The 288234-nt window shown below is 31.8% G+C and overlaps 5 protein-coding genes and 1 long non-coding RNA gene across 8 annotated transcripts; 2 read left to right on the plus strand and 4 right to left on the minus strand.

Moving 5' to 3' along the window:
• Positions 1–17954: 17954 nt before the first annotated feature.
• LOC143050121 (haloacid dehalogenase-like hydrolase domain-containing 5) lies at positions 17955–33623 on the minus strand. Its single transcript, XM_076223799.1, has 8 exons — positions 33358–33623; positions 28095–28301; positions 25523–25726; positions 25056–25092; positions 24412–24586; positions 22647–22692; positions 21450–21589; positions 17955–19391 (listed from the first exon to the last, which is right to left on the minus strand). The coding sequence occupies exons 1-8, from the start codon at positions 33469–33471 to the stop codon at positions 18998–19000; spliced, it is 1317 nt and encodes a 438-aa protein (XP_076079914.1). The 5' UTR covers positions 33472–33623; the 3' UTR covers positions 17955–18997.
• On the plus strand, positions 30718–40675 carry LOC143050137 (uncharacterized). The gene is made up of 3 exons (XR_012970492.1): positions 30718–30870; positions 38348–38428; positions 40412–40675. It is a non-coding gene; the product is annotated as an uncharacterized LOC143050137 (long non-coding RNA).
• A 5278-nt stretch (positions 40676–45953) lies between these two features.
• On the minus strand, positions 45954–154586 carry LOC143050148 (dedicator of cytokinesis protein 4-like). Its single transcript, XM_076223800.1, has 55 exons — positions 154391–154586; positions 152693–152788; positions 140350–140390; positions 136408–136463; positions 135596–135698; positions 133976–134121; positions 129076–129196; positions 127235–127401; positions 125648–125729; positions 125195–125255; positions 124072–124140; positions 120950–121019; positions 119749–119903; positions 113875–114006; positions 110993–111117; positions 110437–110535; positions 110030–110093; positions 109139–109245; positions 108557–108740; positions 108209–108306; positions 107448–107540; positions 106565–106665; positions 106221–106299; positions 105852–105907; positions 104919–105030; positions 104228–104420; positions 101275–101408; positions 100580–100609; positions 97153–97278; positions 96353–96496; positions 93491–93607; positions 91554–91652; positions 90722–90816; positions 89672–89750; positions 88341–88441; positions 88051–88109; positions 86238–86386; positions 84612–84700; positions 74690–74788; positions 72168–72228; positions 67794–68039; positions 67232–67318; positions 66693–66848; positions 65789–65930; positions 65250–65419; positions 64702–64968; positions 64056–64139; positions 63136–63270; positions 61773–61867; positions 61081–61153; positions 57805–57856; positions 57158–57265; positions 56477–56583; positions 55959–56051; positions 45954–49934 (listed from the first exon to the last, which is right to left on the minus strand). Exons 1-55 carry the CDS (start codon positions 154434–154436, stop codon positions 49407–49409), a joined length of 6381 nt encoding a protein of 2126 aa, XP_076079915.1. The 5' UTR covers positions 154437–154586; the 3' UTR covers positions 45954–49406.
• A 40-nt stretch (positions 154587–154626) lies between these two features.
• Positions 154627–217950, plus strand: LOC143050164 (zinc finger protein 277-like). Its single transcript, XM_076223801.1, has 13 exons — positions 154627–154762; positions 167255–167444; positions 174094–174185; positions 174646–174728; positions 176865–176956; positions 177702–177766; positions 179636–179681; positions 181039–181171; positions 182329–182405; positions 189683–189782; positions 191177–191269; positions 192486–192610; positions 217386–217950. Exons 1-13 carry the CDS (start codon positions 154669–154671, stop codon positions 217576–217578), a joined length of 1383 nt encoding a protein of 460 aa, XP_076079916.1. The 5' UTR covers positions 154627–154668; the 3' UTR covers positions 217579–217950.
• Positions 217951–229321: 11371 nt separating this feature from the next.
• Positions 229322–253442, minus strand: LOC143050180 (uncharacterized). Of its 3 annotated transcripts, none has more exons than XM_076223802.1 (2): positions 253392–253442; positions 229322–232219 (listed from the first exon to the last, which is right to left on the minus strand). In XM_076223802.1, exons 1-2 carry the CDS (start codon positions 253425–253427, stop codon positions 229586–229588), a joined length of 2670 nt encoding a protein of 889 aa, XP_076079917.1. In that variant the 5' UTR covers positions 253428–253442; the 3' UTR covers positions 229322–229585. The 3 variants fall into 3 exon arrangements, with proteins under 3 accessions (XP_076079917.1, XP_076079918.1, XP_076079919.1); XM_076223803.1 differs by lacking the exon at positions 253392–253442 and adding an exon at positions 236314–236489; XM_076223804.1 differs by lacking the exon at positions 253392–253442 and adding an exon at positions 233523–233654.
• Positions 253443–262769: 9327 nt separating this feature from the next.
• Positions 262770–277862, minus strand: LOC143050217 (uncharacterized). Its single transcript, XM_076223805.1, has 4 exons — positions 277796–277862; positions 269806–273285; positions 266492–267053; positions 262770–265192 (listed from the first exon to the last, which is right to left on the minus strand). The coding sequence occupies exons 2-3, from the start codon at positions 273283–273285 to the stop codon at positions 266544–266546; spliced, it is 3990 nt and encodes a 1329-aa protein (XP_076079920.1). The 5' UTR covers positions 277796–277862; the 3' UTR covers positions 262770–265192; positions 266492–266543.
• Between the last annotated feature and the right edge of the window lie 10372 nt (positions 277863–288234).

The raw sequence follows: 288234 nt of genomic DNA on the forward strand, positions 1-288234 counted from the left end.
CCTAACTTATCAGTAGTGTCTACCTGCCTTGATACTTTATCTGGGTAGTCTTGATATGCCATGGAGGTTTGCATAGGACAAAAAGCAGTAGTGTGATCAACCAAATTACAATTTTGCAAACATTTACATTCCCACCAGCAACTATTAATGAAAGAAGATCTCTATCTCTTTTGCTCCAGTCAACCTTAATCCTTCTCTCCCTTAAAAGAGCTGCTGATTTTGCAGAAAACAATTTATGGTAATCATAAAATCTGTCACCATAAAAATTACTAATATCTATTATCTCATCTTCATAAGCATCTAGCTCTGCTCTACGGTCAGGGTAAACTGATGACATGACCCTTTTAAACTTGCCAAATGCCTTAATGAATTCTTGAATTGTGAGTTTCCTATTAAGACGGGGATCTGGCTTCCCAGAAATATTTAATTCTAAGCCATTAGCTGCAACAGAGTGAACTTGGGGAGTTTCATAATTTGGGATAAGAAGAGATGCCAAATTAACATCCTTACCGTCAATGATTTGCTTTTGAATAGAAGGAGATATAATGTCCACATTAGAATATTCATCCGAACGCACTCCACATGAAACATTTCCAACTTGTGGTCCTGAGATGAAAGATGCATGCTCTTGTGTATTTCCATGTAAAACGGTGTTATTTCCTCTGTTAGAAGTTTCACTCCTATTTCCAATCCCTGCATTGTTGTACCACTGTTGAAGGTTGAATTCGCGATCTCTACCTGTGTCATGAGTATAATTGTCTCTGTAAATTAGCTGTTTGAAGGTCTCTTGTAGTCCTGCAAAACACTGAGCTATGTTCCTGTCTGTTCCACCATTCTCATTTTCGCCATTTGAAACACTGCTTCTGTGTTGATGCACTGATTCTGCTAAGGTAATTGGAAGAGTGCTCTCTGGTGAGGAATCTGTGTTAATCTCATCACTAACGGTCTCTGTCTGTTGTGTCTCTAAAGGTGTTACTCCATCAAAACAATTCTCTAAATAAAGTTGTTTTAACACTTGTTTCGACATACCAGTAGGTGTTCTTATTCCCTTTTTGTTAAGTTCTTCTTTTAGTTTGTTTATTGTCCAGTTTGAAGGGTTATTAGAATCCCATTGGGTCTCATACGGAGAACTCCTAGTTTTCCTTCGCACACCTTTTCCTTTGCCAGACATTTTGTTGTCAGTAATTATCCCAAAATAATGTTTATTTTTCAGGTTAAATAGTCTGAATTAAGTTTAGTTGTTTAAAAACTGTAATATAGCTTTGGTAAAGTAATCCAAACACTGAAAGTTCAAGTTTTTAGCTAAAACACTATTAGAGCCAATATTATTCTTATAACTGCTTAATCTGCATTTAAATAAATGAATACTCAAGGCAGCATACACAGGTTTTTAATACACAACTTCTTAATGGGATACTCCTAAGTGGGAGGAGTTAAAACTGCACCCAGATTAATGTATCAAGAAACAAAGGACAAAGGAAGCCAAATGCCACAAGTGGTCACTAATTAACAAGACATGTATATTTGTATTGGAACTGATGTAATTAGACCTCCTGCTAAGAACATTGTGATAAACTTCACATCTAACTGATTGACATATGATAATAAATCTGTTTCATCTCAACAGCAAAGAAAATACACATCCTGGGAAAATCCTAAAATAATGACTACTGAGTAATTAAAATCAAACTATGTATAAACCTAACTTATATAACATATAAGTACCTATTTCAAGCAAAGGTCAAAATCTAGAACGTCCAATTAACCTATGACTTTGACCTCAATTTCAAGGTCATAAACCAAGGATCCCAAATTAAAACACCCTAGGTCTGTATTATGTATGGTTCATGAGTAATATCACTTTACGCATAATTCTAAATATAACAGGGGCAAAAATCCCATTTATTCTCTTCGCACCCTTCCAATCAAAATTTATAAGTTACGACATGTCGCAACTAACTATTTAGTAAAAATAATTTGTTGAAATCTTATAAGGTTAATGAAAAAGAGTGAAAATAAGCCAAAATCAAAATTTAGAATTTGACCTTGACCTTTGACCTTGACCTAATTTTCATTTTTTTGGACCAAGGATCTTAAATCAAAAGACCCTAAGCCTTTACTTTATAATGATAATGAGTTATATTACCATACAACTAATATAAGATATAAAAGGGGGAAAAGTCGCATCAAATGTTTACGTACCCTTTTAACTAAAATTTACGTGTTACGCCATGTCGTAACACACATTTTGTGAAAATATTTTGTCGATATCTTATAGGATTTCTGAAAAGAAGAGATAACAAGCCAAAATCATATTTTTGAACATGACCTTGACCTTTGACCTTGACCTGATTTTATTTTTTTTGGACCAATGACCTCAAATCGAAAGATCCTAGGCCTCTATCACTAATGGTTTTCCAGTAACAAATTTATTTCATTTATTTCATTACAAAAGGGGAAATAACTCTCATATGGAGTCTTCGTAAAGCTTCGGTGAAAATAAAACGTAACATCCTGAGGATATAACGAGCAATTTGGAAAAACAAATTTGTCGCTTTCTTTTACGGTTGCGGAGGAGATCTGATAACAAGAAAAACAGTGTTTGGGGAGATAACTCTTACAAAGAAAAGTGTTCGGTTAAACAGGGTCAGTTTCAAAAGCGTATAGACTGAATAATATCATATACAAAAAAACTAAGCGACATCTTTTGAAACATTTTTACACCGCAAGAAAAAAATTAGGCGGAAGAAAAAAAAAATAATCAGAACGAATTCAATAGGTCTTTCCACAAGAAAGGTGGAAAGACCTAATAATAATAATCAGAAGAAATCCAATAGGTCTTTCCACGGAAAAGTGGAAAGACCTAATAATCAGAACAAAAACAATAGGTCTTTCCACGGAAAAGTGGAAAGACCTAATTAAGGACCATACCTATCTTCTTGGGTCAGTTACTCTGAATTAGAAGATAGCTTTTGTATAAAAATATTTGGTTTACATACCAGTAGATCATTGTTTTAAATACATTACCGGTATGTCAAAGATTGTACAAATGTATATGTGAACAAATTTTACAAAGAATTCAAAATAGTTATAGATAAAAGCCTTAAACATTTAATTTTTTGAAAGTTAATTTGAAATGTTTACAACAAATATACATACATATTGAATCATGAAAAACGATCTATTTTTGTCTAATAAGGGCAATAACTCCTATAAAGAGTAATTTGATTAGTTGATCCATATGGAAAGTAGGAAGAAATTGACATTCTGAGCATTTTTACTATGTCATATTTTCTCTTATCATGATTTAAATTTTGAAATTATCTTGGATGTTATTAAACCCAATGTATGATTATAAGCCATGGTGGTCATGTTGGTTAATAGAACAAAATACTGTGGTCTAGACATCTTAAGGATCAACTGTGTAAAGTTTGGTTTAAATTGTTTCATGGTCTATTACTTTAAGATAAAGCTTTTAAAAAAACAGAGGATGGACAATAAATGATGGCAACACCTATATATAATGACCCTAAAGTGCATGAGCTTACAAGAGAGGGTTAGAATTGACTGTTTCTGGAATTGACTGGGGCCTTTTATAGCTGACTATGCGGTATGGGCTTTGCTCATTGTTGAAGGCCGTACGGTCACTACGGTGACCTATAGTTGTTAATGTCTGTGTCATTTTGGCCTCTTGTGGAAAGTTGTCTCATTGGCAATCATACCACATCTTCTTTTTTATGTTGATAAAGTTCTACAACCTCACTAATCTATGGTCCATTACAAAGAATTCCTTATCCTCAACTAAAAATCACCTGGTCTCCATTGTCCAACCCTTTTTTTTTCTGGTACTTCATATTCGGTCAGAAGCTAGAAAGTGAGTTGTATTGTTTGAACTCTTTTTGGATCTGTCAGGTGCCTACAGTTAATTGCTATTTTTCTTATACAAACTTGGTAAGCAGGTAAACAATAATGAATGGTAATGTAGGAGCACTTTCTAGATATGTTGTACCTCCTGGTTTTCAATACCGTTGGAGGTGGAGGTAATGTTACCGTAGAATATTAACACATGCAAATTGTTGTTTGTTTTTTTAAGATATAAGAACTTCTCATCAATCTTCATGTAAACAAGAGTGCACATGCTGAAATGTCTGTCCTTCTTTACAAACATTGATATTATGTTAATAGTCCCAAATATAAAGCTTTACTACAACTATCACATCATTTTAACATGATCCAAGAAAATGAGGTCAAGGTCAGATAAACCAAACTGGAAATACATGTTCACCTTTCAATCATTCTGTACACCAAATACGCTTTAAATATAGTTGACCTTTACCACATAGAAGAAACAAACTAATCTGATATTCAGTAGTTGGCGTTGTGGTTAATAAATGTTTCTCGTTTTTATACGACCGCAAAAATTTTAATTTTTCGTCGTATATTGCTATCACGTTGGCGTCGTCGTCGTCTTGCGTCGTCGTCTTGCGTCGTCGTCCGAATACTTTTAGTTTTCGCACTCTAACTTTAGTAAAAGTGAATAGAAATCTATGAAATTTTGACACAAGGTTTATGACCACAAAAGGAAAGTTGGGATTGATTTTGAGAGTTTTGGTCCCAACATTTTAGGAATTAGGGGCCAAAAAGGGCCCAAATAAGCATTTTCTTGGTTTTCACACTATAACTTTAGTTTAAGTGAATAGAAATCTATGAAATTTTGACACAAGGTTTATGACCACTAAAGGAAGGTTGGGATTGATTTTGGGAGTTTTGGTTCCAACAGTTTAGGAATAAGGGGCCAAAAAAGGGCCCAAATAAGCATTATTCTTGGTTTTCGCACAATAACTTTAGTATAAGTAAATAGAAATCAGTGAAATTTAAACACTAGGTTTATGACCACAAAAGGAAGGTTGGGATTGATTTTGGGAGTTGAGGTCCCAACAATTTAGAAATTAGGGGCCAAAAAGGGGCCCAAATAAGCATTATTCTTGGTTTTCGCACCATAACTTAAGTATAAGTAAATAGAAATCAATGAAATTTAAACACAAGGTTTATGACCATAAAAGGAAGGTTGGGTTTGATTTTGGGAGTTTTGGTCCCAACAGTTTAGGAATAAGGGGCCCAAAAGGTCCAAAATTGAACTTTGTTTGATTTCATCAAAAATTGAATAATTGGGGTTCTTTGATATGCTAAATCTAACTGTGTATGTAGATTCTTAATTTTTGGTCCCGTTTTTAAATTTGTCTACATTAAGGTCCAAAGGGTCCAAAATTAAACTTAGTTTGATTTTAACAAAAATTGAATCCTTGGGGTTCTTTAATATGTTGAATCTAAAAATGTACTTAGATTTTAGATTATTGGCCCAGTTTTCAAGTTGGTCCAAATCGGGGTCCAAAATTAAACTTTGTTTGATTTCATCAAAAATTGAATAATTGGGGTTCTTTGATATGCCAAATCTAACTGTGTATGTAGATTCTTAATTTTTGGTCCCGTTTTCAAATTGGTCTACATTAAAGTCCAAAGGGTCCAAAATTAAACTAAATTTGATTTTAACAAAAATTGAATTCTCGGGCTTTTTTGATATGCTGAATCTAAACATGTACTTAGATTTTTATACGACCGCAAAGATTTTAATTTTTCGTCGAATATTGCTATCACGTTGGCGTCATCGTCGTCGTCTTGCGTCGTCCGAATACTTTTAGTTTTCGCACTCTAACTTTAGTTTAAGTGAATAGAAATCTATGAAATTTTAACACAAGGTTTATGACCATAAAAGGAAGGTTGGGAATGATTTTGGGAGTTTTGGTCCCAATATTTTAGGAATTAGGGGCCAAAAAGGGCCCAAATAAGCATTTTCTTGGTTTTCGCACTATAACTTTAGTTTAAGTAAATAGAAATCTATGAAATTTTGACACAAGGTTTATGACCACAAAAGGAAGGTTGGGATTGATTTTGGGTGTTTTGGTTCCAACAGTTTAGGAATTAGGGGCCAAAAAAGGGCCCAAATAAGCATTATTCTTGGTTTTCGCACAATAACTTTAGTATAAGTAAATAGAAATCAATGAAAATAAAACACAAGGTTTATGACCACAAAAGGAAGGTTGGGATTGATTTTGGGAGTTGAAGTCCAAACAGTTTAGGAATAAGGGGCCAAAAAGGGGCCCAAATAAGCATTATTCTTGGTTTTCGCACCATAACTTTAGTATAAGTAAATAGAAATCTATGAAATTTTAAACACAAGGTTTGTGACCGTAAAAGGAAGGTTGGGTTTGATTTTGGGAGTTTTGGTCCCAACAGTTTAGGAATAAGGGGCCCAAAGGGTCCAAAATTGAACTTTGTTTGATTTCATCAAAAATTGAATAATTGGGGTTCTTTGATTTGCCGAATCTAACTGTGTATGTAGATTCTTAATTTTTGGTCCCGTTTTCAAATTGGTCTACATTAAGGTCCAAAGGGTCCAAAATTAAACTTAGTTTGATTTTAACAAAAATTGAATTCTTGGGGTTCTTTGATATGCTGAATCTAAAAATGTACTTAGATTTTTGATTATTGGCCCAGTTTTCAATTTGGTCCAAATCGGGGTCCAAAATTACACTTTGTTTGATTTCATCAAAAATTGAATAATTGGGGTTCTTTGATATGCCAAATCTTACTGTGTATGTAGATTCTTAATTTTTGGTCCCGTTTTCAAATTGGTCTACATTAAAGTCAAAAGGGTCCAAAATTAAACTAAGTTTGATTTAACAAAAATTGAATTCTTGGGCTTTTTTGATATGCTGAATCTAAACATGTACTTAGATTTTTGATTATGGGCCCAGTTTTCAAGTTGGTTCAAATCAGGATCCAAAATTATTATATTAAGTATTGTGCAATAGCAAGAAATTTTCAATTGCACAGTATTCAGCAATAGCAAGAAATCTTCAATTGCACAGTATTGTGCAATAACAAGAAATTTTCAATTGCACAGTATTGCGCAATAGCAAGAAATCTTCAATTGCACAGTATTGTGCAATAGCAAATATTTTCAATTTCACAGTATTGCACAATAGCAAGAAATATCTAATTGCACAATATTGTGCAATAGCAAGAAATTTTCAATTGGAGTTATCTTTCTTTGTCCAGAATAGTAGTTGAATCAACTTAAATTGTTGCTTTATACAATATACAATGTATATTCACTTTTACTACCATCTGATAAATTAAAACAATCTTTACCATTCAGTGATAACAAGCACTTTATTTTACATTTTAATATATTATGATGTATTTAAATGAGTAGTTATTGTTGCAAACTCCATTAGAAATTTGAATTGAGATCAGTTTTAAAAAAAGGGAAAGGGGGATGTGAAGAAAAAAAAATGGGGGGGGGGGGTAAATTTTTCTCATTTCAGATTTCATAAATAAAAAGAAAATTTCTTCAAACATTTTTTTGAGAGGATTAATATTCAACAGCATAGTGAATTGCTCAAAGGCAAACAAAATATTTTAAGTTCATTAGACCACATTCATTCTGTGTCAACTATTTCATCACAATCCAAATTTAGAGCTGAATCCAGCTTGAATGTTGTGTCCATACTTGCCCCAACCGTTCACGGTTCAACCTCTGCGGTCGTATAAAGCTGCGCCCTGCGGAGCATCTGGTTGTTTATGGGCCCAGTTTTCAAGTTGGTTCAAATCAGGATCCAAAATTATTATATTAAGTATTGTGCAATAGCAAGAAATTTTCAATTGCACAGTATTCAGCAATAGCAAGAAATCTTCAATTGCACAGTATTGTGCAATAGCAAGAAATTTTCAATTGCTCGGTATTGCGCAATAGCAAGAAATCTTCAATTGCACAGTATTGTGCAATAGCAAATATTTTCAATTGCACAGTATTGCGCAATAGCCAGAAATATCTAATTGCACAATATTGTGCAATAGCAAGAACTTTTCAATTGATTGGAGTTATCTTTCTTTGTCCAGAATAGTAGTTGAGTCAACTTAAATCATTGTTTTATACAATATACAATGTATATTCACTTTTACTACCAACTGATAATTTAAAACAATCTTTACCATTCAGTGATAACAAGCACCTTTTGTTACATTTTAAAATTTTATGATGTATTTAAATGAGTAGTTATTGTTGCAAACTCCATTAGAAATTTGAATTGAGATCAGTTTTGAAAAAAGGGAAACGGGGATGTGAAAAAAAAATGGGGGTGGGGGGGGGTTAAATTTTTCTCATTTCAGATTTCATAAATAAAAAGAAAATTTCTTCAAACATTTTTTTGAGAGGATTAGTATTCAACAGCATAGTGAATTGCTCAAAGGCAAACAAAATATTTTAAGTTCATTAGACCACATTCATTCTGTGTCAGAAATCTATGCTGTGTCAACTATTTCATCACAATCCAAATTTAGAGCTGAATCCAGCTTGAATGTTGTGTCCATACTTGCCCCAACCGTTCAGGGTTCAACCTCTGCGGTCGTATAAAGCTGCGCCCTGCGGAGCATCTGGTTGTTTATGGGCCCAGTTTTCAAGTTGGTTCAAATCAGGATCCAAAATTATTATATTAAGTATTGTGCAATAGCAAGAAATTTTCAATTGCACAGTATTCAGCAATAGCAAGAAATCTTCAATTGCACAGTATTGTGCAATAGCAAGAAATTTTCAATTGCGCGGTATTGCGCAATAGCAAGAAATCTTCAATTGCACAGTATTGTGCAATAGCAAATATTTTCAATTGCACAGTATTGCGCAATAGCCAGAAATATCTAATTGCACAATATTGTGCAATAGCAAGAACTTTTCAATTGATCGGAGTTATCTTTCTTTGTCCAGAATAGTAGTTGAGTCAACTTAAATCATTGTTTTATACAATATACAATGTATATTCACTTTTACTACCAACTGATAATTTAAAACAATCTTTACCATTCAGTGATAACAAGCACCTTTTGTTACATTTTAATATTTTATGATGTATTTAAATGAGTAGTTATTGTTGCAAACTCCATTAGAAATTTGAATTGAGATCAGTTTTGGAAAAAGGGAAAGGGGGATGTGAAAAAAAATGGGGGGGGGGGGGTTAAATTTTTCTCATTTCAGATTTCATAAATAAAAAGAAAATTTCTTCAAACATTTTTTTGAGAGGATTAATATTCAACAGCATAGTGAATTGCTCAAAGGCAAAAAAAAAATCTTAAGTTCATTAGACCACATTCATTCTGTGTCAGAAACCTATGCTGTGTCAACTATTTAATCACAATCCAAATTTAGAGCTGTATCCAGCTTGAATGTTGTGTCCATACTTGCCCCAACCGTTCAGGGTTCAACCTCTGCGGTCGTATAAAGCTGCACCCTGCGGAGCATCTGGTTTTATATAGATTAGACTTGGTTTTCCACATGTCATTTTTGGGGTCCTTTATAGCTTACTGTTCGGTGTGAGCAAATGCTCTGTGTTGAAGACTGTACCTTGACCTAATATAATTGTTTACTTTACTTTTACAAATTGTGACTTGGATGAGAGAGTTGTCTCGATGGCACTTATACCACATCTTCTTATATCTATAAACCAGGAAAACTAAAAATTTATCAATGAACCATAAAAATGAGGCCAAGGTCAAGTGAACGCTGCTAAACAGACATATACACCTTACAATTAATAATGTTTTAAATATAGTTGACCTTTTGTATATCTAAGAAACAAACTAAACCAGGAAAACTGAAGATTGACCAATGAATCATGAAAATGAAGCCATGGTCAGATGAAATTTGCCAAACAAGACATATACATCTTACAATCATTCCATACACTAAATATAGTTGACCTATTGCTAATAATATAAGAAAAAAAGACCTGTTTTGGTCCAAAAATCATCATTGAGATGAGGTTAAGATCAAAAAAACATACCAGACTGACACGTTCATTGTAAAATATTTTCATACATCAAATACAGTTGATCTAATGCAAACAGTATTATAACAACAGACCAAACCACAAAATACTTGAACTTTCATAACTAAACCATGAAAATGAGGTCAAGTTCAGATGACATGTGGCAGTTGGACATTACAGTAGACCTTACAATCCTTCCATACACCAAATAAAGGAGACCTATTGCTTATAGTATCTGAGGAATGTACTTAACCTTGTTCACTGATCCATGAAATGAGGTAAAGGTCAAGTGAAAGCTGTCCGACAGGCTTGATAACCTTGCAAGGTATGCACATACCAAATATAGTTGTCCTATTACTCATAATAAGAGAGGACCACTATCCCCATGTGTCGAGCTTTCTGCATGGCAAACTTTTTATTTCCTACCCAAAATATTTTGTTAATAAATGTATTATAAAAGGATGTAAAGGTAAAATATCTTTGTGGGTACAGAATTGGCATTTAATGTCAAATGTGTCAATTTTTGGATGTTTTCGATTCAGAAATTTTCATAGTGGATTTCATATGTTATATCCTGGGCTTTTTTTTTGTAATTTGGAGAATTGGGTGTTGCTTGAAGATTATTGATATCTATATATAGTCTCTCTTTTATTTTGCTGTGATATACAAATTATTGCAAGCATTTATTTTCATGATATTGATATCACCAACTAAAATTTGAAATTTATTATTGTGATTTCAGGAAAAGCTACAAACAGATATATGGTTCATATATTTGAATGCAAGTTCTTTTTATTGTATACTCATCTAATGGCATTAATTCAAACCTCAGTCACAAAAATATCTGAATATTTAGCAATCACAGAATTTCTAGACCATGCAATTGAAAGGATGATAAATTTTATTGTCACCTTTCTATTTTTGAAGACTATGTTGACCACTAGATGTCTTTAGGTCATGTGTTGTTTTGGTTTACTGCCTCTTTTATGTATACACTCCATATCTTTATAAGAAAGAAGTATAATCAAATCTGTATATATAACTGGACTTATTAAAGACCTTCCATGTTCAAAATAATTTTAACTTTATGAGCACACTATCACATTGTCACTGGGCAAACAAAATCTCTCCAGATTCCCAAGTTCCCTAGATATGCACATTAATAAGTTTCATGAAATTCTGTTGTGAGGTTTCAAAGGAGATATGATGACAAACTGTTTAGCCAAAAACTCCTAGGAAATCTGTTGCAGGAGGTATAATAAGGATTTAAAAATGGAACAGGAAGAAGATCAATTGACCAGAGACTTTCACTTAGGTGATTTCATAGCAGGTTTCAATGTTTGTTCCTTCTGGAATTCATATGTTATATTGCCATGACTTAATTTCACACTTGAGTGGTCTGCTTAAATGTCCCGCATGATGTCTGTAACTCAGCAACTAATAATGGTAGTACAACATTATTTGATCTGTACATTGATTGGAAAAAGTAAAGGTTTGTCAAACAAATGTCATATGGCCTTGGCTTCTACTTCAATCTTGAGATATCAGATCAAATTTTTATGGTGGATCAGGGGGCGGGGCATAAGCCAGGACAAAAGAGGGGTTCCAACTACATGGCCCCATTCAAATGCATTGATTGCCCCCAAAAAAGGGGGGTACCAACCCCAGAACACTCCCCCTGAATCTGCCACTGTGGATGTTGGTAAGGAACTATATATCTCAACAATATCTTATGTAACAATTGATTATGTGTGCATCTTACATATTTCATATGACCTAATTTTCATAGTATTTTTTCCTAAGCTCAGGTCATTTGTGTTGATTTGGTTCGGTCTCTTTCTCTTTCCACTGACTAGACTTATATTTTAAAAAAAATGAATTCAATGAAACCCAGACTCCAGATGAGTTTTCCCTATATTGTAATATATGTATACAAGAACAATTTCAAATTGAATCCTAGTTGATCAGTCTTTGCTCTTAATCCTAAATGCTGCGTGCAAGTGGAGAAGCAGCTAACACAAAATGTCAAGTCTTTGTTTTGACCAATCAGGCGATGCTCCTGCAATCAAGGCTAGCAAGCTGGCTACCACAAAACCATCAAGACAGTTCAGTAAAAAGAACCAGATGCCCCGCAGGGTGGAGCTTTATACGACCACAGAGGTCAAACCCTGAACTTTTGGGGCAAGTATGGACACAACATTCAAGCTGGATTCAGCTCTGAATTTGGATTGTGATTAAATAGGTTTCTGACACAGGATGAATGTGGTCTAATGAACTTATATTTTTTTTTTGCTGTTGAATATTAATCCTCTCAAAAAAAAAAAACGTTTGAAGAAATATTCTTTTTATTTCTGAAATCTGAAATGAGAAAAATTGAACCCCCCCCCCCCCCATTTTTTTTCACCTCCCCATTTCCCTTATACCAAAAATGATCTCAAATCAAATTTCTAATGGAGTTTGCAACAATAACTACTCATTTAAATACATCATAAAATATTAAAATATAAAATGTCATAAAGTCATGGTTAAAATTAATATCAATTAATAGTAACTTCTAAAAAAATAAATGGGGAATGTGTCCATAGGGACACGGATGATGCCCCCTCCCTCAGCATATAACGTTATAAAGGGACATAACTCAAGAACTGTAAAAGTGAAGTTGCCAAAAAGTGAACTTGAACTGAGTTTAGAGATAATAAGCATTATATACACATTTCATTAAATTTAGTTGAGACAAACTTAATTAAGAGAACAGAAACGAAACTAAATGGGTCAATGCGACACGAATGGCCCCGTCTCAAAAAGTTGAAAAGTCTGCAATTTCAATAACACATGTGGACACAAACATGATGGTAGTCTCACATAAAAAAAATACGCTAAAAAACTGGAGGCGTATAGAAAAATGTCTGTATAACTATGATTTAAACCTTAATTTTGGCAAAAATTAGCAGAGCGAAATGAAACTTAAACTTAATCTAGAACTCATCATGGTTAGCTCACATACCAAAAAATCAGGCCAATATCTGAAAGCATTTAGAAAAAAGATCCTTATAAGTGTTTATCAAAGTCCAAAGCCCGAAATTACAGCAAAAATTAGCTGAGCGGAACGAAACTTGAACTTGAACTGTAACTCATCATGAGTAACTCACATACTAAACATCAGCCCAATATCTGAAAGCGTTTAGAAAAAAAAGTCTGTGTAACTGTGATTTTCAACTATTTATCAAATATAAACTAGAGGCTCTAAAGAGCCTGTGTCGCTCACCTTGGTCTATGTGAATATTAAACAAAGGAAGCAGATGGATTCATGACAAAATTGTGTTTTGGTGATGATGTGTTTGTACATCTTACTTTACTAAACAGTCTTGCTGCTTACAATTATCTCTATCTATAATGAACTTGGCCCAGTAGTTTCAGGGGAAAATGTTAATAAAAATTTACAAATTTTATGAAAATTGTTAATAATTGACTAGAAAAGGACAATAACTCCTTAGGGGGTCAATTGACCATTTCGGTCATGTTGACTTATTTGTAAATCTTACTTTTCTGAACATTATTGCTGTTTACAGTTTATCTCTATCTATAATAATATTCAAGATAATAACCAAAAACAGCAAAATTTCCTTAAAATTATCAATTCAGGGGCAGCAACCCAACAACGGGTTGTTCGATTCATCTGAAAATTTCAGGGCAGATAGATCTTGACCTGATAAACAATTTTACTCATGTCAGATTTGCTCTAAATGCTTTGGTGTTTGAGTTATAAGCCAAAAACACCATTTTACCCCTATGTTCTATTTTTAGCCATGGTGGCCATCTTGGTTGGTTGGCCGGGTCACGCCAAACATTTTTTAAACTAGATACCCCAATGATGATTGTGGCCAAGTTTGGATTAATTTGTCCCAGTAGTTTGAGAGGAGAAGATTTTTGTAAAAGATAACTAAGATTTACGAAAAATGGTTAAAAATGGACTAAAAAGGGCAATAACTCCTAAAGGGTCAACTGACCATTTCGGTCACGTTGACTTATTTGTAAATCTTACTTTGCTGAACATTATTGCTGTTTACAGTTTATCTCTATCTATAATAATATTCAAGATAATAACCAAAAACAGCAAAATTTCCTTAAAATTATCAATTCAGGGGCAGCAACCCAACAACGGGTTGTTCGATTCATCTGAAAATTTCAGGGCAGATAGATCTTGACCTGATAAACAATTTTACCCACGTCAGATTTGCTCTAAATGCTTTGGTGTTTGAGTTATAAGCCAAAAACCCCATTTTACCCCTATGTTCTATTTTTAGCCATGGTGGCCATCTTGGTTGGTTGGCCGGGTCACGCCACACATTTTTTAAACTAGATACCCCAATGATGATTGTGGCCAAGTTTGGATTAATTTGTCCCAGTAGTTTGAGAGAAGACGATTTTTGTAAAAGATAACTAAGATTTACGAAAAATGGTTAAAAATGGACTAAAAAGGGCAATAACTCCTAAAGGGTCAACTGACCATTTCGGTCACGTTGACTTATTTGTAAATCTTACTTTGCTGAACATTATTGCTGTTTACAGTTTATCTCTATCTATAATAATATTCAAGATAATAACCAAAAACAGCAAAATTTCCTTAAAATTATCAATTCAGGGGCAGCAACCCAACAACGGGTTGTTCGATTCATCTGAAAATTTCAGGGCAGATAGATCTTGACCTGATAAACAATTTTACCCACGTCAGATTTGCTCTAAATGCTTTGGTTTTTGAGTTATAAGCCAAAAACCCCATTTTACCCCTATGTTCTATTTTTAGCCATGGTGGCCATCTTGGTTGGTTGGCCGGGTCACGCCACACATTTTTTAAACTAGATACCCCAATGATGATTGTGGCCAAGTTTGGGTTAATTTGTCCCAGTAGTTTGAGAGGAGAAGATTTTTGTAAAAGATAACTAAGATTTACGAAAAATGGTTAAAAATGGACTAAAAAGGGCAATAACTCCTAAAGGAGTCAACTGACCATTTCGGTCACGTTGACTTATTTGTAAATCTTACTTTGCTGAACATTATTGCTGTTTACAGTTTATCTCTATCTATAATAATATTCAAGATAATAACCAAAAACAGTAAAATTTCCTTAAAATTATCAATTCAGGGGCAGCAACCCAACAACGGGTTGTTCGATTCATCTGAAAATTTCAGGGCAGATAGATCTTGACCTGATAAACAATTTTACCCCATGTCAGATTTGCTCTAAATGCTTTGGTTTTTGAGTTATAAGCCAAAAACCCCATTTTACCCCTATGTTCTATTTTTAGCCATGGCGGCCATCTTGGTTGGTTGGCCGGGTCACGCCACACATTTTTTGAACTAGATACCCCAATGATGATTTAGGCCAAGTTTGGTTTAATTTGGCCCAGTAGTTTCAGAGGAGAAGATTTTTGTAAAAGTTAACGACGACGGACGACGACGGACGCAAAGTGATGGGAAAAGCTCACTTGGCCCTTCGGACCAGGTGAGCTAAAAAGAAGATGTGGTATGATTGCCAATGAGACAACTGTCCACAAAATGACACAGACATTAACAACTATAGGTCACCGTATGGCCCTCAAGTCCATAGCCCATAATTTCGGCAAAAATTAGCCAAGGAGAACAAAACTTATACTTTATCTGTAACTCATCTTGGTGAACCCACATGCCAAAAATCATCCCAATATTTGAAAGCGTTTAGAAAAAAAATCCATATAACTGTGATTTCAAAAATTTATCAAAGTCCAATGCCCATAATTTTGGCAAAAATTAGCGGAGCGGAACGAAACTTAAACTTGATCTGTAACTCATCATGGTTAACTCACATACCAAAAATCAGCCCAATATCTGAAGGAGTTTAGAAAAAAACTCTGTATAGTGGTTTGTTGCGGAATGACGGAATTATGGAATTTCAGAATTTCGGAAATACGGAATTACGGACAAGGGTAAAACTATATGGCACCGACAACTTTGTTGCGGGGCCATAAAAATTCTTCAATTTTTCCACTTGTAAAGGGGCATAACCCTAGAATGGTAATCAAAGTGCTTGTAATCACTGAATGGAAAAGATTGTTTTAATTTATTAGTTGGTAGTAAAAGTGAATATTGCATTATATATTATATATAGCATTGATTTATGTTGATTCAACTACTATTATGGACAAAGAAATATAACTCTAATTTTTAAAGAATATTTCATAAAACATTGGTTTTAGGGCCAGAATTTTTTAATTTGTTGGTTTACGGATCCGCGGACCCGATTTTGCCGATTTCCAGAATAAAAATAAAATTCACTTCTCATGCTTTTTTATTCCCGCCGACCCTAACAAATGCATTATCCCTGAAAAATAATTGAAATATTCTTTTATTTTATGAAATGAAATGCATTTATCAAAATTGATAACACTTTCTGTAGTGAAAAAAAAAACTTCCAGTTTACGTTTCTAAAAGTAGACAAATCAATTATAACTGACCTTGAAATGTCGTTTGCGCAAATAATTTTGCGAAACGAAACCTGTGTTTAAAACCAATTACACAATAAGTTCGTTTCCCGTATTTGTCATCAGTCTGTAAGATGAATCACCTGATAAAAATAGACTTGTCCAAATGTGGACAGGTGGAAGACATCAAGTTAAAGTACTGAATATTAAATAATCATTTGGAATTTTCTTGTTTCATAGATAATAAAAAAATATTGTCCATTTGTTATTTTGTATAAAAAAACGGGAAGGCATGACAACAGATTGCACATTATTTATGTGCCTGTCCCAAGTCAGGAGCCTGTAATTCAGTGGTTGCCGTTTGTTTATGTGTTCATATTTTTTCGTTCATTTTTTTTTACATAAATAAGGTCATATGTTTTCTCCTTTGAATTGTTTTACATTGTCTTATCGGGGCCTTTTATAGCTGACTATGCGGTATGGGCTTTGCTCATTGTTGAAGGCCATACAGTGACCTGTAGTTGTTAATGTCTGTGTCATTTTGGTCTTTTGTGGATAGCTGTCTCATTGGCAATCATACCACATCTTCTTTTTTATATAACCCGATATTCTCCTTTTTCCGGTGGAGTCTATTACGTTTGTTGACACGTGTGTTGAAACTTATTTTCGTACGACGTTTTTACATTTTTTTTCTTTATCAGTTTTCAAGCTTGAAGATCATAATTCACCAAGTTTTCTGGAATTGATTAAGAGCTACACGAATCTGTTTTTCATGTTTGTGAAATGACGATTTAATTTTGTCTTTGTCCTTGCGCCGCCCCTTTTTGTTTACGGGAAATTATTAGAATGTCATGCGATGTTTAGGACAGCTGATTTCATCGAACAAAAATCTAAGAAATGATGACAAAATAGCATAACAAACATGTTGTTAGAAAGGTAAAATATATATTTATTTTGCATATTTTTCTGTCTTGAAAGATATTTTATTTCTTTTTTTTCCCGACCGACTGACCCGACTTTTTCATGGGAAAAATCCGTAAACCAACAAATTAAAAAACCCTGGCCTAGGTGATTCAACAACCATTCTGGACAAAGAAAGATAACTCCAATTTATTGTCTTGAAACTACAAAAATACTTGTTTTAGGCCTTTATTCCTAGACTGTTTGTCCCATAACCCTTAAAATATATCCCAACCTTCTACTTATGGTATTAAACATTGTGGTACAATTTCAGAACAATTGAAATACTTATACACAACTTATTGTCCTGACACTAGATAAGTGCTTGTTTTGGGCCCCTAATTCCTAAACCTTAGAGATCATAACCCTTAAAATCAATCCCAAGCTTCCTTTTATGGTTATAAACATTGTGTTAAAATTTTATTGATTTCTATTTACTTATACTAAAGTTATTATCCGAAAACCATCTGTCTTTGGACGACTCTGACGATGACGACGACGTGATACCAATATATGACTGCAAAAATTTTGCGGTCGTATAAAAGCACATAAATGAAACAGAATGGAAACTAACATACCTAGTAAGGAGATAGTTATATTGCAATATTATTAAAATGTTAGATGTGAAAAATTTACACACAATAAATATTCAATATACAGTAGATCTTAATCTATTTTATTTGTTTAATCATGACAAGCAAGCCCTATGGTTGCAATACTTTTAAGAATGCAAGCTGGAAAAAGAAATAATAGTCGGTTATATGTTTCAGGAATTTTCTGTCCTTGTTCTTTTGAGTATTTTATCTTTTTCAGATACTTTTATTAATTGTTCAACTATAATTGTAGTTATTCAAAACTACTAAACCAAAATATTGGAATTTTGAATATTCTTGAACAATAGATTGCTTTTTAAATACCAGTTATTATAATTGTGAATGCACTGTTTTTTTTTTCTCCAAAAATTTCCAAAATTATAGCAATTCATTATTAAACAAGGAGATAGTATGATTGGCAATGAGACAAATAACCAAGAGTCCAAATGAAGCTGATTTAAGCAACTTTTGGTCACTGCAGTCTTCAACAATGAGAAAAACCTTGACTGTATAGGCAGTTTAGTTGCCAATATATTAATTTGTAAAACTGTTCGTCAGCTGAAGAATTCAAAATTCAAATCTTGAAAAACAATAGTGAATATGCAATATAAAATATTAATCTCCACAAGTCGCAAAAAAAATAATTAATCTACAAATTCAGTACTTTTGACAGAATACAATGATGGACTTTCCTATTTATTGTCATTTTTTTTTATAAAATGTTACAGTTCTGAAACTAATAATTATCTTTCTGAATTCTATGAACAATATCATTTTTAAAAGAGTTCTTTAAAACAATCTTAAAAATATTAAAATTATGCATTAACAGTTTAAAATTTTTTTCAGTCACAATATCATAAAACTATTATTGCAATCATGTTTTGTTGATCAATGAAATGTATGATAGAGTCATGAGAGTAATCTATGCAATTACAAGTAATCACGTCTCTGGAATAATGCTATAACAAAGAAATAATAATAACAACAATCTCAAGATGACCATTTAAAAAATAATAAATAATAATGACAATAAAAACAATAAAAGGAAGTGTATACATTAACAAGATTCTTATCCTTAAAAACAAATGCACTAAAATCTTTAATATCATTGTTCTTTTTGAAAGACTAATTGAACTGCTTCATGTACATTTTGCACAACATAATTTGGTTGTTTTAGATGAGGGTCTAGGACAAAGTCTCTATGATTATGGTTGGACGGTTTCTTGTTGTCATAAGTCACATAGTCCCGAGACGAACAATATACTCCTGTGCATACTAATATTGAGTGACAGTTCATAGCGTAATTACTCTCTAACTCTTCGTCCTCTATAGTATTAACAACCGAACTAATAAGTTCATCATCATCTGAGTCCACATCAAGAGTTGAGGAATTCCCTGCTATAACTCTCTTTTTCTTCATATTTCTCATTTGGTAGGCACGATTTTGTAAATATCTGTTATATAAATTGGCACCATAAATATCTGTTTCTGGATTATCTCTACAATATAAAATCAAAGCTTATAAGCATATAAACAAACACATAGAAAATCAAAACAAGGAACTTGAGTCTGAGAAATTAATTTTTTCAAGAGAATGGTGATTTTTAAAATTCATGACAATACCTCAATCTTAATCAAATTTATTCACTTCACAACTTTAAAGGAATAAAAAAGATAGCTTATTTACACATATTTAAACAGAGTTGATCCTCTTAAACTAGGCAAGTACTCAGTCTAGACCTGCGTAGCCAAATATATACTGTAAACCGGGAAATTTTTCGCACCGTCTTTATTTCGCATTTTATGAACACAATCTAAATTCGCTTCGTTTTGAATTTGCAATTTCCCTGTAGCCTATATAAATATTTTCAAAAGGGATATAGAAAGTGAACATCTTTACATGAATAGTAAATCAAGTGATTAAATCAATCAGAAATCTTTTGTTTTCGTTTTATTAATGTAAAAAGAGATTAAAAGTTGTTTCTTGTCTGCTTGTAAAAAGACATACACAATAACAGAAAAGAAGACCTAATTGAGAGTAAATTAAATTGTCAGGATTAATGCTAATTTATCCATCTTGGATCTAATTAATCTGTGTAGCAGAGGTAATACTTTTATAACTGATTAACAGGTGTCATTAAAGTCATATGAAACCTCAAATTAAAAAAAAATATGCATATGTTTTTTTAAAACTAAACGGATAGTTTTCATTATACAACTTATGTACATATACCTTTTTCTGAGTAAAATTCTTTAATTTTTCCACGTTTAGAAGAAGTTTACTTATTTTTAATTGCTTGCTGCCAGGAAGCAATTCGCAACATATTTTCCATATGCATAGTGACCTAAGCGTGACCCTCCTCGTAAAAATCTGGTGATAGCAATACGCATGAATCTGTCATTAAAATAAACAATTACCTGATTGTATATGTTAAACACGTGCTAAATACTCATGCTTTTTGTTGATTTACTATAAGGTGACAATCAGTAAACTTCGGCTTCAAAACACGGCATTTAATGAGTAGCCATATTTGTTAAATCATAACAGACAGATAGAAAAAAAATAGACGATTATACGATATATTTGCGTAAAAGTGATAAAATCGTGCACAGAGGACTAAGTTTATGATATATACATGCATTGGTTCAAGAATTGGATGAATATTATTTTTCACTAGTCACTCGTTTCTTATGACTTTAACATATTTATAACATGTAACAACATCCATAGTGTCCACTTGCTTGATATGTGATCAATGCTAATAAGATTAACTGGAGTTAAAGTCATGATTTCTTACATTGCCTTTCATTTAGAAATACAGTTATGATTTGAGGTTATATAAGAAATACAGTTTCGATCTATCGCCAGTAAAATCTGTGTTATACAGTGCTCCTCTACATATCCTATTCATATATGTATACAGGTATGGAATTTTTCTTATGAATAGAGCTTCCTTGGAATTTTGGCTGTCGTTTTATTTTCGCGTTTCAAGTCTAACCGTGAAAAAAGCTAAAATTAAACTGCTGCGAAAATTTCCCTGTGTACAGTAACAATCCAATGTTTAGTTCAAAGGAATTTGATGAGCAACGGATGTGAACAGATGTGAATTTAGGGGGAGGGGCAATCCTCATGGAGCTACATATATGGTTAATGACATAATACATACTTTTACATGTATTTTAACAAGCCCCATCCCTAACATTGCCTTGGGGCCCCCCTCTATGTTTTTTTTCAAAATCCTGGATCTGCAACATCAATATTTTGGACTCAATAAAATGAGGTCAAGGTAAGATTAACCCTGTTTGATATGTATATCTGGTTTCTTGTATCCAGATGGAAATATATTTTCTTATATATATAGCTTTATGAAAATAGTTTACACTGTCACATCCACTGTAGCATGGCATTTGTTGCAAGCAGGACAAAAAGTAAAATAGAGAAGTCAAAAGACTAGAACTCCATATCTACAGTATTACACACCATATACTGTGAAAGACATAAAATAGAAGAGCCATAGACTGATAGATGGTAATTAATCAACAATAATATTACTTACCCTATACAATATATATTATCTACATTTTCCCATCCTAGTTGTTTGGCTTGCTGATAAAGTAGATGGTCTGCATGGTGGTATGTTATTTCACTTGGTTTACCTATCAATGCTGTGTATTTTAGTTCTCTGCCTGAAAGTTTCTGAAAGAAGAGGAGAATAAAATTGAAGAAAACAGGGTTGAAAACATCATGAAGAAAGCTTTTAAAGTCTTGGTTCCAAAATGGAATTCATTTCAAACTTACAATTTTTATGACAAAATCATTAGAAAGACGTTTGTAAATATGTTAAAGACTCTCACAATATATAAATGTCCTACTCGTTCTGTGTTTTATTGAACATAACTAATATTGTGTCTTCACCTGTATGATAAGAAAATAAGTCATATAGTGTATAAGAAACCTTGATATTGCTCCTCCCTACATGTTTAGATGTCATGAAGGGATATATCATATGCTACCCAGGATCTTCACAGGAATATGGGCTCATATTTCCTGTCAAATATTAAAGGAGTATGCCCAGTGAGACCACGTTTTAGCCCCAAAACATAGCAGTTTTACAAAGTTGTTAAAATGTAACTTTTTAGCAAATTTTTGGCAAGTAGAATACTTTCATTACATAAATATGGGCTGTTTTGGACAATACAATGCACATGTATCAGGTACTAGCATCATTAGGTCATGCTTAACTACTGAAATCTTCACAATTTTAGCATTGAGGTGATTTTTAGATGGTTTCCATCCTAAATGGAAGTAACCATTTGTGTTATTCTTACTATTTAATTAATGTGAGTTGTATTTGATGATAATACATAACATATATATATATATAAAGGTTGAGACTGAACACAGATGCAGCCACTTTAATTTTTGACAAAAACGATCTGAAAAGTGACAAATAATGGAATATTTGAAAGATTTTTTATATTTAAGCTTGAATTAGAGCGTCTTTAATGACTAAATCATTTCAAATCCTTCACATAAACTAACTGAATCGACTGAAGTAGACACTCAAGTGTTTAAAAAGTGTCCAAAATCTTTCATCAGATGAACATGGAGTTTGAAGCCAAAATCAGCCCTTACCTACTCCTTTCCATGATTTAATGGAATATAATATTTATATATCAACTGATTGATGTTGAATAAAAACCTAGATATAGAAGTATTAAATTCCTTTAGCTTCTGTATCTGCCATACTTACTTGGTAGAGTTGTTCTAAACATACAAGAAAACATCCATGTCCAAACCTGAAAATAATCATAATAAATGTATATAAAACTGTTTCTTAAAAGTAACTGTTATATGTATTTTAATCTGAATTGTGCAACTGATACTCTGATTTTACTCTACAGAAATTACCTTTATTCCCAATGAAAAGTATATCAAAACATTACTTATTTTTCCTTGTGTGTATGAAAGATAACAAGACATTTGTTTATAGTACATGAACTGTTATATCCTAGCTGCATATATACCTATATGGTATTCCTAATAACAGCAAAAATATCATTGAAGTTATTTGAAAATAATTGCACACAAAACAGGTACTACAAGATTTTAAACCAAACAGCCAGAAACAGACAAACCTTTTTTAAGTATTGCAGTTTTACTTCTGCTGTTTGCCAACACTCATCATATTGTCCTGTACATGTACATGTATGTACAGATTTATTTTATATATTGTAGAATTATAACATGAGTGATGGAGATCACATTATATTTATGTGTAACTTCCATTCTACTTTATTTTCCATAAGAAAGTTGAGCAGCCCATGTGTATTTGGAACACAAATTTCATATTTTTAATTTGCTACCTTTTTTTTTGGCAAAACCAGTTCCCAAGTCAAATCTGATAGATTTTTTCAATTCATTGAACCTATAAATATTCTACTAATTCCAGTTCTAATTAGAGGAGGATTTAGAAGTGTGCCTCCCCCCTTTTCCCTCTTTTTTATATATATAAAAAATTGCGAAAGCAAATTTACAGATCTAACATTGTTGGGTTGATGATATATATATATTCAGTCGATTCAGTTAGTTTATGTGAAGGATTTGAAATGATTTAGTCATTAAAGACGCTCTAATTCAAGCTTAAATATATATATATCATCAACCCAACAATGTTAGATCTGTAAATTTGCTTTCGCAAATTTTTGGTTCTTCCCTCGCCGGGATTCGAACCCATGCTACATCTTCATGCCTTATATATCATGTACTGTAGTACGCCGCTAGATTAAAACTGACGTGGAAAGGTAACACACGGCCAGCGAAAGCTCTTTTTTTGAGAGCCCAGGTGGTCGTGTGGTCTAGCGGGACGGCTGCAGTGCAGGCGATTTGGTGTCACGATATCACAGTAGCATGGGTTCGAATCCCGGTGAGGGAAGAACCAAAAATTTGCGAAAGCAAATTTACAGATCTAACATTGTTGGGTTGATGTTTAGACGAGTTGTATATACATTATGTACACAGCCATGTATCACCATTATTGATGGCGATCCGATGGATACATCTGTTGTAGGGTTGTCACTGACTCAGACGTACTTATATATGATAAATGCATAGACTTTTTACAAGTCTCATTCCAAATTTGGCTTGCCAGACATTCCTCCCCTTTTCAAAGTCCTGGATATCAAAGACTTCTCATCATTTACCCCATATATGGAAAGATATAAAAAAAAAAACATACAAAACAAAATGCTGCCATAATGCAGAACAATCACAATCACATGCACACATGACATGTACATTTGTACATGTTAATATGTCTATGTCATATGATATAAGATTAAAGCATGGCAGCGTATATCACATGATACAAGATAGAAGCAAGGAAATCTTACCTTGATATATCACCTGTAACATATGAACATTTATTTACATGGGACTCTCACATTGGTTCTACATGTACCATTCACAATGAACGAATTATAACCAAAGCTTTTAAAATCAAAGAAATGTGTAGTTACCTAGGCATGCTTGCTTCTGCCATCCATAATAGATCCATATTACACGCTAAAACTGGAAGATGGGGATAAGGGATTTCACTTGGAGCTTCATTGGGTTTTCCATTGGCTAATAAAATGTCAACTACCAGTTGTAAATGTGTCTCCCATCTCACTGGTTCCCCAAATAATATCACAGCTGCAAAATAAAATATGGAAATAATTTTTTACATACAATAATCTTCTATGTAATGTCCCTTTGGGTAACATTGAGGAGAAATGTCAAATTTATTCCTTAGACAATGTAGTTAGGTATATTAAATGTTATTGACAGATTCCTTCAAAATAATGCATAATTCACTTATCTATACACATATATTTGTTTTCCTCGGTATCTAATGTTAATTTTAAAAAAGTAATTCATGCCACCATCTAGTGATCAATGGTTTTATTGAGGTCTTTTCTTTAAGGTTCTTTCTTGGAACGTTTATGATGTTCTGATAACAAACTATGAGACATCCCATTTCAGTGAAAATTTATTATATTGCTTATATGGATATTACATATATTGGTTTTCAAAAAGCACTCATAAAGGCTGTTTTAAATGTTTGTCAGCATCTTATTTATGGCTTCATCTGATCTAAGAAAGAAAATTTCTTAAAACCTACCCTCGATTCTTGGAAAGTAATCTTGAAATCCACACGGCTGGAAAAAACAAACAGAAAATCATGAAATTACCTTATACTACAAATTAAAATAAAACTCATTCTTAATTTAGAGTCAAACAATTTATTAAAATCCATGTTTTCTTTTTTTTGACAGCTGTTGTGGAGATGGGTATAGTTCTACAGATTTTGCATTGTATGCATCTCATTTATAAAAGCAATTGTTCAGAGTCAGGAAATTTGTTAGTTGTAGTCCTTAGTTGGACCTGATAATAGTCCTGATTTGATATGTCAATCAATTTGTTGTGAGTGGCAGATATTTGGTAGTCTTGTATAATACTAGTCTAGAACATATTAGGATATCCATATACATTATATATGTGATGAATTGTAAAATGTGGTTTACACCTAAATACACTTGTGCATATGTAAATTTTGTGGTTTAATGTCTTTGTATTGTGGTAACTTACAGCAGATTTGCGACGTTTATGATCTACCATATCAAGATTGGTAAATATATGTCGTATCTCATCTACTGTTATCACATCATTGAATCCTAGGCCTTTAGCAATATCTACAACTGGCCCTTGTCCTGTGACTAACACTTTTTTGTCATGGAACTGTCGAAACATTTTCAGAGGACTGTGTGACATCACAACCTGATCTGCATCAACCTGAAATAAGCATCAACAATTACTAAAAAAATGTGTATAATTATTTATCGTAATAATATGGATAGATAATTTAATTAACTACACAATTATTGAATTGGTGATTGTAATATTATACCAAATCTATTCAAACATATTATACTTAGATTTTTATTACTTAATTATTAGAGAATGAGATTTTGCCACTAGAATTAGGATATAAAATTCACTGACACTCTTTTGTTTTTTATTTAATTCTGAAAAAAATAAAACGATTCAATGAAAAATGATTTTGATCATCAGCTTAATTTCAGTTTGTACATATTTATTCAAATCATGGTATATTAGAATAACTCTACCAGTAAATGAACAGCTTGTATTCTAATTGTAAACTCAAGTGAGTCCACTGCAAATTCTTGTATTTTTATACGACCGCAAAAATTGAAAAATTTTTTGGTCGTATATTGGTATGATGTTGGCGTCGTCGTCTGCGTCGTCGTCCGAATACTTTTAGTTTTCGCACTCTAACTTTAGTAAAAGTGAATAGAAATCTATGAAATTTTAACACAAGGTTTATGACCACAAAAGGAAGGTTGGGATTGATTTTGGGAGTTTTGGTCCCAACATTTTAGGAATTTGGGGCCAAAAGGGCCCAAATAAGCATTTTCTTGGTTTTCGCACTATAACTTTAGTTTAAGTAAATAGAAATTTATGAAATTTTGACACAAGGTTTATGACCACAAAAGGAAGGTTGGGATTGATTTTGGGAGTTTTGGTTCCAACACTGTAGGAATTAGGGGCCAAAAAGGGGCCCAAATAAGCATTATTCTTGGTTTTCGCACCATAACTTTAGTATAAGTAAATAGAAATCTATGAAATTTAAACACAAGGTTTATAACCATAAAAAGAAGGTTGGCTTTGATTTTGGGAGTTTTGGTCCCAACAGTTTAGGAATAAGGGGTCCAAAGGGTCCAAAATTGAACTTTGTTTGATTTCATCAAAAATTGAATAATTGGGGTTCTTTGATATGCCGAATCTAACTGTGTATGTAGATTCTTAATTTTTGGTCCCGTTTTCAAATTGGTCTACATTAAGGTCCAAAGGGTCCAAATTAAACTTAGTTTGATTTTAACAAAAATTGAATCCTTGTGGTTCTTTGATATGCTGAATCTAAAAATGTACTTAGATTTTTTATTATTGGCCCAGTTTTCAAGTTGGTCCAAATCGGGGTCCAAAATTAAACTTTGTTTGATTTCATCAAAAATTGAATAATTGGGGTTCTTTGATATGCCAAATCTAACTGTGTATGTAGATTCTTAATTTTTGGTCCCGTTTTCAAATTGGTCTACATTAAAGTCCAAAGGGTCCAATATTAAACTAAGTTTGATTTTAACAAAAATTGAATTCTTGGGCTTTTTTGATATGCTGAATCTAAACATGTACTTAGATTTTTGATTATGGGCCCAGTTTTCAAGTTGGTTCAAATCAGGATCCAAAATTATTATATAAAGTATTGTGCAATAGCAAGAAATATCTAATTGCACAATATTGTGCAATAGCAAGAAATTTTCAATTGGAGTTATCTTTCTTTGTCCAGAATAGTAGTTGAATCAACTTAAATCATTGTTTAAAACAATATACAATGTATATTCACTTTTACTACCAACTGATAAATTAAAACAATCTTTACCATTCAGTGATAAAAAGCACTTTATTTTACATTTTAATATTTTATGATGTATTTAAATGAGTAGTTATTGTTGCAAACTCCATTAGAAATTTGAATTGAGATCAGTTTTAGAAAAAGGGAAAGGGGGATGTGAAAAAAAAATGGGGGGGGGCCCCGGGGGGGGTTAAGTTTTTCTTATTTCAGATTTCATAAATAAAAAGAAAATTTCTTCAAACATTTTTTCAACAGCATATGATTGCTCAAAGGCAAAAAAAATATTTTAAGTTCATTAGACCACATTCATTCTGTGTCAGAAACCTATGCTGTGTCAACTATTTAATCACAATCCAAATTTAGATCTGAATCCAGCTTGAATGTTGTGTCCATACTTGCCCCAACCATTCAGGGTTCAACCTCTGCAGTTGTATAAAGCTGCACCCTGCAGAGCATCTGGTTTAGTTATAGAAGGACAAATTTGGAAAGTTGTTCAGACAAAAACAAAAATATGTCCATAGTACATGGATGCCCCACTTACACCATCATTTTCTATGTTCAGTGGACTGTGAAATTAAGGGCACAACTCTAATTTGAAGATTATTTGTGTATTTGTAACAGTAAAATTTACAGCAAATAAAATGCACTCTGTAAATTCAAAGCATTTTGTAAAAAGGCTTTTAACTCATAAAACAAGTTCCATAGGAATACTTGACAACAAATTAATACCTTTATTTTTAACCATTCTGATAGCTGTTCAGCTTTTTGTTGTCGTAAACTATTGCCAGCATTTGTAACAAAAAGTGTAGGAACTTGAAAATGTCCATGTCGATCTATCAGCAGTTCAAATGCAGCTCTAGCTGATGGAAGAAGACGTTTTCCTCTTACAATGACACCATCAATGTCAAAAAGGAAACCAAACTTACCACATCGTGTCTAAAACATAAATAAACATAATAAAATACAAATACATTTGTACATGTACATAAAAAAAGATCATTAAGATTAAAATAATCATATAGTACAACTAACTTGTATGATATATTACTTCTCAAGGTGACTACATTGACTCAATCCAAGGTCACAATCAAGGTAACTTATACTGGTAATTCACTTTTAAAATAAATCATTGTTCAGATTTTCAATTAATGAATGTTACTTTTATCACAGAAAATATATCGCTGTTCCAAAGGAATATGAGAAATAATGTATAGATATCTGTTCAAAGAAATAAGCAAAGAACATTTTAGCATTTACCCGACAAAAAAACACAAAAATTATACTAGAAATGTTCCTTTTCCCTAATATACATGTAGTGCATTCCTGGTTTATTTCATCTGGCAAAACTTTATTTAATTTATAATTACTCACATGATTTACAAAATATAGGTTTAAATTTACTTTTTATTATCTTATGGATCTTATTCTGCTAATTTAAACTAATCTTCAGTCAAGTAATTAGACCTAAAAAGCAACACTGCATTTATTTATATCAAATTATTTTCAAGACAGTTTTACAAAGGATCAGAACATTTGGTCCCAATCAATAAGGAATATCAGTATTATTAACTAATATAGATCTTTTTAAGCTTAGGCGGCTAGGCCTAGGGCTTACTTAAACCTGGGACACCACAGTATTTTCAAGTACAGACATTTTAACCAACAAGATATCTTACTTACATGCAATAGGATTTATGGTAAATTAAAAGACTTTTTCAGACAACAGTAACATTTTCAAAACTGGGATACTGAACAATATAATAGTCAAAGCTTATATATAAAAGCTTTAATTGGTGAGCATTTATAGGAAAAATAAAATTACATATATAGTAATAGTTAAAACAATTTTGTTAAATGATTAATTTTCCCGATTTTAAGCCTAATGCAATTACATTCTGTTTTTACTTAATTAACACAGCACTAATGGGAGTTGTAATTATTTAAACATCAGTATGAATAAAACTTGTTTCAATACGACTTCAAAACTTTCTAAGTCATCTTAGCAATTTTCTCTCCTAAAACTGTATATAACTGCCTTATTTTCCTCTTAATCCTACCAAGGGAAGACAATAATTGAATCCCAGCAGGTTATATTGATTGATTGTTGGTTGCTTAACATCCAGTGGCACCCAGCAGGATATAGACATGATAGAAGTTTGTGGAAACTTTTAAAAAACCCAACTTCAAGTCATTTTTTATAGCCTTGAATGTCACAGGTTATCAGAAAAGACAACATTGAATATGTCAAATTACAAAATGATTTTGAAGAGGCTCACAAAAAAAGGCTCTTATAAATATATGCATGTATGAACAGAAACCAAATATTATATAGTTTGCTTAACTTCATGAACTTTCAAAAACATAACATATCATGAGAAGGATGGATTGAGTGTTGGTCCAGTGACAAATATCTCATGCATGTTCAGGATGATAAAAGTATCATTTTAAAAAGTTAGATGTGAAAAGAAATTCAAATTCATAAATAGACAGAAGAAATAAATTAACTATTCTGACATCTATACCTATTTTACTTTAAAACCAAATATTTAATACTCAATTCTACTGCAGAAAGAACAGATTGATTGAGGAACAAGAGGGGATAGAGGTCTTATACAATATATTAATACACTATACAGCTGCGGATCAGGGGGGGTGTCTGGGGGTTGGAATGATCAATGCATTTGAATGGGGACATGTAGTTGGACCCCCCCCCCCTCTTTTTACCCTGGGTTGGGGCCCCCATCCCTTTTTAAAATGGCTGGTTTCGCCCCTGTATTATTCCATGTTTTTATTTTTAATATATTATCTTTCATACAAGAAAGAAGTGAGGAGAGATGATTTTAAATCAAACATTTACTTCAATCACATGAGAATCATGCTGTTTCTTTAAAAACAAAGCTTGCAATTTTGCTTCCAACTTAATCTTAGGAGAATCTAATTTTCATACTGTGTACCATACATATGACAAACTGGGATCTCTTATTGACTTTAAAATAAAAAAATATACAAAATTTAAATAAAACTGTATGCAAAATACTAAGGATTTTCTTATCCAAAGTATAAATAACCTTAGCCTTATTTGGCACATCTGTTGGAATTTGGATCATCAATGCTCTTGAATTTTGTACTTGTTTGGCTTTCTAGCTATTTTGATCTTTTGCAATATTTTGAATTAAATAAATGCAGATTGTTGCAATGGTTACGCCAAAAAGAGATTATTTTTCACCATTATCACTAATAAAATCTATGGAAGATGCTCATTCCATAAATACAAACATGCATAACACAAATAGTAAGCCTTATTTGTTAGATAGGAAGGAAATAATTATGAGTGTCAATTTTACGTTTTTTTTCCTAACTGTGTACTGCTTCCTTATAAGACGTGATTCCGACTTGGGTGACTGGAAATTTCAGTATATATAAATGGTGTGATTTTCCCCACTCACACATTTACTTGTTACAAACAACTCTATATACGGTAGTTGTGGTAGTTGTTATTTTACCGGTAAGTTTTTGTTTCTATGTAATATTTTAATGAGTGTGGTAGATTCTTGTAACAAGCTGTCTCTATTAAAAGTCTCTAATGAAACTGGACTGCATGCTGTTTTTAAAATCTCACTTATCAATAGCAGTACATGGCAAATGTACATGAAGATACAAAACATTTGCTTGGCAATGAATACATGTATCATTGATAATGGTGCAGTTGCAAGCAAAAGTGAAACTCACAAAACAAATTTTCCTGGTTAAAGATTTACATCATGATCTACATCATGTACATGTACATACTAGAATACAAAATATTTGTTTTTTCGAATTTATTTCTATAGATAAAGGAAGATGTGGTATGAGTGCCTAGTCTGAATTTTACAACATGAGAAGTAATCAAGCTTGTATGTCTCTATTTTACTTGTGAATGATGTAGGTTATATTTATTGTAGATCTATAATCTTAGACCAATATTAACAAGAACAAATGCAGAAAAAGGAGATGTTTTATTTATTTCCATTAGGGCTCATAAAGCATATAATTATTCAAACTTCAACAATAAACGATAATCAATTATACATGTATACAAAGAAAATTTAAGAAAAATCTCCTTCTTAGGCACACCCCAACATGAAAAATCGCTTTTAATAAATTGGCAAATTTTGTTGCTAAATGTATGTAACTTAAAAGCAAATGCCACCCAGGGACAGTGCTGCATGGTAAGGTTGGAGACAGACACACATGGTAAATATATATGTATGTAGACTGTAGATCATTTGTAGATAGACAATTTAGATTAAATATTATGAGCTTAGCAGATGCGTAAACCTGGCTTGTTATCCTTGTGTCTGGTGCAGAGGGGTTGATACATTTTGTACATACACATGTATTACATGTATAAGGTGTCCCGACTGTACGACTGGACACCAAGGGAGGGTGACATGTCCAAGTATTACATGTCTTTACATTGTATATTCAAATGTATAGTACATATGTACCAAATAGAAACAAACATGTACCTAAATATTAAAAAAATGTGGGAATCATTCTGTTGGTCTATCATGTCTATGATTAAATACATTCAAAACAAGAATGTGTCCATAGTACACGGATGCCCCACTCGCGCTATCATTTTATGTTCAGTGGTCCGTGAAATTGGGGTCAAAACTTTAATTTGGAATTAAAATTGGAAAGCTCATATCATAGGGAACTGTGTACTAAGTTTCAAGTTGATATAACTTTAACTTCATCAAAAACTACCTTCAGTCCTTGACCAAAAACTTTAACCTGAACTTCGCACTATCATTTTCTATGTTCAGTGGACCATGAAATTGGGGTCAAAACTATAATTTGGCATTAAAATTAGAAAGATCATATCATGGGAAACATGTGTACTAAGTTTCAAGTTGATTGGACTTCAACTTCTTCAAAAACTACCTTGACCAAAAACTTTAACCTGAAGCGAACTGACACGCAGACGGAGGCACAGACCAGAAAACATAATGCCCCTCTATTATCGTAGGTGGGGCATAAGAAAGATATATTATTAGCGAGTCTTTAGAATAGAATAGTATACATGTATATTTATTTCCCAAACTACAGGGCCCATTAGGGCATAAAATCAGATACAATTGATTGACATAATAGACAACTTTCAAGTTTTATGCATTTCAGTCAAAAACTTTGGTTTTAGTGAACACCATTGGTGCGTTTAGGGGTATCGTCACTTCCGTTCATATGTTGAGTGACTGGTTGGAAAACTATGATGATATATTGCACGAATTATTCGGCAAATTGAATTCTCATAGATGATAATCAGCACTGCTGTCATAAGGGAATTGTGATTACATACCTACATGTACAGATCAAACAATATTACTAGTTTATCCTGCACAATAACTATTACTAAGACGCTTGATGAATGTTGAAAGTGCAGGGATACCGGCAATTCCCTTTATCTGGTAAATGAGATCTAAAAGGGGTGCATAATTGACGAGTTTTTTCTGGTGAAGGAAAAACTTAAAAGTGGTCTATTGGCATGATTGATAGAGGGTATTTCCCATGTAATCCTCATGCCTAGTGCAGAGAAGCTAGATCTATTTTGCCTTGATCAATCAAATCACAAACAAATTACATTTATCTGCAATTTGTACATTATCCTACTATTAAACACATTAGTTTATGTCTTGGAAAACCAAATTTGGGTGAAAACTATAATTATATATTATTACTTCCCCTTGCATATAATTTTGTGTATAACCACGCTGTATTTGTGTAAAAGTATAGAATATTGAACAACTTATCAGGACCATACATCATTCATAAATACCTTTACACATTTTTCTTCCCTCTTCCTATTTTTTTATTTGTTCATTTAACACTAAAACTGGCGAATGTTTATGAAAGGTCAAGTTGGGACAATCAGCTGATTTAGTTTTCAAAATTATCTTATAATTTTAAATTTATGAAACAGAATTGAACTAAAGTATAATGAATTACTTACGGAACTTGAAATCTGTTTGTTGAATTGTCGTTTACAGCAATGTTTAGCCAATCTCTTCACACATAAGTTCAAATTATTCAGTTCTTGAAAGTTTAATTTTCCAATGATCGACATTTCTTTAAATAAAGACCTTGACCTCGGATAAACAATGTGGAAGGTGTGACTTCAGCGACCAATCACTTGTTCAGAAATGCTAAGACATTAAAAGACTGGTTCTTCGACGACTTTTTTTTTCCAATAGGTGATCGTAAAGAATCAAAACATCTAATGCTAAACCGGTTGTTCAGCATTCGGAGCACTCTTTCTGTAGCAAGTAAAGATAAAACCAAAGAACTTCCGAAAGTTTTGTATGATGAAATTCTTGCATCATGCAGGGACTTTCTATACTAATATTATATACTATATATATAGTAAAAACTGTCACTGCATCATGTCATGTTGTTCTGATCTGTTATTGCATCATTTACATCAACATTTAAAAGAAATGTTTATTTACATTTAGTAAAAAAGAAGGATTTGTATAGTGCACTATACAAATCCTTGTAAAAACCAAAGCAGTGTTTGTTTTAGAGACCCTGTTGATAGAACTTGCCTGTCAATGAAAACTCTGTGTGGAATTTAAAGATGGATCTTCTCTGAAATGACATGCCGTTCTATCTTAATAGATCTATAATTTTTAGGGGGGACTTATGATCCAATTTTTCGGTCTGTTTTTTAGTTGTAATCTCTGGACCTACCTTTTTAATTTTTACTCTTTTCGGTCCTGCCTTTTTATTTGTTTGTCCTGACTTTATATTTATGTCATTCTGCCTTTTTTTTTTGCCAAGTTGCTCATTCTGCTATATTTTTTACTCAAATTCCTGCCCTGCTTTTTTCAAATTTCACCCTGCCCCAACACAGGCATTTGTCTCAGAAAGAAATTTCCTATATCCTAAATCCTGGACCGCCCATAAAGGCAGCATTAGCATTGCTTTAGCAGGTGTTACCTGTTGCCTGTAAACGTAGCCAGCGCAATTCCCATTTTAAAAACGTTATCATGCAGATGGTCTTTTTGAAAAATGAGACTGTGAAAGCCTTGACCATGCACATATAAATGTGTAATACATATCTTTTTTTATATTGATTGGAGAGTTTGTTGCTCGTGTTATGTCACAGTTTACTGCGGAAATTTAGACAAGGAGTTCAACTCAAAACAGAGACATATACTTCATAAAGTTATGTTATTGTTACATATAATGTATTCGATTTTCTAGATTTCGATATTTCCGTTTCCGACACACCGGAATCTCAATAGAAAAAAAAATACGACACTGTTTTCTCTTTTTTGGACGGTGATCCTTTGACGCCTTTTTGCGAAGTGTTCACTTCACAACTTGTCCACCAATGGGTCTTCAATGTAGCGAGAAACTCCCGCACCCGTTAAGCGTCCTTCATCTGGTCCCTTAAAACTATGTATACTAGTACTGTGATAATGGACGTTATACTAAACTCCGAATTATACACAAGAAACTAAAATTAAAAATCATACAAGACTAACAAAGACCAGAGGCTCCTGGCTTGGGACAGGCGCAAAATTGCGGCAGGGTTAAACATGTTTATGAGATCTCAACCCTCCCCCTATACCTCTAACCAATGTAAAAAAGTAAACGCATAACAATATATACGCACATTTAAAATTCAGTTCAAGAGAAGTCCGAGTCCGATGTCAGAAGATGTAACAAAAGAAAATAAATAAAATGACAATAATACATAAATAACAACAGACTACTATAGCAGTTAACTGTCATGCCAGCTCCAGACCTCAACTAAACTAATTGAAAGATTATGTCTTCATCATATGAATATCAGGCACAATCCCTCCCGTTAGGGGTGTAGCATCATACTATCATAAAATATATGAGAAGAACATAACCCGTGTCATGCCAACAACTGTTTTTTTTTTAAATAAATGTGTTTAGTTCCGATGCAAAGACCCTATGAGTTGAATTCTGACATTTTTTGCATGAACCCAATCAATTGCATGCCACAGGTTTCACCGCATACAACATCTACCATGACTAAAGACAGCTTCAAATACGAGTTGGGAACATATAGGCATTCATGTAGGAAACAAAATATAAAGATATGATAGTTAAAATAAATTCATCAAGAAATCCAGACTATAAAGCAATCTTAGTGCATAAATTTAAATTGCGATAGTTAAATTGTGCAATTTGGTAAGTAGAAATCAGGATTTGCCAAAGGGTTATAATCGGAAAAATTATGTACATTCCCAAGTAATAAATAAAATATTCGAGCTTTAAAATAACAATTCAAACAGAAGCTGTAAATATATATTTTCATCTGGCTTCTTCTATTCACAGTCAACTATTTCAATTCAAAAGCAAACACAAACTCAGCAACAATCCGGCTTTTGGTGAACCGACAGCCAGCGGTCTTAGGTTCATGTATTGCTTTTTTTTTTTTTTTTAAAAGAAAACAACTTGTTTGCTTTGTAAAGAATATTACCATAAAAGATTGGATGTGAAATACCTAAACGTATAAGATGTCTGCATGTTGAGTTATATCTGGGAACAGTATACCTAACTATATAGTATGCTATGTTCCTGGTTATATTTACTAGTTTGTGATATCGAAAACCCTGGTGTAATAATTTTTCAGTAATACATAAATTTCTCTCGCTAAAATCAAATTAAAAGATGAAGTTACATGTTGATTTCTTATTAAAACTAGACATGGACAATGTCACCCCACCCCTCTTCTGGTCTGCCATATGCATGATATGCGTGGGTATAGTTCCACTTATTTTAGATTTGACAAACAGTGATGTTGTAAATACAATTTGAAATTGTTACGCTGTCTTTATGTAAGACACCAATGATTCCCCCGTTTAGCTATAGGAAATTATAAATTTAACACTATGTATGACGATGTAACTGTAAGGGGATATAGCCGAAAACACCATGACCTCTTTGTGCAGCTAGTACAAGCAATTAACAAATACCTGTCGGTATGTTGAGTATAACAATAAAAATCCCTGTGGCTATGCACACCTTCATAATGTGTATCAACATCCTACAAAATATTAAAGTTGTACCTCCGAAACTGTAGGAGGAGATAGCCAAACAAGCAATGTATCCTAATCAAGACTGACAGACAGACGGACATGGTTAAATCAATATGCCCCTGACATTTTGTCGGTTGGGCATAAAAACCTGTATATCAAATTCTTACATGCTGTTGTTTATAGAGACCGTACATTTAGATACCAATACGATCAACGATCCTTGTCTTTAATAGCAGAATTGTGTTTTCAGTATTATGACCAAACTCAGTAAAGACCCGTCTAACTTGCATTTAACTGATAAATTTTGCAATACTTATCGTTATCTCGATGATATATTTACGTTAAACAATCAAGAATTTTCTCTCTATATATATACTGCCGAAATTTACCCAAAGAAACTTACTTTAAATAAATTAAATCATAATGTAAACGGTAATAAGAGGGGGTGCAATAGGTGGTCCGTGAACATGTTTTAAACAACACCTCGATTTTGGTAAAAACAGTTTACGACAAGTGCAAAAATGCTGATAACAGAGAACACAGTGGGTTGAAAACGGTTAACAGTTTAGATTTATAGTTAACAACACCTTAAAAAGGGCAAAAAACAGGTAAATATATAAAGGTTTTGCCTCCCCCTAAATAAATGTCATTTCCTGGATTTAGACATTTCAGTTTTACACGTTAAACTCCACACTAACCTTGACGACAAAAGGGACAATTTTCCTTTCCTATTGTTAATTTTCCTTTTATGGATGGTGATGTTCCTTAGGCACTAATTTAGTATATCTTACGGTGTTTATATTCACAACTCATTTCCTATGCGCGTGGCTGTTTTGACGTTTTGGATTTTAATTAATGAAATCTATGTATTATCGGTAAATTATTAAGTCACAAATTACTAAAAACCTTTACTAATTCTTCCATAAGGTTCGGGTTTGAAGTTTGGTTGTACCTTTAGAAAACCCGGCCACGTCCTCTCTTTTTCAACTGATTTTTATAGTTCGTTATAGATCTTTATATGTTGTACTGTTACACCACTGTCCCAGGTTATAGGAGGGTAGGGATCCCACTAACATGTTTAACCCCGCCATATTCTGTATGTATATATATATATATATATATATGTATGACTGTCCATGTCAGGAGCATGTAATTCGGGGGTTGTCGTTTGTTGTTGTGATACATATTTGTTTTTCATTCATTTTTGTTTGTATACATAGATTGGGTCGTTGGCTTTCTCGTCAAATTGAATTGTTTTGCATTGTCATTTCGGGTACTCGTATATACTGTGTAGAATGGGCTATGCTTGGCATTGACAAAGTCCTTACGGTAATAGGTCATTTACACATCTTCTGTTTTAAATCAGTAAATGCGAGTTTTTTTTCAATCGCAGGTGCTTTGTGTCGATTGTTTGTATGTTCTTTTTTCCGAACTTCGTACCATCGGATGTTTACAATTTTTTTCAATATTGTACATGCTGTTAACATATTTCTTCACTGGTACAGCTCACGGTTTCAGTGGAGATCCCTATATATTAGTACCTTAAGACCAGAGTATCTTCATGTACACATTTGTTCTTTATTCGTTTGTTGATCTATCAAACTACTGTTACAAAGGTTAAGGTGAGAGCTGCATGAACATTCACAGGCATGTTTATCCCCGCCACATTCTGTTTGTACCCGGCACTGGCAGTTCTAAATGCGGTAGTTACTTGTAGCCTGTAAATTATTGTATATTGTTGGTTCAAACCTGTCGTTCTTGATTTCCTTAAATTGTGTTGTTGAGATTAGCTATTATTTTTTCTTTAGAATTGTATTAGATTTTTCATGTCGGGGCGTTTTGTAACTGACCGTGCTATACGTGGATAGTAGTTTCTTTGTCTATCACACCTCATCTCCTTGTTTTTATTTTGTATTCATATAGGTAGCACCAGCTCAAAGTAGATTTCAAGCAAACTTATATTTGAGAGGGAACTGTGTTTGGCATCCAGGACCTTACACAAAGGTACACAAATATTGATAACAAAATTTTGTCGAAAATATACTGCGTATAAATTGTATTTATGAATTCTTTTTGTTGCTGTATCTTATATCGTTATTTTTTAGAAATTGAAATTTGTGTTATGGTTATAGTATGTTCTGTTTTGTAGGCTTTGTATATATACTAATTGACACTAAACCAGAAGTTGTCCTATTATGTTGATTCGTTATCAAGATGTTTGCGCTGATGTCAGATCTTTGATGGTTTCTATTAAATCATTTCCAACATGGGACGATCTAAAGCTTGAATTATTGCATAGACACTGCCTGTCAATTGTCTAAGTATGTACTTTTAAATTAGTACTCGCTGCCTCTCTTCTACGCATGGGACATTTAGTAGTTAGTGCAAACCGAACTATATTTATAGGAGTAAAAATTATATACATATGTCAGATGGGTTAATATGCCAACCTTTAGTCTGTTACCTCGGAAAATACTAAATGTATGATTAAATAGACGGAACCTTCTTGTACGAAATAATGTTCATATAGCTATCGTTCCGGATATAAATGTAATACTTGCCACTGGTTGATAATATCCACACATTTGTTTGTTCAGCTATACTAGATTTACGTTTCTGCATGAGAAGCATGACATGTTAATCATGACTTCACGTTTTTAAATGAAATTGTGAACATATAATGTTAAAACTTGTGAACATAATTGCAGAGGCGGATTTAGGGGGGAGGGGGAGGGGCCCAGGCCCCCCTTTTTGGGAAAATAATTGGTTGCTTATATAGGGAATCACTGAAGCGTGACTGGAGCGGGCCCCCTCTTAGGTCAGTCAGTGGGCCCCTACTTATGAAAATTTCTGGATCCGCCACTGAATTGGTGTAAATATTGTTGAGAAAAAGATAATTTATTATTTGAAGTCATCATCTCTGAAATAAACTATATACAAGTACATGAACAATACAAATGCCTATCATTTGTCATGAAAAGAAAACACTTGTGACCAATGAATATCAGCTTCATTTTTTTTTATCGCAGTATTAAAGTCTAAAATATTAAAATTAAAGAATTTAATATCAAAGTCTTAAATAATAAATGGAGCTACTACACACTACTTACTAGACATGTTTACAAAGAATTTTTGAAATGAATTTTACTACATGGGTTGAAGGCTGGTGAAAGTATATATAAATTGAAAGTATATCATAATACTTATTAATTCACATTCACAGCAGGTCTCTGTTAGTACAACCAGACTTTATTGATGTTAAAGTGGCATAAATAAGTATTTATGAATAAGTACAATAATCATTACCTGGGCTCCATTTTTTTGCTAAGATTTACATTTTACTTTCAATGAATTTAGAATTATTTGTATGTACCTGCTTCAATTTATTTGTAGCTTTACAGTAGGTGTTACATAATCATGTAAATTTATTTTCTGCTCCTTATTGTTAATATAGTGCATATATTCAATTAAAATTTTTACTGTATCAATATGTATGATATACATAAGTGTATATATGAAATGTCATTATGTTAGCTTCTTGAAATCTGTCATGCTTCACATGTTTATGAAGAATCATGAAAAAAATGAAAGTCAAACTGAAAATAAACTACAAGGAATGGTTGTACTTAAATAAGTCAGAAATACACATTTATCTTTTAAAAAGATTTATTGATAGATTAAGTGTTGGTTGCTTAACGTCCAGTGGCAAATACTTCATGTATATTCAGGACGATCCCATAAATTTTATATTTAATTAATCCAATGCTATATACGGATGGGGGTGCATTCCTAATTATAGCTCTAGCAGGCTTATCAACAGTACAAAAAAAAAAGACTTAACAATGGGAAAATCAGTAAGATAACAAACTGTTAAGCCTAGATCATATTACATGTCTCACTTCAGAACAATTATTTTGATATCTTAATTGACACTGCATTGGAGACTCTTTATTACCATTAAAGGTGACGAATATTGTGTTTTTTTAGATGTTGAAGAGGCAGATGTGTAAAATAAAAGGCACAAACACCAAAAATCAAAGAGGTTGTAAGAACTGAAGGGTAATGACTGCTTCAATTGATCAGTGTGAAGTAAAATTAAACATGGCGTTTGTAGTTGAGTCAACTACACTTATGGACAAAGGAAGATAACTCCAATTTTAAAGACACCATTCGATCTTTACAGAACACATATTCGATTCCTGCAGCTTGCACACGTTGTGCTTTTTCTTGATAAGAATAACATAATTTTGTAACTTGAATATCTGAGCATATTTTTCATTGATAAATTTCTGGAAATGTTCATGGATAGGATGTATAGTCTATAGAATGTTATCATAGGCGGATCCAGGGGGGGGGGGGGGGGGGGGGGCTGGGGGGCCCGCCCCCCCCCCTTTCGTGGGAAAAATTTGGTTGATTATACAGGGAATCATTGAAGCATGACGGGACCGCCCCCCCCCTTTTAGGTCAGTCAGCGGGCCCCCCCCTTAGGAAAAGTTCTGGATCCGCCACTGGTTATGATCCATGCACTTTATTTATGATCCTCCAAAGTTGTGAAAGACCTTGGACGATTTAGATATCAATTCAGTACCATAGGGTTTTGAATGCATTTCATGTAAGCTTTACCCAAAAAATGCTGAAACTGTCATTTTTAAGTTCATTTACGTGTTAGGGTAATACATTGTTTTGTCGGGAGCAGCTGGATACTACCGCTGAGGTCCAACCCTGAACAGTTAGGGCAAAAATGGACACAATATTCGCTCTTGATACAGGTCTAAATTTGGATTTTAATTAAATATTTGACACATAATTGAACACCCCCCTAAAAAAAGCCAACAAAAAACCCCACCTTTTTTGGGCAAAAATTTTGAAATCTGAAATGAAAAAAATAATGGCCCCCTTCCCCTTTTTTTCCAAATAAAAAATCTTTCCCTCAAGATATGGTCACAATCTCAAATTTTCAATAGACATTTTAAAAGCAGTGTAAGGGAGGTAATACAACATTGTACAACATTTTCAATTTCGTTTTTGGATTACTTCCCTTACACTGCTTTTAAATTGTTCATTAACTAGGAAACACTTGTTTTCACCCCTTTTTTGCCCCTTATTCTTAAGCGGTTTGAGCCACAACCCCCAAAAGCCAATCCCAACCATCCCTTTGTGGTATGGAAACTTGTGGTATAAGTTCAGAGAGATCCATACACCTTTCCACAAGTTATTGTCTGGAAACTAGAAAAAAAGCTTTTATGGACCCTTAGTCCTAAACTGTTAGGACCATAACCCCCCAAATCAATGCCAACCTTCCTTTTATGGTTATAAATCTTGTGTTTAATTTCATATATTTCTATTGACTTATACTAAAGTAATTGTGCAAAGAACAAAAACAAATGTCTTCGGACGAGACAACATGTTACCAATATACAACCGCAATTTTTATTGCGATTGTATTAAAACTTCTATGAATGATAGACAATCAATTTCAGTAATATTGACTTATTTAAAGGTCATGTCTTGCTGATTTTTTGCCTCAATTAAAGTTTCTATCTATCCTTTAAAATTCCAAGATTTTGTAAAAGTTAACATGAAATTGCGAACAATGACTCCTTTTTTATAATTTTAGTGGAAAAAAGAGCTCATATAGTTTTTTTACAAGAACGATTTTTTTGAAAATAAGTAATATTGTGATATAAGCTATGTCTATGATGGTTTTCAAGATGTTTGAGTGACAATTACTTTCATTTTTCCATATGCTTTGCATACCTGTCAACCTGTGACGATGAAAATGCAGGTCATGACCTGCATTGAAAAATCAAATCTCAGGTCATAACGCGTACGAACTTTTTCGAGCTGAATTTCAGTATTTATGGTACATTTTCTTATAATGTATATCAAAGATACCAAAACATCAATGCATGTTCACCTGGTTAAGTCATTTTAAATCTTATTTATTATTATTTCATTACACTTTTAAAGATTTTTATAAACTTGTGTATCACAGTCTTATGTCCTTCTTTACTTTTTGTCATCATCTAAATTTTATTTTTCAAATGTAATTTTAAATTGAGACTTCTAGCCTTTAAACATACCAAGTATAGGTATTACATGTATGAACATTCATCTCTCATTTGACAAGGAAATTAGAGTATGATAAAATATAGTAATACAGTTAAAGAAAGTATAAATGTAAAAAATAATTTTCAACTTTTTTTAAAAAATTGTATAAAGGTATAAAAATAATGAAAAGTTATTTTTCAATATGTATTTGAATTTTATATTATTATGATTTAATCTTTTCCACCCATAAAACGTAAATATAAGGAATAATTTTGAATGGTGACAAATAAGGGGAAGTAACTCTTAGTTGAAATATCTTTGTAAAACAACAGGGCAATTTATTTACGACCTAAAGCTAAGGTAATTGGTGTTAATTAACAGTGTGTTTGACACCAAAGCTGTCAAGTGAAGCCATGCACTTAATGGGTCACTTAATTTGACAGTTTACATAGCTAGATGAACTGCCTGTTCATGGAAGAATTACGAATTTGCCGGTATTTCAAAGGAATAATACTTATGAAAATCAATCTCAAGGCTAAGAAATACAGGTGAATTCGGGTCATTCCCGGAATTCCCGGGTTATTTCAATGACCCGGCGGGTGATCCGGGTGATCCCTCAGAATTGTGAAAATCTCGGGTCACACCCGCAGAATCCGGGTCAGTTGACAGGTATGCCTTTGTTTCAAATGATGTCAGTGATCTTGGTTGAAAGACCCCAAAACTCATACTGGCCTGCAGACAAATGGGCAAAACTTGATGGCTTTCAATATTTCTTCTTTATCTATTTAAAGAAAGGTAATGACTATATCATTTCTTCTTCTCTTAAAAGAAATATATTTAGCTACATTATTTCTTCTTCATCTCTTTAAAGTAATCTATTGACTATATTATTTCTCCTTCATCTCTTTAAAGAAATCTAATGGCTATCATAATTTTCATTTGAGTTTGTATTCTGGTCTTAATACTGATCATGTGACCTGATGCTTTAAGGTATAGAACTACTTATTCAGGACCTGTCGAAAAGAACATACATGAAAGTAGTAAATGTTTTAAACTGAACATTTTTGGTAGTTTTGGTGTCATCTGAAAGCTTGGGGATTTGGGATCACTGTAGAACCCTTGTTGAAAATTTCTTTTGAATATTACAGAAGTATAGGAGGACACCTTATCCCTGTTGTTAAGATCAGAAGTACCTGTTTTTATACGACCGCAAAAATTAAAATTTTTTGGTCGTATATTGCTATCATGTTGGCGTCGTCGTCGTCTTCCTGCGTCGTCGTCGTCCGAATACTTTTAGTTTTCGCACTCTAACTTTAGTAAAAGTGAATAGAAATCAATGAAATTTTAACACAAGGTTTATGACCACAAAAGGAAGGTTGGGATTGATTTGGGAGTTTTGGTCCCAACATTTTAGGAATTAGGGGCCAAAAAGGGCCCAAATAAGCATTTTCTTGGTTTTCGAACTATAACTTTAGTTTAAGGGAATAGAAATCTACGAAATTTTGACACAAGGTTTATGACCACAAAAGGACGGTTGGGATTGTCTTTGGGAGTTTTGGTTCCAACAGTTTAGGAATTAAGGGCCAAAAAAGGGCCCAAATAAGCATTATTTTTGGTTTTTGCACCATTACTTTAGTATAAGTAAATAGAAATCTATGAAATTTAAACACAAGGTTTATGACCATAAAAGGAAGGTTGGGTTTGATTTTGCGAGTTTTGGTCCCAACAGTTTAGGAATAAGGGGCCCAAAGGATCCAAAATTGAACTTTGTGTGATTTCATCAAAAATTGAATATTTGGGGTTCTTTGATATGCCGAATCTAACTATGTATGTAGATTCTTAATTTTTGGTCCCGTTTTCAAATTGGTCTACATTAAGGTCCAAAGGGTCCAAAATTAAACTTAGTTTGATTTTAACAAAAATTGAATCCTTGGGGTTCTTTGATATGCTGAATTTAAAAATGTACTTAGATTTTTAATTATTGGCCTAGTTTTCAAGTTGGTCCAAATGGGGGTCCAAAATTAAACTTTCTTTGATTTCATCAAAAATTGAATAAATGGGTTCTTTGATATGCCAAATCTAACTGTGTATGTAGATTCTTAAATTTTTGGTCCAGTTTTCAAATTGGTCTACATTAAGGTCCAAAGGGTCCAAAATTAAACTAAGTTTGATTTTAACAAAAATTAAATTCTTGGGCTTATTTGATATGCTTTATCTAAACATGTACTTTGATTTTTTATTATGGGTCCAGTTTTCAAGTTGGTCCAAATCAGGATTCCATATCAAGTATTGTGCAATAGCAAGAAATTTTCAATTGCCCAGTATTGCACAATAGCAAGAAATATCTAATTGCACAATATTGTGCAATAGCAATTAATTTTTAATTGGAGTTATCTTTCTTTGTATAGAATAGTAGTTGATAATATATGTTGGAAATTTGCCAGACATGACTATGATGTCATTTTCTATTTTTATTTGCCAATAACTTTATGTAAATAACTTCATTGGAAATTTGCCAATATAAAATGTTGCTGATGAAGCTTTTTTTCCTTATCTTATCTAAAATGTTTTTAGATAATGTATGTTGGACATTTGCCAGACATGACTATGATGTCATTTTCTATTTTTATTTGCCAATAACTTTATGTAAATAACTTCATTGGAAATTTGCCAATATAAAATGTTGCTGATGAAGTTTTTTTTCCTGATCTTATCTAAAATATTTTTAGATAATATATGTTGGAAATTTGCCAGACATGACTATGATGTCATTTTCTATTTTTATTTGCCAATAACTTTATGTAAATAACTTCATTGGAAATTTGCCAATATAAAATGTTGCTGATGAAGCTTTTTTTCCTTATCTTTTCTAAAATGTTTTTAGATAATGTATGTTGGAAATTTGCCAGACATGACTATCATGTCATTTTCTATTTTTATAATTTTCTGATGTATTTAAATGAGTGTTTAGGGTTGCAAAGTCCATTTAAAATTTGAATTGAGATGATGATGATGATGATGGAGTGGCTTGACATTTGTTTTGTGTAAAAAACCCATATAATGTCAAAAATTTGATCACAATCCAAATTCAAAGCTGTATCACGCTTAAATGTTTTGTCCATACCTGCCCCAACTGTTCAGGGATCGACCTCTGCGGTCGTATAAAGCTGTGCCCTGCGGAGCACATGGTTGTACTATCAAACTTCCAGGAACCAGTATGCTCTAATATGTAATTAAAGGTATGTTGAATTTTTCACCACAAGTCAGGATAAGGTATACTGGTAGTTTTGATATGAAATAAATGCCACTTTATTTGAAATTAAGACCAAGTAGACATTACAGCTTGAAATTGAATTTTTTAACATAGAAAGCAATGGGGCTATGGATTAGTGGTTTTATACCTTAAGGATATTAAAGGTAGTAAATATTGATATTTATACAAGTCTTCTGTTAGGTAGAAATTAAATAAACAAGCAAAGTTTTCAACAATTTATTGTCCACCATAAGACATCATGACTCTCTCATTCTTATATTATGCATAAATACATGTTATCTGAATAAATAAACCTGTACATATGTAAATCCTATTTACAATTTTGTCACATTTATTTGTATATTCCAGTTTATTCAAATCTATGTTTTCATTTCATTTCATTTCATTTCATTCAAATTCATTTTTGCTATAGCAGATGAATAAAAATACATTTCATCTTTTTCAATTATGTATAATATAAAAAGTAGGTTTTGTTTCATTCACTTGTAAAATTAAAAAAAATATCTATTAAAGCATATAATAGACTATGATTATTTTCATGGCTCATAATGGTTTACAAAACATATTTTTCACTTGTAATTTCAGTTCACAAAAATATCTCAAACATCCAAATCAGCCCAGTTAATTATTTGTAAAGTTATATGATTTTTGTTAAAAATCATTCTCAAATATTTTGCAGTAAAACCATTCTAAGCATTTATATAACATTGAAATTATAATGTAGCCTCAGTGATTAAGACAAGGTAGATATTTTTTAAATGTTCTGTTAAACTTTTATTTTTTGAATCAGTTTTAAAAACATACAGTGGTTTACTGTGTTCTTATTATGAATTAAATAACAAAACCTAATCACATTTTAACATACTTAATTAATTCCAGTGAGAACATGTCAATATTTCATTCCTTTTCAGAGCTGCTTCCAAAAGCAAAATCTTCTGAACAACCTTACAACATAACAATCTTGTAAAAAAAAGCATGGAAAATTATAAATTAAAAATTCTGTGGCTATTCTCACAAATATAACCATATATTTATCTTTAGCTACCAGTAGAAAAATGATGTAAATGAGTATATTTCAAATATGCTTATATACCGTTATTCAATTTCTTTGATTATTCACACATACACTTTAAAGCTTATCATAAAATGTCCTACACAAATCTTCTATTACATTATAGGAAAATAATTGTGACATTGTTTGATAATCTGACCATATTCTATATAAAAACAACAACAAAGTTTCACAACAACTCGTCATGGGTGTTTAAAGTACATTTCCTTTCATAAAATGTTCACTTCTTTTAACAAAAGTTGGTTAACAATGGTTTCAATAACATGCACACTTACATATATAGAAAAAAATAAAAATATGTTAATCTAAAATTCATTATCTTCTCACTAAAACAGCACCTCTGACAGAATTCCCCCTTTTTTCTGTATATGAGATTGCAAAAGATATAGCTTGTTTATTTGTCTTGTGCACAAAAAAATAAAATACCAGTGGCGGATCCAGAGGGGGGGGGGGGTGTGTTCCAGGGGTTGGAACCCCCCTATTTGTTGGATGATCAATGCATTTGAATGGGGACATATGGTTGGAACCCCCCTTTATTCTGGGTTGGGAACCCCCCCTTTTTAAAATGACTGGATCCACCCCTGGATACAATTCCTATCCTCTACCATTTAAGGCCACAATGATTTGCAGAAAAGATATTTTATACCGCCTCAATATAAAATTAGAAGAGGAATTTAACATTTTGACTTTTAAGACTAACCCTGCTATTTTTTAAATAAATACTGTACTTATATACTTCCCGTTTTCAATAGTTATCTGTTACTTTAATTGAGTTTAATGAGATTTTGAATTAAATGAGATGTTCTACCTTTCAGCAGTATTTTTATAAAATGTTAACAATCTATACATATATAAAATACATAAAAAAAACAAAAAAACAATACAATAATAATATACATCAATAATACACAAAAAAATACATTAACAACATTGACTGTCATGTCAGGAATGTTATACTAAATAACAGAAATAAAGCACTCACTCAGATAATTCTCTGATAGAAATAAAAATATAAACACTTTCAGAGTCAATGCGTTATATGGAGCAGTTTATCAATTACTAAGATCTGGACCTTAACCTATAAAGTAACAGGAATCAAGCATCATTAAAATGCAAGTAAATTTCCAAAAGAGTCTACTGACAATATATGTATATGATACTTGCTTACATTGCAATGCATAACAGACATTTAAATTTGTGTAAACTATGATTATTTACCAAGATCAGCCTATAATAGTACCAGGTAGTTTTGCCTATTTTGATCCATACTTTAAATAAGGAATAAATTGTCCTTTATGCATCAAGATAGATCAAGGTGAGATATTTTTATCAATCTTCTTCAACATAGAATATATTCATTGATAATATAACGTCAACCAGAATTTACAATAACAAAACAAGTTATCTCCCCTCATTTTGGTATGAGATGAATAAATATGGATACTAATCATAGACATCTCCAAAATATGAACAACTACAGATTTTCCCCAGATTAAATAACCTTTCATTTTGTAAAATTTTGCTTTAGAAAAGAACATGTCCTTATTTTTATCCAATGTAAATGGCAATGCCATATCAATTAGCTTGAATGAAAAAGTTTCCATATGATAAACTCTGTAGTGAAAAATCCTTGAATTAAAAGACTAAAACTACAATGATGAAAAGTTCCTGACAATGACATATCCTTTTATACATAATATATTGCAAAAGTAAATAGTAGAACAAAAATTATGCATGTTAAAATTGTCAAGATCCTTCGTGTTATAGTGCCACAGATTTTGAAAAGTGGTCATCTGAAGGTTTTGACCATCAAAAGTTGCAAAGTACAGACACAATTTTGGAATTTCCCCTTATAAATAATACTAAGACCAGCAGGTTTTCTTCAAGAACCACCAATGATTTTTTTTCTCAAGAACTCTGATGCTGTATTCTATAATTATGTGACCTGAACAATATTTCTAAAAACTTGATAAACTTATTAAGCAAAATCCAAAGATGGACATGACAACAAACCTAAACTACTGGTAGGTTGTCTTACACCAAATGTGAGATTCTAAATGAGATTAATAATTTGCATACATCAAATCTAAAAACATGTATACATGAGCACCTGGTACTAAATGGAAGATTCTTATTGGTTTTTTAATTTTTAAAATTATCATTAAAGCTGATTCCAATTTATCAATAGATAAATATTATTAAAAAAAATTCATTTATAGCACCAACTTGCCTATTCGTTTCAATAAAACATTTTTTGGCAACAAATAGAAGAAAATGAAAGTTTATTTCCAATTACTGATCAACCTTTACAATCTCATACAACAAACGAGTAAAAACAGACATCTTTTTCTTAAGGATCTGTTCACACAATAGTTCATCCAAGTTAGTAAGTTAAATCGATAAATGATATAATGTGCATATAGGTTTTTAAGAATGAACAGTTTTTTTCATTCTATGATAAAGTGAAACCTCCATGAACAGGCCAATACCGGGTAAAAATAATTAACTTATAGTTAAAATATGTGGCAATCATGATTTTCCACTATACAAATATTACAAAATGAAACATAGATATAATAAATAATTTAAAGACTGGATGATTCTAATTCTAGGTTTGTATGTGTTGTACTAGATGATGCATTAGATGATTGTGACGAATTTGACAGTCTGGTTGGTCTTTGAGGAATAGGTGGAGGAGGCTCATTCCCTAAGAACACACTATCATGTGACCCACTATCACTGATGGTACTAGTCCGTGATACTGATTGTTTGTTACCATTCACAACATTTGTTATATTTATAACTGATGGTCGACAAGGATTGCAGTTGTTATAGTTACTATTGGCAGGCTCACTGTCTGATGGAATTCTTCCACTTGGTATTGCTGGCATTCTGCTAGAGGAATGAGATGGAATAGGAGGAGGTCCAGATCTAGGACTTGTTCCAGGAGAGAATTCTAGTTCATCTGAAGTGTTAGAATGTCTTGGTGAAGATTTGTCAGTATAATCCAGAGCCACAGTATTACGTATTAGCACTGATCTTCTAGGAGGAAGAGGTGGCACAGGCGCATTTGATTTAGAAAATCCATCATCTGTTTTCTCTAAGTTCAACAACTGAAAAAATAATAATGAAATAATTATAAAATCTATTAAAATATACATACATTCAATCATTGACAGCATATGGGAAGGGTAAATGCATATAGTATATAGTTGTAAAAGTTGTAACATAGCTGATTTATTTTTGAAAAGTGTTAATAAACACTACTAGTACCCATGCAATAACTGTTTAAACAATATCCTTAAACTCTTTACTGATTTATGCTTTTACCAACTCATTGTTTATCTATTTTTTAATTTTGATAATTATTGATATTATAACAAGTGTTTTGCCTGTTTTAGATCTTCATTGGTTGAATTTCATCTATAATGACAAATACCATTCATTGCTTTCAATATTGTGACAACATGCAAAAATGGCTTGTTTGATGATGTCATGGGAACAGAACACATTTATTTTACATTGATAAAGAGCCCCAAGTTTGCCTAAATAGCTACTAATAAAAGATAATTTGAAACCAATTCTACCACTTCATCTTCAGAAAATTTGTCATCTTCTCTTGACAGTGGAGTTTTTAAAAATATTATACTGGTAAACACTTTTGAAGCTTTGTTTTTTAACATTGAAAAAGACTGTTGGCTTTTATGTGCTATTGTTTCTTTCTTAATTGAAAGAAGAATCTTTGTTTCTCTTTGAATGATCTGGAGTTCATTACTTTAGATCTTTGACTTTAACATTTTTTTAACCTGAATTTCATTTTTATTTTCAAATGTATAGGTAAATTTTATGATATAAAATTGAAAAACTCATAGCGATATTGCTAATACTGTTTCATCCTATACACTTCTGTCATATCAAATAAACACACAACAGCTTGTTATTTACATAAGCTGAGAGGTATGGATGCAAAAGCATGAGCTCGGTATTTTCATTCAAGAAGTAACAATGCAAAGGTGAAAACATGCAGTTATATCTTTAAAAGGTTAATCTTAGAAATGTACGGACAATTTTCATTTCTACCTACACAAAAAAAAAAGATAACGACAACTGCTTTAAATTAAATTTAAACAAGAATGTGTCCTCAGTACACGAATGCCCCACTCGCACTATCATTTTCTATGTTCAGTGGACAGTGAAATTGGGGTAAAATCTCTAATTTGGCATTAAAATTAGAAAGATCATATCATAGGGAACATGTGTACCAAGTTTGAAGTCGATTGGACTTCAACTTCATCAAAAACTACCTCGACCAAAAACTTTAACCTGAAGCGGGACAGACGGACGGACGGACGGACGAACGAACGAACGAACGAACGAACGGACGAACGGAGGAACGGACGCACAGACCAGAAAACATAATGCCCCTCTACTATCGTAGGTGGGGCATAAAAAAAATTTAGTTTCTCCTATATTTAAGAAACTGTCTTGTGTATTTTAGGTAAAGATGAACAACCATAGACCTTTAGACAATACTATTTGAATGTGTGTTTGGGGAAGGAGGATTTTTTTTTTTTAAATCACAGCAATAATGGTAGGGAGTTCTTTGAAGTCTTTTAGAACCATTTTTAAAATATAGGGTATAATTCTATTTAAAACCAATTGAAATTGACAAATTTTCATAAGTTTTGAGCTCAATTGGCACAGAGAGGAAGCATAGCTTTGAAACAGCTACACATTTCATGAATATTGCAACCTCAAAATAATCATTTTTATATAATTTATATCCTCAGATAGTTTCAACAATCCCAGATGAACATTTATAATAAGAAAGAATAGGTAAACTAAAACCACCAATAAAAAAATATATTTCAATTATTGTGAAGTTCATTTGCCTGACCAAATGATTTAAAGTCTGTGTTATTGATATATTGTGCAAAATAACTAGAAATACATAAGTTACATTTAGTTTTTTTCTTTTTAAAAAGTGGGAAAAAGTCTATCTTTATTGCTGTTAGGAAGCCAAATTAAAATATCTTGCGATAACAAAAGCATTGTCAGAAAACTATCCTATTGGTGAGACATTTCTCTATAAAAAATATATTCAATGGTGAAAACACCAAACCCCTGCCATAAAACAAAACCAGATTGGATAGTACTCGACTGAAACATGCTGACATTGTTACAGAATAACTATTATTCATTAACTGATAATTAACATGGTGATAAAATATGAAATGAGTAGTGAATTTTAAGGCTGAAAATGCTCATAACAATTCTGCAAGCAAACTTGAAATATTGTTAAAATTAGTCAAACAAAGGAAACTATGGTGTTTGCTGTTTTAAGCATGGTTGTTGGATTTCAATACTTTCCTTTTTATACTACTTGACATTTTCAGTGTTACTCTCAAATTTCTGCTTTTACATTTTTAATAAAGTTGCCATTAGTTCACTAAGGAATATCACTTGGTGTCTATTGTTATCTTATTTTCAGTCAGGAGTAAAGATAATAACTCTTGCTGGAAACAAATACCTTGTTTTCTCAATAGAGAATTTTTAATTTGCATAATCAATGATATCTATCAATCCTCAAGCATATTTGAAAGAAGAAGATCATCTATTACTTTTGTGCCTGATTAAAATAATGATATTCTTGTTGTTTGAAATTTGAAAATAAATGAACACCTGACTATTGTAGATGTCTTTTGAATATTTGTGTTGGGTTGCTGTTTCATTGACAAATACCCCACATCTCATTTTTATTTATAAGCATATTATATGTTATAATGCAACATTAGATAAAAATTATATAACAGTAAGGTCATAATTAAATTTATTCGTAATCTCCAATCTCCATTCAATTAATTTTTGATTCAAATAGATGTCACCCAAATCAAGTTCAGTTTTTTTCTCTCTCAATAAATGTAAGTAATGGGTATAATTATGACCTTATATATGAATTGCACTATCAAATTGAAAAACTTTCACCTAAAACAGCATTGCAATAACTCACCAAGAAGTCTTGCTAAAAATGAACAATGTAAAAAGTTGACAGTTTGCATTCATGCTATTAAGTACTTGAAGAATTTTTTTTAGTGTAGGCAATAATATCATATATAACCTTACCTATTTACCACTCGTAGATTTCAACTACAATTTACAATTTTATGAATTTGTGGAAGTTTACCGGTAGTTCTTTTTCTGCCTTATTATTGTCAATGTGCAGTGAAAACTAGAAGGAATTTAGTTTTTAAAGAGTAGAAAATCCAGGGAATCTGACAAGATATTAAGAAGTAAAAGTCACAACACTAAGAAAATAAAAAAAAACAAATGCCTGGTATAGTTTGCAATATAATCAAACACAGTAGTATGATAAATTGTCATATTCCTGCGTATATCCCCTTTAGAAACCATGAACACTCAACCAATCAGTAGCAGTCTACTAACTGTGAGATAACTTTTAAAACAGCATAGTATAATGATGAGAGGACAACATCAAATAAGTCTAGAGTGGGGCGCCCATATTCGCCGGGGACACAATTTCGCCGTTATATGATTTTGGGGTGTAAAAACTTCAAAGGATGGCTGAAAAGAAGAAATATGCAGGTGAATTATATTTTTATAACAAACATGATTATTTTTTAAACTGAGACAAAATTTTGGCAATTACCGCAAAGGACTGAAAAACAGACAACGATTTTCGGCCGATTTCCTGAATGAAAAACACGGTTTCAAGGAGGTATTTCTAAGTAATTCTTTGACTTGATTGCCCTAAATTTCAGTTCTTTACACCTTTAAAATGTCTGCTATTCATCTATAATGAAATTGATTTGATAAACATTGTTTAAAGCTGCAGTTATTTGGTTTTAAATAGATGTGTAAAAACGGCGAATATGTGTCCCCCATTGACAAAACATCAGGAAATTTCAAACACCCTTTAGTCTCACTTTTAAGATGAGTATTTTCAAACAAACACGTTTTCAAGCTTAAGAATATTTTGCATTGGAAGTTATCTTCATATAGAAATATCAGTTTACTTCAAAAACATATAGACCGGAACATAAACTGTAGAAAACATTGAAAGATATGGCGAAAATGAGCACCCCACTCTATAAAGAAAGATTTTAGCATTTGAGAAACTTACAATAAAAGCACTGTCCTTGATTAAGGATAGAAAATATCAAAAAGCTGAAAACTCTAAACAAAACAAAAACATGAAGGGCTGAAATAAATGCCCATTAAAATACTGAAAGAAGTCAGGAAATCAACAGAAAATATTTACGCACATAGAATTTCACTCAGAAACAATATAGTGATATACATTTGTATAAGGTACTATCACAAAGGGAACATAAAATAACACAATGCAGGGTAGATGTATGAAAACATTATGTAAATAATAAATACATGTAATATGTCAACTTTTCATGCTATGTATACACAAACATGCAGACATAAATATCCAGACACACATGTACCGGTACATGTTTACATCAAATCACTAACAAAAACACACATTTATTCCTCACACATCTTCATAAAACTTTCACTCAAACATTTTACTAAAATCAAAAGTTTTTCAACCTTGCAATCTCCACTTTTGTAAAGGATCATTGTAAAAAATTCACTAAAATGATGAAGATGGAAAGATATGACTTCCAGGGTTAAGCATTTGATCCTCAAAGACAAAAGCTTAGCTGTAATCACCATCTTAAAACAACAATAATGAACCATTTTTTTAAGTATAGTATTTCATTGTTCTACTAAGGTATAATAATCTAAATCATATGTATATGCATGCATATGTAATCGGAATAAATTCATCATATGTATATTCATATGCATGCATATTTTATTGGCATTAACATAATATATGTACGTCTAAATGCACAGTTACCAACTTAACATATGTATATTTATATGCATGCACATACGGTATACGGTAAATTCAACATATGTATTTCTATATGAATAGTTATAAACTTTAACATATGTATATCTATATGCATGCATAATGTTTAGGGTATGTGTATTTAAAATTTCATGCATTTTTCTTAAATATTTTTTAGACTAAGACCTATAAATATATATAACCAAGAATCAGGTTCAGGAGGGGAATGGCAGAAGAGGCACTTTCTGTGTATTGAAAGCTAGGGATAAGCTGCTGGAATAGTCACTATTTCAAAGTTTATAATTTATGTGAAAAGGACAGAAATTTAGATTAATTACATGGAAATGTTGCTGACTTTATCTGAAATTACTATATCATATATTAGTAATTCATAAAGATGTGGTTAAAAGTATTTGTAAATACACCTGACTATTTTCAAATCCATTTTAACTCACATAGAAATCATTAATGTATAAACCCATCTATGATGAAATGGATTGAAATAAATAAAGGTCTACTTTTTGTCAAAAAATATATAATGGGGTTTGCATTTTTATAATATGGATACATTCTTTAAAGGATGAGGTCCTGGGTGTTTAAACTGCTCACTCTTATCACAAAAGAAGTGGGTTCAAAAATTTAGAAAAGCCAGAAGTAAATTTAATTTTGGAAGAAATTCATTTATTCTAAAAATATTTTTTTATGTGTAAATTGAAAATTAATGAAGTAAGAAACTAGTAAAAACACTGCATATCAAATATATACCTTCTCTGTTTTTTCTTTCTTGGGACAAGAAAATCAAAATCTTGAAAGCTGATCTTATTGGAAATAGTTGATCAGATGCAACAGTGCTCAATCAGCCAGGGACAATAGTAGCATCTGCTTATGACAGAGTACAACATGTTTTTACTGTTTCTCTATCTGTTTACTTGACACTGATCTTTCGGTCTTTTTTACTTACCTTTGTTTACTTTAATGTTAAATTTCTTTCTAAGCATTCAGCTTCATTTGAAGGATAATATTAGTAGTCGAAAACATTTTTTCCATGATCAATGCATTTTCATACTGAGCTTCATGTTAGAAGGTATAAAAAGTATCAAAGTTTTCAAACAACTGTATGAACCTTTATTTGACAATTAAAATCAGTTTCAAGTAACAGATATTAACAGTAGATGCTGTTTACCTATATAAAGCTGTGTAGTATATTGATACATATATAGATTATGTGTGTGGTGGGATTATTACTTACAGTGTTTTCATAAGACTGAGAAACAGTCTTGTTTATTTTGGAACTATCCACTTTTGGAAAGTTCACTGTCTGCCTGTTTGTTAACATTCTCACCTGTATTTTACAAAGTTAGTATAAAATACACTATAACCAATATATGTGTATGACTTTTGTCCACCTTTATAAAACTTAAGGATTAAATTGTACAATTTATATGATTTTAAAAGGGGGAAAACTTATGTATTCACTAAGCTTTTATCAAATACACAGCTTTTCCATTATTTGTTGACACCAATAATCCTTTTAAAACAGAGTATAATCATATAACTAAACTAAATTCAAAAGTTCTTTTTTTTTATCATAGCTTCTACTTTTTCTGTAGCATAACTATTTGTTTGTATATGACAATACATTGTGTTGTCAAAGATCAGACTTAAACACATTAGTACATCATCTATAACATTCAATGTACAACAAGAAGTGCAGATACATTTGTACATGTACTACAAATATGCCACAAGGTATGATAATTTGTTTACCTTAGATGTACTATGTTTGACGGGTAAATTAGGTACTGTATCTTCCTCAATGATGCTAGATCCGTCTGGACCTGGAAAGGGTCGTGGCACACTGGCTGGAAAAGGATCTTAAAGAAAACATTCAAATTGAATTAATTCTACCAAATTGTTGTGTTCTATTTTTTCTACAATTAAAGTTGTTATGAATATTAAAGAAACTGGGTCATGGTCAATCATATATAGACCTAAGTTTTTCAAGGACTAACCAGTTGGTTGTCTTAGTTATTTCTAATCTTATCATTCTTGAAATTGAAATACACTAAAACTGGATGTTCTTTAGATATGGTTCATATCTAAAAGAAAAATAAACAATAGATATAGGCAGATGTGGTGTGAGTGCCAATGAGACAACTCTCCATCCAAATAACAATTTATAAAAGTAAACCATTATAGGTCAATATACAGCCTTCAGCACAAAGCCTTAGCTCACACCAAACAACAAGCAATGTATAGATGTTCACACATACCGATGTATGAAATAGCTATTTAAAACAATAGACAACTAGTTTTAATGCATAATTTTTGTCATCTGACTTTTTCAGTAAAATGTAACAAACTTGAGAATTTATCATACATGCTTGGTCTCTGGTGAATAGATTGTTAATCATACCACCACTCCATATTTGTATAATGAGTAGTTACCTGATCGTTTTCTCTCTGGAATAGGAGGTTTCCTAGTATATGCTACAGATTTTGTCCTCAAGTGTTTAATAGCAGAAGTATCTATGGACACATTACCCTTGGCTGGAACTATAGAATATCAAATAAGAAAATACATTAGGAACTGTATTTCATGATCTGTATGTAGGAGTTAAACAGTTACCATTGATGACATTTTTCAACTTTACACTTTTTGACACACTAACTATTTCAAAAGTAACAATATATTTCTGATCCATGATTCTATATGTATCCCCACTGGATGTTAAGCAACCAACAATCAATCAATCTATATATTTTTATTTAACATAAATTTTGAAATAAATAAGACTTAGAGCCCATGGATAATAATGATTCGATGATTTGATGACAGATGAAATTTGTATTGGTTCTGTAGATGACCATATAATGAAAGTTCGTACTTAACAAATTGACAACAGAATACTTTTTTTTAATATCTTGGTTTAACCATCAAATTTGCTGCTGTTCACTGTAAAGATCCATGTTTTGTGGAAGAAGGAGATAATAATACTGTACAAAAAGATTTTTAACCCACCATTACACTGTCAAAACCACCATAAATGGGAGGAAAACTAAAATCTTCACCTGTTTCTATATTATTAACTTACCCTTTGGTTTAGGTGATTCAATGTGTGTTGGTTTACTTTGTGGACTTTCGGCCTGAAAGAATATTTTAACATTTTAAAATGTACATTAAGAAAATAGTTTTGTTTTTTTCAATTTCAAGACTTTTATGTAAAAATTTATTACTGAATTATATTGGAAATTAGAAAAAACAAATTTAACAGAAACCAAAGTGAGTTTACAATCAAGTTTGCCTTGCCTACCATAGTTTGATATGCTGTTGTGAGTTTTTGATCAAGTTTGTGTTTTCATCTGAATAAATTTTCTTCTAACAAGAGCACTATGTCTTGTACCTAATACTTGTATGATGAGGGTATTCAAATGGTTCGGGAGGATATGTGAAGGCAATTCAATTTCCTCTTTTTTGTGATGAATATGAGAAATTGAAAGTACACTAAAAGTTTTATGCTCAGTGCTGTTAATTTTGTAAACACATAACTTCCCCCAAAATCTAATACAATTTGACTTTGGTAAACAAGAAAACAAAACTACTTTGATATGGTATGCATTTGTCCATGTCTTTTACAACATGTATTATCATCACTTTCGTTGCATGCAAATCTGTTCACAGTCTACTATAATGTTAGTCCATAAATGTATCTATGGTTAGTCTAAGATCTAAAGAATTAGTATAGAAATCTACTCTGAGACTATAGAAAAGCTGCTATCAACATATCAAAGTGTAGCTAATCTACTTCTAAAGTATCAATAACTTGTACATGTTAGATATATTTTAAAGACATCTTGTTTAAGAAATCAGATAAATGAAATAACTATGGTAATATTGGGACATTCATTCTTTTATTTTATTTTCAGATTTTAAACATGTAGAACTTTTTTGTATATCAAACTGTCTATTTTAAATGGATGACATCTATGGAATATATGCAAGAGGTTTGATCAGCTAGAAAAGTAATTTATGGTTTAGACGTTTAATCCAGATTAATACTTTAGATGCAATAATAACAACTTTTTGTCCATATATCTTACTTAGGCCATCGGATTAATAAAATATATTTGGTTTTATTATCCCATTAAAATTTATTACTATTAGAAGAATAATAGAATCAAAAAGAAAATTCTAGTTGATGTCCTATACAACAAATGTCTTTGTGAAAAAAATTTCTCAGGCTAGCTTAAATCAATGTGATTCCTGTAAATAAAATAATATTCTTTATACCATTCAAACAGAAATCAATGCAAAATTAAAACACATGCAAAAACAAATAAATCACCATTGTTCATCATGCTTCCTAATCACAACATTAATATATCTGACTGGATAGGTTAAAATAAAAATAATACATAAAAAGGGAACAACACCAAAAACAACTGGATTACCACTCTTTACCATCAAACAACACCAAAAGTACTTAAGCCCACACAATTCCAAAACATTGAATTTATTACAATACCATGCCCACAAAGGTTTCATACCAATGCTTAAATGGTATACCTTAATGACAAGATGATCGCTAAACTGCAGAGACAGAGGTCGGCTATGATGATGAAGTGACAGATTCCGAGAAGGAAAATGGTGGCTGTACCTCCGTCTGTCCACCGTGGTAGGGGAGGTAATAAGTATTGGTATATCCTGTATGATACATGCAGATGAGCAATAGACAATCAACTTCATTTTGTTTTAATATTGTTTATAATTCAAAAATTATTATGTTAGTACTAATCTTACTGCGTTATTCAAAGTTACGTCAACTCTGTTAAATATAAAATCATTAGTATGTATCTAAAGTCTGTACAGATATTCTGAAACATGGCAAATCCAATTCTGATGTTTAATAGAATTTATCATTTTATCATATATCAAAACTTTAATCATATTTATCATCATATTTGGCAGTTAGATGGGCAATCCACTTCTAAATAATTACATTAGATGTATGTTTCATTATAATACGTTATTCTGATTGGCCAACTGCACATCTCGTGCTATTCCGGAAACAATTGTATTAGACAATAACATTTATCATTCATGATGACACGAGGTCCCACAATAAAGTGCACAGGTAAATTAAATGAAAACTTGATAAAAATCGTGTTTTCATGATTCTAGCTAAAAAAATGTAATTATAAGTATTGAATGCTTCTTTTTGTAACTTTATAGGGTTGTAAAAGCGTTGACCGTGCGCACATTTTTAGTATGAAGCGCTTCCGCGCTTCATACAAAATGTACTTCGGTCAACGCTTTTACACCCCAATAAATTTACAAAAAGCAGCATTCAATTCTTAAATACATTTTTTTAGGTTTATACCTGAATCAAGAATTATATGATAAAATCAAATTTAATTTACTTAGTTATAAAACACATTGTGTACAGTATTTTACCAAGACCACCATATACATTTTTGGAGATACAACACGGGCAATTATGAAAGTTAAATCAATTTCATTATAAAAATCATTGTTTTCTCAGCATTAAAAATGATATGAAATTAGTCAACTTGAAAGACACTCTAATACAATTTTGTAAATGGACATCTTTATTTACAGATAAATATTTTCAGCCATGCAATTTAATTTAGATTATAAATATGAAGCTTGATAATCTTTTCTATTTATGCTTGGTGCATTATACGCTACATGATCAAGCATAAGCTAACATGAAAATCTACACAAGCAAGTCTACTAGTAAAAGTAATAAAAGCTAGGATAGAAACTAAATTAACATAAAAATAAATTTATATAACAGAAAATATATATTTTTTCAGTAAGCCAGTAAAGGAAAAACAGACATTTAGAATATAGCATGCATATTAGTTTCTAACTACTGCAGTTATAAAGCATTACTTAAAATAAGATACTGCAGCTCTATACAGACTGCAGCAAGACAAAAAAGACAGCAAAAACAAAAGCTATAGCCTAGCTCATCAAAAGCATGAGTTTTGATTATTAAATGTTGAAAAAAGTTTATGAATGTAATTACAGATTAGGGAAGAGTAAATTATTAAAATGCAATGCAGGCAAAACTTTATAAAAATATATTGTGAAAATTATTCCAATTAAAAATGACATCTGCATAATGCATTACTAAATTTCGAGTAGAAACTTATTTCAATATTTGCAAAGTAATACCTCAAACTTTTTGGATTCAATTTCAAAAATGATAGTTATTTTTTATTAGACAAAATATTAATCATTTCAAAACTTTATAGTTTCTTAACTTTTTTGATTGTTAAAAGGTTGCGGTCTTTTCTTGAGGATGTGAAAAAGTCTGTTGAAAACTTAAAATTTTGATACATACCGTAGAAGTGAGATCTATCAGATCGTCTCGGTCATTTGATCTGGAATCTGATGATATCACTGATGATCTGTTGCTAAAAATAGACATTGCAATTCATTTCAATTAAAACAACTTTGACCAAGTGTTTGACCTTGACCCTAGCTATACATTCTGAATGCTTTCATACTTTTCTAACCAATTTGAAAAAAATCCTATAGACACAGTGAACAAATATATGTACTGTCACAGATATTTTTTGAGGTGTTCAGAGTTGTATGCTGGAAATAAATTGTGTACTTAAATCTGCATTGTTTATAACAACACTTGTGACATAAAAGTTTGGAATTGGAAGGATCATATAAAGTATCCCTAGATGACTTATGAATTTTGTGTTGTTACATTGTTGTCTTCTGATGTATAACTTACATGTTACTTCTTTCAATCAATTTCTTGTAAGCTTTCGCTTTCAAATTTCGTATCATGAAACAGTATCATTTTAACTTAGAAAAGTTCAGTTAAATGTATAAAAAGTGCTCTGATTTTATCATTAAAGTATATGATTAGATTATTAAGACACTGTAATCATTACTGTTGAGGGCAGTGGATTACAATGATAAGCTGAAATTTCTTTCTGTAATTGGTGTCGGAAACAGTGTGTCCTTTCACAAATTGGCAAATTTGATACATATCTTGTTATAACTTGAGATACATACCTTCCACTTGAATGTTGAGAATTTGGTGTTCCTGGTCTTGGATCTATAAAACTTCCCATCCCAGAGTCCCATTTCTTTAACTCACTATGCACAGCCTGAAATTGTTAACAACAAAAATATTATTATTGCTTTTGTTTTTTCCATCCAGGAGATAAAGTTAAATCAAATAATTTCCTAATATCTTTTTTTGTCAATTTAAAACACTTTATAGATATTAATATTTTCTGTTGTTTGTTATTATAACATAGTGATTCATGTGTTGTCTGTTATCTTTACATAGTGATTCGTGTGTTGTCTGTTATCTTTACATAGTGATTCGTGTGTTGTCTGTTATCATTACATAGTGAATCGTGTGTTGTCTGTTATCTTTACATATTGAATCGTGTGTTGTCTGTTATCTTTACATAGTGAATCGTGTGTTGTCTGTTATCTTTACATAGTGATTCGTGTGTTGTCTGTTATCTTTACATAGTGATTCGTGTGTTGTCTGTTATCATTACATAGTGATTCATGTGTTGTCTGTTATCTTTACATAGTGATTCATGTGTTGTCTGTTATCATTACATAGTGATTCATGTGTTGTCTGTTATCTTTACATAGTGATTCATGTGTTGTCTGTTATCTTTACATAGTGATTCATGTGTTGTCTGTTATTATTAAATAGGGAAACATGTATTGTCTCATATTATTACAAAGTAATAATTACATATTGAATCATGTATGTTCTGTTATTATTACATAGTGAATCATGTTTTGCTTGTTACTTTTACAGTGAATCATGTGTTGTCTGTTATCTTTACATAGTGATTCATGTGTTGTCTGTTATCTTTACATAGTGATTCATGTGTTGTCTGTTATCTTTACATAGTGAATCATGTGTTGTCTGTTATTATTAAATAGGGAAACATGTATTGTTTCATAGTATTACATATGGTAGTGAATCATGTGTTTTCTAATATTATTACAAAGTAATAATTACATATTGAATCATGTATGTTCTGTTATTATTACATAGTGAATCATGTTTTGCTTGTTATTTTTACAGTGAAGCATGTGTTGTCTGTTCCTATTTCTTAGTGAATCATGTGTTGTCTGTTGTTTTTCCATAGTGAATCATGTGTTGTCTGTTGTTATTCCACAGTGAATCATGTGTTGTCTGTTGTTATTCCAAAGTGAATCATGTGTTGTCTGTTGTTATTCCAAAGTGAATCATGTGTTGTCTGTTGTAATTCCATATTGAATCATGTGTTGTCTGTTGTTATTCCATAGTGAATCATGATATTCTTTCTATTAATGTATGTTTGTGTTAAGATGTAACCAGTACTCTTCTTTTACCATAACAAAATGATAACAAAGAACTTACAGCTCTTTTTTCTTTTCTAAAGCCAACTTTTTTCATTAATTTCTTTAGTTCTTCATCCAAACTTTGGACTAACATGACCAAGCCTTCACTGTTATCTTTCTTCATTACAGCAAGTCCTTGGTCCAACAAGCTAATCTAAAAAGAAAATGATAAAATTGTTTCCTATAAAGCTTAACTAAAATCAAGGAGCCTTAGTGAGCAAGCTTGAATACCCCCACATGACACATAAAGAAAGCTTCAAGTGACCTGTTGGCATTGTATTTTCTATTTACTTTTAATAAGTCCTTGTTTCTGCAAAATGGTTCCCACATCACATTTTCCCTGACTATAAATCTCCTCTGAGGATTTGATTAGTGGATAATTTATAAAAAACAAGAATGTGTCCCCAGTACACTTGCACTATCATTTTCTATGTTCAGTGGACCGTGAAATTGGGGTAAAAACTCTAATTTGGCATTAAAATTAGAAAGATCATATCATAGGGAACATGTGTACTAAGTTTCAAGTTGATTGGACTTCAACTTCATCAAAAACGACCTTGACCAACAACTTTAACCTGAAGCGGGACAGACGGACCAACGAACGGACGGACGCACAGACCAGAAAACATAATGCCCCTCTACTATCATAGGTGGGGCATAAAAAATCTGACAAACAATGAAGGCCCTATTTTGAAGACTTAATACATATGGGATATGTTTTTAGGTCCTTACTAAAAATTGGTCCCTTTTTGAAATTTGAATAAGCTATACTTCAGATTAAAAAGTGATGACGTATGGATTGAGGAATAGACATTTTGATGGACAGAGAGATTAATGGACAGATGTTCCCACCTGAGCCAACACTTGTTTGCAAGTTCGTAATGGACTAGAATTGAATATATGTACCTCATAATCTAAAACAGTTTAATAAGATGTTACCTGTAGGTTTATCTGATCTTTCAAAATTTGAACATTGTCACTTTCTGATGGATGTGACCTTGTAACTTCTTCAGAGAAAAATGCCTAAAATTAAAAAGTTTTATTACAATCAGCATCGACAATACAACCACAAATTACGAAGTGTTACTATATATAACAATGAAATGATAACATATAAACTACAAAATTTAGCTATATATTACATCATAATGATATACATGTATAAAGTTACAACAATCTAATCATGCTAATGATTGAATGTCATTGACACAAAAAATAGATAAAGAACAAATGCAGTCCTTTAGATTAGACATTTGAATTTACTGGCCCAAAGTCCTTACAGCTTACAACTCATCGCTGCAAATATGATGACTAAATATGAATTCATTTAGTTTGGTAGTATTTGAGAAAAGTGTGATGAAAATCTAAAGTTGATTCAACATATCGAAAAATTCAAAATATCTTCAAATAGAAAGTAGATATCCGACAAATCTCAAAGTGCTACCATGTTTCAACTCATCACTGTCACATTTCTGAGCAAATATGAATTTGTAATGCTTATTAATACTGGAGAAAAGTGTGATGAAAATATTAAAAAACTGTATGTACATAAACAAATGTATTTATATACTACTCTCCTAATCACCTCTTGATATTTTGGTATGCCTCCCTGTACTTGAGCTGTTATCATGCCATTAAGTTGTCTGGATAAATCCTTCATGTTGTTGTCGCTACAACTTCTACGACAAGTTTCAATGCTGACCTGTAACTCATGACAGGCACTGTTAACAGCATTAATAGCGGTCAAAACAGGACTAAATATATTTGTTTCACTCTGAATTACTTCATACCATTGTAATATTCCAGGAAATTTATGGTTTGTTTTCATGACAGTTCTTTCTGTACACAATGTCTGTAAAGGTAAATATATATTTTTAGACATCAGCATTATTTTAGAAATTATATGATGAAATACTGCAAATTCTCATGAAATAAATTCGGTACAACTTGAAAATAAAAGTATGACTTTCAACTTCGTAATACTTAAGAACTGATCATTTTAAACTTAGTGTTAAAACAATGGAAGAATGTGTGAGGAATTTTTCAATAAGCTTTGCTGTAGTTTTAATTTTTTGTTTATGAATGATGCAGTTAAATGCATTTGCTCTCGTCTCTCCATAAGTGTTTTCTTACTTTGAATTCATTATCTCTATCTTTCTTTCCCTGATGATATGATCTGTCCATCTGAAATGTGTCTACATCATTACTTTCATAAAACTTTTCTACTTCTCTTGGTACTTTCTGGTCGGAGGAGTAGGCATTCTTTGGATCAGGTACAGGTTTCACACCACTTATTTGTATGTCTATTATTCAATTAAGGTTTTATAACTGACACTTTGTAGAATGATTTAATAATATCTCATAAAAATTTCAACGACTTTGTAGGAAAAAGTTCTGACCATTCAGAAGCAGATGTAAAGAACTAAAATAAACATTACAGGTGGCTGTATAAAAAAAATTTAGTACAGTTTATTTTAAAACTTATATGTCTTATTGGTACAGAAATTATTTGTTACTCCCGATACATGCACATGCAACTAAAAAAGATTTTGATGTGAGAATTTTTAAGCTTAACATAAGAATTCTTCGAATTAGAAGTGGAAAATATATGTCCAACACCAGTGAATACTTATAAATATGACAAACTGAATAATGCTAATCTGAAAGGATACATTGTGCTTCTCCATATTTTTTACTTTCTTCCACAGGATTGTTGGTCTTTAGTATTTCTGCTGATGGGAACTCTTGTGTCAATTGATTTATAATGTCCTGAAGTTTCAGACATTCATCCCCTCTATAGATAAATGCTTTATTCTGGAAAAGAATTAAAAACTTGAAAATAAGTTAAATAATGATTATGATTAAAAATTTGTGACAATATTTCATAGATAAGATAAATATTTACCATATTGGGACCAAAAATTTTATATGGAATTAAAAGAATTTTCTTTTTAAGAAAAACAAACTGAAACTCACTATGGGCTATTCAGAAACATGATGTATATATAAATATAAATGATGTGGTACGATAATCAATAAAACAAGTATAAACCAGAGACCAAAGGATGATGAGGTAAATGTTAAGTTGCATGTTGCAAAGCAGTTTGAGAGGGTATGACAAACATGTTAGTGCCAATACACCTTATCGCTATTCCCGGCTGACCCGTCCGCTTGAACTTTTGACGTCAACAACAATCACTTTTCCATTGTGGCGTCAGACATTTTGTTTTATGACGTCAAAATTTTACGGGAACCTGTGTGATTTCCAGCAATGGCGGACAAATAGCGATAAGGTGTATGGTGGCCATCTTGAATAACAATGAGTGCAGTGAATTATGTTTTTTTAATGGGAACCACAAAATTCCTATACATGTACAAGATAATGCTAGTTCCAATTCAGATCAGAAAATAGTAATGCTAAAAACTCATTGAAATTCACAGCTGCTAAATAACACTACATTAAAGCTATAGCTTTTTTTATATTCCCATTTTAGTTGTTTATCTTAGACCATGATATGTGAGTGTTTAGAGTGTAGACATAAAACTATTTGAGAACAGAAAATTATGATAGATCACCTGTACAAATGGTGGAAATGACATTCCATAATATGCCACTCTAAAGTATGCCGATTGTTGTCTTGGATAAAACTTTGGTTGTTCCTGGCTGGAAGTTCCAGTATCATTTACTTGTACACCATCTAAAATCTTGGTGAAAAAAGATGCTTCTCTTTGCTGAAAGACAATACAACATATCTTAAACTTATTGTCCATCTCTTTGGAGAAATAAAATTTACATTTGTTGTAATGCAAGTTTTTTCATTTATAGGAAACAAAAATTCAACAAAGTTACTTTTTTCTACTTTCACCTTGTCAACAAGTGGAAAGTCTGTAAAAAAGCAGGATATTATACAAATAATGTCTTTTGATGAGGTAAATATGTTGTTTCATTGACTTTTGAAAAACTGATATTCAATGAGACCAAAGGCTGAGAATGATTCCTATCTAAAAGGTATGTTTGTTGGAAACATAATTATGTCATTATACATGCAAAGTCAAATGATCTAGAATACTTTAATCTTTACTGGTTACGACTTTACAACCGGTGTAATACTTACTAATATCTCACTCAGTTTTCTGTACATCAACCGACTTTCATAGTAACTTGCTAAATCTTTACAAACTGGGATACCATACTCCCATAACTGAAAATGATGACAACATTAACTATAACTCAAATGAGAACAATTTAATAGCAGTCCCTTAATTGGTAAAGACTTATAAAAGATAATGACTTCTTATACAACTTGGAATCCTTATATATCGATGTGGGACTCATTAAAAAAGTTTTTATCAAATTACTACACAAGAAATTTTTCAGCTATTATGGATATAAAGTGACAAGTCCTTGTTGATAGAAAATTTGAAATTGAAATATTTTTTCTCATTATTGTAGTTAATTACAAAGAGTTTCATGGCTTCACTTGGAATATTGATTTTTGAAACTTTTTTTAAAATCTATGATTTAGTGAAGTTTCTCTAGCGCAAAGTTCACAGGATATACCGGTAAAATGAAGCTAAAATGTACATTGATTACTTTACTCTAATATTAATATTGAAAGGATGTATCCATCTGTTTGAATACACAATTCTTTGGCCATAACTATAAATGCTTCTTACCTTTCCTTTATCAAAACATTCAATAATTTCCTTCAGTAATTTTTCTTTCCTATCACACTGTGGTTCCGGATGAAATCCCATTTCACTGTGGATCTCGTCACTTTTCCATTCCAATAACTGTACATACAACTGAAGTGTAAGTCCTGCCTCTACGTAATTTCTGGATGAATTATGAAGGTCGTACAATTTCTTAATATATTGTGTGTACATTTCTCGTCGCTTGTCTTTGTTGTCTCGATAGAAATTCTGAATAGTTAAAAATTCAAAATGAAATATTTCTTGAAGTTTACAGAAAGTTGATGAAAAAAAAATCTGTAGCTGTAAATATCGTAACATTAGTATAGTTTAAGATTTCTCATCAGAGTGGGAAGCTGTATGAACAGTGACTTAACATGGAAAAACACTATTGAAAATGACATCAGTAACTTTTAATAAATGCTGAACTAGTCTCACACCTAAATATGACTTCATTTTTTTTTACTGTTGTGACTTGTTCTTCAGATTAGCATCAGTCATCATTAGGAATCAATATTCATTTACCTTTTCATCATCAAATAGAAAATCGTCAATTATTGATTTTTTTCCCATTATGTTGAACTCCTTAACTATTTACTTTTCATACTATGATTACATTGGAATTTTTCATATAATATGAATTAATAATATTTTATCATATGGGCATAAGTTTCAATATTCCAAAAACAAAATTACCTTCATCTTTAAAATAGTTAATATTACATAAAAAGAGTAACAAGAATCAATAATATTGGACAGTCCAACCACCAAAGTCAGCCTCAAAGAGGAACAATACCAAAATGCTGTGGGAATGAACCAGTTTGTCCAAAAAAATAATTGCTCACTGAAGTCTTCCATACAAATTAACAATAATACCAGCTGATAAGTATCAGGAATACTTTGAGCATTTTCTTGCTGAATTAAGGGGTCCAGGATAATATACTTTTAATAGACACAGGTGCATATATCGAACATAACTGAAAGTATTTCAAAGTATTAATCAATAGAAGGAAATTTGTTCATCTGTTTGTTTATTTAAACAATTATAAGATAAATCTTTTCTGTTTTTTTTCATTTGATATTTACTTGTCAGTGAGAAATTATTGTCAGACAAAAGTAATCATTTATCAATAAAGAAATGTCAACTAGGAAGTAAAACTAAAAAATAATGGCATTGTACATCATATCTCATTATTCACCTTCCAAACAATGCTTCAAATATTGATGCCTATTTTACCACTGATATGGTTAATTAACTTTTGACAAACAAGGAACAAACAACAAAGTTATCTTATCTGCCATTCAAACAGGTGTACATGTTTTTGTCTTCAAACATTTTAATCAATAATGGGGTTAATGATAGAACATCAGAAACAAGCTTCTGATCAGGTCACTGGTCTGGTTTTCTAGGTTATGACGTAGTTCAAGGCACTTGAAAATATGTAAACCCTCAAGGATTATTACTAGATGATCACTAAATAAAAAATCTATCTTGTCAGAGAAGATTTAATTTAAGTTAGTATACATCATAATTATGTAACTATGAACATGTATCAGTGTTTTCAGTAAAGGGCTTGTGAAAAGTGGGGCACCATCCTTTAACATTTAGTTTTTCTCTATCAAAGCCCCATTAATTCAAAATTCAAGATCACATTATTTCAGTAAATCAATTTATTTTCTAGGAAAAACACTAATGTTCAATAATTATAAATAAAACCATAACCCAAACATTCAACATTCTCTGTGTTTTCACATTGTATAAACATGATTTTGATATTAAACATAAAGAACTGGCACCTCCATCAACGAAAGAATTTACCACATCAGAGGTAGCGATTTCAGATAGGAAATATATATACATGTATCTGATCACCTAAGCACTCTGTTCTAAATGGATACTCAACGATTTTTGTCATTTTTATTTCATGTGCAGCCGTGAAAAAGGTTCATTATTCACTGTGTTTCGTGAAATCGGTATTAAGATCAACATGCAAGACATTTTTAATTGTTCCTTCATCATGAAATGGTAATTTTATTTTGCGTTCTTCTGTGCAGATACCCTCCCTTTACGCCCCTCTTATACTATTTGTATCTTTCTATGTATTTCTATGTAGCCTTATACATTGTAACATGTAAGAGAAACACAATAGAATTCCCAAAAAGATGCAGTTGCAAAAGATTCTGTTTGTTCCTTCTTATACAGCATAAAAACCCTTAAATATAACTACCAGTAATTAATTTTTAACTACTGGATGAGTCTCAGTATGTGTGTGGTCTCAGTAGCTAATCTACAGTGATCACTAAGAGGTCAACTCTGACGTGGTGAGTTTGACTCTTATCTTAATCAAGAGGGCCAAGTGGTGTTAAACACCAACATGTAACTGCTCAGTTCAATTCAAAGTTTGATAAAAATATACAAATAATTTGTTAAAAATTAAAATCAATTTTACTCCAGTTCAACACCTAATTCTGGTCACATCAGATGCATTCTTGTGTTTTGGTTTTACCAACCAAAATCTTTAATAATACTTGATAAAGCGTATAGATATAGGAAGATGTGGTATGAGTGCCAATCAGACAACTCTCCATCCAAGTTACAATTTATAAAAGTCTTGGCCGCGGGTAATACATGTTTGGTTTATGCAGTCTTGAAAGCAATGGGTTGAAACCATCAATTGTCTTGTTTATGATTGTTAGAGTTACTGTGATCAAATTATAAAAGTTTGAAAATAGATATTGTACTTTTACAGCTAAGATTGACAGAATTATATTAAAGAACTAATGGGTAATAACCAACATGTCAGCTAGCTAGTTATCACATAACTAATGGGTAATAACCAACATGTCAGCTAGCTAGTTATCCCATAACTGATAGAAGTAATGGGTAATAACCAACATGTCAGCTAGCTAGTTATCACATAACTGATAGAAGTAATGGGTAATAACCAACATGTCAGCTAGCTAGTTATCACATAACTGATAGAAGTAATGGGTAATAACCAACATGTCAGCTAGCTAGTTATCACATAACTGATAGAAGTAATGGGTAATAACCAACATGTCAGCTAGCTAGTTATCACATAACTAATAGAAGTAATGGGTAATAACCAACATGTCAGCTAGCTAGTTATCACATAACTGATAGAAGTAATGGGTAATAACCAACATGTCAGCTAGCTAGTTATCACATAACTGATAGAAGTAATGGGTAATAACCAACATGTCAGCTAGCTAGTTATCACATAACTGATAGAAGTAATGGGTAATAACCAACATGTCAGCTAGCTAGTTATCACATAACTGATAGAAGTAATGGGTAATAACCAACATGTCAGTTATCAGATAACTGATAGAAGTAATGCAGTTTTATTTTAGGAATTTTATTTCAATGAACTGAAGAAAAGTTAAACTAAAAGGAAAGAAATGATATTAACTCTGGACATAAAAACATCTATATATGGAATTTAAAGATTTACTTGACAGAACTGATGAGTATAAAAACAACTTCATGATGATTTTATTTCTTTCAATGCTGCAGAAGATTGGATTTTTACTTGCCTAAACAATTATCTGTTCTATAAACAGAAGTTTCAATTTTTACTGAGGAGAAATGAACCAAGACTTTGACTGAAAAAAGTCTGCTGTGAACAAAAAAAAGATGACCTGAGAACAAACTCATTTTTTTTAATCTACTCTAAAACTATAAAAACTTGTTAACACAAATTTTGAAACAATCGAAGATCTTAATATCTGAAATGAGAAGATAGAATAGTATCTAGATTTCTATACCCAATACACTACTTTGCTGACTTCTGCAGAAGCTTTCCACAAGTTTTATATGAAAAACACTATTAAACCTAGATTTTTCCACCAACAAGGAGTAATATACCTACTTCTGGAAAATCTCAACAGAACTCATCCTATAAAAATACATCTGTATGCACATCTGTATGTTAGAATGTTTTATAAACAATTTCACAAGAGATTTACATGAAAAATTAGAGGTTCTGAATCCAAACTAATTCAATTACCCCAGTATGTCCAATACTGTGTTTTATCATCTGTAATGTTACAATCATAGAGTACAAAGAAACGTATGTAAAAAAGGATATATCAAACTTCATGAAAAGACAAGACTATTTTCTCTTATACTGAAAACACTTACAAAAATATTGAATGTTGCCGTGTCAATATGCCTTGTATATAAAGTGCATACATGTGCTTTGGCAGACCCAGGGGGTGGGACCCCCCTTTTTCATTTTTTTTATGTGATCATTTCTTTGTGTTCTTTGAGTTGGAACCTCCCTTTTCAAAATGTTTAACCTGTGCCTGCATTTGCCTTGGACAGAAAATACTTACAAGTATATTGAATGTACACTGCATGCGTTTGTCTCTATTTTCTTCTCCATCATAATTTTGTCTGTAAAAGAAAAAAAATCCATTCTCATGATCTTGAAGTTATATTTAACTTTGAGCTGAAGGATTATATGCATCAAAGTAATAGTCTTTATACGGCAGCATTGAAAACCATATTACAATAGAAGAGGTTCTCATGGTACAATGCTCTGTAACACAGGGTACACAATTTAATTTCAAAGATGATCTTTTATTTTTGACAAAAGAGAAAACTTTCTAGTTCATTAGCAAAATATCATGTATATATTTACATATCTGCCTTTGATAATAGTTAATTTTTTATTGCTATTTAACCAGTACATGTAAAACATTTTGACAATTACAATGTATTTGAATTAGAGTATCTTTTCTATAACCTTGACACTTGTTGATTTCTTTGGTACTTGAATTTCTTATAGTGGTCAGTGATAGTCATTACCAAGTAGCCCTTTAATTCAATTTAAATGTGATTTGTAAAATCCACCTCAAGGATCCTCAAGGGCACTGTCACAAATTAAAGAACACAGTTATCTGCCCCTAGTCGTCAATTTATGACTGATTACTTTACACAGTATAACAGTATCTAGTGTCATTACTGTTTATAATCTCCTGGCTATCACAGTATGTGTATACCATTAAAGAGCTGTTTTATAGATAAACATGGATTTATCTTAAGCATTACTAATTTTATTTCAATGTCATTGTAGTATTGTAGTAATATGTGTTTGTGGTTGTAGTTAAAATTTCTCTCTTAAAATTATACCTTAAATTTTCCCTCTGAGTTTGAAAAATTGAAGAAAAAAACCCTTCCAAAAACCAAAAATAATAATAGCAATATTCTAATACATGTTGCAAAAGAAATGCAAACATGACAGAACACCATGCAGCTCTCACCACCCATTGTGTTAGATAGGTTTGCACAAGAATTGTAGAAAGTGTCCCTTTTCAATCATTAAACTCTTCAACAAGAACAAGCAAAAATACTAAGTATGATTGTACTTCCAAAGTGAAAATCCTCATAACAGACCAGTTACAAACATTACTTTGATAGAATAGATTTAGTGAGTCTCAATTAATTGAAAAAAAAATCTGCTGACTGTAGTTTGTAAGCTTCGTTCTTTCAATAATAAGATTTTTCATTTAAAAAAGTGGTTAACTCAAACTTTGAAAGAAAGACATAAATATATACACAAGTAAACCCATAAAATGTATTACTACACTGAATCTCCCTTGATTGTCTTAGCTGCAATGCAAGAAAATCATAAAACAGTCATGAATGATTCCCATTTTAATGCATTCTTGAGGTAAATATTACTTACTGAGTACATCTATGTAGGGTAAAAACAGGCAAAACATGAAAAAAACTAAACACAGAATGTTGTATCTTCAAATCTATGGAGTAAAATTGAAGAGTTACCCATAATTATCTGCCTGGTCACAAGATATTCAGAACCATATCTATTCTAACAACTAAAAACATTGTTTTACTAAAGCCTAAAAAGTTTCAGAAAATCCATCACATACAAGTCAGTTAAAGCAAAATTTAAACCCTAATTAACCATCATCCTTTTTACCATGTTTTATAAGATATTCATGAAAGAAGCACCTAAAAATTTGTAGTTGATACATCTGTACATTTGTCTTCCAAAAACATTCAAATCTTTAAAACATTTTTCCACCATCTGTATTTTAACAGATACTTTTTGACCTAACAGATTAAACTGAAGAAACATCATCACTTAGAAAGCATTCAGAATTAATTTGAAAGGATGTAATGACTTCCTCAAGAGTAATTCTCCTGTCAATACTTATAACACAGTTGTTCTTCAACAGATGCAATTTTACAAAACATAAACTCTTATTATCTGGATAGGAAAAGCATTTTTCCACCAATTAAATAAAATGTTATGATTTTGCTTCTGGAATTTTCTTGTCTAAAGTATTTATGTTAAAAGTGATACTGAAGTTCTGAAGTCTGTTTGAAAGATGTGTTGATTGAAGATGATGCTTTTGAATTTTTCCACTAAACAATCTAAAGAGTATCTGAGGAAAACTGTAGCATAAACTACGAGATGATAAGTAGAGTCCATAACTAAAATATCTACTTGACTTCGATGATTTAAATTTCCTAAACTAAAGTAACCCTATAATTCCTGCCCACCACAATACATGCTATTGCCACAGTTATTGTACTCTTTTAATTTTAAATCTCTTTGATTTCATTTTTTTCATGCTATAAAGTAATAAGCATTTATTATCAGGGACGGATCCAGCCATTTTGAAAAAGGGGGGTTCCTAACCAAGAGTAAAGGGGGTTTCCAGCTATATGCTCCCATTCAAATGCATTGATCTTCCAAAAAAAAAGGGGGTTCCAACCCCCGGAACCCCCCCCCCCCCTGGATCCGCCAATGATTATTTAAGACACAACATAAATATTCAACAATTTTAAAAGAAGTTATAAAACACAAAAAATAAAGGTTACTTACCGATAGTCTAGTAACTTTTCCAGCAGATTAGTAACTGAAACAATAAACTGGGATCCAGTTTCCTTCAAAGCTGGCTCTGACTGGACTCGATCCAAAAGTCTGTTAAAAAATTTCATTTTTAATTACTGATGCAAACAAATAAGCTAGTATGTTAACAAATCAAGTTTTTTTTTAAAAAGAACACACCATGATGCTGACATTAATCCAGTAAAATCAATATATATTTTCACTGAGCCTAATTAATGGTCAAGTTATATATCTTCTTTTACTCCAAGGAGATCATCGAATAGTCACTTATTGTAAAATTCCAATCAATTCATTGTCCGTCAAAGCCTCATTAACCTCTGAATGACCCCAATCAACAGCACAATTTCTTAAGTTTTAGACACTTAAAAGAAACTCTTCTTTATGTTGCATCTATTCCATAACAGACTGGTAGCATTTGTTTGTTAGCATATATCTCACAGAACAAGTTCGATAAATTAGTATATATAGTCTGTATAATGAAAAATTGTTCTGTAGGGCTTTTTTTTAAATAAATTGTCACAAATACTTGTTAACTTATCCTTTAAATTTTTGTGGCATGGAATTTGTTAAGTTGTATATAAACATATATTCCACATTATGTAAAATTAGGTAGATTTATTCCTCTGCTAAAATTGTTTGTCAACAAATCGACTCAATCGACTATAATCAATACATTTTGATTGGTTCCAGGTAAATACCAATGATGTCATTAGGGGTGACAAGTCCTTCGATTACCCCAAAACATGACATTCCCTGCACTCTCTAGGCAAACATAGATGTTCCATTACAAATTCAAATCCACCATCACAATCTTGAAGTGACAGTCGAAGAAAGGCAAATGAATGCCCAATTCTTTCCCTGATATAGTTGTTTTTTCTTTTCTTAAATTTTTTTCAAAATTAATCACTTCTAGTTAACTATAGCTAAGATTCTGCTAAATATCCTTGATTTGTTTTTATAAAGATTTTCAAAATTAATCTGTTCTAGTAAACTATAGCTAAGATTCTTCAAGAAGTAATTATTGTGTAAGGTTGTAAACTGCTTCACAGACTGATGATAGTGATGTAAATATTAGCCGTTAAATTGCTCCTATTAGCCTCAGTGTAGAATTGATCTATACTGGGAAATAATTGGAAAAATAAACTGGTCTTCCTGCATGATAAAAATAACTTCAAACACATGTGCAAAACTCCAGGGGAGGGGCAGAGTAGTTCCTTGCCCTCAAGGAGATATTCTTATGTTATTTTCAAGATTAAAAAAAACATCTGTTTTTGATGTTATTTTAACTCTATTTGAAGTACCTCCATTTTTATGTTCATGTTTACTTGTAAATCAAAATATGTCATAATTTTATTGTTTTAATTACTTTAGAACAAATGTGTGAAATTTTAGAACTCCAGTTTTCTGAATGCTGTTTTATGTAATCAAATAGACCTCTAAAGTTTAAAAGGTAGGCATTGGTGATATAATATGGCCCAAGAGAATTCAAATTAATGGAAAAAAATATTTCAATATTTATACTGATGTCAGGTCTTTGGATATCTCTGGAACTTTACTTAGGAAAGGCATACAAATTCAAGAGCTTTTAATAAGTGTTATAATTTATCCATGGAAATATTACATCAATACAAGGAATTGTATATTTAAAATATACAATTCCTTGATAAATAGCATGGTGACTTCTAGTTCTCAACTTGGTTTGTTGGGTTGATGTCTCAATGAGTTTTATATTGCATCTTTTTTCATCAAGGATTTGTTTACAAATCATTGATTTTATTAATCACATTTCTGCAGCTAATATGGTTACAGAAAAGTGGTTTGAAATGTTTTAATGTAGTCACACAAATTTAGGTCAATGCATATTGCATAAACAATTTACAACCACAGCCTTACACTTAAAATAGTTATACTTTTTATAACTAAACAAATATTGATAATAAAGAGTTGCAGTTGTAAATAAGGTAATGGTCTCACTCAGCTGTTTATCATATCCTAACTTCTGGTAAAATCATTCATGCATAAAATTTAGGTCAAAAAAATTGAGAATGGAAATGGGGAATGTGACAAAGAGACAACAACCCGACCATAGAACAGACAACAGCAGAAGGTCACCAATAGGTCTTCAATGCAGCGATAGACTGACATACATTAAATTAAGCATAACAGGTAGGTCAGAGTTATCTAAGCTTTGTACATGCCTTTGTCTATAAAGGCATTCAAGACAGTCAGCTTACACTTCTCTTGCTCAGTTGCATAGGTCAAGTTGACACAAGTTTTATTAGCCAAGACATGTAAACTTATAAAATATCCTTCTTCTTTTCTTTCTAGAAATTGATTAGCTCCTAATTTTAAGTAAAAACCATTTAACAAGTCATTCATACAAAAAAAATTAGGTCAAGGTAACCCATTTTTGGGTGAAAAGCTGAAGTTATTATTACCAGAAACATGTATATATTGATATACTGTTCCCAGTTATAACTGAGAAAATAACCCTACATTGAACTCCAAATTGTGACAATGAGTATAGAAACAACATTAAACTTCAGTCTATAAATGAGTTTGGATGCACTATAAGATAATCAATTGTAATCTGCTGTAAATTTGATAGCATTATGTAAAAGTAATTCAACTTAATTAAGAACTGCATTTTATATGACATTAAAGCTTTGTGATGTAAAATGAAACCTTAATTATGTTGGCCTTTTTCTAAATTATCCAGGGTGAAACAAATGATTCAAATCTAGAAATATCTCAACCTATGGAATTATTAATTACTACTTTAGTTTTACATCTTTTGAAACATTTAGATTTTTCTATCAAGAATTATATATACGAGAAAATTATTTCATCCTTTATAGCTTTATAAACCCCCTGATATTACACCTCTTTAATAAAGCGAATTATTGGTAATTTTCTTGTAAAATGCAAAATATCTGGCAAAACTTCAACACTAACATCCTCCTGCTATAAATACCTTCACATGGTCAAACTCAAGGGTTTGGCTCTTTTACAAAATATGTCATAATCTTAAAATATGTTTTATGTTAAAAGTTATATACACAATTTGTATAATAAACTTATTGATTATAAACAAGAGATTCCACTCTGATTCTATTCAGATTCAAGGCTACTGTGGTCTCAAAATGTGTTGTACAAATATTTATAAATACAGATAAAATATCACTCCTTTCTTTTAAGTAAATAAAGCTATATGGTAGGATGCATCCTATTTCAGGAATTTTCTTTTTTTCTCGGCAAATGCATAATATGCAACTAAATAAACTGTAGATTTTCCTTTACCCATAATTCTTGTCAGAATTTTTTTTTTAGGCACTAGTTTTACATAAAAATACTTTTGATTTGCCAAGGATTTGTATAGTTAGTCTAACTATACAAATCCTTGGATTTGCTTTACAAGAAAATCTATAATAAAAAAAAATATGTATTGATTAGAAAACTAAATTTACCTTGAAAGTCTTCGTTGTTTTAAACTTTTTGGTCTCTGGTTAAAAGAAAAACTACATGACCGTATTAACTTATCCTTTGTTATCTTTTCTGGATACATGCTTTATTTGTCAACAACACATAACCATAAACCACAATTGAATAATTTCTCCAAATTAGGCACTTATACCATCAAATAGAATAAATAGCTCTACAACGTGGTCGACTTTTAAAATATCATCTATTGTTGACTTTTTTTTAAATATCAAATTCAAAAGCTGACGCTATAAGTACGACCTAAAAACTCTAGCAGATATTGAAGTCCCAATGGTTAAGTTAAGTATTATTTAAAGGGAAGATAATTACACCCTATTGAGAAAACCTTGAAGATTACTTTAAAAAGGTGTTATCATGCTGTAGGGGATTTTAACAAGAATCCATAACTGTTTACCTTTATCAATACATAATTGATCAGGTATGATCAGCGATAAAAAACAACAATAAGAACCAACATACTAACAATTGATAAGATCTAAGTGATTTCCTGTTTGCTAATTGTTCAAAAAGAGTTTTAATTTAAAAACTTAAGTGCAGATGAAACTAATACACATGCAAAGACATTTAAAACAAAGTTTTCTCCTATGTTTTTTTCAATAGTAAACCAAAAATTTGTTTGTTTCATATATCTATTTCTTCCCAAAAGGAAGTTTTTTTACTATGTTGCATTCGAAATAGTTTATGTAAATTACAGATTAAAATACCTCTATCTATTCTCCTATTTTAATTGCTTAATTAAGCTAGAATTATATAAGACCCTGATTTTGAGCAAAAATTTATAAGAGATATATAGGCTCCTAGGAAAAGCATTAAATTTTAGATTTAAAAAAAAAGTAATTAATAACCTTTTTTTTTAAGACTTTTCAAAAAAAATAATTGATAAAACTCTAACCTGTTTATTAACTTCATCTCTACACATGTACTTTCAAGATTTATCTGAGGATTGTTCTTTCCCTCAAACAATATATACAAGACAGAACATATAAATAAATAAACAAAATGTCAAATAAATAAACAAACTGGCATATTGAATTGTATATAGAGGAAATACAAGTTCAGGACAATAAACAAATCCAGAGTAATTTTGACACCCTATGGTGACCTCTGTGATGGGTTTTTGCCACCCATTGAGTGTTTATATCAATATTTGAAATAACCTTATCAACAATTTAAAGTTAAATTCAAGTGACCATTAACAAGGGGTTTGTTATATTCAGTTCTTAAAAATTATCAGAAATGTAAATGCTCAAAACCCAAAGCAGCACTGAACAAGTTTAAATTTAGTTTTAATTGGGATGAAGTATTGAAATAAAAGATTTAACTCCAGTGCAAGAATAATGAATCACTTCAATAAGAAATCACGATTTTGTAAAACTTAATATTAAACTTAATATTTACAGATACCTGAATTTAGTGAAAATAGAAGGGATATTGAACAAAGAAAATTGATACATGTATCCTCAATTTCCTTTTTATTTCTTTTATTACTGTATAGGCTTATTGCATGTTAGTTTTAATTTAATTTCCAAAATGTTAATAATAAAGTTGAACAAGGACATGTAACTAGATAGTGGTATATATTTTCAGTGGCAGTTTAAACACACCTTAATTGTTACAAATCATATTTTCATACCTGTAAAATTGATATAAGACATATATTATCTGTGGTTTTTTTTGGCTTCAGGCAGCAAATGGCATATCAATTTAGGTAATTAAACATGAAAAATAACAAATTGTAAAGTACACGTGCCCTATCCATTACATGACAACCTTGTGATGTTTTACTAGCTGTTCAGTGCAAATCATATGACCATAGCTAAAATTGATGCCACAAGTTATTTCACTTCAACCATGGAATACTCTCAAAATACTTCAACCATGGAATACTCTCAAAATACTCCAACATATTTATCCTTGATGAACTTTGTTTCTTTTCTTTTTGTTAGGTTTTCTGTCACTAGAATTACCCAGAACACTTCTTTTTGGCTTAACATTACAGAGGTCTTTGCAAAACATGTTATAAAGTAACAAAATGTATAATAACAAAAATGACTAAAAGAATGTATACTTTTTATATTTATTTATTTTTATCAAGAATATGGAATATGAATTAAAAACTAAACAAATGACAGTGATAAACTTTAGTTTATATTTCATTTCAAATATTGGTAAGAACAAGATTTATAAGAAATAAAATAAAAGACATGTGATATGCGTTGCTAATGAAAGATCTATCCACGAAGAGATAGAATGACAAGTAAATCAACAACTACAGGTTAAAATAATCTATTTTAATATTGCAAAATATATTTCAATAAATGATTTGTAAATATTTTTAAATGGCCTACACTTATACATTCAAATGACAAAATTTTTGGTTTAAGACTTTTAGGGCCAATTTTTTAAGCAAAAATAATGTTAAAAGGGCCAAAAATACATCAAGTTAGGACCATCATTTAAAATTCAAACAAAGCTTTACCCAGTTACACAAATTTGATAACAAATAATTACAGGAAATTGAAAATCAGTTGTTTATGCTTTTCTGATAACCAAAATGATAAGAATATATACAATATTAAAAATATTTCTTGAGCCAGGAAAATAAAAAATTCCTACAATTTACAGTAATTACTTTTTGCATTTTTGTTGCCATTCTTTGTGTAAGCATTGTTTGAAAACAACTACATTTTTGTAGTAACCAAAGATCTTCATAACAGTCAAGAACAAATGGCACCTTTCCTAGGTTTATTTTTCATTTAATTTATCTCATATTATGGTCAGTTCAACTTTTAACTTAAGATCAGTTTTAAGATATGCATGGAAATCATGCAACAAAGCCTAATTATCCAACAGTTGTTATCAAAAAGAACTTATAAGGTGCAGGCACGGATCCAGAGGGGGGTTCCGGGGGTTGGAACCCCCCCTTTTTTTTTGACGATCAATGCATTTGAATGGGGGCATGTAGTTGGAACCCCCCCTTTGTCCTGGGTTAGGAACCCCCCTTTTTAAAATGGCTGGATCCGCCCCTGAGGTGAGATACCATCTTTAACCTTTCATTGTTTCTCGGACACAATGGCTGATTATGGTAGGAAGATAATAATATTTATAGAAGTCATTATAATTTTTTTTACTAAATCCACTTTCTTTACATTGACAAATCAAGATAGACAATGGAAGGGTAACTGAAAAATAAAGAGGGCCTATGGTCAAAATTTTAAAAAATGTATTGAACCAGAAAACATATTGAAATATCTCGCTTGCTTTATGGAACATGATTGAATTTTATACTGTTAGTCTTTGAGATCAATACCGTACTGCATGTATCAGAAACTATCTTATCAATGAACCTGAAAATGATTGATTGATTGTTGGTATTCTTGACACTTTCAGCTCTATTGGCTATTTCATTGCAGCATTATTTTTGTGTGTGCAGGAAGCTTGAGTACCTGAGAGAACCAAAGATCTCAGGCAGTAATCCAAGTCAATTCAGATCGGAGTTAATCACAACCTGTACCAACATAATTTAGAACTCAGAACCTGAGTGTTCACAGCTTAGTGATCACTGTAGATGAACTAAGTTTTTGTAAATACAAATAATGCAACAAGGTGAGTATCTCACTAATACCAAATCCAAATTTTTATATTTTATACACATGTTTATATCCAGAAAATCGCAATTACTTATGTTGCATTTTTGTTCATTCTTCAAAAATTGCAATAACGAATGACCACATTTATTTCTGATTGTACAGTATAGGTACTTATACAATGAGGCATCTCCCCCTTATAATGAGCACTTTACAATCATTCATTCAATGTAACATGATGTCAGTGTATAGAATTATAACATGATGTCAGGTTCAGACTAACACTGCCAGATGCACACCTTACAACCATTCTATACACTGAGTGTTGTTGACCTGTTGCTAATAGTATCTGAGTACAGGACCAAACCATAAAACATAATGTTGACCAATGTACCATAAAATGAGGACAAGGCTAAATGAACACTGCCAGACAGACATGTACACCTTACCATCCTTCTTTCAAGCATATTAAGTTGACCTATTGTTTATAGTTCCTAAAAAAACTTACTTGGCATTGAACCATTATATAGTTCAAGGTCAATTAATCCCTCCAAGACTAAATACTAGATGGAGTTGACCAATTACTCTTTTAAAATAACTTTACAAAGAATCATGGGATAGTTTTTTAAGCAATCAAAATGGGGTCATGGACAACAGATACATGCCAGACAAAACTTCATGATTCATCTGTGTTTTAGACAGCTGCCATTCCTTGCACTTTGTTCAAGCATTTTAATTTTAAATGCATGCATATACCTTTTATTAACTTTGAATGTAATGATATCAGAAATTTGCCTTTAAGAAATCATTTCATCCTATTCAGTATTTTGTTTCTTCTTCACTATAAAGTCCTTTTGAAATTCAAAATATTTTTATTATATCCTCATCACTCTCTATTTTTTATTACCAGACATATCCCTAATGGCTACACATCTATTATTCAATTATGCACTATTAAACTGTCTTAAATTGATTGACTTCTTCCTCGCCAGCAGATGACAGTTACATCAGGGTGGACAAGTATGAAGTTGATAGTAATCTCTAAACAAACCAAAGAACCAGTTGTATACTGACAAATGTTTAGCCATCTTGTAAAACTAAAACAAAAAGTTGCTAAACTAGATGGAAATAATGTAAACAAAAATACAAGAAAACGGAAATATTCATAATATTTTCCCACATACAGAAAGCAATTTAACTGCATTAAAATATGGCACCAGTACAAACTACAAGAAATCATCAATCTTCTTTAATTTCTGGCAGAAACCACAACAATACCATCAAGTACAGAAATAACTACTGCTTTATTCTGGCTAATTTCACACAAATTACCTGTAACACCTTAATTTCAAACTGATTAGGAAGTGTGGAAACTATTTACTGCAGTATGTTTGTAGATCATTAAGACTTAATGCTTCAGTCATTAATTATCTTCTGTTAGTTTTCAAGATCTTTCAGGATTTTGTTTACTGTGAATAGTTGAGATAATTAATACTTCATTGAAGTATGGGTCTATTGACTGATTCCACTGTATCAATCTTCACCAATACAGTATAGCTGTACTATTCCTTAGGCTATTCTGTGTCTATCTAACAACATTCATTTGGTATTAATCCTGAGACTCATTGAATTTTTAAAAAACATAAACTGTAAATTTCTAATTAATGTGGGATATTGAAAAATATGATTATTCATGAAACCTTTTTAAGATAGATAAATATTAAGAAATAAGGTAATACCATGCAACTAGTAATAGAACAAATAACTAATAATCCCTGCTTCTAGAACTAACTGTAATGAACCAGATTAAACATAATGACTGTAAGAAGGCATTGATCATACATAGTTTTATATAAGATAAGCCAGGACACAAAGAGCATACTGAATCTGGTCAAATAGTTCAAAGGTCACTCTATGAGAACATCCAGTCTATAGGCACATCTGGCCATTAGGATCTAAGGTATAATTTTTCACTGTATTGGCAAAAGCCTGAAAAATATCTATAATACAAGAGGCTTTAAAGTACCTGTGTTGCTCACCTAGGTCTATGGGCATTGTTAACAATGAACACTATCTAACATTATGGACTGCAGCATTCAACAGATCTTAATTTAACAGTTTTACAACATGGATGAAATTCATGTTGTACATGCCATACAACAGTCAATACAGGCTGGTTTTGTATGCAGTGAATTTTACAGTTTGACAGTCACTTATCTTTTACAACCTTAGTGTTAAAAGATATAGGAAGATGTGGTATGAGTGCCAATGAGACAACTCTCCATCCAAATAACAATTTATAAAAGTAAACCATTAAAAGTCTGTTAAAATTCCTCTTCAATGAACTGAAGAAATTTCTCTTGTAGACAGCGATATTATTCCAACTAGATTTGAGTTGATAGATTCCAACTTTGATAAGACAATAAATACCAAAGAAGTATGTTAATACAAATACCACATTAGTGATACTAAAAAACAATCATACAATCATTCAATCATTACTCAACAAGAATGTGTCCATTATACATGAATGCCCACTCACGCTATATTTTCTATATTCAGTGGACTGTGAAACAGGGTCAAAACTCTAATTTGGCATTAAAATTAGAAAGATCATATCAAAGTGAACATGTGTACTAAGTTTCAAGTTGATTGGACTTTAACTTCATTAAAAACTACCTTGACCAAATTATTTAACCTGAAGCGGGACAGACGGACGAACAGATGGACGAATGAAAGAACAGTCGCAAAGACCCCCCCAAAAAATGCCCCTAGGTGTGGTATAATAAAACATTGCTCTTACTTACATTGAATAGAACAATTGTTTATATTCATCGTCTCCTTGGTTGTCCATGGTGATGAACTGATCTAACTTCTCTATAATCTCTCTTTCAACCTGAAATTTAATAAATTAAACTGTTGTTACAGATCTGTCTTGCCTGTTTATAACCTTTACAGTATAAATATTAAAATTATAATGGCTTTTAAAATCATGACAGTGCAGGGCCAAAAAATTGAATTGCCAATGCTAATACAAATGCATATCAAATAAATTTTGTATTAAAGCCAGACATGTGTTTCATCTTCAAAAGACTCATCAGTGACGCTCACTTTAAAAAAAGTTAAACAGGCCAAATAAAGTACAAAGATGAAGAGCATTAAGGACCAAATTTCCTGAAAGTTTTGCCAAATACAGCTAAGGTAATCTTTTCCTGAGGTAGAAAAGCCTTAGTATTTCAATAATTCCAAAAGTTTTGTAAAGAGTTAATTTATAAATATGACTATATCAACAATAATGTATGTGCTGTTATAGTATTGTGCTTACAAATTTCCACTAATATATATATATATATATATATATATATACGAGTCTAAATTGAAAACTACGTTCAAACCTATGATTGCGTTCGATAAAAACCGCAATTTTTATACGTGTGCATGTAAAACAAATTTCGTTGTAGAAGGGTCTTAAAACAGCACAAACAACATTTTCCAAAAGACCAAAAAAGTGAAGAAGTATATTTAAACAAAACGCATTTGACTAATTTATATATATATATATATATATACACAAGTCTAAATTGAAAACAACGTTGAAACATATGATTGTGTTGGATAAAACTGCAATTTTTATACGTGTGCATGTAATACAAATTTTATTGTAGCAGAGTCTAAATATAGCACAAAATACATTTTCCAAAAGACCAAAAGAGTGAAAATATATTTTAACAAAAAATTTGACTAACAGGTCAAACAGCTGATGTTCTTAAACCCTACTGACTGCCATTGAAGATTGCCAAATAAAATGATCACAAGCTGTAACAAAACGGATCTTTATATTAATTTAATACAAAACAGAAATCAATAAACTTGTGGCAAAGATTGTATTCCACAAACATGAGGTGCTAAAATTTGTACACCATATCCAGATTTCAACAATTAATGTCTCTTCAGTGATGTTAGGGATTGAAACAGTATTTGGAAGGCAATATAATTTACCTCAATTTGGGATAGACTCTTGAATTTGATTCCAGAGACTTCCCTTGAATTCGAGACACCAATTGCCAGATTTTTTTTATGTACACTCTTGCGTTTCACATAGTATTATGTAGAATTCCTGAATTTGACAGACAAGGATGTTATTTATACGTCCTTGGACAGGTAAAATTAAATGCAGTAACCATGTACACCCAAAAAAAAAATTATTTTACCATTTTATATACTGATGGGTGATTCTGATTGCATACATATAAACATATATGACACAAACAGTAAGCTTAATATTATAAGAAAGCAATGAAAAGGGAATGGTAAAACTTATGAGGGGAAAATTTACATATTTTTTCCTACTGTTTATTGCTACCAAAAAATAAGACAAACCTTGTTCAAGGTCAAGTAAAGGGAGGTAACTAATCATAAATCATAATGCATACCAAAATAAAATGTCCACTTGTTTTCTGTTCACATTGTATCATATCATAAAACATTGGAAGAGTTGCTGCCCTAAGTTCTTTTTCTGGAACTAAAGTGACTTTGAGGAATGGTCCAATCATGGATGGAATGAAATGTCTTCTATTGGTCCCTGTAAAGTATATAAATTGGACCATTAGCAGCTCCCCTGGATCTTTGTGCATTTCCCACAGACACTACTCTCTAACGTTACACACATATTGTTTTACATTTAGAGTAATGTCAGGGCCTTATATAGCTTGTATAAGTATTGCTCATTGTGTAAGGCCATCTGCAAACATATAGTAGCTTATATCTATGACAGTTGGTCGCTGGTAGATAGCTGTCTCATTTGTAATCATAAAAGATGAGGAGATGTGGTTTAAAGGCCAACCAGAGTTGAAGAAAAAAAAATGATGATTTCTGCTTTTAGCCCAATCTTGAAATCTTTTTTTTTAAAGAACAAAATCCCCTAACTCAGACACGCAATATCTGAAATTTATAAAAAATAGAAAGGGAGCTTACAACTATAGATATAAACCATTCATTTAAATGACAGGAAAACTGCTCAAAGTACTTTTGAGTTATTGTCCGAAAATTTGAAAACCACCTTTTTGTAATGAATAAAACTCCAGAACTCAGAAACATAAAATCTATAATTTATAAAAATTGAGTGGAAGCTTCTGTCAATATATAGTTTCTTGCAAATTGGTGAAAGGGCGGGATCTCATGTCAATAGATATAAACAATTCACCAATGTTTCATGCAAATTGGTTGAAGAGTTTTTTTAGTTAAAGTTCGACATGTTGATGATTGATGACGGATGGACAACAGTATACCATAATATGTCAGGTAAACGGCCTTATAAAAACCAGGTGAAAATATCTCATCATGTTTGAAGGCTTTGTGTATTAAAATGTGAAAAATTTCACCTCAAGTAGGCTAAATCAAACTGAAATATCTTGGAAAGGTGAATAATGTAGGTACTATATTTTCGGAAAGGTGGTAAGTCATTCACCTAAGTACATTTTTTTCCTTTTTTTCTCTGTAGACTTAGCTTTGTTTTTTTTATTACCGTGTATTGTCAAGCTTGGTTACTCATAATTGTTTCTCAGTCACTCAATGTACAATGTTGTTCCAAACTAAAGCTGCTGACCCTGTTTGTTATCATTCAAATTTCAATGCTGTCTAAACCATGTGACGCATTGAATCGTTATACCTAATCAAATGCTCTATTGTCAGTTAGGTGTTTTTTTAGACTAAGGCAATTATATTATTTGTTTGTGTGATATTGCTTTGAATAGTTTGCAATAGATTGGGGGGTTATTCAATAGGAAACCTCATTAATAGCCATGAAATTCCACATCAATGGAATTTTATAAGAATAATTATCTATGGTCAGAATATTGATCTATTTATATTGAACCAAATGGTTTTTTTTAAGAAAAATATATGTATAAAAATATGGCATGATCATCGTTTTTTCTCGAAAGTTTTTCTTTCATTTTGGATGGTTTTTTTTCAAGGGAAAATTGCGTTAGACGTAAGGTGCTTGTCATTTTGAAATTTTTGAAAATACGATTTGCTTGGCCAGTTTTGTCTTGTGTGATAAGTACAAATTCTAACAAATTCTGAGCGAACCAAAATTTTCCTTGGATATTTTAATAGTGTATAGATAAATTGACTTTTGATGAAATTCTATGGAAAAGTCAATAAGCTATGACACCTGTATTATATGCCTTTAACTTCAAACAAGTATGAACATTAAATAGAAAACCCTTTTTTTTTAATTGTTACCTAATTTTTCCCACAATGTCTGTATCTGATGTCCCATCATTATTCTCATATCATGATACCTGAGGAAAAAATATTAACTTTAATAATCATCAGCAAAAGATCTTGTTTGAATATTACAATTATCAGAAGACAAGTTTCTTATCTTCCCGAGCAAATAATTTGGTATCAAGAGCACAAACATTCTCTTTCAAGTAAAATTAAAGATTTTGTATACTGATTTCTATCATGCTAATCAAAACTAGAAAGAAGAGGTCTAACAATGTTAAATAATAATTGGAATTTTAATATACCTTTCAATAAACTTATTCCTTTTACTTTCTGAATATTCCTCTAACTGAAGACTGGGTTGTGTTATAAAGTCCACTGCAAGTCTGAAGTAAAGGTTCCATAACTGAAAATACAAATCACATAATATAAATACCAATGTAAGGAAAATGCAAAAAATATTCAGGACAATTCCATGATAGAAAATGTGATGAAAAGGAGTAAGTTCACAAAGGGTTAAAATTGGCCATAAGAATTTGATGTTTGTTTTAACAAAATAGTACCAATTTCATACAGAAATAGTTGTAATAGAACTATTGATTCAAAATATCTTTAAAATACCTAGAATGTACTTTTTTTTTTAAATGATAAAGAAATGACCCCTCAAGTATGCATTTTTTGTATTGTAATGTGAATTTTGATAAAAATTCTGATGATTCTTAACAGTATTTTAATTAATTTACCTTCGCCACAACCCCGAACCAAGAAAATGTTTGTGTATAGGGATTCAATATCATTATTGCCAACTTTTAGCTACAGGGCTTATTAGATCCTAAGTTTGCATCCTAGGGTTTCCTCAAGATTTTAGATAAATAAAAATGCACAAAATTGTTGTTTTTTGACAATATTTCTAAAATGTGATGACTTTGAAGCTTAGAATGTACTCTTATGAAAAGATTTTGTTAACTTAATATCAAGTCTCAATAGATCCATTTAAGTTTTATGATAAAGGTAAATTCAAGACCATATTTGGCCTAAAAGAACTTTTTCCTTTGCCTATTTTGATGATATTCAATAATTATGTCAAACATCACTTCCTTATATAATTGTAATGCCAGAAAAGCACAATTACCACATAACAGCAATGAAATCGATCATTAAATCGTTAACACAATTATGAGAAACAAGGCAATAATACAAAACAATTTTGAGGACTTTCAAAAATGAAGTCATAATGTTGTCTTATCAAATCATTCATAGTCCTTTAAAAATGTCCAACAAGAGAAGAATTGATATCGAAGGTGCTGCCAACAGTCATCTTCAGATAAGTAAAAGTCACAGATATTTTGTAGCTTGAAAAAAGTTTCACTGAGTGGGGACGCTTGTCAAAATTTGATTTATCTGGCACATAGTTTTTCAATGCTATCATAATATGTTAATGTGGCATCCCACAAGAAAATATTAAAACCGTCCCCATTTGACATGATCTTTTGGGCTTTTTCTTAGATTGTAATGGAGACACTTTTAATTGTATATGTTTTTCATGTTGTAGCATCATTTATTATACAAACCAAGATTTACTTGAAATAATAGAGATGAAAAAACATAACATTACAGAACATATAGATATACTTACATGTTGGTCAAAGTACTCTCCTTCAAGGAACTGGTTCTTTAAAGCTTGGGAGAAATATTCAACAGCAGAAAATATCACACTGAAAAACAAATTGATTATTTTGAAGGATTGTTGATTGATATTTTTAATTTGCATGAAAATTAAGCTATCTGTCAGAAATGTCTCAAAATATTCATTACATCTGTAATTTTTTTTTAAATTGTACAATATAAAGATATATATCAAATATATTTTAATTCATTTATTCTGAACTTATCCATGGTTTCGATAACTAAACACGAGTTATTATCTGGGCTATACTATAAACACGAGTTATTATCTGGGCTATACTATAAACACGAGTTATTATCTGGGCTATACTACAAACCCGAGTTATTATCTGGGCTATACTATAAACCCGAGTTATTATCTGGGCTATACTATAAACCCGAGTTATTATCTGGGCTATACTATAAACCCGAGTTATTATCTGGGCTATACTATAAACACGAGTTATTATCTGGGCTATACTATAAACACGAGTTATTATCTGGGCTATACTATAAACACGAGTTATTATCTGGGCTATACTATAAACACGAGTTATTATCTGGGCTATACTATAAACACGAGTTATTATCTGGGCTATACTATAAACACGAGTTATTATCTGGGCTATACTATAAACACGAGTTATTATCTGGGCTATACTATAAACCCGAGTTATTATCTGGGCTATACTATAAACACGAGTTATTATCTGGGCTATACTATAAAGTATGTAAAAGATTGATTGGTGTTTGACTCCACTTTCAACACTATTCTTCTTTTTCATGGCAGTCAGTTTTTATTGGTGGAGGAAGCCGGAGTGCTCAGAGAAAACCACAGACCCTCTGTAGTGAAACTGACAATCCCAGTCAATTAAGATTACAGTCAAGTGCCCTCACACAAGCATGGTATGAACTAACAACCTCAGTGTTGACTGGCTAGTGATTACAGTAGAAGACCACTCAGCCACTGAGGCCCCTGTATGTAAATAAGGAAGGATTCACTGATCTGAAAAATACATACTTATTGGTCTCCATTCTCATTATGGTCCAATCTGCTGATAACATTTCTGGTTTGAGTAATTCTAGGAATGTATGTAAAACCTGAGTTAGGAAATCCTGTAAATAAAAGTACATATTGAGTAAAAATGATGTTGATAATTCTTAAGCAACTTTAAGAACTTTTAAAATAATTATTTGATTTAATTATTTGTTTACATGCATCAATTTGGACCACTACCAATATTGACTCACCTTTTGAATTGTGAGCCAGGATTTTAATTTATCAAAATGACAATTGCATGTTCAATCTACCAGACACTCTCTCAACAGTGTTCTACACAGTACAGCAACAAACAGTACAATTCTATATACTGCCAAGAAAACTAATTTATTTCAAACAATAAGATTTGAGATATTTCTTAAACATATATTTAAACAATTTCACACATCCAATGTTGACAAATGTTGTCTGTAAGAATTTCGAACTCTACATGAGTCGATTTAGCAAAAAAACTTACAACTAAGATTGATTATAAGTATACTGAATTGTTCATGAATTATAATCAATCTTAGTCATAAGTTTTTTGTGAAACCAACTCCTGGATCCTAAGTTAATTCTGAAGCAGAAGGTTTAAGGAACAGTACCTATTTCAATTAAGTATCTTACATAAATATAAGTTATAAATCATTTAGTTTGGTAACATACAATTAATTTAAAGCATATAATTTTTGTTTGAAAAGGGCTGTTGCTGTGTTGTATTATTGCATCAAAATAATAGGGTTCCATCAATATGGGTTTTACTGCTGTCACCCATAAGATCCCTATGAAATAATAATGGACTTGAGAGTATTACTTTTAAAGGTGGTCCTTTGGGATGGATCTGTATGACAGCTGTATAATGAGTTTCTTCCATCAGACGTAAAAGTTCTGTCAAACAAGCTACCATCTCACCCTGGAATACAAAACATAACTTATAAACATGTAACAATCTGTGTCTGGTGAAGTACCTATATTATCCTGTGAAACATTGCTGAAATATATCATAGTATTCATAATTATAAACCAGAAACATCTACGGTACCTTATACAGGTATGTTATAAGTTTTTTTCCCCCACTAACTATACAGAGTAAAAATTTTTGCAACATATATTTAAATTGAAAGAAAAAAACATTTTCAAAGTTCAAATCTTTGTTATCAAGTTTTTATCAAGTAAAAAGTGCACATTGTGTTTTATTTTCTAAAATGATTGACTATTAACTTTATCAATAACTTCAAGATGATCAGCAATAATTATTCATTTCACTAATTTTTAAGAGAATTTTTCCCCAATATAAATGAGGCTTACATTTAACAGATAATAAGGAAAAGTGAAACAGAAAGACAACATTATCTTAAAAAAACATATGAGAGTCAAAATTTTAAAACATATAATACAACACTTGAAAAGAATAAAACATATTTAACCCTTTTCTTTTAAATTAAACATCATCAAAAGAAAACACACAGTAAATATAAATCAAATTGACCAGTAAAACATCCCATTTTCATTGTTGTCAATATGGATTTTATTGACTGCCATGATTCTGCAGAAATATGGCAGTAGAAATGCATGAATGCTAAGCAATATAAAGATTTATCCTAAGCGCTTATTCTGAAATGGACCTTGTCCAAAACCTTATCAGCAGGTGTTTTCTGCAACCACATATCTGTAAAAAATTATATTTATTTCTGGCTGTATGCCATTCATGACAGGAAAGAAAACACAAATGCAGTCTCTTATGCTTTAAACTTGCCAGTGTGTTTGCAGAGAAAGACAGAGTAGTGATAAGAAAATTCTTACAGCAAACAAACACAGAAAAAAATGCTTTCATTTCTTGTTTTTGTTACTAGTGACAAAGTGAAGCAACAATTAGAAGAAGATAATTAATGCAGAAATTTCCATGAATTACTATGCAGACCAAAATATACCACCTATTAAAAAAAATGTGTAAGATGCATTCATGCATACATCACAATAACAAGTTTAGTGCAAAACTTTCTAGAGTTTGATGGTTTTTTAAACATATATACCTAAGATGTCACCTTTTAATAACAATACTATCATACACTCCCTGATCTATTAGTATTTCAAAACTCATGTTAATATCATCAATATATGTTACAGTTGTTAATATTTAAATGAACTCCTGTTAATAAGGTTCATTAGATTTTGTTAATATCAATTGCGTTAATTCTTCAAAAGACATCCAACCTCTACATAACCAGTTAACCATCTAAACTATTCTTTCTTGAACATGCTGACATGACAGTCATACAATTTTGGCCATTCTAAATTACTCAGTTTATATGCAAAATGTCAAGTTAATAAAATGGACACTTTTGTTCAGTGTAGAAGGGAGATAACTCTCAATTTTTAAATAAAATAAAATTATACATATATACAATGCACATATCCACAACATAGCATGAAAGCATTCATGCTTTTATAAAATTAAAATAAAACATAAATTGAATATCTTTGGGTTAATCTACAAAAATTGTATGGAAACAAAAAAAAATCTATTTCTCTATACAAAAACAAAAACTTTTTCTCATAAAGATTTTTGAAGGGATAACCCATGAAACAAAGAAAGGTAACTTTTGTAAGGCTTCACAAAAACTTTGGAAAAATAAACAAAACAGGGGCAACTTGACATTTTGCAATTTAAACTTTCTCACATTGAGATCAGTACAAGCCACCAACATGCATTCAATCTGCATGCAGATGCAGAATATTTAAAAGTTTTACACAGTATGCTTGTGGATCATCATTAAATGGTAGACTTTGAAGCTGTGATGGCAACAGTTGTATGGTTAAACGTCGTGGTGATTTAGCTGGCAATGTCTTACTTTTATCTTCTTCTGGCTTCAAAGGTTAAAGGTCAAAGGTCAAGGTACATATCAACATATTATTAATTCAGGAAACTATTTTAAACTTGTTAAGTCTATTGACATCAACTATTTCATTTGTTTCTTCATTAAACTGTTTGAGGACAAATAAGTAGTCTATTTGTTCTGTATCTGTATCAAACTTTTCAAATTACTTTGAAAGACCCTTCAAATCAACAAAACTTTTATGATAAAAAGATGCAATGTACATTATTGATGTTTATCAAAAAATATAATCTACCCATATGTTATTTATTTGGACGTATTTATTGATTCTTTATAATAGGAATATAAACTTTTTGAAATCTCTCTAAGGAATAAATATTTGTTTTCCAAGTTTTCTTACAATAACCAAAGTCATGAGGTGTGCTTTACACAGATCATATAAGTTAGTAACAAAAGATGATATTCAAATAAAACAAGGCTGGGCCTAAGGTAACAGAAGTTTTTATGAGTAAGGGAAAAAAAAGTGATTTTTCAGAATTTGAATATTAATTGAGAATAACTTCCAAACAGAAAATGCTACTATGTTCAACATTAATCTTAAACTATATAAGAAGTATGCTTGTCAGAGCTATCCAATAAAGTAAGAATTTTGATTAATGAAAACTCAAGTTATCATCCAGAAATCATTATATCAGAACTAAAGTAAAGACAGATAGATAAAAATACAAAAATGGCATCTAAATGCTATTAAAAATTGACAAATTGAAAGAAAGGTAAAATTTTCAATAATAATAAAATCTTATTAAGGACCACAGATGGCAAGTGTTGGCAATAGTCCTTTTTTGGGGGCCAGCTGAGCTAAAAATGAAACTGATTAGAAACTTTAACATTTAACATTTTTTTTCAATTAAGAATCAAAGGTCAACCATTTTCTGATGTCTAAACAGTTGCTTGATATTACATTTAAAAAAATAAAAAGTAACCGTTCATTTGTTCATGCGACCTTCTTCTTCTGACATATACTCAAACTCTTTTTTAAGATAAGCTGTAAACCAACATACATACAGTGGTCAGTTTCGGACAAATATTCATGTGGCTGCAAACAATGAAATAGATACCAATAGTTTAAGGCTGAATCAAACTAAATTCAATAAGTTATCCAGTATATCAGTTAGGCTATCCAGAATATAGATAAACTATAGAAACCAAATCACAAAAAAATTATAACAAGAGTGCACACGCTGAAATGTCTCGCCTTCTATACTAATCATTGATATTATGTTGATAGTCCTAAGTATAAAGCTAAGCTTTAATACAACTGTCACATAAACTTAACATTAACCAAGATAACTAAACAAAGACCAATGAACCTTGAAAATGAGGTCAAGGTCAGATGAACCATGCCAGGCAGACATGTATAGCTAACAATGCTTCTATACAACATATATAGTTGACCTATTACTTATAGTTTAAGAAAAATAGACCAAAACACAAAAACTTAACACTGTGCAATGAACCGTGAAAATGAGGTCAAGGTCAAATAAAACCTGCGCGACTGACATAAAGATCATAAAATATTTCCATACACCAAATATAGATGACCTATGGCATATAGTATTAGATAAAAAGACCAAAACTCAAAAACTTAACTTTGACCACTGAACCATGAAAATGAGGTTAAGGTCACATGACATCTGCCCGCTAGATAGGTACACCTTACAATCATTCCATACAACAAATATAGTAGACCTATTGCATATAGTATGAGAAAAACAAACCAAAACACAAAAATTTAACTATAACCACTGAACCATGAAAATGAAGTCAAGGTCAGATGACACCTGCCAGTTGGACATGTACACCTTACAGTCCTTCCATACACCGAATATACTAGCCCTATTGCTTGTAGTATCTGAGATATGGACTTGACCACCAAAACTTAACCTTGTTCACTGATCCATGAAATGAGGTCGAGGTCAAGTGAAAACTGTCTGACAGACATGAGGACCTTTCAAGGTACGCACATATCAAATATAGTTATCCTATTACTTATAATAAGAGAGAATTCAACATTACAAAAAATCTGAACTTTTTTTTCAAGTGGTCACTGAACCATGAAATGAGGTCAAGGACATTGGACATGTGACTGACGGAAACTTCGTAACATGAGGCATCTATATACAAAGTATGAAGCATCCAGGTCTTCCACCTTCTAAAATATAAAGCTTTTAAGAAGTTAGCTAACACCGCCGCCGCCGCCGTAGCCGCCGCCGCCGGATCACTATCCCTATGTCGAGCTTTCTGCAACAAAAGTTGCAGGCTCGACAAAAATGGTTTTTGTCAAAAGTGTTCTTCTTGAAAAAAAGAAAATGTTAAGGAGAAAAAAGTTTATAAGACACTGCCTAGCAAATTCAGAACAAGAAGCAACATTAACTCAAAAAGGAAGAATAAACGTTGAAACATAATCTGATAGGAGAAATTATTAATATATCCTTTTTTTTCACATTCAAGATAACTTTCAACTTATCAATTTCTTCTTTAAAATATTTTTGTTGTTATAGAAATATAAAATGTGAAGACACAACAACAGATGCTTATGTTGGGTTAGAAGATAGAGGTTTTATGAACAATGTTTTAAATCAAACGTTGATGAACAAGAAAAATTAATTATTCAGCATTATAATTATTATAGCGAAACAAACAATGTTCAGAGGTTGACAAAAGCTGACAGAGTTATACAAAAGTTTCTGGATAGTAATTTAAATTCAAACCATACAAGAAATTTAGGTGTATCATCTTTGGTTGTTATAACTTCAGAAGAAGGTCGACTAACTCCCTGAAACAGAGTTCGACTCCGTCTACTTTTTCTATCCAAGGTAGAACATGGACTACTATTTTCTGACATAGTTGGCTTTCGAAGCTAATAAATAATAGATAAATTTCATATGTATTTCAATACCAAAATGTAAACAGTGTTAAAACTTAACAACTGTAGATATTAGACTATTTTTTAACTTAAAAATAAACATGTTGTTGTGGGATTATTTCTGTTTTTAAAGAAGTTAAATAATCATAGGGTCAACAATTTTGATGTTAACATCATTCAAAGTGAAGATACCATATTTCTATTTCTTAATTATAAAAAAAAAAACTTTTATTTTGCAACAGCATATTTATTCTTTTCAGTTAAATAAATTGATTGGTTTTTGAGAAAGGATAATTTTAGGACAACTCTTAAGATATTTTTTTCACTGATTTCAATTGCATTCTAAACAAATAGGAAGGTATATTAAATCTAAATGTTTACATTTGATAATATATAAACAAAAAAACAAAAAAAGCACACCTAACTTTTCTTTATTTTAACTTCATGTTTAACATCCCAAAGTTGCATGCAAACTTATCAGAATCTGTAACATAACCCTTTCCAAATTTTATAAAATATTCCTTTCCAAATTTTATAAAATAATCCTTTCCAATTTTCTAAAAAAGATAGAAACAAAATTCAAAGATAACTGTAGCAGAGATACCATTGCCAAAGAAAAGTAATTGATACTGTAAAGAGAGACAACTCACCATGACTTGAGGATAACTTTGTGGATTTGATGTAAATTCTCCATCAGCTATCCTTGATATACTCTGTATAAGTACTTCAAACAGGGACAGAGCCAATGTATTGATATCTTGGGAAATACTCTTCACCTGAAATCACAGAAACAATGTAAATTAAGACTACAAACTATCACTGCTGAAGATAAATACTATCCTTATGAAAGGTATTACAAGAGGCTGTCACAACGACAGCAAACCGGATTTATTAACATTTATTTGTGTCCTGGCAATATCACAAGAACCATTACTGATGAATGGTGAAATCGTCAATATCAAATTTGACCTCCATTTTGTCATCAGTATCAACATATTAAAATTTGAAAAGCTTAGATTGAATGGTTCATGAGTAAATGCAACAACGTGAATGGAAACGCCATTTTACGATCTTTCAAGAACCATAACTCCTGAACAGTACAAGTCAAAATCGTCATTATTGAACTTGACCTCTATTTTGTCATCAGTAACAACATATAAAAATTTCAAAAGCTTTCGTCGAATGGTTCATGAGAAAATGCACGGACACGACTGGAAACACCATTTTTCAATCTTTCAAGAACCATAACTCCTGAACGGTAAAAGTCAAAATCGTCATTATTGAACTTGACCTCCATTTTGTCATCAGTAACAACATATTAAAATTTGAGAAGCTTTAGTAGAACAGTTCATGCATAAATGCACGGACACGACTGGAAACTCCATTTTTCAATCTTTCAAGAACCACAACTCCTGAACGGTAAAAGTCAAAATCGCCATTATTGAACTTGACCTTCATTTAGTTGTCAGTAACAACATATTAAAATTTTAAAAGCTTTGGTTGAACGGTTCATGAGTTAATGCACGGACAACATTTGATTGCCGCCCGCCCGACCGCCCGCCCGCCGTACATCCCCAAATCAATAACCAACATTTTTGTCACAAAAATCCGGTTAAAAATAGTCTGTTTGTCTTTTACATATTTTCAGAAAAAAATCTCAAAAACCCATTTTTCAGATTCAATATTTTTTATCTTGATTTCTGTTAATATTTTATATATACGAACTCTGTCTATTAGTTTCATAATTTTTGGCTATAGTATGATTCAATAAAAAGATACTAATTTGGTTTCTATGCAATTTTTTTTTTCTCGTGGTATTAAATACTTGATTAATTAAGGAATGACTGTAATATTTTTTCTGTCTATGAAGAAATAACTTTAAAATTTGGTGCACACTGAATAACACACGTAGTGGGTTATTTAACAGTGTGCACCACATTTTTTATGTTATTTCGAATAGACAGAAAAAATATTACAGTCATTTCTTATAATTTAATTCTAAATTCCATTTTAAACCGTAGAAAACCATGAAAAAACGTTGATGACGTCACGGTCACATGACTAAATTTTGTCTATGGGCTCATAACAAAATAACGTCAGCCAATCAGAAGACGTGTTACATCCAAAATTAAATTATGTATAAATAGTCAAAACAGTCTTCCAATCAAAAGAAACAAGTATGTGTCCCAAGTACACGGATGCCCAATCCGTACTATCATTTTCTATGTTCAGTGGACCATGAAATTGGGATAAAACCTCTAATTTGGCATTAAAATTAGAAAGATGATATCATATGGAACATGTTTAATAAGTTTCAAGTTGATTGGACTTCAACTTCATAAAAAATTACCTCAACCAATAACTTTCACCTCAAGCGGGATAGACAGACTGATGGACGGACGGATGGACGAACAGACGGACGCACAGACTAGAAAACATAATGGGGCAAAAAAATACACAGTGTTCTTTGAATATCTGTTGCTGAAAATTATTTCAAAATGGACACACAAAATGTCTAACCTACAAAATTCATAACAGAATGATATTATTTTAAGAACTAATTAAGATCTTGCATGTTAAAATTAAATCTGAATATATTTAACCTATGACAGGCAATGACAATCCCATAAAAGACTACTGATATATCTATAAGATGTAAAACATTTGGTTAATAAAGAACTGGATATAAGGTCTATTAGACTACTTTTTTAAGGTTTAACATAAAATTGAGAATGGAAATGAGGAATGTGTAAAAGAGACAAAGACCCAAACATAGAGCAAAACACAGGCAAGGCCACCAATGGGTCTTCAACACAGTAAGAAAATCTTGCAACCAGAGTCAGGCTTCAGCTGGCTCCTAAGCACAAATATGTACTAGTTCAGTACCAACTACAGAAATTCAACAACTGATCCATAAAAAAATATGTGACTGAATAAATGTACAACAAATTATCAAGTAACAAATGTCTACCAGGTATGTACCCATACACCTTATGTATAATTTTGCAAATGAATAAATATACTTGACCTATTACTTATACATGTAGATAAACGGCCAACCAAGGTGTGCAGCATTAAGAAGTAAGAGCACAGACTGGTTGTCTTGGTGCCAGAATAATGTATGAGTTGGGCGACATGATTTCAGGTAGACTGTTACCTTGTTAACTAGCACATTAAAAATCTGGCTCAGCTCATTTATCTAGTACTTATCAAGGTTCACATTCATATCACAAATAACATGTTTTCATCATTTATACATATAATATAATTGACTTAATACCAAAGACACAAGATTTAACCCCGCCATATTATTTATGTATGTGCCTGTCCCAAGTCAGGAGCCTGTAATTCAGTGGTTGTCATTTGTTTATGTGTGACATATTTGTTTTTCGTTCATACTTTTATATAAATAAGGCCGTTGGTTTTCTCGTTTTAATTGTTTTACATTGCCTTATCAGGACCTTTTATATCTGACTATGCGGTATGGGCTTTGCTCATTGTTGAAGGCCATATGGTGACCTATAGTGGCTAATGTCTGTGTCATTTTGGTCTCTTGTGGACAGTTATCTCATTGGCAATCATACCACATCTTCTTTTTTTATAGCATATCTATTTGTTGCCATCAGCAACTTAAATTACAAGCCAGACAAAAACTGTTTTAAAAGAACAACACAACAGATTATTCCAATATGTAGAAATGTATATTCTGTACACTGGCTTGATATAATTTATCTAGTTAGTATGTTTAATATATTGTTCGGAGACACCTTCCAATGACAAACATATACAACTATAAATGTTTCTTTTTTTAACATAATGTTATGCAAAATAAAATAATAATTAGCTAGCCAGCAAATACTGTACATTAAAGCATATATGTAAAGCAAAAGCATTTTAGCATGAAAACAAAGAATGGGAAGGGACCTCATGATCAAAGATCATCTCCCTGCAAAACTAACGCTAGAGAACCTTTTTTTTTAAAAATTATATGCAGATTGATTCTAATGTTAACGAAATGCACACAAAATGAATACATGTTTACAACAATAATGATAGGTTATAGGACTGAGTACTTACCTGAACATGTGGAGGACATAATCTTTTGGTCTTAAATTCACAATTATATAAGATATTACTTACTCTGGATTCATATATTTTTATGGATTGAATAAAAATTGTAATTTCGTGAATATTAAAGTTTGTGGTTTTGATAAATTTCGAATACAAGATGATAAATGTGTGTTTCCCACACGATTAATAATGAATCCACAGTATCTAAATACAGTTATCAAGCCTGAGTTAGGGCATTTGACATTGTTTATATGCTTAATAATCTGTATTTTTGTTTCGTTACTACTTTAAGGGAACACATTTGTGAAATAATCTTTTAGCTATTGGAATTTTTCTCATTTCTTGAACTGATAGGTCATTTGTATCATTTAAGTACATCCCCCACCAAGCATGCCAAAAAGCATTTTTCTGAAACTATACATAAAAAGTTTCAAAGCTTCAAACAAAACTGAAAATCGAATGCTTATATCATACAAATATTTTACATTTAAGAATAGAAATTGAAAATGTTGACCATGACTTAAATTCTATCTTCATGATTTTTAATCAATAGCATACTTTTACAGATATAGTATAGTCAAAAACTTTTTTTTCATTGAAGTTTAAAATAGTTACCAATATTTGATTGTGTAGTACAAAATCTTTATATGGTCAACTCTAATAAAGCTGATGTGTAATCTAGTATTAAATAATAATGGTACCTCTTTCAAGTTAAAAAAAATCTCCAGAATATCTCCAAGTATTGAAGTAGCTATCTGTATATCGAGAAAATATCGCTCTATCAGACATGCCTTTATATGGTTCAAACATAAAGATAACAAAGTACTCCGAGATTCTGAAAATATAACATTTCCAATTTAGACAAAAGTAAATAAAATTATGATCTTTATCAGCTCAATATTACCAATTATAGGAAGAATGCTTAGACTTGTAATTACAAGAATATGAGCACTGGAAGTGAATGTTTATTCAATATATTGAAAAATTTAAAGTACAGTTAACTCTCGTTGTCTCGAACTTGGTTGACTCAAAATTTCGAATGAGTGGAAGTTTTTACATGGTCCCGAACTTTGTTCCATATAAATGTACGTAATTCAACTCCTGATGAGTCGAAATTGGATGAGTCGAAATTTCGGTTGATTCGAACTAAATTTACGATCCCAAGGTTAACAAAAGCATTCAAAATTCATTATTTATCTCGAACTAATACACATATGTCAAAACATAACCTCCGGCATTTAAATGGATTGAAGAGTTAATCTGACAATACATGTGTGATTAAATTTCCAGTCACTGACCACTGTATTGATTTATGACATGCTATTTCCACGAGTGTTTACCTAAGATATCTTTTATAGAATTTTTATAAATAATTAGTGATACATTGTTAATGTTCATGAAAAAGTATTTAAAATGTTTACAAAGCAATTAATTGTGATTTACACTAATGAGCTTGGGTGTGTATAAAGTAAGGATTAGGACTTCCGTTGATGATCACCTAAAAACTACTCAATCGGCGTTTTTAATCTTGTTGTTTTTTCTTTTGAAAAGAAAGAGTGAGATAAAACAAAATGAATATAAAGTCTCTTGTATCCGAGAATAAACAATTTTGTCAACTATAAATGACCTGAATAACGAAAATATCGTTTGGAAATTATTCTCGGATAAAAGCCATAGGAAAAAAATTGTAACTGAAACAATTGAATAAGTCAAAATAATGTTATTATAATAATGAACAAGTGAAACTGCGAGCTACTGCTCACGGATGATACCCCCGCCGCAAGTGGATAATATTAATAGTGTAAAAATATGCAAGTTACGCTCGTGTATGTAACAATGTTTTAGATTTTAACGAGAGAAATTTATGTATTACTGAAAAATTATTACACCAGGGTTTTCGATATCACAAACTAGTTAAAACATTTACTAAATTTTATCATCGGTATAAAAACATCATTCCTAAATATAGCTCAACATGCAGACTTCTAATACATTCAGGTATTTCACATCCAATTTTTTATGGTAATATTCTTTATAAAGCACAAAGGTGTCAGTATTCACCTCCGAAACTTACAAAACCTTTGAATAGACTTATTAAGAAGGGATATAATTACGATACTGTTGTCAAGTCATTAAAGATTGCATATTTTGGCGTTAATATTGAGTCACTGATAAGGTCTTTGCATCGGAACTAAACACATTTATTCTAAAAACAGTTGTTGGCATGACACGGGTTATGTTCTTCTCATATATGTTATGATGGTATGATACTAAACCCCTAATGGGAAGGATTGTGCCTGATGTTCATATGATGAAATCATAATCTTTCAGTCAGTTTAATTGAAGTCTGGAGCTGGCATGTCAGTTAACTGCTAGTAGTCTGTTGTTATTTATGTATTATTGTCATTTTGTTTATTTTCTTTGGTTACATCTTCTGACATCAGACTCGGATTTCTCTTGAACTGAATTTTAATGTGCGTATTGTTATGCGTTTACTTTACTACATTGGTTAGAGGTATAGGGGGAGGGTTGAGATCTCACAAACATGTTTAACCCCGCCGCATTTTTGCGCCTGTCCCAAGTCAGGAGCCTCTGGCCTTTGTTAGTCTTGTATTATTTTAATTTTAGTTTCTTGTGTACACTTTGGAAATTAGTATGGCGTTCATTATCACTGGACTAGTATATATTTGTTTAGGGGCCAACTGAAGGACGCCTCCGGGTGCGGGAATTTCTCGCTACATTGAAGACCTGTTGGTGACCCTCTGCTGTTGTTTTTTATTTGGTCGGGTTGTTGTCTCTTTGACACATTCCCCATTTCCATTTTCAATTTTAAGTGTTCGGTAAACAGGAAGTTGTCGAGTGATGAATCTGAAAACGCATCACACGGTATAGCTGACTTATATAAATCCTGAAACCAAATTTCAGAAATCCTTGTATTGTAGTTCCTGAGAAAAATGTGACGGAAATTTTCAACTTGGCTATCATGTGTAAAATCAGACAAGTGTTCGGTAAACAGGAAGTTGTCAAGTGATGAATCTGAAAACGCATCACACGGTATGCCTGACATATAAATGTTGATACCAAATTACAGGAAGGGTGGATGTGTAGTTCCTGAGAAAAATGTGACGAAAGTTTCATGGGACGGACTGACTGACGGACTGATGGACGGACGGACGGACTGACGGACGGACTGACAGACAGAGGTAAAACAGTATACCCCCCCTTTTTTAAAGCGGGGGTATAAAGACCATGACATACAAATACATCGATCTGATACCAGAATATCGACCCCCTTCCCACATTCATCCGGATTTATTTTAGCTTTACCAAGCTAAGCAAGAGTTGTGTCCCTTGTTCTGTCAAACTTCTGGTTTGTGTTTGAGTCGAACTACGTGTATCTCAAAATATTTCTCTGGTCCGGTTGACTTCGAGACAACGAGGGTCGACTGTATTGACAATCAGGAAGTAGTTGACAAATCAGAAAGAAAACAAGTCACAACTTATCATTGTCAAGCATCTGAACAAAGTATTAAGTAATTCTGTTTTAGAGTCGTTTCTGAGAAAACCAAAATCGAACAGACAAGATGATTGCAATATAGCCTAAGTTTTAAAGTTGGGATATAATAATTAATTAAGCAATATATGAAGTCATACCATCATCTCTAAACAGATCCGAGTTGACAGTTTTCTGTATAAATTCCATCTTGGTCCTTCTTATTTCAACAGGTAAATCTTTGGCTTTAGGTAAATGTGTGATCACATCTCGGACTTGGTCTGCTAATTCTCTTTTGGTTATTAACTCCATCAGAGGTTCATAACATTTATGTAGATTTGATAATAGTTCCATCTGAAAAAAAGTTTTATAATCATTTAAAACTAACAAACCTTAATTTTGATATTATCAAATGATGAAATTTAAACTCTGTATGCAACATGGGATGGTTACCTAAATTATAAAAGTTTTCAAGTAATTATCTATTCATTTACAATGTTAGAATATACAGTAGGTTACACTTTTTCAATGTAGTAAGAGGTATTTGCATTTTCCACCTGCTAAAAATCACTTGGATAGCTACAAAAATCTTTCAATTAAATACAGATGCTATTTAATAAGTGATAGTTGACATTTATATCACTCCATTCAATACTTCAAACTATGCTGAGAAAATTTGAGAGTGTCCACTTATTTGAGTTTTAACTGCAAAGAAAGCCTTTGTTGACAATGTAGGAAGAGCATTCATACATATCCAAGTTTATGATATGGGCAGAGGAATTGAGAAAAAGGCAACAATTCCTGCCTACCTAAAATGAATCTGATTAAATAAATCATATACATTCATCATACCTGAGAAATTTTAAGCTTTTCATCCTGTTGTGAAAGCAGTCGTCCCATTTTTTCAAAGAGGTGCTGAAGTTTTATTCTAAATTCTTTTTCTTTTTCTCTGTCATTAAAAGGACTACAAAAGACAAAAAGTTTAATAGAACCATAGAACTGTATCTTTCAACTTTAAGTTTTCCTAGTTCATAGCACTTCAAACTTTATTACTACTACAATATACTGTAGAATCATGTTTCTTTTGGATATCAATTTTTCTCTGATTGTGAAAAACTTGTACTTTCGAGGATATGTGATGTCGAGGTTTGGCCAAAATCTGTACACAAACTTACAGAAAGTGTGTATATTTTTGAATATAAATTTGTGGAAAACCTAAATCAAAGAAATTCATGAAAAATTGTATCCCAAGAGTACAAAGGAATACACAGTAGTATCACTACGATGTATCATCAGAAAACTAAAATTTTAGAACCATTTTATTAAACAAGAATGTATCCTTAGTATACGGATGCCCCATCCACACTATCATTTTCTATGTTCAATGGACCGTGAAAATGGGGTAAAATCTCTAATTTGGCATGAAAATTAGAAAGATCATATCATAGGGAACAATGTACTAAGTTTCAAGTTGATTGGACTTCAACTTCATCAAAAACTACCTCAACTAAAAACTTTAACCTGATATTCAGGAGGGAGGGAGAGACGCACAGATTACAAAACATAATGTCCATAAATGGGTATAAAAATACCTCAATCATGATTAATTGCAGAAAAATGTATAGTTATTCATTTGCTTTAATCCATAAGAATTAGCTACAAAAGAAAACTTTAGAGAAAAAAAGTTGAAGTATTGGATAATGAAATAATAGGAATTGACACAAACTGAACTATACTTCAATTATAGTTAACATAATAAAGGTATTACAGTATTGGTATTGTTACCTTTCCTTTTCTAACTGTCTTGATCTTGTTATAAGTCTCATAAGTTCTCCAAGTACCTACAGTCAATATCATGTATCTTAAATTTACATTTTGTATTTATCATCTATGCAGGTAAAGGTATTACTGTTTGGATAATAAATGTTTTTATATTAAAAATTATATGTTTGTTTTCCAAATATTTTCAATGCACACAAAGAATATTTTTTTTTTCATGATTTAAAGCACTTCAAGCGTAAACTTAATGCGATAAAGCAATTTTCATAAAACAAATCAATTTGTAAATCTTTGTAAATAATACACAGAACATGAACATTCACAATGTCAATAATATTTGACTATTTCTGAGTTTGATAACAGTACAATTCTTACCTTCATTGCCATAGACAAAGTGAACGCTTTCCCTTCACAGAATTGTTCGATACCAAAGGCAAACTGGTTCATTAAATGTCTGAAAAAAAAAAGTTTAAATTATCATCTGAATGTGAATTTACTGAATAACAGTTAAAAAGACAATAAAAACTTTAAACAGTAGAAAAATATATTTAATTCCAATCCTTCTAACTATACAAATCCTTGACCGATCCAAGATACAGTGATGTATGTTTAAAGATATGACATTGGAGTTGAATAACGAAAGTATTCTTGTCTATATTTTCAGTTTAAGATAATGATATCAGTTAAATGAATATTAAGTCATATGACATATAACTTACTTGTAAACATTAGGAAAAGAAAAGGTCTTTGCTAAGTAGTCCTCATAAACTGGTCTAAAATTCTCAAATCTTGTGTCCAATAACAAATTCAATATAAATACCTATAAAAAATTATATAACACATAATTAATAATAGCCAAATCCATCTGAGGTCAACTTTTCCTGAGGGGGTTGAAACCCTAGTTTTGATAAATTATGAAATAATTTGTTAGCTTTTATTTGTTTACATATTAAACTCCTTATTGTTCTATAATTCTATGAAATTTATCCCAAATGAATCCCATCCAAATGAATATGAAAGCTGCTTTGAACTAGACATACATGCTAGCTGGATTTTTTAAGTACTAGTTCATAAGATAATTGCAAGGAGACATATATATTTGTCTTGATTTATTATTTTGACCCAATTAGCAAACACCAATGTTCAAGTCTTTGGTTAACCTCGTGGAGGATCCCAAATTTTTTGTCATAACGTAATAAATAAAGTGCATTATTTTGTTATAATGTTGTGGTCAAAGTAAAATGTTTAATAGTTTGATAGTGCTCCTTATATCAAATAGATAAATCGGACCAATGTATAATTCTGTGTTTTATCTTAATTTGCCATGACTTTACATTAGCAGTTACTACCCCAATCTTAGATATTTGATATAAATTGCTAACTCAAATTCATATCCATATCACATATCTTGTATCACCCAAATTCTATCGTCCCCTGGTTAGGAAACCTTAACCATAGTGCTTTACATTTGTTTAAGAAGAATTCCAAAAGCAACAGAATTCAGAATATAAATGATAAATTGTGTATGGAAAAAGAGACTCTAAATATAGTAAAGGTGTTTTCATATGTAGCTACTTTACAATTCGTAACAATTATACTTACAATAACTTGGAAGACTTTGGAACAATAAGGAGCTTTATTTGTACATCCATCATCCAACATCTCTAATAAACGGTCCATTATATTCTGTAAAAACTGAAAATCAAAACATATATCATAAAATACTTATATATTAAATAAGAACACACAAAGCAAAAAGGATGGGTCGTTCAGGATCAGTTACAATATCACAAAAGGTGTTTTAAATGTAATTTTCCCATTCCAGCCAGGAGGGACCACTATAAAAAAAGAGAAGAGTGAGTGAAAACCATAAAAGTAACTTTACAATTTGCAATTACAGCTAAAGCTGCTATTAAGTTCACCTCTATTAAGCAATCAAAGTGCTTGTGAGCAGTGAAGGGTAAAGATTGTTTTAATTTTTCAATTTTGTGAACATTGAATTTCATTTTGGTAGACAATTCAAGTTGAGTTTGAGTAATCCATAACAGATTTATACACCATGCATTAATTTTGAAGTCTTTGATAAAAAAATATGTTTTCCTGACAAGAATTGTAATTCAAATATACATCATATTGTAACTTATATATCACCAATAATTTGCATGACATTTACTGGATAAGATCTATATAATGATCACTTGACTGCACTGTTCTGTTTAAACTATCCAAGGTAGTGATAAACCTTGGAAGATGTAGATATCAAGTCAGTCCCATGAATGCATGCAATCTTAACCTAAAATCCTGATTGTTGCTGAAGTAATACCTATGGACTTTGTTTCCAAGGATATCAGTGACATACATACCTTCATCACTTCAGTGCCTTGTACACTCATCAGTTCATTCAGATTTTTATCAATATGACTTTTTTCTTCTCTCCAGTTTAACACACCAAGGAGCTCAGCTGAAAATAAAAGAAACAAATATTATACATTTTTCCCCCATGTCTGAGATATGAAGATATGTTCTTTGTTAGCACTGCCTCTTCTTTGTCTGTTACTTATACACATAAAATATTAATGTACATACACTATTTGCTATCTACTTGTTTTTATACCTAAACACAACATTGTTGTATTGTTTACAAAGTTAAAAAAAAGAACACATTATTAGAACTAGTATCTAATATGTGTATACTTGAATTTCTATCTTACATGTTTGTGTAAACTTTGTAGAACATAAAAGAGTTCTAATTCCTATATGTTCTCGCTGATGTCTGTCATAGGGTGCTGATGTTGGCGACTGTGCAGATGACTGTTTAGTGGTCTCGCCATAATCTTCTGCCAGAAAAGGTATTTTGCAATACTTCTCAAATTTGATCTTCTTTTCATCTTCACACTATAAAATAAAACCAAGTCCTGCATTATTTTAAAATGAAATAATATTTTATGTTTATTTATCAATTACTAATTTGATTTAATTCTTCTTCTCTTATGCTGATCATTATTTGTATTGCAGAAAAAAGGAAACATTTCTTCATCCTAATGAAAAATAAAAAAATAAAGGTAAAATTCAAGAGTATATCATTAAAATACAACTTTTATGTTGATGCAGTAGAGTTAATTCAATGAAAACATTTTAAGAATAGAATAATGACACATACTAACATAAAAGTATTAATTACGTTTTCCTTGTTTTAAAGAATGGTTTAATTAGAAACAGTTGTTGCCATTGAATTTATAAATAGGAAATATTGGAATGAAAAAGGTCAGAATTCAGCCACAATCTTTTCTTACCTTAAATATACAAAGATTATGAGATCCATCTTTTATAACAATTTGTAAATTATTTGTAACTCTCATAAAAGCAAAACCATACAGTTTCTTTTCTGCTCTGTTTCTGGCTGAAATTGAATAACATTAAACAGATATAAAATATTGGATGAATGGCATTTAAGTATATTTTAAGCAGAACATTATTAAAGTCAAAATAATTCTTGTGAATAACTTACTTTTCTTCATCAAACTGTCTCAGACAATTTATTAGAGCACTCAAAATCAATGACAAAAGGTTTTAATTGTCCATTATTATCTTTCATGAATTGAGAGTTTTGAGAGTCTTGATTTTATTTGTCAAAATTTAAAACTTCATTACTAGAAATGATCAAATTCATGGTGTAAGCACTTGACCATTTTGAAAAGTCTATAGGTTAACTTTAGATGTGAGCCTTGGTTTAGGTCATCTCTTTAAAAAACAAAAAAATATCTAAGGGACATTGAATAATATAGGCAATAAAGGAAAGGTGAACTGACATAAGAGGTCTCTGAACACATAAGCTCCAAAATGGAGCTTTTGTTAGTAGAGGCCATATTAATTATGTGTATCAGTGGGATAGATGTGAAAGCATAAAACTACAGTATATGTCAATACACATAATTAACAGTGCCTGGTGATGTTCATAGCCTGACCAGTTTCGGTCCAGAACGGACCTTCATCATATGCAGAATGGTGGATTAATGTTTGCACCCTATTTATATAGATATGGTCACCATGCTAACCGGCAGTTCCGTTAACCAGCGGTTCAGAGTTAACTGGCTGTTTAAAATTAACTTATATAAAAAGGGTGAAAACATTAATCCAATATTCTGCCTCTGATGAAGGTCCCTTTGGGACATTGAATTATATACCTTGACAATGGTAAACATCAAATCTAATGTGAGATCCAGGAAGTTCATCCATTGGTAATGATATCTGAAATTATAACAAAATCATAAGTTTCACCCCCATTCATTTTAAAGATGTATAGTCATATCCAAAAGCTCTACTGTGATCTAATAAATAATGTATTGATATTGCTAACTAATTTTAAAGGCATTCTGTTTTTACATTATTTTTTTTGATTTTTTTTAGTTATTATAAAAAATAGCAGGTTTCTGAAAGACCTAAAAAGCTCTTGAATAGATGGTATAATAATTTGCTATCAAACTTCTCAAGACTGAAAATTTCATTGTAAACTGTAGTTCCCATGCTTTGGTCCTTCAGTAATATAATTATATGAAAATCCATTATGATACTGACACTTAAATATACATACCTTAATTGTTTCTTGCCATTTTGGCTGGTTGTCATGGTAAAATACACAGGACGGAAAATGAATTAGGGGATCTTCTCCGCACCCATGGTGTATACACTTCTAAAAAATAAATAAATACCTTTTAAACAATGAGTCAAATCTCTCAGCTGTAGAAAAATTACAATGTTATTGAAATTATGATTGAAATATGAAGCATAACGATCTTAATGAAGAAAAAAATGTTGGATGCTTATGCAATAGCACACCAAATAGCAGCTTCTTCTTCATAAACTAACATTTTCTTATCAATGTAGAGCTTGACATTTATAAGCATGCTTATTGTGGTCTGTTTTGCAGTCTCATATTTTGTATGGCTCTTGTTATCCTTGTAATGTATTACTTGTATATTTATGAAGAACAGATGTCGAGATATAGATGTTTTGTGACTACAAAAACACAGGGTAAACATTTTATCACAATTCAAAAACAGTTCTACTTTTGAATAAACTAATATTACAAAAGCTCCAAAATGATGCTTATTTCCAATAAAGTTTAATCTTGTTCTTCATACACTTACCTCAACTACTTTTCCTTTAGAATTATAAACTGTTACAACTACTTCAACATTCTTTTGAGATTTTTTATTTCCTCTTTCAAACTGAGCTTCTGACAAGGTCAAATAGATGTCATTTCTTACCTCCCCTGAAACAATAGTAAAACACTGTCAGTAACATGTGAAACCTGTTATGGTACATCACTGTAATGAATGATTCCTGTTGAATTAATACAAGTACATAAATTCCATTCCCTTTGAAGTATTTCGAATGGTGAGTCAAACTCTCAAATTTGATTTAACTGATGCACATTTACATGTAATTGTTCATCCAGGGAGCTTAAATTAAAAGACTTTGATATGAGAAATGTGTGTTGGAATTCATGATGAGCTATATAATCAAAAGGGGTTTGAAAAATAGTTGAAACTATCTAGGATCAACTTAGCTTTAGATGATAGATTTCTTTATTTATTCTTAATTTCAAAAGACAATTTTAATATCTTAAGTTAGGTAAATATAACACAGGTATTCAAACGAAACTTTCAACAAAATGCTTTTTATAAAGAAGTGAAAACAACAATAAAAGTTTATGTGAGACATTCTTACACTCTAACACAATTACAGGGGTTGGGATGTCTATAAAGCATTAATTACCAAATCATGCACACAATGCATTTCCTACCATTTATTACAATCCAATGTCATGCTTCATCAAATTTACAAGACAACGATTTCTTTTAAGGAAGCAACCACTGAACTTCAAGGGCAGTAATAGTTTTTTGTTCAAGCCAGAATTTTTTTAGGGGGGCATATTGCAAACATTTGTGAAAAAACATAACCACCCCCCTTGAAGTTAATAAGTCATTCCCCCAATATTTATCTCCCTTTGTGTTCTGTTATTAATTAAACTTAAAAGCTTTAATTTTCAAATTTTTACACTGGTCTATTTGAATCCATATATTTTTGTTTCCTTTACATTGCTGATAGTTTTTCCTGTTTATTTTGTATATGAAATGAACAATTAAGTTAACTTATACACTCTTTCAAACATGCTAATAATACAAAGATTGCAAAGGTTAAATATAAATACAATAACAAACACATAACTTGTTACAAAGAAACACATATACATTTACTGTGATTTACATCTACATCACGGTTGAAAGGTCACAGAGGTCACAACACCAAAACACCTATAACTTGCATTGAAAAAAAGTAAAATAATCACATTGTTACAAAATAATCTGCAGTAAATGTAATAAGATATTTCAGTTGTTCTACATTTTTCTGTGAAGCAAAAACCCCCAAAAAGCAAGGATGAAACAATTGAGGAAAAATCCAGCAAAAACAAAAGTAGGATGTAGGCTGACCATACAAGAATTTCCAACATAAATAATATGTCTGTTGTACCATTACTAAAGTTTAACAAAAACAACCAATGATGAAATAAGCATGATCAAAACTTAAACAGGAAGTGCAAAATTTTACTTCCTCTTAGAGTAGTCTGTGTAAATAGATATAAGAAGATGTAATATGAGTGCCAATGAGACAACTCTCCATCCAAGTCACAATTTGTAAAAGTAAACAATTATGTGTAAGTTCCTTTTGTTTCTGTCAAATAGTGTAGGAGTAACTGCAGGTTATCAAGTGTTACAAAGATGGCGGACAATAGCATTCAGTTGAAGATTAAAGATAGTGTTTCTTATGTATTAACTGTGTAAATTTAAGACCCTATATTTTCAGATAAATATAATAATGATAAAATCTTGATTATCCTAGTTTTTCTTGTGAAATCTTTATCCATAAATTCAATAATATTTGGGACTGTGATTTTATTCTCACAAAGTTTGAGTCAATCTTAAAGTATAGATTTTATTTTGCTATTTTGCCACCAACTACCTTTTTTTCCAATGTTGATCAACAAAAACAGACTAATCTAGTTTTGAAATGAACACATAACTACATATCATTTCAATACTAACCAGTACGAGTGAATTTTAATTCAAGACAGTCAAATCATAAAATAGACTATAATTAACTAATTTCAGCATTCCAAAGTAAGGTGCCTTCTCTTTCGTCTACTCAAAAACCTAAGGTAACTTGTAACTGTTTCATCAAAAACAAGGAATGAATATGAAAAACTAAAATAACATTATTCTTTATCAAAACTGTCAAATTACCCCTGATCACTGTGTCCACATAGAATGCTTTAAAAAATAAATTCAAGATTATTTAATAATTATGTAGCAGCGGAAATAACATTTTGTGTAATACCTAGGTCTCAGCCTTTTCAATAAGTTATGAATAACTCTATGAAATAAAACATACATGAATGCAATGTACAAATGAATGAATGAACTCTACAACCAACTTATACCAAATATGTGTTAATGTTCATTTGATTTGTTTAATACAGGGATTTTGAGCACATAATCCTTTCTTTTCCATTGAATGTTTAAATGAAAGTACAAAAGTACATGATTGAATGAATGAATGAATGAATGAATGAATAAATGAATAAATGGAACAAATCAATGAACAAATCAACAAAAGAATATACAAATGAACAAATGAACAAAATAATGTATGAATGAATGAATGAAAGAAAGAAAGAAAAAACAAATGAATGAATGAACTAACTAATGTACAGTTCAAATGTTATACTTGAACCATAAAAAAACAACAGATGAAAGATTCTCCTACCTTATCTACATTTTATTCCTTAAATAACAGCCATAGATGAAAAATACTGGATGATAAATGTAAATATGATAAATGAAAGATTTCAAAATTGGTTTGACTGAATGAAATTTATATATACAGCATACAATCTTCTAAGAAAGGGGAAAAAAAATGAGTCAAAGGAATGCACCATCTTTGATTTAACATTGAAAAATTCATTTACCTGGATTAATGACATCAAACTGGCTAAGCTTTGGTATAATGGTGATATCTTTTGTAAACAGTACTGGGTAATCTGTTTTTACTGACTGAAGGTCACCATCATAGACAGACACATCAAAGGTCAAGGACATTCCTTCAAGTAAAATCAAAACTTCATTTTATCATACAAGCTAAAAATAAAAAGAAAGGGGATAGTTTTGGTTTCTCTCAATTACCATTTTGGTTCTGTAAGCTCCAAATTAATTTTTAAAGTATTTTTTCATTGGAATACTTTTTTTGCAAACCACCATTGTAGCATTATCATGATTGCAAAATGGTGATCAAGAAATCAGATCTCAATAAAATGACAGAAATTATTTCTGTAAATAAATAAAAAATTGTCCTGAATCCCCATCTGTTGTTTAGGACTTTAGATTTCAGATTTGGTCATGTGTGGCAAATATGATCATTTAAGGAGGTTGAAAAATTCAAAGATGACTCACAAACATTGCGTCAGTTGACAGGTTTGAATTACAATATATTTACAAGTTTTTACAGACATTTATTATGACTATTGTTGATAAATAGACACTAATGTGAGATTCATTATTGCCATTATAGGAAGTACTGCATACAAATAATCCAATCACCAGAAGAAGCAAACACAGAAACATTTCAATCTGTTCAAGATGGTAAATTTGTTTGAAGAAATTGAAAAATTGCAAAAGATAGAATTTGGGTTGAGCAGCATGTATAATATTTGAACTAGATTACACTTTAAAAAAAAACTATATATTTTAGGAAGGAAACCTTGAATACTCTTTTTTTGCCTTATCATAAAGACAGAGAAATTTCAATCTAATAGGATTGTAAGGATGCTTTCTTCTTAACATTAATGACTTGTCTATAGCAGTTGGATTAAGTATCTGACATGTAAAAAACTTTGATTGGATGAAACTGCATATAGAGAAACAATTGTTGCCCATATATTGTTGTTAAGTATCTGACATGTAAAAAACTTTGATTGGATGAAACTGCATATAGAGAAACAATTGTTGTCCATTATATTGTTGTTAAGTATCTGACATGTAAAAAACTTTGATTGGATGAAACTGCATATAGAGAAACAATTGTTGCCCATATATTGTTGTTAAGTATCTGACATGTAAAAAACTTTGATTGGATGAAACTGCATATAGAGAAACAATTGTTGCCCATATATTGTTGTTAAGTATCTGACATGTAAAAAACTTTGATTGGATGAAACTGCATATAGAGAAACAATTGTTGCCCATTATATTGTTGTTAAGTATCTGACATGTAAAAAACTTTGATTGGATGAAACTGCATATAGAGAAACAATTGTTGCCCATTATATTGTTGTTAAGTATCTGACATGTAAAAAACTTTGATTGGATGAAACTGCATATAGAGAAACAATTGTTGCCCATTATATTGTTGTTAAGTATCTGACATGTAAAAAACTTTGATTGGATGAAACTGCATATAGAGAAACAATTGTTGCCCATTATATTGTTGTTAAGTATCTGACATGTAAAAAACTTTGATTGGATGAAACTGCATATAGAGAAACAATTGTTGTCCATATATTGTTGTTAAGTATCTGATATGTTAAAAACTTTGATTGGATGAAACTGCATATAGAGAAACAATTGTTGCCCATTATATTGTTGTTAAGTATCTGATATGTTAAAAACTTTGATTGGATGAAACTGCATATAGAGAAACAATTGTTGCCCATTATATTGTTGTTAAGTATCTGATATGTTAAAAACTTTGATTGGATGAAACTGCATATAGAGAAACAATTGTTGCCCATTATATTGTTGTTAAGTATCTGACATGTAAAAAACTTTGATTGGATGAAACTGCATATAGAGAAACAATTGTTGCCCATTATATTGTTGTTAAGTATCTGACATGTAAAAAACTTTGATTGGATGAAACTTCATATAGAGAAACAATTGTTGTCCATTATATTGTTGTTAAGTATCTGACATGTAAAAAACTTTGATTGGATGAAACTGCATATAGAGAAACAATTGTTGCCCATATATTGTTGTTAAGTATCTGACATGTAAAAAACTTTGATTGGATGAAACTTCATATAGAGAAACAATTGTTGTCCATTATATTGTTGTTAAGTATCTGACATGTAAAAAACTTTGATTGGATGAAACTGCATATAGAGAAACAATTGTTGTCCATTATATTGTTGTTAAGTATCTGACATGTAAAAAACTTTGATTGGATGAAACTGCATATAGAGAAACAATTGTTGCCCATTATATTGTTGTTAAGTATCTGACATGTAAAAAACTTTGATTGGATGAAACTGCATATAGAGAAACAATTGTTGCCCATTATATTGTTGTTAAGTATCTGACATGTAAAAAACTTTGATTGGATGAAACTGCATATAGAGAAACAATTGTTGCCCATATATTGTTGTTAAGTATCTGACATGTAAAAAACTTTGATTGGATGAAACTTCATATAGAGAAACAATTGTTGCCCATTATATTGTTGTTAAGTATCTGACATGTAAAAAACTTTGATTGGATGAAACTGCATATAGAGAAACAATTGTTGTCCATTATATTGTTGTTAAGTATCTGACATGTAAAAAACTTTGATTGGATGAAACTTCATATAGAGAAACAATTGTTGCCCATTATATTGTTGTTAAGTATCTGATATGTTAAAAACTTTGATTGGATGAAACTGCATATAGAGAAACAATTGTTGTCCATTATATTGTTGTTAAGTATCTGACATGTAAAAAACTTTGATTGGATGAAACTTCATATAGAGAAACAATTGTTGTCCATTATATTGTTGTTAAGTATCTGACATGTAAAAAACTTTGATTGGATGAAACTGCATATAGAGAAACAATTGTTGTCCATTATATTGTTGTTAAGTATCTGACATGTAAAAAACTTTGATTGGATGAAACTGCATATAGAGAAACAATTGTTGTCCATTATATTGTTGTTAAGTATCTGACATGTAAAAAACTTTGATTGGATGAAACTTCATATAGAGAAACAATTGTTGTCCATTATATTGTTGTTAAGTATCTGACATGTAAAAAACTTTGATTGGATGAAACTTCATATAGAGAAACAATTGTTGTCCATTATATTGTTGTTAAGTATCTGACATGTAAAAAACTTTGATTGGATGAAACTTCATATAGAGAAACAATTGTTGTCCATATATTGTTGTTAAGTATCTACTGTATTGTTGTTTGAATATCGATTGTTTTATTATCTACTGTAGTGTTGTTTGAGTACCTCTTATATTATTGTTTTATTATCTACTGTAGTTTTGTTTGAGTACCTCTCACATTGTTGTTTTATTATCTACTGTAGTTTTGTTTGAGTACCTCTCATATTGTTGTTTTAATATCTACTGTAGTGTATCTACTGTAGTGTTGTTTGAGTACCTCTCATATTGTTGTTTTATTATCTACTGTAGTGTTGTTTGAGTACCTCTCATATTGTCGTTTTATTATCTACTGTAGTGTTGTTTGAGTACCTCTCATATTGTCGTTTTATTATCTACTGTAGTGTTGTTTGAGTACCTCTCATATTGTTGTTATATTATCTACTGTAGTGTTGTTTGAGTACCTCTCATATTGTTGTTTTATTATCTACTGTAGTGTTGTTTGAATATCGATTGTTTTATTATCTACTGTAGTGTTGTTTGAGTACCTCTTATATTATTGTTTTATTATCTACTGTAGTTTTGTTTGAGTACCTCTCACATTGTTGTTTTATTATCTACTGTAGTTTTGTTTGAGTACCTCTCATATTGTTGTTTTAATATCTACTGTAGTGTTGTTTGAGTACCTCTCATATTGTTGTTTTATTATCTACTGTAGTTTTGTTTGAGTACCTCTCATATTGTTGTTTTAATATCTACTGTAGTGTTGTTTGAGTACCTCTCATATTGTTGTTTTATTATCTACTGTAGTGTTGTTTGAGTACCTCTCATATTGTTGTTTTAATATCTACTGTAGTGTTGTTTGAGTACCTCTCATATTGTTGTTTTATTATCTACTGTAGTGTTGTTTGAGTACCTCTCATATTGTTGTTTTATTATCTACTGTAGTGTTGTTTGAGTACCTCTCATATTGTTGTTTTATTATCTACTGTAGTTTTGTTTGAGTACCTCTCATATTGTTGTTTTAATATCTACTGTAGTGTATCTACTGTAGTGTTGTTGGAGTACCTCTCATATTGTTGTTTTATTATCTACTGTAGTGTTGTTTGAGTACCTCTCATATTGTTGTTTTATTATCTACTGTAGTGTTGTTTGAGTACCTCTCATATTGTTGTTATATTATCTACTGTAGTGTTGTTTGAGTACCTCTCATATTGTTGTTTTATTATCTACTGTAGTGTTGTTTGAATATCGATTGTTTTATTATCTACTGTAGTGTTGTTTGAGTACCTCTTATATTATTGTTTTATTATCTACTGTAGTTTTGTTTGAGTACCTCTCACATTGTTGTTTTATTATCTACTGTAGTTTTGTTTGAGTACCTCTCATATTGTTGTTTTAATATCTACTGTAGTGTTGTTTGAGTACCTCTCATATTGTTGTTTTATTATCTACTGTAGTTTTGTTTGAGTACCTCTCATATTGTTGTTTTAATATCTACTGTAGTGTTGTTTGAGTACCTCTCATATTGTTGTTTTATTATCTACTGTAGTGTTGTTTGAGTACCTCTCATATTGTTGTTTTAATATCTACTGTAGTGTTGTTTGAGTACCTCTCATATTGTTGTTTTAATATCTACTGTAGTGTTGTTTGAGTACCTCTCATATTGTTGTTTTATTATCTACTGTAGTGTTGTTTGAGTACCTCTCATATTGTTGTTTTAATATCTACTGTAGTGTATCTACTGTAGTGTTGTTTGAGTACCTCTCATATTGTTGTTTTATTATCTACTGTAGTGTTGTTTGAGTACCTCTCATATTGTCGTTTTATTATCTACTGTAGTGTTGTTTGAGTACCTCTCATATTGTCGTTTTATTATCTACTGTAGTGTTGTTTGAGTACCTCTCATATTGTTGTTATATTATCTACTGTAGTGTTGTTTGAGTACCTCTCATATTGTTGTTTTATTATCTACTGTAGTGTTGTTTGAGTACCTCTCATATTGTTGTTTTATTATCTACTGTAGTGTTGTTTGAGTACCTCTCATATTGTTGTTTTAATATCTACTGTAGTGTTGTTTGAGTACCTCTCATATTGTTGTTTTATTATCTACTGTAGTGTTGTTTGAGTACCTCTCATATTGTTGTTTTATTATCTACTGTAGTGTTGTTTGAGTACCTCTCATATTGTTGTTTTAATATCTACTGTAGTGTTGTTTGAGTACCTCTCATATTGTTGTTTTATTATCTACTGTAGTGTTGTTTGAGTACCTCTCATATTGTTGTTTTAATATCTACTGTAGTGTTGTTTGAGTACCTCTCATATTGTTGTTTTATTATCTACTGTAGTGTTGTTTGAGTACCTCTCATATTGTTGTTTTATTATCTACTGTAGTTTTGTTTGAGTACCTCCCATATTGTTGTTTTAATATCTACTGTAGTGTTGTTTGAGTACCTCTCATATTGTTGTTTTATTATCTACTGTATTGTTGTTTGAGTACCTCTCATATTGTTGTTTTAAAAGTATCAAGCATACAGTTCTTTTTAGAAGTATCTACCATACTATTGTTTTAGTATCTAACATACTGTCTATCTAGTAAATATCCTATTCAAAAGCAAGCTTTCTTAAAAAATAGATCTTTGTGACTCTAGCTGTTAAATAAGTAGATATAGTAAGAGTAGCTTCATTAGTTGACAAAACCTACCCACGTTACCTCCTGTTTTACTCAGTGCTGAACTGCTACCTAACTTTGCACTACTACCTATATTAGCACCGACACCAGAAGAAACACCTGGATTGCTCAATTTTTTAATCAGATCTTTATGTAATTCTGGAAAAGTTCCCTCATTTTCTATACAACTGAAATATAGAAGAAACTATCAATAAAATATTCATTTAAGCGATTAAGGTATGTAGTATCTCACTTTACAGAAATATTGTAAAAAGAGTTTTTCTGAAACTGAAGTCATTTATATTTTAAGAATGAAATAAGTTACATTTCTCAAAATTGGGAAATCTGAGAGATAAATTAGGCTTACACTAGAAAAGTTATAAAACAAAAAAATCAAACTTAAGGTAAAAGCTATTGTGTGAGTGGTTACTCAGTTATCATACTGTGACAGGATTGCCTCTCTTAGAAAATGCGGTAGATACTTTAAATAGTCACTTGTAAGCGGATGAGCTAAGGAAGTACTTCTTAACATGCTGCCTTGTAATACAGAGGTTGGAGACAAGTGATTTTGTAAGAAGAATTATGCTGTCTAGTTACATACATTAAGCTTAATTTTGCATAATAAATGTAGCTGACATTATCTTATAACCAAATTTGTCTTCTTACACAAAAAATAGTTCACATCTCTGAAACTCTATCCTAGTGATATTCTACTGTTTTTAACTCTATCACACAATTTTCAATAGGGACAAGGAAATATGATTTGTTATTGGTATGACACTTAAAAATTATCATGACATGATAACAATATTCAAATTAATTGATTGGACAATAGATATCCCATTTTATCATAACACTCAAATAAAGAACCATTTGAGTGTTACCTAATTTTCTGAAATGGCTCTATAAAATTAAATTATGGTAATAGGTCTTGTGAAAACATAATAGAACTAAGGATTAAAATTCTAATTTCCTATTCATCAAAATCATAAAGTACCTTCTCAGTGGAGGATCAAAAAGAGGGGTGTGTGCCCCCACCCTATTTTTTTTTCACTATCAAGGCATTTGAATGTGGACATTTAGTTCAACCCACCCTTTATCCTGGGTTGGAAACCTCACCTTTTAAAAACGACTTGATCCTCCCTGCTTCTGCCAACTAAATCAGTAATAATGGGGTATAAAATTCCTGTGTTGGATTTCTAAAATGACTTAATGTGTATGAATATTTGATTACCTTGAAATATTAATTGTACAAAAGCAGGAATCCTCGTTCATCCCATTCTTAACCTCCTCTATACTTAATACTGAAAAAATAAAGTAGATCTGTATGAAATCAACAGAGAACTCTATGTGATAACAGCTGACAACTGAAAGAGGTACTTAATCAAAGCTTATGTGTATTTATTTTATGAACAAGAATAAAGTGTATACACCTTTTTTTTGTGTTGTAATTTTTCAATTTTTAGATAGATCAATATTATATAGACATTTTAACCAATTTCACAAAAAAATGAACAATTGACCAAATACATTTTCCTGCTTAAAGTAGAAGAAATTGTATGCTGACTGTTACTCCTTATATTTTCTTTTAGTATATTTAGTATTTGGGAGATCTGTTTGTACCCATTCTTCAATATTCCCAACCAAGGCCTGCTTCAGCAAAAACAATATCATTAATCTGCTTTTAGTGCCTCAGTGAACAGATTGTCTATTTAGTTTGTTAACATCCATCTGTACAAATCACACCAGTTTTTAAATCAGTTGCAAAAATACCAAGGAATATTTTATTGCTGGTATGCTATTTGTATTTACTTAGTAAAGCAGGATTTGCTTGCCCTTCTGAGGCACTTAGGTTATATCGTCTAATGAGTTTGAATACCTCTTTGGTATCTTTCACCTCTCTTTAAAGAGGTTTGAGGTTCACTGTTTAAATTTAGGTTATATCGTCTAATGAATCAGACTGTATGATATTGTATGTACATCTTTAAAGAGGTTTGAGGTTCACTGTTTAAACTTAGGTTGTATCGTCTAATGAATCAGACTGTATGATATTGTATGTACATCTTTAAAGAGGTTTGAGGTTCACTGTTTAAACTTAGGTTGTATCGTCTAATGAATCAGACTGTATGATATTGTATGTACATCTTTAAAGAGGTTTGAGGTTCACTGTTTAAACTTAGGTTGTATCGTCTAATGAATCAGACTGTATGATATTGTATGTACATCTTTAAAGAGGTTTGAGGTTCACTGTTTAAACTTAGGTTGTATCGTCTAATGAATCAGACTGTATGATATTGTATGTACATCTTTAAAGAGGTTTGAGGTTCACTGTTTAAATTTAGGTTATATCGTCTAATGAATCCGACTGTATGATATTGTATGTACATCTTTAAAGAGGTTTGAGGTTCACTGTTTAAACTTAGGTTATATCATCTAATGAATCAGACTGTCTGATATTGTATGTACATCTTTAAAGAGGTTTGAGGTTCACTGTTTAAACTTAGGTTGTATCGTCTAATGAATCAGACTGTCTGATATTGTATGTACATCTTTAAAGAGGTTTGAGGTTCACTGTTTAAACTTAGGTTGTATCGTCTAATGAATCAGACTGTCTGATATTGTATGTACATCTTTAAAGAGGTTTGAGGTTCACTGTTTAAACTTAGGTTATATCGTCTAATGAATCAGACTGTCTGATATTGTATGTACATCTTTAAAGAGGTTTGAGGTTCACTGTTTAAACTTAGGTTGTATCGTCTAATGAATCAGACTGTCTGATATTGTATGTACATCTTTAACAGGGCTCACACTACTTCAGAATTATAGGGAGAAGTGACTTCGCTTTTTGAAACTGATAGGGAGAAGTGGTGAGATTTGAAAGAGAAGTGCTCATTCGCGCGGTGCGCTACAATATTTCGATTTTACAATAGTATAAAGGGCAATATGTAAATAATGTTCTTTTTATATTGTTCAATTCATATCTGAGTAAAAAAATTACAATTAAAGTAACATTTGAAATTAAAAGTTGTTTAAGTTTTACTAAGGTTCTTGTGAGAAACTACCAACTAAATATATATCTAGCACTAAAAAAAAAATATTTTAAAAAATGTAAAGAAATTATAATATATCAATTACAATTTAATTTGAAATTATCTTGTGTATGAAATTCTGTGTTTCTCATAAAAAAATATATAAGTTATTAATCTGGGCCATAATATATTGATATTAGTATAATTGTCTCAGAGTTAAGCAACTTTAATCAATAGTTTGAAACAATCCATAAAAAATATCGGGAATTATATACACCAATCAATTAGATGTAACCAAAAGTCTCTTAATGCGTGTGGAATACGTAATTTTTCCCTTTGATATCAATATTCTTCTGTCAGCTATTCCATCCGTGCGTCCGTAGTTATTATTGTAAAAGTACGGATTTCGGTAATAGCTGGTCCGGTTCAGATCCATAGTTTAGAAATCGGTCAATGGCGGACGAATGCAAGAAAATTTACAAAAATAAACGATGTTTGACAAGTTATTTGGAAAGGATCATGACGTTTTTAATGCAATAAATGGATTAAACATTTACTGGAGGGAACTTTTATCACGTTTAATGAAGTAACAAACTTATTTTGCCGCCGAAATTTAGGTTGATGTACGTCTTCGAGTATAAACAAGCACCAGAACTTGCCGAAATGCACGAAGTGATAAAAAGTTGTATTTTTATCAAATAACCTGCTACACACTGCGAAGACAATGCTTCAACCTCTTTTCTAAAGATAATGAATCGTTTATGTCTGAATTTCTTTAATTATCAATAAAAAATTGATGTTTCATCAACTTGGTAAAATTGAAAATGTCCGATGACGGAAGCGACTGAAAGCAAGTATCGTCATGGACAGGGCGACTTGTTTTCGCTTTTGGGGGTCGGGAAAAGCGAAGTGACGGTCGGGAAGGCGACTTCTTCGCCCAAGTTGCCTGGTAGCGTGAGCCCTGCTTTAAAGAGGTTTGAGGTTCACTGTTTAAACTTAGGTTGTATCGTCTAATGAATCAGACTGTATGATATTGTATGTACATCTTTAAAGAGGTTTGAGGTTCACTGTTTAAACTTAGGTTATATCGTCTAATGAATCAGACTGTCTGATATTGTATGTACATCTTTAAAGAGGTTTGAGGTTCACGGTTTAAACTTAGGTTGTATCGTCTAATGAATCAGACTGTCTGATATTGTATGTACATCTTTAAAGAGGTTTGAGGTTCACTGTTTAAACTTAGGTTGTATCGTCTAATGAATCAGACTGTCTGATATTGTATGTACATCTTTAAAGTTGAGTTATTCAGTACAAACATATAAATTACCTCCTACACCAAAGGGTCTTCTGTATGGACGTGTTGGAGACTTCTTTGAATTGTCAGAAAACATACGGCCTAAAATAATATACAGTTATATATGAGTTTAAACGTTTTTTGTCTGCATAAACAATAGCAACTATCAAGTTCATCATCAAAATAGTCCATATATTTAGACAATATACGTATATTGTTTTTATATTGAAATCGATAAAAAAATAAAAAAATAATAAAAATATGAAACAAATATTATTAAAAAAAAGTGTTTGGAATTTCCTACTTGGGGTACTATTTTGGGGTATTTCCCTATGAGCGTAGTCTAGGCAGTAAGACATTGACAATTTAAGGAATTAGAAAGGGAAAATGAATTTAATTAATAACATTTGATAAACATGGTATATAAATTACAAATTTGAAGACATAACAAGTTTAAATTCATAAAAGTTTGACCATTGTTACTACACGTTGTCATGGTTGTGACGTGACGTTGTATATATAAGTAGGCGGGGCTTATAGGTGAGTTGAGGTCATTTAAGGAATGCCTGTAATATTTTTTCTGTCTATGAAGAAATAACATTAAAAATTTGGTGCACACTGAATATCGAGCGTAGCGAGTTATTTAACAGTGTGCACCATATTTTTTATGTTATTTCGAATAGACAGAAAAAATATTACAGTCATTTCTTATAATTTAATTCTAAATTCCATTTTAAACCGTAGAAAACCATGAAAAAACGTTGATGACGTCACGGTCACATGACTAAATTATGTCTATTGGCTCATAACAAAATAAGGTCAGCCAATCAGAAGACGCGTTACATCCAAAATTAAATTATTGACATATAAAGCTAACGTTTATACGTATAGCTTTATCTGTATAGTAAAATAGCTAATTGCAGTATAATTTATAATACATATTTGATATAAAATAAGCAATGTGTATAAGTTCCATAACATTTGCTTAAGCTAAACCAATTTTGTGACAGAGGTACAGATGGAAAAGAGTAACACTTAATACCCCATAAAAATAGTACCTTGACTTCTTTTAATATTATAAGATTCTGATAACAGAAACAACTGACCACCTTAGAAACCCAATATAGCATTAAATGATCTGTTAATGACTACTTACCAATTCTGTAAATTCTAACAACTATAAACAAATACTTCTGATATTCATCAAGTGGTAATTCCTGAAATTAAAGGAGTTAATATTCAGATTTTTCTGTTTACGATCCAACCAATCCAGTAGCTTATTCAAATAAAAAAAAAAAATTTGAAGATTTAATTTATGTTAAACATTGTAGTTTTAAAACACTTCTTAGCAGCAAAACATGAAATCATTACATACAATAATAGAGCATAGACTTCTAAATATTCATCTGCTTAAGAAAATAATTAAATTTAGCTTGAAAGTACTTTTTTAACATAAGAATATCTAATGATATACTTTTTTGGTGTACTTGATTTGCTGTCTCATTGATGTACACCTAACATCTCCTTTTTCACAGTAATGATATTATTTAATAATCATGTATGATAATAATTATATTATATAAAAATATGAAAAAAATTGTGTACTTACAGTAAAGAGACCAAAACAATTATCAAGTTTTTCTGGTTTCATTGGAGCACCATTTTTGTTCATTCTAATTATAAACTGTTCACTACAAGAAACAATTGTATAAATGGAACATTTGGTTATATTTGTTTATAATACTGTCATTATATTGGAATAACCTAGAATTGTCTCAATAAACCAAAATATCAAATTGACTTTGGTTAAAATACTTAAATTGACCCAAACAATTATAAAGATTTATTTGATAACATTTTTATTTGTTCTTTTTAAAGTTAAAAAAAAAGCAGCAAAATATTTTTCAAAACAATAAATTTATACCTCAAATTACCATAAATTTAGAAATTTTGGGGTACGGATATTTCGGCGGTTTTCTCTCGAAAAGCATGTGTTTCATTTTGGTGTATGTAATTTTGGTGCTTCGTCCAATTGATATGTTTAATTTGGAACAACAGTGGTGAGCAAGTTCATTCCTTTTTGTCTTTATTTACCCGTCTATTGAAAAACTATCATTGTCAGACATTGAATTTCTCAAACTAGAAACAGATACAGATGCAATTGCAAATAATTCTGTATATAGTGGTTCAAAGCTAATAATATCTTAAACGTTAAAGTCACTTTTTAAATAGATTATTTGAAATAAATTTTAATCATGTTATCTATAGCGGTACATGTTAATCTATTGATGATTTAAAAGGATTTAAATTTTAATCCGTATGCCTCTGGTAGTACATATTAATTAACTGAAGATAAAGGATTACAAAGAGTTTTGATATTCTTAGTGTCAATAATGGGGTCTTACCTGGCATATTTATGACATGTGTGAATAAAAATTCATGTTGTGTTTTCTTAACAATTTCAGAAAATTAACAATTAAGTAAAAATTGCATAGTGCTTTTGGTGAAGGATACCAGGTTTTTATTTGCAGAATTGGCTATATGTATAGAATTGTAGGAATCATACAGAAGATATAATAACATAAAATATATTTCCCAACAATTATCATTACGATATTGTCGTACCGGTATGCAATTTTGACGTTTCAATTTTTTGTGTTTGCTTTATTTTCATGTGTTTAAATTTGGCACTTTCATCGGAGGCACCACAGAAACCAAAATAAAACTACAACCAAAATAACCCAATTTACGGTAAAGCTGAAAGAGATTTTGAGATCAATTATATCCATCATCTGTTTTCTTAACAAATATCTATGGTTAAACTCACTATTATTATTAGAAATTACAATGATCTGCAGCAGTTGAACTCTGTTGTTGGGTTACTGTCTTATTGATATATACACAACAATTACTTTCATTCATAAAAATCACAAGTAGATCAATGCTTCTGTAACTATTGTGTAATGAGCACCAAACCTTTGACTTTCTTGTTTGGATTGTTTTAGATGTGTCATTTCAGGGCCTTTTATCGTTTACTATGTGGTATGGGAAAAGCTCATTGTTGAAGGCCTTCTGTGACCTATAGTAGTTAACTTCTACTACATTTGGTCTATGGTAGATAATTGTCACATTGGCAATCATACCACATCTTCTTATTTTCATATTAACCTCATATCCAGAGAATTAAAAATCTTACCTAACAAATTTCTGATCTCTGTTGTCATAAACACTCATCACTATCTGAGATTCATCACCAACATTACACTGAGATACTTTCAAATTCACCAAAACATTAAAAACAATATCTGTATCTTTTGGAGTATTGACAGAAACTGATTTGTGTCTTTTCTTGGAGTATTTTGGCTACAAATACATAGAAATTGTAAATAATATGTGCTATAAATTACAACTTTAAACATTTTGAAAATATATCATACCAACAAGAGAGCACCTACTGAAATGGCATGTCATCTTAAGTTTTCATAACTGAATAGTAAGTTGTCAAGTAAAGGACATGCCATCATCTGGGAACTTTCTGTATGTTCATGGTAGGCCTTTCTACAAAATTACCAATATATGTACCATAAACATACATTGATCAGTCCATCTAAATGTATTTTGATATCCTTTACTGTAGGGGTCCCAACATTACTATTTACTACAAGTATCACATTAACCTTTAAACACTATCAAAGTTCTATGATAATGAGGCCATAGTCATATATGAACCAGGTCAAACAATCATGTACACCTTCCAATTATTCTATACACCAAATATAGTTGACCTGTTGCTTGTTGTATCTGATAAACTGACAAAATAACGAATACTTATCATTGACCATGAAAATGAGGTCAAGGTCAGAAAATACTGTCAGACAGACATGTACACCTTATATATGTCCCATACACCAAATATACCTACTGCTTAAAGTACATTTGTAGCTAAAAAAAACAGATCAAAACACAAAAACTTAACATTGACCAAAACCATGAAAATGAGGTCAAGGTCAGATAAAGTCTGCCATAATAGTATGAACCCCTTACAGGCATTCCATACACCATATATATTTGACCTATTGCTTATAGTTTCTGACAAATCAACCTTATCATGTACCATTTAACCTTGATCAATGATCCATGAAATGAGGTCATGGTCAGATGTATGCGCTGCAAGGAACCTATACACCAAATAAAGTTATCCTATTACTGATCAAATATTAATTGAACCATGAAAATGAGGTCAAGGACAATGGACATATAACAGACAAAACTTTGTAACATGAGGTATCTGTATACTAGGTATAAACAAGAATGTGACCCTAAGTACAAGGATGCCCCATCCACACTATCATTTTCTATGTTCAGTGGACAGTGAAAATGGGGTAAAATCTCTAATTTGACATTAAAATTAGAAAGATCATACCATAAGGAACATGTGTACTAAGTTTCAAGTTGATTGGACTTCAACTTCATCAAAAACTACCTTGACCAAAAGCTTTAACCTGAAGCGGGACGGACAGACGGACAGATGGAACAGACACACAGACCAGAAAACATAATGCCAATAAATGGGGCATAAAAATCCAGGTCTTTTTCTGAAGTATTAAGCGTACAAATCAAATCACAGGACTAATATACAAACACTAGGTAGCCTAAGAAAATAATGTTTGTACAATATTTTTTATAGAAACTTCCTTTAGTTAGATTTTGTGGTAAACAATAATTTTTGAACTTTCATATTAAAAAAAAATCCCTATTCTAAGTTTTAATTGGTCCATTATTTCTTAAAGTTTAACCTCTGTACACTTAACACTACTTTCAATATTGGCATGTTATAACAAATTCAGTGAACATGAACCATGTAACAAGGTATCAATTTACTTAATAACAACAACCTATCACGATATACTCAAAAGGAACAGTTTCAACTTGTATGATATAACTTTGACATGCTATAGTTCCCTCACCTGTGAAGTTTTGGGATTTTCTGCACTTTAACTTGTGTGATATGACTTGACAAAACTATAGTGCCCTCACCTGTGAAGATTTGGCATTTTCTGCACTTTGTAAGTGAACCCTGTATAACCTGACAATACTACATCTATCAACATCCACCTGTTCTCCATCAACTCTTGGTATTAAGTCCATTCCCAATTGTCTGAAATGTCCAATTATTATAATCAATCAAAAACAATAATCAAATCAAAGAAATCCAGGCAATTCATTATATGAATCAGAAAGAAAAATTCCAACTTAAATAAAAAAAAAAGTTACAATATATGTCTATGAGATATAGAAATCAAATGTTGACTTTTTATTGGCAAAGTAAATAACATAAATATAGAGCTTGCAGAGAGTAAACCCAGTAAAAATGCATACAATAATGTCAATCTCAAACAAAATGCAGTTTATAATTTGACAAAATTGGCAAAATATAATAGATAAACTTAAGTCACTCAAACAAGAAATGTAGGTCAGTGTGACCCTAAGATATAGGACTGTTAAATGCTTTTTTTTTGTTCAATGTTCTGAAATTTCAATGATAACTTCTGTATTTTCATCTGTTTAACATAAAAGGGTCTAAGCTCAAAGGGATATAAGATGTTCTCTCAAGGTTGACCTTTTTACAAATTTCAGATATATTTCCAACAATATATCTATTTTGATGTTGTTGTTTTTTTAAATAAATTTAAGTATCATTTCAGGCTCCAACTAATTTTGTCTTCCAATCAGCCAATAACCAACCCAAAAATTATATTTTTACTAACAATGCAAGAGGTCAAAATTAATATGTGGAATGAACGATGTAACAACTTTTGATTTTTTTTTAACAAGAAAGTCAAAGTTACAACTCAAATGATGTTTATATCTTTTAACTACATTTTTTTTTCATTTTGAAATTACGATATCACTAGGTAAATGTCACCTCTAAAAGTATTGTTAATTGAATCTGAGACCAGTAGGGTGTGTTTCAATGAAAGGGATACTAATGCACAGATATCATGTTTACAAAAGAATTAATTGACATTAACAAAAAAGTTCACTTCTGTTTTCTTTAACAAGTAAAACTTCCTTTTTAAAAAGATGTACACTTGATTGGATACCTCTAGAATACTGAACTGACGACTAAAGATTCTCTTCCCTTTCCCATTTCTGGAGTATATATTTTGTTTGGTGTTACATAATTCTTTACCTATGGGAGGCTATGTCACCATTTATCAAGTTCTAGATCATTAAGTTTAAAAAAAAAAGTAATTTAAGCCCATTATATTTAACCATGTATCAAATATAGTATTACAGTTCACAAAGTTTGTCAAAATCCAGAGTAATCGTCGAATAAGTCATTCTATGTATATCTTATTACTTTTTAACAAAAAGCAATGTCTAACTATGTAAATGTATACTACCAGCACTTATTAATATGTAAATAAGCAGGTAAAACATTTTGATTATCAAATAATTCTTTTTTTTAAGAAATTACAACATTATTGGAAATAATTTCACATCAATTCTATAAAATGGTGAGATTTTGGCCAGATTTGTTCTATTTTGATCCACCTTTTCCATCTTATTTGTATATTATTTCATAGCTAAAAACTGATATAACATGTTTTATTAAACATCAGTTTTAGTTAAATATCCAAATTGTTATGGTAAAATTGGTTCAATGAACTGTCAATCAATTACCTGTAACTTTTATTATGCAATTTCGCTTAACTATAAAAGTACAGGTGCAATTACTGGGACTTTTAAAGAATAAAAGACAAGAGTTTCTAATCTATTAAACCACTGTTTACTAATTGGTACAAATATTAAAAGTTATACATTGTATAAATTATATATTGTGCACATGATAGGAAGAAAACTTTTGATTTATATTCCAGATCATCATTACAAAGAGAACAGATACATATGTTAACCTGGAAGACTTGTTATTTTATTCTTCTTATAGTTACTAGCTTTTGATCATAAACACGCTTCTGCCATATTGGTGTAAATCCAGGATAGTTTAAGAAAAATATTAAAATTTTAAAAACTTTGACCACAAAGTGAATGTAATGTTAACTGGCAGGAAAAGTCCATTGATAAGTAAAATATGGATAAACCGTTTTTTTTCTTTCAAAACCTACTTCTGGATACTATCATATGATCATAAACAAGCTCCTGTCCAAGTTTGGTAGAAATCCAGTATGGTTTAAGAAAGGTATTAAAATTTTAAATACTTTAACCACAGAGTGAATTTTTGTGGATGCCGCCGCCGCTGCCAACGTGCCTTTATTAATTTCAAGACATTTTTTTACTTATTTCTTAGTGAAATTTTCAAAATTCAATTACATTCACACAGTTCCAGAAAATTTATCCCAAAACTGGTTTTCTTTTGTGAATTGTCTTTAGAGATCAAAAACAAAAAGTAATTGGAAATTGTCCCCTAGTTCTGGACATTGACAGAAATAACCCATGTTATTGTCTGTCAGTAACAATCTCTATAATACTGCAGTCTGACAATTTTGTGAGTAAAAAAAAAAGATACTATCAACTTCATTCCAAGAACAACAAATTCCCCAAATAATGAAAACTTGATCACATGACAAAAAGTAACCTGTGATATGGTTCCAGACTTCTGACAAAAGCTTTAATATGTGTCAATGTTGTTTATCAAAACATAACACAAATATTTATAAAATGCAATCATTCCTATTTTTTCTAAAATAAAAAAAAAGGATGAATATAAAAGTACAAAGTCCTTTTTAAAACAAGATTGGCTAGTCAATGCTGTTTTATAATATAGGACATTGGATAATTTAAGTTTTAAGGCAGAGGGGGAAACATATGAAACATTGAGTGCAGAGACCTTCCAATGTTATTTCTATAACAGTACTTAAGCAATCAGGGAAGGAAGAACCAATTTTAAACCACTTACATCACAAATTCAACAGGGTGGACAATCCATCATTTTATGTACTTATGTTATCAGACATATTAGTATTAAGCTTATTTTACAAAGAAAATCTGAATTGTTGAATGAAAAGGCACTGGTTTCTTTCATATTTTTTGTAAAAAAAAAATCCTGTACGTCTGTTTTAATATTTGATTATTTACCAGTGCTATCCTGGTCTAGTATTTTGATCTTGTTTTTGATTTTCAATGAATTTTTTGTATTGAAAAGTATTAGGATATTATCACTATGTTACATTTAACATTATAATGAAAATACAAATAAGGAAGAATCTTTTTTTTTTTTTTTGTCATAAGGTCATCTTAAAATGAATAGAAACCATGAGAATTAGTAAATTGTTTGTACTACACTTTTGTGAGTCATTTTTTTAACAACTGTTAAATTTTTTAAAAGTTTTCAATGTGATACTATGTAATTACATTATGAATTAACTGTTTACTTGAGATGAATGAAAACAATGATCTATTAACCTAATGAATAATGACCTAGATTTTTCATCACCTGACTTAAATGAAACTTAAATTAATGACTTGTTTAACCACAAATTAACCACAAATTTATAAAAATTTTGATTGCTTCCTATCTGCAAAAGGGTTTTAGTGCATAGTCCTTTTAAAGTAAATCAAAAGAAGATTTGTGGTTTTTCTGTCCTTTTAGTACCCAAAAAAACTTTATATATACAATTGCCACTTTTTAAATAAGTACAAATCATTTATTGAATGAATCACTCTTAAATAAATATACTCCTCTTTAATAATAGCTGACTTTTTTTTTCATTATTACAATCAAAGAAAATTTTATCTGTTAATTTTCTTTATGTAACTGAACTATTATTCCATGGTCCTGATACAGGGGCGGATCCAGCCATTTTAAAAAGGGGGGTTCCTAACCCAGGACAAAGGGGGGGGGGGGGTTCCAATTACATGTCCCCATTCAAATGTATTGATCGTCCAAAAAAAGGGGGGGTTCCAACCCCCAGAACCCCCCCTCTGGATCCGCGCCTGTGATTTATCATTCTCATTCTCTCTGTCAAAAGTTTGTATTCTTTGTAATAATTCTCTTTCTAAGTTTATACCAATTTCTGGCGTCATATCCTTTAATTTCTAAGGTATCCATTACCCTCTTCTAAAATATCAATCTTACTCTTACTTTCAATTCCCAAGTCTACAAAATACCTCTCTAACATGCATACTTCCATAGTGAATGATATTACTCTCTCTGACCTCTCATTTCACAGTCTAAAAAACCCTCTACTAAGCCTTTTCATTTCCCACTCCAATAACAGCATTCTCTAAAAGTCATTTGTATCCCTCTTTTGGGACAATAGAACGAACAAAAGTTTAACTAGATTGACCAAGAGGAGGGATTCAGTGGAAAAGTTTCCTTTTGTTCGTAAATAAAATTTCATGGTTCTAAAATTCCATAAGTTGTTCTTTTCTTTAGCATGTTTAACAGTTTGGCAACATCAAGATCATAGGTCCAATTTCAATGTTAAATGTAAGCACTAGATAAGTATTGTGTATACTTCAAAAAAATTTACAAAAAGAAGTTCACAGTTGCATATTGTTCATTATTTAAGAAAACACATTAAAACATTGCTATGAAGGAACAGCAATTTGTCGTGACTTTTGCTATTCATTATTGACCTAAAAAGATTGCCGATGGAAATTTGGTTCCACATTGCTGAAGAGCTCTATTACTTAATACATTAAGGGTATGACTTATAAATATCACATTCAGTTAAGTGGTATGAGAGATATATAACAGGCTACAACCATAACATAATATTTTCTTTCTAACCAAAAATTTCTTCAATCTATTGATAATTTCCTTCTCAAACTTAACCATTTTCCTAATTTACTCTATCTTTCTCTATGAAACCAATAACAATCGTCCAAGTCTATTGTAACTTTTCACTTTACGTTGACTATTTTTGAAGAGTATTGTACCAGTATATCTCTCTCTCTCTCTTTAACTTACCCATTCCCCCAATCTACAATATCAGCTATTTCTTCTTTCAGTTCTACCATACTATCCTCAGTTAACATATTACTCATTAGTTTTCCTCGTAAAAGAATTAATTCATTCATTGTATGGTAAATTTGAGTCAGAACCATAGTTTGTCCCTGAAAAACAAAATTAAATGATGTAAAATGTAAAGTCTCATGGAATCAAACTGCAGGGCTCCACAGAATTCTTTCTTAATTTAAGAACTCAGGTGAGCAAGCTTATAGTACATAGTACCTAATGACAATGCTAAAGACTATTTGTAACAAGTAACTAATGGTATATTCATTGTTAGGCCAAAGTCCATTTATTTTTCAAAATTGTATTCTCTTTCTTCTGGCTGTGATGTAGACCTTTAGAAGCATTAGAAATCAGAAGTGATCTCTCTCTCATATTTTAGTTTATTTTTAGTATAAAGACCTTCAAATGTAACCTGGAAATCAATGTGATCTTTCTCTTATGTATTTATGTCCAAGAATTATAATTAAGCAGGTAGTTTTAATCCCATGTAAATTTCTATGTTCATTACCTTGAAAACTTTTTTTTTTTTGCTTGAATTTTAGGATTTTTTTCTTTAAACTATGACCTAGACTTATGGAGCGTATATCTCAAAAATAAAGAGATTTTCCTTCCATTATATATATCCATATACAATGTATGAATATTTTATTGCAATCTAATGTAAGGATCTAGAAATGTAATCTCAAAACTCCTTTCAGATATAAATTTTGGTCTATCTATAGTACATGAAGTTATGACCTTGACAGTAGACAAAGTGACTCAATATAATTAGGGATCTTCCTCCTTTTATAAATATATGACCATATCAATTTTTAAAGAGGAAAATGTATAAAAGAAAATCAATTTAATAATTTTTTGCACCAGATTTAAAGCAGTTCTAATTTTAGTGACAAATAACATAAATATAATGATGTGGTCAAACTTCATCAGATACACTGTATGCTAGAAGCTTTCCAAACCACATACATGAAATGCTTGCAAGCATAAAAACCGACCGGATCTAAATACATGCAGTAGCCTGAAGGTGTCTTAGGTCAAGTAATCTATGCCTCAAATCTAGGGAGTTGCAATATTAGTTTGAAGTACAATTACATAACTTATCAAAACTGAATATATGCCCTCAAAATGTGTTGTTTTTGTCATGCAAACACTTATGAATTGTCTTCTGGAAAGAAAATATCATTAGAAACTAACATATCATCAGCAACAGTACTGAATGAATAGTAGCACGTAAATTTATGATACAAAATTTGGTGCCCAGTCAGATTCTGGAAAAGTCTTTATACAGTGCACTAAATATTTAACCAAAAGTTTTGAAGACACCATACTGCTTTAGTTACTCATGAAAAATGTTAGATTAATCATTATTTGTTGGATACCAATTTTCTTGGGTTTCATGGGTACAGGTGAACCACAAATTTAAATGTTTAATGAATTACAATTTTTTATAGACATTGTAAGCAGAGATTGGCAAAACCATGAAATAAAATATCCATGAATTTGCAAGATTTCCTAAATCCAAGAAAATAGATAGCCGCAAAAACAAATGAATTCCTAGTATACTAAACAAACCTGTCTAAGAAATGAATTTTTCCATGCCACCCACCACTCTCTGAGGGTAAAGGTCAACTCCATCGCCATTGAATCTTCCTTGGATTTCACTGTCTCATATTGTCTGTAATAAAAAATCAGCTGTCATTTTTCCTCTCAATGAATGTGAACATATTTCAAAAATTTCATATCCACTCTTGGTAAGACTTACAAAATTTCCAATTAGGTCATCAAGCATTCAAATAAAGGTAACAATGATCCAATTCCTTTTGAATGCAGACAACTAGTAAAATTTCAGTGTTCTATTTACACAATGTCAGAAATGACATTTATTTATTTGCAGCTATGTAGAATCTCTTTTCAAATCTAATCGTGTTGGGTTTCTGTCTCTGTCTCATTGAACAATAACCCTAATCTCCCATGAGTCATACCTACTGAATAGCTTAACTCATCATATGAAAAGATGTAAATCCTTTTATAAAAATTCAAGATGCTATTTTTACATGGTCAAAGATCTGAATCAGAATGATACTTGAAGTTGCCTTATTAATAAATCAATCATAATTTTGTGAAAGAAAACTATTAAAATGTATTTAAAACTAACCTCAAATATAACATGTGAGAGCGTACTTTAAAACATAGTATAATATGTGTTTTTTTTATGTACTATGGGTACACTCAATTTGAAGTATTGTTTGACGCATTATTTTTTGGATCATCAAAGCTTTATAAAATCATAGTATCCATCTTACAATGAATACAATCTCCTAAGGAATCAAGTGGGTTTTTTTTATTTTCTTTGTAGATGTGTTTATTACATATATAAAGCTTACCCTGGATTTTCTACATCACAGTCTTTGGTATGTATATACATCTTTGGAAATATTCCCTGAAAATAAATATAAAGTAACATTCTACAACTGCATCAAGTGAGTTTTGATATCTTTACACTCAGACATCAAGACAGATTACTTTTCCAATTTTAAAACACAAAGTCAGCCAAACTTTGTTGTCTTTTCTATAGTCAGGTTGTTGTCTCTTTGACACATTCCCCATTTCCATTCTCAATTTTATTACTAATAGAGAGATATTTTGTCACCTGTGTTTGTTTACTAAGATTTGGATAATCCACTTTTAACAAACCCATTTTTGTGAATACTTTTTTGTTGTTGTGTTAAATGTGTTTTTTTTTGTTGTTTTTTTTACTTTGTTGATGCGTTCATAGAAGAGAAGATAGTCACTGTAATTTACCCTTCTGTTATTGCACCATCTGCAAGAGTCATGAAAATAAATCCTAATGCATATTAGTTTGTCAACAGTACAGAGAAACTTTGATTTCTTTACTGTGATTGTGTTATGTTACTAACCAAAAGATAGGGTCTAAATGTGATCTGATTAGTTTTATAGTTTTAATTTGTTTGTCCCATCATATTTTGGATAATTTTAAATTGCTAGCTTTGATAAATCATAAGGATTAAATTTAAAAGCCTTCAAAAATGAACCTTATATAGAAACCCCTGGTTACAAAATATGAAGCAATGCAAAATGCCTGATTCATGCTAATAACAATTAAAGTTTAAGCAAAAACAATTATTGGTAATAGTTACAATAAATAAACCAGCAATTTAATCATCAGTTTCCATCCCAAATTTTAATTGCGTATAACATTTAATTATTGAGAAAAATCACATTTTTAATTTAAATTAAAGCATCCTGTTTTTGAAGGTTAGATCCTGATTGTAGTTTTGGTCATTTATGTTTGGGTTATTTCACAATGACAGAACATATAGCAGCCTTGAAAAGTTTAGGAACATGTTACAGCTTCAAAATAATGAAAGTTAAGGTTATTTCACAAGGACAGAACATGTAGTAGCCATAGTATAGTTTCGGAACATGTTAATGCTTCAAAATAATGAAAGCTTAGGGTTATTTCACAATCACAGAACATGCAGCAGCCTTGAATAGTTTAGGAACATGTTACAGTGTAATGCTTCAAAATAATGAAAGTTTAGGTTATTTCACAAGGACAGACCATGAAGCACCCTTGTATAGTTTAGGAACATGTTACAGCTTCAAAATAATGAAATTTAAGGTTATTTCACAAGGACAGAACATGTAGTAGCCTTAATATAGTTTCGTAACATGTTAACGCTTCAAAATAATGAAAGCTTAGGGTTAATTCACAATGACAAAATGTGTAACAGCCGTAGCATAATTTAGGAACATGCTTATGCTCCGAAATAATGAAAGTTTATCAGCAAACTAATTTTGTTTATGTGTAACATGTTTGTTTTTCTATCATTTTTTTTTTATATAAATAAGGCTGTTAGTTTTCTCGTCTGAATTGTTTTACATTGTCATTTCGGGGCCTTTTATAGCTGACTATGCGGTATGTGCTTTGCTCATTGTTGAAGGTTGTACAGTGACCTATAGTTGTTAATTTCTGTGTCATTTTTGGTCTCTTGTGGACAGTTGTCTCATTGGCAATCATACCACATCTTCTTTTTTATAAATCTGAGTATTTCATCATACTGCAAGTAGGATATATAGTTAATATTAAAATTTGGATGAGGAAATCTTAAATTATAGAGTGCAGATAGAAAATGGAATGGACAGAAGATGGACTAATGGAAAGGATGGTCAAGGTTTATACTAAATGCCTTCTTTGCATCCAGCGGAGGGCATAAGAATTGAATAGGTTTTATATAATTGAATGCCTAAGGTTGGCTGTGAAAGACGCATAAATAGACCTTCTTTTTAAAAAGAATCTTTTATTCTATAAAAATTTGTAGAATTGTACTGCTATTGACTTATTGTCTTTTCTTACTCTCATTTGCTGACAGCTTCCCATATGCAGTGACCCTAACCAAGACACCTTTCATTAAAAATTTGGCAATTGACATCATATTTAAGTGTAAGGAAAAATGCTATATTTACCAGAAATCCTTTCATTTGACTTTAACCAGGACAGATTTTCGAACAAAGTTAAGAGTGAAGTACATTTCTTATTTTTTACAAGTTTTATGTTGTCCTGCATGTAATCCTTATATTATCTTTTCTTATATATACAATCAATTTATAGAACTAACATTGAAACAGTGTCTTATGTACAAAGGGATTTAAAACTTCATCATGTACATGTAAATGGATAAAGCTGTACAAATCAGTCTACCCTAAAGGAATTTAAAAATCATTGACTTTAGTCCCCTAATAAATCACATTTATTAACATTTCAATTATTAATTTGCCCTATAAACATTAAAAAGTAACTTTTTTACCTATGAGATGGACAGGTAGATAAATCTCAAATTCATAAAAAGTCATATTTAATATATAGGATTATAAATAAGAACAAATATTCATTCATAAAATTATCAATGATTTTAAAATCATCTTTCTTGGGAAGTATATTATATTAGAACAAAATGACTTGTAGATATATTAAATTGTGACCATGACATTCAAATCATATGACAGAAATGAATATTCTCAGTAATTAATTTTTGTTTTCGACCACCTGTCTGTATATACACCTTACGGCTAGACAATTGATGTATGTAAATCCAACAGGCTTGTCTATGACTTCATTCATGCCTGAGATACATCTATTTTCAAGTCACATGTAAATTAAAATATTTTCAAGTCACATGAAAATTAAGATTTTCTAAAGTAAAATGTAAATTAAAATAAAAATATTCTTTAGATTTAAATTTGGGATTAACCTTAATTTAACCCATTTACTAATTACGAAATAATTCCTTCATGTCATGCTGTATGCTCATTTTAACATGGGTAGGCATTATACTTGTCGATATTTTACACTGAGCATTAGCGAGGTGTAAAATGTGGTCAACTATAATGCCTACCCATGTTAAAATGAGCACAGAGCATGACATGAAGGAATTATTTAGATTCTAATAGGACAAATACAGTATTTTTATAGGTCTAAGCGTACAAAAATACCGTAAAAATGATTGGCTTTTCCTGTTTCCTCCCCGAGGAGTCTGTGCATTACATTTCATATATGATAAGTTTAAAAACTACGAGCAGGGTAAATATATGTTGTTTTATAAAAATATACAATAAAAGTTTATGTTAGCTGCTTAAATGTATATATTTTAAAGGATAACGATGGAAATAACATTAATATTTGTGCGCATGTGTCAAACATATTTTGTGCTCATTTAAAACGGCTTTGTTTACAAAGTGAAATAAGGGTGTCATATTAGAATTGCTGTTGCCTAACACTAAGTGATGCTAGTCCCTAGAAGAGTTCCAAATGATGACCTCCTTTATCCTACTGATCAGTTCCTGAAGAATTCAAGATTCCTAATTTTCAGTTCCTACCCATCAATGATGCCTGATCCCCACATATTTTATGTTAAAGGCGACAGGTTTATATGTATGAACAATAAACTACTGTCAAATGACTAACCCATCATGACATAGTTACAATATATATATTGTCTTCATCAGTTTTGACCTTGTATTAAAGCAAGATATTGGGCATATAGATTTGTTTTCATACATAACTATTTTGTTTATTACCATCAAACCTTCCAAAGCCATCAGTTTCAACTAAGATAGAGAGCAACATACCCAGATCTAAAAGAACGTTTATAACTGTAGCAGAAAAAGATTGATTTTTTTCTAAAGTCAGATAATGACAGAATTTCATGGCTTTAATAGATGGCCCTAAAAATATATAGTTTATTTCCCAGATTATCCTTTCATCGCATTTGACCAAATATAAGGTTATTTATTCCTGTACTTACCACCTGGTTTCTGTTTGAAAGTAAATGTCCTCTAAACCATCCTAAAAAATATAAAAAAGAAGAAATGTAGTGGAATCATTTGGTTTAATTTTTAAACTGTACTGAGAAAAGTTTATGAGGACGGATAAATTGATTTGTTCAGTGGCCAATATTTCATGCATGTTCAGGGAATGTTAAAATAAATAAAAGAACAGAGTTCCAATGTCCCCCACATTACATCTAATTTATCTATCCAAGGAACAAGTGTAATAACTAAAAAAAACACATTTTTTTTCTTCTTTAAAACTTTTTATTAATATATAACTTACTATATGAAGGCTTCAGAGTAAATGCAATGTGATTTCCACTATAATTAATATTTCTCTTGAAATATAACTGATAGGCACTGATTTTCTAACTCACCAAAGACATTGTTAATATAAACCTATGATATCATTTTCATAAAAATCTGGCAAGAATTAAACATTGAGAGTGATAATGATGCAACTTTCCATATCATTAATGTTTCCAAGTAATGCCTTTTAAAAATAAATGATCAGCATTAAATTTCAAACTTGTACAGGACATTGCTACTATACACCTATGATATAAGTTTTATAACAATCTGGCAATAATTGTTCACCTGACAGTGATCTGAGAGGGTAAATAATTGCTGACAGAAGGATGTCAGCTGTTTTTATGTCCAACGCAACCTATTTCGCAGGCGACAAAAACAATCCATACAATAGGTAATTTCTGAAAAGTTGGGATATAAAGGCAGGAAATTTCAACTGCAATAAGAAAATGATAGTATTTTGGATAAGGGACAGCAGTGCACATATGAATCCCTCAGAAAGTTGTTGCAAGGGTACTTTAAAGTGAAGTAAAAATGGTATTTGCCCAGCATTGGGCATCCCATTTAATGTCCCCAGTCTGACTGCATATTTATACATCTTAAACAGGCCAATGATGACCCACTGCAGCAATCTTTAAATGACTTGATTAAAATTCTCAAGGATATACAGATCAGAGTACACTCTCTGGTATAACTTTAAGCAAGCAGGACATAAGTATAGAAGATAATTGATGTAATTATCCCTAAAAGACTTGAGGAAGAACACAAAATTAACAGAAACTTGATTTTTCAAAGTCCATACCTTAATTAGTGTAGTAGTTCTTGTCATTTAAGGATAGTTACATCCACATATATACTGATAGAAACTTTAGACATCTAAAATACTTCCACAAATAAGCGGATATATTTCCTAGAAGACTGTGGAAGCTATATGAAAATTGATAAAACCCCATAATTCTATTAATGTGTCCTCTTGTGTCAAAGAAGATTGCAGAGGTATGTTTGTTTTAGTTCAGTTACTGATTTTAAATCTGAAATTTATGTTAATGTAAACACACTGGTGAAATTTTAGTACTGAAATTCTTCTTCTAAAGTTTTTGTTCCAGGACATTTTATGATAATAGATTATCAAACAGGGAAGGAAACTTATTATCTAAAATCTCTATCTAGTTATATCTGTGATCTAGTTCTGTAGAAAGGACATAGCTAGCTATAGAGAAATAGCAGGGCAGGGATATACTGTGGCTTCATTTATTATTGTGGGGACAGACTTTTGTGGATTTCATAGGTACAGGTGAACCACAAATTTAAATGTTCAATGAATGACAAATTTTTTATAGGTTCGTGTGCAGACTTTTGTGAAACCATGAAATCAAATATCCATAAAAATTAGTTTTCCTTGATCCGTGAAAAAAGGATTCCTACAAAATAAAGAATCTCTAGTAGCCGGTTACAGATACAGCAGGCAACAAATTCTTTCTTATGATGTATTTTTTTTATTTGAACAGACAGTATCATTTTCAAATGGTTTATAAACTGGTATTCAAATTATGTTCCAAATGATGTAAATATTTTCCACAATAAAAAACTTTGATTTGAAATAAATGTGGGCAGCAAAATCTACAATATTCTTTATAAATTAAAATGTCCATGAATTTTGATGAAACAAACAGGTTTTGTGGTTAAAACATTTGCCAACTTATTTTACCAACACTAATTATGTATTCAAACTGTCAAAGATACAAGTTAACTGACTAATAATGATGACTGAACCACAAATCACACAATACTAACATTAATTTACAAAATACTAAATTACAGCTGCAGTGTATCTTTTCTGGTAAAAAGTATCTGTGAATATCAAGTTCCTATTTTCAGACTCATATCTACATTAAAATTCATTAGAGAATATTTGGTACAATTTTACAATTATCAGTGTCTAATACTCACTGAAATTAATAAATTATGATACTACTAAAAATAAATATTATAAGACAGCTACTTCAATAGTAACTTATTCCACATTGATCCAGGTAAAATGTGAAAGGGACCACCCTTGAGCACTAAAAAGAAATACTAGTTAAACCCTGCTTCATAATAAAGTGCTTGTTCCAAATCAAGCAACCTCATCCATGTTTTTTCATCAGTGGTATTTGTTAATAGTATATTGGTTTTCTTTTTCTTTTTAAATTTTTGTGTTGGTTGCAGATCTTTAAGTCTTTGTCAAATTTATTCATCAAAATTGATTTAGAGTTTCACATTTGAATAGAAATTGTGTTTTCCTTGGACAATATCTTAACATCCAGATTTTGTAGTTTTTGTATGTGTGTTATTTATTATTTGACATACCAGTATTAATTAATATGAATAAAGAGAGATGTGGGATAACCTCTGACTAGACAACAACCCAATGACATAAAAATTAGACATGTTGAGGTCAAAATATATAGTAATCAACACAAGACAATTGAGTTAATAAACAATATGACTTTTAGAGCTTTCAATTCTCCCCTAATCTGGAACAGTAGTATTACAGCACAACACAAGATTCAACTATAACAAGAGTGCAAACGCTGAAATGTCTCACCTTCTTTTCTAACCATTGATATTATGTTGATAGTCCTAAATATAAGGCTTAAATTAAAATATTGTTTGTTTGCAGTTTACCGACCGACCCTTGAAAAACCTCCCGACTGTGAAAATTTTATTGCTTTAAATTTGTAGAATTTTTTTTTAATACTTCTATTGACACGATCCGGAACTTTGGGTCCTTTCCGGAAATGATTTAAAGTCTGGGTCAATTACGCATTTCAAGTTCGGTTTTTCTTAGCTTCCCGTCAAGCGTTCATGTGAACATTTAATGATAAAGCACATGGAAATTGTTTACAGGTATCCATGAAGTCACGGAGGAGTACTTTACGCTGTCGTCTCGTGTCAATTTTAAGACAAATAACAAACAAAAAAGTTTATTAGTAAACTGTTTATACAGATTCAGGCATATGTAATGATGTGTGATGATATCATTGACGATGATGCAGCGGATATTCATAACTGACACGATAACCATTCTGTCTCAAACAAATCGGGTACAGAATCTGTGGAGCCTGACTTTATGGAACCAATTTCAGTGGTTAAATAATTCGACAGCAGCTTGAAGTATGGCATATTTTCTACAAATCGTTGTGAAGATGATAAAGATGAAACCACTCCTTCGTGACTTAAATCTTCATGGATATCTGTAAACACGCCTGTACGGAGGAAGGGCTCATTTGAAATGTTAATGGATATAGATCATGCCAAATCAATAAGAAGCAACCCTAACTACACAAAGATGTAGAGAAAATGAATGGTTAGCTTGAAAAATAAATATAATCTCTCTATTATTAAATCTATCTTCGATTGCAATGAGTATGCTCCTTTAGGATAAGGGGGGGGGGGGGCTGCCCCACTCATTGTTATTATTCTCTTTCTTACAATATTAAATATACCCAAACTGTGTCATGTGTGTGGCCTGTGTGAATTCAATTAAAACATGTCCTTAGGAGCTATGCTGCCAATTTTTTTTTATGCATTAAAAACATTTCAGTACAGACCATTTTATACTTTTAATGGGGTGCTATGGATTTCACCCCAAACCTTAGATTTCTTTGGTTTTCATTAAAGCCTGGCAAAAATATAACCTTATCACACATAATTAAATATTGTTAGAAATATGAAAACAGTCGAATGTCTTAATACTTTTTTTTCAAGTGCCTTTTTTTCAATTGAGGAAGATTCAATGGTTATTTTTTTTTTTTATTAAAAATACACTCTTTAATACATTGTCTTATAAATCTTTAATATCTACATTGTTCTGATGAAAATACTCTACTCATGAAAACATTCTGGTCAAGAAGCATACATGTCTGAATATATTTCTTTAAAACAGTTCTAGTCATAATGACATTCCTTGTTTATAAGTGTTCCAGTATTTAATAATTAGGTCTTTCCACCTTTCGTGTGGAAAGACCTATTGATTTTGTTCTGATTATTTTTTTTTTCTTCCGCCTAATTTTTTTCTTGCGGTGTAAAAATGTTTCAAAAGATGTCGCTTAGTTTTTTTGTATATGAGATTATACAGTCTATACGCTTTTGAAACTCACCCTGTTTAACCGAACACTTTTCTTAGTAAGAGTTATCTCCCCAAACACTGTTTTTCTTGTTATCAGATCTCCTCCGCAACCGTAAAAGAAAGCGACAAATTTATTTTTCCAATTTGCTCGTTATATCCTCAGGATGTTACGTTTTATTTTGACCGAAGCTTTACGAAGACCCCATATGAGAGTAATTTCCCCTTTTGTATTGAAATAAGTGAAATAAATTTGTAACTGGAAAACCATAAGTGATAGAGGCCTAGGGTCTTTTGATTTGAGGCCCTTGCTCAAAAAGTATGAAAATGAGGTCAAGGTCAAAGGTCAAGGTCATGTTCAAATTTTTGATTTTGGCTTGTTATCTCTTATTTTCAGAAATCATACAAGATATCGACAAAATATTTTCACACAATTGTTAGTTACGACATGTCGTAACACATAAATTTTAGTCGAAAGGGTACGTAGACATTTGACGCGAGTTTTCCCCCTTTTTATATCTAATATCATACGTATGGTAATATAACTCATTAACAATATAAAGTAGAGGACTAGAGTCTTTTGATTTGAGGTCCTTGGTTTATGACCTTGAAATTGAGCTCAAGGTCATATGCTAATTAAACGTTCTAGATTTTGACCTTTGCTTTTACCTCATATGTACACATGATAAAGCCATGGGACTTTTTGCATTAAGTTGTAAGCAATGTGACCTTAAAAAACACAACCGGAAGTGACCTTTTGTAAACCGGAAGTAGCTATTTTTTGTACTAAATCAATGTAAAAGTATATAGAACCATATATTTTTGGAATCAGTGTCAAGTAAACTATCAAACAATACCGGAAGTAAACTTTTTAAACCGGAAGTAAAAGATTATCTCCCTTTAATATATATTTTTTTTATAGAAACCATATATTTTTTTAATAAGCTTTCAAAAAGCTGTCATTTGGAGCTAAAGGAGGCTCGAGGGTATAAAAATTTCAGAAAAAATTAAACATTTGTTTTTCACTACAAATTTTATTTATTACCTTTTGTAGTTGTTACTTTATCATATGGTACAAAAATCATTCAAAACAATCAATTCGTGTTGGCCCCAGATAACATTTAAAATATAAAAAAAGGTCTTAACTGGTGGAAAGACCATCAATGGTTCTCTGAACAATTGGTTTTTAATTATACCATATTTTATGTCATAAATTGGATAATGACACTATGTTAAAGTTTCAGTTTTGGTTAAAAAGTTTTTTATCTGAAAATACCTGTTCATTTGATGTTGGTTTTCAGCATGTCCAGTGTTTGTTGTTTTCAAATGTTTTTTTTTCTTCACAAGAAACTTGGTTTAGTGTAACTGCTTGTTTAAACTGTATTTTGGCTGATAAAATAAAATATTTTTCCTACCTACCGACCCTTCAGTCTGAAGGTACAGTCGGAAAACTGCAAACAAACATATTTTTAAGGTTGGCCTAAAGTATCACATAAACTTAACATGATTCAACTAAATGAATTTAGGGTAAGATGAACCAGACGAAAAATACATGTACACCTAACAATCATACGAAATACCAAATATAGTTGACCTATTGCTTATAGTTTCTAAGAAACAGACTAAACCAAGACAAGAGTGCACACGCTAAAATGTCTCGCCTTTTCTACTAATCATTGATATTATGTTGATAGTCCTAAAAATCAAGCTTTACTACAACTATCACATAAACTTAACATGATCCAAGAAAATGAGATCAAGGTCATATAAACCAAACAAGAAATACATGTACACCTTACAATCATTCATTACACTAACTATATTGACCTATTGCTAAAAAAATATACTTTCTATGAAACAGATTTAACCAAGAAATCTAAACATTGACCAATGAACCATGAAAATGGGGTCAAGGTCAGATGAACCATGAAAATGAGGTCAAGGTCAGATGAACCATGCTAGGCAGACATGTACAGCTTACAATTCTTACATTCAACAAATAGTTGACCTATTGCTTATAGTTGTCACAGAGATATGTCTCGACTTTTTGTAATTTTGATTATGCAAATGTTGAAATCAAAATAGCAATACTTTAACATCTTACACAAGTTGTGCAAATATTCAAAGTCAATGAACCATGACTGAGTTACATGGCTAAACAATCTCCATGTAAATGAGATGTGCCAATGCTAATACAACTGCATACCAAATACCATTGACTTACAAGTCGTTCCCAAACCTAAATACAAACATTAACTTGTTCACTATGTTAAAGTTTCAAAGTCAATGAACCATGAAGAGGGGGGAAGGGCTATACAATCTCCATGGAACTGATACTTGCAAATGCAAATTTGAATTTGCATACCAAATATCATTGACTTACCATTAGAAGTTCATCTTAAACTGATTTAATCACAAAGTAATACATGTACATTGTAAACTAAGATAAGTTTCAAAGTCATTAGACTGTGACTGAGGTGCGAGGCCAAATATTTTCCATGGAAATGAGATGTGCCTATGCTTATACACCTGAATACTAATTAGCATTGGCCTACCACTAATGGTTCCCCTTCAAATGACCTAATCACAAACTAATACATGATAACTTAGAAAAAAATTCAGTCAATAGACCATGACTAAGGGGGCGGAGCCAAATTATCTCCATGGAAATGAGGTATGCCAATACTTATACATGTACAACTGCATACCAAATATCGTTGACCTACCACTTGTGGTTCCCAATAAACTGACCTAATCACAAACTAATACATGTAAAATAAGAAAAAGTTTTCGAAGTCAATAGACCATGACTGAGGGGGCAGGGCCAAATAATCAGCATGGAAATGAGATGTGCCAATGCTTATACAACTGCATACCAAATATGATTGACCTACCACTTGTGGTTCACCATAAACTAGAACTAATCACAAACTAATACATTGTTGACCCCATCGCTGCCGACGTCGGAAACAGCATACCTACCGGTATGTCTCGCTTTTTGACTCTGTCAAGGCGAGACAAAAAACCAGACCTAAACACAAAATTTTAACACTGGGCAATGAACCATAAAAATGAGGTTATTTTAAAGTGTGCACCACATTTTTTATAATATTTAGAATAGAAAGAAAAAATATTACAGTCATTTCTTATAATTGAGTTCTAAATTCCATTTTAAACCGGGGTAAACCATGAAAAAAGTTGATGATGTCACGGTCACATGACAAAATTATGTCTATGAGCTGATAAACAAAAGAACGACAGCCAATCAGAAGATGCGTTACATCCAAAATTAAATTATTTTAATTTAATTTATTTTTCTAAGTAATACATGTATTGTCAAATTGAACTGGACCCAAAATTTCAGCTGTAGAGTCAGACACTCCTAAAACCTTGAAATTTATACAATAATATATCTGGTTTATATATATGAGTGGTGTAGCATTTTAGTAATTTATAAAAAAATATATACTAAACAACACATGCTACAAAGAAATATAAATTGTTTCATTCATAAAAAGATTAAAATCAATTATAAGTACAGCAACAGGATATTACAAGATTTGGCTTCCTATATCAGCAAGGTCATAATGAACATCTTTAACCAGAAAAAAATGTTTATCAATTTAGGAAGTTATCTGTTAAACAAAGATAAAGCTACCTGGTGTTTTACAGAACAGCTGTGAAGTTGTTAACCCAATTATATTCCTAAAATATAAGCTCACATAAATATACAGTACAATGCTAAAATATTGATACAAAATAAATCAGACATGTTTCTTTTGTTTGTATTGTACAAACAACTGGTAAAAATCGTGTTTCAAATTCTCATTCCCTTCCAGGGGTAGGTTTAAAGGGGACAAGCCCCTCTTCCCCCATTATGGCTCTTCATATGTATAAGGTTGGTGGTTTCTCCAGGCACTCCGGCTTCCTCCCCCCTTAAAAAATGACATTTATGAATATTAACATATAGATTTTATGGCCATGCCCGTCAAAAGAAGGAAAGGTTTAACTTTTCTACGAAAATTGCATTTTTCCCCACATTTTGTGAATGGGAAAATCCAAATTATGAAGAGCATGCAAGTACCACAATAAATATTTACATGACAGTAGTTGTTCATATTGGAAGATAATTTAGTAGGTTCAAAGACATGCAGAAGGGGATTTTCTAAGAAGCCAAAACTACATTTAAGGTACTATCTAGAGTGGATCATGAATTGGAAACTACCTGCTTTTACATTTTATTACCTTATCCTAAAAATAAACATAACTGGAAATAAAAATATTAAATTTCAGTCAAACATTAGGCCAAATTAAGCCCTTATCTCTCCTTTATTCCCCAAATATAGATCTAACCATGGCCAATATCTGAAAATTTGAAAATTGTTCCTTTTTTAAAAACACATCATGATTGCTAATTTTAAAATTCTTCATCCTTGATAGAACTTTCATAAGGACAGGAAGATCTAATTTGATAGACCACTTAAGTGTCACATTATAACAGATAAAACAGTTTAAGGAAACAATGCATTTTTTATGATTTTTAATTAAACATGTTAACGAGAGATACAGTAACATCATGTACATAAACTTTGAAAGTTTTGTCTTCCGCAAAAACTGTTTCTACTAAAATAACATGTTTTACAATGTTTTATAGCCATATTTATCGACTTTTCACACTTTTTAAAGACAATTATGTACAAATCATGTTCTAAAAATGTACTTAACTATATCTGAACAAGGTCAATGAACAACTTCCTCTTTCAATAGTATAAAGTACTTTAGATATTAGGACAATTTTTGATGGTTTGTTTCTTCTTCCTTAATTCAACACTTCAAATATGTGAAAATTAAGATACTCATTTTCATAATATTATTAATTACATTCCTGATAACATAGACAGTCAAGTGGAAATCACTTTAAAAAAATCTTGTATGAAACCTATTGCCTTTTATAAACATGACAATTCATTCAACTTTACATTTCCCTAAAATATTATTTGCATACAATGTACCATAATGGCAAAAATAACAGCTATATATCTGTTTCAAATATATGTATGGGTTCGAAAAAAAACAAGAATGGGAACCCCCTATTTTCAATCTATTTACTGAAAGTAAGTTGTTCTAATCAAACTAAAAATCTTTTAAAAAACACTACTAACTCAAATGGTTTCCCCTAAAAAATGTGACTTTTTTTAAAATAGTTATTTGGATGGAGAGTTGTCTCATTGGCGCTCACACCACATCTTCCTATATCTATGAAAACCCATTGGTTTAAAAAATTAGAAGATGTGCTATGATTGCCAATGAGACTACTCTTCATAGGAGTTAACAACTACAAGTCACTGTATGGAGTACATTCTTCAACAATGAGCAAAACCAATACAGAAAATAAGCTATAAAAGGCCCTGAAATGACAAATGTAAAACAATCAAAAATAAAACTTAACTGCCTAATTCATATAAAAAGAAATAAACGGGGGAAAAAATATGATAGCTCAATTTAGCAAGCATGAATCTTCATCATATAACATAAAATAAAGGCTCAGCAGTTTATTTCTTAGTAATCAGAAAAGATGCAAGGCACGCACTAAGTTTCTAAAAGCTTTTTAAACTGCAGTAAAAATATTTTATCACTAGGAAGATATTTAATTATTTACCAAAGTGATAATCTGAAGGTCAAACTTCCATCATAGTATATGTAGGTATCTATAGATATTTTTTTACTTCCTGATCTCATTTAATTTACGTTGTTGACTTTTTAAATACCTATATTCAAAAATGTGTTGTAAAAAGCAATAAATAATGTTCAAACCAGGTCAACAGAATAACTTCATATAAATTTGACAGTTTAAAGAAATAGATTTGGCCACCATATGAAACAATAACACTACCAATATATGTATGAAAACATAAGATATGGGACCCGATTAGGCAGCAACCATTTGATTTTCTGGGGGGGGCTATGGTTTTTTTTGGAAAAAAAAGTTTGTTTCCAGTTTTCGGAGAAAAAAATAATTTGTTTTTGATTCTGAGAAAAAAAAATTGTTTGTTTCCCCCTCAGCTGCCACTATATGTAATGCTAAAATTGAAAGAAAAAAAATGTTTTCCACTTGTCGCGAAAAAAATAGATTGTTTTTCGCCGCAGGCGAAAAAAAAAATTTGTCCAGAAAAAAAAACCATAGCCCCCCCCAGAAAATCAAATGGTTGCTGCCTTAAGTTTTATAATTTACATACAAGTCCCAACCCAATTGCTTCAGGTAAGTATAACCGACACAATTTAAAATATTATGAGATGTAGACAACATTTAGGCAAAAAAAAAGTATGTGTGTTTACTGTACCCCTACCTACCCTAATTTTTATCCCCTACCCTAAAGTTTTTTTGGCCATTTTTGATTAAGGACTACTAAAGTCACAATGTTGCTCCCATAGACTCAATGTAAAAAAAAAAATCCCTACCCTGGTTTTTTTTACAGCATGTGACAGTATAACACATACTTTTTTGTTTGGCCTTATCATATCATATAAATGTTTTGAAACTTTTCAAATGGAATTTCCTATATATATAACAGTATTAACAGGTTTCAATTTACAAGTTTCCTGATAATGAAAGGACATCTTTTGTCTACAATCTTAATCTTTAATTCTTTTTCTATAAAAGCTATTATTCCAACAGGACTGAACTACTCTATCACCATTAAATCTTGTTTTTCGGTTTTCTAAAGTTAACTTACACAAATCATATAAAAGAAAAATTTAAATTCTATCTCTTTTGTATACATGTTAGAAACCAATGTTAATTCTATTAATAGTATGTATTGATATGATAGGGTAATTTCTTGACTTCCTGGTTAGGGTTTTTTTTAACGAAACTGGCATAAATATTGTGTCATCCTTATGATGGAATGCAAAAGATATATATTGTCATATAATAAAAAAGACTAATATGATATTGTATTTTCTCCTACAAACTTCTACCACAGAATAACAAGATACCACAAAGCAAAATTCTCTCCTCATTTACAGGTCATGGCTGAATTTATTTTGAATATTTTAAATTTATAGATAGATGTTTTACTACAAATATCCCAAATTATTAACAATCAATGTAATTGATTTCAAGTTCAGAGGTAGTTTACCACACATGTACACCAAATTCAGTTGACCATTAGCTTATAACAACAAAGAGAAACAGACCTAACCATGAAATCTTAACATTCACCAGTGAACCAAGAAAATTAGGTCAAGGTCGGTGAACTCTTTCAGATGTACATGACTTCTGTTTACTCATTCCATACACCAAGTATAGTTGATCCATTGCTGCTGATATATGACATGTATGAGTACATTCCTAATTAGTCACAACAATTCCAATAAGTCATGGAACATGCATGACAAAGTATATATCATTGAAATCTGAAAAAATGGTAGCCTGAGCCAATAAAACCATTCAGTACACTATACCATTGAATCGGCACTGATTCAGAAATTTGTCAAATTATTTTGATGTAGTGTACAGGTGTGTTGAAAGGAGGAATAAATAGGGGACAATCTTCTCCCATTCAAGGGTACATGTATGATATGAAGACTTTCCATGCCAATCTAAAAAAGCTGATAAGGTGTAAAATTGCACCTAGAATACACCACAAAATAAAATATAATTTGTCATGTTTGTACTGTGTTAACCATATAAACCATGTAAACCAATTGATAACATATTTAAACTATAATTACATGTATACTAAATTCAAATTGATTTAGTGTTTTATACATGTATGTTATATGAAGCATGTAATGAGTTTGTAAGTTTGAATTTCAGTCCAGATTTTAGGTATCTGAATAAAATATGTAAAGAATCAAGCAGAATTCTGTAAGTAATTAACTTCAAAGCTTTGTGATACCTGTGTTTCCAGATCCATACTCCTCAATAATATGAACAACATCACCTACTGATAAAGATAAAAATTCTGGTCTGATGGGATCGTAGTTTACCACAGCTGAAACGGAAAAATTTTGTATATATTAGAAGGCTTGCAGCATGGAAACTTTAAAAATAGTTAGCTGTCTAAGATGTCTTCAACAGGGATCGATGCTCTATGCATTTTCAGGATATTTACTTTCATAGAAAATCTAACAAAAATATTGAAGCCTTCAGAGAGTTGTCTCATTGGAAATCATACCACATCTTTTAATTTTTATATTTTTATACAAAAAATTAGACTGCAAAGATTTCTTTCGCTATAAATGATACAAAAAAGATAAATTTTATCTATCTTTAATCAATTAAAATTCAGATCTCTCATTCTGCTCTGTTTTTTTTAGGACAAACTGGTCCAATCAAAATAACAAAGCAGAGTGGGCTTTATTTGAAAATAAATGAATTCCTTTGACCAATCACAAAATTTATTACAAACAATGACAAGGCAGTATGTTTGTCATCTCTATCACTTCACACAAAAAATGCTTAAATAAAAAGGTCATGTAAACATGGTAAAAATGGAAGTTTTACGATAGATTATTTCTTAGTCTGTTTTTAAACTACTTATATATATTTTTAATTTATTTATTGTAATAAACGTAGATGACAGGTTTGTTAATTGTGGTTCACTAAGTTGAACACTTCTGATGTAACTTTATCAAGTAACTCCTAAGGATCTTTTCTGCCTAAATTACTTTAAAGAAAATGTGTTTTAGTTAAATGATGTCGTAATTTCCCCTTATTCTGAAAAAGCATGTACATTTACATGAATTGATACATGTGTATATTTATACACATAATAAAGTCTATACTGTTCACCTTTCATTTTTTTATAGTAACCATAAAAACAGTAAGAAAGCTCTATAAATTACAATGTTAACAGTACAGTGCCACATGTGGAGCAGGACTTACATGTATACATCATGTACATTTTGTACCCTTCCAGAGCACTGGATATCATGTACCCCATGTTTTTGTTTGAGTTTGTGTTGCTTAGTCTTTAATAAAAATGTATGTGTTTTGAGTTTGTGTTGCTTAGTCTTTAATATGTGTTTTGAGTATTGTTGTCCGTCTGTCTGTTTGTATTATCCTTTTTTTTAAGTTATACATCCAGTGGCAAGTATTAGAGGAAGAGCAATATTAATTATCAATACACTAGGTAGGTTCTGCAAGATGTGTTGACCAAGATGCGGGATAAAGGGCTGGAAACTTCGACTGTTACTGGAAAATTGAGAAATGTTTGAGCCTCAGGCTACAACAGGAACCCTGAAAGATTTAGGAGGCATAGAACTAGAAGGCGTTCACACCTTCCCTTTGATTGGCAAATTTATAAAGTTTTAAACATTAAATCATGAAAATATAGTTGAATCTCAGTTTCACTTGCCAGTATCATCTTCAGTTTTATGGATTTACGCCCCCATGAGAATAGCAAACAGATTCACCCTTTTATAGCAATGTTTTCTTCCAGACTGCAGATAGTCCAGGGAAGAATGTATATACATATTTCTATACCCCAGTCAACCATAGAGGTTTAATTTTGCAGTGTATACATCATGTACATGTACACATGGTACCACTGTTGTTCAATGTCTTGTAGTAATTTTGAATATATCTTTCTTACCAACTCCATATTTATGACAAGATTTATTCCATGTATTTAATTCCATCGTAATTTTAACACAACAGTACTGTTTACTTCCGCATTTTGTAAATCCCTCTCATTTGCAATGTCACTGATTCATCAGTTCATTATCAGTCCATTCTCATTTCACCAACTTTATTTTCGGTACTACACACGATTGCTAATTTGAAATGGTTTTAATTATTTATATATCGTGAATCTGCCGAATAATTGTTCACAACAAAGCCGTGTCAGCCAGACAATAACCTGTTAGAAAAATGATGCATACAAATTTTCCAAATTTATTTATAAATTATTCACTGCGGAACTTCAAGATGTCAGCGCCCACTGCAGCTGATTCGACGGTTGCAGGTTTCAACATTTTAACATGTCAAACGATTATATCAAACTTTCAGATTACGTTTATTTGCTAGATGTATTATGTTTGCATTGATTCTGTTATTTTTCATGTCTATCTTTTTTTTTCACTTTCTGAAATGGGCCTAAAAAAATATTGGTTGTGTCTTAACCCTCTTGATGCCAGATTTAAAAAAATCAACGTTTCGACGTTGTCAATAGGCAATAACAATTTGACGTCGCCAGTGCCGAATTCTTTTGACGTCGTCTTTTTGGCGTTATTTTTTTCATATTGATTTATAAAGTAGTTTTTTCTACACGAATGGCATTCACAAGGGCGGTGACCAGGAGAACATTTTGATAATTCTATATTGACTGATTAAAATCTTTTTATACAAATTTGCATCTTGATGGACCAAGGAGATTCACAAATGTAAAGTAAACTGATATTTTTTTTCAAAATGCTGTTGAATTCGTGCAATTATAAAAATATCTTTTTTAATTGAGAGAGAATTTTTTAAAGTATTATGCGCCGCCTACATTTTTTTGCTACATATTTTCATATCATAACAGTTTTTAAAAGGATATTTTAGGGTATTTATGGGCGGATTTTTACCAAACCTTATGTTGAAAGACACGGAATTGCCGGAAATACATTTGTTTATATGGTCATAATTTTATCTTTGATTGTTTTTATTTTCTACTGATGTGGACATCTATTATAATATTTTTAAAACCAATTTTGGTAAAATATATGGCAAATTTCAGGATAAAAAAATAGTGTTTATATCTCCAGTAAAAGATAGTTGTTCAATGATAAATATAACCTGATAAACAAATAGATATGTGATAACAAATAAATCTTTTGGTTGATTGACATCCCATAAGAAATAACTTTGTAAAATTTATTCAAAAAATGCAATATATAGCACAAAGTTGTTCGTGACAATATTCTTCTCGCCACTGTATGAAAGGGGTTCGTACATCATTTCTTCTAAAAGGGTAATAAAGCGTCAGTTATTATCGTTTTTTTTTATCCATGTCCAAGAACTTTTATTTTTCTGTAAGTAACATTTTGATATAACACGGGACTATTTACTTTATGAAGTTTTATACATTTTGTAGACTATTTACTTTATGAAGTTTTATACATTTTGTAGATGTGATTACGTATTGAATGTTTGTTTTAATTTATTGTGTCTTTTGATGTTGGCCTATATAAAAAAAATAACATGAAGGTCACGAAATTCCTTTTGTGTAAATTTCTGAAGAACCACATACATTTCAAAAACCTAGCAAATACAAAACAGTATAAAAGGAAGTATTGCCCGTAACTATTATCTAAAATAATTTTAGTATTCATACTCCTTGTACTCCTCACGTGAAAAACAACTTATATTATTTCTTAATTGTATATGTTACATCATTATCCGAATCAAAAGATAAAAATAGGTCCAGATTTTTAAGGCCTAAAAACCGCTGCTGGTTTTGTGTAACAAAATTGTGCCATTAGAGGGTGTCTCCTCTTATATATCTTTTCGTGTTCTCTTCTAAGTCTTCTAACGAATGCCAAAAAAATGGGTGTTCATTTTGGATTTTTTAGTGTGAATCATCGCACAGATAAATAGAGAATTATTTTATCGACAAGATCCTTTTAAGTTAAATTACAAAAATGAATGCCAAACACTCGGAGAACATATTGTTCCATCAGTTTATTCTCTATAATTTGGTTATGAATATTTCATGACCAGGTCTTTGGTTTCCCGTTTAGTGAAATTCAAATCCCTAGCTTCTATTAAATCCGGAAAAGTCCTACTTCAAATAAAAAAGACTGGTGCTTTTAAAATTTCAAGCTAGTTACAGATGGTGCATGCATGCATGCATGGCTAAAAAATACCAAAATAATGTCATGAACCTGTATGTTTAAATAAGGATCTGTAAAGGGTCTATATGGAATTCAATTAAGCTGATGCTAATATAGATGAATAGTCCCTGAGCAATACAGTCTCCTAGAAATCATATTAGATATAGAAATACAGAACCCGTTACAAATATTTAAAAGTTAAAATTCGTTAATTTTCATTTTTTCCCTTTCAATTAAATGATTAATTCTTATTTGTTATACACGAGTATGAATAAGCCAAATATAGTATTATGAATTAGGCCATTCATTTTCTGTTTTTTTCTCATTGTTGAAGGCCGTACGGTTGCCTGCAAAATTGCTAACATCCACTTCATTTCAACGTTCTTTGATTGTTGTCTCATCATATTCATTGGCAGTTAAACCAAATCCCCTTATTTTTATATTATAATTATAAGTATGAAATATTTGTCGCTGAACTAAATGACACGCAATTAATTAATCGTAAATTCAGTTTTAAAATAGCTTTAGTTAAAATTTAAAATTAAATATTTCGTCTATCAATTATGTGAAGCCGACTGAAAGTATCCGTCAATAATGCACCATATATATATAATGTTTAATAGTGACACGATTTCAGTCCTAAGATAAATGTTTATAAATATTTCTCCTACGGGATTCAGACCAATAAAAATCTTAAGTTTACGAAACGTATGTTTGTAAAAAAAAATGAATAAACCCTTTCCGCCTTCATAGCAGGAACTAAGCTAGCAATAATAAAGAACACTTTAAAACATCAAAAGGAGTATTTCCAATGGGCGAAAACTAATAAATATGAAATTTAGTTTATCAAATTAAAGTCAACTTGCAAGTATTTGTCGCTTATCAATCAAACACCATTTGGATAAAAGGAACTCAATTTAGATAGGAAAATGTGAACATTGACAGTGTGTGTTTTATCGATCATTTAAGGTGAATTTTGTTTAGTTCCATGCTGAAAATTAGTGTTTTTCTAAATTTTCATAACTCCAAATCTTAACATTCTTTTCAGTGTTAATAATCGAGTTTTCTTGTGCCATTATTCTGTTATGAGTGGACGGGCCGATTTCCTGTTTGAGGATAAAGACATAAACATTAATATTCGAACATACGTAATGTGAGAAACTTTATAAGTCATTTTTCAACACACAGTTTATCGAATATGTCGGAAATGCGTCAATAAAGTGTTTTTAATTATGTAAGTCTAATAAGTAACGATGCAAAAAAAAAGGGTGACCCAGTTTTATTCAATTATCTTGTGTTACCAGCTCTTATGTCAATCACTAAATTTCAGCACCAGTGTCATGTGCTTGCAAAGATCTGCAAATATAAAAACCAACGTTGCCGTTTGCCGCTGGTTAACGTGTTTTTTTTTTTCTGAGAAAGAAAATTCAATTTACTTTTGCCATAATTATAACGTCATAATGACGTCATGGATATTACGTCATTGCTTCAAAATACACTAAGATGACCGATGGTCAACAATGTTATAAAGGTTTAATTATTTACTGAAGTGAAGATTGCAAAATTTTGATTTATAGTATATACTATTGTTGAAACGACATATATGTCGCCTTGGCATCAAACCCCCAAACGACGTATATGTCGCTTTGGCATCAGCACTAGAACGACATATGTGTCGCTTTGGCATTAAGAGGGTTAACCCTTTCAATGCCAAGACCAAATTTCAAATTTGCCAAGACGTTAGAAACGTAATAATATGACGACGTCACCGATAATATCAGATTTTCAACGTTGACGTTCCTATCGCTTTTCGCCATGCATAGGGCGCCTACTATTTGTACATTGCATGCTGCGGCGGTTGTGGATAGTTGGCTATAAATTTAGGAGGAAGAGCAATAAACATTCAACATTACGAATAAAGAAATAAGTTGATTTTCGCCAACCCCTAAAAATAAAAGAAAACGGAAACTATCACAAAAAACAAGTAAATTAATAAAACAGCCCTCAAAACAACGCAAGTTAGAAAAATCGAGAGTTTCAAGTGTCCATAAATGAATTATGGGGATGAATTCTAACCCTTTGATTGTCCTTCATATTGACTTACCACATTCTTTTTATTTATCATCTCCTTTTATCTATCATTGACGCATGTACCACATCTCTTTATATTTATCATAGACGTGTAGTACAACATTTCCTTTTATTTATCATAGACGTATGTACCACATCTCCTTTCATTTATCATAGACGTAAGTACCACATCTCCTTTTATTTATCATAGACTTACAAATGTATGTACCACATCTCCTTTTATTTATCATAGACGTATGTACCACATCTCCTTTTATTTATCATAGACGTATGTACCACATCTTCTTTTATTTATCATAGACGTATGTACCACATCTCTTTTATTTATCATAGACGTATTATATGTACCACATCTCCTTTTATTTATCATAGACGTATGCACCACATCTCCTTTTATTCATATAAGACGTATTATATGTACCACATTTCCTTTCATTCATCCGTGACGTATTTGCCACATCTCTTTTTATTTTGATTTATGTGTCAATGCTAAGGGTTTTTTTCCCGTAATGTTCGCATGATTGCATTGCTAATAATAATTCTATACAAATCATTGTATACAAGAAAGGAAAAAGATATGCACATAGTAATGTATAAAGAATAAAGTTGCAATTCGAAGAAATGCAAAATTCTACTAGCATTGGATAATTATGAACTATTATCTTGTCTAATTTAATTTTAATTGCTTGTTTTGTACTTTTTCTTAATTGTGTCCTGAATTTTCATATGTGTTATATATAATAACATCATGCAACAGCAGGTAACCTGGTTCACTATAGTTTTGGGGGGAGGGGGTCATAGATGTATTAAAATTAACATAATGTTATGAATTCACCGTAAAATTGAAAAACGTTCCATGAACTATTTTGTGACGTTAGCGGGTCTTTTTTTTTTTTATTTTTTTTTTAGGAAAGCCAGAGTTCCCCATCCACGGGAGATCTTACTTTTGGACAACGTGTTATTTAAGTTAACTGCCTTTTTTTTCTTTTTTGTCAGTCTCTTGACAACTTATAATACTTGTATATTTTAGAAATCCTTATTTTAAAAAAAATAATTAAAATTTATTACATGTGAAAATCTTTATTATTTGTAAATGTCAAATTTGTTACTGTTCGTCGCACAGAACTAAATGTCGGTTGAAACATAAACTATGCACACCGCGGAGACATCTACCACATTGTAATCTTGATCGCTTCCTTCTTCCGTTACTTCGATATGAACATACAACACAATCTTTCACTTTGCCGTTGGCTAATCTTCGAAGTTCTTTCTTTCGATTTTCTAACTGACCCGGAAAATCTATCTCTCATGTGTTCCATTGACAAACTTTCAATTACCTCGTGAATGAACTGGGGGCGTGATAGTGGACGAGGGTTGTTTGAGTTTTTTTTATAAAGAATGTACGCATTTATCATGAATCTTTGAAAAAGATTAAACATAATTTTTTTCCACATTTTGACGGTTTTCCTTTCATCGTTGTAGAATGCTGTGAACATGTCATTTCGATCTACTCCTCCCATATTTTTGCTGTAACTTTCTATGGCGGTTGGTTTGCCACGAGGTGAAACTCGTGCATTGCAAAATGTAGACACTAGGCGAACTGGTTTCCGTTTGTTTTGTCTGTATGCACATACTAATGTTTCTTGTCTTCTCATAAATACATATTCATCCGGACGTAATTCTGGGTTTTTTATTCTTTGTGGCATTGGTCGGTTACTTCTTAAAGTTCCAGTCATAAATGACCTATTTAAAAGTAGTTCTGATGCTAGTGATAGACTAGAAAAGAAACTATCACAAAACACATGGTATCCTTTATCAAATAAACAACTAACGTTCAGTAGACTTTTAACAACCATACTACTTTGGAGTTCCCCATCAGGCACAGGATCGAAACGACGACCTCTATAAACAGTACTATGTACGAGATAACCGGATATAGATTCTACCAGCATCCAAAGTTTAATGCCAAATTTGTGACTTTTTGTTGGTATATATTGTGTCATTACAGAGCGCGCACGTGTCCCAACCAAAGACTCATCAATCGATAGGTTTCTTTCAGGTGTATACAGATATTTGGATCGCATGTTCAATGAATCAAGAATCGGCTTAAACTTGGCTGATGGGTCATATGTTGGATCATTTCTGCCAGAAACTTTACGATTATCAACAACATGTAAAAATTTTAGAATTAATTGAAACCTATTTCTTGGAAACATCTTTCTAAACCACTTGTATTCTTGTTTCCCTTTCTTCCAGTAGCACTGTAGAGTCGGTCTCTTATTCAGTCCCATATTATAAATAGCGGCAAGAAACCCTTTGAACTCATTAATTGTGAGCGGTCCAGTCTTAATCCATTGGTGAACACGTGAATGTCTACATCTGTTGATCCTTTGCATGTTGGTTTTGATAAATGATCGGGCATATCTGAATTATAAATGTCATCACATTAGAAAATATATACGCTAAAGGATGTAAAATAGTTTAACTGTAAATTTATTAAAAACGGAAATCAAAATTTACTATACACATGCTTATTATTTGAATTTTCGTTTTGTAATACCGCACTGTATTTATCGAGCTGTAAATACGTCAATATAGAATAAGAAATCAATCAAATTTTAATATTTTTTCTAGCTGCATCATATTTTCAAATGTCTGTTAATATTCCGGTCCGGTGCGGCCCGTTAATTTCATGTTTATGAAATAAGCAACATTTTCGTCAATATTTTTGAGGATCTATGAAGATTCTTTTTGGGTGTTTTTGTTCTACTTGGGGCGTGTACCGTGTGTATTTATAAACCTATAAATATTACATATTTCATGTTTTCAAAATAAAAAGGGGTTTCTCACTTATCTAATTAATGAAATGAAACATGAATACGTGTTTGCATTGAAGTAAATGATTTTCGTTAATTCAAAAAAAAAAAATGCTTGTAGGTCTTTATCTAGTACATTATTTTCGGCGGCAAAATAAGAATTCCGCATCTACGATCCCAAATTGCGTTCGCAAAACGAGAAAACGTAGTAACACACAATCAATATACAGTTTATATTCATGATACGCGCACCCAAAATTTTTAATAATGCCTTTGGTTGTAGATCTATTCACTTTGATAATTCTACTATAGGCTTTTCACTTCTTTTGTATAGTTATTCTAAACATCGGGAAATTGTGCAAGCTTATATTTCTTTTTTTTTTAAATGGGGATGGTTCGGGGGAGGTTAAAAATAATCATTAGATTAGATTTTTAAAAAAGGACATTCGCATGCAGACGAAACATTTGTTTGTTAAATTATACTGATACATTTTGTAGGAAAAGTAAAGCTATGGACCAACTTAATTATCATCATGTGAAAGTATGACAAAACAGATATATACTTTATCAATAATATTGTATCAGTTTTATGAAGACAGAAATGCCAAAATAGCGAGCTTTTTTACCTGTTTGTTTCTTGGACTATCTTCTTCATAAGATTGACTGTAAACATGAGCATAAAATATGCTATTGCAGGAGCTCCTCTGTCTGGCATATTCTTTACACCACTTTCACCAATAAATTCGGGGTCTTCAGCGATTTCTTCCGGCGGAAAAATGCGGAACCAAGGATTTGCAATATTCGCCATATTTGCCGTATTTCGCAACGCTCCCGTTGACGTCATATATTCTAAGACGACGTTCATATTCGTGCAATTTCCCGTAGTTTTCCTCACAATACTATTTTGGAAAAATGGCAATTTTGCAAATGCAAAGAAAAGCTTAATAGAAGAACTTGTAAATGCCGGTCAGATATTTTTAACTATCAATACACATTTCAATTGTTAAATAATAAATACCATTTGTTCTATAATCGCAACAGTTTATGTTTAGTCTTGAAATTGCATTTTGCATGGAACGAGTTTATTGCCCTATAGGGTTATAAAAAATATTGAACTTATGTACGCAAACATGTTTATTCAGAAATAATGCATGCATGCACGTTGTTAAAATTTATTACGAATCTATAACGTATTATCGACAATTAATATTTCAGTCAATGGTTGATGAATTCAAGCTTATTAATTTTCGAGTGTTTTGCCGGAGTTTACCGAATTGTGGCATTGATAAACAATCATACATAGCACACGCGGCTAGCATATGAAAAATAAAAGAATAACAGATTTGTTTTATATATTTTCAATGAGTTTCCTTGTGTTAAATAAAACGCCTTTCCTTTTAACATATTGTTGAATGACCAGATGTCTTTATTTAAAAAATCTTTTATTATTAAAAATAAATTATTTTAGAAAAAAACAAAAAAAGTTGGACCTGCATGCATAACCTTTCATATTACTCCATAGTCTTTCCAAGTCAAAATTGTTGAAATAGTTCAATATCAACACATGTACCCTATTTGATACATGTATGACTATAGTATTCTAACGTTTGGTTTGCTCCAGCGCGGGTACCTGTTGTTGTTGTGAAAGTGACGTAATAAACGTCAACGTCAAACTATTGTTTACAGTATACATAATAAAACCGTTGAATTATTCAAATTTAACTGTCGTAGTTATCAAACAACTTATTTTCAACATTTTTAAAAGACATAAAGCCGTAATTGTTGCAAAAATATGATAAATATTTTTACCAATTCAGGGCCAAAATATTGGCCCTCTGGCATTTTTCAGATATTGCTTAGGCCAATTTATTGGCCCTATGGCACAGAACTCGTTAAAGGCTTAGACTGCATCGACAACTCTATAGAAGGGGTGAATATATACCTATCTGAACACCATCTTAGCCCAGTAACATCATCTGTACAAACTTACTACTGGATAAAAGCTTTAAAAAAACATATTCAATTGACTCAACAAAAATTTAAAACTGTCCACGAGAGGAGTACACACAGATTTCCTTGCACGATATGCCAAAAAGCATGTAAAATAGAATCCATAGCTTGTGACGACTGTGATAAGTGGACACATAGAAACTGCATTGGTATGTCAACATTAGAATACAGCAACCTAGGCAAAAGTGAAGACACATGGACTTGCCCATCTTGCTGCAAACGAAACAATTCTTCAACAAAAATATATTTTATACCAAATGGAGATGACAGATAGGAAAAAGTCCATACTACACCATGAAGGACATAAAAATTAGTACCAACGGAGTCCACAAATTGTTAAAAAACCTGAAACCGCATAAAGCTACTGGTCCCGACTCAATACCAGCCTTTATACTGAAAGCAGCAGCAGAACAACTTGCTCCGATACTCACAGACCTATACCAAACATCATTGAACACTGGTGAAGTCCCGCAAGATTGGAGAGATGCCAATGTAGTTCCACTTTTTAAAAAAGACGAAAGGCACCTAGCATCTAACTACAGACCAGTATCTCTAACTTCCATCACGTGTAAGGTCTTAGAACATATTGTACATAGCTACATCATGGACCACTTTGACAAAAATAAAATACTAACTGATGCACAACGCGGATTCCGCAAAAGACGATCATGCGAATCTCAACTAATCGTAACCATCAACGACATTGCATCAAAATTAAAAAGCAGCGGCCAAGTAGACATCATCCTGCTAGACTTTGCAAAAGCATTTGACAAGGTACCACATCACCGCCTCCTACACAAGCTGGAATACTATGGCGTCAACCCCAAAACCAATAAATGGATTCGCTCTTTCCTACATAACAGAAAGTAGAGCGTGATATTAGAGGGTGCTGTCTCCTCACAAGTACCAGTACTCTCTGGTGTACCCCAAGGCACAGTCCTTGTTCCATTACTGTTCCTGGCCTAAATAAACGACATGCCAGAAACAGCATCTACATCAGAGACCAAATTGTTCGCGGATGACAGCCTACTCTTTCGTACCATCACCAACCAAACTGACAGTGAACTACTTCAAAAGGACTCAACAGCATTGGAAGACTGGGAAAACAAATGGCAGATGAGTTTTAATGCCAAAAAATGTCTTGTCATCAGAATATCCCCCAAAAATAGACCAGTGATACAAACATCGTACCAGCTACACGGTCATACTCTAGACACAGAGGAAGCAAGTAAATATCTTGGAGTAACCATCAGCAACAACCTAACATGGGATAAACACATAGACAATACAGTAGGCAAAGGAAACAGAACGTTGGGATTTATACGTAGAAACCTCAAAGGCTGTACAAAACCTGTAAAGGCAGCTACGTATGTATCCATGGTAAGACCTGCAGTGGAATACGCAAGCACAATATGGGACCCAACCGCCCAAAATAAAATCAAGGCAATTGAACAGGTACAGAAAAGAGCTGCACAATTTGTGAATAACAACTACACAGACCGAACACCTGGCTGTGTCACAAATATGGTAAAAAATCTTAAAGGGGAAAGTCTCGAAGAACGGAGGAAAACTAATAGATTATGCATGCTATTTAAGATCCAGCATGATCTTATAGATATAGACCGTCACCAATTTTTGACCCCAAATGATAACCGGACCAGAGGTAAAAACCGCTTCTTCCAAGAAAGAACAAGTACAGACACTTACGGCCAATCTTTCTTCCCAAGGACAATCGGGGACTGGAACAACCTACCAACAACAGTTACAGTGACCAACACCGTTGAGGGATTCAGAGCTGCCCTGAAGGCATGCTCTGAAAGGAAGTAGGAAAACCCAGTTGTAAATAATTTTAATTGTATATTTTTGCGAACGTTTAAATGTATTTGTAAATAGCCAAGAGAAAGCTTTCTGTGTTGCCCGACACTGCGTAAAGTTTTCGCGCGGAACCATGAACATTCAGCATTGAATCCGGTTCCTTACCTGGAAGAAGAAGAAGAAGAGGCCATGGGTCCGGTTGGGCCTTGGTCGTTTCGGCTATGCTTCACTTTGGCCAAAGTGATAAAAGAATTTGTTGTACCTTCCATAACCCATTTACGATATTAAATTCAGATTCAGTCCAATGAGTTCTGAATGTATACTATAAAATTTAGTAAAAAGCTGAAAAATCAACAATGAAAATAATGTTCCTGTAAAATTTTAACACCACAATACAGTGGTGAATCCAGGAGTGTGGTTCCTGGAGTTGCAAGTTGAACAAATGTCCGGAATATATGACCGTTTTGGAAGCCTTGGTTGCAACCCCTTCTTTTTTTTTTATCATCAATGCTTCTGAGCAATACTTGAATACTCTATATCTTGTAGTTAGATCACTCAATTAAAATCGGTAAAAGGACAGAAAGCCACAGGACAAAAAGTCACAGAACATAATATAAAGTCCTAAATTTGATAGGACAAAACGTCGCAAATAATTTGTTGGCAATTGCTTGTCTTGTTCAAAGAAAAATAATCTCAAAACTGAATTGTGACTTTTTGTCCGTGACTTTTGTCTGTGAGTTTTGGTCCTGAGACTTTCTGTCCTACATTCTTAAAATCATCCCTACAGAACCCTGTAGATTAATTTTTTGATGTACAGTAATCATAGGTGGATCCAGGGGGGGGGGGGGGGGGGGGGCCGGGCCCCCCTTTCGTGGGAAAAATTTGGTTGATGATATAGGGAATCATTGAAGCATGACTGGAGCTGGCCCCCCCTTAGGAAAAGTTCTGGATCCGCGGCTGGTAATACATAATTTTAAGCCTTTACGAGCATGTTCTCTAAGCTAGGTCAATCAACTTAAAGCTTCATCTCAGCTTATATTTTATATTTTTAATTCAACATGCAGAAATCTTGGTAATTGGTACATACACTGAAATGATTCAAATTACTAGGGACTAAGTGCCAAAAACTGTTGCTTTTTTACAACACCTATGTATTAAAGTTTATAGTTGTTCAAGAAAACATCAGTATCATGAAAACAAATATTTTTTTCCCAGTATCTGGAGGTTAAATGTAATTTTGTTAGATAGATTAATCATGGCCGGATATGGAATGTCAGAATACTGCATAAAGTACAGGACTAACACATTTATAAAGGATAAACTACACTTAACCTAATTATGTTCATTATATCTATGATAACAATTAGAAGACACTGAATATTATATGTTCAAAGGGGAATAACAAACAAATGAAAAGTGAAAAAATCGAAATGGGATGAAACAAAAATGAATGTGTAAGAAAAACTAACACCGATGGAGAGTTGCCTCATTGGCACTCATACCATATCTTCATATTTATACAGAACTGAAGCTTTATCTACAATGTAAATTTCAAAAATGGCTTTTTATCATATTAAATGTATTATCACAACATAAATCATCTGAATATCTTTAAACTATAAGGTAGAGATTGATTTTGTTCTTAATACACCTTATCGCTATTTGTCCACCATTACTGGACATCACACAGGTTCCTGTAAAAAAATTATGTCATTATACAAAATATCTGACGCCACAATGGAAAAGTGATTGTTGTATGACGTCAATAGTTCAAGCCGCCAGATTCTTGAGTCAGCCATGAATAGCGATAAGGTGTACATGTATATAGTCATAGTGGCTCATATAGCATCCAGGTATTTTCATTTATGATCAATCACAATGTTTAAGTTGTTGTTTTTTGTCTACTTTCAGAAAAATTGGTTCTGGAATGCCTCAGTTTATCTCACATTGATGGTGACTCAACTGAATTAAATGACAGAGCTGTCTTCTCTTGTTTATTTTGCAACCAGACTTTTGATGAAAAAGATAATGTTCAGAGACACTTGGTGAAAGAACATAAACTAGTGATAGCAGATGTTAATCTCATCAGTCATTTCCAAAGGTATCAGGAAAATGCATTGATTTTTACAATTTAAACAGGAGTTTAATTATACTTTAAAGGAATATTTTAGACACAGGCAACAAAATAAATTTTTAAATATATATAAGAGAAATGGATATTATGTAGCATAGACAACAACCCAACAATAAAGCATAAATACCTAACTAAATATCGACAACTATACACCTGGAAAAAAGTATTGCAACACTTCCATTGAAAGCAATGTAAAATGACCAAATGCTTTTAATCCGTATATGTTTTAAAATTGAATTCATGGTATCAGCTTACTTTTCATACAATATTAATACTACATGGATAGGACATAATAGCTACACAGAACTAGTTTTTCGCATTTTTCACAAAAATGCAAATTTTGCAGGACTCATTTTTCCAAAACATTAGTTCTACAAATAATTCAGATTTTTTTATGCATAAAACTCATTCAGAACTGTTTGAAATGCCTAGTTTAACACACATTTTCTGTGTCAGATGTTTAATTTGTTGTAAAAAATTCCTTTATTAAATGTCGGTATAGAAGATAATACAAAGCTTGAATAACTTTTGAAGTACAGCTCTAATGATGTGTCTCTCTAGTCCTGATTTTGCCTGAATTGTAAGTTTCATTTAATTTTAAAACCATAAACTGATTAAAAGTATTTAGGAAAATCCCAAATTATACACTTTCTATAATCATGTCATTTTACAATGTTTTCAATGAAAGTGTTGCAATACTTTTTTCCAGGTGTATAGATGTTGCACATACAATATATTTCTAGGTTACAAAAATAGAATAAATTTGGTGTAAAAAACATTAGATAGACGCCACTTCAAGTCAATTCAATAAGTAAAGCAATAAAAGTTTAAAGATATCTTCTGTGTATAAAGGCATATAATACAGTGGCCAGGTCAGATAATGAATTTAAATTAATTGTTTTGTGTTTATGATGTCGTAAAATTCGATATTCAAAATTCATGGAAAATGCACTGATGTCATCAAACCTGGCTGGTGTGCGAATTTGAAAGATTTTCTAAAAGGAAAACAGATATGCTGTTTCTTAAATCAGCTAGGGGGAAGTGAACTCTAATTCTATCAATGATATATTCCAATATATGACATTGAATTGGTATTATGTCAGGACAACCTTCACAATAATGTTTCAAATCAACTGTGAAAAGATGAAATAATTTCAGTTGACATACTTTGAAGGTTGAAGATAAAGACAGGCGTGTTATTACTTATACACTGTTTTGTAGATAATTTAGGAAATATTTGTAGTCCAGTCAATCTAGCATTAATATGACCCTTACCGTAAAGTAATTGAAACAGAAGATTTTTAAGTTTTAATCTTTAGCATTATACCCCAAATATACACAGAAAAAAGTCAAATAAAATATAACTTGATGAAGCCTTAATATCAAGATTTTAAAATTCCTATGGAGATTTGCATTGAAATGGGAGATAACTCTGCAAAAAAGGCAAATATATCAATAAAATTTATACAAAATTACAACTTTATGGCTTATGTTCAGCAGAATGTATTGATTCTTGATATTTTATCCATCTTTAGAGTATAACAATCAACTCTAAAGGTGTAATCATATCTATTTTATTAAGCTTCAACCTAGATTTCATATTTCATTAGTTGACCATTTATTAAATTTTTCAGCATGTCAAGGTAAAGAATCTCAAATTTAATAAAAAAAATTAATCATATATTCTTCTTTATGTGGTTTAAAGTTTCTTTTGAAAAGGTAGATGCTGAACAAATATAATTTACAGGTATACCCAAACAAAATTTTCATTATTTTTTCAAAATGGTCACAAAGCCACAAATTGGCAATTTTTTTTAAAGGGAAACTTCGCAAAAAAATCAAAAATTGATATTATGTTCATTCTGTATAAAAATGCTCAAATTCATAGATATTAAAGTTTTATTCCGCTAGATAAGCGATCACCATCGATTTTAAATTTAAAGTATCAATTCTCTGCGATCCGCCATTTTGTCTTCTTTCCCGATTAATAAAAACGATATGTCTATAAACCACAAAGAAACAAAACTACAGTAACCGATGTAGTCGTAATTGCGTGTCGATATCTTGTCAATCGTACGGTTGTTTTATCCGACTAACTAACTTGATATGAAAAATATTCTTACTTTTTTTAAATTACCATGGTCTGTTGTTTTTAAACTGTTGATATTGGAATTAGGTGAAAAGTCAAAGTTGAAATCATAAATAAGTGTTCCGTGAAAATTGTTTTCGAAAATCTAATTTGTTCATAATTCTTTAAAGTAATAAACAAATATATTTTGATCTTCCCTCATCTGATCACCAGCATGGCTAAAGGTATTACTTCCAAAGGTATTGTGAGGGGTGTGAGGTGACACGTCTAGGTATTCAAGCGATTTCCTGTCGGGCTTGCAAGTTCATGCATCGTTTCACTTCTGCAGGTATTGATCATTATCTTACCTCCTATACATTTCCAGGAATATGATTGGTTAAAAGCGTCCGCGTGCAAACCGTGTATATTTGATATTAGGTTAGTAGGGAGGCGGGGTTTATCTCATACACGGTTAGTAGTGGAGTTACGTCCCTTTATATTCCTTATTAGGTAAGAAGGGGGTGGGGCTTATTTCATACACGGTTAGTAATGGTGTTATGTCCCTTTGTAAAAAACAAAACGGTACTGAGAAAAAATCTTAAAAGTTCCAACAGACGAAGAAATTGATGATTCAGATTGAAATAAATTCATAAAACACATTTAAACCTTACAAGTCGTTATTGTTGGCATCTGTTTTTGTAGGATTAATGGAAGTATTTTCTTAGCGCTAACAGTATTGAAGACTTGCTCGTTTTGAGAATCACTAGCCTTAATTTCACACGTTAAGATAGTCGGTAAGATAAATTCGTTACATAGTGTGCTAGTGACGTAATACAGTATATATGGGGTCAGTAAATTCCATATGGGGATTCGAGCTTCGCTCTCACCCCATATGGAATTTACTGACCCCATATATACCGTATTAGGTCACTAGCACACTATGTAACTAATAGTGTACACGGCTGATAACTTATAACTTACAACTTTCCATTTTGAACTATCAGATGAATAATATACAATTCTGTCTTACTTGTCATTACTAAACTCATACGCTTGTTTATAAATAACATTTCTGGTGTAAAGAATATAATTCATAAACATATAAATAATACCCAAAAAATAAGATTTGATGAAATTAAAATCTATTTAAATATTTTTTCCAAGGGTGAATTTGGGAAAATGTAATATATAGTCATTGTCAATAGTGAAGGACAGATTGGAACAGACCAGAAATATTGATTTAAAAAAATGTACGCACTTGCCGACGATTCGTTTATACGACTGGATAGAAAGTTACGGAACTATAGCGCAATTTATAATATATACATGTATACATTGAACATAAGAAAAAAACATATATTTTGAATAAATAGGGGTAAAAGTGTTGTAAATAGACTAGTCCACGTATGCCAACAGTATGTAATCATCGAATGTCGATAGACTATTGTATACCAGAAGAAGAAGAGAACCAATTTGATTTAAATACAGGTCGATGTATAACTTTTGCTTTGGTTCATTGAAGCTGTGGACCTAGTAAAATCACAGATTTATATTTCAATAAGATTGTTCTCGAACAAAGGAAGTAATTCGTCATCACAATTGTTATATATGCCACTGGACGAACACTAATTATCCCCAGGGAATGTGAATATTTTGCTGGGAAACTTTTGAGTATCAAAGTTTCAAATTAATTTCGGGATTTATTTTCTTTCTTGGTATTCAGTAACAGAAAAAAGAATAAATTACTTGTTCGCTAAATAGGGGTATTCTTGTCAGATAAAAGACTTTTAGTTATATTTAAAAAATAGGGAAATATGACATTAAATTGGTTCTGTCTTTTTTTTAAACATCGTTAAAAAGATGTGTGTCTAAGGTGAACGCCACAAGAACCCTGTAATACTAGTACGAGAGTATAGCATGTAAACATTCCTTCTCAATAATATGGTTGTATTGGAAATCTTTTCATACAACAGATTGACAACTCATTGTCCGATATGCATGAAATATTTGCCACATGACGCCCATAGTTCTTTCTACCATCATCATCTTATTCTGTGATCGATGGTTCACACCCAAACAAAATGGGAGTAATGGACCTTCAGAGCTTCTCCGTGTTATACACTTGTGAAATATATAGACGAAATTTCTGTATTGAAATGAATCTACATCTCACAAACAGCATTTTCAAATAACGATTGTGAGTAATCACCTTACAAACCAATATAAACGTATGGCAAGATATAACCATGAAGGAATTTAGTTTTTGTCAGACGCAAGAACTCATCACTATATATATCATAAACGTATACGTATATATATGCATACAGTTTCAAATATTAAGAACAAGCGGTCGATGTCGATAGTCTGTTTTCTAACTGTTCAGAGTTAGACATGTCACTTGTTCATTCTTGGAAGCCTTCATATTCCCCGTCTAACGATGGGAACTCTTTCTGATTGTGTTGACTATAAATGCTTGTATGGTAATTCTGTCGTTTATCTGTACAAGCGGTTGCATTTCCTCTCCTTTCCCAACAAACAAACGAACGAAACGCCACTAGTCTGATTTCTCTGGAGCTCATCCTCAATGGCTCTTATACGTCAGGAAACTTACATGTATACTAATAATGATTGTTTCAAGAACAACGATGTATGGACGAACCATTATAAATTCGTCAATATCAGTTATGCATGACTAAAATATAACTTTTATTACAACTACTGTATTACTTATTTGGATTAATGACGGCTATCATGTTCAACATTGCACAAATATTATCATAGAATTTTAAAAAAAATCCTCAAAAATCCTCAAAAGAAATAATGCCTTAGCTTAGATAATTGATATTCTTTTCACAAAAAGTTCGTGTAAATGATTGTCAAATGAATTTAATTATGTAAGAATAAAATGTTAAAAAGAAACTAAAAAAAAATCATGCATGTTGTATGTTGTATTTTTTTGTCAATTAAAAACTTTAAAATTGTAATAGTTTTATTAGCATTTAAACACAGCCAGATTTGAATACAAGTTAAGAAATTCCGGTAAAGTCAATGATATCAAACAGATGTACAATGGTATATCAAATTGGGTAATATTGCATTTAGTTTTTATAAAAGATTAAAACTACTATTTTTTGCTTCATATTTGAATCTTTACGCCAATTGCCGCTAAGAAAGTAATCAAAAATTGTTTCCTTTTATTTTTATACACTTTCGGAATTACGAATCTGAATTTTATTTTCAATTAATTTACACAATTTAATTATTGTATCTTTATTCTCATCGTGTATTAAATCTTAGTGTATTAACATCGTGACAGCATACTCTTTCTAATCCTTTCTGTTTATCCTTTCCAAATAACAACATTTATACCTGTGTACGCTTGAACTCACACCTGCGGCTAAATAGCTACAAGGTAAACGAATTGACCTCAAGCCGAGAAATATACAGTGACCTTTACAAAATAATATACACACTCTGCTCACACATTAGTTGCATTGAAATGATTATCAAAACAATAACGGTAAATAGAACTGAAATATTTTCAGTTCAATATCAGTAAAAATGTTCAATAAATATTTTATGAAAAAAATCTCAACAATAATTAATTAAATTTATTCAAAAACATTTACTAGAGATAATTTTATAGGAGTTTAATTCAATCAATACAAAACGGTATATGCATATTCATTTTCGTTCATTCTTATATTGTGGTTCATAACTTCGACCATTCGTCAGCTGTGCGCTTTTAATTACGTATATTGTCGATAAGCTATAAGAGTTAAACAGATTTTATTTTTTCCCAGAATTCAATAAATCGGGCTAATACGTCACGACCCACTCGAGAATTCAACCAAAAAAGTTACAAATACTTGATTTTCTCCGTTATTAGAAGGAATATAAATTTAAAACTTTGCAAATGTGTTTTTTATGTTAAGATGAACATAATTAGATGATAAGTAAAAAATCGCGGAATTTCCCTTTAATGAAAAATGCACAAAAAAGATTTAAATACCCATAACACTTGAGTTTTGTACATTTCATGAGGGGAAGATGATATGATATAGTCATATACCAACTTGTAACCCAATCAAAGTATCATGCTTTACATGATTTTAAGAAAATCAACCAAAAACTGACTAAAAAAAGACCAATTATTGCGGAGTTATCTTTCCTTTCCAATGTTAATTTCAATAGGAAATTAAAATGCTGATTTTGAGATTTCATCAAGTTAGATTTTATGGGATTTTTTTCTGTGTATATTAGGGGCTTACTGCCATAGATTAGAACTTAAACCTTTTCTGTTGCAATTAGTTTGAGGTTAAACCTTAGTGTGACTGGACTATTGTGACATAACAAGTTTCAGTGGTATATACAACCTTTTAAACGAAATTTAACAGAAGTTCGCGACAAGGTTACATTTCTCAAACACGATAGTTTAGATAAAGATAAAAAAAAAAATTCTGATACAAGTGCCTATGGAAAGAAACAGGTTTAAAAGTCAAGTAATGGATGGATTTACAGATATTTAATTTTTATTTTTATCAACAGGTACCTCCTATATTGGAAAGCCAGGTTTAAGGAACAGCCAGTAGAAGATTTTTGCTCCATTATACTTACTAATTCTGGTGATAAAGATGAAGGTGAGTACTTGTAGCAGAATCATACATACCAACTGCTGTAAATTCCCAAAAATTTTGCAATGTTTTTATTAATGGAAAAAATGTCACAGTATCAGGTTTGCAATGATAAAACTTGCATTAAAAGTGTTGTTCCATCATAAAATGTAAGCAATGATTGGCAAGGGCATTAATTAAATTTTGCAGTTTTGTGTGTTGTCAAGTATTTTCCATAATAAATACACCATACAGACGTTATACTTACACCATATTTTTCATACCTTATCATATGTTTAAAAAGTGATGTGGATTATATGTTAATGGGACAACAGCCAAATATCACAAACAGCCAAGAAACAACATATTTTATAATGAGTAACTGATGCCAAGAGAAAAGAGAGTTAAACATAAAGAGTCTCATATTATTTAAGTAAAAATCTGACTTGAGCTTATCTTGTACGATGCTTTTAATTTTTATTTTCAGGTCCTAAAGATCAGTATTATTTACTCAGTGATGTCTTGTCTGAAGATAAAAGTCTGAGAAATTTCTTACAGAAAAAAACATTGGTTTGTTTGCTTTATAAATATAAATATAAAAACTTGCATTTTAAATGTTAATAGGTAAAACTTGATAACAGATTATTCTTTGAAGAAGAAAAAAGAAAGAAAAAAAAACTATGCGTCTGTCAGTGTGAGATCTGAATTTGTAGTGAAAAACACCATAGTAATATCACTGTGCTTAAACGGCCGTGGGTAACTTAAGTCACCCACAGCCCAAGATGGCGGACTATAAACTCGTTGAGATGATAGTTGATACGAAATCTACTTTTTGCAACGTTTTCCATGATCTATGTAAATATTGATAGGATTTTAGAATAAAGAAATCACTTACTATCACTACAAATTTGTTAATTTTGACTTCACTTTAGCGCAAGGCCAACTTTTAAAAAATGCATAAGATGTCCGTAACTTATAAGTCAAAAATAATCAGACTGTAACTTTAAATTCGGATGTGGGTAACTTTTTTTTCAAAATGGTAAGATTAGCAATTTCAACACTTAAAGGACAATAAACACTAGCAAACCAATTAATTATTACATAGATTTATACAATAACGATATGCTTCAAACTAAACAAGAGAAAAAAGCAAACCAGAGTGTCACGGATTTTCCGTTAAATTTTAAAAAAAAATTCCCGGGATAAAACGGGATCTGACGGTACAGCTAAATTTATCTAACATTCTTCTAGCTTTGTAGATTGTTCACTGATGAGTCCTTGGCCTGTGTAGTCGCAGGAAAAAATAATATCCTTTCCTGTAAATAATTTCTGAATTGTTAGCCAAAAAAGTATGGTCTCTTCACTATATCTAGTGTGATGTGTTGTTGATTGTGAGAAAAAAATGCCAATGTCTAAGAGTAGATGGAAGGCTATATTGTTGAACAGGTGTCAGTTAGGTAGATTTAAAATCTTCTAAAAGTTCCATTGACCTCCGGGATTGAAAAAGATCGGGTATCAAATCATACATATCTTCTTTAGAGGTTTGGATTGATTCATCTATGTATTTCTGCTAAGGATTGACCTCCGAACTTGTTCTCTTAAGGTGATTTCCATATGTTCACTATAAATGTAATTTCTACAGTTGGAAATGGTGAGATTTATAACCTGCATGTGATGATTTATCATCTAAAACTTAAGCAGTTAACAATCTATAAAGCCAGTAGAATGTAAGATACATTAATTTTGCCGTACAATTTTCTTCATAAGAAAATGCCTGTACCAAGTCAGAAAAATGGCAGTTGTTATCCATTCGGTTGATCTTTGGACTTTTCCATTTGTTAACGGACTTTCCTTTATGAATTTTCTTCAGAGTTCAGTATTTTTGTAATTTTACTTTTTAATGCCTGTACCAAGGCAGGAATATGACCGTTGTTTTCCATTCGTTTGGTGTGTTAAATTGAGCTTTTGGCTTTGCCATTCCATAAAGGACTTCCCGTTTGAATATTTCTAGGAGTTCGGTATTTTTGTTATTTATCATTTCTTTTTTTAAATAATTACATCCACGAATAAAGATTCTTTGAAAGTTACTGACATTATGCTAAAGTTACGGACAAGTTGTTTTGAAGTTACGGACATCATAAGTGTTTTGGCAAATCGTGCTGTAATCGTTTATTTTGTAGTAACAAACCATGTTTTACATTGCAGAGTTTCCCTAAAAGATTTATATAAATTTTTAATTACTCAACATTTCTTTTGTATACATGGTATTGTAATTATAAAGGAGCAAACTTCCTAACCGAAGCCAGGCGTCTCCATCTTGGGCTGTGGGTAACTTAAGTTACCCACGGCCGTTTAAGCACAGTGAATATGTTATTATTTTCATTTATGTTATACAAAACAATTTAACTAAAGTAACTCATTTGTAGGGCTGCCGTCTCATTACAATCCATGTAGTAGTTTATTTTCTGAGGCTATAAACTCTTTTCTGCAAACCTTGATTTTTTTTTTAAATATCTAATAATTTTTATATTAAATTTTGATGAAGGCTATAGTTGTATATTTTGCTGTCTTAGTCCATTCGAAAACTTTTAGTCAAGGTGCGACTATATATTCAAAATGGCCTGTAAATAGACACAGTAAAAAATGTGCCTGTTATAAAGTCAATTACAATATTGGTATGTTATATATGGTTTTGTTCCGCTGTAGGAGGATGTATTGAGTATCCAACAGAAAGAAAGGGATGATTCACTGCCAGCCAGAGATTGTCTATTCTGTAGAGAAAAATTAGAAGGAAATAGGTATGGTTTTCTATGTTATGATGGTGCAATATTTTATACAGACATGTGCTGCATTGCACATTTTAAAGATCAGATTTTTTTGGGGTGATGAATAAGATACCAGAGAAATTGATTAATTATTGACATGTTCAATAACAATTACTGTACTTGTTTTAAACTTTATCATTCTTACCACAAAAGATATGCATTTTGACATATACCCAGTAATTTCTTTTCAGTGATGCTAATGGCCAAAATAATTGGAACTGAATATAAATGTTGAAGGGCTAAATAAATATAACCAAAAAGGACATAAAGTATAGCAAAACCAAGACATGATATCAGAGTAATACATGTGGAAGCTACATTTCTGTATTTTAAATGATGTGCTAGGTTTATCACAGCAAATTGTTTAAAATTTATAATTGTATGATCATGTGATTGCCCTAAGTACTTGTTTCTGGGTTGGTGATACACTCAAGGAATTAAATTTCACTAGCAGAGGTATAGACTCAGTGGTAATGGTGACATTAAATCAACTTTACTGAACCTGATGTGCATTTCAACATATAATGTTCTCATTTTTATTCATGTTATTTTCATTTACAAAACTGCAATAAAGCCCTACAAAAATTCAAGACCCTGACATATTTATTAATATGAAATAATCATCACAGCAGAAATATATAATAATTTATCAGATTTGACAAATGAAAACTAGAAAAATTGAATGGTTTAAAGATATGTTGTTTCCATTGTTTTGCAGGGGATTGTTGTTTGATCATATGGCTCATGATCATGGATTTAATGTTGGACTGCCAGACAATATAGGTACTTTAATTTTTCTTTTTTCAGCTCATATAACTAAGAGAATTACACATCTTTACTAGCCATATGAGTTTTGTGGTAATAAGCATTGTTTAAAAGTTTCATAACATTTAGTTGAGGCAAACTTAAGAGAAATAAATATTTCAGCAATTTTTCCATTTGTAAAGGGACATAACTCTAAAACTTAATGATACTGATTACAACAGAAGCAGAACATATATACAGACGTGTTGAAAATCTTATAAACCTTCACTTTTTAACACCCAAACATTTATATTCTTTGGATGCAGTATTTTCCTATAACTGTAAAGTTATTTTGATTCGTGCTATCATGATCTTTGTAATGATCATTTAAACCAGTAATTTAGATAATAAACAAATAAAAATGATGTTTTAATACAGTTTTCAATGTGGAAGTTTTTAAACTTTGCAGTAGTATAACTACGGATCTTAATAAATAGAAAATTTGTATGATATAACTCCAATTCATGTTTAATGGCACTTCAGGACAAGGTTATCTGTGTGTGATTTATAAAAAATGTAATTGATTGCATGTAACTGTTTGAAAAAATAGTTTTATTGCATTTTACTGTTTGAATAAATAGTTTTATCCTTATCAGGTTTATGTGCAAACACATTTGTAGTAATTTAGATTTGGTATGATTGTGTTTTATGATAAAGCGTTGCTTTAATACAGTAATACATGTATCAACCTCAAACAAAGTTTTCTTAAAATCAATTTGAATTCTTTCTGCCTTACAGTTATTACTGCATTTTTTTTTTCTTGACTTAGTACATTCAAGGAGGTGAGACATAGAGATTCTACATATTGTCAGCAGTGACAGTGTTTAGGTTTAAATGTGGTTAAAAAATATTGAAATTGACACCACCAAACACAGATCAAGTTTAACTTAGTTAGCATCACTTTCAAGCTTCATGAGTTATGTCTCTTTATAAACAGAAAACATGCTGAATTAGCAGTTTCCACACTCTAACTTTACTTTGCCTCAACCAAATGTTATAAAACTTATACACAATGTTTATAACCACCTACATGTAGCACAGATCACGTTCGAATTTGGGTTGCTTTACTTTCACCATTCTTTAGTCATGTCCCTTCATAAATGAAAAAAATGCTGAATATACTATATATTTACAAGAGGGGACAACTATGTCCCTTGGACACAAACTTTTTATATTTTTCCTTTTTTCTATGGTGAAAGAGTTTAAAAACCCAAATATCTGTCAAACCTTTATGGATTTTTAGGTAACATGGTCAGAAGCTTCTTTAAAAATAAGATATATCACCCTGTGCAAAATTTTGATTATCCGTATGTTACTAATACATTTTTTGTAAATAGGAGTAGACATTTTACTTTTAAATACACATCTGCAGTTGTGGATGAGACATGGGGTTCAATGGAATCATTTATGAACTTTTGTTTTCTGTGCACACAGAGGAAATAGTTATATTCTCCTTCCACCCATCTGTCTGCCTCAGACACATCATTTCCCAGAGACCATATGCTTGGTAGAATTGTTTGCTATCATGTGTAGTCCAATAAATAACCCCAATTTTAATGATTGTTGGACACAATGACACACTGTGACACACTATTTCATTCCTAATTTACAGTGTTGGGGATATTTTGCTATTTCACAGCAATTTTGTTAGTTTTTATGCAAGTTTAAGCATTTCAGCATATTTTTGAATTTTTGACTTCCAATAAATGAATTAAAGTTTCCTACATAACATTGTTTTCTTTCACAAAAATATGTATCCATGAGATAAATGAAATTATAGTACATAAAAAACCGGGATCAACTGTATTATAAAGAAAATTATGTGTTTTCATGTGTTTTATATTTCAGTATATAAAGATGAGTTTTTAGATTTATTACAAGAGCAGTTAAGCAAGTAAGTTAATATTTAGATGTAGGAAAATTTAACTAAATATCCATTAATGATATTAAAGTCAAATACACAAATCAATGGTCTCTATATTGGAAATGCTTGCAAGAGTATCACATGAAACTATTATAGCCTGTGTCATCAAAAGTTATAACCAAGCTAGTTTCTTCCTAATAAAATACATACAAACTGGTATATATAATCTAAAGTTATTTACATTTACATTAACTAAAAAAAGAAAACTCATGTACCCACTGAATGACTGACTGTCAGTATATTATTGATTGCAATACATTTAGAACAATCCTATAGGTTGCACTTCTGTAAATATAAACAACACAATTTCCCATGGTAACTCTTTTTACTGCTAGAATTGTGCAACTTTTATGACGTTAAAAAAAAAAATTCCTGGAATTTATAGTTTGTATGCCCTTATATTTTTTGCAAATGTTGTGCGGCATATTTTGAACATTTATATGCTTCTCAAAGAGTTTAAACTTGTACCAATATTCTGTACTATCTTTTACTTTGAGTCTTCCTAAAGATTCAATTTATCGGCTATCCAACGAATCAGAATTTATCGTGGTAGAATTCCCAAGTTGTATCTCTATGAGATGAAACATGGAGATCATAGATCGGTAGGTTAATAAATAACATTTATAAATATTAAATATCTCTCCAAAAGAAGTGAGGGGCCTTGATGGCTGAGTGGTCTTAGTGGTTACTACTGTGACCACTAGCAAGTCAACACTGACGTTGTGAGTTTGAACCCCGCTTGTGCAGGTGCACTCAACTCTAATCTTAATTGACTAGGACCATCAGTGACAGTTTTCCTATCAAAGGTCATGGTTTTCTCTGGACACTCTGGCTTCTTCCACCAATAGAAACTAGCTGCCACGAAATAGCCTATATGCGGTGCTTAAAAGTGGCATGTAAACACCAAAAATCCAAATCCAAAAGAGGTGTGGTTTGTGAATCAGCTGTTTTACAAAGTAAAACCTTTAAAATATTTAGTTATGATAACACAATGCTTTTGTTTTCAGTTCCAAAGATTTGATTTGGAAATACTGAAATGATATAACTGAAGCACTGCACCAAAATTAGTTTATATAAAGCATGTATTGTTTCTGTTATATTGATGAAGAAAAACCAGACTTACATTATTAGTTATGATTTAACAGTTCTGAAAGTTATAAGAAGTGAGGAAGTAAATATATGTAATACTGGTAGGTTCTAAAGATTAAATTTCAAGCAGCTCAAACCCCTTGCACAAGGGAAAGTTAAGCAAAGCATTTCTACATCAGTTCTAAAATTGAACATATACTGTGTCAAAGAAATAATTTGTCATGTTTATATCTTTCAGTCTTAACTGTTTATATTGTGAAAAGACATTTAGAGACAGAATTGTTTTAAAAGAGCATATGAGAAAGAAACAACACAGAAAAATTAATCCTAACAATAAAGTTTACGATAGATTTTATATGATAAATTATTTGGTGAGTAAAAAATGTAATACCATTACGTTCTAGTAATTTTTTTTAAAAATCTCATGTGTACCAAGATTTGTCCCAGGTTTGAGGGCTGGTTGAACACTCACAAACATGTTTAACCATGCCAAACTCTTTATGGCCCTGTTCCAAAACAGGAGTGGTTGTCATTGGTTCATGTCTGTAATGATTTTTGTTCATTAATTGTTTTGTTACAAATTAGGCCGTTGGTGTACTCAATTGATTTTTTCCAAAATTTCATGTCTGGGTCATTTACAGTCGACTATGGTATGGGTTTATCTCATTGTTGAAGGCCATGCAGTTGACTATAATTGCTTACACCAACTTCATTCCAAATCTGATGTATAGTTGTGTCATTGGCAATCATACCACATCATCTTATGTTTCTATCCAGTGGAAATCTCAAAGGAAAAAAATCCATCTTCTATGAATAAAAAAATTCTTAAAACTTCCAAGAAATATTTTCATAGACAAATAGCTATTGTGTTTTTAGTTTTAAAGACTGGAAGGTGCCTAGTAGGAGGCTGTACATTAAAATTAGACTCGTCAAGTTATACTAGTGAATAGCAGGGGGAAAGTCCTGAATATGCATTTATTCACTTTATGACATTAAGTAGCAATGTTTTAACATGGTTCGAAAAAACAATAGGTAGCAATAATCTCTGAAAGCAGCACTAAGATTGTCTTAATGTTGCTGTTAGTGCTGAACTTATGGGGTATTTTTTATGACAACTGGCAGTGTAAAAATTAAAAGCATTTCATTACCACAATATTTTAATACATCCAAATGTTATTTGTCAATACTTATAGATTATCGTTGATCATCTCAACGAGATTGATTTTCTCGCTTGAGCTGGTACAGCAAAAGTGAGAAAAGCAATCCAGTTGAGATGACCAATGATAATCTGTTTATCGCTATTTTACCTATGACGACGTTGTCAATTTCATGTCAATTTCGTTAGCAATGCCACATGGCCTCCTTAGTTTCTAGCAATAATTTTTCCATCTCAAGCGAGAAGCATGATATGAAAATTATCACAAAAAAGATCAAAAGAAAAATGCACAAAATAGCGATAAATGTATATATTCATAACACATGTCAAATAGTAAAACATCTAGAAACTAGTTTTATAATATTTTCACAGGAACTTGGTAAGAATTGGGAGGCTATACAATCAGAAGATGATACTGCCATAGACAATGATGCTGAGTCTGAAAAGGAGTAAGTTATTAAAGTGAACTTTGTATTGAAAACATTCTTTGTTGCCCATTGGTGGCCTTCAGCTGTCTCTTTAACACATTCCCCATTTCCATTCTCAATTTTATTCTCCATAAGTGTAAGACATATGAATTAAAGACATTCTTCATGCCTGTGAAAAATATAGCTTAACTTAAGTTATGTACCGGTATGCGAATCCAGTGACAGTCATCAGTGTGATTTTGACTCCCTGCTGCAGCCAATGGGGTATAAAAGTGTTGCTCTTGTCCATTAGTCTGTCCTCTGTCCATACGTATGTCTCAAAATTAGTTTCTGTTCTATAGTTAACCAAAGGTTATGAAATTTAAACACAATGCTTATTACCACAAAACACAGATAAAGTTTGAATTTTGGTTGTTTAAAGTCATATGAAACGAGTGACTGGTGAAAAATAATGTTATTCCAATTCTTGTACCAATGCATACAAACATCATAAACTTAGTCTTATGTGCACCATTTTATCATTTTTTTTGCATAAATTTCGTAAAATCGTCAATTTCTTTTTCAATTGGTCATTGTTGTTGTGAAAATACGGCAGGTAATTAAAGATCGTGTTTTGAAGCCTAAGTTTAACGATTGTCACCTGTTTGTCAACAATCAACAAAAAGCATGGATATTGATCACATGTTTAATAGGTACTTATATGTTATATAAGTTATGTTTATACATAATTTGATTTTAATTACTATTAAGTAGTCATTATTTTAGGATTTTCCCAGGATGTGTATTTTCTTTGCTGTTGAGATGAAACAGATTTATTATCATATGTCAATCAGTTAGATGTGAAGTTTATCACATGTTCTTAGCAGGAGGTCTAATTTCATCAGTTCTAATACAAATATACATGTCTTGTTAATTATTGACCACTTGTGGCTTTTGGCTTCCTTTGTCCTTTGTTTCTTGATACATTAATCTGGGTGCAGTTTTAACTCCTCCCACTTAGGAGTATCCCATTAAGAAGTTGTGTATTAAAAACCTGTGTATGCTGCCTTGAGTATTCATTTATCTAAATGCAGATTAAGCAGTTATAGAATAATCTTGGCTAATAGTGCTAATAGTGTTTTAGCTAAAAACTTGAAATTTCAGTGTTTGGATTACTTTACAAAAGCTATATGACAGTTTTTAAACAACTAAATATAATTCAAACTATATAACCTGAAAAAATAAACATTATTTTGGAATAACTGACAACAAAATGTCTGGCAGAGGAAAAGGTGTTCGAAGGAAAACTAGGAGTTCTCCGTATGAGACCCAATGGGATTCTAATAACCCTTCTAACTGGACAATAAACAAACTAAAAGAAGAACTTAACAAAAAGGGAATAAGAACACCTTCTGGTATGTCAAAACAAGTGTTAAAACAACTTTATTTAGAGAATTGTTTGGATGGAGTAACATCTTTAGAGACACAACAGACAGACACCGTTAGTGATGAGATTAACACAGATTCCTCACCAGAGAGCACTCTTCCAATTACCTTAGCAGAATCAGTGCATCAACACAGAAGCAGTGTTTCAAATGGTGGAACAGACAGGAACATAGTTCAGTGTTTTGAAGGACTTCAAGAGACCTTCAAACAGCTAATTTACAGAGACAATTGTACTCATGACACAGGTAGAGATCGCGAATTCAACCTTCAACAGTGGTACAACCATGCAGGGATTGGGAATAGGAGTGAAACTTCTAACAGAGGAAATAATACCGTTTTACATGGAAATACACAAGAGCATGCATCTTTCATCTCAGGACCACAAGTTGGAAATGTTTCATGTGGAGTGCGTTCGGATGAATATTCTAATGTGGACATTATATCTCCTTCTATTCAAAAGCAAATCATTGACGGTAAGGATGTTAATTTGGCATCTCTTCTTATCCCAAACTATGAAACTCCCCAAATTCACTCTGTTGCAGCTAATGGGTTAGAGTTAAATATTTCTGGGAAGCCAGATCCCCGTCTTAATAGAAAACTCACAATTCAAGAATTCATTAAGGCATTTGGCAAGTTTAAGAGGGTCATGTCATCAGTTTACCCTGACCGTAGAGCAGAGCTAGATGCTTATGAAGATGAGATTATAGATATTAGTAATTTTTATGGTGACAGATTTTATGATTACCATAAATTGTTTTCTACAAAATCAGCAGCTCTTTTAAGGGAGAGAAGGATTAAGGTTGACTGGAGCAAAAGAGATAGGGATCTTCTTTCATTAATAGTTGCTGGTGGGAATGTAAATGTTTGCAAAATTTGTAATTTGGTTGATCACACTACTGCTTTTTGTCCTATGCAAACCTCCATGACATATCAAGACTACCCAGATAAAGTATCAAGGCAGGTAGACACTACTGATAAGTTAGGTAGAAAGAAAATTTATCATTCTGGGCGGGAGGTGTGCAATAATTTTAATACCAGTAGGGGTTGTACCAGGAGTTTTTGTCATTTTTCACATATCTGTAGCAGATGTAAAGTCGCTGGTCATACCCTATTATCTTGTCAAAAAGTTTTCCCCTCTCAAGGTAGGACTGAAGTACAATCTAAGCCACATACAGTAAACTCTTCACAAAAGTTTGAGAAAATAACAACAAATAAGCAAGGTCAATGACTACATGATTTCCCATATCTGGCTACTACTCCAATTAATGTTATTAAACTTGCAAAAAAATTAATTTCTCATCCTGTCAAAAAATTTGTTAACTATTTATGCAATGGTTTAGAGAAAGGATTTGATACTATGGTATCTACAACAGATTTACCTACAAAAGAATGTAGGAATAGTTTATCTGCTAGGACACAACCAGATGTGGTTTCTGATTTGATAGAGAAAGAAGTTTTTAAAGGTTTCTTGTATGGGCCTTTTAAGGATCCCCCTTTTCAAAAATATAGGGTAAGCCCAATTGGTATTGCAGAAGGGAAATATTCTGGTAAAAAGCGTTAAATATTGGACTTATCTTCACCACATAATGATGATAAACATCTAAGTATTAATGATCTTATTGACAAACAGGATTGCTCAATGTCTTATGTTAGAATAGATGACGCCATTGATGTTATTTTGAAATTTGGAAGAAATTCCTGGCTTTGCAAGTTCGACATATCCGACGCATTCAAAAATTGTCCAATTGTACCAAGTCAGTGGCCTCTTTTCTGCATAAAATGGGAAAAAATGTATTATTTTTATGTCCGTTTAACTTTTGGATGTCGTTCAAGCCCCAAAATTTTTGACCATTTATCCCAAGCTTTGTGTCATATTGCAGAAAACAATTACAAAGTTAATAGCATTTTGCATTTATTGGATGATTTCCTAACCATAGATCCACCAGATGCTGATGGTGAGAGGACTATGGCTATAATGATGATGATTTTCAAAAAACTGAACATTCCTATAGCAAAACATAAGACAATAGGTCCTGTAAAATGTTTAGAATATTTGGGTATTATTCAGATTCTGAAAAAATGGAAGCTCGACTACCTCTTAATAAAGTTGATCGCATTTGTGAATTCATCAAAAAATTATGCAGGAAAAAATCTTGTACAAAAAGGGAATTGTTGCAGCTTTTGGGTCACTTAAACTTTGCTTCACGTGTCATTTTACCTGGTAGATCCTTTGTTTCATACCTCATAGGGCTGTCCACTACTGTCAATGATTTGCATCATTATGTTAAATTAGATAAGGAATGCCGTGTTGACCTAGAATTTTGGTTACTTTTTCTGAGCAGCTGGAATGGTGTGAACATGTTTTACAGTAGACAATTTTACTCAAGTTATGATATGGAACTTTTTACTGATGCCTCATCAACAAAAGGATTTGGTGGATATTTCAAGGGAGAATGGTTTTATTCATCATGGCCATCAAACATTGCTTATCCTGACAAAATATTTTCAATGGCTTTTCTTGAATTATACCCCATTGTAGTATCCGCAATACTGTGGGGCTCACAGTGGACAACAAAACGCATTCTTTTCTGGTGTGACAATGAAGCTACAGTAGCTATAGTAAAAAAGGGCCGTTCAAAGTGTTTACAAATAATGAAATTAATGAGGAAACTTACATGGTGTGCTTGTAAATACAACTTTCATTTTAGTGCCAAACATGTTCCAGGATATCAGAATGATATAAGTGATGCTCTATCTCGTTTACAGATAGACAGATTCCGCAAACTAGCTCCCAGTGCAGCACAACATCCAATGAAGTGCCCAAGCAGCTCAGATGTAATGTGGTCCTAAATCAAGCAGTGAATGAACTTTGGAACAGTGCTATTGCTAATACTACAAGAACTGTTTATGATACTGGGTTCAGAAAATTTGAGACTTTTATGTTATTGAATGGTTTTCAATTTTCTATTTTACCTCCTATTTCTGAGGATATTTTAATTTATTTCATAGCCCACTGCTTTAAAATTCTGAGTTTACAATACTCTACCATTAAACTATATTTATGTGGAATTAGGTATAAATATGTACAGGGTAATCAAAATGATCCCTTACAATCTGCTCATAATACACCTTTAATCAGACTTGATTATGTTTTAAATTCTGTAAAAAGACTGCAAAAAACAAAAAATCACATAAGATTACCAATAACTTTCGAAATTTTGGAAAAAATTGTAAATTGTTTGAGAAAAGGTTTTTGTTCCAAGTTTACTGATTTAATGTTAAGAACTGCATGCATTGTCGCATTTTATGGATTTTTGAGATGTGGCGAGTTTACAGTGTCAAAGGCCTCACAGTTTGATCCACATATTAATTTATGTATTGAAGATGTTGTATTTCACTCAGACTTAGTAGTTTTGAAATTAAAACAATCAAAAACAGATCCTTTTAGAAAAGGCATAAATATACAGCTACATAAATTAGGTCAGCTTATCTGCCCTTACACAATTTTGTTAGAATATATACAAATAAGGAAAGAATTTTCTCCTACTAATCAAACTGATCCACTTTTCATAACCATTGATAAGAAACCTCTGGAGAGACAATATTTCATCACTTGTATTTAAAAAGTACTGGATATATGTGGTTTCAACTCAAGTCATTATAATGGTCATAGTTTTAGAATTGGGGCAGCTACAAGTGCTGGTAAGGCAAAAATAGAAGATCACTTGATAAAAACATTAGGGCGCTGGACTTCAGATAGTTACATCAGATACATTAGGGTAACGCCAGCATCTATTAAAACAGCTCAAAGTAGGTTAGGTAGAATTTAAGGGCATGCTCATTTTCAAATATTCCATATGCATGTTTTTTACAGAGATTCTGGATGATATTGTTTTTGTTTGACAATTGATTTTGATATTGTGTATTATTATGTGATAACATTTATTATTATTTTTTTTTTTTTTTTTTTTTTTTTTTTTTTTTTTATTTCATGGCTTTATTGAAGGTACCCCCTCCCTAACCTCACAAATCCTTGGGGACACTCAGCTGTTACCATCTGTGTTATGGCCATTTATGAAATTTTATCACTGGTTGTTTCAAAAATTTTACTCATCCCCCAAGAATTTCTGGGGATAAACTGTCAAATTTCATACAAATTCATTCCAACACCAATTCAACATCAACACTACTAGGCTTCCTCATAGCCTCCTTACAGGCTTCCTCATTGTCTCATTATAGGCTTCCTCATAGCCTCATAGGCATGATAGCCTCTAGGAATGATAGCCTCATAGGCTTCCTGATAGCCTCATGCATTTATTTTGAACCATCGTTCCAATTGGATTGGTGTGATGTCAAGCCAGGGGTCTATACTTTGCTACTTTTCAGTATGCACATAGCTAGGCTCTTGGTTTAGGCATGGAGCAAAAAATTAAATTTTTTAGCTGAGTAGTTTCCCCAAGGGCCAAAATTATAATTGTGATGTATATATATAAAATAAAAGTTGTAATTAAATTATGATTTATGTTTAATTCAAACATAGATACCAATGGCATTGCTACACAGTATTTCCCAGGAGTTTATTTACAAGATAGGTGATAGCAGGAAAAATTAGGTTGATAATAATGTGAGCACTAAATCCTTAATTTTACATATCATGAGTTCATGTGAAACGGTGTTTCTGAAAGAAATCAGGGGTAATTAAATTATTTAAATTACTATGAAATTAATATGAACTCATTATGTGTGACTTTGAGGATTTTTTTCACTGACACATTTATTAGCAAAATTAAAATATAGGGCCGAAAGTTAGATCAGGATGGTTTAATTGTCAGGTCAAAGAATTTGCAAGAAGATATGAGGTTGGATGTTTGCTCAGGTGTTAACACACATTTCCCTATTACATAACAGATTACCACAGAAAAGATACAGTATAAACAAAAGACAATTAAAATAAGATTAGAACAGCATCACATCAAACAGAAATAAATTTACCCTAAAAAATATTTACAAAGAATCAGAACACAATGCAAACATGGAACAAATGACAATTAAACATATTCAGGATCATTTCTGAGAATTTTGTATAAACATGTACAATCAGATAATTATAGTTTATTTTAAGGACATCCATGCGTATTGCGATCACCAGATTTTTACGAGATGGGTCACACTGAGGTCACTTTGCACAAAAAATATGTCAGGGATTTACTTCCCTGGAAGGAAGCAATTAACATAAGTAAACTTCTTCTAAATATGAACAAATTAAAGAATTGTCTTCAGAAAAAAGTATATGTACATAAGTTTTATAATGAAAACTATCCATTGAGTTATAAAAAAAACATATTCATTATTTTTTTTTTATTTTGAGGTTTCTTATGACTTTAACTTTTAATATTCTTGAGTTATGTTCCTTTTAAACGTTGTATGCTCGTTATACCTTAAGCTATATTATATAACAATATCTTCTTCTTTTTTAAAGTGACCAAATATTTGTAGTAAGGGGGTTAAATACTATAAAACTACATTACTAAACTGCTACATTGAGATACACATCTAAGGAACTAAGTTCACAAAGTAATCATGTTATGCAAGTGTTCATAATTAGAATACGAAGATAGTAGAGGTTCACACATAAACCACTGTAGTTTAAATTTTATGTGAAAGGGAAAAAAAAGGTTAATATTGGGTTATAGACAAAACAAATTCTAAAATTTAAACAAGATAGAGAATTTTTTGTTTGTGACAGCTCCATTTCTTAATCAGAAACTGAACAATACTCAAAAGTAAAATAGGTCTGAGAAACAGTATTAATTTCATTAATTTACTTATCTATGTATGTTATAATGTGAACACTTTTTTTTTTAAATGTATAGAGAAGATTACAGTGACTGGGAAGAAGTAGGGGCCCAGGCTGTTTGTCTGTATTGTGAATTCTCCTCCAGCATACCTGATAAACTTCATGCTCACATGCAGGTAAAGTACACCCCAGGCAGTGATTAGGAAAGGCAGGGGTCATGGGCCGTAGGCACATTATAGCTGAAAATGGCCAATTCTAATCTGACATGCTTCTTTCGCTTTGTGAATAAACCCATGCTCTAAATCCAATAAAATTTGTTTGCACATGCGTGTATTGACTACTGCAGACTAATGCATTTTATCAAACGCATGCATTTAATATATTTCATTAATTAAAAACACTTCCAAACTGTAAAATGATGCACATGTTGTTACTCATACATTTGTATTGACTGTTATGTGTTGCATTTGGAAATTGACATATTTCACCGAGATATGACAACTGTTCATACTAGCTGTTCAAACTCCTCCCTCTTAAAAATCACATTGCCAGTAGTTTGCTGGTTTACAAACATAAAGGGAGGTTCATGGAAGAGCCTACATAAACACGCTACACTTATAACAATCGGATATAGAAATTACCCTAATTGTCCTAATCAGAATCGAAATAATTAATGCAAGCTACAACTTTATTGTAGTTTTAACATGGGTAGACATTATATTCGTGTTATTTTAGCCCTCACTATCGCTCGGGCAAAAATAATCATGAATATAATGCCTACACACCCTAAAGTCTAGCTTGCATCAATTATTTCTTAATTGAAATAATATAATTTTACAAAGTATCTACCAAATAGGACTTTAAAATTTATGTAAAAAATGCTGGAAATGGCCCATTGTGAGAATTTCTTTCCCAACCACTGCTCAGTGAATGCTCCTCCAGGACACCTGATAAATAAAATTTCATGCTTATATGCAGATTAAGTATACCCCTTGGTCTTTGTCTTTATTGTGCGTTCTGCTTCAGTATATCTGAAAAACTTAATGCTCATGTACAGGTATGTAACACTCAAGGGTTTGTGTAATGTTGAGTTTTATGCTAACATGCAGGCACGTAATGGAGGTATTATGAATTCTCATCCTGTAAAAAGTAATGAGTTTTATATTCAAATCAAGTTTAAGAAAACCCATCTTTTATTGCGAAGTTTATCTCAGTATATCTGATAATTATCATGCACCCATCCAGATACATTGCAACCCAGCTGTATATCTGTAAAACTTCATTCTGACAGTCATTTCATTCAGAAATGTTGTTAAGTACCGGGTAACTATAAATCATAGGTAACATAGTTGTATGAATTTTTACAATTGATGCACAGTGTAACTATTTTTAATTGATTTATCACTCATACTTCTCATCTTTGAAGCAAAAGGGTATATCTTCCATATTTAAATTCCTAAAAATAAGAAATTTATACACGTTTACATATATTAACTTTTAGATATCATTATAGACATTTTATGTCTACAGTATTCAAAGAGCTATTATATGTCCAAATATTTCTTTTTAGGAGCTGCATGACCTTGACCTGAAGGAAATAAAACTTAGGCTGAATCTCAACTTCTATCAACAAGTAAAGTTAATAAATTATATTCGAAGACAGGTAATGTTTCTCATGGTTTAACTTTAATTTTTAGACCTCATTCTCTCTGATTTCTATATTGTTGACAAACATGACAAAAAAAAAAGGATTTTCTTTTGAAAACATAATCTAATTATGAAATCTTTGTTACCCGTTAGTTAATTTGTATGGTGCATTTTTTACCCTATTTACATGTGTTCTGCAAGAAACTGTAGTGGTTTTTTGAGATTTTTATTTATGCCCCCCTGCCATAGTAAAGGGGACTCTCAGTGTTATCCTTGTCTTTTCGTCTGTCCTGTATGTCTATCCAGAAAATCCCCCAAATTGGTTTCTGTTCTCTAATTTTAGTTTGCCTCAACTAAATGTTAGAAAACTTATACACAATGCCGATTACCACAAAACACAGATCGAGTATGAAATTGTGTGGCTTCACTTATACTGTTCATGAGTAATGCCCCTATTTGTACCAAGTCAAGAATATGACAGTTGTTCATTCTTTTGATGTGTTTGAGCTTTTGATTTTGCCATTTGATTAGAGACTTTCTGTTTTGAATTTTCCTCAGAGTTAAGTGTTTTTGTGATTTTCTTTTTTTTAAACATAAAAATTTTGGATTATTTTGTTTTTCGTTATCTTACTTTAGTTTGACTGAACCGAATGTTATATAACTTATACACATTGCTTATTACCTCTAAACACATATCAAGTTCGTATGGGGTGGTGTCACTTTTACCATTCTAGAGTTATGCTGATTTTTTTTCATTTCCATTCTATAACTTTAGTTGGTCTCCACTAAATGCTATGAAACTTACACAATATGCTTTATTACCACAAAACACAGATCAAGGTGGAATTTTGGTGGTATCACTTAAATCGTTTCAGAGTAATGCTCATTTGCTAATGGAAAAATTGCTGATTTATTTTTATCAATTTTATACAGAAAAGCCTATCAGATCATTAACCTTTAGATATACTGTTCCCAGCCTAAACCAAATGTAATGAAACTTATACACAATGCTTATTACCACAAAACTCAGATCAAATTTGTGTAGAGTCATTATACCATTCTTTAGTTATGTCCCTTTATAACTATATGATATGCTAGTGGTGGCATCATCTGTGTCCTATGAACACATTCCTGACTTATAAAAAATCACAAATTTTGAGAAATTTCTGAATGCAAGGATTTCAACAAAAATTGATACAGTGATGTAATTACATGTTTTTCCCTTTTACAAGGTACATCTTGGTATATGTATTGGATGCCAGGAGAAGTTTGAAGACAGAAAAGCTTTAACAGACCACATGCATGAGAAGGGCCACACACATGTGATACCTGATCTGTTGGCATGGGATCAGCCGCAGTAAGTACATATCTTTGAGTAAAAATCAGGACCATAAAAATGTCAATATTACCATTTTGATGGCTTTGAACAAATCCTCTAATTATTTATTCAATTCAGGTTTCAGTATTCATCGCATTTTTCCTTTCTTTTGAAACTACCAGGCATAACAGATCAAGAAAACATATGTGAAAATTTTATGTTTCTTTAAAAAAAAAAGGCAATTTTTAATTCTGATCAGTAAGTTTTCGATTTCCATTTTATATGAAACTATAAGGACAACACAAATTTTCATAAGAATGATGACACTACAAATATTTCTCTGCATGCTTATTGGAAGACAATTAGTTGAGATTTTAGGTGAGAAAAACACTCATTGTTAATCTATAAATATGTTCATTGAACCACATGGAAAATTGAAGTAAACCAGTTATCCAATTTGAATAAAACTTGACAAAAATTATATATGAAACACCATGTATAAAAATTCCTCCAGCATCATAAACATTGTTACAGATATCATTAATGCTTCCTAAAGGTTTTTGAAATTCCTGTTCTGAGACTGTACAGTTGTAAACCATATATTTTCAAACCTAACATAAATGACTATCAGAGGGCAATTTTCAAAGATTATTGCATACAGAATAAATGGCATACTTAGGAGCAGTTGGTGACACATATGTTCCAATTGATCTTTATGTAAACTCACATTATCTTCTCCTAAAATACTTGAATCTCAGTAATTGCCCTTAGGATTCCATTTTTGCTTATTATCTTGAAACTATGAAAGATAGAGAGAAACTTTATTATGTTTCAAAAATGATCAGCAAGACTAGTTTTACAAATAAGTCTGCTGGTCAAAATTGTCAGTTGACTCTTTATTAGAGCTATAGCTCTGTGAAGCAGTTTTTACCATTTTTGCATTTTTTTGCCTTGTGTTTTGAGCAAAAACTAACAAAAGTAGAGAGAAACTAAACAGATGTCAATAATACAAGATCAATAAAACAAATTTTTGTCATGAATACTATTCTGGTCTACAATATTGGCGAGCATCCTTTGTTAAATATGCACATAGACCAAGGTGAGTGACACATGCTCTTTAGAGCCTCTAGTTTTAGTTATTTAAGGAATGACTGTAATATTTTTTCTGTCTATGAAGAAATAACATAAAAAATTTGGTGCACACTGAATAACGCGCGTAGCAGGTTATTCAACAGTGTGCACCACATTTTTTATGTTTCAAATAGACAGAAAAAATATTTACAGTAATTTCTTATAATTTAATTCTAAATTCCATTTTAAACCGTAAAAAACTATGAAAAAACGTTGATGACATCACGGTCACATAACTAAATTATGTCTATGGGCTGATAACGAAATAACATCAGCCAATCAAAAGACGCGTTACATCCAAAATTAAATTATTTTCATATGACTAGAAGAATTTGTGAGGTATTCATTAATGATGGATCAATTACTCTGCTAATTGCTGCATTGACCTGAATTTAGACTTATTCAACTTTCTGAATTAAAAGCACCTATTAATGACTCATTTTCACACTTACTTCTCAGTTACTCATGTAACTTACTTTTGTACTCATGTGCATCACTGGCTAATTCATAGTTGTTGTTTATCCAATCATGTACACAATTGATTATTTTAATTACTGATGTTCACCACTTTTTGACCATATGGTTTTGCAAGCACTACTTTCTGACTTTTCGAGTCATATACATTATTAGCTCATTTATTTCACTTACCCATTATTCATAAAAAGTTGAGTTAGAAGTGTACACTATGGAAAGCCATTATACTATTTATTCTAATAATATATAAAAGTTTTATAAGATATCTCATATATTATATAAGATATCTTATACACTAATATAAAGTTCTTTAATTTTAAAAATGCAATGGGTTCTAATGTCCAGAGTTTAAATATTCAACAATCATCTGCTTATGAGGACATCTGTATGTGAATAAACCAATTTAAATTACCTACTTTTGACTCTTGGAGTATGTAATATTTTTGCATGTTACTTACTTTGTGGTAGCACATGCTGGTCCTCAGTCAATAAGATCAACTAAAAGAAGTAAAATCAAATTTATAATCGGTAAAATTTGTGGGAAAAACGTAGTGTTTTCTTATGTTTTTGTCATTTAAGAAAACATGAAACAGCGAATTTTTATTTGAATGCCTGTTTAGTTTCAACTTATTTTATTATTCAAAATGACAAATGGATCAGACACAAGTTTCAAACTTAGAAACATCTTGTCCAAAATCTGCTTGCCTGTGATAACACCACCCAGAAAGCATATTGAAGGACAAGGTAATGCAAGTTTTAGATGACCTTTAAAACTGAATATAAAACTACTGGCATATCACGATTACTGCAGTTCTTGATGAATTCAAAACAAATTGTCATTCTGCCCTCAATGTACATCTGTCTTTCTCATCCAAATTATTATGCAATTTACCCTCTCTAAAATCTGATTATCTGGCAATTTTAAGGTAGGGTTTTAAAAGGTATTTTTAAGGATTTTGACGGAAATAAATACATATTTAACGTCCACTTAGATTGATAAATGACTGGTTTAAATCAAGAGTTAATCCCCTTTTGTTGGTAAAATCAATGCAAACATTTTAAATGTTCATATAATGGTAAGCTTGAAAGTAATATGTAAATCCAGAATGAAGTCTTGAATAATGATAAATTGTTTTTTGTTGTTGATTTAGAATTAAAATCACATTTCCCCTTCTTTTGGTTTCTAATAAAAAAGTATAGTGAACACATTTGTTATATGGATGAAGCAAAGAAAATGATTTATTTTGTACTTTAATACTTTCTTCCTGCTGAGTGCAAACTGTTAAAGCTTGTTGAGAAAACATGAAATTATGTCTATTTTTATATGTTTTATTGTCCATAAATACATTGTAGTATTATCCTTCTGTTGTGAGTGATTTAAGATATTTTTTTACTTTAAATAGTTTCAACAATATCACCTTTGAAAGTGGAGAACTATTATAAATCATCAGCAAAACCAGTATTCACGATAAATTTCTATCAGTCACAGACCTGATGCATATTTTTTTTAATTCATTTAATTCATGTACAGTTTCTATTTATCTTTTGAAAAGATTCTTTCAAGCTGGAAAGAAAAATACAGGCCTGGGCTGATGAGTTGATGGTTAAGTGGGAAGAGTGCTAATGACAAAAAATCATGGTTTCTAGTGAAGCTGTCAAAAATGTGAAGGCATAAGGGACGACATCAAAAGATCAATGAAGGATAAAAAACTTAATTCAAATAGTTTGGGGGTGGGGGTTAAACTTGCTGCAAGTTTTGATTATCCTACATCGATTTTACATATATCCATATGGGTCAATCAATTTTTTCCAAATTAAGTTAAGAGGGGGGTAGGGGGGTCATTAAAAAAACTATGTGAATTAAGTTTTTTATCCTACATTGAACTTTTGATGTAGTCCCTAACAAATTAGATATCTGGAAAAAAAAATCGCCATTAATGCAGTAGACCTTTTACCAAGAAATTCACTCTACAGGAACATTTCAATGCATTGTCCCCTCCAAAGGCCATGAAACAAGTATAAATAACACAACATGTGTCATTTGGTCTCCTGTGGAGAGTTGTCTCATCTTCTTTTTTATACAACAGATATCTAACTAACTTATCTAAGGCCTAAACTCTAAATAAATAAAGGGTATACATCATAACATGAATATATTATTCATAAAAGTTAATTGGTAGTGCTGTGGCTCCAGTCAGATGTCATGTTGATGGTTCAGAAACATCATGGTCATGGTGATGTTCCAATGAGATCGTACTTTTCTCAGTTTTAATTATTACACATACATGTCCTCTGTTACTCATCAAAATTCTGAAGTAACTTTATATCACAAAAGTTTTATTTAACAGGACATAAAAATTCTTTACTTCAAAACCATAGACATTTTGACACTAAATTATAAATTTTATGAAAAAAGATTACAAAATGTTGATATCTTTTCTATCAATGTTTACATTAGAACACAATTTCTTTATAATTCTTTATAGAAAAAACATTGTCAGCAAAAACAAAGAACCCATTGAGATTTAAACCACCAGCATGATACAATAATGATCAAAAGGCAGATTTTTGTGGTATTTTTTATTCAAAAGTACACAGAGTTTTATTGATTTTAAATAAAAAGATCAGATATGTATTGGCACAGTGCATTCCCACATTGATAGCATTGGAGATAACGAGACTGTTACTATTTTCCACAAGGCCTCATGTTATTAAGTACTTAAAATTCTAAACATGTAGCCTTCTCAAATTTATGTATACCTGGTTGTAAAGGTTACATATAAACCAGGGTTAAGTAGCTGTATGGGCACAGAAGGGATATATTTTATTTGTTAAAAACGACATATTTTGTCCTTCCAGATAACTAATTTTTTGGAAGTTTGTGTAGCATCACATTTCAATTTTGCAATCTAAAGTTAGATAAAGCTTTACTCTTCATATCAGCTCAAGCTGAGGATTGCAAATAGAAAGTTTTGATTGTTGCCTCACAGTTTAACCTATATTCTACTTACTTTTAACAGCTATCCCAAATTTTGACCTATATTTCTCTTACTTTTGACAGAGCTCTGTCTCAAAGTCACAGTGTAACCTATATTGACCTTAATTTTGATAGCTGTCTTACAGTTTAACCTACATTGCTCCTACTTTTGACAGATAGCTCACAGTTCAACCTATGTTGCCCCTATTTTTTTGATGGCTGTCTCAGTTTTACCTATTTTGCCCCTATTTTTTGACAGCTGTTTTACAGTTTAACCTATATTACCCCTACTTTTGACAGATATCTCACAGTTTAACCTATATCACCCCTACTTTTGACAGATATCTCACAGTTTAACCTATGTTGTCCCTATTTTTGATGGCTGTCTCAGTATTACCCTTTTTTGCCCCTTTTTTTGACAGCTGTTTTACAGTATAACCTATATTGCCCTTATTTTTGTAAAAAATGACATATAGGACTTCATAGGTTTTTGGCAAAAAAGGTTTTTTGGGGATATTTAAGATGGTGCTTACACAGTTAGATGACTTCTTTTGTCTTTATTTGTTGTTTCATCGTTGCCTTCCCACCATCTCCTTAAAGTATGAATAAAAAGATTTTTAATTCCATTTATTTGGAAGTACTGTGTAACATTGTAATAGATAATTGTTACCCATGTTGATACCATCAATAGTTTTAAATTAACTTTAGATTAAAGGAACTAAAAAGTTTGTAGCTGTTTTGCAATTTACCTTCTACCTGAAAACTGACTTTTATTGAAATAATTGCCTTTATTTTGTGATGCTCCAAATTATCACAAAAGTCAAAGTCAACAGATAACGTAACGGTACCCAAATTGCTCCTATTTAGCAAAAATAGCAGCGAACATCATACAAGATTTCCTAGAGACTAAACAATTTGTATTTTCATAACTTGATACTATGCACATCTTTCAACATAGGTAAGAATATTTAGATATGCACAAAACGTTCACTGTATTTATCAACAGATGAAGTACATGTATTTACTGAAAAAGCAAAATGTACTGAAACGTCACCATGCGCCGTCATCAAAACGTCATCTTTTTTAAAATGATGAAATACAATATGTTACAAGCATCCATTTAAAAAAATGAAGAGTAGCATGGACTAATATCCAATTGTTCAAAATATTTGAAGAAATAAAACAAAAGCTCTGTTATTAGACTTTCGACGATGCAAATTTAAGTATGGATGCAATTTGGGTACTCCTTATTTTAGAATCATTGATGGTTTGGAGGTCAGTTTAGACCAATTTTTCTATGATTCCATATGAATTAAAAATCAAATTGGTGTACCTATATAATAAAGAAGGATACGGCTCCAAAATAAAAACACAATGGACATTTTTGCCTTTATAAAAAAAAAGTAGGTAAAAAAAACTGTAAAAATAGGTGCAATTTGGGTACCGTCACGTAATGTATTTGTAGCATAAAAGTGGCATAAGTTATACTTTTAAAAAAGTTTTCTTAAAGTTTTGAATTTTATTAATATCTGTCAAAGTTTACATTAATAATGGATGTTTTGAAAGAGCAAGTTTAATAGAAAGAGTCATAAAACTTTTCTGTGCAAAGTTAAAGCAGCATATCTACCATACTTTACTAACTTAGCAGGCATATTTTTCTCATAAGCCCTTGTGTAGCCCCTTTACATGGTATTTTAACAAAAAGTAACAGTTTTATATACATGTCATTAGTCAAAGGACAGTTAATTATATTTAATTACCAGTATCCTTTAAAAACTTAATGGCCCATATGGTCTACAAGAAGACATCTATTTTGTTTATAATTTGCATTTACAAAAGCAGCCATCTTTTAAAGTGAAGTAATAAAAAAGGTATTATGTTGATGTGCCGTGACAGGGCGTTTAATAGAACCAAGAGTGTCGCTAATGTTACGTTTACCACAATATACTTTGTTGCGATGTTTTAGGCTGTATTTATACATCAGATATAATTATTTATTTAGTAAAAGTCTGCTTCAATAGATTGCACCTGCACATAATGATACACAACATATAATTTTATATGAGCCTCCTGCTAAGTAGAATGATCATTTTGTTTGAGGAAGAAGGATGAGTCTTTAGATTTTGAGCACATTACAAAAACTGTTAAAAATTCATTTCCTTGCAATTCCTTGCAATTTCCTATTTTTAATCTGTTAAATATTCATTATCTACCTGTTCTTCTTAAAAGTGTGGTTTTATATTTGATTTTGTATACTATTTTGGCAAGAATAAGCAAGATATAATTGCCTATTATAGCTTATAACATGACATTTAGATAGCCCTTGAACTCTATGGGAAACCACATTTTTAGCTCACCTGGCCCGAAGGGCCAAGTGAGCTTTTCCCATCACTTTGCGTCCGGTGTCCGGCATCGTCGTCGTCGTCCGTCGTCGTTAACTTTTACAAAAATCTTCTCCTCTGAAACTACTGGGCCAAATTAAACCAAACTTGGCCACAATCATCATTGGGGTATCTAGTTTAAAAAATGTGTGGCGTGACCCCGCCAACCAACCAAGATGGCCGCCATGGCTAAAAATAGAACAATGGGGTAAAATGCAGTTTTTGGCTTATAACTCAAAAACCAAAACATTTAGAGCAAATCTGACATGGGGGTAAAATTGTTTATCAGGTCAAGATCTATCTGCCCTGAAATTTTCAGATGAATCAGACAACCCGTTGTTGGGTTGCTGCCCCTGAATATGTAATTTTGAGGAAATTTTGCTGTTTTTGGTTATTATCTTGAATATTGTTATAGATAAAGTTAAACTGTAAACAGCAATAATGTTCAGCAAAGTAAGATTTACAAATAAGTCAACATGACCGAAATGGTCAATTGACCCCTTTAGGAGTTATTACCCTTTATAGTCAATTTTTAACCATTTTTCGTAAATCTTAGTAATCTATTACAAAAATCTTCTCCTCTGAAACTGCATGGCCAAATTAATCCAAACTTGGCCACAATCATCTTTGGGGTATCTAGTTTAAAAAATGTGTGGCGTGACCCGGCCAACCAACCAAGATGGCTGCCATGGCTAAAAATAGAACATAGAGGGGAAATGTAGATTTTGGCTTATATCTCTGACACCAAAGCATTTAGAGCAAATCTGACTGGGTAAAATTGTTTATCAGGTCAAAATCTATCTGCCCTGAAATTTTCAGACAAATCAGACAACCTGTTGTTGGGTTGCTGCCCCCGAATTAGTAATTTTAAGGAAATTTTGCAGATTTTGGTTATTATCTTGAATATTATTATAGATAGAGATAAACTGTAAACAGCAATAATGTTCAGCAAAATAAGATCTACAAATAAGTCAACATGACCAAAATTTTCAATTGACCCCTTAAGGAGTTACTGCCCTTTATAGTCAATTGTTAACAACTTTTTCGTCATGTTTTTAGGAAATATTTTCCACTGTAATTACTGGGCCAAGTTCATTATAGAGAGAAATATTTGTAGCAACAAGAATGTTCAGTAAAGAAAGATCTACAAACACATCACCATCACAAAAACACCATTTTGTTATGAATTTATCTGTGTCCATTGATAATATGCACATAGACCAAGGTGAGCGACACAGCCTCTTGAGAGCCTCTAGTTTTCTTTGCCTTTGCATGGGCTTGGCCAATCTGAACCAAACTTGGCAGAACAATGCGTAGAAATTGATTTTAAAAATGTAAATATTCTGGTAAGATATAAACAGATGTCTGCTCTGAGGTCTGGTTGTTGTCTCTTTGACATGTTCCCAATTTTCATTCTCAATTTTAGAGCAAAACATAATTTGCTATTCATAAATTTAGAAGTTATTCATTTAAGTAGATTGTCCTGCATAAATTTTGCTCTATAAATTACAATGTTTCCAGACATTACCTTGACCAAACCCTACATATACTTAACCCCTGAATTTTAGTGCACATTATCACTAACATAAGAATTATAAAATTTGTTTCACATCCTAAGATGATTGTGTTTTCATACTTTATAGTCTGTTAAACGAGATTTTAATGGTTTCGTTTATAAACATTCTACCTGTATTGTTATAAATATTTAAAATAGTTGAGGTTTTACATCCACTTTGACAATAATTTAACTATTTTATCGGGTAACATATGTAAATTATTTAATTTTCTGCATAATTATCTTAAAGGTGAACACTTAATTTCATTTTCAGTATATCTAAAGCACTTTTTTGCATGCTATTTAAAGAAGATTTCTTAAAGTATGTCTGGTGAATATTATAATCTACTCAATTAAATTCTTAAAAAAAAAGTAGCCTATTTTTTTCTCTCCTGAAATTGCCAAAAGACATTGAATATAATAACTTCTTACAAAAGCAAAAACTATGTAACCTTCAGTTTAATTCTAGATTAATAAAGCGTCGCGTGTATCAGCCATACAATAAAACTAACAATTACTGCTAGTTATTGGTCTCTTTGTAAAAATTATACCTTAAAAACTATAAAAGGAATTTTATGACTTTCCGTTTTATGAGCCTACAGAATCTAAACTTTAATGTGAAATAAAGGTTTAAATGAGTTTGAATGGCAGTTCATTTATGTATTGAAATGGACACTTTGACGAGACTTTGTCAGTTTCATAGAGTTTTATGACCAAATCCATACATGTATTAACCAAAAAAAATTTTACTTGAAAAAGTTTTAATTCTATTTAAATTCTTACCAAACTTTTTTAAAAGAAATATGTATAATTTTTGTCATGGATCTCAATAAAATGATGTCACTATAAAACACCTGTTTCACATTTATAAATAAGATTGATTTCAATATCTTACAGTTGTTAAAATACCTCTGGATTATAATTCCAGTTTAATACAAGAAAATTGGCTTACAAATACTTTTTTCAGTTATAACATTTTCTCATTATGAAGTGCATCTTTTTTTATACACATGTACAACAGAATTTGAAATATCGTTTAGCTTTGTACTATTGTAGTAATTAAAACATTTTACAGATGCTTCATACACTGGACTTCTTCGATTTTACTCTTATCCTTCTAACCTATAAGGTAGACAAGTCACATGTTACAATGCATTTAGATGTTATACAAACTTTCAATAGAGTAATGAATGATTTAGGAACGCTTTGAAAATATGAAAAAAATATAACAACTTCTATTAATAATTAAATTTACTTTTAACACCCCCCTCTGGATCCACCACTGAATTGCCACACAAATTTACCGTTGCTAAGCTTGTGGTGTTTACAACTGTGAAATATATTTTAAATAACTGATATTTTGAGTAGAAGGGCTTTCTTTCATTAAATATGGATTAAAGTACTGTTTGCCTACTTCCAGTAACAGCAAGTTTTCTGTGATACAGTATTGTATAGTTTTGTCATCAGTGGTAACAGTTATCCCCCAAATTTCATCAACTGTAGTATTATCTAGTATTGTTGTCAATGGTAACTGCAAACTACCAGCTTTCAGTTACTGTAGTATTATCTAGTATTGTTGTCAATGGTAACTGCAATCTACCAGCTTTCAGTTATTGTAGTATTATATAGTATTGTTGTCAATGGTAACTGTTAACTACCAGCTTTCAGTCACTGTAGTATTATCTAGTATTGTTGTCAATGGTGTTATCTACCAGCTTTCAGTTACTGTAGTATTATCTAGTATTGTTGTCAATGGTAGCTGTAATCTACCAGCTTTCAGTTACTGTAGTATTATCTAGTATTGTTGTCAATGGTAACTGCAATCTACCAGCTTTCAGTTACTGTAGTATTATCTAGTATTGTTGTCAATGTTAACTGTTAAGTTTAACTACCAGCTTTCAGTAACTGTAGTATTATCTAGTATTGTTGTCAATGGTGTTATCTATCTACCAGCTTTCAGTTACTGCAGTATTATCTAGTTAAGTTAAGTGTTGTCAATAGTAACTGCAATCTACCAGCTTTCAGTTACTGCAGTATTATCTAGTTTAGTAGTGTTGTCAATAAATGAGAGTCAACATCTTCCTAGGTTTATATCTTTAATAATAAGGATGACTGATACCTGAAATGAATATATACACATTACATAAGTAAATGATTAGTTATCTCCTCCCCCGGGGACAAGTTTTTTTTGTATACAAAAAAAAAAAAACTTAAACAATTAAAGTCAAGTCTATTAGAAAATAGATCTTCAGGAATGTTCTGTTAAAGTCTTCCGGATGCGAACAAGATTAAACGTATGGTGTCCTTTCACAATTTTAAACGTATGGTGTCCTTTCATAATTTTAAACGTATGGTGTCCTTTCACAATTTTAAACGTATGGTGTCCTTTCATAATTTTAAACGTATGGTGTCCTTTCACAATTTTAAACGCAAAGTCTCTAGATTCACTTATCAATGTCCTTGCATAATTCATTAATTGGTTCCTGATTTATCAATGTTATTTTCTGTTGTGTTGCGGCGGCTCGGTCTTCGTGGTGTCAATAGTTCCTTTTCTCCAGCTTTATTATGTGACTGAAGACGGGATAGAGCACGTGGTATTCTAGACATAGAAGGTACATCTGGTTCAGGGGTCTGGTGGAATGACTGGTCCAAATCTATTTGTGAAGGCTGTTGAATTGTCTGAGTCTGCGTCGCCTGTTTTTCAGTGGGGACTATAATTGGTGTCTCATTCAATGCAGCTGGTTGACTTAAGATTCTTGTTGGTGATAAAGACACTGGAATCTTGGGCACTTGTGGCTGTGTCGTCTTGGGTGTAGATGGAGAGCTCAAGTTCACTTCTTGATGTTGAACTGCAGTTGGTGCCATCAAAGTACCTTGTGTTTAGTTGGTTTGAAAAGGAGTGAACTTTCGAAGGTGTTGGCGGTGGAGGATAGTTACTTGGCCTGTGCCATCTACACGTATAACATACTGGTGGTATTGGCGTACTTCAACAACTGTTCCTGTACGTTCCCATCTCCCGGGATGATTGCCTACCAAGTTTTGAATGTATACATGATCTCCAACCTGTAGTGTTGGCAGGTGATGAGTGTGTTCATTTCACCGTTCATATTCCCTTGAATGACATTAACTCAGTCCATGTTTCATGTGGAGAATATCTACCCATCAGTATGGGAATGGCATCACGAATGGGTCCAGAATCAATGCTGGTGATGCTTTTGTCTCTGGGTCAATAGAATTTCTGTACATTAGTAAAGCTCTCTGGAATTTGTCAACATCTAGAGATCCAACAGCAGTAATGTTGTCCACCAGCATGCGTTTTACTGTTTTTACCGCTATCTCAGCCCTGCAGTTAGCGTGTGGGTTTGCAACTGATAAAAGTCTATGACGAACTCCCCAGGCCTTTAAAAACTCTTGAGTCTTCCCTGCTGTGAACTGTGGACCTCCATCAGATGTCAACTCTTCTGGGATGCCAAATGTCACGAACGTCTCACGAAGTCTCTTGACAAGTCCTTCTGCACCTGATTCAGACTTGTATACCATTGGCCAGTTTTAATACCTGTAAACAATAACTACATAGTCATTACTGTTATATGTGAAGTAGTCACTGCAAATCATCTGTAATGGATAATCTGGAGGTGTTATGTCAGATGGTGGCTGCATAGGGTTTGACTTGGCCATCTGATGGCAGTGAACACACTGGTCTCTCCCCCAGGCAATATCTACTGTGATCTCAGGCCAATATACAGAGTCCATGGCCCTCGCACGCATATCGCTGACTCCTTGGTGGGCTGCGTGTAAAGCGTTGAGTACTGGTTTGCCAAGAGCTGGAGGTATAACAATTCGTTGGCCCATAAGAACTACAGCATCCACGGTGCATAAACTGGATGCAAAGTGATGGTAAGGACGCAAGTCTGTTGGTAGCTCCTTGTAGTCTTTTGGGAACCCTGCTTCCAGCTGCCTGATTAGATTTACAAATGTAGGGTCTGATGCAGTGGCCTCACGAACCATGTTCCAAGTAACAACTGTGATAACAGCATTCAAGGCACAAGTGGCAGCAGCGACTGTGGAGGCGTCATTAGCTGTATCATTATCCTCTGTATATAGACATAGACTGGTAAGTGTATCATGATAATGAGCAGTCATGTTAACTAGGGAATCAAGTTCAGGTGCTTCACCAGGTAAGTTCAGACAATCTGGTGGTCCAACAGGATACCGTGACGCTGCATCTGGCCCAAGGTTCTTTCTACCTGGTACATGAAGAATTGTGAACCTGTACCCTAAAGTTTTCTCTTTGAGGTTGAGAAGTCGTCTGTTGTCGATGTCTGTGAGTGATCGATCATTTAGAATCTGTAGTAGTGGCTTGTGGTCAGTTGCAACAAGAAGGTCTTTGCAACCAAGAACATAGTAGCGTGTTTGGTGAAGTGCATACACAACAGCCAAGGCCTCACCTTCAATTGAAGCATATCTACTTTCTGCTGGATGTGTGAATCTGCTGCCAACAAGACATAGTTTCCAACCGTCATTACAGCAGGTAGAGGTTTTACTTGAGCACTGACAGTACTTCTGCATCAAAAAGAATCCAATTCCGTCAACAGACCAGTCGGTAGCTAGGTATGTCATACGAGCAGGGTCAAAAAGACGAACACCTTCTTTCATCTCCTGAATAATGATGTCTTTGGATTTGTAAAATACTTCATCTAATTCATTTGTCCAGCAGAATGTTGTGGATGGTTTCAATAGAGCACGAAAAGGTTTCATTTGTCTTGCCATGGCAAATGCATATGCTCCTTGGTTTATAAGCCCAAACCAAGCTCTTGCACCAGTAATGTCAGTTGGTGTTGAGAAGTTGCTAATTGCATCTAGGAACTTAGTACTTGGTCGTATGTTTGTTAGGGTGATTGTAAGTCCTGCAAAATTGACAGTGTCTTGGGCAAATTGAAACTTCTTTGGGTTTAATGTAATGCCGTTACGAGCACACAGGTCGAGCCATTCACATGCCTGAAAAAATGCTGCTTCAATGGAGTTCGCCCACATACATGTGTCATCCACACATTTAACCTTGTCGTTGAAGTTTGATATTATAGCATCAAATCGTTGATTGTAAGCATCACCGCTGGCCATGAATCCCTGTGGAGCAACCTTGTACCTGTAGCGCCCCCATGGTGTAATGAATGTTGTGAAATGGCGATCTTCTTCACGAATAGGCACTGAGTGGTACCCATTCCAAGCGTCTGTCACTGTTTTTTTTCATACCTTGAGGGACATGGTCAGCTAGATGAAAAGGACTTGGGACATGATGTGTTTGCCGAACAGAATGTCGATTTTGTGGTTGTAGGTCTACTGTCCGCCTTGGAGTGCCATCAGCCTTGCTGGTTACAACCATTCTTGAGCACCAAGTTGTAGGTGTGTTTTGACCTACTTGTTCCAGTACACCAATGCGAACATCCCTCTCAAGATCAGCATAAACTTTATCCTGCCAATGGATAGGAACAAGTGCTAGTTTGTGGACGGCTACCGGTGTGGCATTAGGCAGCAACCATTTGATTTTCTGGGGGGGGCTATGGTTTTTTTTTCTGAACAATCTATTTTTTTCGCAACAAGTCGAAAACAATTTTTTTCTTTCAATTTTAGCATTACATATAGTGGCAGCAGAGGGTGAAACAAACAATTTTTTTTTCTCAGAATCAAAAACAAATTATTTTTTTCTCCAAAAACTGGAAACAAACTTTTTTTTCCAAAAAAAACCATAGCCCCCCCCCAGAAAATCAAATGGTTGCTGCCTTAGGATCAACATGGAGTTGAAGAGGCTCACAATTCATAAGTGGTAGAGGTTGATGTTCACATACATTAAATGTTGTAGCACCATAGTAATCAAGAAGCCACTCTTTTAGTGACTCTAAATGTTCCTCTGTGGCCTTCAGACCGGGTGGTAAAGATGTGGGGACAGGTGATGGTGAAGGTCGACGTCTAAGACAAGAGCAGGTTACATCTTCAGAGTTTTCCATAGATGCTGCAATGTTTGGAGATGTGACTGTTGATACATTAGGAAAGTTAGTGTGAATAATTCCCAGAGATATGAGTGCTTCTCTGCAAATGAAAGCTTTTTCCATGGTATCAGAGACATAACACAATAAACGTGTTGACATGGCACTGCTAGTAGTGTCTTTTGTTATAACACTTACTGCGACTGCTCCAATTACACCGAGGTCTTTCTTTATAGCTCCATGCATTACAAGTTTGACTGGAAGGAGATCCTTTTCTGTTATTCCAAGACTGTTTGCAGATTGTAAAGGTATGATTGAACTCTGGCATCCTGTATCAGCCACCATGGACATAGTGATTGTCTTAAGCTGAGAAGTGTCTTGAATGGGATGTCCAAATGATGAATGGTCCTCAGGTAGGGGTGTCATGTTCACCAGGAGCATTGGGTGTGGTTTTGAGGGTCTAGCCACCCAGTGTCCATCAAATATGTGATGTTCAAGACGTGATACTTGGTTTGTCTGTTCAGATGTAGTGCACAGCTGCTCATAGATATAACCAACTTGTTCTTGTTCTGAATCTTTGGTTGATTTCCCTTGATTGGGCGGGTTCCTGTGGCCTTACCTTGAGTGCAGATTCTAGAAGATGCATCACGGTGGCCCCATACGCCACAGGTAGTGCACTTGCTGCATGATTTGGTGTAATGACCTTTGACTGTACATTTAGCACATGTGAATGTCCAAGCTTCACAGTATCTAGACCTGGCCTTGCGATCATTCCTCTGTCCATGAGCAGGACCACCACAAGCCAACATTTGGCTCCAGCTGCTTGCGGTCGCTTCTGAGTAATACATGTGGCACTCATGGCACTAGCTGAATCTCCTACTGCACTCCTTGTGACTTTACCCTGCTCTTTCTGAGCAATAAATGATACAGTCTCTTCTAGTGTTTTATCTGTCTTGGAGTCACCTAGCAGGTCAGACATAATTTCTGGGTCTGCAATACCTCTTACTAAATTGTCCTTGATTATCTCATCACTATAGTCAAATATATGGTTGCAACCTAATTCTTTACACGTTGCTTTATACTGGCACAGTGATGCTTGGCCTCTGAGACTGGCCAAAAAAGTTCTGATATTTGAACCAGGTGATTGAGTCATCCTGTTCAATTTTATGCGTTGGACTAGTGTGCTTTCTTCTTTGACAGCCAGCCTTTTGATTGCCTTTAAAAGATCTGTCTCTAGCATACCGGCAACATCACCTTGAAGGTCACGCATAATATCTGTACACAGATTAGTGTCACAGCAGTAGAAAAGGGCTGTAGGCAAGGCATTGTCTGTGATGGCCATCCCTATTTTATACATCTTCCACTGTCTGGTGAATGCAGACCATTGATCTGGATCACATCCTGTGGCTATAGAAGGTGGGTCTAATTTTAACTTGTGCGTTGACGGTTGAGCCAGAGGTGAGTGGACGGTTCTGTCATGAATCTGTAGAGCAGTGGTTAGAGCAGCAGCAAATGCTTCATCCAGGTCCTGAGATTTCCAATTACAGCCGTCTATAGGGCACTGTAGAACTGGCATTGTAAATTCACTGTGGTTAAGCTGTTAGTTGAGTATCAGTCATAAATGAGAGTCAACATCTTCCTAGGTTTATATCTTTAACAATAAGGATGACTGATACCTCAAATGAATATATACACATTACATTAGTAAATGATTAGTTAGTCAATAGTAACTACAGTTGTCAATAGTAACTACAATCTACCAGCTATCAGATACTGCAGTATTAAGTTTTGTCATTAGTGGTAATTTTAATCTACCAGCTTTCAGTTACTGCAGTATTATCTAGTTAAGTTAAGTGTTGTCAATAGTAACTGCAATCTACCAGCTTTCAGTTACTGCAGTATTAAGTTTTGTCATTAGTGGTAATTTTAATCTACCAGCTTTCAGTTACTGAAGTCATATCCATTTTTTGTCATCAGTGGTATCTTGCTTTCAGTAACTGCAGTATTGTCTACTCATGATTTCTGTTATCAGTTAGTGCTTTTGTCATTAGTTAATTTGGTGTTGATTTAGTTCAAAAAGTTGTCTCTGTTGAGTTTATTCATTATTCGAACAGAATCCAGGTGACCTAATGGTATGAATGATAGTTCATCCAACCATAAGTTGAACTCGAGATTACTTTATTTATTCACCTGCATTGTAGCATTGACAATGAAAATTAATGAATAAGAAGAATAAAAGAATTGTGTATTGAATTGTATTATTTGGGAAACTTCCACTATTTATTCTTTAAGTTGAAAAAATATATTGTAAAGTTTAGTTAAATGTTGTTTTCATTATTTTGTTTCCATAGTTAAAAGGTTTAATAGATGTTTTGCTTTTTCAAGCAGCATTTTCCTATCTTTTATTTTCTTAGAGTAGTATTTAGCCTTCAATTCTTGTTGAGAGTAGTAATTAGTCTACAAGTTGTATTTGCCATTTTATATTCTCCTTAGTATTATGGATTATGTATTGTGACTTTGTTTAATGTGATGGAATAAGAAAACGTTTAAAATCTTGCTTTTTAATGACTTATTAGAATGAATATGCATTTAAACACTGGTTGTGAAGACATTCTCGGAAGTACAAGTCAATTGAGTATTTGCCTGACATAAACAATTTACGTTTTTAAATGGTCAAAGTGTATACTGTTAGATGAGAAGCAATATTTAATCAAGAACTATCTTTGTGTACTGAAAGTGATCGATCACCTCAACGATTATTATTGAGAAAGCTTTTATGATCTAATTGAATTATTTTGTTGGTCTCAAGTGAGGTTTCATTACATATCTGTGTTACTTATTGAATTCTGTCAATATAAAAACTTAATTGTGACCGTAATTTGAAATCTTTGACAACGCCTATCAGCCCTCAACTTCTACACCATATCTGTCGATCTTGCGTCTTTGTTACCTGTAATATTGCCACAATCATTTATATCTTATGCTTCGCTTAGTTTAAAATTAAATCAAAATTTTCTTTTCAAATTTGAAAGAAAACAATTAAAAGTCTGAAGTTAATATCATTTTAGATCTTTATAGTGGTGCTTTGTAGTATTTTATCGCTGACAGATATTTGATAAAGGCTCTTTACTTTACAACACACATAAACCTCTGTCTGATATACAAACTTTTACAATTTGTCTGCTCAAATTTAACTTCATCTTTTTTTTTTGTAAAAAAAGTTTAATTTAAAAATTGCAGAGAACTTGTGGTTAGGATGTGTCAGATAATCAAATTGCAATAAAATATGAATAAAGCAGATAGATACTCATGCTCTTAAACTTAGGTAAAATTAAATAGAATTTAATATATACTGGTACATGCAAATAAAGGTATTCTTTCTTTTATATATCATTAATGCAGTATCGGAAATTCGCCAAAAATATGAAAACTATCAACCATCAAACTAATCTCATGTGTACATCAAAATGTTTTTGTTGATAGATTTGTAATACATGTATGATATTTAAAAAAATGGGGCAGCTGAAAAATTAAAACAACCAGAAACTCACGAGTTAAAATTACAAGATCTTAAGGAACCAACCATGCTTTCAACTTTGAGCGATAAACTATGAAGCCTTTTAATGTTTTTATACGTCTGCAAAAATTTTTTTGCGTTCTTATAATGGTATGATGTCGTCTGCGTCGTCGTCCGAAGACACATTGGTGTCCAGACAATAACTTTAGTTTAAGTGAATGGATCTCTATGACATTTTATAAAAAAGTTCAATACCTCAAAAGAAAGGTTGGTACTGATTTTGGGGATGATGGTTCCAACTGTTTTGGAATTAGGGGCCCAAAACAAGCATTTTTCTACTTTCAAAATATCAACTTGTGTTTAAGTATTTCAATTGCTCTAAATTTGTACCACAATGTTTAATACCACAGGTAGAAGGTTTGGAGTGATTTTGGGAGTTATGGTTCCAAAGGTTTAGGAATTTGGGGCCAAAAAAGGGGCCCAAATAAGCATTTTTATAGTTTCCAGTCTATAACCTGTGTTTAAGTGTTTAAATCTCTTTGAAATTATACTTAAAGGTTCCATACCATAAAGGGATGGTTAGTATTGACTTTTGGGGGTTATGGTTAAAAATGTTTTGAAATTAGGGGAAAATAGGGGAAAACTAGGTTTTTCTGGTCAATTGACAATTAAGACAGTGTAAGGGAGGTAATTCAAAAACATTTTACATGCAATGTTGGGTATGTTCAGATTTACCTCCTTTACACTACTTGTATATTATGTGTACAGAAATGTCAGGTTTTGGACTTATTGCAAAAAAAGGGGTAGTAGTAGTTTTCAATAATTTTTTTTCCAAATTTCTCAAATTCCAAATTTTTGAAAAGTTTGAAGAAGAAATCTTTGACTGCACAATATTGTACAATAGATTTGTAGTATCTTGACATTTTTTTTTTGGTGTCAGAAACTCATATTATGTCCAAAATATGATCACAATCCAAATTCAGAGCTGTATCAAGCTTGAATGTTGTGTCCATACTGTCCCAACTGTTAAGGGTTCGACCTTTACGGTCGTATAAAGCTGCACCCTGCGGAGCACCTAGTATAATATGCAGTGAAGTTTACTCTTGCACATATTTCTAATGTAACACTAGACAAAATGTTCTTACAATCAGTCAAGGCATTCATATATGCTGCTAAGTTCTAGTAAATCTGATAAATAGGATAGCTTTATACCCTTTAAAAAGTACAGACCCTTATAAGGGAAAATACAAAATGAAATAGAGATTATTAAGTGCAGTTTTTCATAGATGAAGTGGTTCAAATATAATTTGTTGTATATGACTTGGTGATATCTGTTTTTCTATTTGTTTTATCCTACTGTCATCTTTTGTTCTTGTTGTTTGCTACAGGAAGCCTGAATTCTATACAAGAGAGCAGTGAAGTGTTTGTGATGTCAACAATTGGAGGTCTTTTCCCATTGTTACAGTAGAGAACCTTATCCATTGGTGCAATAGATACTCTACCTAAGTTATCTAAGCTTCATCTATTGATATTAAAATTGCCACCTATAAAACCTTAATTTACAACAAAACTCCAATATCAACCACATAAAATTAATGTTACAGATCAGATTTCTTACTGGGTGACTTTACGGGTTGATGTGATCCATTCAATATGAGGACAAGTCAAAAGACATCCACATAAAAGTAACCAGAGATGGGGTTTAGTGAAATAAATCTGAGGTTAAGACTTGTCTTTATGTACAGAGCTTGTCATACCTATGATATAGCCTGTGTTCATCAAGTTTTCTCCTATACGACCCTCATTTACATATGAACAAATTCTCACTTTTGATCTTCTACTTATTTTTGTAATAGTGAGCCCTCTGTCTTCTTAAATCCAGACATTTAATTTCTGTTAAGACTTGGTAAGGTAAATAAAATGACCTAGTAGTTTTTGTTGTTTGAAGTTTTATCTGTTGGGATGTGTATTTTGTTACACCTGTGACTTTAAAGGTTTAGTGCTCAACTGACAAATTAGATTCAAATTAGTCAATTGTTAGGAAGGGCTGAAGAAAAGTTAAGAAAAAGTGTATTTAATTTGAGTTTGAATATTAACTGTTTTGAAATGTAGTGTGAAGGTTTGGTTGTTATGAACACACAAAGAGGTCTTGTTTCACTTTTTATCCATTTAAGCTGTAAGGAATTGATATTTGAAGTAGGTAATCTTGATTCAAATATCAAGAAAGTCATGTTTGTTTGTTTAGTGTAATGGTCATTTGTTTGTTAAAGTGATACATAAATAACATTCTTTTAGTGTTTCATCATATTATTTTATGGTCGGAAATAAATCTCATTCTAAGTTAATTTAGAGGAAAACATACAATGTTTAGATTAAAAGAAGGCTCTTTGTTTGGAGGCTGATATATTATTTAAAAGTGGAAAAGAATAATGAAATGCAAACATCAGTAATGACATAGTTAGGAGTAATAAGAACTGCAGGAATCATGGTTCTATGATATAAAAACAAGGAAAATTAAAAATCTATGAAAACATATGTCAAAAGATTTTTTTCATTTAACCCTTTATATATTTTTGTCTTTGATTTACAAAAGAGAACTTTTTATTTTCCTAGAGTATTTGACATTTAAATTTGTTTAGGACTCCAGGTACAGGAAATTGTTTTTAGTTATATATTACAATTTTTTTAGAATCATTTCATGAATATAATTATATATATGTATCTTTATAAATTTTATGAATAAAACTTATTAAAAGGAGATATTGGGTTTTAAAATGTCAATGAGAAAACCACACATTAAAAGCAAAAAAAACAAACCAAATGCACTGTAGTACTCCTAGATAGTACTGGTTTGTAAGATATGATATACATATTTCATAGTCACAATGCCAAAAGTTCAAGTACTATCAAAGCATCAGTAGCCTTGGGGTATTAGCACCTAAAGACATCTTATCGTATCAATTATGATGTGTGGTACACCATAGCAATTGCTAACAAAAATAGAGCTAACATATACCGTGCTTTATTAAATTGCTTCAGGTTTTATATAACAAAGAATCTCCCGAACTTGATGATGGGTGACACATATTTTGTCAGACCACAAAATCTGATAATTATTTAAATTGATGCATTATTCAAATCAATAACTTTTTGTACGTCGCAGTATTCGTCATAGTAACATTATGTTGATTGTATGGGGTAAATTCTTGTTTAATAAATTCTGTTAGATCAAGCAAAAAGAGGGAAATTAGTTTTTGATTTAATGTAAACTTCCCATATCACCTGTATATCAATATAATTTTATGATCCGTGTTTGTCAAAATATGTTCGATTTCAAATTGATAACTGAGTAGATGAATGCAGTCTTTTTATTATTGTATTCATAAGATCATGTCTATGTGTTTTCTCAGGATTTAATTTTTATTTATTAGTCCATGGAGCTCATAAGGATTGAATGGATCTGTTATTAAAATTTGAAAATTAATGTTGTAAAATGATTACATAGATAAATGTAATTAAAATATTTTTTCCAGATCTAGCCAAAACTGCTCTGTATTTTTTATAAGTGGGTATTAAACAGGATACACAAATTTCTGCTGGAGTTCATTTAAATATGGAACCTTTTTTAGATGACTTGAAATTTTTTATTTGTGTTTTGACATTTTTTTAAATCAATGTTTTTGAAAAAGTTTGAATAGCAAATCTGTTATATCATAAACTTTCAGAAACTAATCAAGAATGAAATGTACTACTGATCGTACTAGAGATGTATCTCTGAATGACTGCCATGAACATTTACCACCATAAATTACAATAACACCATTGTCCCACTGACATATTAGTATAAGTAACACTGTTTCTATCTCTCAACCCATAAACACTATGTAGCAGAGACATATCTGTGTCAAATTTCACTGATTCAATTCCAAAACACACAAACACAATTTAACAGTGACAAATCTGTAACAATTGCAGTGATACTATTTCTAAATACATAAATACTATGTTACAGTGACATATCAGTATCAAAATGTATTGATACAATTTTTAAACACAAATAACAGTGGCATATCACTATCAAAATTGTAGTTATACTATTTCTGATCACTTAAACACTATGTTGCAGTGATTCTATTTCTAAGCACATAAACACTACCAGAATATGTTAAAGTGACATATCTATTACAATTACAGTTTTTATACGACCGCAAAAATTTTAATTTTTTGGTCGTATATTGCTATCACGTTGGCGTCGTCGTCGTCGTCGTCCGAATACTTTTAGTTTTCGCACTCTAACTTTAGTAAAAGTGAATAGAAATCAATGAAATTTTAACACGAGGTTTATGACCACAAAAAGGAAGGTTGGGATTGATTTTGCGAGTTTTGGTTCCAACATTTTAGGAATTAGGGGCCAAAAAGGGCCCAAATAAGCATTTTCTTGGTTTTCGCACTATAACTTTAGTTTAAGTGAATAGAAATCTATGAAATTTTGACACAAGGTTTATGACCACAAAAGGAAGGTTGGGATTGATTTTGGGAGTTTTGGTTCCAACAGTTTAGGAAATAAGGGCCAAAAAAGGGCCAAAATAAGCATTATTCTTGGTTTTCGCACAATAACTTTAGTATAAGTAAATAGAAATCAATGAAATTTTAACACAAGGTTTATGACCATAAAAGGAAGGTTGTGTTTGATTTTGGGAGTTTTGGTCCTAACAGTTAAGGAATAAGGGGCCCAAAGGGTCCAAAATTGAACTTTGTGTGATTTCATCAAAAATTGAATAATTGGGGTTCTTTGATATGCCGAATCTAACTATGTATGTAGATTCTTAATTTTTGGTCCCGTTTTCAAATTGGTCTACATTAAGATCCAAAGGGTCCAAAATTAAACTTAGTTTGATTTTAACAAAAATTGAATCCTTAGGGTTCTTTGATATGCTGAATTTAAAAATGTACTTAGATTTTTAATTATTGGCCTAGTTTTCAAGTTGGTCCAAATGGGGGTCCAAAATTAAACTTTGTTTGATTTCATCAAAAATTGAATAAATGGGTTCTTTGATATGCCAAATCTAACTGTGTATGTAGATTCTTAATTTTTGGTCCAGTTTTCAAATTGGTCTACATTAAGGTCCAAAGGGTCCAAAATTAAACTAAGTTTGATTTTAACAAAAATTAAATTCTTGGGCTTATTTGATATGCTTTATCTAAATATGTACTTTGATTTTTGATTATGGGCCCAGTTTTCAAGTTGGTCCAAATCAGGGTTCCATATCAAGTATTGCACAATAGCAAGAAATATCTAATTGCACAATATTGTGCAATAGCAATTAATTTTCAATTGGAGTTATCTTTCTTTGTATAGAATAGTAGTTGATAATATATGTTGAAAATTTGCCAGACATGACTATAATGTCATTTTCTATTTTTATTTGCCAATAACTTTATGTAAATAACTTCATTGGAAATTTGCCAATATAAAATGTTGCTGATGAAGCTTTTTTTCCTTATCTTATCTAAAATGTTTTTAGATAATGTATGTTGGACATTTGCCAGACATGACTATGATGTCATTTTCTATTTTTATTTGCCAATCACTTTATGTAAATAACTTCATTGGAAATTTGCCAATATAAAATGTTGCTGATTAAGTTTTTTTTATTGTTTTATACAATAAACAATGTATATTCACTTTTACTACCAACCAATCTTTACCATTCAGTGATAACAAGCACTTTATTTTACATTTTAATATTTTATGATGTATTTTAAAGAGTAGTTATTGTTGCAAACTCCATTAGAAATTTGAATTGATATCAGTTTTGGAAAAAGGGAAACGGGGATGTGAAAAAAAAAGGGGGGGGTTTAAATTTTTCTCATTTCAGATTTCATAAATAAAAAGAAAATTTCTTCAAACATTTTTTTGAGAGGATTAATATTCAACAGCATAGTGAATTGCTCAAAGGCAAAAAAAAACTTTTAAGTTCATTAGACCACAGTCGTTCTGTGTCAGAAACCTATGCTGTGTCATGATCAACTATTTAATTTTGGGTTTAAAAAGTTTGAAGAAGAAATCTTTAATTGATTTGTAAAATCTTGACATTTGTTTTGTGTAAAAAAAAAACCATGTAATGTCAAAAATTTGATCACAATCCAAATTCAGAGCTGTATCACGCTTGAATGTTTTGTCCATACTTGCCCCAACTGTTCAGGGTTCGACCTCTGCGGTCGTATAAAGCTGCGCCCTGCGGTGCACCTGGTTCTATTTCTAAACACATAAACACTACCGGGATATGTATCTATTACAATTGTAGTAATACTATTTCTAAACACATAAACACTATGTTACAGTGACATATCAGTATCAAAATGCATTGATACAATTTCTAAACACACAAACACAATGTTATAGTGACATATCTTTTACAATTGCAGTGATACTATTTCTAAATACATAAACACTATGTTGCAATGACATATCTGTATAGTTATTAATAATGAACAGTGTCCTTGTTTGTGATTCATTTGACCTTGAAATCTCATTCACAGATCATTGATAATGTGAAGTATATGTGATATCTTTACTTAGACCTTCATCTCAAAGATTTTCACCATAAAACTATAACCTGCAAAGTATGTGAAACATTCAGTGATTAACTAATTTTCAAGCAGTGTTCATAATTTATCTAAGAAGGCTTAGATAAAGTCTTTACTTTATTAAAATCAATTGTATTGGTTTTTCAGTAAAATTATCAACAACTTATATGCATTAATCATATACTGATATTTCCATTTTTGCAGGTATTTCTTCCCAACATATGAAAATGACAACTTATTATGTCAGCTTGAAGATGATGACAATGATCAACAGATGAATCAAGATGGCAGCACTACTAGTTGCCATGGTAATGTGACTGTGATAGCAGAAGACAGCCCTGTAGAAAACACAATCTTAACAGATGAGAAACTGAGACGTGAAATACTAATGTCATAGTTCAAAATGGAGATGTCCAGATAATTCTTACTGTGATATTGATTACTGAAAAAATGTTACTATGCACATACATATTTGAATACAAGTGTATATATATTGGTGTTATTTAATGCATTAAAATTGAAATTGACCCATATCTCTAATTTCTGAGAGTGAAAACTGTGCTCCCTGAGGCAAGAATTTAAGAAGAGGGGTTGATCCACAAACAGCAATTTTCATTTATGTCAAAGAAAGGGGATATATTTACACCCTGTCCCACTTGTATGCTGATCTGAATAACACACTTTGAGTCACCATTTGATTGACTTTTGACTACTATTTCTTATTGATTCCAGAAGTTGCTTCATTTGCATTGTAAAAAATGATTTCTATTGACTGCTGAGACTAATGTTTATCATCATTGAAGAATATCTGAAAAAGGCTAGGAAAATCAACAAAATGTAAACTTCATTGGAAAATAGTGCGTCAAAATAGTTTGTGTCTGTGGTATTTTTATGTTGAGTTTGTCTTTTATAATTAGGAAACAAAAGAAATACTTTGTGTTATGTAATATTTTAAAAAATTCAAGCTCTGAATAACACCAATAACATCAAAAGCTCCTACAAGGAATTTGAATCCTAAACTATTGTATATAACAGAGATTCTGAATGTGGGCATGTATTCTTAGCTGCCTATGAATGTAAGAATAAGAAGATGTGGTAAGATTGCTAATGATTAACTAACCACAAGAGAACAGAGACAAATGTCAACAATGAGCAAGACCTATACCATATAGCAAGCCGACCTATTAACTGTCAAAGTGTTGTTCTCATTGAAAAACAAAAATAACTCATGTTGGATCTATGTACTGGTTCAATAAGTTTTGCCTCAGTTGTGTAACTGTGTCTTGTAAATACAGTTTACTCTGCACCTGCATTGTCAACACAATTCTTCTAACAAGATTATTGTAAATAGAATCTAGGTCTTGCATTGTTTGATTTTTTATAGATATATATATATATATATATATATAGATGTTCATGAGAGTAAATTGTTGATTTGTCCCTTTACTTTTTAAAGATTTGTGCTGTTTGAACTCCAAAATGTCTTACATGACCAGCACCAGCATGTGACATGTTAAAGTATTACGTCTACATGAAACCACTGGACTGGTATATCCTGATATACATATGTGCATGGGAGATGTTGTTCTGGTCAATTGAGCTTTCCCTTTGTTATACCTTTAAGCTTGTAAGTGTTGGAGCATGTCTAACACCCACCTTGCCATTGTGTTTGTTCTTGTATTGTAATGGTTTTTACAGAAAACGTGGTACATTGTCAGATTCTAATACACAAGTTAACATGCGAGTAGAATGTGCTGATTCATTTAGTTCCCGAGTGAGTTTTTATTCTGTTCGAAATTTAGTTGCCATTAAAAATTTCATATCCTGTTAATCATATCTACATGAGACTAATTAAATTAACTCTATGCATTTGGGTAGAATGCTCTATTGAAGTTATGAAAACTGGAGTCAAACCTTCATATCGAACATGTGCAGTTCTCTATACTATTGCAGCTTATACCCTTATAGGTTAAGTTATATGTGGAACCTCTCTCTATTTGATATGACTTCATTAATGAGAGGAGGATTTTCGTAGATGAAATGCTTCACTATTATTTAGGACAAAGTAAATCATTGTCTTTTCATTACAAGGAACTTGTTTGACATTTCTGTAAAATTATCTTCTAGATGTCTCAGATCTTCAATGCCAGTTTCAGACATCTAGGTCTGTGATGTTGAAAATTACTATTGGTCACATGTTTGATTATCTTCATCAAACGTATTGCAAATGTAAAGTAATGCCAAAACATTGATAATTTTGTCAACATCGACGCAGAACAAATGTATAAAAGCTTTGGTTTGTATATGATCTGTTTACACGCGTTCTTAGGGTGATCTATTGTTGTTTTTATAATGTAAATCTTTCATATTAAATAAACCACATTACCAAACATTTTCAAATGATTTCTGTAAACATTCTTTAATCTTATTTAACCTATTAAGTCATGAAGTATTACAGATGGTTCGTTTTGATTACTTATTTAAATCGTTAATGAAGAAAACTAGTCTTGCCCTCGGTTTAGATATATACTGTAAATGGTCTATTGTAAGGTATCTTGTTAACCTTTTTCGAAGAAGATTTGCATGGACGGGTTGGAGGTCATCTTTGTTTCCTCAAAATATTTATTAAAACAGGTTAGATAAACATAAGTTTAAGATGGCAAAACCGATAGCTTTGTAACGATTTTTTAGAAATTTTAAATCCTTGCCTTATTCGTAACATCGCAACCATGACGGTGATAAAATTATCTCCATATCATTGGAAAATTTAATCCCTTTTCTGAACAATTGAGTTTAAAGTAGTTTTGTTGATCGGATGGATGCGTCTTCTATCCCAAATAAGTATGAGAAAAGGAATGTTTCTCTATGTAACAAGCGGGTTAAGTAGTTTGACAATTGCTGAAGAGAAACATGATACATGCATTCAGATTCTATAGAATAATGCACCCAATGGGGCATGGGCAACTATGTAATGAGAAAATTATATATTGGATCAGCATTTGGTGGTCTTTTTAATTTCTTTGGCCATCTACAAAACGTTTGAAAATTTGTTAATGATGGGACCACTTAAATATTGATATCTAGTGTTTATGCATATTGTTGAGGTATAATGTAACCTAAGTTATTTATTAGGTCATCAGATGAATGGTTTCATCTATACAACGTTCTGGGTTTTTTGTCCAAAGACATTTGCGCCTCTCTGAAATTGTAGAGTAGAAACATTGTAGGAATGTGTATCTATAATGTAATAATGTCACTTAATCAAACAATACTATGTTTTCTTTAAACATTAGATTATAATTTACATGAAAATCGTTTCGAGCTTGAAAGAATCTTAAAGTACTATGAATTACGACTAATCCAAAAATCAAATAAAAATTTGAAACAAATTTAGCTGACTAATTTTTCATATTAAATATATAACATATTGAACTAGATTTTAAGTTCTTAATCATGTAAACAGCAGAGTATATGATAATATACATATACCCGTAACAATAACGCCCACCTAACTTATTACTATTTTTTTTTAATTCTTTGACTCAGTAGAGGATAAACCATAATTATAAATTCAGTACAAAGATGTAGATAATATGATGTAAGGTTACATCTTATTGTTCAATTTAATTTTTCAGATAAACGTCTTTGTATCCGTATTTGTTAAACACAATTGTTGTATGATACAACAGCCCATTCATATTTACGCCTGAATGTTTATGAACATGTATGATTCATTTATTGTATAGACAAATTACCATACTGAAAAGTATCCTCGTTTCATTTAGAGAATTTTTTTTCGAAAAATTAAAGAAAATATTTAGTGTCATGAGTGTTATGTTTTTAGAATCATCGCTATCTTTAAGAGAAAGAAAGAAGAATCACTAAAATACTGAACTCCGAGGAAAATATAAAACGGAAAGTCCCTAATCAAAGGGCAAAATCAAAAGCTCAAAGCACATCAAACGAATGAATAACAACTGTCATATTCCTGACTTGGTACAGGCAAATTCATTATATTGACAACGATGCGTGAACAAAACAAACAGACATAATAGGTAAAAAACTAAAAATGTCAATAATACAGCAGTCAACATTGTGCTATAAACCTAATCACAAAAAAACATAAAAAAAAACATGTAACAAAGAAGCACAAAATGGCATACAGACCCACGGGCTTCGGTCACAATTTGTCCACAAGGATATGCAAGTGGTTGTTCTGTGCAGCTTTCAGTGGTTGCCTCATACTGATGAAAATGTATGTAATCTGTTGATTTTTATACGACCGCAAAAAAAATATGGGATCGTATAATGGTATGATGTCGTCGTCGTCTGCGTCGTCCGAAGACACATTTGGTTTCCGGACAATAACTTTAGTTTATGACATTATGTGAATGAATCTCTGTGACTATTTTAAATAAGATGGTTCAATACCACAAAGGGAAGGTTGGGATTAATTTTGGGGTGATGGTTCCAACCGTTTAGGAATTAGGGGCCCAAAGGGAGACCAAAACAAATTTTTTTCTACTTTCAGGATAATAACTTGTGTATAAGTATTTCAATTGCTCTGAAATTATACCACAATATTTTTAATACAACAAGTAGAAGGTTTGGATTCATTTTGGGGGTTATGGTGCCAACAGTTTAGGAATTAAGGGGCAAAAAGGGGCCAAAACAAGCAGGCCAATAACTTGTGTTTAAGAGTATGGATCTCTATAAAGTTATACTACAAGGTTCCATACTACAAAGGCTCTGATTGAGTGTGGGGATAATTGCTCAAAGAGAGGATTCAAAAAGTTTGGGGGTTCCAATTTTTTTAAGAGGTTCAAATTTTTTTTCTCAAAATTTTTCGAATTTCAAATTTTTTATTTCAAGAAGAATCTTTAAATTGCACAGTATTGCACAATAGCTTTGTAATATCTTGTCATTTATTTTGTGTCAGAAACTTATACTACGTCAAAATTTGATCACAATCCAAATTCAGACAGTATCAAGCTTGAATATTGTGTCCAAATTTGGCCCTGCTGTTCAGGGTTCAACCTCTGCGGTTGTATCACGCTGCGCTCAGCGAAGCAATTTATTTTACTAGACATCAAGGATTTATGATTAACATACAACACACGTCCTTGTTAGTATACATATATTTTCATCTTGATAAATGTATTGCTTAAATGTGTCAAAACATCAAACAATTCAAAAACCTACATCAGCATATTTATCTTCTATATGAGGTTGCATTCACGACCAAGCAGACAACATAACATACAATGCAGATGCTGCCACGCGGTAATGTGGTCATGTAAGTTTGTTCTAACGTTGTAACGTTTCAAGATTGTTACAAGACAAGGAAGGAGTGGTGCCAGCGAGAATATTTAACCCCACCATTTTTAAAGGTGCCTTTTCCAACTCAGGAGCCAGTAATTCACTGGTTATCGTTTGTTGCTGTATATCATATTCGTTTTTCTCTTTGCTTTGTATATGTTTGTATATACATTAGGCAGTTGGTTTTCTGGTTTGGATTGTTTTACGTTTATCATATCGGGCCTTTTATAGCTTACTATGCAGTATTAGTTTTGGTCATTGTTGAAGGCCGCGTATGGTGACCCACATCTATGTAATGTAGCCTCTTCTTTGGCGATCATACCAAATGTTATTTTGATAGTTAAGCAATATGCCAAGATCTAAATCGCCCAATAATGTGATACTTAAATTGGAATCCATGTCATCTGCAACGAAAGTATGATTTAGGATCACAGGCACTCGTCTCAGAATTTTTGTTTATATACCTTTATATATAGGACATTTGTTTTTCTGAGACGAGTGCCTGTGTTTAGGATGTAGGGATGTCTGCTAAAAATATTCAGGACCATGGATTGACAGAGCCAGATAATATTAGTAATTTACTTTTATATTTGAGTATTTCATACTCAACTATAGTAACTTTTACTTATTGTATATGTATCATTGTGATTCCGTTGCCAGCTATAAAGTTGTGCATTTTTTGGGCCTGCTTTGCTTTTTCGCACAAATGCCGATTCGTCGATGATTTCTTGAACTGTTGATGTTAAAACATTAAAACAATATAATGCTGATGAAAGCCATGGTGTGTAGCAGATGCATCATCCCACAACTGATAAAAAAAAACACCAGTCCTTGGTTAAACAAGTATTTGGGCTCCATAATGCTGAATATGCCATATACCCTGTCAGCTTACATATCCTTGTGGATAAATTGTGACAGAAGCCCGTATCACTTGTATTATAAGTTATTGGCAATGTAAATATATGATTTGACAAATAGATCAGGTACGAAATACAAGTTATCCTCAAACTTTGAATTGGATTAGAGTAGGATTATATACTGACGTATCGGCAGGAGGTTCCTAATCGGATTGGCGTCTCTAAAATCTATACACAGTCACTATACTTCAACCACTCTGCAGATCATTCTACTTTGTAATGAAAGATTATCAAGGATAATTGGTTAACACAGAAAGTTCTTACTGTTTTCTTAAATCCTTCAGTCAAAATTTTACCGTGGGAAAGTGTTGATAAAGGACCAATTTGGTCTCAAAATCTTAATCCTATATCACCGTATCATTTGTTTTTCTCTTGCAAGTTGTTTTTGGTCTGGCGTATAAAATTCAAATAAATGTGCCCTTAACAGGTATATATGAGGAAAACTTCAATACCAATAATATTTTTAAAAAGGTCAAGAAGTCACATTTTACATGCGCGTATCTTGTGTAAATTCTGTCTCATATATTTATCGTATTAGATTTCCTACACCGTTAGTTTTGTATATTCTAATGTTTACTTATATGGCCGAATGATCTGTAATGCTTTTGATTTATATCTCAGAAATCTTTTATGTTATATCGACGAAATTTTATACTGCTACTTTTGGTGTGTGAACGAGGCGGATACTGGTGTGTTCGATGGTAGTTACATGTGTTTATCCACATATTTTGATTTATTCATGGTTTAGCATTAAACGATGTTTGAATTCTTGCATATTCACTCTCTAGCATATACTGTAAATTTGTCGTTCAAAAGACTGTACTAGTTAAACAGGTGCCCCTCTTTGACATAAGTTTGCTGCAGAATGAGAGAAGCCTAAGTGACCATATTCCATACCGTTGTCATTAAATTATAACTACTAGCTTAAAATAAACTCGGTCACCCTTTTATATGTATAATATTTTTTTTAGATTACACGATAAAAAATACACTTTGGCAAAGTACTATCAATATCTGTTTAGTTTACGGTATATTGTGTATATATATAGAAACATTTGATATGCTTGTCTTCCTAGAAAACGTATTTCTATTCTCTATTTGGCCCATGGGACCATTGGCACCTATTGCTACCAGACATTGCTATTGGCATGCGTCTTAAAAGACCTTTTGATTTTTTTCGCACTTGTGAGAATCAGATTAATGGAACAGTTTAAACAAACTTGATATTCTTCAATTCTGACAAAAAACGTGACCGCCAGAAATAAATGTTGGGATGATTTATCAACTTTTAAATTTTATTTTCTCAAATACGACATAATCGCTTCCTTTCAAACTCATCAGTCTTGCAACGATTTAGTCATGTATATGCAAACAAATGCCACGGATTTTTAATATATCATATTTTATATGGAATTTCATTTACAGTGAGTTGACTGTTAGTGTTGCTCTCCACCAATTGCAACTCATTCAAAATTTTGACCAAATTGCAATTTGTTTTTTAAAATCAAATTGTTCAACTGGTCAGAAATTTGAACCAACTGCTGTAGAAAACCACAACCAAGTCTTATAAGTGCAAGGAGATAAAATAAAACATACTTACAATCCTATAAGACTTTAACTCCACTTTAATGATGTTGAGACAAAATTAGTTTATCAGTTTGTATAGTTATATTATATTCATTTCCATGCTGAAGGGGAACTGTTTATTTTGAATTGCTATTAAATTGTCCAAACTAAGCTTTCATATAGTTTTTCTTTCTAAAAGTATTCTATATTTATAAGAATCAGATATCATTTTAAATAAAACATCATATATTCAGTAAAATATGTGTGAAATAACAATATGCTATTGATAAATTTTCAGGGGAGATAACCTAAAATATTATTCTTTTTAATAAAGACTTTTTGAAAGAAAAGTTATCATCTCCCCCATGGAAACTTCCAACAAACATATATTGCAATTTTACACGTATTTTACTGAATATGAAATGTTTTAATTCACATAATGTCTGATTCATATAAATACTAGAACACACCCGTGATATTGCAGGTCCGTGACTGAATTAAAGTATATAACTATGCGCAAGCCTTATTTTAGTATTAGTATTGTCATTTGATAAAGTCATGCCGATTATAAGATACACAGTTTTCTCCAATTTCAAATCTTTCTGTTTGAACCCGTCGAACTGGAACTTATCAATTATTGATAATATTAATTATTTGGAAAACAAAAGGTCCTGAAATGGAGTACTTTTTAATCAACAGCATTGTCCTATATTAGTCATAAATAAAATTGAATTCTTTGATTCGCTGTTTTACGTCATGCCTGCTAACAAATTGAAAACTGTACCTATACGCCTTATTTTAGTCCAGATTTTTAGTATTCGTATTGTTATCTTAGAAAGTCTAACTGATTAAAATACTACAATAGCTAACAATTTGACAATTAAGTAGTGTCAACCCTGTGATTATGACCCGTGTAATACTATATAACATATTAATTCTGAATACACCGTTTGGTGGTGCGCCTGTCAGATGCGAAACGTACAGATAAGGTAATCGGTAACAGGTGAATATACTATTGGTATCGGTATTGGACTCGACCTGGAACTTCTTAATTACTTTGGCAATATTAAAATAATTACGTGGAAAACAAAAGGGCCTGGAGTGGTGTAATTTTTAATCTACACCTTTGTACTATATTAGTTATATATAAAGTTGAATTTTTTTATTCGTCGTTTTTACGTGATGAAGGCTGACAAATTGGACCTCGTAATTTTAGTATTATAGATAGAATACTTTTAGAAAGAAAAACTATATGAAAGCTTAGTTTTGACAATTTAATAGCAATTCAAAAAAGTATTCTATTTTTATAAGAATCAGACATTATGTGAATTAAAACATTTCATATTCAGTAAAATATGTGTTAAATTGCAATATATGTTTGTCCCATGGGGGACATAATAACTTTTCTTTCAAAAAGTCTTTATTAAAAAGAATAATATTTTAGGTTATCTCCCCTGAAAACTTATCAATAGCATATTGTTATTTCACACATATTTTACTGAATATATGATGTTTTATTTAAAATGATATCTGGTTCTTATAAATATAGAATACTTTTAGAAAGAAAAACTATATGAAAGCTTAGTTTGGACAATTTAATAGCAATTCAAAATAAACAGTTCCCCTTCAGCATGGAAATGAATATAATATAACTATACAAACTGATAAACTAATTTTGTCACAACATCATTAAAGTGGAGTTAAAGTCTTATAGGATTGTAAGTATATTTTATTTTATCACCTTGCACTTTCACATTTTGACTGAACAATTTGTTCAATTTTCTGACCAGTTGAACAATTTGGTTTAATAAAACAAATTGCAATTTGGTCAAAATTTTGAATGAGTTGCAATTGGTGGAGAGCAACACTAACAGTCAACTCACTGTAATCTGAAACAAGGTGACCAATGTGCAACATACATTTAAGAATGGTATATTGCATGTCCTTTCAGGATAAATGTTTGTCTTTTCGAAGTCAAACTTGAGAGGAATCATAATTAGGTCTGCAATACAGCATGCCGGATAACGGAAAGTGCACATATATATATATATTTACGTGAATAACAAAATTTCAAAAGTTCAAAAGTTTTCTTTTTTATTCCAAAATACCTGCTTTAAGCGATTTCATGTAAGTACACTTATTATTAAAGAGGTCTTTTTCGTACATGTAAATAAGTCCCAAAAAGGTCATATTGAATTAAATATTTATTAAAAATAGATCTTCTTTAAAAAGTTTAAAATTAAAAACTAATCTTTGTGACTTTTAACGGTTCCATAAATCCTAACCTGTGGGAAAATAAACGACTAGCCAGCAATTAAAAACCAACGATTTATAAGAAGTGCCTGGGAGCTGCACTATTTACCCTTCCTATACTTAACAATTAATAAAAGGTTGCAAAAAGAGGTGTAAGAGGATTCATAAGGAAAAAAGGATATGTTTGTATGATCAAAATCGCCCTAATAGTTCTAATTTAAATAAGTCTTATCGTAGTCTTTCTGTATTGTGCATTTATTGTACACATGCAGTTTAATTGTATCTGTATTTTCAGTAGATATATATAAAGGTGTTTTATTGTAAAGTAATGGTTAAAAAAGAAATGATGATGGTGCTGCAACAGTGTTTTCTATTTATCTGGAGTCTTTTGTATTGATCACGATCAACATTTATTGTTCAATTGTCATGTTTAAATAAACAAGAGCAAAAACATGCTCTTGTTTATTTATTCTGCATGTGCGTGGAGTAAATGAATTTTACATCTGGTTTCTAGTTTTCTATATTCATTCAAGTTTTCTGTGCATGGTTTAGTCGGACTTTTTGGTTCGCAATATTACATGGGTGTCTTTTTTCGTGACTGATTAAACCATGCAGTACTAACAGAAGTAGCATACAATATCCATAGAATTAAGTCACAAACTAAACAAGTACAAACTATAACATAAATCGTGAAATTGTCGGGTAATTCAGTATTTGTAAGCTTTATACTGTAGCTAGAACTCTTCATGTGATCTCTAACTTCCAAATATAGTAACTGATAATTCGTGCAATTTCAATATCATGCCACGTCACTTGTCTTCTAAATTTTGTGTTACGAATTATCTGTGTGTTAAAATGCATTACTTTAATTGTAATCATTTAAGCTGCAGTACAAAAAACTACTTTTGGTAATTGTCAAAAAATTATAAATTTGCTGGAATTTAGCACGAAAAGGTGGAAGGGATCGGTTCACCTCACCCTTACCTAGTTACTAAGCCACATACACAAACGTTGATACTTTTTTCTGTTTTGTTGTGGTTCGTGTTGCTCAGTCATTGGTTTTCTATGTTGCGTTTAGTATAATTTTGTTTGTTTGAATATCCCTTCAGCTTTGTTATCTTTCGCCCATCTTTTAAATGTAAAGACTGAAAACGTATTTCTGAAATGACTCTGTAGGTGAAATAAATATGCTTGCTTTGCGAATAATTTTAAACCTGCATTTACTTTTTTTTCTTTGTATTGTTGTTCGCCGATTGGATGGGTCAGGCCCTATCCAACTGATGTGAACAATTTGTTCGTGTGTTGTGCTGTTTAACCATTGTTTCAAGCTAAGGTTGAAACCACTGTTCCAGATAAGAAATTCTGCGTTTACATACATGTTTTACTCCGGCACATTTGTTTTGGTGTGTCTGTCCCAAGTCAGGAACCTGTAATCCAGTGGTACTAGTACCTATAGTTTTTGGTTGCCGTCTACATTATTGTTTTGTTCATGATTATCAGACATTTTGTTTTCTATTTTGAATTATTTAACATTTGAAATGCCGGGTTGATTTATTTGATATTCTCTTGAAATAAAGATTATCTCAAATTTATATAGATTACTGAAGTGTATATTGGTTTTGTTCATTGTTGAAGTTTGTACAGAGATCTACATACTGACATATGTTATCATTATCGTCCTTTTATCTCTGGTGGATAGATGTCTCATTTTAATAATACCACATCTCATTATTTCATTTTATAGCAAGTCATTCCTACATTAACACAATATTTTAAAAAAACCACACATATTTTAACCAACATCTTACTTTTGTGGAAATAGATGTAGAAGATACAAAGATATTGCAAAGATCCAGTTTCAAAGATTCAGACCCTATTGAACGTATATGAACCGAACCGTTCAGGCAACAATTTTAGCTCAGAAACAAACTGAGAAAGACAACCAGACGCTGATTAAAACAATTAGAATCTGGGTAAACCTTGGTTGCTATCTAATAAATGTTTACCAACTATCTTCCCCAACTGTTTCATGTAGTCCTTTTTTAATTTTTGTAACACTATACATATGTGAATGACTGTAAAAAGTTCAAAATTTCCATTTTTAATGTTTGTATATTTAAATACAATTATTAAATAATTAAACACAACTTTCACATTATCACAAATACATACAACAATAAGTATTAACAATCACAGTCATTTAGCACTTTCTACATGACAACAGTATATGTAGACCATTTTTCACATTTGTTTGAGATCAAATCTTGCACCTTTAGCCGAATGCTATATAAAAATTCGGTCCATCATGCAAAAGCATTTAAAAGAATTTATGATTGCACATAATAAGGGTCAAACATAAGTTGATTGCATGTTGTGTAAACCCCCGGTACAAAAAGGCGGCGCTTCAGAAGGATCATTATCCACTGTGGTATAACCGTCCTCATCCTGATGTGGACGTCTGCTCTCGTCCAAATTTATTCCCATGTCTTTTATTTTATTTTCTATCTCAAGAGACTCTGAAAAACATGCTCTTTTCTGTTTACTATCCAATAAGAAATAGAAATTTTCTCTTCTCTTCGGTGGAGGTTGTCGAATGCCATCGATATAGTTCAGCAAGTCAGCAGCCGACCACCTCGAAACGAATTCATTCGAAACAGTTTTCGAAGGATCTGATGGATCGTATGAGAACGATCTGGGTTTACTGAGTTGATGATTTCGGTGATTGCTTGAGGTAGAAATAATGTTAATGTCATTCTGCAAATTTTGTTGGAAATTTGGATTAGATTGAATTCTTTGTTGTTGCAAACGAAAGTTTGCATTGAAGTCTGTTCGAATAGGCTCGGACATTTTTCTATCATTTATATTTCTTGCGGGTAAAGCTGGAGGGTGATATTTATGAGGAAGCAACCCATTCAACCTCATTCTTAAAATTTCCTCATATTGCAGAAGATCATCTCCAGGAATAGTTTCATACACATGATCATCTTTCTCGTCCCTTCGTGGCGTTTGACATCCAGGCAATCGAGTTGTTGCATACGGTGAACAACCTGGCAGTTTAGTGGTTGCATATGGCGCACAACCTTCGAACACAATATGATTTCGTTTATCCCTGGAATCAAACGAATGATTCATATGAAATTTTTCTGAGTGAATATCATGTGATCTTATCTCTGGCTCACTAAGTTGTCTTGAAAATTCAGGATAAGAAGTTTTATCAAACTCTGAACTATGAGGTAGATATTGTCTATTTTGAAATGAAGGATCACTCCCCAATGGTCGCCTCACACATCTAACGGACACTTTCCCTTGTGACGACAAGAGGGCGGGTTGAAAGTTTTCACGAGATTGTTCACAATTTTCCTGTTGACTTACGCTTGTATTAACACCACTTTCATTTTCAATGTTTTTGACAGGTTTTCTTAAGACATCTGGCCTGTCTTTCCGCCATTGTACATGTCGCTTTAGTTTGCGAGATTTCATTTTGTTTTCCTGGTCCTTCTCAGCCTGTAAATCGTGTATAATCTCAAACATTGAACGCGCGACTTTTGTTAGTTGATAATTGTTTATTTGTGCGGGGGAGAACCTGGTTGGAGTTTGATTGTCCGTTTGCTCTTGATGTGTCTGCACCGGTGGTCCTGTCTCCTCTGTAATTGATTTGTTTTGTTGAGATTGTTCATTCAATTCATTTTGCACAAACGTCTCTGGTTTACGTGTAACAATTGCACTCGTACAGATGGGTTGTCCGTGGGGTGACGGATGACTGTCCGACATTGAAAAATAGTCTATTGGTAATTCCATCGGCGGAACAGGTCGATTGTTTTGTTTTTTCTTTCCGTTCACAAATATATTGTCTATATCGGCTTCGTTTGTCGGCAGGGAATCACTCTCGTATCCACTAGATATCGTTACTGGAGAAGATTCACACGACAGTGTTTTGGACGGCATTTCTTTTTCTGGTGTAATTACATTATCAAATGACGCAGACCGTGTCAGGTCAGAATTTCCAGTTGCACCACTAAGTTCTTCTCTAGAACAAACCCTTCTTGGGCTTTTTGGTTTATTTTTTGTATTTAAGTCCAACTTCAGGCGAAATCTTGCACTTTTTGAGTCCCCTGGATTAAAAGCTGAAACATTTAGTATATTATTACGGCGATCCAAATCGTTTGTCAAATTAACTGAGAGTGGAGTATTAGTAGCGCTACAACTTAGATTTAAATGGTTATTATGGATCTCCTCCTGAGGATAAGCATTAAGAGGACTAAATCCCACACAGCGATCAGCTGTTCGGTTTAAACACCCATTTGTTATTCTCAATGCTGGATTATCACGCTGACATACTCTATTGTCGGGTAGGTTTTTGTTCCTCGGATTTTGCTCACAGCCATTATGGTTCACTAATTGATCAGTTAAATGACAATTTCTAATTATATCTCCCGATTGACGGGTCCTCCATGAATTGCCAAACCCATAGTCCTTTGTCAGAGTGACATTAGATCTCTGATCCTTTTTTCTACGCTCATGCATCCTATCTCTATCACGATACGGCATATCAATGTTATCCAATCCGAGACTGTTTAAATCATTAACACCATGCACACAGTTTGAGGAATTGTCAGACGGTGTATTGTCCGAGACCGATCTACCGAGGCGACGTTTTCTGGCGATTTGATGCACACAGATAACCTCTCCAATGCGAAGTCCCAACTCGTTTTGATTCAGATGTTCATCACCAAGATTATGTTTCAGTCTATTTTCTTCACACGTTTCTTCGATTGCTTTATCTGGACTATCGCGGTGACGTTTATTAGATTTACGTCGTTTTGCTGAGATTGGTCCTGTATTGATATAATTGTTTATATCCACGCGAGTTGATAATACTGCCGCTGATTTTGTTGGATAGGATAGACATATAAAATCCTCAAAAGTAACATATAACAACCACATCTGATTTGTCAACTCCTTACTCTGATCTCGTAGATCATTCTGTAAAATAAAAATAAATAGTTAGTTATACTCTCAAAACTAGCATGACGGGAAATAAAGCATTTAAAAACTTAACCATTACATAAACAGTTTTTGGGGGTGTCACAGTTTGTTTAATTTTGTTTAGATTGTGGTTATTGTTTTGTTTGTTGTTGTTGTTGTTGTGTTTTCCTTCTTGTTTTACTGTGGACGGTTTAAAGGGTCGGTTGTTATAATTTTATCTCGACATATAATACATGTAGCCAATGAACAATGTGTACAAAAATAAATTGCTAGTACTGTGCAATTACAATTCAGATTTCTTAAACTAACATTTTACATGTTTCAGGTTCTAAGTTTATTATTGGTAGTTTTATTTTAATACCCGAATCAAGTCCAAACTTTAAACATAAAACATCAATGATACATCTGAAACTGCAGGATGTGGATGTACAGCTATGAAAAATCGAACTACTGAATATCTAAAAACTCTACATGGTCAATATGTTTCATATATCTCTTTTCTAAAGCAACATTATATTGCACTGAGGGGAAATGCATTATGGGTCATCATATATACATTAAAACAAGGATTTGTATAGCAAGTCTATACAAATCCTTGATTAAAACATGAGAAATTGAAAAAATCAACTCTTCAGAAAATCTTATAAGGGACATGGAGGTTATAAAGACATGAGTTAAGTAGTATGAAAATCTAATACGTTATTATATATGCTATTTACTTCACCTAAATTAAATAACTAATTTGCATTTTATGAAGTGTGACATTGAGAAATGGCCGTTGGATAACGCTTTGATGAAGAATTGTTATTGTGTTGTTGTTCAGAAATAATTATTTAAAGATCCAACACCTTAGACTGATCAAAGATGGATAGAAAGGACAGATAAATTATCATTTAAAATCCTGCCTCGCAATTTATTCGTTTTCCTGTTTTCATCACTGAAGTGTAACCTGTAATTATTTTGGTATAAGTGGAGATTCGTTACGAAAGGAGTCTTCGTGAACAATGTTATACGTACTATAACTTGTACGCAGCAATTCATCAAACCTGATAATAAAAACGAAACAAAGTGTAGCTGTAGAATGGTAACGAAACAAATAAATAATAAGTTTCTTTTTTAATTACTACACCCCCCCCTTTTCCAAATAAATAGTTTGTTGAATGCTATAAACACAAAGAAATCGTTGGCGTCATATATTTCATTTTATAATTGAATGATCTAAAGTAATACTGGCAAAGTTATCAAACATTGGAAACAACTAAAAAGTGTGTCGTTTTTCAATATTATCCTAATCGCTTACCTTTTACGACAGTATCGTGACTGATATTACCATGATAACAGATTTGTTTAAATCGTAATCAAATTTTTACAGTTTCCTATTTAAAACATGTTTTCGACGCCGTGTTTGTAATGAATGTGTTTACCATCAAAGAGAAAATGTGTGGTTTTGTTGATGACATGTACACATACTATGATAAAAGCCGAGGAAGTGAATCCTGCAGTTTCTTAACAAAAGAATTGACATGGATCATTTTTCACACCTGATGAACTTGAATAAGGTATATAGGTATAATTAACATTAACTATCATAAAGTTTGTCATCTTGTTGGGTCACAGCTTTATCATATCGACCACTTTCCTGACATTAATGTCCATAATTGATTTTTATAGCATTAAGTTTCACGGATTTTCTGGTTTAGTCTATTTTTAACCATAATTATGTTTTGTTTTCCAGAAACATTGTGGAAAACGCACTTAAAGTATAGCATGCTCATTTCCATTTACGTCAAATTAATTACGCAATATTTATTTTAATCAACTAGTAACGGATACAGCCACTGGACCAAAGTATGCCAAACTTGTTCCTCCAGCTTCCGATCCCCGATGTACCATGTATGGTTTTGTTAACTATAAACAACCCCAAAAACAACCATTCAAAGAAAACGACAAAAGTATCAGGATTTTTACCCATGTGTATTAACATATTAATATAATGAAATATTTACTTGATATAGTCTTCAAATGTAAAATAACAAAAATACCGAACTCCAAGGAAAATTCAAAAATGAAGGTCCCTTATCAAGTGGCAAAATCAAAAGCTCAATCACATCAAACGAATGGAAAACAACTGCCATATTTCTGACTTGGTACAGGCATTTCCTTATGTAGACAGTGGTTGTTTCTTGATCGTTTTCTTTGTCAGGTTTAATCTTAAAAGAATTGTGCTATGTTTTTTTCTAATTAATACCTCTTTTTTTCGTTTTTATAAGAATTTTTCGGTTGATTGTTGTTTTCGTAACGTCCAGTTGAAAATATTTCACTCATATTCAGGACGATCGTTAATATGAAGAGTCACCAAATATCAGTTTCATCATTCATATGCAACATGAAACTTTGTCATATCGAATTCATGCAAATTTTGTCCTTTTTTTACTTTTTTTTATTGACAAACTAGGTGTCATGTTCTAGTGCAATGTAATTGATCCATCTGAACAGACGTACTGTATAATTATAGCAGTCTCCACAGAAACTAAATCTTAGAAGCTATGTATACATGTATAGATAGTACGTTATATAGTACAGCAAATTGGAAATAGCTCAGTGATGCTTGATAAAAATTGATATATTTTTAATTTGCATTTTTATAAGTGAGACAAATAGCCTATAAATGCCAGGAAATTACCAATATATACATATCAAAGGAAAAGTAAATAGTTGTCTCACTTATAAAAATGCAAATTAAAAATATATCAATTTTTATCAAGAATCCCACTCCTTCAATATACTTTATATAAAAAAATATTCATTTATTCCGTTTCGTATATATAACTCCATATGTATGACTTCTTTCTAAACAAATGAACTCAACTGAAGAACAAAATCGCATTATTGACAAATCTTGTTACATTTCAAAAATGTATTTAAACTGACAATATGAAACTAAACTAATATTTTTTTAGAAATAAAGCTACATGTGCATATATTGTTTTTTCTTTCCCAGATGAAAATAATTTCATTTTGATTAGAGACGCAATTCAATTCAAAATTCAAGGGATGAATAATTTGCATCAAACCGCCTTCAAGATCAATATCGTGTAGGGCTGAATTACGTAGAAATATATTTTGCATGAAAATATCCAGAAATTTTGAATAATGTTTAGTCAGTTTAAGTACAATATATAGATTCTGTAGTATTCGAATTCATAGATTTGACAAGATTTATTATTTGAGTCTGCGAGTGAAAGAATTTTAAGTGAAATTGGTCTAACCTATTATATTGTTTGAGATACTCATGTATTTGTGGCATTAGTCTTTTTTGTTTTTGCGTCTTATAATTCCTTATAAAATAAAATTACGTACGGATTAGTACAGTTACAATCAATCTTGCTGTAAATGTGATCCGTCCGCCTACAAATTTTAAATGTGTATTTAACTTTCAATTTAGATTACTGTGTTCATCTCATTTATCAACAGTTTTACAAGTTCGTTAATAAATGATCTTCCCTTGATCACAAATTTAAAAGGATTGAAATTGCTAGACTGGGTTGCCATCTACCCGATGTTATCTGAGGAAATTGATTTATGTTTTTAATAAAGTGGTCAGTGGCCTTATAAGTGTTAATCTCAAATTAGATACCCATTAAAACTATACTATAACATTTTATAGACCATTTATTTTAGCGAATCTGGAAAACTAGGTATAACAAGCAAAAGGAGTTCAATATTCAATTAAATTGAGATTCAGAATAATGATTTATTTATAAATGAAAGTTGTAAAAATAAATTCCGCGCGACACAAAAAGTCTAGAATACATTGAATGTTATTGCTCGATTCAATATTTTCTGTGCAAGAATCCTGCCTCTATTATTTAATAAAATTGAGAATGGAACTTGTTCCGCGAGAATTTTTTCTTACAAAAGCCTGATTTTGGTAAAATAAACTTGCGTTTAGAAACATAGATTTTGAAATAAATACACTTCGAGTAAAAACACGTTAAACATACCAAGCTCATAAAGTTTCCTAACTTCTCAACATCTCAACATCAATTATAGTACTTGAATTAAAATAAAATCAACAAAAAAAAACTTACTTTTCCTATGGTTTGTAAATCCGAGCCATATCCATTCAGAATAAATAATTAAAATCAGTAATAATAACTTTTCCAGGGACGTTTCAAATATATAATGTAAATAATAACTTTATAGTATTCCAGACATAAATTATTTCCTGTGTTATAGTCAGTGCATATCTTCTACTACTATACACCTGAGATTTACCTGGCTAATGTTGTAACGGATGATTTCATTGGACTACTTAAGGTGATATAGCCAAATCTAATCACAATCGGTGGCGTCGAAGCAAAACATTAGCACAAAACCTCGAAGAAGACTCAGATCACATTGATAAACTTCAAATGTGCATCAATAACAATTAAAATGAATATGAAGTCTATTTCTCACGGAACAATATCATCGACTTAACAACAAAACCGTTTCATTCTAATTATATATACAATGATTGACAATTTGGGGTAATTTTTTAACTAAAGACGCGTTTTATTCCAGTTCACCTGTTCTGTACAGGTTAAGTAAATCTATACCTATTTCATTGTTGTTTCCTTGGGCTGTTTACTTTAATTATTATAATTTCTTTCAATATTTATTTTACCAAATCGCAATGAACAGATCCGAGTGTTGATTTTGATCAGGTTCTAAACCTAGATCAAACAAACTTTAGGAACTAGTTTTCTGATATTTCTCACTGTAAATGTATTAAAAATTAAATCAATTAGCACATTCGTCTTGGGATGAATTAATTGCTATGTCCTGGGGGAAATTGCTAAAAAAACATTTATTTGAAGTACATTGGTTTTCTTTGATAATAAGATTACCGGACTAACCAAATTAACGAACTGATTAAAAGGTATCACCGATAAATAAATTAATATCTATACGCTAATCTAATTTTCCATAAATTATAATTTAATCACGTAATTGTTGGAAATGCTATATTTATTACTATATTTATTGTTCTCAGATAATATCTAAACAGGAAAATCGGATAGATCGAGTTGGTTCCACTTTTTTTAAATTTTGAAAAAAAAATCCTATCGGCATCTTTCCACGTCCCAATCAAGACCCAATTCTTCCTTTTTAGTAAAAAAAAAATCTGATTTTGGTGGGAATCTCCAGCCGACACCTGTCATACCCCCTGTCGAACATCCCGGATCCACAACTGTTTCCAATACTAGGATTATATATATATATAAGTAAGCCAAACGAACAATGGTTAGTTACCTACTTGACATCCGTTCTTTGTGGAACTTTCTTTGGGTTGAAGATGTTATCAATATGACACGGATAAAGCCCCAATCCTAGATACGAACAAATTCTGATTATGGTAAAGATAGGTTAGTAGAGGGATTTTACGGGGATTTAAACCTTTTTTATCCTTATTTTGTTTTCTAAGCTGTACAAATATTAGTACGTCACCTGTCAATACAGGCTAAATAGAAAGTATGTAACATTACATGTGACATAGATATATTAGGATGTCACATGATCACGGGGTATGATTGATTTCAATCAAACCCATACAAATAAAGACAGGTACTTTCAAAACACCAACTATAAGCTACATGATGCCTCTAACTATACACAACATAGGTTGCAGCGCATTGATTCTAGTGACGACGCTGTCAATTACACCGATCATACTAATTTTAGTAATAAGTGGACGTTAATATGGCAAGCCGTTCTCGTCAAAACTATGTTTAAACCATTTTTCGAAAAATTTACACACTGAGAATTACAACAAAGCACACTGAGATTTAAAAACTTTAAAACGCACACTGAGAATTGAGAATTACACACTGAGAATTAAAAGTTACACACTGAGATTTCATAAAGACGCACTGAGATTACAAAAATGAAAAACGCACACTGAGAATTGAAAATTACACACTGAGAATTGAAAATTACACACTGAGATTTCAAAAAGACACACTGAGAATAAATAAACTGAAAACACACACTGAGAATTTGAAATTACACACTGAGAATTTAAAATTACACACTGAGATTTATGCGCACTTTTTATGCGCACATATCTAATTAGCATACTTAATCTGAATCTATTACAAGCTTAAAACAACAAGGGGACAAAACTCGTTAGTCCTTCGATTTGGCTCCAAATTATTAATAAAAAAAACTTTAGAAATACAAGAACAAGAAAAATACTCACTTACTCTTATTACAAAATATAACCAAATGGTGAAAAACTTTATTAAAATTATAAGAAAACATTGGAACAATCTGCAAAAGAATGCAGTGAAATTTTTACTCAAGTGTCTATTATAGCATATAAACGTAACAAAAATATAAAAGATTAACTAGCGAAATCAGGGAAACAGTTGGAAGACTTTGAAAAGGGACACATGTTTAATTACTGGTAGTAATGATCTGAATTATATAGACAACAAACTTATGAATATGAGCGATGTTAAGTCTTGAAATCTATTACGAATGTTGGTTGAAGGAATCGCATTTCATTATAATGACAAGAGTTCTTGAGACCAAGATATAAATCTGTTGAATTATTCATCTCATGAATATTCATTAGTAATTTGCATAATAATCTCAGTGCGTATTTTTGAAATCTCAGTGTGTCAATTTATTTCATCTCAGTGTGTCTTTTTAAAATCTCAGTGTGTAATTTTTAATTCTCAGTGTGTGTTTTTTATTTTTTTTTAAATCTCAGTGTGTAATTTCGATTTCTCAGTGTGTTATTTTAGGTTTTTAATTCTCAGTGTGTATTTTTTTCGAAAAAAGGGTTTAAACATAGTTTTGACGAGAACGGCTTGCCATACGTTAACTCATTTTTGTTTGAAAAGCTTAAAAAAATATAACACTTTGAAAGCAAGTAGTCCTATATTCGAGGACGTGCCCTTTCTGCAGGTGTTATTTTTTATTTGAATTCCAGTTAAAAGAACATGCATTATATTTTTCATTTTTGTTTAAAAAGTACTAAAATACGCAGTATAATACTTTTGAAACCAAGCAGTCCTGAAGTTGAGTGAGTGTCTTTCTCGGTATATTGTTTCTTTTAGTTTTACTTTCTACCACACCCTCGTTTGCTTTAAATATAATATTTGTATATCTCAGCAACATAGAGTAAAAATAAACTGTAACAGTGATGTGAACTTGTAAGTCGTGGTCATATTTGGTTTTTCCCAAATGAATCAAGACCCTATGGGAAATATATCAACATTAACCTTGATTTCTATGTTAAAATGTATAAATATACATTACAAGAAAATAATAAATAATAGATATCATTTTTAGACACGATTTAAAACAAATGGGGAAAAAAATGGGGGCATTCAGGTAGATGAGATATAAAAAAAAAATGTAATGCAAATATTTCATGCATGTTCAGGACGAGAACAAGTTAACAATAGATACAATAGGTTAGTCTTGTAATAAAAGAGGTCATCTTGGATGATGGTCGGGGAAATTTGGACTGCAACTAGAAAATGAGGGTATATTGAGTAGGGACAGAAATTTTGCCGTGCAAGAGACCACATGTATATGGACCATCAAAGAGTTGTTGCAAGGGTTCTTAACGTGCAAAGAGCCGTTATTAAAAACTATAGTTCTGGCAAATTAATACTTTGCAAATTATCTAAAGCAGAACCGTCTTTCCATCTGGAGAACTGTTTTTATTATATATACAGGATAAGATATTAAAGAACGGACTTGACAGCATATATACGTTTGTGTTTCGACAAAGTTTGAAGCTAAATGTGAACATCAATATCGTACTTCGGACTGCAAATATACATTCTTGACCTGTCATATGAGATTTCTATTTTGATGAGTTTTAATCAGAATGAATTGTTTGAATCGACTGCAATTTTGATTATTCAAACTAAGTCTTTAATGCAAAAATATCAGGCACTTTATTTTAATTAAAAACCAGAAGAGTGTATTGAATTTACATTAGATTAAATTGATAAACGGATAGAAATAAAGAAATTTTATACATAAAAGTAGACCAATTATGAATGATAAATATTACATAATATTTATACTGTCCTTAAAATGGCAACAAATGATCCGATTTAATCTTGTTTTTAATATTTATTGCCTATGATTGCTTTCTCTTAAAAGGGATATGACAAGCGGAACAAACGAAGTGTCTGGAATAGCGAAGTGGAACTGAAATTCAATGTCGGGAATATAAAAGGGTATTAAAAACTAAAATTAACGGCTTGGGATATATAATTTTCCTGCATGTATTCTCAATCAAAAGACGATGACCGAAAGTTCAATGGATTCTGCTTCTTTGTCGAAGTATTGTTACGAATTATTAATAAGATGCAAAGCAATAAAGAGAGTGACAATAGTACGTTATTCGGGAGCAGTGACCGTGATCACAGTTGTCACGCTATAAAATGATGTATTCACTAACACTATAATAGTGGTAAGTTTGAAGATCGGACCTAGTTTATAACAAGAGAAATAAGAGATTTGTTGTATGTATCAACGAGAAAACAACAACTTCTAACAAATCACAAAATATATCATTTTTTTAAAAAAACGTAAACAGGTCTAAACAATACGTAAATCTCTTAATCGTCTGAATTAAAAAAAAAAATGTATGATTTATCAGAGACTCATTCACTGAGTATCGTCATGAACGACAAATTTTTCAAATGACAAAATAAACAAGAGTACCCAATCTGAAATGTCTCGCCTTCCTTACTGACCATTTATTTTATGTTGATAGTTCTAAATATGAAAATTTACTACAACTATCACATAAACATAACATGAACTAAGAAATGAGGTCAAGGTCAGAAAAACCAAACTGGAAATACATCAACACCTTTCAATCATTCCAGACCCCAAATATGCTTTAGATATAGTTGACCTATTGCACAAAGTATTTAAGAAACAAAGTTAACCAGGAAATTTAAAATTGGTCAACTAACCATGAAATTGAGGTCCAGGTTAGATGAACCGTGCCAGACAAACACGTTCATCTTGAAATCATAACATGCTTTAAATATAGTTGACCTATTGCATGTGGTATCTGAGAAACAAACGTAACTAGGAAAACTTGAGATTGACATTGGAATCATGAAAATGAGGTCATGGTCATATGATAATTGCCAGACAGACATACACACCTTACACCCATTCCATACACCTTATATAGTTGACCAATCGCTTAAAGTAAAGATTAAAAAAAAACATATTGAGCAATGAACCGTAAAAATGAGGTCAAGGTAAAATAAAAGATTTCTGGCTGACATGTACTCGTAAAATATTTTCATACACCAAATATAGTTGACATACATTTCAAATATAGTTATCCTCATTACTGATAAGAGAAACATTAAGAATTCTAAAAATGTTAACTATTTTTTTTCAAGTAGTCACTGAACGATGAAATTGGGGGTCAAGAACAATGGACATATGACAGACGGAAATCCTCATAACATAAGGCATCTATATACAAAGTATGAAGGATCCAGGTCTCCTACTTTCCAAAATATTAAGAATAGTTTAAGAAGTTTTTAACGCCACCGCCGGCGGATCACTATCACTATTTATAGCTATCTTCGACAAATGTCACAGGGTTGACAAACATAACCCTACTCCTACCAAAAAATCCAAAACAACAACAACAACAAAATAACACTTGAAGATATTATGATAAACGACAGTTATTCGTCAAGGTTCATTCCTCAGTGGGACATTAGAAAAAAACATGTGGCGGAGTTAATCTTTTTTTTTTTACTCTGAACCCTCTATTTTTCTTGGGATTTTTGCAATAGCACTTGCAAACGTAAGTTGCAATTCATGAATTGCTTGAACTTTATTACCACTTCTTTCGTATATATGCGGCCCTATTCCATGTAGCAAATATTGCTTTTATCTGCCTGTTTAAGAAGTTATGCTTAGTGACACGGTTTATCAAACCAATGTTATAAATTGTTTGTATAAGGTCGACTTCCATGTCCTTGTACAACATTTACACAAACATTTTTGCGCGGTAATGAATAATTACTGAAGGTGTTTTGGATCTCATGAATTCTTCAGAAAACCAACACCTGTTTCAGTATTAAATTAATTAGTTGACAAGAAAACATAATATATTCCACAAAAGACATAAAAATGTCATCCCCAGAATAACCATAATTATCTAATTAATTATTTATTATAATGTATTATAATATGCAATGTAACTCTAGTTACAATTTATATATTATTTGTAGAATTCATTTTAAAGAAACCACTAAAAACCACTAAAGAATCATTTTCCTTTTGTTTTATGGTGGTTCCATGGTCTGAACTTATTTCATATATATGTATACCTTACTTTCGTGTCCCATTTTTCACAGAGTACAACTTTCGTGCTTGCATTAGCCCGTATTAGCCCGCCGTACTGTTATTGCTTTGGAAATTGAAGTGCTAAAGATATTTTTGGCAAATGTAATATTCTTAGGTTGTTTTTTTTTTTTTTTTTTTTTTTTTTTTTTTATCATAAAAGATATACCTTGTTCTGCGTCCATATGTAATAAATGGTGGACACAGATATATGTCTCGTTTTTTCTTCTTCTTCTTCAGTTTTTATAGTTATTGCAAATTGTTAAAATTAACATAGCAATATGGCCTAAAAATCTCACTGAAACTAACCGTGAATGCTATTGCAAGTGCTGTACAATTACCATTGTCATACCAATACAGTAGTTCCCAATAAACGGACCCAGTCACAAACTAATACACGTAACTAAGCAAAAGTTCAAAAGACAATAGATCATGAATGAGGGCTTTATTGTTTTGGACATTGATCAGGCCGTTAGCTTTATCGTTTGAATGGTATAACATTTTTCATCACGGAGCCTTGTACAGCTTGTTGTGCGGCATGATGGGTTTTACTGATCGTAAAAAGCCGTACGGTGACCTTTACGGTGACCTTTACGGTGACCTTTAGTTGTTGTCTCATTGGTAATCTTACCTCATCTTTTTTTTTCATATTGAAAGAATTGATCTTATTTCTTTCAAGAAGCGAAGAAATAAAATGAAAAATGAAATTCATGGTGCTGTATAATAACGAGAGCCGTGGTGTAGTGGTAAGCGCCTCGGACTTCTAACACAAAGGTACCTGGTTCGATCTCCGCTCCGGTGAGAAAAATTCAGCTAGGGACTGAATTTTCGGATCTTCCTTGACACCATTTGTGAGTATGGTCTCGAGAAACGATGATAGTCCGTCGGAGAGGGAACGATAAATGCATAAAGCTGAAGGACGCCTCCGGGTGCGGGAATTTCTCGCTACATTGAAGACCTGTTGGTGACCTTCTGCTGTTGTTTTTTTCTATGGTCGGGTTGTTGTCTCTTTGGCACATTCCCCATTTCCATTCTCAATTTTATAACCCGTGTTAAGAGAGAGCAATATCTCTTGCACGTAAATGGCACCCTTGTAAAATTAGAATAGAGCAAGCTAATGCCGATACAAGGCAGCACTCGCACCCGCAAAGATGACAGGGATTAATATAAGTTGTAATAACTTGTTTCCCGATCCACTATAAATAAATATAAGATGTGGTATGAGTGCCAATCAGACAATTCCTCATTTAATTCAAACAAATATACAAGTTGTACATTGAGGCCAAAGGTAAAGCTCAGATGAAGTTTCTATTGCCACTAGACTCACCATCTTATGACAATACATCTACATGCCACATATTCAGAAGCAAGGTCAATTGAAAATTATATTTTGAGGTCAAGGTGATATATACACACTGTATCCCGATGACACATCCAACGTGCATAGGTCAAGAGTCAAAATGTCATATTCTGGTCAATAGTTCCATGTCAAAAATATACACAGCAGTCATGCACGAAAGTTCATCATGGAACACGTAACAATGTCTTATGTCATGATGCACTACACATGCCAAATACAGAAAACCTAGGTCAGAGACAGAAACACAAGACATATAACTAAACTCAAATGGAACGGTACTTGTATTGCAGGTCACTACAATTGCCTTCAAAATAGAACATAAACTCTGGCAACACTGCAAACCGTCTTTCACAAAAGTTTAACAGGATTCTTTGCAACGATTATCTTACCACTATCAATTGAGAATCGAGTCGTGCAGTTATGTCAATAAATTTAAACGGTAACCACTAAAAACTATGGTTTACCATTAATTTCAAACCTAACCATGTGATAGTTCTATGGTAAACTGATGGAAACACATGATACAGTCATGAAATTTAATATTTGCAATAGTACGACCAGAACAATACAAGACAGAGTTGTAAACAAATGAAAGTAATGATACATACGAATATTTAATCACAATGCACAAATAAGGAACCGTAGTTTTCATTCAATTTACTTATCTAAAATGTACTCTTGCGTTAAACAATGGAAATTAACACTGTATATTTATATAAACGATCAATCTTGTAAATAAATATGTTTAAACTAACGGTGGTTCATGATAGTATCCGTCGGGTTTCATCTTAACATTATATTTACTCAGTAGATTTGCAAAGTGAGATTTTGTTATAAAAGATTCAGATTTCTCTGAATTTCCTAGTTCGACGGTTTGATTATTGTCCAGGTTTAATATACAATGGAAACGGTTCATTGGAATTTCCAGCCATAAGCGTTAATTACTATTTTATTCCGCTAATATTATCACCTTTTCGGGAAAAACCATTCATTATTAAACAACTGTTACACATTTTTAGAGTATGATAAAATTGAGAATGGAAATGGGGAATGTGTCAAAGAGACAACAACCCGACCATGGAACAGACAGCAGCAAAAGTTCACAAATAGGTCCTCAATGCATATATAAAATAACGTTTGTAAAATATGCAAAAGAAGAGGAAAGTCCATCGCACTTCATGAATCCTATATATATATTCACTTTCTTCATGTGTAGATCTTCTAAAGGAGATATTGTAACAGTATACAAAGTTACGTCATTGTTATTGGATATCGTACGAAGGAGTTTTACCTTTCAAGAACTTTCAGTTTTGAATTTGGTTTGCAATCCATTACAACGATACCAGAGACGGTTTGAAAGCATGCTTACAAAATGTACCTGAAATACATTTTATTTCATAATTGCACGCAATGCATGAAACTTGTAATACAAAACTATAATTTTTTTTTTCATAAATGTATTTAATATTAAACCCTAAGTTGTTAAGTCGCCATTCTGACCCTAAATACATAAAGCAAAACTATCAAATGTCGACAGATAGACAAAAAATATATACATTCAAACCACGCCATGCACTCAAATGTTCTTTCATCGGGGTAAATATCTTCAAATATTTTGAAAATTGAAACCAATTGAAGTATTAATTGTAACCCAGCACCAAATGTTAGGGTGGTGAAGCTATAGACGGTGAATAATGACGTAAACATTTTGCGTGTCCACAAAGAAAACAATGGTTTTATTATTAGTAATGTCCACTTAAGAGTCCAGTAATGATTTTTACATATGTAATGGTGACATATTATTACCAAATGACACATACTGACTCAATTATTGAGGCATAAAACTGTCAATTTTATGTTCGTAAATGTAAAAAAAATGATGAAAAAGTTATCAATGAATTTTGGCAATAAGGTGTTCGTCATATTGCCTTGAGTGTTTGATGTTACAAAATCTGTATAAGCGAGAGCTTGGACTATATATGTATAGCCCCCTTAAACCATTTGATATCTTCGGTTCTGTTCGATAAAGTCCATAAATCATTTTTGATGATTGCTGACAACATATTTTCCATTATAGCATTTTTCAGGGAATTCCTTTTCATGACTAAATGTTATTTAGAAAAAGGATATTATTGATTTCCATTAGATAATAGATTAAAAGTGACCTTAACGACGCCGTTCTACATTTTGAAGTGCTTAAATGTTCGATCTGGGAATTTGGAAATTTAATACTTATCCTCATTAATTGTTTTTCTTGCAGCTTTCATGTATTGCATGTATAGTCTTTATATATACTGTACAATATATTGAACCGTATGCGATGAATCTGATATCTTGATTTTATACCTAAAAACTTCTAATATGTTGCCTAATTCTTATATGTTGCATAACGCAGTCTTTCCGTTGGTTAAAGAAAAAAAACAAAAACAAAAACAAAAACAAGATTCCATACATCGTCTTTCTGCAGTCAAAAGGAAAGTCTAGGTTTGCCAGACAGCATGGGATGTCTACTAGTCCACTATAATATGAAGCAATATCACTGACCACCATTTATTGGACTTCACACGAGTAACGCAACTGGTGTAACTAAGTGCTATAGGGACTAACGCACTAACTCGATTCCATCCTAAAGTGGTTTATTGGGAGCTTAGGGGATTCGTTTTGCTGATTTTTTCCCCTGCAAACTATGTTATGGACATCTGTAGTCCACAGAAATTATGGGCCGATATGCAGAATGTGTCTTATGTTTTATTTTTAGGCTAGACTATTTGACAGAAATCAAATATTTACATCAAAAGATCAAACTGGGCGTCGAGTGTTCAAATGATAAGTCCCAATTGAGTACTATAAGAACGTAGTTTCTCAGACAACGTGCTGGTTAGAACAAAATGTAAACATACATAAGCTATCTCTAGCATTATACAGTATCGACCTTATTTTAGATTTTCTGAAGGTTATTATCCAGATTTACCTCTGAGAGAGCTAACTCCAGTAATTTTTGCGCGGCAAACACCTTTAAAGACAGTTGAATGATTTCAAAATACACGTGTTCAACAACTTGAATGTTATATAAAATATTGAGAATGGAAAAGGGGATTATTTCTAAGAGACAAAACCCCGACCAAAGAGCAGACAGTATGCATTTTGTCCTTAATTTTGGGAAAAATCTATTCTGCCATTTCACGAAATACTTCCCGTTTGGCAGGTTGGCTGCAACTGAGTGCTCACTTAATTAAGAGCCTGAATAAAACTTACATGAAAGGTTGTTTTATTCAATTTTCGGGGTTTCAGAAAGATGATTAGGTAATGATAGTGTGTTTAACCTCCAGTTGGAATTGTTTCAATAATGCATATTTAGGACGAAAAACTAATATTTACAATTTTGGACTGCCATTGGAAAACAAAAGTATGTTGGATAGGGACAGTCTTTGCAATATAACATGTGAGGATTCTTAAATGAGTGGCAGTAAGGGTTTTAACATATAGAGAGCATAACAATTAATCTCTCGACATTTTATATATAGGCATCGAATTTCACTGTGACGTCCCAGGCTATTCTGATCCGATCTCTGTTCTGGATCAAGCACATATCTAATGGCAATGTCAATATAATTAAAATATACATGTATATATAACTAAATCAGAGGTCTATATTTTAGTTAGATTGATGCCAATGTCTTACATATGCCAAAACGGAATAGTGAAATCTACCGGGAGCATACTTAAATTGGAAATTGAATGTAAGAGGTCATTATTTTGTTATCCCATCATCATTTGAAGATATCTGAACGATGCTATATTTGACAATCAACTCATGATGATATATCTTACACAAATTTATTTAACTAGACTATACAACACATTCATGTTTTTTTTTATCAGCCAAATATGTTTTATCAACCACAGTGATATGCCTGGCTGTTGGGACTTATTCCTTGATCTTTTATACAAGTATCTGACCACCGCCGTTGGAAATGTATTATGACATGTTTTATACGAGTACATGAGGTGAAACCGGGCTAGACAGGCATATTTTGCTGAAGAGCAAACGAAGGTGTCGTATTAAATTTCCTCAAAAGGTCCTTATTGAAAAATAATTCCGTATTACATTACTTGGAATGCTGCACATTTTATAATTTAAAATTTCGTCCAATAAATAATATTGGCAAATACCCCCTTATACAAGTGTGTATTACAAATGGTTCTGGGAATATAGCCCAGAACAATACTGTACCATTTATCACAATATTTACCTAGCTCAGGTGAAATAATTTATGAGCAAAACTACATTAAGTTGCGAATTACGGAGAGAAATTATTGTAACCCAATCCTGTGAGATACCTTGTTAAAGACGACATCACGCGAGGTGGGTGATAGTGGATATTATAGATAAAATCTCGTTTTTACAGGTGTCTGACCACAACCTTTGGAACTGTGTCAAATCAGATGACCAACAGAAAGAACATGTCAATCACAACCTTGTAATTAGCATGAATTAATTACAGTGAGAAAGCATAATTAGTATGTGTATTGGATACAAGATTTATAGGAACACAATAATAACGTTTTTTCCAGCTTCCTTTTTTTCTTGTTTGTCATTGCTGGAAAGAGGGGGAGATTCTTTTACACTGACGATTTTCCAGTTGAGTATTGCTACTAATCTGCACGAACAGACTTCAAATACTTGTTAAAATGGAAACACTTTCTGTGTATTGTGTCGTAGACTCTTTAATTTCCCTGCTACATTCTTATTTTGCGGGTTCATGGTGAGTGGATCAATTTAAGGATTAACTGCTCGTACTTTTGCTTTCACAGAAGAACAAAAAAATAATGGTATTTCCAACAGTGCATGCTCAATGTAAAATGACACAGACATTTGGAACAAGTCTAAGGACAACAGAACAGGTTAATTGCCAAAAAAAAAAAACAAACCGAAACGACTAAAAACTGAAATATTCTGCTTTGAAATCCCGTAGAAATCAGTTCTGCACATCTTTCAAGATAAATTTAGTAAAAATCTGTAATCAACTCAAACATACAGAGTAATTGAACATGCAAGGATGTTTTTTTGTTAGAAACATTAATAGTTTGAAATCATTAACATGAGTTCATTGTAACAGTACAAAGTTATAAACTGAAGTAATATCTACTGTTGTTGAATTTGTAAAATCATTTAAAGTCCCCCACAAAGACGATCGTTTTGTGTTAAATATTGACTGTTCCTGTTAAAATACCAACCCCCATCAACAAATATTTGAAGTCAACATAAAGTACAAGAAAAGTAACTTTAGTACCCGTACCTAATTAACCTGGACTATCTACCTGAGCCTTCACCTGAGTGACAACCAGTTGATACTTATCTACTTTTAAGTGATTTTAAACTTTCCTTGCTATCGTTTTCTATCAACTATTCTCACTTTTGATGTTTAATAACGATTGTCAACACAAATACAAATCTTACCATAAACACCATATCTTAAATCTCAAATAAATCAAAAGGACTTTATACTGTTATTTATTATTGTCCACTTGTCAAATCGAGATAATAAATTGATTTTGAATTATTGGTGTATTAGATTCTTCAAAATTTAATACATATGCATACCAACTATCCCGTAATCCATGCGGTATGTTGTGGCGAAACTAAGGTGACCAGTGAATTTTAATTGAAAACGGAAAAGTAAAACCTGTATATTTATCATGGTATTTGTATGAATATGATATTTTCCCATGGTAGATACACGCTTTCTAGACATAACACTGGCTACAAAGGTACACTGACCGACCCGACTTAACATTTGACTTAAGATGACAATCTTTATCCCATACGTAAAGCACTGGTCAGGAAAAATAAGCTATACAAGGACCGTATAAAGGAATACCCACATTGTTATCTTCAAAATAAACTCGTATGCTGCTGTGTTATATATCTATTTTTCGTTCATTATTTTGTTCATAAATTATGACGTTATTTTTTCTTGTTTGACTTACATTTGTCATTTCGGGGCCATTTATAGATGACTGTGCGGTATGAGCTTAGCTCATTGTTTGAAGCCCGTACGTTCATTTCTGTGTCATTTGGTCACTTGTTGAGATTTGTCTTATTAACAATCATATCACATCTTCACTTTTATATCTTTTAAATAATTGTATTACCAAAACCCACTCAATGTTGTATAAACATGTATGCATCACAAGGAATACAGCATCGATGCCAATTGTTGAGAAGGGTAGATTTTGTTTGATTCCATTAAAGATGTATGTTAGTATGACGTCCTTGGTCCCACATACAAAATGCTTCATATGGCATGATATGCATTAGCAAAGACAAACAGAGACCCAACTGATAAGGAGACTATAACAGTATATTTGCAACTGTTTTATCGACATAACTATTTTTCAATAATTTCCTGTTAAAGCTATACTATAGATATAGTTTACCATATATAAATATAAACTAAGTTGTGAATCGGCATTCTTTTTTTATAATCATAAATAATATAATACACAAATATGAATGAATCATAGCAAACTTCACAACAAATGTCCTTCAATTAATACCTATACAATATATACTCTATCTACCCTTTGTTACACATTGTATATATAAGATATGGATCTTGACAATAATAAATCTCTTATATATTTAAAACTATATCACACGCAATGTGTATAGTTATGGAAAACACTGATTAATTACCACACTGAACAGTTCAAGGGGGTGCATACCCTCACCAGAAAAAAAATCAAAGCCTTAAAGGCTGTAAAAGCAATTGCTACAATGTTAATGTTTGGGGACTTTTATTTTTCATCCACATATATACAAGAATTAAATCTGACATGAGTGTTGTCTAGTTAAAAGTAAGAAGGTTTTAACTTTATATAAATAAAAGACTTTAGCAGAAAGTCATTTTTAATATGTTTTATATTTCACAAGGAGACAACACATTTACCAGGCTAAAGTTGGTGTCAAATATACATGTGCTGAAACATATAACTCAAAAAGAAATCATCATGGATTATCCCCTAGTAGTGTTTGTAACTTCCTTGGCAATAATTTCCTTTATTGATTTAATTTTAACAATTTTCATTATTAATTTATATTTAACCATTAACACAAATGATTAAGTTAAAACATTTCAACTTTCCAGACGCAAATGTTAAAAAACGGGAAAGAAATAAAATATCTTACAAGACATAAACATGTAAAGAATAAATGTATATTTCAGCTTAATAAAAATATTTTCATAATGTTACTTTGTCATCATTTTTAAAACTAAGTTCCAAACATTATTGCTCAGTTGATATGTGTCCTTCTGATGCGGTACGAGCACAGGCACTTGTTTCTATCCATAGGAAGGTCGATTATCCATATAAATAGTTTTATATGGATAGTCGACCTTCCTATGAATAGAAACAAGTGCATGTGGGTACGAGATAACTACAATTCTCATGCAATCCCGAAAAGGGGGGTCATCACAGACAAACATGACATTAAATCGTTATCACTGAACTAGTATATATATTGTATAGGGGCCAGCTGAAGGACGACTCCGGGTGCTGGAATTTTTCACTGCATTGAAGACCTGTTGGTGACCTTAATTCTGCTGTTGTATGTTTTTCTATGGTCGGGTTGTTGTCTCTTTGACAAATTCCCCATTTCCATTCTCAATTTTATTATACGAACAAGAACAAACAGCTCTACGTTGCTTTGATATTTATCAATTTTCAGGAAACATTGCGAAAAATGATCTTCAATATTTCGAAAACATGTGAAATAAAATTGCTAACACGGTGGACCGTCGAGTGTCAACAAACGTAGTAGACTTGTTCACTGAAAAGACGAGGATAATGGTTTCATCTGACATTTGTTATGCAAACCCAGTTTTGATCATGATATTTAAAAAGACGTACTTTTTTTCAATCTATGTATTTATAAACTAGAAAATTCCAAATTGTAAATATCTCTTCATCTGGACGGACTTGGCATCTACTAGTTTGGACGGGTCCATTTCATTAGTAAGGTGATCGATAAATATTACGGAGTTTTGACAGAAAAGGAAAACGAACTTATTGTTATGTGTTTTCAACAAGGGTTTCGTTCCGCTAAATTATTTGCGCAAATAAAGTTTGTCTATTTTTAGATTACGGGTAATAATTTGACACTACGCATTAACCTGTGTAGTGATTTTGATTTTACGATAAATGTATGAATGAACGATAATTTTATGAATGAACAAGAGCACCTGACCTCTTAAAGAAACACAAATTAAACATAAAAACCGTATTTATTAGGAGATAATTCAGTTAAATTTTCAATACTAAATCAACAACTGAAATGAATCCATATTTTGTTGAAACATCGTACGAACGGCGGAAAACGGAATCGCATTTATAAAAATGCACTTTTTTTCACTCGGACTTCTATGTTATTTGATAGTCAAACGGTTGACCCTTTAAATACAAAAATACATCTACAAGAACATATTCTGAAACTTCTTAAATCCACTAACTTTTTTTTAAAGTTTCAAGCTATGTATTGCATTAGAAAACATACATAGGTGTTAAAGAATGACTGACCAGGAGCCTGTTTAACAAAATACTATGGCTTGATCTGGGCGGAGTCTCTGATGTGGGTCACAAAGATGGCCATACGCGACGGCATAAAAGCAATTGCTTTAAAAACTAACAAAAATACTTGCTCTTTAATGATAAATATAAGAGGGTCACTAGGGTAAGTATGTATATAAATACATATATAGTTAGAGTTTGTTAGACTTGGTATATGCAGAGACAAATAATACTATGATTATTTTAAATAAAGGAAGATGTAGTATTATGAGTGCCAATGAGACAACTCTCCGTCCAAGTCACGATTTGTAAAAGTAAACCATATACTGGTCCATTTACTAGTATGTAGTAATTCCTATCGATATTTCACCGCTTTTTTTTATTATTAAAAGAAGGAGTTATATTTTAACTGAGCACTTTGCATGCAACACTGAGAAATTTAGAAGAACACTATCAAACCGTTTTTTGTTGTCTGTCATTTACCGGTACGTAAGTTGAATAATCAGTACTGACAACCCTACATACCAGTGGCGGACCCAGAAAGGGGGGGGGGGGGGTCCGGGATTTGGACTCCCTTTTTTTGACGATCAATGTATTTAAATGGGGACATGTAGTTGGAACCCCCTTTTTGTCCTGGAATAGGAACTCCTTTTTTTAAATGGCGGGATCCCTGATATTTTTACTGTAAATCAAATCAGTTCGATCGAGGAAAGTTTCAAGGTATCGTCTTCAATTTTAAAATTACAATGTAACATGTATATAAGTCAGCATCTGATGCCTTCATATGATGCTTAAAACAATCGTTGATTAATTTCTAATGTTAAAAATAAGCTAACCTACCATTTCACATCTCAGCTGAAGTAACAAATTATCCATATTCGTGCACTGTATGTCCATGCAGGGTACAAAGTAAAATGTTTTATTTTTTTTTTTTTAAATCAAATAACACCCATAAGTGAAGTGTGGTCAATATATAATTTACACATTTAGATGCATGCCATATGTGTTGACATTATAATTCTCAGCATACTCATTACAACCATAAATTAAATTTAAGGACACCTTAAGCAAAAATGTGTAGTTACTATTTTGACACCGACGATAATGGCAGAAATTAACATTGTTATCTATGTTGTATCAATTAATTTTATGGTCTAAATTAAACTCGTTTGTGTCTCATGTTATTCAGATGGCCATGGGTTAGTATTTTTATCCAGTTAAAATCAGATTTATTATTTTGTAAAACTAATTGCTGTTTGGCATTCAAGAATGATCTCGGGCAAAATCTTAAAAAATAATATAATTTAATCTGAAATGTTTGCGTCTATTCGATTTGTGTACCTATTTCGAGAGAGAGTGCAAACGAATTTCCACTGCAAGCTGTTTTATTGTTGAAGTAGTAAATTTAAGGTGAAAGTCATTTGACCTATGCCATGCAGACAGATAATGCTTTATCTTGCAATTATTTTTCTAATCTTCACGTTAAGCGGCAACCTACAATCAATTAATAAATACACTCTTCATTTGCTTTTTCTTGTTTTTAATATGTATTGAATCAATGACAATGATACAGAAGCAAGAAGTCGAAATATCGTCACAACAAGTCAGTCTTGCAAGAAGCCCTTTACTATGGCTCTAGTTGATTAGTGCACTTCTGGTCTTACTTTACACTTAATGACAATAATAACAAATTGTCCTGAAAATATTTCAAATATTTATTGTTCATATAAGCAAGCAATATTCGGATAAGAAGATAAGTTTGCACAGACAATGGTTGTATCATAAAGACACAGACGTGATTCTCGTTTTCTATTTGAGACTACTTTTACACAGTGGTGTAAGTAACTAAACTCATCATAGATACCAGGACTAAATTTTATATATACGCCAGACGCGCGTTTCGTCAATAAAAGACTCATCGGTGACGTTTGAATCCAAAAAAGTTAAAAAAAAAAAAAAAAAAAAAAAAAAATTAAAAAAAAAAAAAAAAAAAGCCAATTAAGTACGAAGTTAAAGAGCATTGAGATCCAAAATTCCTAAAAGTGTTGCCAAATACAGCTAAGGTAATCTATGCCTGAGGTAGAAAAGCCGCCCGCGTCACACTGTCCCGATTTTTATATACGATGGACACCCGAATGCGAAAATTGTAAGTTCGTACGAAGTTGGTCCCGATCTCGTTAAAATACCAAAAAGTGACCGAAGCAAGTACGATGAATAACGAAATCTATACGATGGTGCCGAAATTGTATACGATAGCAAAAGATGGACATACGAAGGTTAACCGAAGACGGGTATTTAAGCTTCATAACTCAGCCGAAGCCTACATGATGGATCACGAAGGCTACACGATGGATTACGAAGGCTACACGATGGATTACGATGATGGCGCGATGGCCATACGATGTCTAAAAGATACGAACAGAATTTTGACAACATATCGTTTCTGTACAAGTCTGCCATGCATGGCGGGAAATCGATCTTTTTGTCTAATTCTTATAAATTTTAAACTTAGTTTATTATCCCCTCGCCTACTACATGTAATTTGCGTGTAGATACAATTGTTATGGACACTCTAGAACCAAAATGCTCAAAACTTGGTAAGGTGTTACTCGTTAAGAATATCTTAAGCGCTATTGACTTTAAAGTTTAAAGGTCAAGGTCACAGTGGCAGTTGTAATACAAGGCAATATCGCCCTTGTGGACACTCTAAAACCAATATGCTTCAAAAGATTTTAACCACATTTGGTATATTGTTCCTCTTTGTAATGATCTGACATTTTTTGCGTTCAAGACCAAAGGTCAAGGTCATGCAGATGGACTTGTTTTTTCTCCTTGAAATAGCATAATACACAGGAAATTGGTTGCTCATTTTTAACCTGCTGGTTCTAAAGACAATATTAAAGGTATTTCCAGTTACTGAATGTTTTGGTTGATTTCTAAAAAAATAGTTTATGTATCAAATATGCATATTCAATTTACAATTTTCTGCATGTGTCATATACAAATATAGTGTTCATATTTGTCCCCAATATGTTACATACGAGGGGATGCCACGCTCGGCATTGCCTTGTTTGAACTGTAAAATGTGTGCACTAGTCTGAATAATCACCCATAATTATGCCCATGTTTACTGATCTATCTTAAAGGTAAGGTAATGGGTTCGTTGATCCCTTTTATTCAAAAAGAGCTCTTTCCAGGAGAATATCATAATAATATAGACAAAAGGAAGGATGTGGGGAAAGCAACAAATGCGGCAAAATATGACATATAGAAAACAAAATGGTTATGGAGTAAACATTCGTGCGACAACAACTCAGACGATACATAAAAAAATCAGAAAAAGTTGGTTTCCCTATATACGTGTACCTGCAGTGTTGGTGTACGAGGCGCATTTATGATTTTCATTATGTTACTTGATATGAAAAATTGACAAAAAATAATATTTCACTTGTAAAAGTAAATCCTGAGCCTGTAATAGCTGCTCTTCTTGTTCCATTTGAATTAATAGAAACAACGCTGTCGCCTTTCTTGTTCTCATAGAATCATATGATATGAGCTCCATATTTTGTGAACGTCTTTCTTAACTGTCGTATTAGACTGACCAGTGCATATCGCGCATGGCACTTTAAATGTATTTTAGCGCGAAAATTTACATTTACATTTAGCTGGATTTATTGCCGTCGTAGTTCCATCTTGTCGCCTTCGTACTTTTATTCGATGGCAACACGACGGGATTACGAGGTCTTCACGAAGTCGTGTTGCCATCGTAAGACCTTCGGGTATCTTCGTGATTCATTCGTGTAGACATCGCAATGTCAAAACTGCCCGATGGAAACGATGGAAACACGAATGCAATACGATGTGCAAAGATGCATTCCCGGTGACATTACGATGGTGAGGATGGTGATACGAACTCAATACGAACCCTCAACATCGGACGCACCTTCGGGGATTTTTTAACATGTTAAAAAAATTAGAACCCTTCCCGAAGTTGTCCCCAAAGGCTAGAAAAAGTGGCCGATGGTTAAAGATGGTTAAAGATGGCACTACGAATAGCCCGATCTGGATACGATCAGTCCCGATTTTGAAAATTTCCATTATCGTGTTGCCATCGGCGTAAAAATCGGGACAGTGTGACGCGGGCATTAGTATTTCAAAAAATTCCAAATTTTAGGAGGTTCTCATGATAGAAATGTAACAAAAATTCATACAACAACAGTGCATTAAGCTTAGGTAGAAAGTGGGAAGAAAAGAAGATCTTCACAATGAAGAAAAGCAAATCAAGCATATCAATCTTGATATAACATTTCATTCTTACCGAAACTTAACATACCAATGATGTACTTGGATACAGGGAGACAACCAGAACGAAAATTCGTTATTACTAGAAATATTACTTCACAATAGAAGCCTTTTCAAAAACAAATCAGCTTATAAATCCACCAAATAGTCATAGTAATCAAATACTTTGCAGTTTAGGAAAACAGAATAGGATCACTTATAGAAATTGCATAAGTGTATACTTGATAAAAAAAAATCTTAAGGGGTTCCGCGCCTTGCTGCTGTCAGTGTTAAAGTAAGTCCATTTATCAGTAAAATACATAATTTAAACAAAAGTGCACACGCTAAAATGTCTCGCTTTCTTTACTAACCATTGATTTTGCGTTGAAAGTCAAATATACAGATTTACTACAAGTATTATATTAACTTAACATGATCCAAAAAAGTTGAGGTCAAGGTAAGATAACCCAAACGAGAAATACATGTACACTAAATATAGTTGAACTATTGCTTATAGTTTCTAAGAAACAGACTTGTTCAAGAAAACTTAATATTAACCTAAAGTTGAACCATGAAAATGAGGTCAAGGTCAGATGAATCATGCTAGACAGATATTTACACCTCCCAATCAATCTATGTAGTACATATATGACCTATTGCTTATAGTATAAAAGAAACAAATTCAACCATGAAAACTTAACATTGACCAATGAACCATGAAAAAGAGGTCAAGGTCAGATGATACCTGCCAGCCAGAAATATACATATTACATACAACAAATATAGTTGACAAATTGCTTTTAGTTTTAAAAAAAAAACCCAGATCAAAACACAAAAACTCCATTCATTATTAATAAGATTACCTGTAAAACGTTGAGGTAAAGGTAGGTATTATATGGTCCAGAGCAGATTTACTTTTTGTGTTAACAGCAAGAGACGAACTTGCGCCAAGTGGTGAAATAAGCTCATGTAACCCTTTGGTTGATTAAGTTAAGCACACTGAGATTAAACATTGAGCTTGACTAAATTACTTTATCTTGAGGGCTTAAACAGTAGTTTGATAAAATGGCTTGCCATACGTTACACAACTGTCATGAGTTGTATAGACAGAGAACTATACAAATTGTAAAGCCATGCTAATTCTTACCCGCTGATGAAAATGCCATGTCTGTATTGGTCCTTTCTCACTAATGAAAGAGGAAAGTCTTTAAGTCGAACTAAATGTTGTGGCCTATTTTACTGATGGATTGAGGAGGATTCATTCAATGTCTTCATTTCATGATTCATCATTGATGGATAACAGACGATATGTCCGAGTATCTGAACTGATCCACTCTCGTTGATGGATGACAGACGATATGTCCGAGTATCTGTACTGAATTGCTCTCGTTAACGAATGACAGACAATATTTCCGAGTATCTGTACTGATCCACTCACAGTGACTGATGACAGACAATATATTCGAGTATCTGTACTGATCCACTTACATTGATTGATTACAGACAATATATTCGAGTATCTGTACTGATCCACTCACATTGATTGATGACAGACAATATATTCGAGTATCTGTACTGATCAACTCTCGTTGATGACTGACAATAAATGTCAAAGTATCTGTACTGATCTACTCTCGTTGATGACTGATATAATAAATATCGAAGTATATGTACTGATCTACTCTCATTGATGACTGACATAATAAATGTCAAAGTATCTGTCCTGATCAACTCTCGTTGATGGATGACAGATTATGTCGGAGTTTCTGCACTGATCCACTCTCGTTGATGGATGACAGATTATTTGTCCCAGTATCTCTACTGATCCACTCTCGTTGATGGATGACAAATTATGTCCAAGTATCTGTGTTAATCAACTCTTGTTGATGATTTAAAATCGATATGTCCAAGAGTTCTGATCTTCTCTTGTTAATGAATGACATTTTATATGTCTGAGTATCTCTACTAATCACCTCTCATTGATGAATGACAGACTAAATGTCCAAGTATCTGTACTGATCCACTCTCAATGATGAATGATATACAATGTGTCAAAGTAATGACAGACTAAAGTATCTATACTGATATACTCTGATTGATGAATAACAAACTATGTCAGAGTATCTGAATTGTCTATTGATCTTCTTTGATGAATGATGGACTCTATGTCAGAGTATCTGTATTGGTTCATTCTCATTGATCAATGACAGACGATATATCAGAGTATCTGTACTGATCCACTCTCGTTTAGGACAATATGTCCAAGATTTCTGATCTTCTCTTGTTGATGAATAACATATTGTATGTCAGAGTATCTGTATTGATCCACTCTTGTTGATGGATGTTAGACTCTATATCAGAGTATCTGTATTGATCCACCTTTATTGATAAATTATAATGGCAGACTAAATGTCAAAGTATCTGCATTGATCTACTCTGATTGGTGAATGACAAACTATGTCAAAGTCTCTGAATTGTCTATTGATCCACTTTGACTAATGAATGAGAGACTATTTGTCAGAGTATCTGTATTGATCCTCTCTCATTGATACAGGACATGCTTTATGTCAGAGTATCTTAATTAGATAGATCGTTCTCACTAGATAATAACAGAATTTAAGTCTGAATACCAATATGATTCACTTACGTTGACGAGTGAACCTATATATTTAAGTATCTGTACTGATCCACTCTCATTAATGAATGAAAGACTATATGTCCGAGTAGCTGTGCTGATTCACTCTCGTTGACGAATTGTCATAACAGACTAAATATCAAAGTATGAATGTCAAACTATGTCAAAGTCTCTGAATTGTATATTGATTGATCTTCTTTGATTGATGAAAGACGGACTCTATGTATGAGTATATGTGTCGATCCACTCTCAATGATGAATGACAAACTATATGCCAAAGTATCTGTACTGATCCATCCATGTTGATAAATGACAGACTATATGTCAGAGTATCTGTACGGATTCACTCTTGTTGATTGATGACAGATAATATGTTCAAGTATATGTACTGGTCAACTCTCAATGACGAATGACATACTATATATCTAAGTATCTGTACTGGTCCACTTTCGTTGATGGATGACAGACTATATGTCAAAGTATTTGTCCTGATTTTTCTCTAGTTGATGAATGACAGACCCTATGTCAACGTATCTGTACGTATTCACTCTTGTTGATTGATGACAGATAATATGTTGAAGTATATGTACTGGTCCACTCTCAATTACGAATGACATATTATATATCTAAGTATCTGTACTGGTCCACTTTCGTTGATGGATGACAGACTATATGTCCAAGTATTTGTCCTGATGTTTCTCTCGTTGATGAATGACATACCCTGTGTCAACGTATCTGTACAGATTAACTCTTGTTGATGAATGACAGACTCAATGTCAAACTATCTCTACTGATCCCCTCTTGTTGATGAATGACAGACTAAATGTCAAAGTATCTCTACTGATCCACTCTTATTGATGAATGATAGACTCAATGTCAAAGTATCTCTACTGATCCACCCTTGTTGATGAATGATAGACTAAATGTCAAAGTATCTCTACTGATCCACTCTTGTTGATGAATGACAGACTCAATGTCAAAGTATCTCTACTGATCCACTATTGTTGATGAATGACAGACTAAATGTCAAAGTATCTCTACTGATCCCCTCTTGTTGATGAATGATAGACTAAATGTCAAAGTATCTCTACTGATCCACTCTTGTTGATGAATGACAGACTCAATGTCAAAGTATCTCTACTGATCCACTATTGTTGATGAATGACAGACTAAATGTCAAAGTATCTCTACTGATCCACTCTTGTCATTTACATCAACACAACAGATACATTTTGATGAAAAAAATTTGTAAGGGTTCCACGGAACCCAGTGTCTCGCCTACTTTTGCTGTTAATCGCAGACTCAACAAAAATGACCGGGAAAAACATCAATAAAAATTTCCCTCTCGATACTGTCTTTTGATTGAAAGAAGCTTCCAAGTTTGGTAAAAAATCCAGGATAGTTTATGAATCTAATAAATGTTTTATAAACTTTAACTGCAGACTTTATGTAATGTTAACTGGAAGAAAAACTAAGTCCATTTATAAGTAAAATACGGAAAAGTGGAAATTTATTTTTACAAAATTTTCTTCTTGATACTATCTTATGATCATAAACAAGCTTCTGTCCAAGTTTGGTACAAATCAAGGATAGTTTATGAAAGTTATCATAATTTTAAAAACTTTGACCACAGAATGAATGTAATGTTTCCTCGCAGAAAAACTAAGTCCATTTATAAGTAAAATACGGAAAAGTGGAAATTTATTTTTACAAAATTTTCTTCTTGATACTATCTTATGATCATAAACAAGCTTCTGTCCAAGTTTGGTACAAATCAAGGATAGTTTATGAAAGTTATTATAATTTTAAAAACTTTGACCACAGAATGAATGTAATGTTTCCTCGCAGAAAAACTAAGTCCATTTATAAGTAAAATACGGAAAAGTGGAAATTTATTTTTACAAAATTTTCTTCTTGATACTATCTTATGATCATAAACAAGCTTCTGTCCAAGTTTGATACAAATCAAGGATAGTTTATGAAAGTTATTAAAATTTTAAAAACTTTAACCACAGAGTGAATGTAATGTTTCCTCGCAGAAAAACTAAGTCCATTTATAAGTAAAATACGGAAAAAAATGGAATTTTATTTTTTACAAAATTTACTTCTGGATACTTTCTTATGATCATAAACAAGCTTCTGTCCAAGTTTGGTAGAAATTCAGTATAGTTTAAGAAAGTTATTAAAATTTCAAAAACTTTAACCACAGAGTGAATATTTGTGGACGCCGCCGACGACGACGGAATGTAGGATCGCTTAGTCTCGCTTTTTCGACTAAAGTCGAAGGCTCGACAAAAATGGATCCGTGAAATTAAAACCACAATAATGAAAACATTAAATTACTAATATAGTTTGGCCTCCAAAATGAATAAAAATTAAAGTGCTTGAAAGCACTGAGGGTATAGATTTCTTCAATTTATCAGTGGGAAGTAAAAGTAAATATTGCATTGATTGTAGTTGATTTAACAGCAATTCTAGACAAAGGATGATAACTCCAATTGTTCCAAGATGAGTTAAACAATGACACCATTTATATTTTTAGAACAGATATTAGATTCCTGCACCTTTCAAAAGTCATGTAATTTTTTGACAAGTGTAACATCATTTTGTGCTTATAATATCTGAGCATATATTACATTGATAAATTTCTGGAAATGTTCATGGACAAACCTTGGAAGATTTATATATCAATCCAGTCTCATAAGGTTTTGATTGCATTTCATGCAATCTTTACCTAAAAATCAAAAGCTATCAACAGTAGGTCTGAGACCACAATTGTCATCCCTTGATTTTCGTTGTCCCTTGATTTTCATTGTCCACAAATATAGTCCCTATAGTGTTGACAGAGGGTTACTTGCCAATATTTTTTATACCCCTTCAAAATTTATTTCTCCATGTTTTATGCCTCAAATTGTAAGTAGGGGTGAAATTACACTGTAAAAAAGTTGGGTTCAGAATTTTAAAGGAAAGTAGTGATTTGGTCCAGCTGAAAAGGGTTAAAAATTAACACTTCGGAAGCTGTCAAAAGATTTCAAGACACCCTAAACATAAAATTGTCCATATTTTGAGTTAGAGCCAATGAAGTTTCTATAATTTTGATATAATTTGTCCCAAAAGTAGTACAACACACTGTAAAAATTTTAATTTTCATTTATGTTCTAAAAGAAATGCACTACTAATTAATTGTGGTCTCGGACCCAAGTTATTCTGGCAAAACTGATTTCTACATAAATAAGTCTACATTTCACTAATGAGAAACTCAACAAAACTTGAATGCATGTACTTTTTAAAAAATAAATATCTAGAGTTTAACATCATTTATTCTCAATAATTGACATTTACAATAACCTGCCAAAAGCAATGATTTTATGGTAGATGCATCAAGTACGTCTAAAAATATTGAATAAGAAACTTATCATACAATGGACAATGAAATCCCTTGATGGAATGAATTAAAATGAAGTCATCTCCCCAACCTCTACTATTAAATTTTCCAGCTACAAACAAATTGTTCTCAATAATAACTTGCAGTAACTTAATTTTTTTCAGCAGAGATACAACCCAAAAGGATCTGAAACAGATTTAATAAAACAGTCAAAGTAAAAAAAATGTTTTGTCATTCACAGTACATAAGCACATAAAAGATTATACAAAAATCTTAAAAACTTTCACGTTAGAAAAAAGAGACAAATAATTAAAAAATTAATGTCTGAAGTAAAAGGAATAAAAATCAAATATCAACTTATTAATAATCAGTGAATCACTTTCAGAAGTATAACAATTAAAAATGAATTAACCTCTATCACTAAATGATTACAGAATCAATCAAACATACTTATACATAATACTGACAAGAAAGTGTAATAAAACTAATTTGAAAGCAAATTTAAAACCAGATGCTCAGCAGGGCGTAGCTTTCCAGGACTGCAGAGGTCCAACCCTAAACAGTTGTGCAAGTATGAACACAACATTCAAGCTTGATACTGTCTGAATTTGGATTGTGATCAAATTTTTGACATAGTATAGGTTTCTGACATAAAATAAATGTGGTTAAAGATTTTACAAATCTATTGCTCATTTACTGTCAGTGTGCAATTGAAGATTTTATCTTGAAAACTTTTCAAAAATTTGAAAAAAATATATGAATCCCATTAAAAAATTAACCCCAACTTATTAAAAAAAGACTTGGAGCAATAACCCCAAAACTCAATTCAAGCATTCCCTTTGTAGTATGGAACCTTGTAGTACAATTTCAGAGAGATCCATACACTTAAACACAAGTTATTGTCTAGAAACTAGAAAAATGCTTCTTTTGGCCCTTTTATGGCCCCTAATTCCTACATGTTTGGGGTAATGAGCCCCAAACTCAATCCCATTCTTCCATTTGTTATATGGAACAGTGTGGTACAATTTCAGAGAGATTTATACACTTACTTACAAGTTATTGTCAGGTTTTTGGCCCCTTTGTGGCCCTTAATTCCTAAACTGTTGGCCCCATAACCCCTAAAATGAATCCCAATCTTCTACTTGTGGTTTTTAACATTGTGGTACTATTTCAGGGTAATTGAAATATTTAAACACAAGTTATTATCCTGAAACTAAAAAAACGCTTGTTTTAGGCCCCATTTGGGCCCCTAATTCCTAAACGGTTGGGACCATCAACCCCAACCATCAGCCTTCCTTTTGTGATATTGAACCTTCTGAAAAAAAATCATAAAGATCCATTAACTTAAACTAAAGTTATTGTCTGGAAACCAATGTGTCTTCGGAAGATGACGACGCAGACGATGAAGACGACAACATCATACCATTATACATCCCAAAATTTGTTTGCAGTCGTATAATAAGTTGTAAAGTAAAGCTGATAAAATAAATTCAATCTAATTAAAATATTGTCAATATCATAGATCAGCTGTACTCATTAGAAGCAACATGTTTCCAAAACTTAGTCACCTGGCAATGCCTAGAAAACTTAAATTATCATAACTTCCAAAACCATTTCATTTCCAGACATGTGCAACAAATTATGGACTTTTTTTTTAGTCTGATGATGACTGAAAAGAACATCAATATATGGGTTAGCCTCTTTTACATAGTATAAAACAAAAACATTTAGGATGGAGATGATCTTATTGTTATGCTATGTTGCAGTGGGATATCAGGGGCGGATCCAGCAAATTTTAAAGGGGGTTCCAACCTAGTAACAAGAGGGGTTCCAACTATATGCCCCCATTCAAATGCATTGATTGTCCAAAAAAGTTGATCGGAACCCCCCTCTGGATCATCGCAATAATCATGTATGATAAAATTAACTGTCCTTTACACATAAAATACAAAAATATAAATGATTTTAATAGTTCATATCATCTTAAAACCAACAAAATTAATTTTAAATTAAAAACTATTCCAAATGTAACTTGATGTTAAAAACCAATATCATAATTAAGGGTGGAAGCTAATATAATTCTGTTACAAATAAAAATAAAATTATAGGTAGTGGCATGGGGTCTTACCCAAAATGCTGCCCAATGGCATTTAAAATAGAGTGCCATTACTTATTTATAACATAGCATATGTGTACCGTCATGTATACATGTATTCAAATACTATAACAATCTTAACAGACACAAAGCATGTTACAATGCTCAGTACACAAGGAGTTCTATTCCACATTTAGCTGCCTTGCCTGCTTTGTCCACAGATGCATGGCCTTGGAAATGGGCATCTACAAAACAGAAATAGTTTAATCACTATATGCTATAAGCTACATATATTTCAATATGTCTAATTCAAGCAATACCATGATAAAACTTGAAATTTCAAGGCCATAAACATGATGTAGTATTGACACTTTAAATAAAAAATTGAAAACAATACTTGCATAAATGTTATTGATATAGTATAATGATAATTTAAAAAAACAAAACTAAAATTAGGCCAAAAGTCATAGACCATGATTCACAGGTTAAGCAAGATAATCTCAAAGTAAAATAAAATGGGACAATTATAATTCATCTGCCTACAAAATATCACTGACTTACTAAATAGTGTTTCCCCTTAGTCAACCCAAATCACAAATTTTTTAAACATCTAAACTAAAGTCAAAAGTTAATAAAAAAAATCCCTGATATTATGAAGCAAAAGATTTTTCAGAACTCATTTTGAAAACTTCAATTACCATTACTACTCATCTAATATTTTTTTGGTAAATTTAATGAAACATGTTAAAAAATGCATAAAATTAATACAAAACCATTAAGAAAAGTAAATGTTCACAAGTTTTTTTCAACTTTTTTGTTATTTTTTAAATAAAAAATAACTACAAGATAACAATTAAACAGCTATTGGATTAGGCCCTGGTAAAGCTCAGAAGTAGAAGCATAATGTGGGGGAAATATTCAAGTACTGGTGCCTTTGCAAAGTTCATTTACATTTATGAGTTAGAGGAGCTAGTCAGTATTCCTGTCCTTCTTGCACAATTCAGGCATTGAGGAAAAAGATATGTATTTTGGCAACAGACAACTTTATATATGGTCATTTAAGGATAGTTGTCTTATTGGCAATCATACCAAATCTCCTAATTGTAGAAGCAATTTACACTGTTATCAACTTGAGAAGTTTTCTAATTCATAAAATATGTATAAGATTATGTTTGGCAACAGTAGTTTACTAATGTTGTAAATCTATAAGGGAGAACAAATCAAGGTAACAAGCACCAAATTGTTGACAGTAAACTAATATATAGATATATGTTTTTTTTCTTATAGTTGAGTTGTAATTATTAAAGCAGATAGCTATACCAAATTTAGAATGAAGTTTGTACCAATGAACAGATAAGTTATGATCTAGTCATTAATAAGGGGACACAGTGGCGGATCCAGGACTTTTCCTAAGGGGGGCCCGCTGACTGACCTAAGGGGGGGCCCGCTCCAGTCATGCTTCAATGATTCCCTATATAATCAACCAAATTTTTCCCACGAAGGGGGGGCCCCCCTGGATCCGCCTATGGGACATAACTTATTACCTCTTAAATCTGGAGCATGGGTTACCATTAAATCCTAATCTTCTGTGACTAGTCAACCATTACACAACACATCTATTGAATATTCACTTGATTGATTGAGAATACCAATACCTGCTCCATCCTCCTCGTCAAATGTCATATCAAAGGTCAAGGCCACCTTTTTAGGTCTACCAGGACCTCTTTTGATTACTCCATGTTGAGTTATGTTTGATTTACTAGGAAATTGTTTGCTTTGTTCAAAGTCATCCTCACTAGTCAGATCTATACTATTATTCATTTTTTTAGGTCTTCCTCGACCACGTTTTAAAATTTCTACTGATGCAGAACTTTCTTCTTGTGAATCATCACTATTAAAACTGGAAATTTTCTTTGGTCTGCCAGTATGATTCTTCTCAGAATTTTTACGTCTTCCTCTGCCCTTTTTTTCTGAATAGTATAAATTATTCTTATCTAATTCTTTTTCAGTATATAATACATCACATTTGTTCGTTCTACCAGGGCTTCTTTTTTCATGATCTTCACTCTTCTTATTTTCATCATTCTGTGAACTTCTTTCTTCTGACTAAATAAAAGTGCCTTTGTTAGTACAGTTACATTCACATTTGTTTTACTAAACAAGAGTGTAGTCCTATAACATATGACCTCGGGGGCATTATTTAATATTTCTATTTACTGTTCTGATAAAATATTTTTACTATCAATGCCCATTCAAAAAAAAATAAAATTAAAATATCAGTATAAAAACGTTAAAAATTGAATAAGAATGCGAAGTCATATGTTATAGGACTAAACAAGAGTGCACACGCTTTAATGTCTCGCTTGCTACACAATTCATGATTAATTTTATGTTGATAGTCCAAAGATTTAAAACAAGTATCACATAATCTCAACATTATCAATGGTCCGTGAAAATGAGGCCAGTCAGTTAAACCAAGCCAGACAGACATGTACACCTTAAAATCATTCCATGCACCAAATATAGTTGACCTATATGACTATTAGAGAAACAGACCAAACACATAAAAAGTTAACATTGAGAAATGAACTTTGAAAATGAGGCCAAGGTCAGATGAAACCTGCTGACTGCCATGTACATCTTACAACCAAAAAATGTTGGAATAGAATTTAACAATATTCTAAAATAATTGAAATAATGCTTAAACAGCTGCATACCAAATATCATTGGCTTATCATGAGTGGTTCTACTTAAACTTAACTAATCATAACTTTAACATATGGACTATGCTACAGTTTCAAAGTCAATATGTACCATGACTGAAAGGGCAGAGTCAAATAATCTCTAAGAAAATGACATGTGAATGCTTACATAAATGCATACCAAATATCATTGACTTGGTTCCTCTAAAATTGACTTAATTGAAAACTTTTAACATTTAAACTATGTAATCGTTTTAAATTTTACAGGCTGAGGGGGCAGGGCCAAATTGTCTCCATGGAAATGTAATAGTAAAAATCAACATTTCTGAAGCAAATAATTAACTCCAAAACCGGATTGTCAAAAATACTAGATTAAACAGATCTTATCAAGCGGATCATTTTTGCAGTTTATAATTTAACCCTAGCTTACATGGTTTTCAAAGTAACAGTAAAAAATATTTAAAAATGTATATTCAAGGGCAATAACTCCAAAACAAAACAGGTTAACAGATTTTTCAGAAATGTTCAGGGTTAATAGACTTAACTGCACCATATGGGCATTTCTACAATTTTAATAGGGAATATTCTTCCATTATATGTAACCATTATTCTAAGTATGATTGCAATGTATATGATATCAATTATTGAGTTAGCACCACAAAACAAAAGTGTCTTGACAGCTGGACTTTTCATGATCAAAGAAGCTCAAAAGTAAATTAATATATGCTGTACAATAATTTACTAAGAATCTATTAAACTAGAGGCTCTAAAGAGCCTGTGTCGCTCACCTTGGTCTATGTGCATATTAAACAAAGGACACAAATGGATTCATGACAAAATTGTATTTTGGTGATGGTGATGTGTTTGAAGTTCTTACTTTACTGAACGTTCTTGCTTCTTACAATTATATCTATAATGAACTTTGCCCATTAGTAACAGAGAAAATTATTTGGAAAAAATTTACATAAATTTACCAAATTAATGAAAATTGTTAAAAATTGACTATAAAGGGCAATAACTCCTTAAGGGGTCAATTGACCATTTAGGTCATGTTGACTTATTTGTAGATCTTACTTTGCTGAACATTATTGATGTTTACAGTTTATCTCTATCTATATTAGTATTCAAGATAATAACCAAAAACGGCAAAATTTCTTTAAAAATTACCAATTGGGGGGCAGCAACCCAACAACCGGTTGTCCAATTCATCTAAAAATTTCAGGGCAGATAGATATTGACTTGATTAACAATTTAACTCTGGTCAGATTTGCTCTAAATGCTTGGGTTCCTTCAGAGTTATAAGCCAAAATCTACATTTTACCCCTGTTCTATTTTTAGCCATGGTGGCCATCTTAGTTGGATGGCCAGGTCATCGAACACATTTTTCAAACTAGATAACCCAAAGATGACGTTGGCCAAGTTTGGATTAATTTGGCCCAGTAGTTTCAGAGGAGAAGATTTTTGTAAAAGATTACTTAGATTTACGAAAAATGGTTAAAAATTGACTATAAAGGGCAATAACTCCTAAAGGGGTCAACTGACCATTTCGGTCATGTTGACTTATTTGTAAATCTAACTTTGCTGAACATTATTGCTGTTTACAGTTTATCTCTATCTATAATAATATTCAAGATAATAACCAAAAACAGCAAAATTTCCTCAAAATTACCAATTCAGGGGCAGCAACCCAACAACAGATAGATCTTGACCTGATAAACAATTTTTCCCCTTGTCAGATTTCCTGTAAATGCTTTGGTTTTTGAGTTATAAGCCAAAAACTGCATTTTACCCCTATGTTCTATTTTTAGCCGTGGCGGCCATCTTGGTTGGTTGGCCGGGTCACGCCACACATTTTTAAAACTAGATACCCCAATGATAATTCTGGCCAAGTTTGGTTCAATTTAGCCCAGTAGTTTCAGAGGAGAAGATTTTTGTAAAAGCTAACGACGACGGGCGACGAGGGACGATGACGCCAATCGCCAAGTGATGAGAAAAGCTCACTTGGCCCTTCGGGCCAGGTGCGCTCAAAAGACTACCTCTCAGTGCTATGTGTCTACAAGGAAGTATATAAAGTATTATTTGTTAATTTGGGATGGTTCATATTTTTTTCTATATCAAAACAAACTTACAATACTCAATCTAAATGTTATACTTACAGAGGCTGATGGTTGACCTCTCTTTCTCATCACAGGGGAATAAGTACTGTTTGGAGGACATTTTCTTACTGAATTTATTTCTTCCAACCCATCAGTGGATTTTGGAGGTAGCCCACGGCTTCTCTTTATTTGAGGTTCTTCTTCAACCTCATCACTTATTTTTCTAGGTCTCCCACGGCCTTTTTTTACTGACTGTTCTTTTACATCCTTATCACTTATTTCATTGGGTCTTCTTCTACCTTTTTTTACTGGCTGTTGTTGTTCCCCCACGGACATATATTCATTTTCACTGTCAGATTGTTCTTCAAAAATATCTTCAACACTCTCTGGCTTCTCATATGAATTTTTTAGAGGTTGCCCAGGACTTTTTTTCACTATATGTACCTGATATTCCTCATTAGCATTTTTCCGCGGTCTGCCTCTACCTCTACTTACTGAATGTACTTCGTCCTTCCCATAAGAAGATTTTGGAGACATCCCAGGGCTTTTCCTAATTGACTGAACTTCTCCCAACTCATCTCTTTTTTTTTTTTTCAACCTCCCTCTGCCTTTTTCTACTGGCTGTTCTTCTTCCTCTTCGGACATATATTCATTTTCACAGTCAGATTGTTCTTCTATATCTTCATCATCTTCTGTGTAATCAACCCCCTTTGGTGATCTCCAAAGACTTTTCCGCATTGGCTGTACTTTTTCCTCCTCTGAATAATCACTTTCACTGTCAGATTGTACTTCTAGATCTTCAGCATCCCCTGTGTAATGATCTTTGTAATTAACAGCTTGCTTTGAAGATCTCCCAAGAATTCTCCTAACTGACTGTACTTCTTCATCAACATAAGTAGATTTCAGAGGTCTCCCACGGTTTCTCTTTGCCTGTACATCCTCTTCATCCTCATCCCTTACTGTTTTAGGTCTCCCTCTGTCTCTTTTTACTGACTGTTGGTCTTCCTCCTCTGATAAATTTTCATTTTCACTGTTAGATTGTTCTTCAATACTGAAATCATCCTCTGTGTAATTAACATCTTGCTTTGGAGATCTCCCAGTACTTACTGACTGTACTTTTTTCTTGCAGTAAGTAGATTTCAGAGGTCTCCCACGGTGTCTCTTTATTGGCTGTTCTTCATCCTCTTCATCCCTTATTCTTTTAGGTCTTCCCCTACCTTTTTTTACTGGACTTCTCTTTGGCTGTTCTTCATCTTCCTCATCCCTCATTATTATAGGTCTCCCTCTACCTTGTTTTACTGACTGTTGGTCTTCCTGCTCTGACATATATTCAGTTTCACTGTCAGATTGATCTTCTAAACTGAAATCATCCTCTGTGTAACCAACATCTTGCTTGTCATATGGATTTTTACGAAGTCGTCCAGGACTTTTTTTCATGGCATGGTCTTGATATTCCTTATTAACATTTTTCTGAGGTCTACGTACACCAGTCCCTTTTCTTACTGACTGTACATCCTTCTCATCATCCCTTATTTTTTCATATCTCCCTCTACCCTTTTTTACTGACTGTTGGTCTTCCTCCTCTGAAATACATTCTTCTTCACTTTCAGATTGTTCTTCTGAATCGTTATCATCATATGTGTAACTAACAACTTGCTTTTGAGATCTCCCAAGATTTTTCCTTACAGTAACTGACTGTAATTTTTCCTCCTCTGACATATATTCATTTTCACTGTCAGATTGTTCATTTATATCTTCAGTATCTTCTTTGTAATTAACCCCTTGCTTTGGTGATCTCCCAAAACTTTTCCTTACTGACTGTACATCTTTCTCCCCATGAGTAGATTTCAGAGGTCTCCCACGGCTTCTCTTTATTGGCTGTTCTTCATCCTCGTCATCCCTTATTTTTTCATATCTCCGTCTATCTTTTTTTCGTGGCCGTACTTCTTTCTCCTCTGACATACAATCATTTTCACTATCAGATTGTTCATCCTTATCTTCAGTATCTTCTTTGTAATTAACAGCTTGCTTTGGAGATCTCCCAAGACTTTTCCTTACTGAATGTGCTTTTTCCTTGCAGTAAGTAGATTTCAGAGATCTCCCACGGCTTTTCTTTGGCTGTTCTTCATCCTTGTCATCACTTATTTTTTCAGGTCTTACACTGCCTTTTTTAACTGACTGTTGGTCTTCCTCCTCTGACGAATATTCAGTTTCACTGTCAGATTGATCTTCTATACTGAAATCATCCTCTGTGTAACTAACATTTTGCTTCTCAAGTGGATTTTTCTGATGTCTTTCAGATCTTTTTGTAATGGCATGTGATTGATTTTCCTCTTTAGCATTTTGTGGAGGTCTTCCAGGACCCTTTCTTAATGACTGTACATCCTTCTCATCATCCCTTAAATTCTTAGGTCTCCCTCTACCTTTTTTTACTTGCTGTTGGTCTTCCTCTTCTGACGTATATTCTTCTTCACTGTCAGATTGTTCATCTATATCTTCAGTATCTTCTTTGTAATTAACAACTTGCTTTGGTGATCTCCCAAGACTTTTCCTATCTGACTGTACTACTTTCTCCCCATGAGAATATTTCAGAGGTCTCCCGCGACTTCTCTTTGGCTGTTCTTCATCTTCATTATACCTCATTTTTTTAGGTCTCCCTCTACCTTTTGTTAATTGCTGTTGGTCTTCCTCCTCTGAAATAGATTCACTTTCATTGTCTGATTGTTCTTCTATATCTTCAACATCTTTGGTGTAATTAACCCCTTGCTTTGGAGATCTCCCAAGACTTTTCCTTACTGACTGCATTTTTGCCTCCCAAAAAGTAGATTTCAGAGGTCTCCCACGGTTTCTCTTGGGCTGTACTTCCTCCTCCTTCTCATCCCTTATTTTTCTAGGTCTCCCTCTATATATTTTTACTGGATGTTTGTCTTCTTCTGATGACATATACTCACTGTCAGATTGATCCTCTAAACTGAAATCATCCTCTGTGTAACTGACATCTTGCTTGTCATATTGATTTTTCTGAGGTTTCCCAGGACCTTTCCTTACTGAATGTACATCTTTCTCCTCATTCCTTATTTTCTTAGGTCTCCCTCTACCTCTTTTTAATGGCTGTTGGTCTTCCTCCTCTGACGTATATTCTTCTTCACTGTCAGATTGTTCTTCTATATCTTTAACATCCTCTTTGTAATTAACAGCTTGCTTTGGAGATCTCCCAAGACTTCTCCTTACTGACTGCATTTTCTCCTCCCTATAAGTAGATTTCAGAGGTCTCCCACGGTTTCTCTTGGGCTGTTCATCCTCCTCCTTCTCATCCCTTATTTTTTTAGGTCTCCCTTTGCCTTTTTTAATTGGCTGTTCTTCTTCATCCAACATATATTTAATTTCACTGTCAGATTGTTCTTCAAAAATATCTCCAACACTGTCTGTGTGACTAACATCACCCTCGCCAAGACTTGTTTTACTCCCATCATACTTCTTCCCAGAACCTTTAGGTCTACCACCTTGTTTCTTAGCAGTGGGTGCTTCCTTATTTTGCATCTGTAATAGATATTTTTATATTTTAGTCAATTATCAACTCAATTGGAACATAGTCTCAAAATATTCTTCTCAAGCATGCATCTGTTACAGACAGTAAAAGGCCAAAAATTTTTATGGAAACATTAAAGGACTGTTTGTTCAAATTAGGCAATCAAATACTGTAAATTTAATTCAAAAATTATTGCCTGCATCTGTTATGTTGTGTGTTGTTGTTTGTTTGTCTTTTTCATTTTTAGCCATGGCATTGTCAGTTTGTTTTAGATTTATGAGTTTGACTGTCCCTTTGGTATCTTTCGTCCCTCTTTTATTGCGATTTTGTCATTTAAGACTAAAATGCGTTTTGATTTTTGCAATATTGAGAACAAGAGTGCACACGCTGAAATGTCTCTCCTTCTTTACTAATCATTGATATTATGTTGATAGACCTAAATATAAAGCTTTATTACAACTGTCACATAAACTCAACATTAACCAAAAAAATGAAACATTGATCAATGAATCATGAAAATGAGGTCAAGGTCAGATGAACCATGCCAGGCAGACATGTACAGCTAACAATTCTTCAATACAACAAATATAGTTGACTTATTGCTTATAAATTAAAAAAACCAGACCAAAACACAAACACTTAACACTTAGCAATGGACCATGAAAATGAGGTCAAGGTCAAATAAAACCTGCGTAACAGACATGCGGTATGGGCGTTGCTCATTGTTGAAGGCCGTACGGTAACCTATAGTTGTTAATGTCTGTGTCATTTTGGTCTTTTGTGGATAGTTGTCTCATTGGCAATTATACCACATCTTCTTTTTTATATATAGACCATAAAATATTTCCATACATCAAATATAGTTGACTTAATGCATAAAGTATTAGAAAAATAGACCAAAACTCAAGAACTTAACTTTGACCACTGAACCATGAAAATGAGGTCAAGGTCAGATGACACCTGTCAGCTAGACATGTACACCTTACAATCATTCCATACACCAAATATAGTAGACCTATTGCATATAGTATAATAAAAACAGACCAAAACACAAAAACTTAACTATAACCACTGAACCATGAAAATGAGGTCAAGGTCAGATGACACCTGCCAGTTGGACATGTTCACCTTACAGTCCTTCCATAAATCGAATATACTAGACCTATTGCTTATAGTATCTGAGATATGGACTTGACCACCAAAACTTAACCTTGTTCACTTTTCCATGAAATGAGGTCGAGGTCAAGTGAAAACTGTCTGACAGACATGAGGACCTTTCAAGGTAATTTTTTACTTTTTGCAAACTTTCATCTTGTAAGCCATGCAAATTATTTTTAATTTCTGATAATATTTCATCAAATATTTACTTTTAGAAATAAGCTGATTGAACTCTGAAAATTGGGTGCATGGACTAATTTTTCAATACTATTTTTTGTGACATTTGAAAGAATACAACAGTTGTCAAAGGTACCACTGTACCAGGCTTATGATTAAATAAGTCAGATGAGCGTTTCATCTACATAAGACTCATCAGTGACGCTTAGATCAAAATAGTTAAAAACCTAACAAGTCTTACAACTTTGGTTATCTAAAGATCAAAAATTCCTGTCTGAAGTTGTACATGCTACATTTGTGCTGTGCCACTGCATATAGTTCATAGTGCATTTGCTGATATTTTTCTCTACATGTAGACCTAAATATACCTGTACAATGTATTTGTGTAGTCTAACCTACAAGCCAAGGGGATCTTTCCATGTCTTGATTTGGACAACAGTTAAATTGTCATCATATTTCGTAGAACACTTAAATTTTAGGATAAAACCTTCAAATTGGTACCCCATGAATTCAAGTACTTTTATTTAGACTAGGTATTGACCATCACACAAAAAGTCATATAGCTGTTTATATTCACCACTTTCCATTTTTTTTTCACATCTGTGTTGTTTTGATTTAAATTTCAATTATGATTTAAATAATTGATAAAAACATTTCAATGATTACTTAAAATATTTCGTTTCTTTAGGGACAGAAAAAAAATATAGCTATACACTATGAAGAAATTATGTCCATGTATTAGGGACAATTTTTCACTAAGGAAGACACTATTTTATAGTTTACAAATGTGATATTCTGTCCAGTGAACGAAATTTCACAGATGACCTGTGAACAGGTGAAATATATTTCAAGAAGACACAATTTCATGGGACACTTTTTTTGCTTACATATGCACCTTTATCATTTTAATTTTCCAATCATAAAAAGTTCTGAAATAACATACACAAAATTTATAAAGGGACATGCTTCAACCATTGTAACTTTAACCCTCTTGCTGCCGAGTTTTTTTCTTACTTTGTCGCGCCAAAAGCATCTTGACGTTTCTTAGCTGTGACGTTGCAAAACTTGTGCCTATCTGTAGAACTGCGCTTTCCCGCCGTCCATAATTGTTCCCGCCTCAATGTAGCCGTAATTATAAAACGATGTATAAGTAATTTTACGGAAGTTAAATATGCTCTAAGATTGTCATAAACGATGTTTTTAATACAAGATTATTTACAAATACAACTTTTAACCTTGGAATATATTTTTTTTTTATCTTTCTTGTCTTAAAATAAAGTGAAAATAATATACCAATTGCTATACTAGCTTTAAGGGCGACTTTGTTTTATCTTTGTCAAGTGAAATGCATAAATGATTCTTAACCACCTATAAAATAGTAAAATATTTATTCTCGTTTTTTTATTAGGTAATTGGTATAAATACTGTAAAAAAATCTCTCAAATCATTATATAAACGGCAAAACAACGGCACTCAATGAAAATGAAAATAAAAACAAAGCGTGTACAAATTTATAAAAATAAAGTAAAATCTCCGAGCAGCTGTTCTATGATTTTATGAACTACTTCTTGTTGTAAAGTATCAAACGTGTCAGATTAAAATTATCATGATTTCAATCCTTCTATCGGTAGGCGAGGAAATATTTTTTATATAAAAATTATTATCCATATTCATTTTGCTTATTTTTTAATCATGTTTATTATAATTTTGTTGACCACTTATTGCTCAAAATTTTAGAGAATACGAATTAAAAAAAAACAGTAAAAACGAGGAAAGAAATTCTCTAAAATGAATTTCTATTGTCTACAAGTGAACCTGAATCAATAATAAATCATTTTCATTTACTATGATAAAGTACACACTGTAATTGACATACACGAAATATCTTTAAATCTGTTAATTGATAAACTATTCTCTTCTCAACGTTCAGTGGCAAATATTTCATGCAATATTAAGGACGTCTGAAATTCAATATACAATAAATCTATTGCTCAATGAGTCCTACAAAGTAAAAGATCTGTGGTGAATACCAGAAAAAAAGAGGTTGCCACTGGGAAAGAATATCTATGATATATATGATAGGAATAGAAATCATTGTGTCTACTACTAATTTAACATCCCCATTTCGAATGAAAATAAACATTTTTAAGGCAGTGCTTCCATGATGAAACAGGTTTAAAATGTATTGAGATATCGTATGGTAATACAAACACATCGGTTAACATGTGTGTACTTTTACAAAAAAAAATCCTAGCTGAGATTTCAATCGTGGTACTTGCAGTGGGTATTTGAGCCCTAAATAAATTATCCAGTTCTTTTAAATAAAGCGTGTATGGTGTATTGTGAATGAATATTAATATTTAACGTAATCAAGTATAACAGTTACCTTTTTTATGATTATTTATCAGGGATAAGATTTTTGATTTATATGATATATTCTGATTGATAGATGTACGAAAAAAAACAACGTAAAACAAATTTCTAGAAAGAATGCAACATTTTACATGAAAATGACGAACTAGATAATTACAAAACACGTTAAATAAGTTTGTACTATAGTACTAACAAGCTTATGATCCTGTATCATTTCTTGACATCTGTTTAAAGTATACTTTTAAAGCATTTTATTCAGTTTGCTTCGTTCCCGCCAAAATCGCCCTTTTGACGGCGTATTTTTACGCTGTCAGTGCCCTTGAGTATTGTGACGTTACAATGGACCTTTGACGTTCTACACAATCAACAAGATTTGTGTGTAGAAGCCATAAATGTCCCTTTGGCAGCAAGAGGGTTAAACAAGGATTTGTAAGACAGCTATACAAGGATAATCCTTGCTTTAGCTACAATAAACACAGCATGTTTATAACCTATAATGTTTACTGTTGACTTGTTGAAAATAGATCGTTACCTACAGTATATTTTGAATTTAGACTATCCACATACAATAATACTGAATGCATTTAAGACTTGAAAAGTGATATGGTCATTGTAGGAGTTTTAATAGAGCAATCTACAATGACAATGTTTGTAAACAAAGCCATGTGGACGACCCAAATTAAAATGCTTTAGTTTATCAATGTATGATTAATCTACTTTATGAAGCTTCTTATTTCCAAAGGCAAATTTTTATAAACTATATGAAGAAATGGGTATGCATTGAAGTTTATGGGAGATTTCTAATGAATTTACCCCTCAATGTTCGAGTCTGTTTGCCAAGGATATGTAGAGAAAGGGGAAGAAAGCGAAAGTAGAATCTTTAAGTTATCTGTATCTGTATGTAATTCTTCTTCTATGTAATTCTCTCCTTTAAATATGAGCACCTCCATATAGAGTATTAACCCTGAGTCAAAAACATTTATGTGTTATCGTAGTCTCAGGTACATCACATGAAAAAGGCACTTAATTAAAGCATAATTTACATTACCAGGACTTGTTTTATTGATAATTGCTTACATACTACATTTGATGAATAGTTGCCTTAATATTAGCAATCATACAACGTCCCCTTTTATATATTGTATAGAATTGAATAAAACTGATAAACATTACAAGTACACTGGTTTTCTTTGAGTATAGGTCTTTAATAAAAAGGCCAAAAATGATTGAGTATGAAAATATATATTTGACATTAGGTCTGTTAACAGTATATCAAGATATGTTCCTGCAGTATCAATAGTAAAAACAAAGATTGTATATGAATGAATTATTAAATTATTAGATTTGGTAATGATATTATTAGTTACATAGTGTGCTAGTGACCTAATACGGTATATATGGGGTCAGTAAATTCCATATGGGGTGAGAGCGGAGCTCGAATCCCCATATTGAATTTACTGACCCCATACATACCGTATTACGTCACTAGCACACTATGTAACGAATTTATCTTACCGACTATCTTAACATGTAAAATTTAGACTAGTGACCTATCAAAATGAGCAAGTCTTCGATACTGTTAGCATTTAGAAACTAGCTACTTCCATTGATCCTACAAAAACAGATACCGACAATAACAACTTGTTGATTTAAATGCGTTTTATGAATTTATTTCCATCTTAATTATCAATTTCTTCATCTGTTGAAACCTTTAAGATTTGTTTCTCAGTACCGTTTTATTTTTATAAAGGGAAGTAACACCACTACTAACCCTGTATGAAATAAGCCCCGCCTCCCTACTAACCTAAGGTCTCCACGAGGACGCTTTTAACCAATCATCTTCCTAGAAATGTATAGGAGGTAAGATAAACCTACATATGAGTTCTCTACTGAAAGTAGCTCCATAAGGATTTTTTTGTAATTGGAAGCTAGGAAGCCATATTTATTATTCTAACTGTTATAAGTATCATTTTATAGACCACTTTCAAGTAGAAAACATCATTTGTGCGTTTTGGGGCAATCACTAATCCATCCCATGTTGATCATGTGGTTGAAAAAATTTGATGTTATGTTGAACGAATTATTCGGCTAATCAAATTCTTATAATTGATAATAGAATAATGCATATGTACATACAGAACAAACATCATTTGTAGTCTATCCTACATAATGACATCCACAAAGAAGCTTGGTGAACTTTAATAGTGCAGGGAAACAGGGGTTAATTTGAAGTCATAAAACTTTGCTCAGTGCTCGGAGCACAAAAATTATGCTCGAAACATGAAATCCAACATTTTGATTGGTTGATTTTCGAGTACAAGAACAAACTAGAGGCTCTCAAGAGCCTGTATCGCTCACCTGACTCTACTTGGGTTTTTGAAATCATATAAAAACATAAAATTTGGCTACAAAGTAACAACACTTGGCCAGCACCTCATAAGGAAAGGACTATTCATGCTATGTTTGATTTCATTCAATTCCGTGGTTCTTTAGAAGAAGACTTTTGTATGCATTTTCCATAGGGTCCTATGTTAAACTAAGCCCCCCACTGGCAGCCATCGTGGATGATGGATCGGAGACAAGGTAACAACACTTGGTCAGCATAGCATAAGAAACATTCATGCTATGTTTGGTTTCATTCCATTCAGTGGTTCTCTAAAAGATGTCATTTGTATGCATTTCCCATAGGGTCCTATGTTAAACTAAGTCCCCCTGCTGGCGGCCATCTTGGACGATGGATCAGCTACAAAGTAACAACACTTGGTCAGCACCTCATAAGGAACATTTAAGCCATGTTTGGTTTCATTCCATTCAGTGGTTCTCTTAAAGATGTCATTTGTATGCATTTCCCATAGGGTCCTATGTTAAACTAAGTCCCCCCGCTGGCGGCCATCTTGGATGATGGATCAGCTACAAAGTAACAACACTTGGTTAGCACCTCATAAGGAACATTTATGTCATGTTTGGTTTCATTCCATTCAGTGGTTCTCTAAAAGAAGTCATTTGTATGCATTTCCCATACGGTCCTATGTTAAACTAAGTTCCCCGCTGGCAGCCATCTTGGTTGATGGATTGGCTACAAAGTAACAACACTTGGTCAGCACCTCATAAGGAACATTCATGCCATGTTTGGTTTCATTCCATTCAGTGATTCTCTAGAAGATGACATTTGTATGCATTTCCCATAGGGTCCTATATTAAACTAAGTCTCCGCTGGCGGCCATCTTGGATGATGGATTGGCTAAAAGTAACAACACTTGGTCAGCACCTCATAAGGAACATTCATGCCATGTTTGGTTTCATTCCATTCAGTGGTTCTCTAGAAGAAGTTCAAAATATAAAAAGTTAACGACGACGACGGACGACGGACGCCAGGTGAGCTAAAAACTGACTCGAAAGTTTTATGACTGCATGGCCAGGTGATCACCTCTTAATGGTAAATGACATCGTAAAGGTCAGCAAAATGATGAAGTTTTCCAGTGAAGACTATAACTTGAAAGTTATCTATTATGAGATCATTCAATGGTCTAAGTCCCATAACTCTGGAGTGGCACATAAAAAAAATTTGAATTGAATGGTGTGCTACTTTCACTAATGCAAACAAGTATTCAAGTTTCCATTACATTAATCCAAGGGAACTCAATTAAGTATGTTTTACAGATTCCTTTATTAATCCAAATAATAATGTAAAATTTGAGGGAAATCAATCAAGGTATACTGATGTTATGTGAAAAATTGCAATCATTTCGGGGCCTTTTATAGCTGACTATGCTGTATGGGCTTTGCTCATTGCTGAAGACCGTACTGTGACCTATAGTTGTTAACTTTTGTGTCATTTGATCTCTTGTGAAGAGTTGTCTCGTTGGCAATCATACCACATATTCTTTTTCATAATTAATTCAAATGGTTTATTGATTGATTGATTGATTGTGTTTTAACACCACTTTTGGGTCTGTTTTTATTGGTGGAGGAAGCCACGAGAAAACCTGTCTCACTGACCAACCTTCCATAGAAAAATTGAAAATCCTAGACAATTAAGATTGGAGTTGAGTGCACCCTCATGGCCAGGGTTCAAATGGTTTAAAGAAGTCCTTACCTCTGGAACAACAAAGACAAAAAATTTCAAAATCATAGGGTGCTTTCTTCCATCATTCCTAATTATGTGGTGTTAGAAGGACATCATAATTGGTTAAAGCAATTTTTAGTTTTGTAAGAAGTGTTGAAGGAAGGATGACATTGGTATACCATTATAAATCTTTGATAGGCCATATTATAAAAACAAATTGCTTTAAGGACAACCATTTATTGACAGCAACACAACAGATATATATATTTTGATAAGATTACATCTGTGAAACAACAATAATGAAAACATGAAAACTATATAACTAACATATTTTGGCTTCTAAAATCAAATAATAACCAGATGCTCCGCAGGGCGCAGCTTTATACGACCGCAGAGGTTGAACCCTGATTGGTTGGGGCAAGTATGGACACAACATTCAAGCTGGATTCAGCTCTAAATTTGGATTGTGATTAAATAGTTGACACAGCATAGGTTTCTGACACAGAATGAATGTGGTCTAATGAACTTAAAATACTTTTTTTTCCTTTGAGCAATTCACTATGCTGTTGAATGTTAATCCTCTCAAAAAAATGTTTGAAGAAATTTTCTTTTTATTTATGAAATCTGAAATGAGAAAAATTTAACCCCCCCCCCCCCCCATTTTTTTTCACATCCCCCTTTCCCTTTTTCCAAAACTGATCTCAATTCAAATTTCTAATGGAGTTCGCAACAATAAGTACTCATTTAAATACATCATAAAATATTAAAATGTAACAAAAGGTGCTTGTTATCACTGAATGGTAAAGATTGTTTTAATTTATCAGTTGGTAGTAAAAGTGAATATACATTGTATTGTATAAAACAATGATTTAAGTTGATTCAACTACTATTCTGGACAAAGAAAGATAACTCCAATCAATTGAAAATTTCTTGCTATTGCACAATATTGTGCAATTAGATAGTTCTTGCTATTGCGCAATACTGTGCAATTGAAAATATTTGCTATTGCACAATACTGTGCAATTGAAAATTTCTTGTTATTGCGCAATACTGTGCAATTGAAAATTTCTTGCTATTGCACAATACTGTGCAATTGAAGATTTCTTGCTATTGCTGAATACTGTGCAATTGAAAATTTCTTGCTATTGCACAATACTTAATATAATAATTTTGGATCCTGATTTGAACCAACTTGAAAACTGGGCCCATAATCAAAAATCTAAGTACATGTTTAGATTCAGCATATCAAAAAAGCTCAAGAATTCAATTTTTGTTAAAATCAAACTTAGTTTAATTTTGGACCCTTTGGACTTTAATGTAGACCAATTTGAAAACGGGACTAAAAATTAAGAATCTACATACACAGTAAGATTTGGCATATCAAAGAACCCCAATTATTCAATTTTTGATGAAATCAAACAAAGTTTAATTTGGACCCGATTTGGACCAACTTGAAAACTGGGCCAATAATCAAAAATCTAAGTACATTTTTAGATTCAGCATATCAAAGAACCCCAATTATTCAATTTTTGATGAAATCAAACTAAGTTCAATTTTGGACCCTTTAGGCCCCTTATTCCTAAACTGTTGGGACCAAAACTCCCAAAATCAAACCAACCTTCCTTTAGTGGTCATAAACCTTGTGTTTAAATTTCATAGATTTCTATTTACTTAAACTAAAGTTATTGTGCGAAAATCAAGAATAATGCTTACTTGGGCCCCTTTTTGGCCCCTAATTCCTAAACTGTTCAGACCTCAACTCCCAAAATCAATACCAACCTTCCTTTTGTGGTCATAAACCTTGTGTTTAAATTTCATTGATTTCTATTTACTTAAACTAAAGTTATTGTGCGAAAACCAAGAAAATGCTTATTTGGGCCCTTTTTGGCCCTTAATTCCTAAATTTGTTGGGATCAAAACTCCCAAAATCAATCCCAACCTTCCTTTTGTGGTCATAAATCTTGTGTTAAAATTTCATAGATTTCTATTCACTTTTACTAAAGTTAGAGTGCAAAAACTAAAAGTATTCGGACGACGACGACGACGCAGACGACGACGTCAACGTGATAGCAATATACGACGCAAAATTAAAATTTTTGTGGTCGTATAAAAACAAGTGTTTTCTTTTAAGCAAGTTACTCAACCGACATCATTATACACAAATTGGTTTACATCTCATAAATAAGCAACTGAACAAAATTAGAGTTTTTCTTTTAAAAGTTAATTAATAATAAAACCATTTGTACTAGAAATAAACTGTGGATTTGTAGAATATCAATTGCATGATCAATTACAAAGAATGTGACTTCAATTTTAAATGAAAGAATTTAGGTAACTTGAAAGAAATATTTGGTTGAGTAATATGACTAAAAGGACAAGACAATGATTTAACAATGAATAAAATGTTTTTTCTTACACAAACACTTCAAATTAAACTTACATGAATTTAATGTTTTTATATATGCAAATGAATTATTTCTAAATTTATAAAATTTATCAGAAATGTATAAATTCCTAGAATTCAACTTGAAAAATAAGTTATATAGGGTTTTCTCAGTGTGTATATGGATGGAAATTATATCATTAAGTCAACATAACTAGTGCACCATTCATTATTTTATGTGAGACAAAATAGAACAGTAAATGACAATTTCAAAGTTAATATGAAATATCATGCAATGGAAAATGAATAAGTCTGATGAAATAAATGGAAAAAAGAATTGTCTTCTTATAAGTTTCCCTAGCTACACACTAAATATTCTCAATAATTACCTTCAGTAAATGTTACATTTACCAAAAAATCAACTTACAACCCAAAATTATTGTAAACACTTTTAACAGATTCATTCAAACAATCAAAGTAAAAGATAATTTGTTAACAGTAAAAATGCACCTTCCTTTAAAATATTGCACACATATATAGCTGACAACTAAGATGAATACAGTTTTTATATTAATGCTGTAAGTATATAAATATGACCATGCAATAATCTTAACTTCTATTAGTTTGATGTAAAACTAAAACTTTTTATGAAACTATTTTCATTGTCATACAAGAATGTTAGGTTTCAAAAAGTTTGACTAAGAGAAGACGAATAATCAATAATCATGTTTACAAGTGAATAGAATCATAACAAATATACTAACTAATAAATAATCAGGGAATCACTATAAGACATAAATAAAACATTAGAAGTGAAATCTCTTCTGTCACATGACACTTACAGCATAAAACTATCATATGTTTAAATAGTATTGAGAAAAGATGTGTAATAACATCCTGACTTCAGTAACTTACATTCTATTAAGCAAACTTCACAAACAGTGTAAAGTCAAATGATTTTTAGATTATATATAACTGAAGCGCCTTCCTAAAAATCTTGAAAATATGTCAATATTCTATGTAAGCTATATACTGCAGGTAATCTTTAGAAGCAAACTGGTTCAAGACAAAAATAAAAGTTATAACCCCCAAACATATTTAGGGGGGGGGGAGGTAGGAATGGTCTTGATCCTGAAATCCCAAGGTCGAAAGGATCTCGAAAGGGTCAATCCTGAAATCCTGAGCTTAAAAACACCTGATCCCAGAGTCCTGATAAAGGTCCTACCCCCCTCACATATCATACTTAATTGGCAAAATACCCTGTGGTTATATTAGTTGTTTTTCCTAAATAACACCTACAGATATTTTTTTGTCTACGGGTATCTAATGTTTTGCTGAAATGGACATCATTTTGGGTTTTGCCTATTTCACATAATTAAGGGAATATTTAGGTGATCTTTTTAACTTGCAATTTACCAAGAAACCTCTAATTTGGGTTAAGGGTCTGGAATTGCCTAGATATATAGAAATTCTTATGGTACATGTATATCTTTTAATTTAATATGTGTATTTGAAAACTTTGGTAAAGGCAAATATTATAAGTTTTAATATGATTTATGTACAGGTTGTAGTATAAAACTAAATGTACCAAAGATGAACAAGAGTTTTAATCATTGCATTAATTTTCAAAGTTATTAAATTCTTTTTAAGATTAAATTTATAAAATTGGAACACCATGAAATCTGAGCAAAAAACCCTAATGTGATATACATTTAAAAGGTCACATCATAATGAAACTTTCAACTGAATTTAGCTCAACTTCCAGGACTCAGTTAACGTTGCTTAAAACAGTTGACCAATGGATAAACTTGTCCATTAGGTAAGTGACACTATTTCAACATAATTTTTTCATTGGTCAACAGTTATCCAGCAATCCAGTCCTGATAAACTTCTTTTAATCAAAACCTTAACACCTGCCTTAAACAAAATCCAGATACTGGACAATGAATAAACAGATGGGCATAAACACATAAAAAGAAAAACAAGAATGTATATGTGTCCCAAGTACACAGATGCCCCACTCGCACTATCATTTCCTATGTTCAGTTGACCATGAAATTGGGGTAAAAAACTCTAATTTGGCATTAAAATTAGAAAGATCATACCATAGGGAACATGTGTACTAAGTTTCAAGTTCATTGGACTTAACTTCTTCAAAAACTACCTTGACCAAAAACTTTAACCTGAAGTGGGACAAACGAACGGACGGACGAACAGACCCACAGACCAGAAAACATAATGCCCCTCTACTATGGTAGGTGGGGCATAAAAAATGCCCCTCTACTATGGTAGGTGGGGCATAAAAAATGCTGTCTGCTATTGTAGGCAGGCCATAAAATATGAACAAGCAGTGAAGCTTGTGTATTGGGAATGATTTAGCAAGGTAATTGAAGATTTACTAAGAAATCTTAATATTTAAAATTAAAATTCAGCATTTTATTTCAAATGAGAATTCTGAAGAGCCAGCCTTTACAGATTTTTTGCAAACAATTCTAGAGGACATTTTCTTATCAAAGCTTCGTCCTATAAAGCAGATTTCACTCTTATCAAGGATCTAACTTCTATTTACCAAATTCCAAGGCTGAATCAACTGAAGGTGGTGTTACTTGACAAAGCAAATTAAGCAGATACCGTAGTCAGGTATTGTCAAATTTAATGTTTATTAACCCTCATTCAGTCTGGCTGATTTTTCATGTCAAATAAAAAGTTAACAACATAAAAAAAAAAATGCTGGTTCCAGATTTGTTCATATGAATAAGTTTCTAATTAATGCTGATTTCATATTTAGAGAGGGGAAAAAAGGGGGGTAAGTCTTTATGAAAATAACTATTGAAAAATTTTGTGTGTCAAAAGCACTTTGTGGATCCTCATACATTTATAAGGAATTCTCAACTCCCCATCCCTCCCAAAGAATAAGCCATGAATTTATGGATACCACAGATGTCAGTAGATATATAACTAAAAGGGACATAAAAGTTACAAGGACAATATGCTACTTGCTAAATTGTCTACATTTAAAGCTATCTGTTTCCCACCATCTATAAAAAGAATATGCAGCAAGAGATCAAATGAAGCATTGTTGGTTTTTATTGGTGGTTCAGGGGAAGAGGATTGAGAAAAAGACACACGGGGTACCGTACTGTATTTGCATTAACCAGATGACTGTACCACTTCAATGTTTCTAATAGTGCAAATGTATGTACTCACTCTTTTAATAGTAACATAACTCTATTCCTATAACACATTTTTAAAAAAATGTTCTAAAAGAAAAAAAATTATAGTTAGCAATCTCAACACATTTTTCCAAATTAAATTTAACAGTAAGATGATTGATATTAATATGATTGCTCAAATAACAGAACATTCAGTGGCAATAAAGTGCATTTACGATGTCTCATAATAATAACTGCCCTATAGACATTAAACATTCAGCAAAAGACTAAATACAATGTACATTATAACAGTATATACAAATGTATCATCTTAAAAACTATTTTCAACGTAACATCATGATAAAAATCAATTTCATAATTAACAATCTTTTTTGTGTAACAAGAAACAATTTTCCATATACAGGTTAGCCTCTGTACATAGAAATTTCTAACAATATAAGCCTCTAGCCTCTGTACATGGCAATTTCTAACAATTTCCCTAATCAAGATAAAGTCTTACAAAAATTGTGTGTACGTTAGAAATAACATTCTTTGTTCATATGTTTCTGATACAAATTAACTGCCTAAATATCATATTTCAAAATTCAGCAACAAAAGTATTAAAGACATGGTTTATATAAATCAAAATTCTGCTTACAGTGTTAAGCATATATACAATTTATCAATTTCCTATTTAAAATAAAAGCTTGGATTCATTTGATATTAATACCAGTATACAATAATAAACATCTTGTACATATAACTGAATTTATCTACGTCAGCATATCTTCTACCGAGTATAAAGCCTTTTACATGTACTTAAAAAGAAAAATGTATACACAGTTCATATCAATGACTAGTTAAGATAAATACATTGTTTACCTTTAAATTATAACAATGTTGACTATCTTCGTTGGATTTGATGAAACTCTTATCAAGTTATCATATAAACATGACAAAAAACCTATTTTTATCAATTCAAGTAATAAAGGGACAGGAATATTGCAGTTTGTAAACATAACATTGGGTTAAGCATGTTCGCTTGTCATGTTTTGAAATTTTAGTAAAATTTTCGGAATCCTATGGTTTAAATTTGAATGCCTAAAAACTTTGGTCCACTAACCCCCATTTTCTTTTTATAAATCTTTTACAAATGTATAATTATAAGCCATCTGTAAAAGTCTAATAAAATCTTTGGTTTTCTTTTTTATAGTTTTTGAGAACTTAAACTTGTCAATGATAAAGCTATAAAAAGTTAAGCGAGAACATTTTCCTGCTTGAATTTCAATTGGTATCAAATATCCCGAAAACAAGCATAAGGACCTATATCTTTTTTTTTGTTCTTAAGTTTCCCATATTAATCCCCTATCAATATATAATAGTGATATGAAAAGCTTGTTATTTTGAAAATGAGTAGCAAACTTCCTTAAATTTCTTCAAAATGAAAATTTCTGCTATTTAAAATTATGACAGAAATGTTAAGAATGGAGAGATTTTCATGAATCAAGTCCTGCAACTCTAGATAAACAAAGTTGCCTTTATACTGTTTGATATTACTAACAAATATGTTGTCATTACATGATTCTGTTACTTATTTTTTTAAGACAAATAACTATATTTCAGACTACTATCAAAATGTATAGAAAGCCCT

This window comes from Mytilus galloprovincialis, chromosome 1 (genome assembly GCF_965363235.1).
Source record: "Mytilus galloprovincialis chromosome 1, xbMytGall1.hap1.1, whole genome shotgun sequence".
NCBI classification, from domain to species: Eukaryota; Metazoa; Mollusca; class Bivalvia; order Mytilida; family Mytilidae; genus Mytilus; species Mytilus galloprovincialis.

Bases quoted from the DNA above. Each gene is read 5' to 3' on its own strand.
- LOC143050121 (XM_076223799.1), bottom strand. From the start codon at position 33,471: ATGTCGATCATTGGAAAATTAAACTTTCAAGAACTGAATAATTTGAAC. The intron at 25,727-28,094 runs GTATTAATTTGT...TGCTTATTTCAG, and splicing joins CAGAATGGTTAAAAATAAAG to GTTGATGCAGATCAGGTTGT. The intron at 21,590-22,646 runs GTAAGTATGGCA...CTCTTCTTTCAG, and splicing joins GTTTAGAACAACTCTACCAA to AAACTTTCAGGCAGAGAACT.
- LOC143050148 (XM_076223800.1), bottom strand. From the start codon at position 154,436: ATGGAATTAAATACATGGAATAAATCTTGTCATAAATATGGAGTTG. The intron at 108,741-109,138 runs GTAAGAAAAGAT...TTTATTTTATAG, and splicing joins ATAATCTTTGTATATTTAAG to TGTGAAGATGAAAAGAAGAT. The intron at 68,040-72,167 runs GTAAGTATTTTC...TTAACTATTCAG, and splicing joins AGTGTACATTCAATATACTT to AATTTCTATCGAGACAACAA.
- LOC143050164 (XM_076223801.1), top strand. From the start codon at position 154,669: ATGATGCATACAAATTTTCCAAATTTATTTATAAATTATTCACTGCGG. The intron at 174,186-174,645 runs GTGAGTACTTGT...TTTTATTTTCAG, and splicing joins TTCTGGTGATAAAGATGAAG to GTCCTAAAGATCAGTATTAT. The intron at 182,406-189,682 runs GTAAGTTATTAA...TTAAATGTATAG, and splicing joins GATGCTGAGTCTGAAAAGGA to AGAAGATTACAGTGACTGGG.
- LOC143050180 (XM_076223802.1), bottom strand. From the start codon at position 253,427: ATGGATAATTTGTTACTTCAGCTGAGATGTGAAATG. The intron at 232,220-253,391 runs GTAGGTTAGCTT...TTTATTTTACAG, and splicing joins TTCAGCTGAGATGTGAAATG to AATGATCTACGAGATCAGAG.
- LOC143050217 (XM_076223805.1), bottom strand. From the start codon at position 273,285: ATGCAAAATAAGGAAGCACCCACTGCTAAGAAACAAGGTGGTAGACCT. The intron at 267,054-269,805 runs GTAAGTATAACA...ACTTTTATTTAG, and splicing joins GAGGTCAACCATCAGCCTCT to TCAGAAGAAAGAAGTTCACA.